Genomic DNA, 232,309 nt, shown 5'->3' with positions numbered 1-232,309 from the left:
AATGGCATCGTGCCTTTCCTCCTTTCTACCCAAGTCATCCAGTGAATGCCAAACCATCAGCCAAACGAGCCTGCTTGCCTGCACGCCGTGGGTGGAAAGCTGCTCCTGGCAAACACAAAGGGAACAGAGCTCCCCGCCGAGTCCTCACAATGCCTATGTAGCTTCCGCAGGCTGCATGAGTCGCTGACAGACACACACACACACACACACTGTAAATTCTCAATCATAAGATGCATGCACACTGCTGTAGGCCCACAAACATGTCAGCAATGGCGCACATGAACCCACTAAAGGAAATAACTAGAGCACGGTTAAGCCAAGGCCTGTAAGAGACAGTGAAATCAACCTCCATCATCCAGCCTCCATGTTCTCTCAATTGCCATCTGTGTGAAGCGTTTCTTGGCAGATTGGAATCCAGACAATCACAGTTGTCAGTGGGTGAAAATTAGCTCATGTTGCCAAGTGGCTGAACCAGTGGAACTGACACACACCGACTGTACGTGCACCGTTTGTATGAACGCTTCAATCAAGCTTACGCTCAGTCAACTCAAGAGCAGAGAGGCCAAAGAAAAGGGCATTTTAAGACATTTCACAGAGGGAATAGAGGATGAACAGAATGTATTTTTCCTTTGAAAGATTCAACATGTCTTCATGTATCAGCTTGATTCTACTAATTATTATATATGCTAAAAAAAACAATTCACGTGTCTTCCTGCATATCAGAAGGTGATAAATGCTCCTTCAGCATAATGTGACCTATATGAAGGTCATATTTTACCTCCAAAAGGCAATAATACCATTTTTTTCCCAGGGTTTCCAGGTGCAACACTAATAGAGTCAACTACTTCTTGAGCTCATCCAATGAGTTGATTAATTAATTAGATGTTCTGGTGAAAATCTTAAACAATTTTGATAATCAGTACAGTAATCTAATTTTTCAAGCTAAATTGCCAAACACTCTCTGGTTGCAGCTCGTCACATGGGAGGACTTGCTGTTTATCAAATAATAAATTGAATTATTGTGTCTTTGGGTTTTTAAAAACATGTCCCTACATCTTGTGATCACTGGCAGGTTGTTTTTCTGTTAAGATTTTGTCATGTCCTCATTATACCTATACTGTGTACTGAAAACCAAAGAAATACTTTGGGGAAGAAATATACATATAGCATTACATGTGCTATAAATCACAAACTAATGTCCTTTTGCAAAAAAGTGAGAACTGCTCATGACCAGCATTCATCCTGTACATGTGCAAGACACATTTTATGACCAATTGCAATCACCTGAAACAAAGATTTGTTTCTTGCACTTGAAAGGCACTCAGGTGAAGGCAGTGTTTGATCTGACTGCAGCACATTCAATAGTCGGTGCCTGCTGACAGATTGGAGGACATGAATCATTGAGCAGTGGTTCTCTGAAAAGACAGCAAGGACTTGCCTGTCACTTGCACAGGCTGATTTTGGAGACGCATGAATCACTCCACTAAGTGCTAAACAACGTTTCCATGAGAGAACAATTAATTTGTTCTCTGAGTCCCACCGGCGCTAACGCATGCCATATTACACTTACAGACACACTCTAACACACACACATACGCATACACGCACATGCATTAACTAATGTCAGCTCACGGTCGCCTCGCGCAGTTACACAACTATCTCTCAAAGTGTTGTACCTATGTGCAAGTCAAACCCCATAATAATGGGCTATGCTTCACAAACCAAAGGGAAAGAGAGATGTTAGTCCCTCTCCATCTGAAAACACAAGAGCCCTGCTGGTGCTTCAGCGTGTCAGCCAGTGATTCACAGCCTTTTTGGAGTGGGTGGGTGTAGAGAGGAGAAGAAGAAAGCGGGAACCCGTTCGCCGCTGCTCGCTGGGACGAGAGTGTGAGTGCGTGGGTGGGCAGAGTGGCTGAACGGGCAAAGCAGGCACCTGGGATCAGCTCAGTAGGCGTGAGGATGGGAGGGAGGAGAGAGGGGGGGCAGTTGAACCCTAAATGGCAAAGGGGTTCATTGCGCGTGGGAGTTGACGGTGAGCTCATTCACATGGGGTTTGTATCCTGTATGATTGCAGTGTGTGATTATGGACACCTCACTCTGCCATCTTGTCTGGTGATATAAAAAATGGACGGAAGCCTCTCCCTACATTAATGAGCCGGTGCTCTGCAGTCTGGTGGCATGGCTTCCTTTCTCTTATAGCATAGAGATTAAGGGGAGGTGTGACCTACTAAAAACAGCTGACCTGGAGCCACAGGGACAATATCCACAAGAGGTCCCTGCCCAATTCATGTCCTAATTACAGTGGTCATAAGCACACCTCTTCACCAGTGTTTCAGGGAAGCTACTTTGATGTGCCCAGCAAGTGAATCTGTAGTGAGAAAGTTGCACCTATTTTAATGTGAATAAACCCTGTTTTCAACCCAACGGTGTACTTTTTTTATGTCTTAATCTCCATAGAAGCTCCGATTAGATTTCTAGATTTAGTTAACAAGGAAGTAACACTGTAAAGGTGTAAATTTGAGCAAAAAATTGTGAAATCCTCCCTTGTTTTTCCACATATTTTTAGCAAAACCCACATTTTAGGTAAGAAAGCACTTCGAAAGTCTGTGAAAGAGATTTTAAAGCCCTTTAAATTACTTGCATGCAAGACTTGAGATGATCATACTGCTGAGATGCCACTGGGAAACTGGGACTCCGGACTGAACGAAATATGCTGCTAGTGCATGTCTGCTGTACTATTTGGCAGAGCGAGGACCGACTGAAATGACCCAAGGGTGCTTGGACACCGAGCTCTGTGCTCTAATTCACAGTGTTTTCCTGGCAGGGAGAAGCAGACAGCTCGGGAGGAAGAGGGAGAGTAGAGGAGATGGAGTGACGATGAAAAATAAGGACATAGGGCTATGTCTGGGAGGTATGAATGAACGCTGAAACTGGTGGGAAGGTTTATGGGACATGGTGACAGGAAGACTGACAGAAACACGGGGAAAGAGCTACTTCTGTCCTTCACCTCTCAACAGTGCTGAACTACTTCCATGTTGATGCTCAGTAAACAGAGAGCCCAGCGTGCCCCTCTCTGATTTCACTTTCCATCTTGCTACACTCCATGACCCTCTCAATTTAGCAATAATACACCGCCTATCTATAGTTTATTTAGATAAAATGTGGTAAATCAAAAGATATGATCAGATGAAAGTATCAAAGAAGACTGACCTTATCAATTCTCAGATGTTCTATTTGAAAACAATGAAGTATTTCCCCTATGCTACACACTGTCTAGGTGTTTCTTTCAATATATAATAAAAGTTAATATATTATATATTTCACTATTTTATCTATTTCACTATTTATTTTTCAGTTTTGTTGGGATTTTTGGGGGGGGGGGGGTTGTTTTACTCATGTGCCATCTGGGTTGGGGGTAGGGATATTTTTTATTCTGTAAGGGTAAAAGGAGACATTTAATAAATATAATATACGAGGATAAAGAACAATACCATGTTTGTATACTTGTGTTAAAATGAACCATGATCAGTATTACAGATGTATGTAAATGCTGATGATTTGCCTTAACACTCAATGAAACCTCCAGTATTGAAAACAAACAAACAAAAAAAGAGTAAAAACTCAATAAAATGTAACATAATCCTCAATCCTCCAAAAAACCCAAGCAGCCTCTTATTATATTGTTGTGACCTTGCTGTCTGGCCACCTGTGGTTGTTTCTCAGGTCCCCTGGCAGGAAACACTGTATGTACAGAAAGGCCTCATAAATAACTGATCGGGTCTTCCAGGCAGAATGTACCACTATTCACCCTCAAATGGCATGGCCTACAGGCAACAGATTGAAACACGTTGAAAAACACACTCCCCCATGGAGCCAAGAGCTGATTGTGACTGAAAGACCATTTAACTCTGAAATGCCCCATTTCTTGAAGTAGCAATCAAAAGCTAAAGCAAACTTTGGGGGTATTTCTCGAGTTTTACCAAGACAGGGTTTTTTTCCTTACTACAAAAGCCATAAACCTCTAGACCTTTGGGCATAAAACACAATCAATTATTTTTTTATTCTCACCTTGGCAGAAAAAAGCAAGATTTTATCTGATACCAACAACTGAGATTTAATCATTGAGTGATAAATACTAAATATTTAACACTATGACTTTTTGATAATTGTGACTGCAACTGTAAGTATTTCTTAAAAACATATGAATTTATATCTACAGATCAAATACATTTCCAATGGGTTGGATACTGGCATACACGGATCACAGTGTTGAAAATTATTTCCGCAAACTACTGGGTCAGATGAATTTAAATCCCAGGTCGGCATAGTGGCAGACATTTCTACATGTCATTAAGAATACAACCTTCCAAACAAGGACAAAAAGCCTCTGAAGAGCAGCATTTTTTGGAGTGTAGGTGTCCTAGATGTCCGTGAGTGAGCCAGAGAGGATAATACAGGAGAGGAATCAGACAATATTACTCTGCTGTCAGTGAGCGTGATTTCTGGAACAGGTTATGAAACAATAGACACAAAATCCTGCAGATAATCTCCCTATTTTACTTAGTGGGAGGCGGTTTGTGGGTGACCCGTTCCATGACATTGACATTACTGTAAGAAAGAAAATGGCCCAACTGACAATAGAAAAACACGATTAGCAGCATTTCATATCAACAAACATCATTTTGTCTTTACCTTAATGTTGTATGAAGTGAGATAAATTGCCAGAAAAGCTAAATCTCAGCAACAACTTCAAAGAACCTCTGCTTGAGAATGACTTCACCTTGTTTTAAATATTATCTTTGAGCTCAGTTAAAATATTTGAATTCTCATTAACTTAAAGTTAATCATACTTTGTTAGGGACAAGCTCAAAAAAGGATCAAATGACGAGAGATTTCTCAAATAAAATAGCTAAATGTTTTTTTCGTTCAATGATCTCAACAAAACTCATCCCACCTACAACCAGTGGCTGTTTTTGACTAAAAAGCTATAGATTAGAAACCCTGTATGCTAACTGCTTAGCATCAAAGAGCAAAAACAAGATAGCTTAACCAACGTGAACTAACTAGCCGGTGAACAAACCTGAATTAGTTAAGACACATTTGAAGAACGAGGCCCTGAGGTGCAGCATACTTTTAAGCTAGAACCCCCTAATCAGCAAAACAGCCACAGCTTGCTATAAGAATAAAATAAAAAAGACAGATCATTTAAGTGTAAAATGGACTTTATCACATTCACATTGCAATAAATCTCAATTTGATAACTTTATATGATACATGAGGGGGGTTGGTGTACACGTTCCTTCAGTACATTAATTAATGAGAGTATCCTACACACACAGACACACATATTTGTTTACAACAGCTGGTAAATACTGTTTAAAAAGTTCTCCAGAAAAAAGTTTTTTCAAAAACAAACTCAATTTAGTAAAAAGTAATTTGGCCAAAAATCGACACACTTTTCGAAATATATGCCCAGACCTGCTACAAGGCAGCTCCTTTGTCCAACTGAACCAAAATGATGTACGATTGAAGATGACTGCAAGTAAATAAATGTTGTTTATATGGTCAAACTTCCGACAGTAAATGGTCTCATGGCATAAATGTGATGTTAAACCTCTCTGTAATACAAGTCTTGAGTTACTTATCACTTTTTTTTTTTTTAAGGTTGATGAGATCACAATGGTTGTTATTTTGGTCATTACTCCGTGAAAAGAGATTTAGTACCGTTTATTTTGCAAATCTAAATAAGTTCATGGAGAGATGAGCTTTCTTTAACATTTTAAAGACACATGATAAAAACTTAAAAAACTAGAAATATCTCAAACATAAAAAGTGTGTGTATACATTTTTCCAAGAACTGACTTCCATCCAATATGGACCTAAAGAAAAATAAATCTAAAAAACATCCAAGGCATCAAAAATATAGTGAGAAACCATGAACAGACAATTTTTAAATATCACACCCGAATATCTGAGCATCATTTGAAGCATAAATCATGTCTTACCAACATTAAAAAAAATGGAGTGTACAGGATGTTAATAGCTATTTGTGATTCTGTATTTACACTTCATAATGAATCTCTGAAAAACAATAGACATTTTTGCATCCAGGAAAAAAACCGGATGTCACACTGACGCAATTTTGGCCAGTTGAACAATCAAACCCACGAAGCACAGATCGGGTCAGATGACTCTTCATCAGAATAAAAAATAAGTGGATTTCTCAATCATAATAATTTCAACTTTAATTCTCTAATGCTAAAAACGTTCCAGGTGGATTATCATTCTCTCTACTCTCTCTCTCCCTCGCTCTCTCTCTCACACACACACACACACACGTGCACGCTCACACACACACAGTTAAACCAGAGACGTGTAGAAAATACATTTTGAGTGGTTAACCACAGAGGAGCTGACAGATGGGTGTAACCTCTGAACAACAACAGCAGCAGCATTTCTCCCTCTTACACTCTTATTGATGAGAAGGAGACTCCATCTTGGGCATTACTGGAAATTCAACCAGCTTTGCACCCAATCCAGCACACAACCTTAACATACATGCAGCATCAGCTTGGCCTCAGGGGGGGGAAAAAAAAGTTCTGGTAAAACGGGAGCTTTCTATACGGTTTTCTTTTTTTTCCTACTCAGGCAGATAGAGGGGACAGCACTCAGTCTCTGTGAATCTCTCAGGACCGCTGTGAGGATCCCCAATTATCCTCACACACCAAATCTCCTGCAGTGACTAAAGCCAGGAATGTTTTTCTGGTGTTAGTTTCACTTTTCCCTCCTCCATCCCCAGGAGGCTTACAAAGGCCAGTGACCATAGCGAGTTGTGCCTCCTGATACAGAGGACATGTCCAGAATGAGGATGTTCAGCAGAGCAAGTCTTACAATTACACAAAGACCTCATCGATTCAGAATGGGGAATACAGAAAGAAAAATATGTCCAGGACTACTTTCTCCTCACTACTCTGACGGACAGGATGTGATTTAAGGCTAACGTATTGTTTTTTTTTTTACCTATAATCACAGAGAAATACCTGGATTTATTTTTAAGGAGCAGATCTGATTTTGATGTTTAGATCCCTGCTCATCCAATAATGTTTCCAGCTTGAAGAAGACACTTTTAAACACACTCTATGGTATATATGATATCCTCGTGGAGGGGATAGCTCAGAATAAACTTCTGGTGAGAAAGTGAAAAGAGAAGTGGAAATAAAATCCAAATAGGCTTCTGATGATTATGCACCAGAGTCCCTCAATATGGAGGAAAAATAAAAGCACAAAATATGTAAAATCAGATATACTTAAAATTCAAAATAAACAAAACCAGTCACAGATATTTAGGAAAATAATGACCTTTAAATATGATGCATTGTTTACAGGAAGTGGGTTGTTACGTTTCACTTGTCCTGACTACTTTCTGTTTTGTGTTCGCTCCAGCTGCTAGTCATTGAAAATCTACCCCTTTAATAAATAGTAGAAAAATAATATTTTCCTCTTTAAAGTGTTTCTTCCTGTATTTATGTGAATCATAAAAAATAAAAAACTCACTTTGAAGTTCACAGACACTCATGAAAATGTCTAAATATCTTTCAGAGAAAACAAACTGGGGAGTGTCTATCTCAGAAACTGAGGAGAAATAAGCTGTAATAGAATCCCACATTAGATCCTGTTCAATGCAAAAATACAGTATTTTAACTCTTCATCTGAGACATTTTAACAAAGAAGGAGGCTCTGTTCCCCTCCTGCCCCTCACCACAAGTGGGCTCAGTGGGGATGCTGGAATGGAAGCCTGGGGCAAAAGGGGTCCATTCAGCATCTAGATTTCTATGTTAATGTGATTATCCTCTGGTCCTATAAAGTATTTTCTATGGCCTTCCACCTGGAAATGAAGACCCCTCTTCTGCTTTAAGGATTTTAGGTTCCAGTTGTGTCCTCTTCTTAATGAATGTGCTTAAACAGTGTTTTTGTGTGCTCTTACACCAAATTCCACCAAATTCTGCCAAATTCCTCCAGAAAACCAACAAAAAATCTCATTTTTATTGGCCCAGGTCTGGTCATTTGACGTGTGTGTAATACTGAGTACACTTGCCAGATGCTGGACTGGGTTGGGGAAAAAAAGGGTTGAGATATTGGCACAATGAGACCATGAGGCTAATACCCATATTAATCATCCGTTGATGGCAGAGATATCAGCGGCCCAGTGACACTGTGAGTCCAGCTGTAGCTTTTCTCTCCCTCCGTCCATCCAGACAGTACCTACTGTGTGCCGTCTAGTCCAGCACAAATGTTTTTTAAAATTGTTTTTAATAAAAACAAGTTCCGTCCCTGGCAGGAGGGGTTGAATGCAGCGCTGACGATCAGCACTCTGCATCCACGCTGTGCACGGTGACCGCAGCCTGAAGGTGGTGCGTGTGCATGTGCAGCGGGTGGTGGTGTGTATGCGTGTGCCGGTAGGGGTGAAACTTGTGGCTGAGCAACGCCGCCGTCTGAGGAGGCGTGTCTAGGTCGAGGTCGTCGTCGTGGTTACCGACGTCGACACCGGCCGAGAGAGGGTCGTTGTTCCCAGGTGGATTCTCACTGTCCTCCTGCGGACTCATGGTGCTGTAGCCTGGAGACAAAAAAAAACAAAGAAAAAAACAGAGGTTGGTATTACTGGACTTGTCATCACTCTTACAACACTTTCCCCAAAATAAGGCAAAAAAAAAAACGATACCCCAGACAGAATCTTTTCTGTGACCCAGCGTTTCTCAAACTTTGGGTTAGGTCCTCGTGTGAGCTTATGCAGATACATTCTTAACTATTTTATGTGTTATAACAGTCTTTTTAAATGTGCGTTGTTTTATTTATGTTGAGACCTGTTTTTTTGTGACGGACAAGTTTATCTTATCTTAAATTACTAAAACTGATTTTGTCTGATATCATTGTTTAATTTGGAGCTCCTTGCAGGTTATTGAAAACAGACTACAAAGCTTTGCCACACTCAACTTTACAAATTGAAACTATGCAATTGGTGGGTCAATTTTAAAGCCTTGAGTACAAAATAAAAAAGATATTTGATCTGGAGATCGAAATCGGTCTCAAAACCAGAACCCCTAACAGGTTTTACTAGTATAAAATTCAAATTGTAAATTTTTGATGGCATATTCAGGCACTGGCTGTAGGATTAAAGCACATATAAAGTACTTCACAGTTATTGCACATGGGTAAGAATAGCTGTAGAACATCAAAAAAGAAATGGGAAGACACCATAAAAGAAACTACTCAACAAATGTCGCCCTCCATTCGTAGACATTCAAGACAGAAACATTCATGTAAATACACAGAAACACACAATTTCTCTGAAAGCAGCATAAGCTCTTTGATGGCGCATTGACAACTAAATATCCCCACAGGGCATTTTTGCTCTCTCATACAATTTGAAAAGAAGATGCATACATATTCATGACGCTTTCGAACACATTGCGCACATACGTTTAACCCGAGGAGATAGAAACATAAGCCAACATGGCAGTTAAGATACATTGGTAAGTGGAGCAGTGGGAGGAGGTTACTGCTGTCATAGAAAAAAGGGATTACTGGGTCAGGGAATAAGTAAACAGATCGTACATTAAGAGACTTTATCATATTGCATTCTACTGATGAAAGAAGTTTTATTCATCACAATCCAAGTTTGTGACGACTGAGATTACTAATCATGTGCTCTTCCAGCTTTATATTTTCATTAAAACCTTGCAGGCTCTTGGTTTTATCAGTTGTTTTTTCACTTGAACTCATATGCGTCATAATAACCCTTCATCTGCTGAGTGGGTTTCACTTTCAGGGCCATGAAATCCTTCGATACAAATGGTCTGACTACGTCCGTTATATTTATAGAAAAATGACTACAGTTTTGGATGATGAAACATTAAAGCTAAATTCAAATTATTTTTTTTTAGCTTGAGTGTGAGTCAGTGGGGTCTCCAGCGTCTGAGGCATGTAGGGAGAAGGCGGTGGGTTGAGGTATGCCTTTATGTTTGTGTGGCCATGAGTCAATTTTATCTCCCAACAGCCTTTTCTATCCAGTTAAACATCTAAACCATTGAGTAAACTTATCAGATGAACAGGATCATCAAGCAAATGCTTAATAAGTAAAGAACCAAGCAAAACTATTCATAAACAAGACTCAGAGTCTGCAGCCATGATAGCGACTCTATGAGGCTGAAGTTTTGTATGCTAGCATCAGAACGCTAACATGCTCACAATGGCAATGCTTTGTTTTGTTTACCATGTTTACCGTCTTAGTTTGGTGTGTTTACATGCTAACATTAGCCTATTAGCACCAAACACAGAGGGAAGCTGAGACTGATGGGAACGTCATTAGTTTAGTATTTGGTTATAAACCAAACTACGAGACAGAATAACACTTTGGCCTGATGGTGGCGCCAGAGGAAAAGTCAGGGCATCATGAAAGATATTACAATTTATCATAAAAGTCTGCAAAAAATGTCATGGCAATCCATAAAATACTGATATATTTCTGTCTTAAGTGACTTACATTGCCTTCCCTTTTTTAGCCAAGACGCCAGCATATTGTGTAGCTTTTACTTTTCCTGCAGTCTTCCTGTCATTATTTGTGGTGTATGTCCTCTGATATTATGTCCTATAGTATATATAGTAATGTTATTTATGTCCCACAATAAGGTGTGTACTAGAGTCAGTATGAGAAGTTTGCTCAGTAGTTTCCCTCCTTGATTCTCAGAAGATTAGCTGGGCTTTGATACCAAACGAAAGAAAGCTGACAAAGAAAAGGAGAGACAAAAGAATGAGCAGAGGAGATGACAAAGAGTGGGGCAGAGAGAAGAAGAGAGAAAAGGAGGGATTAAACAAAAGGCAGGGATGGAGACCTCAAAGAAGTTACAGACATGGAAGATGCAAACTTGAGCACAGTTTATCCCTCATTTCCTAAATGAAAGAGACAGTTTCTGGAAGACGTACTGCTGTGTGCTGTGGACAAGCAAATCCCCCTTAATGTAAGAGATGTGGGGAGACAGGGTTACCTACTATCTTATTTTAGTTTTTTCTACCTTAAGATGAAGAGTCTCAATTCTAAATCCTAAAAATCAATCCTGGATAGTTAAAAGATTGAGTGGCAAACTGAATGACACGGTAACTAGAGGGCAGATATTTAAAGAAACAGTTCGACAATTTTTAAATACCCTTATTCACTTTCTTACCAAGATATCAATATCACTCTCAAGTCTGGGCATTGAGTACACTGAGTATGCTACCGCCAGCTATCTTAGTTTAGCATAAAGACTGCATGGAAACAGGTGGGAAACAGTTAGCATGGCTCAGTCCAAAGGTGAAACATCACTGATTAACAAGTCATTTCTCATTTGTAAGTATAATTTCGGGTAACGTGAAGCTAAACTAAGATGGCCGCTGACCTGCTGTCTGTAGCTTCACATTCAGCATACAGACATGAGAGTGGTATCAATAATCCCATTTTACTCCCATCTGATGTCCCACAATGTCAAACTACTGCTTTAACTTGTCTATACAATGTAAATTGTATCTTAAGAATCTGTAATACAGAGCCCCAAACCAGATATTAAACAAGATTCATCAATCAGACAAAATTTGTCTTATTAAATATCAATTCAATATTATTTATCCATTCCTTTTATCGTCATTTAGGTCTAGAAGGATGTGACATAAACGTAGCATGAATTTCTTGATGATAATTATATTCTTCATGTTTTTTGAACACACAAATAACATCAGCCTCTTCTCCCCTCCATAAACATTGTAAATCGCAGTTCTAAGAAGTATATAAATAAACTCTATAATGTTAGGGCGTGCAGATTATAGTTATTGATTATCTGTATGCATCCAATATGTACAGCAATCTATTTATTATTAAATAGGTATTTCTAGCCATTGCCTGTATGCTAATATTGCAGCTCTGCCAAACAGCACTCTGTATATGTGTGCGTCACTTACTCAACAGATAATGCTCTGATCTTTCAGTGATCTGCATGGAGCTTGTGTGTGTGTGTGTGTGTGTGTGTGTGTGTGTGTGTGTGTGTGTGTGTGTGTGTGTGTGTGTGTGTGTGTGTGTGTGTGTGTGTGTGTGTTTCATCATGCCCTTCAGCATTATGAGTGAGTGGATGCGGTAGGAGGGCACCTTTGCCCAAGTGGAGAGGAGCAGCAACTTTGACACGTCAACTTGGTAATAATGAATTTGCTCTAGTCCCTGATGGCCTAACACCCCCTCTATCCATTATTTCAAACTCGTCTTCCTCTTCTCTCCTCTTGCCCTTTCATTTCATTCTTAGGTCTCCTATTTCATCATTTTTGCATCCGTACATCTCTCCAATTGTCCTCCATTTTCTTTTCTTTTTCTTTCCCGTTCTCAGTTATGCAACATGTGATGTGGTCTTTTCTGTCCTTTTACACAGACTGCTCTTTCTATTAGCACGTATGAATCACTGTGTTTCAACATGTGAAAGAGAATTCAGATCTCCTTCATGAATAAATCTCCCGATTAAAAACATGAATTTATTGGGCACTTCTTCCTCAAAACATTACCTCAAAAGACTTTGTTATATGAAATAGCTTTTTTGGATATTTAAGATTAGGTTAAATGAATCTGTATTTTAAAATATACATATATGTAATGCAGGAGAGGTGACATACAGAGAACACAATTAAAGTCAGATTAAACTAACAGATCAATTTTTTTCCTACATCGCTGGTTGAACATCAATACAGTAAAATTCAGCTGACAAGTTCTAACTCGTGTCTTTGTTTCACTTTAGCCCACTCTCCTCTCTTCATATTCCTCCTTGTCATCATCAGTTATGCAACAAGTACTGGAGACACTCACTGCCAGGAAGTGGAGTGATGCCATATGTAGGTGGTAAGAGCCCATGTGGGTGAAAACTGTCCGTCCACGCTCACAGAGTGTCAGACGAGAGAAAACTAGGTTCTGAGCTGTGATATAATGAAAAGAACAAGCCAGGAGCTGAACCACCGCCAAAGAACTGAGAGCTCACTCTGGATTTGAGACTGTGCTGTAACACTGATTTGAAAAAAGATGAAACCTAAGCCCCCAAATGTGATTTTTGACAATGTCACGAGATTTATGTTAGAGAAACTAAACGTTATTTTATATTCTGTCTCGTCTCTGGGTCTGAGTCACTGCAGCAGAAGGTTAAGGAAGGTAACTAAGACTTCTGCCAACATTTTCCAGCTCTTTCTTAGGGATCCTGAGGCATTCTCACACCAGGTGGTATATGTACACTATCTGCCCCAGGGTCTCCTCCAAAGCTAGATGTGTTCAGAAAGCTCCCTGATTAGATTGTTAAATCTGTCTCCTCTTTATTGCAGAACTGTTGTCTTCGAGTGAGCCAACGTGGTTGTATTGACATTATCCTTTTAAAATGGCAGATAATACAGTATATCTATGCTTATGCTGCCTAGGGAACATTTTCAGCAGAGCTTGTGCTGGATGGGTCAGTTTTGTAACGAATGAATGACTCATTCTCCAGAAACCGTGATTATTTTTGACTGCAATATCTGTTGTGTAAGAATGACATGACAACGAGGAAAATATTGGTCAGTTGCAAGAATAACCTCCACGGAGAACTGAACATGATGACGCTTGACCTCTAGAGGGTTGAAAGGAAGGAATTGTTTCAAAATAATCAATAATTACCATACATAAGGATATTTTCTACAAAACAATGGCCAAAGATATTGTAGGAGCTTCTCGTTTTCACTAAGTATCGTCAGTCAGGTTAGAAAGGATTTCATAATCTCATGAGTCAGAGCAGTTCTCAACCTACAGAGAGCCATGAAACCACCACTAAGAAATACAAATTGTATAAACAGTTTTGCTTTGACACATTATTACTGGCATTTCAGATTCATCCTACTCAATTCCTCTTTTCATTAATGCTGATGTACTCATGTATCACATAATACAGTACAAACACATGGGTTTGAGTGTCATCACATTTGTGCTTTTTTTGTAAAAATTCTCCACCCCCGTTATGTATCTATGTAAATGTGGTGAAAGCTAAATGATTTGTCTTACCGTGGTCACTCTCTGTCCCAGACCGACCCCAGTACCTCCGTCTCCGTTCAGGTGTGTGAGTGTGCCGCTCGATCACCGCGGCGATGAATCGAGTATTACTGACTGAAAGTGCAGAGAACACACAGGTTAACACAAAATCCCTGTTTAGTAATAAAATACCTGCACTGTCAAATAAATAAATACTACTTTTACTTCATCTTCTGTACCCAAAATATTTATTTAAATGTTCTGTATCATGTGTAGTTTATATCGATGTGGTATCAAACAATACTTACTGATTCCTCTGTCCTCATGGCTTTCTTCATCCCTCTCATCTCTTTCGTTATCCAGGTTGGACATTCTCACTGACATTTCTGGAGCAACATGGAGGTAAAGGGGAAGGGAATAATGAACAAAAAAGGGATAGATGCTATTATATCAATGGATATATTGCAATATTTAAGTATTACAAGTAGGAATTATATGTCACCAGGTTTCTTTATCCAGTTAGTTTAAGATTGAGTTGATATTGTTATGGTGAAAATAACTTGTGTACGTGGAGATAATAGCCAGGATGAAGGCTTGTTTTTTATATGTGAGTGTATGTGTTCAAGGGGGCTCAGTTTGGGGGGGGGTGTACACGCGCTGCATGACAGTTACATCAAACCCCATTTTTATTGTGCGCCGCTAGTTGTTTACAGTCTGATTATTAACTGATATGCAAGACTGGAGTTGGAGTTTAAAGATGACATGTACGACCAGATTGTTTCTCAAGAAGCCAGTTTACAAGCTAATTTTAAACCGAATTTATCTTCAGACAAGCTGGTGGGTTCTGCGATTGCATTTCTGCCCATGCCTGCTGGAACAGGACCAACTGGATTGGTCCATACTACTTGGCCTACAAACAGAAACCAGAATGCCTCCATGCCAAATGTGTTCCTGTTGCCTACAGATTCTGAATATGAAGACAGAATCTGAGCTGCCAGATGGCTTGTTACACAGAATCTTTTGTGTGATATATGATCCCGCGATTGTTGTGTAAACTCGTGACACTGCGAGAATCCAGCTGCCGTAAAAGGTGTGTGTGTGTGTTCTTGTTGATAAAAGCTGCTGCTGCAGAATATGCTGAATATGCCCAGCACACACACAAAGCTGCGACTTTATGATGATTCCTCAGCCTGATGCCTTGTGATTATGCAGCTACTGTCTCCACCATCTATCCAAAGTTCTTCACCAAACTATCAGACTGAAACTGACTTCTACTCAAGAGTTATAATGAGGTTGAAATTTTGTTTGATTTTTCATGTCAATAACACAGAGTAATTACACAAATCATGCTGCAGCGGCTGCTGTTGCGTGATGCTTATGTCAGCTGTTTAGTTCCAGCAGCACTTGCCACACTGCTTGTTAATCAGGCTGCTTGAAAATGTAGTTTCTTCCTTTGGTATTTAAAGAAATGCCAGTATGTGAAGAACGCAAATGCTGAGCTACTGCACCACACTGTTTCCATTACTGGATATGTAGTTTTTGGGGCACCACAAAACATCCAAGTGAAGGTATAAGATACAGAAAATCTACTAAAAAGGCAATAAAATTATGCTGCAGGTTTATTTTGTCCACGGTAACAAAATGTATTATTGAGAAAAATGAACGTCATATGTCTAAATCTGACTGACCTATCCCTTTAACTGTATAATGTGTTTGGTATCAGTCTTACCCTGTGCTGCCAGTGGTGACATGTGCTGGTGAGAACGCCTGTGGATCTGGTGTCTGTATGCATACACAGCCAGCACCAAAACCATGATGCATCCCATAATTCCCCCAGCGACTGGACCCACAGGGGCGCTCTTGATCATGTTCAGGGATGCCACCTCCTCATCTGCTGAAGAAATAAAGAAGACGAAAGGAGAGGAAAGCATAGGCAGAAGGTTTATTAAATAAATTACAAAGGAGTTCTGATGGTTGAAGAAGTAAAACTACAACAAGCCAATATCAAACAGGTCTGGCTCTGATCTAACTCATGCTGAGACATTTTCTACCTCACTTCCACTCACTCATCAGTGTGAAATGCCACAGGAAATATATTCAACTGCAGACATACGGCCAATTCTCATTTTGAAATAACTGAACAGAACCAAAGAAAACTAACTGGTAAACAGAACATTTTCATTCTATCTGAAATATGTTTTTTATCAGTGATCTACAAAAGTAAAATTAATTCTGTCACAGGGACGCTGGAAATAATCATAATTAACTTTCATGACAACAGCTATTCTCCACCATTGGTAGGCCTCAGAGCGCCATCTAGTGGGTCATGGAGGTACTGCTAAATGATTAGCTTAAATTAAAAAATATATATCTATATGGTGGTCTATATAATATATTTGTATATGGTCATTTACAAAGATAGCTATTTTTATATATAAATGTGCATAAGAAATCATTTTAATAAATACAAAGTGTCAACTTAAAATACAAAATTTTAATAACCAGCTAGTCTGACTATCACCATGCCAATCACATTATCAGTGAGAAACAAATGTGTTTGGCCACTGTTAGCAAGCTAATATTCCCTCAGATGCAGTGACACAAAATTGATTAGTTTTTTTTAAATGAAAGGTGATGTGGGAGACAACCCTGCGCCAGTAAAAGCGTGTGGTGAGTTGGTATCACCTTGAATACATTGAATTATGATTCATAATGTCAGGCAGTGATGTGTGAGAGTAAGCAGAATATTTATTTTGGTCATTACAGCCGACAATGGCATAATACATATTTGCAGCCCAGTTTACATGCAACCCATGCACTACAGTATATTTAGGACAAATATCTCATAACTGTGGAACAAGACAAGATATCCACATTTCACTCACCTAGGACTCCCAGGCCATCCGCATAGGGACTCTTGGCGCCGACGATGCCCCCGAAACATTCCTTCTGAAGGGCACAGTATGGCTTGTCCAGATGGGTTTTACCATCACTGTCCACCATGCACCACTCACAGTCCAGCACGCCAAAACAGTCACTGAAATAGGGATAGAAATAAGATTCTTGAAGGGCAAACACTTGAAAGTAGTTTTTTTAGAGAAGGGCCAAATGGTAAATAATCTTTCAGAGACAAAAGACATAATTTAAGAAGTGTATTATTAATGTAATATACATGAACAAAAACCTACAATTAAAGATTTGAGTCCATTAGAAAGGGACTCTCGTCACACTTCTCATACATTACCACTAGGTGGCACTGTGCTGTGGACGTGTAACAATAACATATATTTATTTTAAATACTCTGTGAAGCTCATTCTAGATTCACATAGTCTCTGATGGTATATAGCTGTGAAATAGTGTGTTGCTATAAACTCCATACATGCATTAGTTTATTCATTATTACTGTGATTATGTTCAGCACATATGTGTAATGTACCTGCTGGTGTATCTCTGGCTACAGCGAGTGTTGATGCACTGGGGCAGCGTGTCATGCAGACTGGGATCAATCACATTCAGACTGACTGGCTCCTGATGCACCTCACAGCTGGGGTTCCTGCACAACACACACAATCATGAGCACATGAGGTGAAAATAAACAAAAGATGCAGGTACGCTATACATATTCTTGGTCAAAACACAAACATACAGCTGACAACATCTATCCAAATCCTAGAATAAAACATGATTACACAGGAAGGCAGATAATGTACAGGGAATTTGACAAACAAAGAAATCACAGCAGGAGCCCTCAAAGTCTTCAGTGTGTCAATTTTTGGCAAAGCAGTTTTAAAAGGACAAACATCAATGCTGCTTGACACAAAGCACGGATAAAAACCTGACAGCAAAAAAATTATAATTGCATGCCTTCCTGAATTAAAGGACGAACTGGCATTTGAAACAGCGCTGTCAGAGGCTGCTGATGGTTGATGAAAGGAGATGGGTGGAACAAGAGAGAGAGAGAGAGAGAGAGAGAGAAAACCGCAATATAAAGGAGACCCAGCCTGAAAATGTGTGCTTTTGGAGACACTACCATCGTGTACAAGGACAGAAAAAATGAATTTGGCAAATGTTACATGTGACACTGAATGATTAGTAGAAAAAAACACTGACATAAAGCTCTAAAAAGTTATTTTATATCTGAGAAGTATCATATACTTTAGCGTATTTTATGTACTGAAGCTCAGATATGTTTTGCACTGACCTGTTTTCAGCATTGGTGAGGTTGCCAGTACACTCATTGACCTCCAGGGGACACTCACATGGACACTCACATTCATTCTGCTCCATCCTGAAGAACACAACAACAGCCACATGTTCAGTGAAAAAGCTGCATTTCATTTATTTTTAATAGCTATTTTTAAACATCCACATGTGTAATGTAATGCTGCTGCAGCTTTATAATATCAGATATGGATCTTAAAAAAAAACTTAGAGGTTTGTTTTCTGATCTTGTTGAAGAAAAACGTGCAAAACATCAAAGCTTATCCTCATTAATTTAGTATAACTCTATATTAGCACCACTGCTAAGTGCCTGACAGGTAAACAGTGAGTCCCTGATGAGTGTGTGGTAGAAGGTGAGACCTGTGGCAGTTGAGACAGAGCCGGTCCACGGTGCTGCAGGCGCAGAAAGCTAATGAGTCACATGTCTCGTTGACGATACCAGCAAAGGCGTTGGTGCCGGGGATTCGGGTCAGACGGTACTTGGAACAATGGCTACCATGCACCAGGTTGGTTAGGTCCCCCTATGAGAAATACAGGACAAGACAAGAAATGTTTGTTTTTTTAAGAACTTTGTTTTTGTTTAATTTTCCCACTCTGAAACAAAAAACAACAAAATAAATGTTCAAATTGGAATAATATACTCTCAAACTATCTGACTGCCCCAAAAAACTGAACAGGAAAAAGTGAAGGTTGCAACACCAATGATCAACACTAGGTGGAACTGTTATACTTCCACATAATCAGATACAGTTAGGTGTGTGTGTTTGTGTCCAGTCTGATAGTACAGTAACTGTCTGATTCTGTGTTCTTGTGCAGCCATTCATACATCCAGTTATCTTGTGTTTTCCTGACTCACCATGATGCTGGTGTTGAACTTGTAGAAGCGCTGCACGGTGCGGTCACTGAAGCTGTTGCACAGGTTTTTCTTGACAAAGTTGGGATGGTTCAGGATGTCGTTAGCCACCAGCGGCTCCTGCCATTAAAAAAAAAATGGGGGGACACAATGAGAAACGACAGAAGAATAAACATGAAAAGAGAAGGAAGCTCACTGTGATTATGAATTGGTAGTTTTACATTTGTATATTAGTCCCTGGTACTTTACCTTGTGTGTGATGTGCTGTTGCTCTGCAGGGGCGTGACCTTTGGGGTCAATGAGAGTGGGGTGAGCGACCAGGTACCCTCTGTCCTCCATTATGAAGCACCTACAATGTACACACACATATAGGAGAGGAACAATTTAAAGAATATAACTTACATTAGTAATATAAGTACACTTCATTGACCACTAGGTTTTATATCCCCCCCCCCCCCCCAGTGCTTAACTCTGCTTGCATAATACCGCTCCATTCCTCTTCCCCCCCCCATTCCTTAAACCTTCTGCCAAATACTGCGACTCTCTGCCCCACACCCCCTTTGAGCTAATCCTGTTTTATATGGCTCCTGAACACCAACAGAGAGAGCATGAAGGACGTGGAGACAGAGGGGGAGGGGGAGAAAGGAGGGGATGGAAGAGAAGAAACAAAACAAAAAGGGAGACATAAAAGCTGGAGAAAGTATGTAGGACTGAGACAGCAGCAATGCCACATCTCCAGCAGGAATGTCATGATAATCAGCTTATCTCTTCTTCCCTCCCTTTCTTCTCCTTCTCTCTGCAAGTTTAATTCTGGCTCGGTTAAACAGATGTTTAGCAACCTTCCAAAGAAATTCAGGGGACATGGCAAAAAGAGGAAATGGAAAAAGAAAGAAGGAATGCAAGAAGTGAATAGATAAGACAAGTCAGCCAATGATCCAATCCATCCTCAACCTACCTGATCTTGTTGCCCTTGTCCTGGTTGCAGATGGGCAGCAGGTCCAGTAGGACCTTATAGAAGTAGCGTAGGGTGAAGTCTATGCCCATCACTGCAAATGCATATCCAGGGGCCATCAGAGAGCTAAACAGAGAGAGAGGAGGAGACAGAGAAGAAGAAGACATAGTGAGAAAAGCAGACAGAAAATAATCCTAAAGATTTACTTAAAACACAAGTCTCTGTTAAATGATTTGCTGCACACACACCAACACCCAGACACACCCTCTCTTTAAATCTGTGTTTACGCAGACTGTAAGTTGCGTAATGTTATGCTCACTGAGCCGGTCATCAACACAGTAATCCTCACGCACTCTGATACTGAATGTTTATGCGTAGATTTGCGTGGACCGTGGTAAACAGTTCCTATTGTGCTACTGTAAGCGGTGCTGGGTTGCTAAATTACATTTTAAGCCCAAAGAACCCGAAACATAAACACTTTAATCTCAGTCACAGTTATAGGCTTCAATTCAAAGAGGATGTGTCCAAAACAATCTGCTATAACTTCTATACAAATTGGCTGAAGCACAGGGTAAAACTTCACTTCTCTGCACAAGAGCTCAAGGAGAGGGCTGGAATACAGCGACTTGCTTGAGGGCATTTTGAAGAGCAGATACTTGAAGACAACTGTGACTCAACCTAGACCATTTGGTTAAAGGGATATTCTGTCCCTCATTCCACAGCCCTGAAGCAAACATGGTCAATCATCTCCTTTAGTCTCTTTCAAATGATCTCCTCTCCTTAGAGACAGTGCGCTCTGCTGAGAGCCTCACAGCCCACAATGATGTCTTGGCTCATAACAACAGTGAATCTGTTGATGAGCAATATCTAATGCACAGAGCCGATTATTTATTGACAATGTGTAAAACTTTCAAGACATGCTTAAACCTGCAAAAAGCTAATTTTGTTGGCCAATTGGAGGAAGCAGCAACAAGTTAGAGAAACGACAGACAAATCATCATTTTAGATTTAGCAAATTATGCAGATGGAAGTCCAAAAGGTTATTCACTCTCTTTTAACTCTGTTTTTGGTCTCCTGAGGGAAAAATATCTGTCTCTTTAACTGCTAAATGTTCCACTATGGAATGTAAATATGTGACTTGCTAAAACAGTGTTGTACAAATAGAGAAGAGACACATAGTCAGTGAACTGACTTAAGTATTGTAATGCTACACAGCAATATCTATCTTAAGTTTGCTAGCATTAGCTCACTTTAGCCACCTTAAGCCACTGGTCAAACAGGACAAAGTTAGTAGCTGATAACTAAAACCTGACTTGTGGGACATTTTTGTGGGTTTACTGTGCTATGAATACACCTTCCTCTTCTTACCTGGAGGCATGGATGGTGTGGCTGATGGTGACAACGTAGCCCGACCCGCCCACATCCAGGTACGGTCCAGTGAAGGTGATAAGGCCGGGGTTAGCCACCGCATGCTGGTACCTACACAACACATCACACGGGCAGAGGGTTATTTCATAAAGTTAACCATCAAATGTTTCCTAGCTAACATAGTTAAGGAGATGCCTCTTATGATGTCTTTAGAGGGGATATCTTACCAGTTAATACTTAATGAAAATTGAGAATGTGAGCCATACTTTTTGTGGGGAATGCAGAGAATTGCTGGTGCATTTGTTTTGGTCTCGAATGCATACAAAAGAACTGTGGATTATAGCGTCCTAATTTGTCTCTCACTTTATTTTATTTACATTTTTTGGATTCACTTCTTGCTCTTAGTTATACCTGATAAATCAGATCGCTATCTTTAAAAAACTGAACGCTCATGAATCAAAATGTATAAGTTAGAAGTCAAACTTTTGTGATCTGATTATATATGTTAAAATATATAATTTACCAATAAAAAAAAGCTTTGCATTTAACTATTAGGATTATTTATTTTATCATTCTACTCCAATTTGTTAACATAAACTATATGGTTGATTATTCTTTGTATATGTTTGTTAATCTGTAACTCAAGTAGGTTGCCATTTGTAATGCAGAACACCTTGCACTTGGCTGAACTGTGAAAGTAAGTACCCCCTAATTCTAACATGTAATATTCTTAATATATGTATATTGCAAAAAAAGCCTTGTGCACAGAGTGATGCTGAGAAAGATGAGAATCATCCTAACAACATTAAACTTCAAAGAATGATATCAGATGACTAAAGACCTTTAAAGCACAGAAATACATTGTGTGTTATGTTAATAATTACATAAAGCTTAACTTCTGTGTAAACAGTTGGAAAACAATGTTTTGACTTACATTCTATTGAATATTTGTCAATTTATTATATTTTAACAGTTTAACGAGAAAATCTGGACTGAATTTAACTCAGTAATACCTGGTGACCATTTAAGCACAAACATGTGCCGGCAATTTGCACACATACTCATTCCCTTTAACTCCTACCTACCCAACACTATCTCAAACCCCCTTTTTACTCCCCTAAAAAAAAACACACACACACACACACACACACACACACACACACACACACACACACACACACACACACACACACACACACACACACACACACACACACACACACACAAGTATATACACACACACACACACACACACTTCTTCACACCCTCCAAAGTATGCCTCACCATTGTCTGCGGGTTGGGTCGAAGGCTTTGTCCATCAGTGATCCGGGGTAAATCCGGAGCACCCCACTGGGCGTTGCTATGTAACGGCGCACAATGTAGCAGTTGAGGCTACTCATTTCCATTAGTGTCATCCACTCATCCGTGACGTGACTGGTCGCCATAACCTCGTTCCTGACAGAGGACTGCAGAAGGGACGGAGGGAGACGGAGAGAGAGGAGGGAAGGTGAGGGTGAAAGGAGAGAGGGAAGGATGGAGGAGGTAAACAAGGAGAGGAGGAAAAAAAGTTGAGTAAGTAGGAGAAAAGTTAATCTGAGGTTTGCTTGACATTGAAATTGGCTAAAACGTTTTTACAAGTTGGCCTCTAGTCTACACGCAAACAAGATAGAAAAACATATTCTTGGCAATTCGCACCTAAACTTGAAATCATTTTACTGCTCAAGATGGTAATGCATATTTACTATTTTATGAAAGTATAATCAACAAATCACATATAGTAAGGCTCAGAACACCAGAATTTAGGAATAAATGGGACTCGATTAGCCCTGAAGCCTTGAAAAACACCCTGAAAAATCACACCCCAGTACCATTTTCAGAGAGCATTCTAAGTTTGAAAGGGGTGATGAGGTCACCGGAGGGGGCCTTTAAGACTAGCCTGGGAATCAGAGCTGGGACTGGGGCTTAGAGTTCAAGCTCTAACCCCCTTCTTCCCTCAGGACAGGAATGCACACAGGCTGCCAAAACCACGTGGGGGCTTGTCCCCCTTCTTAAAGATGCAGAGCTCCATTTAAAATTTGTGAATTTCAGTTGTAATGTTAGTAGCCGGAAAAGTTGCTCGCTAGATATTGTAATGATACATTCAAAAAGTACTCCAAAAAAAAAAGAAAAATCTTGGTAAACCATGTGTTTGTACATACTGAAGAAAATGAATATGTATGTACATGCCTGTAACCTGGCTGCTGGCTATGTGCCATGTGTTTGTCATGTAAACATTAACCCTGTGTGCACCCACAGGCCGGTCTTCGCCGTGAGTTGCATCTGCGTTCCCCCTGCTTGTTTACCTTGAGGCCTGGGTTGGCTATCAGCCTGGTGTTATCACTCAGGTAGGCGGTGTAGTGCTCCACCATGCGCTTCGTTTCTGGCTGGCTGAGGTGCTCGTAGGGAGAGGAGAAACTACCAGCTGCCAACATCACCGTGGGGGACTCTGGGAGAGAGACAGAAAGGGGGAATTGGGGACAGTCAGACACGCTAATCAATGATATAGAGCTGACTATGGTTAAAATGTAAAGTTCTCATCTATTACTCCAAGTTATTATATATTAGTCCAGTGCTTTTTTTCCTCACCAACTGTGGCAAGCTGTTTGAAGTGCAGGCAGGAGCTGGGCTGACCCAGCAGGTCTAAACGATGATAGAGTAGCTTGGAGCTGGGAACTGTGTTCAGGTTCTTCAGATGCTTCACTGGGATCTCCGGCTGCACGTACACGATGCACAGGATGAAAGACGTGTCCTGAACCTAGAAGAGGAAAGACAGGAGTGGAGGATGAAGGCTGATGATATCCGATATGTTTCATAATGTAAACACATCCAATGAAAAGACCAAGTCAGACAATGCTGCAGAATGCAAGGATGTACAGATGAAAAATATATACAGATATATGGAATTCAAAGTAGGAGTTACCTATTTATTTAAGAGGCTTTGCCTTTAAACTAATGTACATCACATTTACCTTGGGTGACTAGTGTGAGCTTACGAATAAAACTGGCAGTTGATGTAATTTATACACTCTACTACTACATACTTTGTCCAAAGCTAAAGATGCTGTAACATGACACACACTATCACCCGTATCAGCTGTCTTTTTCAGTGTCCAGCATCAGCCTTCAGACAGTATTTTATGGGATGCACGAGTCTATTATAAAAATGATAAATGTGTTTGGCTTAACATCTGCTTTCACCCTGCTGATTCTGAATGAACCATGCAGGCATGTCTGGTGCCAAATGCTGAGACTTTGTTGTTAAATCATGCAAACAGTCACACAAACAGTAAACCCTTTTCAGATAGACCCAGGAGCTTCTGATAACTTCAGAGGATATGGGGGGAAATTTTGAGAGCAGCTCTTCTAAAGAGACACTTTTCTCTAAATTCTGGTCACAAGCCCAAAAACATGGTGTACTCATGAAGGATTCCCATAGATATAATTTGTTCCACAAAATAACAGAATGCCGCTGGAAACAACAGATTGTTCTTGATTTTTCTTTCAGTGACAATTTACCATTTTCTGGCTCTGGAAAGCTCATTTTGAAAAAATTGTGACAGCTGCAAAACTCATGGCAAAAGGTGACATGTTTGAACTCTAGCGGCTGTGGGAAAAAAATCTAAATGTCAAATGCTTTTAAAAAAGGCCAAAAGTTAAATGCCTAAATCAAGTAGGATATTAATGCTCCTGCCAAAATTCTAAATGTCAGAAATCAAAAAGACTCCATGTGACGTTATTGCTGTTCTGTTGCCATTTGTTCCTAAACACAACACCTCTGTGCTGTAGAGGAGAAAGCAGATTCGAAGGAGAGACTATTTCTGGGTGTGGGAGCACTTGTTTTTTATTACACCGACTAATTTAAGGCAGTGGAGGTTTTGTGGAGACATAAAGGCTGAGAGTGTAAATCTCTATACTGCTTTAGACAGCGGTACAGTAATGATAAAGAGCTGTAAACAGAGATGGATGCCATAAAGAGAAAGTATATGAGATAGTTATTGTCCCAACACGACAATGGTTCCCTGGCCCAGAGCCAAAGATCATCACTTGTCTCTACTGAGTGCTGATTTTGCTTCAAATAAATGACTCTTTTGCAAATCAGGAAACACTTTTCTTTGTAGCTATATTTTTAATTGTAAAACTTCAGAACAACTATGATGCTACGTGTACTATTATAAGGACTTGTATGCTATGCTTCTTAATTTAAATGACATTAAAGTGTATGCAAGTTTGTTTATTTGTGAGAGCAGTAAGTTCAATGTTTATTCTAGGCCGAGGGGCAAAGTGCTGCACTGTGAATTTTAATGTCACCAGTGAACATGTGTCAGTAGGTGACACCTACCAGTTTCCAGGCATAGCTGACGTTGTATGCGTCTTTGCTGTTGTCCCGCAGTCGGTTGGAGTGCCAGGACAATGATGAGTTGACTGGGACAGAAATTACCTGACTGCCCAGAGGGAGGCTGGGAAAAAACACAGCATTACACACAAAATATACACATAACATATGCTATGCATGTATAAATGGGTGGAGGAATTCTGTTTTTAAATGTTTTTTGAAGGTGAAGGGAACTTTTTTTTTGTTCACATGTTCCTCCTCCTGTCTTACCTGAGGATGTTCTGCCGGACAACAGGGAATCCTGGGATATTCTCATAATGTATTATGTCAGTGTGGAGGGGAGGCTCTGTCATCAAGTAGGGCCGTGTCAGTGATGGATGCATCAAGGTGTAACCTGGGAAATCAAACAAGTTAACAACATCAATAATTAATGTTAATACATACAAAAAAAAACAAAAAGATCAACGAACACAGACCAATTCAGAAAAAGGGGATCTGCAAAAAAACATCTAAACAACTATTATTGACCAGCAGGGAATCTGTTGTCACTGTCAAACATGTCATATTGCACGATTACTCATGCTATCATAACTTATTTAACATTATTCCATACACACCAATTAAAAAAGCTGGGTCTTTTAAACCAACATTTTATTCAGCTCTATTCAGTGAGTCTTGTAGTTGTTCAATACAGGTAAGAGACTAAGCCAAGTTTTGAATTTACAGTCACTAAATGCACCAAGAAATGAAGAGAAAAGAGTTGATTCCAGGGGACACCATAAGTGTGCGTTGCCGTTCGTAGTACCTGAAGATACACCAACAAAGATGCGGCTGGGCACAGTGAAAGTCATTTTAAGATACTGCAAATTTCTGAAGCCCCATTCTTTAGAAATGTGAGATAGACCATGAAAACCTTGTTTACACAACCAATAATATAATGAAATATTGCAACCAATGAGTAGATTATTGCTTCTCAATATAGCCTGAATGCCACTTGATGTCCCATAGATCTAATCCGGCAACTTGTTTCTATTAACTTGTACAAATTAACTGGATGTGCAATAACTGTTCCAAATTAGTCAGATGAATTGTTTTTCCAGAAGAACAAGAAAACAATATAAATTCAAATTGAAATTGCTCTGAATAAGATCAGTAACAAACAGTTTTCTGTTGTTGGTAAGGAGTGATAAACACAGCTCTCTACAGCTGCAGTAATCTTTTTGGGTGAGCCAAAAAGCCCTCAAGATGTTTTGAAAGAATGAAACAAACTAGATCATGTGTTGTTTTACACAGCTCTAGTAAACTCTGAAAAAGAGTGTGTGTTGTTTTGTGTGACGTCTCACACATGCTGTATTAGACCAGGCATCGCTGTCCTGTTACAGCAAACTACAGCACACATGGAAGAAGCGGGACTGTTGGTATAAAGTATACATTAATCTATCCACTCTCAAGTTTAGGTAGAGACTTAATTCTAAACAACATTATATACATGCCTCCCATGCATAACAATATTTCCAATGCACTCACCTGTTATTTTTTGTTCCAGGACAGGAAGCTTGTGTCAGCCGCGTATTTACATAATTGTATTTACCCAATTGTATTTACGACTCTAATTGCCGGCAGACAAATTGAATGCCAGCTAATAACTTTAATGACACTCATTCATCGATGTTTATAGAGTTGCTGCTAATAAGCATGGTACAGTAATAAGCTATAATTTGATGGCAAATATATTATAACAACAAACATTTTAGAGGGCAAAAAGAGACTCATTGAATGGCGCAGCAGAGGAGCGAAACTCACACAGCTGCAACAACTTCCTTTGAAGGGTTAGGTTTAAAAGTGAAAAATTGTTATGTCCACCACTTATTTAAACTATTCAGGTGAATAAACATCTTTTAGTCTGCACATGTTTAATTATTTGCTCCACTATACCTCCTCTCTCTCCTAAATATTTCCCCTCTCCTCTACACCTGCCCTCCACTGCTCCATCTTCTAAGCTCCACCCAAAACTAACTGCAACTTTTCCTTTCAACCTCATCTTGTTCAAGCTTTTTCTTTTTCTAAATATTCCCTTCTTCTTACATCCTAGTAGCTTGAGAACTGCCTCCCAGATCAAGTCTGGTTATTGTTTGATGCCAGTCATGTTAGATATACCTGTCCTCCCCACTCAACTTTTAAGTCTAGTTAATATTCAGTTTATTCAGAGTTATTAAGGGATGGAATTTTGAAAAGGTATTATGACATAGGCTGAGAGTCACAGTTATGTATAAAGATGGGAAGATGGGCAGAGCTCCAAGCTATTTTTTATTTAATTTCTGTTTCTATCTTTAAACACCTAGTTTTCATCACTATCTTATAAGCTTGGCAGGAGGACAATGTCACCAAGAGTTGCCATATTGCAGCCAATACTACTGAATACACGTAAGGGGAACCAATCGGTAGCCAAAAGGCCATCTAGCAAAACCCTGTCCATTGAAGTCTCTGCTCTCTGGGCCTACAGAGCACAACTCACCTGCTGTGCAGTACCAGTGCTTTAGTCTGAGGCCAAAACAAACCAAGACCGGACGTGAGCACTACCACCATTCATTGTTCGCTGTGATTTTGTTACTGATTTAGAAATCCAGGCAAGACACAATCTGTGACTGACCGGTTCTGCTGTGTTTGTTGTAATACCCGGTAGACCTGTTATTACTGAACATTGAGAAAACTTTATTCAGAGAACAGGCTGTTATGATACAAAGCGTTATTTGGTTACAAACGCTGTCGTTCATGTGACCGACCATAAAGTTAGAAAAGGCATAATTTCCTGCACTGCGGTAAATGTATTGCCTTGCCTGTCTCTAATTGACTGACCTTTGTTGTCAATGAGGAAGGTGTATGAGGCCAGTGAGTCCTGGTAGTAGGTGACATCCTCCAAGATGTAGGCCAGGTTCACATCCACCCCGACCACGCCCAGGAGAAGGTTACCGAAATAACAAGGCCGGCTCACGGTCATAATAAACCCTGGAGGAAGAGGAAGAAGAGGAAGAAGAGGAAGAAGAAAGAAGAAGAAGAAGAAGAAGAAGAAGAAGAAGAAGAATCTCAGTAAAGTTCATGCAACACCTCATGTAAGTTTGTGTTTTCTCGATTTAGCTCTGTTGAGCTCCTTTCATTAAATCAATGCAGAATACTACTTTAAGTTTGGGAAAGGACTACTTTATCATTCTGGGAAATATACATCTTCCCTTTCTTGTTGAGACTTAGACGAGAAGATCAATACATGTCTCATGTCTGCATGATGAAAATGATCCTAGAGCCAGCTGGTCATTAGCTTAGCTTAGCATAAAGACTGTAAAGCTGGGGGAAACAGCTAGTCTGGCTCTGTCCAAAGGAAACAACTCTGCCAACTAGCACATCAAAAGCTCATTAATTAACAACTTATATCTTATTATATGTCTCCCCTGGCAATCCACTGTCTCATCCAAAACAATCATGTCTTCTGTTTTTTATATTTCTGTTTTTGTATGCATTCAATAAACAAGATATAACTTTTTTTTAGAGATTAGATTAGAGAGCTTTAGGTTTGTGTGTATCTCTTTGGACAGAGCCTAGCTGCTCCCTGTTTTTATACTTTATGCTAGGTTTAGCTAATTGTCTGCTTGCTCGTGTTAAGTTTACAGAAATGAGAGTCGTGTCGATCTTCTCATCTGACTCTCTGACATATTTTATGTTCCTTTAGGTCAATTCTATTCAATTGATCAGAACTTCATGATAAAAACTTTTGCCATTTTGCCCAAAATTCAAATGGCATTCAATACTGGTCCAGGCTCTCTGTCCAAACCACTCACCATCTCCCATAGGGTCGGTGTAGGGCAGGCTGAAACGGGCCAGGTCGATCATGCGATTGGGCAGATTGATGTAGAAGCGGCCCACCGTTGTCTCTAGGTTGCTCAGCTGGTTTAGCACCATCATGCTTCCCTTCACCACCGGCATCATTGAAGCTCCTGCTGATCCAGACGACGACGCCAAAAAGGAGCGGTCTCGGTCAGACATTCGGTCTACGCCGTACTTAACCGAATTCTGCTCTGCGAGATCCCTCAAGAAGGCCAGTTCCTTCAGGCCTGTTACTCCCTCTGGAGGAGGAGGGAATGGGATAGAGCGTGAGTTAAGGATCAGGGGGGAGAGTCAAATTTGTTTGATTTAATCAAACAGGAATATCAAGAACAAATCCTTAACTGACGGCATGGCTGAAGGTCTGTTGAACAGGGTAATTGTGCAATTGAAAAGAGGAGGGGGTGGTTGAAAGGAGGTTAAAAGAGTAAACAGCTCTTCACTAGAGAGTGCATGACTCAAATTCCTACTATAAAAAGTAAACCCACTGTTCTCTTTGTTCCACTCTAGCTATAAAAAGCAAAAAAACCTTCAAGCAGCTAGAAAAGAGAAATCACACTCCAACCACAAAACATCGGCTGAATTCATCAAGAATCTTTGAAATGAGAGGTTGTATTTAGAGAACAATTAACCTCATGCAGTTCACATGTTTAAGCAGCAAGAGACTGGCATTGAACAGGACCATTAATCAAAGCACATACTATACATTGGAACATGGACTTCTCAAACTTGTTTGGCAAGAGCAGCAGAGCTATTTCATACATGCAAGCCCTGACCCTGCGTCATGATCTCTATAAGCTTTATTTGTTCAATCCTGTGCTGCTGCCAACTAACATTTGTCGCCTGTGAAGCTAAGAGATCATGTCATGAACAAATCCCTCATCGCTTTGAAGAAGATATGCAGCTGAGTCGTTAATGCACTCATCAGACTCAATCTTTCCAAGCCTCATAAGGTCATTTGGAGGAGGATAGATAACCAAGGCTGGCCCCTACAGCTGTCACCTGGAACAGTTGGCAGCCCACAACCTATTGGGAACGATAGAGCACAGAATGTCTGCCAGTATCCAATCATTGACTGGATTACAGCAGAATCCCTTTTTTAATGCTAAGGCTCTGCTGATCATCACGCTGGGCGACTGATGGGAGGCAACGTCGCCATGGGTGGCAATGTCAAACCAACACAAAGGAGAGAGTTTGCTGACAGCACAGGTTTCTGTTCACTTTAATTCATGAGTGAGAATCCATTTCCACTCATCTTTCTAGGATAGCTATAATGATCCTTAATACCATGATGTTCTTGAAGCAAACAATTATATTTACCACTAAAATGCAGCAGATGTATATTTCAGGCAAAACAAACATAGGGCAAAATGTTAAGGGCCATTTTTTACAATATTTTAAAACCTGCATTTTGACTGCGGGAAACCCCCGGTTTAGTAGGTCAGAAGGAAATAATATAAATTGCCAGATAATACATAATGAACATAATAATTTACTCATTACAGGCTATTTCTGCTGTAATCATGTTGAACCTTAAAAGGCCTGTCTGCACTCCAACTTTGCTCATCACTCTTTACAACAGCCTGTCATCAGTGCTCCAGGTATCGGTCGGTAATCAACCACTTACTCAATCTGCGAGAAAACTAGGTAGCTTAGATGCAGGGGAGATAAAAGACCCAACGTGTGTCTAAAAAGATCTAAAAGCTCTACTTTCTTATATTTCATTCATCAGCCCACTCCCAACCCCCTTCAGTTGACTGAAAGAAACTGTGTCAAAAGCTGATCAACGAAAGATGAATTAATTAATTGTTTCGGTAATTTGTCATTCAAGCTTCTAAAATCACAAGAATGTGATTTAATGTGATTTTAAACTTAATATCTACTGTCATCTGTTAAAAAAATATAAAGACATCAATTTGTGCTTTGGGATATTGTAAGATGGATTTTTCTGTATTTTCTCAAATTGTATAAACCCCCTTGTTTATAGATAACAAAAATATAGATATATGTAAAATACAATGAATACTTTGCAGGTACTGATCGACATGTAGGGTAGAAATCAAACTCAAGCTAGCAGTTCATTCAGCAGGTTATTCAGGCCACCATTCACAGCTTTGGTCAGGGGGGTGGGCATCTCATAAACACACACACATACACACACAAACACGACTGTAGAGCACACTGCCGATCTCCTGGAACAATCAGCACTTCACATTTGGCAGGGGATGCAGGGAATAAGACACGCACACCCACAGTGGGCCTTTCAGCTGTGTGTAACAGCATCAGCAACAAAACAAATGTTTTTGGGGATATGCATTGCTAATAAACTCAGAGGACGATAGATTTCTGCATCCTTTTCATCATGGAGCTCTTTAAACAGCCAAGGTCCTCTGTCAGTCACACACCGAGTGAGCAGCACGCCCTTTGAAGTCTCACTCTCTCCTCTCTTAGATGTACCTAATTATCATTCTCAGATGCAAAAATGATTTGTATTAATGGTGGACTAATGCATGCGCGGCAGAGGTGTGTGTGTTGTAGTGGCAGGCGGGAATTAGAGGAGGCAGATGGAGGGGCGAGGACAATAAAAGAGAAAAAGGAAGCACACACACACAACACACACACACACACACACACACACACACACACACACACACACACACACAGAGAGAAAAAAAAAAAGCCTTTGAGGTTTCTGAGCACCTCTCTAAACTTCATTCTTCTTTTGAACACATTGTACCCAAGAACATAGAGAAAGGATATCTAACATACAGAAACGGGACCAGCAAAGCAGATATGTGCAAAATAAGAAAAAAAAATATAAAAGACATTGGAGAATATGTGACTAACACAGCTCCAACATTGTGTTTTAGTGGCTGTTTTGTGCTTTATTTCTTCAAGATAAGATTTTTCAGCTCGGCTGCTGTTAAAACCAAGTAGAGCCCCTTTGGATCAAATTTTTCATAACAAATCTTAATAATATATAAATATTTCTTTCACCTGTTTTTTTGGGATATCAAAAAACGGGTGAAAATTGGATCAGAAAAAAAAATCTCTGAGATAATGGTATTTTAAAAGATTCCATTTGCAGCACAATACTTCTAGTTAACCAATTATTGTTCAGGGAAATCAGCAGTTTTTTTGCATTTTGTGATCATTTCTACCTCAAATGTAAATGAAATTACAAGTGACAGTACCGTTCATAAGAGCGTAGGTGAGGATCATGACCGAGTTGTTGAGGTGTCGGTTCTCCTCTCTGACCACACTGAGCGTCGCTCTCTTCTCCTGCTCCGACGAATCCCGAGACGTGATACCGGACGACAGGTAGATGATCACCATGTCTGTGGCTGATAGAAGACAGAAACAAAATCAATACCCATGTCAAGTTATAGCACATAAATTAACTGATGAGCTGATTATGTTGCAAATGAATAGCTGGGATTGATCTCTGAGGCAGCACACAGACACAATCTTAATATGCAGCGTTAATATGCAGAACGATTTCTTACTGGCACTCTGTTTGCAGAGACTGCTGGTGTTTCGAAGCAGCTGGAAGGCCTTCTGGAAGCCTGCTGCGTGCTGTGTGGCTCCATCTGACGCCTTGATGTTGGAGATGAAGGTGCTCATCTTCCTCTTGGTCTCGCTGGTGGCCGGAGAGAGCAGACTCTTATAGCACTGGTCCAGAGAACAGGAGCGAACCGCCTCTGCCACTGACAAGATGGAGATCTGGAGAGGAGCGATAATGAGGTTAAATGATAAAAACATGTTAGTTGGAGCAACACTGAACCTTTACTTTCAAAAGCATTTTAGCATATTTGATGCTCTCTAAACTTAAACTACCCATTCTTCTTGGTAAAGCCTGGTAAAAGAGATGAGGTCTGATCCCTTTCACTAACCTTGTCATGTTCATCGACGGCGTTGAGGATGACCAGCGCCGAGTCCCTGGCGATCTGAAGCTGGGTGTCAGTTACAGACGCTCCGTGGTCCACCATCACCACGATGTGTTTGGATTGGGGTCGCACTGCAGATACATACACAGGCCTGCAGGAACACACACAAACACAAAAACATGTCGAGATCAGACACATGTACATACAACTGTGCCTGCATTTGATCCGGGATAATAAAATGCTAAAATAAACAAGAGTATCGTCAGATTTAAGTGCATTACCTATGGAAACACATGTAGTTGTCTGTCAGCTCAGTAAATGTTAATCGCTTCTCGGGTATCTTTTAAATAAACATTATGTCTTCCTCTTTCACCCTTTCCTCATCCGTTGTCTGTCTTGGGTGGCTTTTGTCAGTGTGTCTGTTTTCACAAGAGAACCCCTTCCCCTTAACGTTATTTTTGGTGGAAGTTCAACACTTTCTTCATTTCACGCTGTCAATGCTGAGTTACTTATTTATCCAAAATCATTTGTGCATGAATTCCAACAACTATATGGGAAACTTTTAAACTTCAAAAGTAATTCATGGAATGTTACTTTTCAGTCAATGATAATGCATTTTTGGATTAACAAGATTTCAATAGCTTGTCAAGCCTTGCAGGATCATCGTGACATAAAAAAACAAAAGTAACATAGTAAACTTCCCGCTATAGGGAAATCCCCCCAAAAAAGATAAACATGAAATGATCAGAAACCTCACAAATAAATGCTTGATTCTCAATGAGTTTGTGCCGACTGTTGATATAATAATAGGTCTACATCTATTATGTGGAAGTATATTTTCAATAATTGGTGCACGTGTCAATTTATGTACATGATCAGATTGATGGGGTGCAGCGATTAGGGTGGTCAGCGCCTGTGTGTGTGTGTGTGTGTGTGTGTGTGTGTGTGTGTGTGTGTGTGTGTGTGTGGTCTGCTGGACAAGGAGACACTAACACGCTGGAGAAGGGGAGTGATGTACTCACAAAGCCTCATTCACACTTGAAGCGAGCCAAGTAACGTCATTTCTGTCATGGCTGTATGCCAGCTCACTGGGTTGTAAAGCCAGAAGAAAAATAAATCCAAACAACAGCCAATGCAAAAATGCACCAGAAAGCAAAAAAAAGAGACAAAAGAATATAGAAAGAAAAGACGATAGAGAGTATAGAAACGTCTTTCAGCCGTGGCCACAAAAAAAAAAAACCCACAACACTTGAGGTGTGAGATTCCAACAGGCTTTAGTGGTACAGAGCTACATTCCTGCCAAGGGCATGTGTGGTCAGGGTGTGTGAGGGCGGCATGCCATCAACATGCCCTCTCGGCCACCCCACAACAACTGATGGAGAGGAGGGGTGAGGAGGAGGCGAGGGAGGTTGATAAGGGGAAGGCACAAGTTGATGTGGTTTTGACGTCTGCTAGCCTGTTCTGATACTTTGCCAACTGAGTGATATCTGTTAACAAATTGCGTGTTTGGCTGTCACTTTGAGCTTGATAATTCAAAAAAAGTTAAACAAAAGGAGAAGTTGGTCATAATACCTGCTGCGGTGCTCGTAACTTCCCTTGCACTGAAACTTGTGTGCAGGGAAGACGGTGAAGATGCCCTCCTCTGAGCTGAAGTACTGCCACTTTATCCCCGGGTTGGACTTCAGGTTGTCTGCCAACACTGTAGAGGCAAAAGACAGAGAGGGAACAGCAATCATGTTAAAAAAGAGGGAAGAACAAAAGGGGACCAGGAAGTGAGAAACGGGGAGGAAAGAGATCAAGGAAGGGAAATCAAAGTGGGAAAGGAAGGATGGAAGGAAGAAGGTGGAACATATGAGTTAGTAAGGAATTCAGTTCTTTTGAGAGGTTTGTCTTTATTTAGATGTATCCTTAGATGTCACAGTCCTTTCATGTTCAGGGGTTAACTTTGATTCCTGTGAGAATCCCAGAGGGATAGTGAAACCAATATCTTAATACCGGTATTATGTAGAATGCTCGAGAATCTGATTCCGGATCTGATACTGATTCGAGGTGTACGAAGTTTCAAGTCGAATTTGACCGCAGGACATTTGTGCTTGTTTGCTCCAGACTAACAATGTAGGGAACTTTATTTCCTTTGATAGTAAAGGCACGGACCCACCCTACTCTGCCTCTGATTGGCTACAATGACATAACTTACTTACAGCAAACTTGCAAACTAACCAGCATGCATTGCTTCATGATCGATTCTGTGCAGGCCTGGCTCATCTTGGACGAGCCTATTTTTAACTCAAGTGGCCTTTTCACACGTAATTCAAATCTATGCAAACCTGCCTATTCAGGCATGACATAGAGTTAAATACTCTGCTTTCTAACTGGACATGACGTATACACATGTAAATGATTATCCCCAATCACACCTCTCGTAGAACAAATTAGCTTGATTAACTACTGTGAAGTATACAGTACATTTCTTTCATTTGGGTACCAAAAAATAAATCAATCTCTGTTTCATAACTGTGACTGCAAGGCGAGCTGAAATAACAGCCTTGACTACAACCTCTACAGACACACTGAGCTGCAGTATTTGCTCAAAACTAACAGATTTTTTTTTTTTTTTTTTTTTTTACTGGGTCACAGAGTCAACAGTATCTTCACAGAGATCCCATCACAAAGCCAGCAACTTCCTTTCCGCTCACTGCAACACAAAACGGCCTTTCACAAAGAGACGGGGGGAGGAGGGGGTTTGAGAGACACAAATAGAAACTCTGGGCCCTTTACAGGAAAAAAACTGAGACAGAGAGGGAAGAAACAGAGAGTAGCCATCAGTAGGCTTCATTAAAGAAACATAACACAATAATGCAGCAGATAATTCACTTAATTTCTTAAAAAACACAGACATGTAGCCCAACATGGCAAATCCTCTAGCAGCATACCAAATGAACGAATCCTATAAATATAGATTAACAAACTAGCCGGATCTTGTCAAGATGTAATTCAGATAGCAGGCCGAAAAAAAGTAAAAAAAACTCTAGATTAAGGGCAATGAAACAAACGCAACATACTTTATTGTTTTGCAATGCCTTTGCTTAGATCGCATAAAAGGCTACTACTACTACTTGTTTCTGGCAAGAAATGAATCGATAACATTCAGTCCAAAATAATACTTTTCTAATACAAAGTTTGTTTGATTTAGCCAGGTGTTACTGTACCACATCTAATTTCTTATGACTAATACAAATTCATTGTGGTTTATGCAGATCCTTAGCAGCTGTGCACATTCACCAACTATTTTGCCATTTAGCTGACTATTTGTAATTATTCTGGTGGAGGTTTCCGTAGAAGGGTAGAATTTCAAAACTTTGTTAATTAAGTCTATGGTCTTTGCCAGACATGCTAACTGCCCTTCATTCATTCATAACAGCTGGGTCTAAATAGTCCCGAATATGTGGGTCTTGGCCTGCGATCACATTGCATTAATCACCTGCTAACGAGAACCTGTTTTCAAACTTTTCCAACCTCCCAGCAATATTACGAGCCAAAGTCAATTCCATTTTTATGGGAGGGGTGGAAAATCATATGCCAAATATTCAACTAATGCCGAAATCCAAAACAAATTAAAAATATACACAAATAGATTCATTACAGAACTGTGAACCCGTCCAACTGTCAAACATTATAAACAGCATCAAAATGCACCTCTGATTTCTTTACTACATTTTTGGTCGGTTCTTGCACCCCACTGTCGCCTGTCATACATCATCCCTGCCCAGTCACTCCATCCATCTCTGAGGCTCATATAAACAGGAAACACTCAGTTGTGTTGACAGTGGAAGAAGGGCTGTGTATACATCTGTCAGGCTACAGTGCTCCACTCTGCCATCAGTGTTTAGATCTTCCCAGAACCAGATGGACAAGCCAAGAAATAGGACCCAAATGACACTCATTTCCTAAAACCTTAATACCTCTCCCATTTCCTACAACCTTAATACTGCTAACTCTTTGTAATGACCTGCTTTGATACATTTGTGTCTACTTCCATACATAAACACACCAAATGTACAGCTTTGAGTATCACCCGCTAGTAGAGAATGATCCAGACATTCCAAAAACATTTGATTGACTCAAAGTGCCACTTGTATCTGGCAGCTCTCTCACTCACAGACATGATGATCTTAATTAACTTTATAATCAATGAGACAAGCCGTTTGTTAAATATTTTACTTAAACATGGCAACATTACAGCATAATTTAGTTATCTATTTTGGTTTTCTCCATGAATGACTGAGTAAACAAGAATCAAGTCTACAAACATGCTAAAGAAGCTCTTATAATTTGGCACAGCAGTGCTTTGAGCTAAGTGCTAATGGGGATGTCAATGGTTCTGCTAATATTTGGACAAAAAAAAGTATTGGACACACTCAAATTTGGACCTGACAATGGCACTTGGAGGAATGGCACAATGGAGCATTAGAGTTGTTACGATCTATCCTGAGGGGAACATGAATGTCATGGAAATCCATCTAGTAGTTGTACAGATATTTGACTCAATATAAGCCTGAACCCCACGCTGCCATTACGGGGTCAGGAAGTCTTTTGAGCCAAAATGTGTACGTGAAGATACTTCACAAGATAAGGGAAAACGTTGACCGACTGGTGGCGCAAGAGGGAAAGTCAGTGGATCACAAAAATGATTAGGATTTCTCCTGTGGGGAACATGCATTAGTGGTCGTCATTGCTAGCCATAGTGCCCTGGCATTAGCGTGGCTTATAAACAAACAAAAAAACGAATGGATTACACCTAAATTATTGAGAGCATTTGCATGCCTTTGTGGTGCTACATTTTCACTCTCATCACATTGTTTAAAAAAATAAAAATAAATGATGCCCTGTACGGCTTACACAAAAAGAACACTATGCTTTTATTAGTTCTAGTTCTTACAACTTGATGCAAATTAAGGCAAGGCCTTGCAGCGCAACAAGTCATCTGACTTGACAAAAAAAACAAAAAAACGCTGCAAAAGGGGAATAATGGATGAAAGGGTAAACAAATGGATGAAAGAAGATGGATAAAACTAGTACTCTAATCACACAGCACTCTGCCACCAGTCATCTCTCATCTACTTGTCTTTTCACTCCTACCTGCTGGTATCACTATTGATGCCTCCCACATCCTCTATCTCTCTCCTATCTCCCCCTTGCTCCCCTCTAAAAAAAAGTAAAATTGAAGATGAGAGGAGAGATGATGGAAAGAATACAATACGGTCTTGATACAATTACTCTCTTTCAATCAGCTCCCACCCCTCCTTTCTTCTCCTTCATTCATCATTCTCTCCCCCTCAATTATCCCTCCCTCTCTCACCCGCTTCCCCCTTCCTTCCCCTCTGTAGCTGCTTGTTTAGACTGGGCTGAGACAAATGGGGGAGAGAATGAATAAGCTGGGAACGTGGGGGTCAAGGAGGGCTGAGTGTGAGGGACAGGGAGAGGAGAGGGGTAACTTGAACTCGCCGTGACTGGCTTGCAAGGAAAATAACACCCAGGCGATGGTGACGTGTTATGAATGGCCGTCATTATGAATGGTTGGCAGAGAGAGGAGCAGACTGGGACGTCTGGAAAAAATAATGGGTGGGGTGGGGGGCAGTAGAACAAATGAAGAACAGAAGAAGAACAATTGATGTTGTAAGTTTCCTGTAAAAAGGGAAGAAAGAGGGGTGCAAGTGCAATACCCAGGATGTAATGGAGGGACAATTATTCACATAAAATAGTTTGTATCAAATGTTCTCCAAACAAGTCCAGGCAAAAGTCCTGTTCTGTTACAAATTGACAAACTTGACTTTGGAATCATGGAGAGATGCAATTGCCGTACAACTTGGGAGAAGAGCACACATTTTCAGATTTACAAAGTAACAAGTATTCCGATGTAGCCAACCAGTTTCTGAAGTCTGAAAAGTGTGGGGAGGGTGGAGGTTTCAGCAGCTGTTTGATAATCCAACAAGTGCTAAATGTAAAGGATACTGATGTCTTTAAGCTGTCTCTCTAAGTAGTTGCAGAGTTCTTTTGGGATAATTAGGCCAAAAATTATTTTATATTTTTGCCCTGAATTCAGTCTACAAGGTAACTTTAGTGCTTTCTACTATGTAATAAAGGGCAACCCAACCATCGCCTATGTAGTTAAAAGGAAAGGTCATAGTGAAAGATTTTTTTTTTTTACTTTGACTGGCAAATGGGGTAATGAAATAGTTTATTAGAAAAATATATTTTTTAATACAACTTTTGTAGAACTATTTGGGGGATTGGAAAACGAAAACTTATTCAATCATACAATCCCATGTGATTTTACAATGTGTGCTGGACTAAATCTGAAAGTTAAAGCGACACAAGGAAAAGTGGTTTAATATTACGGGAACTGCAGCCCTTATGTGTAAAGAATGCATGTAGTACAGCTGGATATGTCTTCTGTAGAAGCAGCTGAAACACACCGCTAACCAACTGATGGCATCAGAACAGAAAAACGCTCAGTGGAAACTTGGCCTTTGCCTGGTTTTGAAGTCAACTTGGTCCATTTTTCTTCCTAATCAAATGCAGACCGACGTATGTGGTTTAGACACATGTGGGTTTTACATGCTGATATTCTGCAATGTGCTTATGCAATCTGGAGCCTCATTAAACATATAGCGGGAGCAATGAGGACACCATCAAACAGTTTTGCCTTGCTCTCTATGTTGAGGTTACATGTACGTATTATAATGAGAGAACGCAACTGATTTCCATTTGAGGTAAAGTGAGAATTGAAACAAAGAACTGACAAGGCCCGTTAACAACAGGATGGTAAAAACATACACTAACTGAATACAATTGCAGAGTTCAAAGTCAAACAACAAAGTCAGGGAAAATGATCTCAGGATGCAAAAATCATTTCCACATCAAACCAGAGAAAAAACAGTGGAGAGACAGAAAAAGAAGAAAGTGAGGGAGCAAAGGACGGACTGTAAAATCCTTAGACACGCACAGATAATTACATCTATCTCAGATCAATGTCCTCTCCTTTTAACATTTCAGAAGATAAGAAGAACAGAAAATATAGTACAACTTCTTAATTAAAATCTGGTTGCCATGGCAATTGCTGTTAAATTATTCAACATTTGGCTTGGAGTCCACAGTAGAAACAAATTAGGTTTTAAGTTTTAATGGATAAGATCTGTATGTCCATGTTTCATTTGTTAAACCAGGTCAGCGTGTATGCTGGCAAATGCTCCTTTCATTTTGTGTGTGTGTGTGTGTGTGTGTGTGTGTGTGTGTGTGTGTGTGTGTGTGTGTGTGTGTGTGTGTGTGTGTGTGTGTGTGTGTGTGTGTGTGTGTGTGTGTGTGTGTGTGTGTGTGTGTGTGTGTGTGTGTGTCAATCAAACCTGAGTTGAGGTCCCGTCCAGGGTTGAAAGCTCGGCTGTTGACGTTAGGGGAGAGTCTGTCACAGCAGATGGTCTTGGAGACGTTGGTATTGAAGTTTCCATCAAACCTAAATACACAAAAACAGGCAACATTTAAGAAGTTTATAGAGCGAATCTTTTGTTGGTGGAGCAGCGCTGATTTGTTTTCCCCAACACTAACAGATTTACTGCTACACATCTCTACTTCAAATAAAACCAAACCCACAGGTTTGCCAAATCATCTGACTTTATGGCATGTCTACATGCTTTACACATATAGTAAATAAATCAATGTGAAACCATGAAGTTAATGCAACTGCATGAAACATCTGTTGGAACTAATAGCCCCTACATTTTTCATCTGAGCTGAATTGTATTGCTGGCTATATCATCTGTTGCCCAGACCCCACATTAAATAAGGACTAATTGGCTAGTGAATAATATTTTCCATGGAAAACTACTTAAATTCTGTTTTTCTCCCAACTAGGTCATAACAGAGTACCCTGAACACATCTGAATGTGATTGTAGGAGGGGCTGCCCACCTAACTTGATGATTCAGATCATCTGTCGCTGGAACCTCAAACTTGTATTACTAGTCTTTGTCATTTCCAAAACCTTGGAATTCATTTTGGGGCATCTTCAAGTCAGCTGGATATGAGACACCTCACTCTTTATAAATGTGTGTATCACCTAGCCCAGCAATGGAGGAAGTAATCTTACATTAGATTTCAGGTCTTCTCTTATAATCTGTAGAAAATACACAAATCTAAATTAAAAAAAAGTTATTTTCAGAAAAACTAGGTTATTGACACAAATGTATAACAAATCCTGTCGTTAAAAACTTTCCCTGCATCACATTGCATACTCCAGTTTGTTAAAGGCATATTACATTTGTTCCATAGCCTATTCAACATTAAAAAAAATACACAAAAACGCAAGCACACATCTGTAGCCTTGGTGTGATAACTAATTTGATTTGGCCCTAAACAGCAACATTTTCTAATCTTCTCCTTTTCTCACACACTAAACAAATTGACTGTTAGTGCTGAAGATGCGTCTCTGATGGCAGTTATGATACAGCAAACCTCTGACACGAAGGAGAATGGCAGCGTTGCCTTCATCTGTACACCAGAATGAGCTCATAATGAACAAATGCTTTATTATGTTTAAAAATATCATGCTACACGGAGCTCTGTTGATGTGTAAAAGATGTGGCCCAGTAATGCAGTGTTGACCTTGAGCATGCTCACGCACCCACATGTGTTTAAGAGCTGTCCACTGATTTGTTTTGGTATTAAGCAACAGCATGAGACGTTTTTTTTATTTTTTATTATTCTCTTAGGTATGTGTGTGTGTTGATGGTGAAGCCTGGTTTACAGAGCTCGTATCTCTGGAGTTAAGAGCTTAGTTAAGAGTTAAAAGGGGAGGTATGCAGAGGAGCAGCCTGCTCTGCACTGCACCAAGCCTGGGCGCTTTGATCCTTCCATCCCTCCAACTACCTCTCCCCCTTTCTGGCTCAGCAACCTACACACACACACACATGTGCCCACATAAACACACACACACACACAAACACACCCACACGTACGCTACACACTCTTTGGCTCCCTGTGCTTGCAGACCTGGCCCTGGCCCGGTTTGACTGACAGGTGCTGTGATGTACAGGCTGCGTTTGAACTTCACTCAATCAGAGTCCCATAAGGCCAAAGTCATTATTATTCCCTTTCAACCCACTTTGCATAGAGGCGGTGGGCAAGACGCTCAGCATAAATGTGTGCCAGATTAAAAAATATATTTGCAGCCGCTTTGAGTTCCACATCAAAAACACAGACGAGAACGAGAGAGAGAGAGAGAGAGAGAGCGAGAGAGAGAGCGAAAGAAGGGAGGAAGGCTTCGACTCTGATCAAACATTTTAATGAGGGCAAGAAAAATCTGTTTTGGAAACAGGCTGGACTCACCAGACACAAGCCCCAAAACAACAGCACAAGCTTGATTTGATTAACAGTATATAAAGAATATAAGTCCATGTATTCTCAAAACTGAATGCATTGTGCTTTAAAAAATTCTCCCATTGAATATGCATATTAATAATGTATTGTTGGAATGCCTGCTTGATTACCATACCAACCACAGGGGGTTGTTCTCTATGCAGCATTAGAAATGATCCTGAGGACAATTCAACAAATAGAAAGCACCAGTAATGGGCCTGTGAGCGTCCTTGAGAAGAATTCAAAATGCAATTGATTGATGTTTCTAGACTTTTTGGCTGAAACCTTTTTATTTTTATATAATGAAACTGAAATACAACGGATCAGGGTCTTGCAAGAGAAAAAAAGAAAAGAAAGTATTTTCCGATTTGGGAACACAAATCTTCACACTGGAGAAAACACATGAAGCGTGTCTTATAAGTGTCTTATAGCACTGAGTGAAACAGGCAGACGTCTCTAAATAAGGCAGCATCTGCAGTGTTCAGCAGTGACTTTCCATAAATCCATTATATAAAGATGTACCCTGCTGCAAGAACCATGTATATCCACGGAGGAGGCAATCATATGTCATTCAAAACACCCAGTGAGTACAATTACCTTGAAGAGGCTTGCTGTTGTGCGAGCTCCAACATCAGGAGTAAAACCCTTTTCTAATGCGTTTGCAATCTCTCAGTGAATAACAGTGGTGAAGCAGGCGTCATGCTGGAGAATGGAGAGTGCTTAAGGAAAGCTCCATCGAAACAGATTCCATTGTTATATCGATATGCAATGTGGATTTTGAAAAACTGTTTGGTACTCAGCAGCTACTTTCACAAGAAGGTAAGGACAAAGTTCCAGTGGATTCTGTGCTTTTATCATTGACTGCATTACACAGAGAGTTGTTTCTAATAGTTTGGCCTTCCTCTTGTGTGTGAATGGGGGTGGACAAAATATTAACAGTCCATTCGAAAAAAATGCCATCTGAAACACAAACTGTCTTGAATATTTCATTGCAAAGCTACTGTCCTGAGGTCAGTAGACTGTGCAGCTACACATAAATCAACTTATAACTCAGTGATGAAAACTATGAATGTGGGACAATACTGAATACAGAAATGTAACAATAGTGGCAGAGATAACATCACTAAAGTAATTATTGTTGCTATGTTGTTTAAATAATTTTCCTCAAACACAGGGATTGTATCCGACTAGCTAAATCCCTCCTTTATTTAGATCCTCACACTGCTGTGTTGTCCATTAACCAACTACTAGGGAAAGTACAAGGGAGGATCAACTCGTATTGGAGTTGGGGTACCACAAAAGGGGGGACCAGGGGCCTCTGACAGCGGCCCCCTCAGCGCTGGCTGTGCAAGCCTGGAAACAGGCCAGATAGTGGAGACCCAAAGACCTCCTCACTGCTTAAACTATCCTTGAACATCAGCAGAGGAAGGGAGGACGGAAAATCAAAGGGGAAGGATTGGAAGGAAGATGAAGAGGAAGGGAGTAAATCAAGAAGGGGGAAAAAAGAGAATAAATAAATGTAAAGTTTTCATCCTCAAGGATGGAGGATCAAAGAAGAGAAAAAAGGAAGAGATTGACATTAACAGAGGCACGAGGACAGAGAGAAAAAGTATTTACACCTGTTAAAGTCACTTAAACAAACCCCCTCCCAACCTGCCTGGGGTTTCGCCATCTCCTCCTCTAAAGTGCAAACAGATGTATCATCATCGTGCTGACTGAGCAACCAGAAGATCAGATTGATCTGAAGCTCAATCTCTTGAATAGCTGCTCACTGGTGCCATGCATATACTCTTGATCTGGGCTGTAAATCTGCCAAATAGCCCGGATGGTGAGAAATCCTCTTAAGAAACATGAGCTCTGTATTAGCGCTATGCTGTCTTTAATCTTTATGCTTAATTTATGAGTGAAGGTATTTGACATTCTGCAATATCATCCCTCATATGATATTATGATATTATGTTATCGAATGTTCTGCTTAGCAATCCAGACCCATGCTATGCGTGTTGTACTTTCATTTGAAATTTTGCAATCAATACATTAAATATAACAGATTTCAGGAGACCAGTTCACAAAATGCGTAGTTGAAAGCTTTCTAAACTGTTTTAGTGTAAAACAAAAACACTAGATATTTCAATTCTAGGATGAAAACAAATTACTTTACATCGATTGGACAAAGATATGATTAAACTCCTAACACGAAAGTCTTAGCTATTTTATGTGCCTGTGGTATTAGAAAGTCAAATCCTTTTGTATTGAGGTTTAACAGGCTGCTGGTCAAAACACTGTAATGCAGATAGAATAGCCCAGCCACCTTTAGGGACACCATGCCATGTTGTGTTTCCCATAACCTTTATCTTCTTCTACTGTGGTGAGACACTTTGCATCCTACAAGAACTCTTCAGGATCATATGAATATCGTTTTCCTTGCACAGTCCATTTGCAGCTTAACTCCTCCAGAACTACTCGTGAAACAAGACCATAAAATGCCATCTGGGCTGCTCCCAAGCACACTTCTCACTTTAACAACTTCATAGAAGTGGAACTGTTGAAATGAGCACCTGGAGATAGTATGTTAAAAATACAAACCAACATACACACACCAACTCTACGAGTCACATACATTTTCTATTTCCAGGTACAGGCTGTTGTTGAGACCGAGCAGTGATTAAAGCATACCACCGGGTGCTAAGCACTGCCCTCGCTGGCCTCCCTGTGAAATGATAGCCTGCTAGCTTGACGGCTAAAAAGACATGGACACCCTGTGAACCACCTGATCCCCCCTCTAAACTGGCTGACCTGACTGAGACCCCCAGAAGCAGCTGATGCCTGAAACTAATGAAGGACACTCTGAAGTGGACTACTGAGAGCTAAAGTCCTTTCCCTATTATGGCATGGATCCTGTTGAACCAGGATCATGATTTTAGTTTATTTTCTGTCCCTTTTCTGTTTTTCTTCAGCATTTCATTTTGCAAATGAGATGCAACAAAATCCCTTCAATGGATGCGAACCCAGGAGGATGCAGTTGTGGCTTGGTAGACACATTAACTGCTGGGCCACAACCTTTTTTAAAAAAAAAAGTAAATAGTGTTAACAAAGCTGTATAGTGCCTGAACTTTAACTGGTTGCTGATGATGAGCTGTATTTGAGAGTTTCAAAAATCTACAGCCAATAAGCCAATATACATTTTTCATAAAAACGTAAAATACATAAACATCTTTGAAGATGATAGATTGATGACCAGAACATGTCAAAAACAGGACATTATACAGTTAAAAATAAAGGAGAAGATACGTTTATACAGTTCTCTCAAGTGGACAAACAAAGTACCAGCAACACTGTTTCTGAATTATTTTAAGTATATCTTTGGCAATTCTATGGTTTCACTTCTTCTTGCTTATCAGCTCACATATTCACAGACTTAGAGTTTCTTCCATAAGCTGATATTGTCCAATATCTTGCACCCTTAAAATGATTGGTATTGATTAATTATTTTAAGTAGAAAGATTTTGTGAGCATTCAAAAACTATGGTTCTCATTAGTTTGAGACATAAAGAAGGAATATATCACTCCTAATCTAACCTGAGAGGTGCTCGCTTCTTCAGCTGCTTCCTGATGCAGAGTGCTCAGGAAGCGAGAGCTAAAGTATTCTGCATTCTGCTCCTTAAAGTACAACACCATCCTGCATGAACCCAAAAAATAAAAGTGAGAGAGCTCCGTTCCTTTTTTCCTCTCCTGAGGAAGATCCTTTGAAGTTCACGGATCTGTCAGACTCAGCTTCAGTTTGGTATGTCCATCCCCTCCAACACCACCACCACCCGTGTGACTCCCCCCGCATCATTCCGTTCTTCCTACAAGGTCTTATATCATCGTTTCCATGATTCCTTGATGATTTTAGACCCGGGTTTAGAACGCACATGTCTGGACATAAATACAACATGTCTGCATGGGAACAACTGTTGAATGCATGTACAGTATGTCATGTGCATGATTTGGCTACAGGTGGTCAGTGGCCCTGAGCCAGGCAGCCTCCTCTCTGCACCAATGAAGGAAAGACAGGTGACCTTGCAGCCAGCGCAAAAAACTTCAGAGAGAAATAACTGGTTACATTGGCTGATAAAGGGGAGGGAGACAGAATGGAGAGAGAGAGAGAGAGAGAAAGAAAGAGAGAGAGGGTGATGGGTAGAGACAGCTGCTGCTCTGTAGATTAGAACTGAAAGCAGCTCTTAGCTTTGAACTGTGTTTTCGCCTGCTGGAGTTGGTGATTGGCTGGAAAGCTGGGTCTACAATGTAGGCTGGGGCAATTTTAAACTCTCTCAGTAGAGGACTGAAATTTGAAATATTCGGTATTACACTCATTTCATCATTTCTTTGTCATGTGGGCACTCTTTTCACAAAGCCTTGTGGCTTTTTTGGTCTCCAAACTATGTTTAAAAGAAAAACGAAGATAATGAAGATAATACAAAGTCTTCCCCTATGAAGAGCTTGAATACATTGCTGGGGAGAGTGACGTCTGGAATAACCTGCTGCCCCTAGGACAGGACTTGGATCAAAGCAGATGAAAATGGATGGATGGATGCACAGCCATCAAATCTCCAGGTCTCAAAAGAGACTAAGTATCAGACTGTGACAGTAATGCTCAAGTCTGTAAATGATGTGATGTAATCCAAGTTGATCATAACATGTTTAAACAAGGTAAATATGGTCTGTCTGTCTGTCTGTCTGTCTCTGTGTGTGTGTGTGTGTGTGTGTGTGTGTGTGTGTGTGTGTGTGTGTGTGTGTGTGTGTGTGTGTGTGTGTGTGTGTGTGTGTGTGTGTGTGTGTGTGTGTGTAGTTGAACATAATGAAATGTATAGGGAGCAGAGGGCAGGTGCTCACAGTGGGAGATGGCTTTACAGAGAGATAATGAACCTCCTGCAGAGATTGTTGTGTGTTATGGGGTATGAGAGAGAGTAAAGTCTGTGTCTGTGTGTGTGTGTGTGTGTGTGTGTGTGTGTGTGTGTGTGTGTGTGTGTGGTGTGTGTATGTTAAAGAGAAAGTTACTCACTCCATCATAGATGCGGGTATGGAGCAGCAGTCCTGTATGGCAGTGAGCGGAGAGGTGAGGTGAGCGGTGTACGAGGCCTCCACCACCTGTTTGTTCCGGTTCACCACGTCCAGGTAGCGGTTAAACTTTTCACGGATCTTTTTGGCCAACTGCACAAAGGAAACACAGAAACATCAACATGTCAGTTATTCAGACACCTTTAACTCACATGTATCTCTTGCTTGCTGAAAATAAATTTTACATTATAAACTTGTGACATATTATTTTGTATTAAATACAAAACTCCCTATCCAGGGTTCGACAGATACCAGGTTGCCATTGGCAATCGTTTTGAGAAAATAGAGACAGAATACAGCAAAAATGTGCACCCCAAAATAGATTATTTCTTAACATGTGTTGCATTAGTGATATTTAAATATTGCTGTTACAGTCAGAACTTGAACCAGACAACATTGCATGTGTTAAACTTTATGGTGAAAGTTTAAATAGTTATCTCACTATAGAGGGCTATATGCATATAAATAGGGCTGAATAAAGAAACTGACCTAAACCAGCTTTCCTCTTATTTCACAAAAGATGTTTCTGTCTTTCGTCTTTAGTCACTATGTTTCTATTTTTATTCCTAAGTCTTTATTTATTTTCTTTGCTGCTTGCTTCTCCAGTTCATCTCCTCTCTATCCTCTTGCTGATTTGTTCTCAATAAAGTTTCCTTTTACGGTGACCTCTGCGTTCCTTTCTGTCTTTATGTTTTGAATACAATTAGCTAACTCTAAATTTAGCCCTCTTCCTTCAACAATGACGTGATGGATCTAAAGGTAAAGCTAGAATTATACATTGGTGCAGGCAAAGCACACAGTGCTGTCTCTGTCCTAAGGTTGCCAGAACTTTAACTCTACAAACATCACCACCTAAATGTTTCCATGGTTATATTTACATACATGTTCCAAAAACCGCAAAGCTGACGACTATAGACTTTTTTATAGACAAGCATATAGAGTGCGTATTTTCCCCTTTTGTGAGCTGCCAGAATTATGACCTATTAAATGAATGAATTCATTAAGATTTCAGTTTATTCCAAAAATGTCTCATCACGATATACATGTGCATTCATGGCAACAATAAAGCAAAAGAAATGGAAGAACTAGAGATCATCTTGTGCTGGTATCACACCAGCGACAACGCCAAATTAGACCAGGGACCAACTCCAACTCAACCTGCATTTTGATCTCAACTACACACCTGTAAACATTTTTGACTGTTTCTTGCACGGTTAAGTGCTGTGACAAGATCTGTCCACAGACAAGACAGACAGACTTATAAACACCTGGCAAAGTTGTCAAAAATGCTTCTTTGACAGTTTCTGCAACAGTAAATGTGTCCAGGAACACATTTTGCCATTATGACACAATACCAGCGCCACTGTTGCAGCCAATAAAAATGGCAGTGGTCTGAATACTTTCCGATGCCATTGTAAGTTACCTTCTCAGCCTTGTTGAATACAGAGAAGGGCTTATTTTCACAGTAACTGGAGCCCCTTTGTTCACATACTATAATTACCAGTGCCTGCAAAATAGCTGCGATTCAAGCCAGGAACAAGGAAATGTACTGCGACCCACTGACCGCTTGTACACCTAATCAGCCGGCCGCTATTCCTATTAGGGGTTTAATAGGGGCCTGAGGCACAGCCCACAACTACTCCTGCTCCACCACATGGAGAGACACACACACACACACACACACACACACACACACACACACACACACACACACACACACACACACACACACACACACACACACACACACACACACACACACACACACACACACACACACACACACACACACACACCAGAACACCAACATGTGCAATGTCACACACAGAAATAAAGTTAAACACACAAACGTGGTACTCCCCCACACACAGTCCTGTCCATGCATGGACGCATGGCAATTAGCTGCAGTGAACTTTATGTTAAAAAGAGGGGAAATGGGCCAGTGTTCAGCTGAGGAGTGTTTCCATAACTGGGAGGAGAGAGAGAGAGAGACAAAGGGAGAAAGTATGACTCGACTTTTGACTTAGGAGAAACCAGAAACTTTGAGCGGTGCAAGTTAAAGCTAAAGTTACTGTCTGCCTCATTTCAGCCAAAGCAAACCTGCGCTCTCCAGATCAACCACACTCTCCAAAACACAGGACTCCTCTCTCTCACCCATCCAACTAGCCTTTAGGGTTTAAGGCACCCAGGGGAGCTGGTTCACCAACAGAACTGGAGTGAGTGGAACGGGTGCACCCTGACGTCTGGGATTGGGAGTTTTGAGGTTTGACGGTCGGCCATCAACCACAGTTACTAGTAGTGGTGTTTATGGCAAGACCAGGACTTACTTTTGGATGAGGTTAATATAGTGATGAGCATAACAGGGACACTAGTTGAGTTTTGCACAACTAAGAAACAGCACAGTAGAAACTTGACTTGATTGTTTCTCCTTCGATTAACTGATTTTGTTATTGAATAGGTGTATGTTAACTGTCAAAAAGGTTTGTTAAATCTCCACACTGCTGACTTTGTTTCCTCCACCAAATGTGATTTTTCAACATGATTTGATAAAGTGAAGAAATGTATTATAATACTAAAAATGGAACAAAAACCATTGAAAGCAGTTTATAATGAAAGAAAAACCACCATAAAATCTTAATGATACTTATATGACATGAATATACCAGTTATGAAAAAAGCTGTATTCCCAGATTCCCAAATTACTTAACGTGTGTCATACAACATGAATGAAATATTACAGCAAAATACCTCAGACTATTTATTTGATGTCAGGCTAATGCTGTGGCTCGTTTGTTTAAATGTACTTTCAAAAAGGGCCGATAACTTCTATCCTCAATGCAGGAATAAAATTCAGTAAACCTATAAAATGGTGAACACTTCCTGTCAGCAGAGTAGAGATGAAAAACGGTGATATCATCAAAATGTCATTTCTCACTTGAATGGAACCATTTCTGGTTGTCCTTTTCCTTCCATTTCCTAAATGTCACCTTTTGAAGGCTTCATGTAGCGGAGCTGCGGCGGCTGTAGCACTCCCTCACACACAAAGATCAGAGTTACATACTGAACTGAGATAGCAGCAGTAATGTGGGTACATTTGTTAATAAACCTACTTGAACTGGGCGTGTTTCGAGTAATAAGCGCGTCTCTAAATTATTTTGGGGACCGGTAGACCAACGACCTTTTCCAATATCTTAAGCTACGCTGTTAGCAGGATTAAAAACAGAGCAAGCTTCAACATTTCCTCTTCTGTGATTCGAGGAATGATTTAAAAAGCATCCACTTTACAGAGCTATTGACCCACAAGCCTTAGTAAGAGAACGTCATCTCAACTTTTAGAACTTATGTGGGAAAAAATATTTTTTTAAATATAATAATTTGATTTATTTAACCCATAAACACCCTTAATGAGATTGAAATTATTTTTCACAGAATTGATCTGGCCAAGATAGCAGTTTATTTCTACATAAATAATACTTATTAGTAGGTGTATACCGTGTTTATCTGCTAGCTCAGTATTTGGGTCCAATCAAGAAATGTTTAAACTGATTGCATCAGCTTTGCAAAGCCTGATCTATATAGTTTGTTATTAAAACAACCCATTGCTAAGACACAGCATTATGTGCATGTGACTGGAGAACCAGCATAGCAACATACCACAAACCGTCAAATCTGTCATCAAAATGTCAGTGAGTGGAACAATACACTAGACAGGAACAGACTCAACGACAGAGTGATGGAGAGTGAGGGCTCGCGTCATTAGAGAGGGACAGATGTCTGCGTGTCTCTCTGAATAATGAATTTCCAGAAGAGAAACTCGTCTTTAGAGGGCAGAGCTCCGTCTCTGGGGCTCCTTGCCCTCTCTCCCTCTGCAGACCGCCTCCTAATTGAGCCTCGCTTTGGCTCATGGACACAACCCCTCTGCCCACAGAGAACTCGCAAGCCAACTATGTCAGAGCTGTCATCTGAATTGGTTGGCGTCTGCCCCAGAGGGGGTTTGCAGCTAGAATGTATGGGCACTCTATGAGCTGTTGAACTATTCCAACACAGGAGTGAAGTCAGTGCTGCTCTGGGACTAGTGCTTATTAACACACACTGAATCCATGTTATGTCAATTCAAAACATAAGACCCAGTATTGTAGCTGAGGTTTCTGATTAGGGAAATGCTTTGAAACCTATTCTACACACTAAAGAGAGACTTGCACAACAGGTTATGATTATCATGATGAACTCTCAATAGCCTGGAAACACTAGCGGCTGTTTGAATACTATTGGTTTGAATAAGTTGGCAAAGAAAAGGCTACGTCTCTATCCAGAAGAAGAAGAAACGACAATGCTTCAAGGCCAATTTGGAGCTGCCTCTGGAATAGTAAATAGCCGTGCAAGGTGGGTGGTATTATATATTTCACACACATGCACTGACACAGATGGATACGCTGGTGCACACACAGAAACAAGGACACAGGAGAAACTCAAACAAACATCCACCTGTCTGTTCTTGCTGGTGGCTATTTACCAGTCTGGTGTTGTTTACCGTCACTCTTCCAAGATCTCTGACACACGAGTGGAAACGCACGCACGCACGCACACACACGCACGCACGCACACACACACACACACTGCCTGTATACAGTAACGTTTGTTTTGACGCCGGACACCAAATAATCTGAGCAAGCTTTTCTCAAATCTAGGTCCAAAATGGCTCACCTACACTTGTTGATTTGAGGTCATCAAAAAGATGCCATTCTCTCTTTCAAGCCTTCATATTCTGTCTGACTGCAGCTGTGCACTCGTATTGTGAGCAGAGAGAGAGAGGAAGACAGCTCACAGACAAGTGAACAAAAACAGACAGAGGACTTCAAAGCCAATGAGACAGCAGCCGCAGAATTTTAATAAACTGCCTTATTCCTCTGATGGTGAGTGTATGTGTGACTGTGAGTGTCTGTTTATTAGTGCTGAATTGAATACTACACGAGACCAGAGACAGGTACCATCCATGGCACATGCATGCACTAACAGGCAGGTAAACACGCACGCATGCACACACACACACACGCACGCACGCACACACACACACACACACAGGCTTTGTTACTCACCTGCTGCACTTCTGTCTCTCCGTTTGATGTTTTCTCATTGTACGAAAACGAGCTGAAAATCGTCTGTTGAGAAAAGAAGCAGAGAAGGTGGTGTTAGATCAGGAGGGATGCTGAAGATTCAGATCCAATAACTGAAAACCATCTCCTGAGGAAGAATATCGGCTTTATTTCCTTTATAGAAATAGATTTTTGGTCGAGGTGTTGCTGAGCAGACCCCTTTTGTTGTCGACATTCTGTGATTATATCTACAAAAAACAAAAAGGGGAGGATGCAAAAGTTCTTCCTTGTGACAATCTATAAACAATTGCATTATAATAAGTTTACCAAAGAGTTCAAGCATTCACACCTCTTTATGTACAGAGCCAAGACTGTACTTCCTCACATTTAGAAAGAATCCATGTCAACCAGGACCTTTTTGTGGCTGTGTGCCGTTGACACTGATTAAACACACCGGCAATAATGAAGCTGCCATCGGGGCTCTGTATTGAACTTGGAGTGCAGACCAGATTGTGTCAACATTCAGGAGTATTCCTATATTTTCTTATGGCTTTTCTTTTCTTAAGTTCTTTTATAGCCATTTGTGTTAAGTAATCACACTACATATAGCTGATTAACGTGATTTGGAACGGACAAAATCTATTTTGACAAGTTAAGAAAGTGAAGGTGTCACCCTTGTTTGCACAAGCTGCATATGCCTTGTAAACCAAGTGTTATGTGCAAAAATGTGATACTACAGTAAGTCGAAGGCAACTGGACTAAATCAGAATACCTTTGTGAGCATGAGGGACTTAATACCTTTAAAAATGTTCAGAAAGTCTGAAGAGTTTTTAATAAATCAGCATTATTATCATAATCAATTCGGGAAAATTCAGAGTTTAAACATGTCATCCTATCATACTGTTGAATAAACTGAGCCAAATGTAACTTAATGCGCAAAACATATAAAAAAATAAGTTGATAGTCCTTATGATTTGTCAAGCACAGGTGTAAATGAATAACATTTACACACAATCATATTATATATGCAACATCATGGCATAAGACACATAAAATAAAGTAAATGATTGCTTGGTGATGTATTCAAAGGTCACCACTTTTGTGGATAGTGTAGAGTTATGATAGGGCCTAACAAAATATTATGTGACTACAGGTAATAAATGAACAACACCCAAAGTGACTTCACTGACAGTCACCACCTTGATTAGTAGGGAGACATTAGTACTGATGGATGAAGCTGCTCAGACAGGTGCATCTGGAGCCACTTTATTACCGGTCCAGAGAGAATGATAAACCTGGTTATCCGCCAAAGCAACCAACTCATAGACCCAGACAGCCATGCTCTGTCATTTACATCAGGTTCTAAGTGGGGGAGGAAAATGAGTCACCTGTCTGAATCTGGAGGTCGGCCATAACACTAAATGAAGGTTTTTATAAGCCCCGATACACAAGGTGATGTTGACTTTCCCCATCCACCTTCCAGACTGAAACATTTTAATAGTCCCTGATTTATATTGTTAAGTGAACAGGAAGCAGAGCACTACATTAAGGAATGGAGAAAATGAGTCCTGGTGTGACCTCAGCCTTAACACACGCTAAGAGAGCTCCGGAGACACATTTTAAGAGCTGCCTTAATAACACACACACACTTTTTTTCAGAGGGTCTCCCGAGTCTCATCAGCTAAACATTTTCTCTCTTTTTCTTACTTCCTCACACACTTTCCAAACACAGGAAAGCAGTGCTGTGCAGCAGCTACAAACAGAGTAAAACTAATGTTTGTGCTGAGGCAACAGGTTGGCAGGTGTTTCACTGTAAGCCGCCTCACTGCACACAAAGCCTTAAATCACCTGGTTCCACAGTGCAGCCATTTCCTGCTGCCTGTCTACACCTTTTGTTAGACACATTCCAGAGGACACCGATTACCCAGAATGCAGCACATCCAACTAACCTGGAGCTGATTCACTATAGACTGTTATTGCCTAGCCATGGCTACAACGCTACAAGGCATAACAAAACAAAGTTTCATAGGATTCATATTGTTAAATGGAAATGTTAAAGCCTTCAAAACAACAGAGGACTTATACCAGGATCCATTAAAAGATATATTTTTTGTCCACTTTGCAAAGAAATGTGATTTCATAGCACCATATTGTCCCGCTACTATGGATTATTGTTATTAAGAGATTAATCCTTTGGTCTCAAACATCAAAAAAACTGTGGAAAATGTATAATCAAAAATATATGCTCTTTTGTCCAACAAGCAGCAAAAAATAAAAATAAAAAGATATGCAGGTTACTATAATGTAAGAAGAGGAACAGCAGCAACCCAAGAGTTACTTAAATGAAGAATCGAGTGTAAAAAGGTTCCAGATCAAAGAAAAACAAAGAACAGATGCCTGTTCACTGCAAACTCATCTTACAATGCCCTCTTCATGGGCCATAATTAGGCCCTTCCGTTGATGTTATTTCTGAAAATCCAATTTCGTGGCATAGAACAAGAACAGTGCTAATTATCCATCTATCGTCAACAGAACTTAAACAGAGTGCTCACTTTTAATCCTGAATTTATAAATGGAGTCAGCAGTCATTTTGACTATTTTTGAAAATAGCGCTTTCCTTTTACAGAGGCATGAGTCTAACAGAGACCAGTTTCATTATGTAGTCATTATACACACACACACACACACACGCACGCACACACACAACAGCATATATCACTACTGAGTTATCTACAATGTGCAACGCCAAGCCCAGACAGTCTACTGTCCCACACCCTTCTTAGTATGTAAAAAAAGAGAAGGTCCAATGATGTAGAACTGTGAAATAAATACGAAACAAGCAAACACTAGCAGAGCTGCAACGACTTAGCAGGAGTCATGTCCCCTCAAAACACTACACTAACAAAAGAGAATCAAAATTGGGGGATAAATAGGCTTTGGAATGGAGAAACACTTTGTTTCCCTAAAAAAAACTGAGAACAAATCCTAAAGAAAGAGAAAACTCCTGTTGTTGATTAGCCACAGGTTAGCTTTCTTTCCCCCAGTGCCTCGAGTGTTTGTTGTTGGAGCTGCTTTGCGGTTTTCACAGCTATGGAGCAGCCGGGGAGGAATGCTCAGCTCTGAAACCCGAGAGGCCTGAGGCTGCCTGGGCCACCGTGAGCCTGTGGCCTCCGCTGACCCATAATCAAACACTGAAATGTACACAGACACATTCACACCAGTAGTGAGGCGCACAGAGACAAATGCGATGTCTGGGGTGCACCGAGGCTTAATTTCTTAAAAAACGTAACCATAAAAGAAATCCCAAACTTGCATTAGAATGATAGATAGACGATAAACAAAATATAAGACAAGTACATATATATTCTCCATCTGTTTAACCATTAAGAACAATGACGAACATATTTTCCTGAAGAGCCTGCATCTTAAACAACATCATTATGAACCCCTTTGCCTCTTTAATCTAGCTGTGGAAATAAATAATTTTATAGAAACAGCATGTCGAGTGCACATACAGCAATCCATTTGGATGACTAATGAATCAAAGTAAGAAATAAGTTGGGGTAGCTCCTCACAGCTTTTTGTCCAATGCCAAGACAAAGGGGAAGTGATGCACGGCCCTACCAACGGTGTCACAGAAGCCAAGAAGTGCTGCAATGTGCCAACCAATCCAAGAGAGAAGAAAGCATGCTTGTAAACATGGATGTAAACAATACTGGATTTAAAATAAATCAAATCAGCTTTGCAAATGTTTCATGAGGAAGGAAATGGACTCAACGTGGTTGTTAGACCTCAAGGATACAAACAATGCGTTTTGGTGAGCAACACCGAATGTAAACATAACTTTTGTTTGTTTAAATGAAAACTCTGCAGGGTCCCATTAAAATAAACCCTTTAACTGGATCCAAATTGGCAGCTTTCTAAACACTAAGCTCACAAGAAATGCACTTTAAACTCCTCAAAGTCCATTGATCACGGAGCATTAAGGGCCAGTTGTTTAAATCCATCCACCTCGAGGTCAATCATGACCAAAGTCGAGTGGTTCATTTGAATGACTAATCCTCAGCGAACGCTCAAACTGAGAGTCACTGAGATAAAAACCAGAACCTGTGTTGTAGTATATTTGATATATGATCCAGGGTTATTCATTGTTTCAGTCTAATTCTGTGGCACATATTTAAAAAAAAATCAAGACTTATAACTTAACCTGTTCCTCTCTCAATTATAGAAAAAGAGGAGCTTTTATATTGAGTAGATTTACACATTACAAGAAAATGTTTGCAATCTTGCCGCAGTAAATGCTATAAAGGTTGCAAGGTTGATCTGTTGAATCCCACACAAAAAAACAAACTCTCCCCTTTATCATGTTGTTTCTCTTTCTTGGCTCCTCTTTGCACCCTGTTACAGCAGCTTAACCATGGGAACCCTCCATGTATATGGCATCCGCTTAATTGGACCTGCCTCTTCAGCTCCTCTGTTAGGCTCTTTTGGGGATGCTATAAACTACCCCAAGAGGCTCTTCGCATTTAAAGAGGCTCTTCTGTTCTTAGTGGGGTGGAGAATAAAATCTAGACGGATGACCGACAATACCAGCCTGAAAGACTTTGAGTCATTTGTGTTTGTTTTTGGGGAAACACATGGAGAAACAGGCACAGAGATGCAGGGTGAAAGAGAAGAACTGAAGGGGGGAAATGGGGCAGACTGTGAGGAGGTGAAGGCGAGAGTGGGGTGGGAAAGTGGAAAGGAAGGCAGGAAAGAGGAAGAGAGGAAGTGGGAGACGACTGCACTGGAAACACACCTTCAAAGGCCGCAGTCTAGCTGCAAGCTACACTGATTTAGAATAGGACTGGAGAGAATGCACACACAAAGACATAAACACACACACACACACACACACACACACACACACACACACACACAAACACACACACACACAACTATTGTCTGTCTTTAGGGCTTGTTGATCAGTGGGCGACGTTTTTTGTGTGAACACACTAGAGGGCAAAATGGGAGCATAGGCACACTGCAAATGTGTGTGTGAGGTTAGGTTTAGCTGTATGTTCTTTAATGGTTTCTTCTTTTGTTTTGGCTGGCTCGTAGTGGGCGGGGCTTAACAATTAACCCAGTGGCTCAGGTTTGATAAGGCTTCTGAATAGCGGCGTCCATGGGCCGGGATTTTGGCGGTGCACATACGTGAAGGTGACGGACCCAGACGCTGGAGCCGCTGTTAGCATTTTCCCTGAGAACTTAACGCCTATTACCTCCAGCTCAGTTTTTCGTTTAACAGCAAAAACTTGCACAAGAACCGTCTATTGATGCCGCATGGGCATGTCGTTTGTGTAGAGCTCACCATGGGAGATAGCTGCTGTTGCTGACTGGAGGCAAGCCCACACAACCAACAGCCAGCCAGCCTTCTTATTCGATGGAACACTTTGTTTTAAGGAATGAACCAGGCACAGGCCTGGTGCAGGTATGTGAAGCTCATCGACTGCTTATCTGTCACTGCAGGCTGCTTGTTGTAAGAAATGTCTGTGAACGTCACACACACACATTTCACATCCACACACTAGGCTGCAGTATAGATGTTTTGGAGCTGAGGAGCCTGAGAGACTGGTCTTCATACAACCGACAGATAAAAGCCTGAAGCCCAAGGGAGAGTAACTGCTGCTTCCTCCATGCTGCTGGCATACAGCTCAGCCTCCCCTCCTTCATTCAGCCCCCCCCCCGGCTTTTCCTCTCTCCCTCCATCCCCCTCCCCCTTCCCCCAGCCAACTCTCCGCTCATTGCACTACAAAGAGCTGGAGCCGGGGATGCGGCATCAGAGCTTCGCCTATGATGTGCATGCGTGTAATGTTTTTTTCCTAGACCCTTTGCCATGGCTCCATCCCCAACCTCGCCCTCCCATTCTTTCTTTTTTTTACTGAAAACTACAAAGCAGAGTCAGGAAACAGGCACCTGGGAGTGTGAAAGCGAGGTGGAGAAGGAGAGAGAGAGAGAGAGAGAGAGAACAGTTTCTGCATTTTCACAATACAACATAAAAAGTTGTAAAATAATTGCACCGGCAGTTTAAAGCTCGATGACACACAGAGCAGAAAAAAGAAGGAGAGAGCATTGGTATTTTCTCGGTGAATCACCTAGAAATGCTTTAAAAAGGATTCACTGTGTTTCCAATCAATTATCACTATGCACAACACAACCCCAGCTCAGTTAGAATCCAGATAACATATGCAACGTTTTGGTGAATCTTTTCACAACAGCTACAGTCACAACAGAAAGGAGTTAGGTTGACAAAAGCATGGATGGGGACTCTCTCTTAATTAGTGAAACATATAGATGAGACTATTGTAGGGTTACAGTTTGTGAAAAAAGATCATGATCATACTTTTTTAAAAGGCAAAAACTAAAGAAGGTTGCCAGAAAATCTATTAAAGCTGGTTTCAGTTTCTCAACACTAAACCTATTGAATAAGTGGTTTTTAATAAGCGTCTATAAAAAGGTGAGAAATCATTTTAATAAGGTGAAATGACACATGGTGGCATTACCTGGTGCCAAGAGATGAGAGACAATTCAGCACCATTTTTCTTTTTTTTGTTTACTCTTTGTTGCTCACATGTATGAGTCATTCGACATAAAGCAAGTTTGTCAGCTTGGGTAGGTTCATTGGCATGTCCATTTTTAGAAAAATGTATTTTGACATATCTTCATATTTAACTTAAGATTTTTGGGAAAATAAAAGGGAATCAAGTAGTTCTCATGAATTCAAATAAATTTCACCAAATGACCCAAGCACAACATATGGCAGGCATTCCGGCTTTAGGGAGTATGGAATTAATCTGAACTCCTCAATGCTGTGACCAGGGCACCATAAAAAGGAGGAGGGGTTAAACAGGAGGAGACATACAGATATCTAAATGTCACTATAATGACCATAGAGAAACCAAACCCTTGTTAATTAAGTGCGTTTCTATTACAACCCAGTGGAGCAGGTTCGCTAATTAAATGACTGGCCGTCGGGCGTCTGCCAACTGCTCGTTGCTGTATTAAGAAGGTGCTGGGGGTCAATTTAATTTACTTGAATCTAACTAAAGGAGAACCTGAGGCAATGGCTCCAAAGCCTCGGCCCACACACACTTCGTTCGAGTGGGGAGTCCGTGTTTGTGTGCAGACTGCTTGTCAAAGGCTTGGAGCACCACGGTTAGCTTTACTATGCTCCAATTTCAAGCTTCTATACGTGTAATTGAGTGCTTATAGCATAGAAAGGATTGCAGCCACATGCAGGAATTATTCCTAGCTTTTATAACTTCATAAAAACGTGATCGTCATAGCAATGTCACATAAAGCTGTAATGGATAAAACAGATCTTTTTAAGGCAAAGTCTAAATCCCAGGCTGCCCTGCTTCACAGGAGCACTGAATGATTCCACTTTTTGAATCGCCAACTTTCATAACGCTACTGCTCAACAACTATTATTCTAATTTGAGTCACAGTATCACAGATAAAGAATGTATGATTTGGCCATCCGTAAACAATCAGATAATGTGCTGTAATCATTTGAAATCCTGATGTGCCCACATTTATTTGATTTCCAATGCGATCAATTCGCACTTTGGAGGAAATTAATGCCAGACCTGTTAATTGCCTGAAAATCCTGAAAGAAAATGATAAACTGCAATTTAGTGGGTCCTGATCAAAGCACTAAGTGTGTGGTGGTGGATACAGCGGTAATGCTATCCAGCTTTGGAACATAAAGTTGAGACTGGGAACCTTTTCAACATTAAAGTCCAGGACCTTGGACAAATATCACATTGACCACATATAATGACTTTTCAAGGTGGACAGCTTTTTTCAAAGATGTTCCGCCAGTCACTCATTCTGTTTCTTGGTCAACAGCCCTCTTGATGAGGCATGCAATGGCTATATATCGATCATTAACTTCAGTAAATGCATATTGCTGCCAGAAAAGGCAACAAGGAAAGAGACCTGGATTGGCAAATTTACATAAATGTTTCAAGAAATATTCCTTTATGGTGTAAACCACAATTTAAATACCACACCTTTGACACAGATGAGCCCAAATACAAAAACACACAAACACATTCAATTAAAATTACTGGATAACGGAAGTATAATTTTTCGTATGAAATTCCTCTTGGCTTGCTCTGTAGTAGGGCTTCAATCCATAATGGATTACTATGACGATATATATTTTTTAATATTATTTAGTCGATAAACGGTGGAAAATGTCCAACACAACATCTAAGAGTCATCAATTGCCTTATCTTCAAAACCAAAAAAATAGATGGTCAACTATGATGAAAGACCAAGAAAAGTAGTAAATTCTCACAAGAACGTGGAACTATCAAATATTTGGCATTTTTGCTTGAAAATTTCTGCCAAAACACTTGGCAGTCTATTATGTGTTGTTGAGGGTTGCACTTTTTGGACACTTGGTTCCACATATATTTCTAAAATCAACTACATTTGATAGTTTAGTTTTTAGGTCATACTCTTTGAGCTGACGAGCTTGAAAACCAAAATGTAACTGTGCTCTCAAAAAGTGGTTGAACAAAACAACCACCGATCTAAAAACACATCAAAATACCAATATGTTTTTAAATGAGGGCCAGGAAACAAGTCATAGCACTACCACATGTTACCAACTCTAATCAACTCCCTAAAGGGGGAGAAAGAAAGACTTACACAAGTGTTTCAAACTGACATTTACAGATGCCATAGATATTATTCATGAGAAACATACTAGTGTACAAAGACCTCTAACTGGACTTTATCTCCCTCTGCCTGATTCAACAAGGGTCTCGCCCAGTCCAATGCGGTGGGAGGGTGAGGCCTGTCAGCTATCGGGGGCTGAGGTTCTGAAATAACAAGACCCCCTTTTGTCCAAACAGCATCGGGGCCAAGAGAGAGAGAGAGAGAGAGAGAGAGAGAGAGAGAGAGAGAGAGGCACCACCATGCAGATCCTAACAACCTCCCCCCTACACCTACCCGAGAGGCTCTCAGTCTCAGCCTGGGATGTTTGCTCTCCCTCTCCACCAGACAGGATATAATGCTTTCCACATGTGAGAGAAAAATGGGAGGGAGGAGGGTGTAGGAGGGGAGAAGGGAGATGGGAGGAGAGGGGAGAACTGTGGAAAAGTGGGGTGGGGTCAGAAGAGAGCAGAAAAGAGAACCGAGAGATAGCAGAGCCCTGGTTTGGTAACAACCAAAGCCTCTTGTTTATACGCTACAACTGTGAGCAACGATGTAAAACTGGAATATCTAATAAAGAGAGACCGTAAAATCTGTTGAAAATATTATGACTTCTGGCATGGATCCCATATTCACTTCAATTAAATGTGTTGATGCAACCAAACAACCTTTTGCAGCCAACTCTGGGCATACATCTGGTATTGAAATAAGTAAGTTAATCAAGAGTAAACATGAGTATAGAGCACCCACGCTGCAGACACTTTACCTTTTTGTGAAATCAAAGATACTTTGAGTATGTCTAGCGTTACTCAATTTAGCCCTTCTGCAGGATGAAGAATAGTAATGAACTATCTGAATTGTGGTTTATAATTTCACCAAAAAAATGAAATGCGAATTTCGAACATTTCCATTGTCCAGAGATATAGCTAAGTATTTGCACGTTGTGAGAATATCCCGGAAGACACACACAGCAGAAACATCTCATGTGAGTTAAATGTCCCAATAAGTGCATCAACTTTATTCGCCAAATGCAAAAAAAACTCAAGCCAGGTGTAAAAACAGTTTGAAGCAAAGATTAAGTTTATTTTGACGTTTCCAGACAGCTTTTCTAACGAGATACCATACAAATATGTGAATAGAAACACCACTATGGTGCCCAAAATTGTGTGACGTTCTTTTATAGAAAGGCAAAGCTCAGAAACAGGTAGCGATAACACTCGCACAGCTTTGTCAGAGCTTCTCGTCTTAGGACAAACTATGTGGTGTTTGTGCCTCTAAGTGCATATATAAAATGCATGTGGTAAGAGTCTTTGTGTGCAGGTCATTACCTTAGAGTTTACCCTACACAAGGCCCTTTGATGTTAAAGCAGTTGAGTCATTAAAACAAGGCCGCAGGCCAAGGCAACCATGAACTAATCATACTTGACTAATTAGAAAACTAAAACTTCATGAAACACACTTGATGGGTGCATTCCTAATATATGTATAGTCTGTATGTGCTGCTGTTATACGGCAGTAACATACAGTCTGAAAGCAGCAACACAAAGTATGTAGCGGCAGTATCTCCAGGGCAGCAGTGCATTATGGGAATAGCAACTTGCTGTTAAAGTGGAGCCGATGTGAAAACTTTCCAAAGACAGATCAAAGCTGCATACCTGAGCACCTCCATTTAGCGGATAAAATCTTGGGAAAAAACCGATGAAAACAAAATCTCACGCACGCACGCACGCACGCACGCCAAATAAGTTTGACACAGGAATGCAAGATAATAAGAAAACGCTGTGTTTTTATAGGGGCTTTGAGTGCTTCTCCATATCAAAGAGGTCTACACATGATGAAAACATGGAAGGGATTCAAAGATGAAGGTTGATCCTAGTCAAACCATCTGTGTAGCCATGAACCAATCAGTGATGAGTGAAGCTTGTGAATAGCAAGAGAGATCGAAGCACTGTGCTCATTTCATGACCAACCCAACATTTCATGTGTGCTGCTTCTTAGTCAAAGAAAGCTAGACTGTCTGACACTTAAAAATCTTAATGACAGATTTAGGGGAGGGGAAAAATGCTTTTCAAAACATGCTCAGATCGTGTCCACTGTGTTTTTTTTTTCTGTTGGCTTGAGTTTATCACAAAATAAAATCTTTCAGAACCAACAGAATCAACTGAGATGACAAACGACATGACTGAAGCAAACAGGCGGCGCAGCAATGGAAACTCAGTGTCTCACAAACACTGAACCTCTGGACTGGGCTGGGCTTCAGCCACCTCAGGGCTCAATGCCAGTCTGCCAGCAGCCTTTGGCACCACAAGTCCCAGTCACACCATCATGGCACACCCTGTCAGGGCCAAAACTTCATGCTGACCCCTTGGATATGTCAAAAAGGATCAGAAAAGGTGTGTGTGAAAGAATTGAGACTGATAAACTGTAAACCAAGGGTCAAAGAAAAGGCAGAAAAAGAGAAACAGAGACAAAAAAAAGGGCTTGTCACCTAGCTCAAATAAATTACAATCTTTGATATACACTTCCTGCCAAAAGAGCCCCGCTCTCAGCCAAGTGAGAGGATGATCAGATGGGGCGCCTGCACTGTCTGCACAGACCATTCTAGATTTTCTTCACATTCCTGCGCTGTGGACTCATCCGTATAGGAGACTCTAAACCGCTATAAATGTTGTCACCATAATAATAATAAGAAGAAAATAAGACACTGTGTTCTTGAATATGTGCCATATAAACGGTGCTTTACTAACTCCTCAATAAATAGAAGCTGTATTTTCTTTTCTTTAATCCTTTAAAATGGGAAATGGTGAGAATCAAACCTATGGAAAGTAAGGAATACAGAGGTTATAGGGAAGAAAAGAGAAAATAATTGGGACAGCAGAAACTGCCTAAATCACTATAATATGTGTGTGTGTCTCAGGCAGGTGAATGTGAAGGAGCAGCAGAAAAAGATCTGACTAACAGAGGACCAGGTTGGAGAGATGGGTCGAAGAGATAAAGACGGGAAAAGGCCATAGGACAGAGAGGGAAAAAAATGTTCCCGGGGTGGTCTCCTTCTCAGGTTTCTGAGCGCCATGTGAGATCATGTCTGGCCACTGTTATAAGGTCTCTCTACAGACAGGGAGCTTTGTTCTACTCCATGTACTTAGGGCAGTTACACGCATTGATTAATAGAGGCATGTGTCGCTCCACACAGAGGCTTACACCACATACGACACCAGTTGTTTTTTCCCTTTGCCAAGACAAACTAGTGCAGCCTGGTCCTGTTCAAACCTGTGTTCACACCAGTAACCTGGAACTAACCTTCCACAGTGGTCTGGCAGAAATGTGTCAAATTTGGGTTGAAGCATGTTCATAGTCATGGTTTGTGTGTGAAAGTGGTGCTAGTTAGTCATACTCCGATTAGAAACAACTAGCTAAAATGAATGCAGTCTTACACCGCAGTGTTGCAATACATTTTCTTTTCATGAAGGTTATAATGTTCAGTTGTTGTTGACATTTTTGGGGGAGGTGTTGTTTCAACTGTGTGGACGCTTTGGAGGCTGCCGTTTGTGGTGCTGTTGAACAATGTTGCACTATACACAGTGGTGTTTCTAATATTTAGTCTACCCTTTGTTAATATGAATGGGTTTAAATAGATATTAGAAACACTTTGCAGAGTAATTCAACAACACCTTAACTGTTGCTGCCTGTATAACCATACAATGAAATCAACAGACAAAGCAAACACTGAACATTATGACCTTCCTGAAAGTGTGATGTATTGCATGACTGCTGCAGTAGACTTGAGTAGTTTTCGATACTTGTACCTAATACACTGGCTACTGTTTACTAGGAACGGGCTGATGTAGGATCCTGAGCATAACAACTGTAGTATGACCGTTTTAGTACGATGTCCCCACCCTACCAAACCGATGGCTCTTTATTTCAGTGATTCATTGCATCATTTCTTTAAAAGACTACTGCACTCTTTTTGCACTACAGTTGCCTCACAAGATTTTTTTTTTACCTCGAGTAGCCAAAATTGAAAAAATATTTAGAGCAGAAAAATGCACTTCATCATTCCGGCTTTACTTTTGATATCTCAACAGATGAGGAGAAGTTTCTTTAGTTAAGTCAGCAGTTTAGCAGAAGCACCGATAATTGTTGAAAAAATGTCAGCTGTCCTTTTCCTGTTTAACCACCAGACAATATTATTTAACAATATAATAATATGAGTATATAATATGAGTCACATCTGACGTGTCAGAGTTTTCTGTTTGGCTAGTTAACAAAAAAAATGATTTGTGTGGAAATGCCGATTTTGCAGTTGCTATGTGACTGCAAAAAGTGCATCCCGCATGGTGTGGTTCTTCGGTCAGTTCTTGTCCGTTCACCACGACACATAAACAGGTTTCCTAGTAGTTATAGCTGTAGCAGTAGAAGTAGTATTAGTTTGAGTAGTATCAAGCCATGCAGATAATTTTGAAGAACTGTAAGACGAAAAACAATGCTGAAGTTTATCAGGTTACCAGAGACCTTGACTTCAAAAGTGTTCATTGGTACGATTTCTTCAACAGATTATAGTTCTCATTGAGGTCGAATAAAGACTTAGCGCTTTTTGAGAGGAATGCTCATTGACCAGACATGTGATCAGTGTAACTGGTACCATAAACACATACATTTAAGAATCACTTGTGACTATTATAAAAATAAAATATCATTACTGAGTAGATTAATGCTCGCCGAAGTGTAACACAGTACAGAATAGCATTAATCTTTATGACATGAGATGATTAACTGGATGCAGGATTTGTGTTGGCTACTCAGTGTGCCGAGGGAGGCAACCTGGGAGCTGTGGTGAGGAAGGAAAACATCAGCCCAGGTCTGGCTAAATAACAGAAATACATATACAAGCGCATTTAAGCACAGTCATATAGATTGAATGTAAAAAATTATACATTTACACAGCTGCACCATGCACCCAATGACAAAGAACAGCTCGTACAACTGACACACTGAAAAACGTTTTCATGTCTAACATGTCTCTGCACACGCACACACAAATAAGGAGGACAGTTTATGAGTTGTGATCCTGGCTAGCGGCAGGAAACCACACTGCCAAAGTACACACATAAAATACACGCACATGAAAACACAAACCCTCTTTTTTTTTCTGCGATATCGTACAGATGCAGTTGACTAACTCACTAACACAAATGCGTTAGAAAGCTGTCTAAGTAGTGCCTGAGAGAGTGGTCGAAGACCCATTCAGATAATTTACTTAAATAAAAGTAGCAATACCACCGTGTAGAGAGAAATACTCTGTTACAAGTAGTCCTGCCTAAAAAAATTTGCTTCACTAGTTAAGTATTGCTATCAAAATACACTTCAGCTACTGAAAGTAAAGTACTCATCATGCAAAATAATATAGATCTTTACATTTTGTATTATTTATCTAAATCTGCAAAGTAACTTGGTACTAAAGGTATCAATTAAATGTAGTGGTTTAGAAATGTAAAGCAACATAATGGAAATAATAAAGTACAGTTCAGTAAAAGTACCTCAAAAAAGTAGAGTACAGTACACACTGCACATCTAGAGAATGAAGAGGTGAACAGTTTAAGTTGGAGAGTGAATATGGAATGAAGGAAAAGAAGATATTGATGCAAATAGAAAACAGACGATGGACAAAAGATCCTGCAGAGTCTTTTCATAAGATAAGATAATTTAAGATAAGATAATCCTTTATTAGTCCCGCAGCGGGGACATTTACAGGATTTACAGCATTATATAGTATATAATAGAGTATAGTGCAAAATAAGATCAAAAACAAGTATTATAAATAAGCAAATAAGCAGTAAAAACATTAAAGAATATTAAATAAGTCAACAAAAAGTTAAAAAAAAAAAAAAAAAATGACCTGATGAAATAAAAACCTATGGAACAGATAGGTTCGGGGATGTGTTTGAGATAAGAAGAGAGGGGTGATGTTTGTGGGGGGAAGGTGAGGGTCTCTTGAGAGATCAAAGACAGGGAGGAAGAAAGAGAGTGGGGGAAAAAAGAATTGCAAAAAAAAAGAGAAAAGATCAGAAATGTGCACCTGTTTGGTTTTGGCTCAGGTGATGCACAGTTATTATTCCCTCAAACTCCAACATACAGCTTTTACTAGAAACTCAAATCAACAACCAAATGTCTGGATAAAAAGGCTTTCTGACAAAGTTTTGTTCCACAAACCAAATTGCAATTTTATTTAATAAAAAAGGGCCTTAATGTGTGAGAATTAACAATGGATTTAAAGTGTTTGCAGTAGGACTCAAATATCAGGCATTCAATTAATATTCACAAATCTAATTATGCAACAAAATATATAGAATAAATATCTAATTTACATTCATTAACGCTCAAGCCAACCACACACAGCGTCCGTGTTTCACAAACATGTCAAACTGAGCTTAACAGCAGGCAGGCCTGTGGTGGATGTCAGCTGAATATGCATCAGGTTTCTTCCCTATGCTGTCCAAACATCGGAAACCTCTCCTATTCACATTCATGAGTCGATCATCGCTGTGTGCAGAAGCTCAAGTGTGAGTGCTTTCAAGAAAGAGAGAGTTCCCCAAGGACACTCACAAGTTTCTGGTATGTAAATGATGAGAGGCTTTGCTGCTGTGAATGTGAGGAAAGGGAGTGTTTCTGTTTTTAGGTCTGCATTAGACATAAGACAGCTCCTCTCAAAGAAGACTCTTCCATTTGGCATCCCTGCTATAACGGTCAATCAAAACCCTGGTTTGGGACCTCATTAAACAGTAACAAATATCATGTATTCACATTCCAAGGGTGAGTGAAATGACAGCATATCTGTTATATATTTATATAGAAAATATTTATAGTTTTATTGTGTCCTATTTTCTTTCGTACTGTTCAAACTATGATAGTTTTGACGTGTTTAAGTTTGCTTTTCAGCCCTTTTTACAGAGAGACTTCATAATACTGCCATAAAGAAAAGCTCCCAATTATCCAGCTTTGCTTTTTTTACACTGTACCAGACTAAGGCAACATAAACCTGCAGCCCCAGCGTGTGATTTTAGATAAAGAGGTGTGATGTGTAACACAACAGCGTCAGTGTCTAGTGTTTGTGTTTGTAGTGTGGCCATTCTCTGCCGTGACGCGATGAAAATAACGCGAAAACCGCCTTGTATGCGAATTTGCGCGTTTAAACTTTTCAACTCGGTGAGAAATTTGCGTGCCGCTGTGACGCGAAAGCCGATCAGCATTGAGATTGTCCTCCTTTCATCACTGACGTCCTGCCAATGTTGAATCATAAATCAAGGAACAGCATATTGTAGTTGTTCACCCAGAGCTCAACGATACCTCATATTAGTAGAGACCAGACGAAACAATGTATAAAAACGTATGTGTATAAACCATATGGTGTTTTTACGCCTATGTGACGTTATTTTGAAATTGATGGTGCAGCTACAATGTTAGCAAAGCCTAGCAACACGCTATCCTAGCTCCGTCGAGAAAAGAAGAATTTAAAAAGTGATTTGCTTATCTTGCAGGGAGAACTAACAAAACATGAACAAGACTTTTTACAAATCGGCATCTTAATGTAGTTATTTCGGCAGCCCTTTTATAGTACTTTGTAATATAAAAAGTGGACACCAAATTGGCATTGACACTAAACAAAGTACCCCTTAAGAAGATTTCACGTCTATATGTAAATGTGGAAAGTATTTAGTTTTAATGCCAGATCATATTTTCCGGGAATTTTTCACTTTAACATTTATTCATGTAGGAATCAGCAAGTTCCATGAAATGTAGAGAAAAGACTGAATGTTTAGACGGGGTTTGTCCCCTGTTCAGCTGCCAAGAGATGCCAGCAGAAACCCAGCTGGCTGACGGTGCCAACACCAGGGCTAGACAGACTGAGAAAAGCTGGCTTGGCACCAGGCAGCCAACCCTGGCAGTGAGCAGGGCATCTGGGAGAAGAAAAAAAGATAAGTCTGGGAGACAGAAGTTAAGAAAGAAAGGAGAGGACTGGATTAGACAAGTTTTGTGTATAAAGAGTTAACTGGGCTTCTGCTGGAGAAAGACACACACGAATATCTAAATAGTGAGAGACACCTGCTGGCTGTAACACTAGCTGAACATTAGACCTCTCAGCTGGACCACCAGTGTTCATTTCAGTAGCTGATGGGTACACAAAAACACACACACAGGCTGACAGTGGAGCTTCTTTTGGAAAGGAAGGTAATACTGATGCTGCTGCCAGAAATAAAAACACATAATGTCCTTAGTGCTGGAGAATTTTTCCGCAAAATCTGATTTTAAATGGATGTGAGATACAAGCAGCACCACATTTCAGACTGCACCAATAATGGTGTGAACCAACAAGGTAATAAACACACAGAGACCATACGGTCCTATCTGCCTATTTAACTAACCAATCGTGTTTTGTAACATAGAAGTGAAATCACGACAAAAACAACCTGCACACACAGATTGAGTCAGCCAGAGAAAAAACTGTGAGAGAATTTAGTGCAACATGTAAAATACGCTGCATGATTATTTCAAGATGGTCCCAACGCAAGAGCAAGAGCAATATGTTTTTATGAGAGGGGGGACTACTTAGTGAAGTTAAAAACCTAAGTACTCCGTTATCATGTTTCACCTAAATGAGCTCACTAATCTGCTGAGCTGACTTTCCAATGAGGAGGAAATGTCCACTGTGATGCGGAGAGCTGAGTTGCTGTAGTCTTGAGTTAAGAGCGCCCAAGCTTACACACATGAAGTTGGGGCATTGTTATAGTGGCAAGTTTGCTGGTCAATGGTGTGTCCAGCTTTTTTTGACTGGGTGGCCATAGTTGTTGCAATAGGAATGATCTGAATCCTGTAAAATCCACAATACAACAACAAAATCCAAACCAAGGTCATGGGCAGGTATCCTTTTATAGGTCAGGACAATTGGCAAGGCCACTTCCAGAACACGGCCACAATGTTTTAATCTCTGCATTGCAATAAATGTCGAAATCATATAAGACATCGGAATAAACTAAGCTTGAACGCAGACACTATCTTCATCACAGCCAGGAAAAAATGAACTGTGCTCTTTAGATGACCTGGAGTGATAATTGACATGCCAGCAGGATAATATGTGTTGAACACCGTAGCCTCTTCTAATGCTCGTCTTTCATTACTTGTGAGTCAGTCCGGATCAAATAAGCAACTCGTATGGCAGAAGCATTACTGAGCTCAGAGACAGTGATAGCTAAACACAGCTGCAGCCGCTCCATACATGCAGCGTCCGTGTTTATGTGAGAAACGTGTGGTATAGTCAGAGATAGAGATAGTGTGAGAGTGTTACTCAACGTGTTTACATGTGTTTGGAAACCTAAAAGTGTCTGAAGCAGTCTACCCATTTTTCCTCTCACACTCAACACCCCGACACTCCCAATTAGTAAGCTGTATCACACATTTTCCCTCTCGCCGTTTCCTCCGCGAGTACGAAAAAGCGCTGCATCTCTTTTCATCGTTTGAGCCAGCCTCATCTTATAGAGAGACAGAGGCAGAATGTTCAAAGTCTAACTCATTAGCCCAGGTCACTTCCTGACGCGTCTTCAAAGGCTTGCGAACCAGCAGAAGACAAAAAGGCACAGGACAGTTTCACATACCACCACCGGCAGACACAATTATACAGAGAGATAGGAATGTGGAGCGGAGAAGATGAGAAAATGAGAAGATGAAGATGGTGAAGATTGACAAAATGCAGTCTGCACTACAGTTCCTAGTTTCTCTTTTGTCTGGCTGCTGAGACCTCAAGGCACAACGGGAAACCAAAAGAAAAAGGATGATGATGGTTCATTCAGTTTTTCCCATAACTATATTGTAATGTTATTTTAGTGTGAAAGGATATGAACCACAGAACTTACACTGGCATCTGCATGCCCAATTTACATGAATGGTCATGTGATATGTGTTAAGCGTGTTAGTATTGATTGAAATTATCTCTAAAACTGTGCCAAAATGTTCAAATGTACGGAGATTGTTTTTAAAACAAAAACGTATTTGTGTGGATGTAGCGTTAGCAGTGAAGTCAAAGTCAGTACTTAACCCATGTTCTTAAGGCAGACATTTGCAAACCTGCCATTCTAGCTGTATACGACTAGTCTTAGCTGTATCAAAAGCTGCTCATCTATCTAACAAATACACCAACTGAACATCCGTGCTCAAGCTTCCAGAGTTCAAAGCTCCCTCTGCCTTTAATTTGAAGCACTAAACTTCATAAAACTTGAAATCTCAGCATTCATTGAACTGCCGTAAACAGCGTCTAGATATGTTGTGTTAATAACTACTGACTGAACCTTTAACCGGCTGTTGTTTATGTTGTTTAATTAAACGGCCGTGAGGAGAGAAGTCAGACTAACTGAGCTGACCTTAACAACCTTGTGACCTCCAGAGTCTGAGAGGCGGCATGTAATTCCTCCCAAGATGCAAACGGCTGTAACAGTGTGTGTTTTGTATGTCTGTACATAACATCCCATTATGCGATACCTGCTATTTCTTCTCTTCCATTCTTCCCTTACACTCTTAACATCCTTCTTCTGCCTCAAGGAAGAACCCCAAAGCATACTGATACATATTCACAGTCAGATCTTCACCCCTGAAAACGCACCTATCCAAATACAAAAATACTGCAAACAGGCATAAAAATGGGAAATTTGAGACAACTTCTGGAAACAGTGCTTCTCAACAACTGTGAAGTTTGGGTTTACTGCCAGTTTATGTATGCAACACAGAGCCCCGAGAGAGAAGCATACATAGAGAGAGAGAGAAAAAGAAAAGCGGCCCGATCTGCTTCTCCACAGCATGAGCTCCAACTTTCTCCTCATCGAGAATGCAAAGCCTCTTCTGCATGAGTGTATGCGCATGTGTGTGTGTGTGTGTGTGTGTGTGTGTGTGTGTGTGTGTGTGTGTGTGTGTGTGTGTGTGGGGGGGACCAGTTCTGGGGGAGGGAACTGGTCCCTCTGCTATGCTCGCCCTTCCAGTCTGGTATTTTGCTCGCTGCCCCCTCTTGCCTTCACCACAAGCCGCCTCCCCTTTTCCTTTCCCTTCTCTGGTTCTTTCAGGGAGAGTTCATTTTGAGTGTTGCCCATTGTGGCGAGTGAAGGGACTGACTTGCTAAGGGGTGGCCTGGGGTCCCTCGGCTCACACTGACGGGTCAGCCCTGCTGGAGCTAACTAAGTAACACTGGCAGGAATCTGGAAAAGAAACACAAAGCCCGGATCACCAATAAAGATCCTTTTCACTCCCTCGTTGAGTGCATTTGTTGTTCCGTGTGTGTGTGTGTGTGTGTGTGTGTGTGTGTGTGTGTGTGTGTGTGTGTGTGTGTGTGTGTGTGTGTGTGTGTGTGTGTGTGTGTGTGTGTGTGTGTGTGTGTGTGTGTGTGTGTGTGTGTCTAAAGACAGGGCTGAAGGGGTGATAGTGAATGGGAGATAAAGAGCGAGAGAGGTAATAGAGAGAGGGGGGGGATCATTAAAAATGTGAGAATGAGCTGATTAAACAGCCAGTTAATTAGTTCTCCTCTTTAATAAGCAGAGGACAGAGTTAGCTACTTTCACTGAAGAACCTGGAGGGTTGGTGCACAGCGCTCATTTTAATACATAGAACATTTGAGCTTAAAGGATGAGTTGTTTAATCAGCAGACAGAAAACTTATCTATAACTGTTTTGATAAGCGATTAATCATTTTAACATATTCAGGACACTGACATGCCAAATATTGGTGGTGAGGATTTTATCCTTTCCCCTTTCTATGTCATCAAAGGAATATCTCTGGGTTTTATTGCAATATGTCAAAAGCATGTTTTACTATTTTTTTGGAACTTGTAAAAAATAAATAGACACTAGTAAGCACGGATTAATCAATAACAATCATTGTCTACAGAAAGAAATGGCGAGGGACCAAGCAGACAATAATTTTATCATAAATCAATCGTGGGAGTCAAAAACTTGCCTTTGTGGCCTCAGAGTAAACTGATCAGGATTTACATTCAAGTAACAATTATGTGACATGCCTGTGGTTGCAACAGACTATTATTTTCTCAATTGATTAATCATTTTTCTCTATGACGTGTCATGAAAACAATCATGAAATATAATTCTTAAATCTGCTTTCTGAGGGAGTTCTGGCTAATAACTTTAAATGAAAGGACTAAAAAGAATAGACCTAAAACAAAACGGACCAAATTGCATCAACCAATGAATAAGCAGTGGTGCACTGGCCCTATTTTAACTTTAATTTAATACCCCTGCTTTAGTTTATAAAATGTTGAAAGAATTAAGAAAATATGCCCATCAAAATTCCTCAGAGCCTAAGTTCTAAATTCATTTTGTCACACCAACTTTCCAAAACCCCTAAACATTTATTTAGTTTACTATTATTTAAAACAGACAAATCCTTACATTTGAGACACTAGAACTGGAGGGTATTGCCATTGTTTCTGGGACAGTGAAAAACTGTTGACTGTCAAAATAGCTAGATTAGCCAAGTACACACTTTCAGATCTATGTATGATAATGATACAACACACAGACACACATATTGCATACCTGCAATTGACATTCTGATGTTTATCTCAGGCAAAACTGATAACAACGGGATGTTTGCAGCTGGAAGAAAGTCACTTTCCTTAATCTGATCTGATGTTTAACTACAGGAACTCAGCATTGTAGAGAAGGTCAAAACAAGACCCAAGTCAGGAAAAAGATTTAGTGTAAGCAAAGGCAGACACAAAAAAACACAAAGGCTGAGGAGGCTGAAACTCACTGCAAAACCAATTTCAGTCAAGGCCAAACAGAGAGAGAGAGGCCTTCTTTAACAGAGAAATGTGGGGAACAGATCAAAAAAGCGGTCAGACAAATGCTCTGGCCACAACAGTACAGACAGATTTAAGCCACAACAGCTGGTGCAGAAGGGGAAGAACATCAGTTTTATGCTCCGTCCCGACCGCAGTCCAGCGGGAGCCAAGAGTCAGTGCACCAGGCTGTACTTACACAGGCAAAAAAAAATTAAAGGGACTCTTGATTTAAATGAATGGGAGCAATATTGTTAAAAGCTCTGGAGAAAAAAAAAAAAAAAAAAAAACATGAAAATGTTTTTTCTTCTCACATCTTCCAGCAGCTTTCTAGCACAGTCATGTTAGATATGGAAACTGGGCTGCAGGTAGATTCAAATAAAGAAAAAGCCAAATGATACATGATCACTGTTCAGGCCTCTACGGAGGTCATTTGGCATCTGTAAAAATGGACATCTTTAAATTAAATTTTACAAAGTTATCTGTGACGCAGGCCCAAGAAAAACAGATATTTGACAATGACTGTGGTCACAGTTATCACCGTTTTTAACCAAACTAAATTTGAATGCCCTAGAGCAAATCTTTGGTTGTTTTCGCTCAGAGGTGAATCTTCAAAAATAAGAAACGTATTGCTGGGCTATAAACACAAAGACTAAAATCTCCATTATTTCCTCAAGCAAAAGCAGAATTCCTCTCCTACTAAGCCCCTCAACTCTTGGTTACTTTTACTAGGCACTTCATACAGTGTTTTCAACAAAAATCAGTTTGAGCTATTCCATGGAAATAATAGCAGATTTCTGGAACTACAGGTCTGAAATATCAGAGAGAAGTAGAACGACATGACTACAATATGCGTTTGAGAGTTGAATTCACAGTGTTATTTGTTGGTGTAGTATTGTTCTCTACACTGGCTCCCTGTAAGAGCTCGCATCCAGTTTAAGACTCTGGTGCTAGCCTACAGGGCAGTGAAAGGAACAGCTCCTTCCTATCTCCAGGCCTTGGTCAAGCCCTACACCCCCGCCCGACCACTTCGCTCTGCTGCCTCGGGGCGATTGGTTGCCCCGTCGCTCAGAGGTCCCTGCGGCCGATCCACCCGGTCACAGCTTTTTTCTGTCCTGGCCCCTCAGTGGTGGAATGAACTCCCCACTGACGTCAGGACAGCAGAGTCGCTGCCCATCTTTAGGCGCAGGCTGAAAACTCACCTCTTCAAGAAGTACTACCCTGAGCCTTCCTCGTAGCACTTATTGCATTCGTATTAGTTGTTGCACTTACTGTATTCGTATCAGTTCGCTGCACTTATTGAATTCGTATTCGTTTACTGCACTTATCCTATTCGTAGTAGTTTGTAGCACTTATTATATTCGTATTAGTCTGTTGCAATTATTGTTTTCGTAGTAATTTGCCTCTGCACTATACTTTTGCTCTGGTTTATGCTTTAAGATGCTTGTTTAAGAAAGGAGATGCACTTATGACTTCTGGTGACTAGTAGTTCTCTTGAATACCTATGTTGAATACACTTCCTGTAAGTCGCTTTGGATAAAAGCGTCTGCTAAATGACTGTAATGTAATGTAATGTAATGTGAAGGAAGAGGCTATTAAAATAGAGGGAAAAGCTCATCAGTCTGAATGCAACTGTCAGACATGTGGCATGACGGACAAACATATAGAGGAACAACAATGTTCCTGCACAGCTGGGTTTGTTCTGATTAAGGTAAGCTCTTGCGCTCAGGTTACCATGATGTAGCTCATTAAAACGTTCTGCTGATTGCATTCACGCTTCAAAAGTAATTAAAACGGTGTTCATTTGTGAGATTATCTTGCTTAACAAAACATGTTAGTATCATAAACTTGTGTTTGCCTCAGAACTTATTTTCAGCATAATCCAAAAATCCAATGGAAAAATCAAATTTGATTTATGCAGAGAGAACCAGTGCTTACCAGATGCTTACTTAAGGGCTTGGCCCACAAAAGTATGTCATCCCTGCAGCACAATATGGGATATAAGGTTGCTTTCCTTAAATCCAGATGTGACAAGCTTTCCATGCGAGAGCAGCATTTCATTCCCAGTTTTGTCAAATAAGTCTGGGGACTTCACCGTGTGTTCAGTTGGAGGTTGCAGACGCTGTGGAGCAGAGCAGTTGGATACGAGGGGCGCCCGAGCCTCTCAGTGTTTGGACTCAGGCCAAAACATACAACAGCTCCACATTTAATGAAAACATGGCCCTTTGCTCTGTTCTCCGCTGCATTGTGACGGGATGATAAAGGTAACAGTCGACAGAAATGGGCTGTTTTCCCGGTTTTGGACAGGCCAAGAATTTTGAAGACTGATATCAAAAGTCATTCCAAGTTCTTAAACATTGCAGATGTCGCTATGGGACTTTGCAGCTGTTGGCAGAGGGCCCTGTTTCTCCATGAAAAAAAGGACTCTGAATTTACAATTTAACGATTTAACTTTTGAATTATACAAACGTTTTGCTTGCAAATTAGTTCATGTATACCCTGCAGGTTATCACATCAGTTACCATGTTCATGTTCATGTTCAATTCCTCTTGGATAAAAATATAAAGTTTGAAGCATTCATGTATCAGCAGCGACCCGAAATCCAATAACGCAAGTGTACTGCAATAATAGTTTGGAAAAAATCAACAGTTAAAATGGAAACAGGCAAGAGGTGCAGATAGTTCAGCACAGCCTCAAATGGCTCATAAAGCGCTGAGGCACTTCATGATTTATGGATGGACTAAAAAGGAGGAGTGGTGCCTTCACAATGCAATGCAGTGCAAGGCTGACTAATGCAAAGCTCCTGTAGCTCAGACGACCTGAACATTTTCTCACAAGAGAAAGGAGAGGAGATTAAAAAGAAGGTGCAAGATATCGCTACAACTTTGAAAACCTGAAAGATATTCAATGTGGTGGGACGACATGAGAGGTGGAGGTTAAAGAATATTGTGGCTCCAATCCCCGATGCCAACAATCACTCCCACCATGCTCGTCTTTGATGTAAATATATGAGCAGAAGGTTATTAGATCTATAGAAACCCTCCAGTACATGCTTAAGGGGACTTTAAGGCTTTCTGCCCATAAATTCCACTTTTCCTGAATGCACCTGAACACTGCAGCAGCTACAATCAATACTTTCTAAGTTGAATGTTGTGTATGAATTAACGCCGTTATGTGAAAGGAGTCATTCGTAGCGACAAAACAACTGCATCATAACTTGACCCCGCAGTTCCCTTCAGCTCCCCCGTTTTATAGTCTTTTAACTCATTGTTGTGGTTTTTTGGCCCACAACATCACTGTTTAAGTTCACTCTCTGCTCTCTACATCATTGTTTTTAGACGTTTTTTTAACAAAGGGTCTCTTAAAAACAAACTGTACATCAGCAGCAGACAATAGAGAAACAAAGTGAGCAACTAGCTGGCCAACATATGGAGAATGAGGTCATAATATATCACTTTTTGTTTATATAACCCTTCTTTCCCTGACACAAAAGTGGCCAGAGAAAAAAATCAATTAACGTTTTTCTGGAGGTTTAACTTAAACTAGTGTGGGGAAATTGATAGGAGAAAACGTCTCCCTATTCATCAGCACCAACCACCTTTGCAAACATTGAAGCAAAACATCCATGTAGAATGATACAAAAGCTTGATTGACTGGTTAGTGGTAATAGATTAGACACCAGGGTCTTGAGACAATATGATATTACATTACATTACATTACATTACAGTCATTTAGCAGACGCTTTTATCCAAAGCGACTTACAATCAGTAGTATATTACATATCATTCACCCATTCACACACTGATGACAGGCTACCATGCAAGGTGCCACCATCAGACTCTAACTAACATTCATGCAACATCCAGTCCACACCGATGGCAAGCCTTCAGGAGCAACTTGGGGTTAAGTGTCTTGCCCAAGGACACATCGACTGCCGAAGCCGGGTATCGAACCACCGACCGTCTGATTGGAGAACTACCCTGCTCTCCACTACGCCACAGCCGCCCCAGATATACCGGTACTTGACCAAAAGTTTAGTTCATCCTCAACCCAAAGTATGTTTCTATATTCTGTGATTTGAAACAATAGACTGTAAATAAGAAGTGGAGGTAGTCATCATGACTCAACCTCATCTTGGATCACGGCCATTGGTCTCTGGTAGCGGCAGCAACCTGTATGCCCTGCTTCACGGTCTATTTGACTCTAAATGGGAACATCATTTATATATGAGCATCATGCTGTATTGAAGAAGACTTTAAACTAGCAATTGAGACTATAAAGTTAGTGGTTACCATATTTACTGAGGTAATAAATCAAGTGAGAAGTAGACTTTTTTTTGCAAACCAGCGGGAGTCGCCCCCTGCTGGCCAGTAGAGAGAAAGCAGGTTTAAGACACTTCCGCATTGGCTTCACTAAAACAGGAAGATGCCGCCTGTTTGCAACATTGAACTCACTGACAGAGAGTAGTTGGTTATGTTTTGTAACCTTCTAGTCAAAGGTACATGAAGTCCACATCTACACACCGTGCATGGAGGGCTATACATGTCAGACTGAGAGTAGACCGGTTCACACATAAACTTAAAGTTAAAAGAGATAATGAAGAAGAGTAATAATCCAACATGTAGCAGCGGGCCTGTGAGCCTCGTGATAACCTTGACTTTTTGAGGATACAGCCGTGCAGGCAATGCAGTAAGGAACGATAAGGCTTTGAAGCTGTACTGCAGAGAACCGTGCAGGAATTCTGATGTCCTGCTGTATATCCTCTAACCCTCCTCCTCCCCGTCTCTGCCAGTGATTCATTATAAAGTGAGGCAAAGAGAGGAAACACAACATACTCAGACAAAAGACAAAGAGAAATAGGATTCAAATAAAGGCAGGTGGAAGACATACGTTAAAATCTAAAATCTAGTCAAAGCCAAAAAAGCCCCTCAACTGGTGCTGCCTTTGGACCAAACCCAACCCAGAAAATCACAGCTTAATGACGGAGCCAGAGCCGCCGCAATTTTCTCTTTTCCTGCACAAACCCCCCTTTTGCCCTCAAATTACTATAAATATTCAATTAGGGGGCCGGGGATGGTGGACAGGCCAGCCTCAATAACAAACCACACTGCTCTGAGGATTAAGGCCCTTAAAACTAACACAGTGAAATTTTCCTTTGTAAATAATCAGCCGACAGGGCGTAAATACCCTCTCGGTAAAAGCCAGGGAGCTGGACTTTTCACACAGCGATGAGTTGCGTGATCTCTTTTTGGATTCAGCATTAGCAACAATCTATGAATGGCACGTCGGTTCGTCTTTAAACAGTGATCAGGCGTGTGTTGCTGTAGCTGTGGCTGGAAACATGTACCGTGGTCCCGGCTCTAGCAGGCAAGTAGCACCAGGCGCATATTTTAATAACATTGAAAATTTAGATACAAGTCAAAATTGTACTGAATTGCTATTTATTAAAACAACTGTATCAGATAGCACATCAGCTTATTGTCGCCGATATCCAATCAACCTAACTGAGTCGGCGTCGGGCCAATATCTGATATCAATATCGGCACCGGTGCACATCTGATAAATAACACATAATGTACAACGATAATGAAATATGTAAATGATGGGAACATTATGGAAATTGATGCAAAACACTAAAGCGGTACTAGAGGCCACACTAATCACGACAGCTTATGAACAAATGTCTGGAAAAAGTGAAATATATCTCAAATAGTGATACTGTGTAAATGAATGATAAAATAATCAATAATATTATAGAAAGATTAATCATCGACAGGAATAGCAGTAAGATGCAGCCCTGCAGCATATACTCTACAGTTTGTAGTTGCAATATTCAGATAGAAATCAACTGTATTCATGAAAAATAAAATGAACTACTAGATTGTCGCAAAAGAACAATCACAACCCCCTTGTGTTCCGTGACAATTGAATAACTCAATGACAGATTGAACAAGGTTGACCCAGTGACTCAGATGCGCTGGCAAGGAAAGCCTCAAATTACACATCTGCCAGAGAATGAGGGGTGGAGCGGAGAGAGGTAGAATTACGTTTTGAAGTGGAGATGCCGGCACGCTCGCTTCAGAGCCTTCTCTGACATAGTACAGCGTGAACTTTTGCATGTTGGTGTCTTTGTGCCAAAAAAGGAAACACACAAAAAAAATGCTTTGAAGAGATAATGAATGTCAGCTGTGACTCTAGAAATCTAGATTTGCATGAAAGTCAGTTGTGCCGTTTGGATACAAACTCACAGTGTGGGAAATCACTGCCTCCTTCACTGCACCGGGAAAAAACAAAAAAAATGCCAAAGAGACAGAAAGATAAATTGAAGTCGAGTTCAATGGACACACCTACAGACAGCCAGTCAGGCCACATCTGAGAGCAGGTGTCCACACAGACAGCATGGCCGGCAGATTCCTGCAGCTGTTTTGTTGGGCCAGATGTGGACTGTTTTTACTGGATGCAGAGCTCTTACACTTGAGAAAAAACTGACCTCATAAATCCATGAAATACACCGCTTCAATCAAACTCGCGTTAGCTTCATGCCAAGTCGGATTTTCACAGCTTGTACAACAACATGGCTGCCTCAAAGCTTTTTCTCACGATACAGGGAGAGATGGCGAAATTTTCATAAATAATCTAAAAGGGCTATATGAATTCTGAATGAGTCTATATAGAGAAAACTGCATTCATTACATCTTTGCAGCTGATGGAACTATTTTACTCTGACACTAGAAATAAAGATTAAGGACTGATTCATTTGACTGTAAGCACCAACAAGAGCAGAAAATAAGAATAATACAGAGCAGAAGAGACAAACAGTGGAAAAGATGAACAGAAATGAGAAACGAACTGGAGCCTGGAGAAGGATGAGCGGTGACAAAGGCGGATCCACGGGGATCAGAGGAAACCCTCAAAGCCGACTCCCAGAGCCGGGATGAAGGAAGCTCAGTGTGGAAGCAGAGAAGATGAAACACCATTTGGGGGCAGGGCCCCCCCGCTGCCTCGCTCTGTGTTCGGGGGCCTGTGAGCTCCTCGCCCTCTGAAGTGCTAAACACCCCCCTCACACCCTGCAGCAACGGGCACTGCACCCTACACCTCCTGCCATTTGGTGACTCAACCCAGGTCTGCACGGGTGAACATGGTGAAATAGTGCTTTTGTTTGTGAACCCAAAGTACGTTTAAAATAAATCAGGGCTGCAGCGAACAATTATTTTCATTAGCGATCAATCTGCGGATTATCTTCTTGGTTTATTGTTTTTTTCTACGACATGTCAGAAAATAGTGACAAAAATGTCCCACGGTGTGCATTTATTATCACATATGACAAACATAAACAGCAAAATCCTCAAAATTGAGGTGGAATAGAGTACAGTTTTGCTTTATAATGCTTTAAATAGAAGGACTTTCATTTTCTGTCAATTGATTTTCTGTCAACCAACTAAACGATTAATGGACTAATCGTAAATCAAATTGCTCCAAAATCCAACGATATTCAGTTTACTATTATTAAATACAAACAATACCAGGAAATGATCACATTTTTCATAAGCTATAAAATGTACTATTTTTGGCATTTTTGCAGAAAATGTATGAATCCCCTGACTATTTCAGCTCTGACCAATCAAGGCTTATAAATCCAATATGAGGATACACTAAACATTATGGGGTTACATATTGCTAGAAAAATGGGTGTGATGTCTCCAAAAGTAAACCAAAAAGGAGTTAAAAAGCATAAACCACTTCACTTCAAATAAAACACAAAAATATTGTCTGCAACAATGAATCAATAAGCCGTTGACCAAATGAATCCACATGATAATTACCATAATTTAAGATACACAGTTACAGTATATTCTATTTGCTGCTTTACTCCTTGTTACATCATTGTAAAGGGAATATCTTTGGGTTTGTGTGGTTGGTTGATTATAAACAATTCATCTAGAGCACTGGGAACTTCAGATGTGCTGTTTTTTTTAAGCAGTCTCTAAAATATTCGTAAGCATGATGGAGACAATGTGTTTCTATTCGGATGATGTGCTAACAAAGTCACATTTATTGTTTGCATTTACTCATGAGCTAAAAAGCTGATTTTCTGCAGGCAATTCTATATAAAATCTATTCCTGTTATTTGATGTTCAGGAGACCTACACAGCAAAGGTTCCCAGACACACTTGAAGGCATGTTGAATAACAACCAGCTTGTATATCTGCACAATGGCATGTGTGCCTCTTTATAGGCACAATGTTGTTGGATTAGTGCCAATCCACAATAAAATGCTGCTTTATGGCAGTGTATGCACCTTTTCAGCAGACACGTGCAAACACACACACACAAATTCATATTTTAAAGCAATAATAAAAAAAAAAGGGAAACACAGTCACCCAGAACATCAAACCTCCAGCGTGTCGATGTCCCAGATAAACGCGTCCCATCTTCAAAGCGCCTGTTGTTGCGACCAAAGAGCTTATTCTTTCATAATACTGCAACATTTCAGTCAACAAAGTTTCCCTCTGCACATATAACATGATTTGAGCTGTTTTGTCTTGTTAAATCCGCTCCAACCCACACATAGATCACATTAGATTAGACACAATTGAACTGATCCATTTCTCCTCCACGTTTACCTGCATGGTTAGGACTCCCAGCTCCTGAGAGGACAGCTTTTTCATCTGATCGGCCAAAACTTGAGCTTCCTCCAGGATGGAAAACTCCGTCTCGGCTCCACAATATCCACAAAAAAAGGCCGAGCACATTATAGCGAAGCTCCAAGAAAAAGCAAGAAATCCCCCGTGAAAGCGGTGGTGTTTATCCCAGAGAGCAGCGCGCGTATTCGGCGACAAAAGCAGAGGTTTCTCCCCCGTCCGCCTCGCCATGATGGCTGCGAGTCCACAGACCGGAGAAACACGGGAGTCGGAGCTGGTGGCGGAAGGAAAACTTCAAGGGGAAACTACTTTCACAACTTTTGCAGAGTAGGAGACGTGTGCCGTTTCTCTCCGGCTTCTAGTCTCCAAAATCCCCAGCCACGGTCACCATTGCAGCTCCTGGAAATCCCTCAAGAGAAGAAAGTAGATCCATGCGTGAGAGAAGACACGGGGTTTTCTTTTTTTCTTTCTTTTCTTTCTTTCTTTTTTTTTTTTTTTTTATCGTAGTCGGTGATCCGTCCGCGGTCAGTCGCTCCAACTCCTGGAAGTCTGGCAAAGTGTGTGAGAGCCGGAGATTCACCACAATGGGGGTGAAAGTGGGAGGCGTGGAAAGAGAGGAGTCCCAGCGGCGCCTGGATCTGCGGATCAATGGATCGGGGTTCCATGGTGCATTCAGTTGCTGCTGGGAAAAACGCCCGGCAATCCTCCAAATGCGTCAACCTTGAAACAGAAAGATCTGCATATATTAATCATCGTGTCAATTCAAGATATGATTTCCAATCAGTGATTAAAGTACTGGTGACTATATTATTTACTAGTTATTAAATTCATGGCTTAAAAATCAAGTCAAGTCAATTTTATTAGGCTAAGACCCTTGTGTCCAACAAGGAAAACCTCTACAGAATAAGCCCTGAATGGGGAAAGGGGTCAAACCTCTGCAGAGGTGGGTCAAAAACTGCTGCAATTGGCCAAATAAATGCCTTCCAAGCGTAAGTTTCTCTTTGCATTTTGCCTAAAACACACAATATTCTATTCATTCTAGTGACTTCTATAAGGTTGTCTTTCTATAGTGGATTGTGGGGGAATGATCCCAACATTTGGATGAACATGAGTGAAAGCAACACTAAAGCAACCAGCAGAGACTCCACTTCTGTAAGAATCCAGTTCTTGTTTTTGTTGCTGCTTCAATTTCACTACGGCAGAGCTTCTTTTAGGAAGGAGCAGAGGCTTGCGTATTTGCCCAATTCACATTTTGATTTCTGACCTCAAAATACAATTTTATTTTGTTCAAGAATCTTGCAGTCAAGGCAAAGGATGTGAGGCAATGAAGTTGAACAGCACTCTAATCCATCCAACAGCTGACCTCTTTTTAAACAATGTTGCATCCAGGCAAAAAAAAAACAGTTTCATAGGTATTTGATCAGGATTTATTTTTATTTTTCATAAAAAAAAATAAAAACACATTACAGGTTGTTCTTTACCATCACTAGCTTGTAGAGACAGCCTGTGTAGACGGACATATGTAATGGGATGAAAACAAACCTTCTCTCGGCCATGTAATGAAGCCTCAGGTGTCGTTGTATTGGTTGCTTATGTGTCATTTATGTGTAACAAACAACAGATTTGACAGTTGGGTCTTTACTGTTGTTAACCCATAAACTTGTTTAAAATCCAAATCACAGGTCATGGGAGGCTTTTGAAGAAACCTTTCAAATGTTTACCACTGATGTAGCTGTGCAGCGCTATAACTAACCTCAACTGTGTTACACAAAGGTTTACTGAGTAAGTTTAGTTTGAGACCTTGACAAGAAGCTAGAACACCAGTAAAGCTCTAAGTCCTTTTTGCATCAACTGTGTTTTCATGTCTTCATGATGCTGATGATCACTTGCTGGTGAGTTGACACATTATAAATATATAATTTTTATCCCTTAGTCAGTCAGTCAAACGTGTTTAGTCACGGTCTTGATCATAGTGAGGATAGAGCTGCCTGCAAACTGTGGCCGTTCCATATTGCAGCCTAAATAACTTCAATGCCTTGTTCAAACGGACACATATTTTAGTATGTGGTGGCTAAAAACATCCCATTGTTACATGGGTTTCATTAAAGCTAAATATTGCAGTGAAATGAGTAATTTTACTGAATATACTAAACTGAAAGTGCAGTTTCAGGATGAACTACTAATCACTTCTTTCCTTTAACAAGATTTTTATTTAATATTATTTTTTATTCCAATTGTAACCTTAGTAAGATTGAATTAAAATGGATGGCTATGCCGGTAAAAATACAAGTGTGATTGACACAGTGGACTAACGCTTTGCAAACCAGAGATCTGCAGCAGGAAAAGAGCTCCTTCCTCCAGACTTTGCTTCGCTCCTGAATGGGTCGTCTGTCTGTGTCTTTGGCTGCAGACGCCATCAGATGTTTGCAGGGCCGTCAGATTCTTTTAGACACTTACAAACACAAGGATGTTTGTCGACTGGTTAGATGTAGTGTGTGCACCACATACATGATCAATTTACAAGAAAATCCCTGTTTTCTTGTGGGGTTTTTTTTTCATTCAACAGGCAAAGCTGTAGTTTATTAGCAAGGCAATCTCTATTTATAAGTACACAAATGGTGACTGTTTTTGACAGGATTTAATTTCCTGAATTGGTTGTAATATTTGCACAGGAGAAAATGTATAAAGATCCTTGTGCAAACAGAAAGACCGTATGAATTTACATAATTTGAAGCAGACTGAAATAAATCAAAGTGAAACTAGATGCCACAACTTTTTAAAATTATATGGTCAATTTCTCCTCTCAGCCACAGAGGCAGAGCTGACCTCATCAAAGCTCTGGTGTTGAGTTTGGAGGATTTTAAAAACCTGCTGAACTCTCCGCTCCACACCTGTTATTTGTGCATGCGTCTCTATCATAGACTGTATATAAGAAGGATCTCTCTGTGTGTGTGTGTGTGTGTGTGTGTGTGTGTGTGTGTGTGTGTGTGTGTGTGTGTGTGTGTGTGTGTGTGTGTGTGTGTGTGTGTGTGTGTGTGTGTGTGTGTGTGTGTGGCGCTACCACAGGTGTTCAGAGAAAGGGGTCAGAAAAAGACTCAACATGTGGCCCTTTGGAATCCTAGATTTCAATTTAGACGAGGGACTGTTTGTTAAAAGACTTGGTCAGTTAAGCAGATCTTCAATTTTTCACATAACAACAACTTCTAAAGATACAGTCATATTATTTCTGCACCTCACCAAGATAAAGCTTATGTTTGATTTCTAAAAGAACTAAGAACAGGTATATTGATACATACATACATGTCCAAATCAATTTTTCGCTACAGAGATTGTTGGCTTGTTAAACCGTAAAAATGTATGGAACCAGTTTGACTTGCTCTCATTTCTTTTTCCGTTGGGATCATAATCAATCTGCAGCTCAGCCAAAGCAACATGTCCGTCTGTAAAATTATTAATCCTGACTGTCTGTCTGACTGACATGTCTCTGTGGAGAGAGCGCTGCTGGTTTATTCAGAGCAGAATATTTCATAACACAAGAAAGCAGGTAGGGGTCTTCATTAACAGAGACAGAAGGATTTGTTTCGCAGGATTACCCCATTTGCATTATTTTAATTACAGCCCAGACCCACCTGGTTTGGGAAGATAAAGGGGAGCAAGTGAGGCTGATTAGTCCAGGATTCACGATTTGCGAATATATTAAATGAGATTTTGGGGTGAGATGCAGAGAGGTCCTGTTCAAAGCAAGACAGGAAGACTCTGGAGGTTTCGCATCTGGTTTCAAAAGGCAGCTCTCACTGAAAGAGACATTATTATTACACAGGACCAGGACATTCTTGGCTCAGGATCTAATATTACTTGTTATCTGTGAAAGTCGAGATTAAATTTGAAGCCCGATTCAGTCAGGTTAAACAGCTTCTAAAATAGGGAGTACTGTTCTGTTAGGGGAGGTGTCGCTGTGTGTGAGAAGCAGGCAATGCTACAATCAGAGTTTCTCATGCTGTGTAAATAAAGCCAAAGCCAAATGCAACTAAGTGAGCGTGACAATTTCCCCACTGCAGTAATCAGTAAACACAGGGGTTGACAGTGACACATAGAGGCTTGTTTGGCAACACTCCATCTGGGAAAACAAGGTCTTTTTTATAACAAAGAAGGTATGCAACACTGGTAGAAATGAACACAGAATATATCCACTGGAGAAGTCACCCTCAAAAATACACACAGAAAGAGACAAAGAACACAAAATCTAATCTCTTTATGGCTGCATGATATGTTACATGATGCCCTAATGTAATGCATTTTTATTCTCATTTATATTTGAATTACATTGTATATAGACGTCCCTTATGTTGAAGGAGGAAGAAAATGCTCACATAAAAAGCAGTACATTAAGGACAGGCAAACAAATCGAAATGGCTCGCCCAATACCCATATTTATGTGCACAGACACTGAAAACAGTGTTTTTGGATTACTTTTAACATCTGACTGGGTCAAAATATGCTTATTTAAAGATTGATACATAAGTGACTGACATGATTGATTGACTTCGGTGTCCTCACCGCTGCTCTTTGCCATCTCTCTCTGTCCAGCTGGTCCTGAGTCAGCTTCAAACCACTCGGAGGAAATGTTTTGGTTACAGCTGATCTGAACAACCCTCTCTGGTTTAGACAACATCATCATGTTGAGGATAGATGATGATGATGATGATGATGAGGATAAATGAGACAAAGAAAGGAGGAATATAAAGTTCATTTATGGACTACTATTAAAATGGCTCACCCTTTCAAGGGCTCCAAACACCGATAACTTTTTAAGGCTAAATGTAAAGAGGAGAGATCCTGGCTGTCAAACCAGATTTTTCTCTCTTGATGACCATGGTGCCTCAGTGAAAGCCCCTTGGTAAAATCAGAAATAATTTCAGACGTAAACAACTTCCCAGTTCCCAGCTGACTTGATCTCACCAGCAGCCTCAGAGCTGCGGCTTTAGTCTTTGGGCATCCATCCATCTGCAGGCAGGAAACGCTCCAGCCGGAACTACTCGGTCCTTCTTAATGCATGACAGAACCCTGTGATCACATGACCATGAAACGAGGACAGATGCTGAGGAACAAGAACAAAACAGACAGAAATGGATCCAAGAGGCAAAGAGTTCACATTGTTTTGGGGTTAGAGACAAGCACGGACACACAGCTGTACATAGTTTGTGACATTTACAGCATTATTACAAATGGCCTTTATAATAATAAATTAATAACAATAACAACTTCAACTATTGCTTTTTTATTATATATGAACAGGGAAGTTGCATAAACATTTAGGCCCTTTTACCTACCTAACATGTTGATTCTCACGGTTATTAACATCAGAATCAGCATTATTGACATATACAAGGGATTTCACATCAGTTTAATGTCTCAGTTTACTTTCCCATAGTTCCAAGAACAAGATAGAAGTAGACACAATGCTAAAAACAAAGCTGAACAAAGATGTGTAAAAATAAACATGGAACTGTTATGAACATAAAAGCCAAAATATATGTTGGCTATTTATAACCATCTATAAAATTGACCAAATATCACTAGCAATTCATCCAATACTTGTTGAAATATTTCAGTGTGGACTAAAGTGGTGGGCTGCCCAACTCACAAACAGACATAGACCTACATTGCCATCCATTAAGCAACTCTGTTTCCTAAAAATGTGAGAACGCTAATACCAAAGCAGATCAAGTATATTAAAATGAAATTAAACTTGTCCATACAACTTCTGTCTCTTGTGCTTTATCTCTGAAAAGGTGATAATGTTTAGCTGGTACTTAAAAAAAAACCCAAACAGTCAATAAAAGAGCAGCAAACACTGTCAAAACACAGTCTGCACAAACATTGAAAAGCAAAAGACAGACTGGGAGACGGATCTGATTACAACTGGTATTTAGATCCACTGCAGCTCTGAAGTGATAGCATAATGAGAGGGAACAAACTTCAAAACATCAATACAGAAAAACATGAAGAAGCTGCCAGATAAGACTAAACCAATCATTTCACACAGGGAGTCTGAGGCATTAGCTGCTTAACCCTATTGGGTTTTAATTAGCTGCAGTGGTAGCTATCAGCACACACATCAGTGTGCTCTCTACTGGGCACGGAGAGCAACAGAAGGGATGGAGACGGAAAAACATAAAAGTACTAGTAAGTCTGCACCCAGTACACACACTACTCTGCTGCCACCAATTTATTTGCAACATGTATAGTGTGTTGGAGCAGGGGGGGTGGGGTCGTGGGTCTTTAAAGCAAGCACCAGTTACCATGGCAACACAAGTCTTTGAAGTTTTTTGCACCCCTGTTTTCTACAGCTGGATATAAGAACCAGATCTGCTCTGCTCTCTCCTCAGTTTTTATTCTACCCCCCCCCCCCCCCCCCCCCCCCCCCTCTCACTCTTTCATTCCCTGTGCTACATCAAAAAATTCTCTTTGAAGACTTAAGCCGATTCCAAGTCAAACCCAGTGCTATTTCTGGCTCTATTCAAGACTGGAGCTGTGGCTTTGTGCATTACTGTGTTTGACATCTGTGTGTGAGTGAGACCGAAAAAAATATGACTCAGTGTTGCCTGTGTATGAAAGATGTGTGTGGGAAACCAGAGGAGATAGGTGTACATATGTGTGTGTGTGTGTGTGTGTGTGTGTGTGTGTGTGTGTGTGTGTGTGTGTGTGTGTGTGTGTGTGTGTGTGTGTGTGTGTGTGTGTGCAGCAAAACAGGCATAAACAAACTGTGTGATTACAAAGCTGCATGCTGGTCGTGACCGATAATGAGAAATGTTGTTTCATGTGTTTGAATATGGGAATATTTGTGCATGAGTGTGAGTGTGTGTGTGTGTGTGTGTGTGTGTGTGTGTGTGTGTGTGTGTGTGTGTGTGTGTGTGTGTGTGTGTGTGTGTGTGTGTGTGTGTGTGTGTGTGTGAGTGTGGTGTGTGTGTTTGTTGCCTGCGTGTACAGACACAGACCTTTTAAAAAAGAGATATCAAAAGAGAGGGAGGGGAGAGAGGAGATGAAAGGAGCAGAGGGGGGAGGACAGGAAGAGGGAGATGGGGGAGGTTGAAGAAAAGAAGTGAGGAGCACTGAAACATGTTGTGTCGTCATGGTTTCCCACAGGTAGAGATACAATATTAATCAGAATCTGCTCCTGCTTGATATGTGGGCTGTGCTCTTTTTTGGGGATGAAAAAAACAATTTACTTACTTAGAGAATATCCACACACACACCTAACTCTACACTGACAGATCTGTGATTTACAAACTCTGGTGTTAATCCTAGACATTTAAACAAGGCCCAGTTTTATTTTGAAATTAATTTGGTGCACACAGTAAAAACATAACTGATATGTTAATCTGGAGTTTACAGTAATAAAGGTTGAATTTGCTAGAATAGCCCACAAAAAAGCTCATATAATAAATTTGGTGGTTTAAAGGAATATTTCAACATTTTAAGAAACGTACTTGGACTCGGCGTCCCAAGAACAAAATCCATTTTATGAAAACATTGGGTTTTTTTATGCTTCAAGTCCATTTTTTTGTCACATTTAGTGAAGCATAATCTGTAAAAGGAACTGTTTCAATAACACAAATATCCCACTGTTTAGCTAACAGACGGACGGGCAGAGACGTTAACCAAAGAGTCGGTTTGAAACGCTTGCTCACGTCTCGCTTCAACTAGGGATCCCTAGTGAGAGTCAGATGAGAAGATCAATACCATTCTTATATATGTAGACTACAAATGAAGCTACAGCTATCAGAAATAATATGTTATATCCTGTTTGTTTTAAAAACTGTATACTATGGCACAACACATAACACAACACATATGACAATCACACAGTTCATTGTCAGATACAGTATATTCACATAATGGATACGTTTCAGCAATAACTCATTATTGTGGATAACAGTCATTCTTAAAGTAATTTAAACGTTAGTGGCGAGTGCTTTTTGTTCTTTGCTAACCCCTTGGCGAAGTTGTGTCGTGGTCTCATCGCATTTTTTAGGCTTCACTCTTTTCGTTACAATTTATCAGGAGGCAGGTTGTAAAAATGTAACTCCTTGTATTTGACATTTATTAATGAATGCTTTGATATAGCTGAAGATGTTGAAACATTGCTATTTGGAGTAGACAAATAAGAGTACTTTGTGTAAAAATTTGAGAGTCCATCATTCAGGAGTCCATTGGGAGGTATAGGGGCCGAGTCTCTCTTATATGTATTAAAACAAAACAGCCTATTTTGAGTGCTTTCTATTCTATGCATGGATGTATAAAGATAACTGGATACAGTGTTGGAGTTGGGCTCCTGTTCATTCCAATAAGAGTCGCTCAGTGGTGCTGTATTGGCAGGTGTAAAACCTAATTCACTCATAATTATGTCATACTGTCTTATATTAGGCTTATCTCCCCGAGGGCTTGTCTCTGTCTGCCTCCCGTGGCGACCAGCCTTTAGATTCCCTGCCAAGGCTGTCAGAAAAGAAGTCGGGCAAGCCGTGGAATCCAGCCTTCAGATTTACAGCCAATGTTGACAGAGGCAAAAAGTCATAAAAAAAGTAGGGCCATCAACTATTAATTTCCAACAGACAGAGGCAGAAAGACACTCACACGAGATCAAGAATCTAGAGACAAAACTTGTGTATCCTAATCTGAACTTCATTCAGTATCTCTCTCTCTCTCTCTCTCTCTTGCCAAATGTGACCCTTTCGGGACTGGTTCAAATTACAATCTCTTGGAGGGGGTTTGTTGGGGTTTTACAGGGCCCCAAACCTCCACCTTGCACGGTTTTGTCCCCGGCGGTGAGTTGTCACTGGTTCACCTGTTGACACATGTTGATTTAAAAGACCTCTTTCTTTTGAAGCATTTAAAAACAAATGTGGCTTTCTTTGATACTGGCTGTAGTTTCATATGTAATGTAGACTTTAGTGGTATCAATCTTCTCATCTAACTCTTGGCACGAAACTGAACAGGTGTGTTCATGTTTCCAAAAATTCCTTAAAACCATCAGTTTTTATTATTTCGGCTTTAATGCAGGCTTCTTAAGCTTTAACTCATTTCAGAAAATGCATGCTTCAGATACATATTAGCCTGCTGTCTGTACAGTAATTATGCAGCTACAGCCAGCAGTCCATTAGCTTAGTTGAGCAGAAATACTATAAGCATGGGGAACCAGCTAGCCTGGCTTTCTTCAAACGGAAAAAGAAAATCTGCCAGCACATTAACCCCAAAAAACACACAACTTTTTAAACAAATGAATCAAACAGGCGAGCGGTTGCTCCCTAATTCCAGTCTTTGTGAAAAGCTACGCTAACTATCGGCTGACTGCAGCATCTCATATTTACTGTACAGACATGTGACTTGTGTGATCTTCTCATGTGACTCTTGGCCAGAAACTGAATAAGCACTTCCCAAAATGTCAAACTAACGCAGGACAGTACAGCGGCAGTCTCTTTGAATACTGCAAAGACATCCATTCACACCTTTATCTCCAGGAAACGGGAGAGCGATCATAATCACACATCTGATCTCAACAGTGATTCTGCACAGAGGAGTTGAAAGAGACCTTGAGCCTAATGTGCACGACACACTCGCCGCCTTTAATCCAAATCAGGACTTTTCCACAAAGGCAGTTTTGTTGAGACTGCAGTATTGGATCGGTCGCAGTGTAAGAGGGACGATAAAAGAAAGAGAATTTCTCAGAGCACAGCAGTGTATGGGTGTCTCACTGCCAGCTACACAAAACAAAACCTCACTCACAGCATTCTTCATTAATTTGCTAAAATGAATGACTTCTGTTGCCACAGAGTTACTGCAGAATTCCACCCTAAACAAGAATTCCCATGCACTATTTTTATTTGATAATTAAAACAAAGGCTGTTGTTGGAGTCCAGCTCAAGTCATCACTGACTTAAGTCTTGTTTCCCTCGTCTCGGATAAGTTTACTTCATGTTCACAAACTCTGAGTAAAGTCTCCAAAGAGGATCATGAGGCAGCATTCAGTTTTCAGGTGGATATTCCCTTTGATGGCACTGGTGGATTCCTCCAACATAACAAGATGAATTATACTCTTAAATTTCCTGCGGAGTTCAGGCTGTCCTCTATACAATTAAGTCTCTCTTTCATCACTGTCAGAGTCCACATGCCACGCGTAGTCCCGTTGGGTGGTCTCATCGCATTTGGATCATTTATTGCACAAGACAAGCAGATTTGCAAGGTCTTAATCTGAACAAAAGGAATGGAAAAGTAAGTAAAAAAGTTTAAAAAAAAGCATTTACGCAGCATGTTGTACATTGCTAAATGCGTTTAAAGTGTGTATTTTTTTGTAATCACAAATGCATTATGCAGATTAGGGCAGCAGATAATTATGTTTTTCTGTTTATTGTTGTTTCATTCTTTCTGTCAAAATGCTTGATTGTTTAGTCTACAAAATACCATTTAAAATTTAAAGTTGCCCACAACCAAAAGAGATTTAATTTACTTTGAAATATCTAATTTACTTTGATATAAAACAGAAAAACAAGAGAGAAATAAAAAAATATTTATAGAGCAGTTTAACAGTAGAAGTATAATTCACAATAAAACAAATAAATAGATGTAAAGCTAAAAGATGTAGAAAATCGTGTTGGTAAAGAAAAGTCATTCTGTAACAGTGTTATTTAAGATGAGTTTTATAAGATTAGAATGATGAATATATGAAAAATCTATGATTAAAATTGTTGTCAATTAACTTTCTGTGGATTGAAGGATTAAGTGAATTTATTAATTGACTTATTGTTTAGGAAATGGATAAACAAGTGTCTCTCTTCTTAAGTTTTTTTTTTGCATTTTCTGTTGCCTAACACCTGTTTAAAGTTCCAATTAATTTAAGTAACTGAGAACACCATTTGAAACAAAAAAAACATACAGTCTCATTGAAACATGACACTTGTCCACACATGAACTTATGTGGAGGGAAAGTAGAAAGTAATGCATATTTAATATCTACTCAGTAGATAAATATAAGATACATTCAATTTCTTTTGTCTCTATGAAGAATATGCTTTGTTTTGTAAGTGAACTGGGCCGGGAAACTTTATGTATGTGATTAATTGACTCGTTCGTTCATTTCAGAGTGACCCAGAATCCCCAGGATCCAGGGGCCTGGCCGACCTCCCCCTGCTGCCTCAGGCCAGGAGGGGCCCCAGCGTGGAGAGAGATCTTAGACTTTAAGGCTGAGTGGAACCAGACTTGGGGGTTTTGTTGGAAAGGAGTTGAAGTGGAGAAGAGGGAGTGAATAAAGAGCGTCAGGCCTTGCCCTTAGAGCCCCACCACCGACACACACAGATGGAAAGCATTAGACGGCCATTCCAGCACAAAGATGGATGGATTATTAGATAGAGAGTCTGTGTGGAGTGGCTAGAGAGGGGAGGAGAGAAGGGGAGAAAGAGGGAGGAGTGCAGGGTAAGAGATTGAGAGGAGAGAAGAGAAGAGGGAGGATGAGGGGAGAGTGAAGAGGGGGAGGAAGAAAAGGAGAAGGGGAAAAGAGCGGATTCACTTCAAACAACTAAAAATGTTTTGCATATACACAAGGATATTTTAGAGCCAACTGAATTAAGTTGAGGTGGATAATACAGACAGTTTTCACACTGAAGTGACATTGTTTCATTTTTTTTAGTGTCAGTGAAGGAGGCAAAGACCACATTTCTTGGACCAGTTTTTTACTTTGATTTCTATTTCACCGTCTATGTTCAGCTCTTCAACGCTATTTTGAATTTTAGACCATGGAGATTCCTCCATGGTGCCTTTTTCTTAACAGAGACTATCTTTACTGTAGTGGGGGAATTGGAATCAATACAATTTGTAGGACTCAAATCATCAACAAGATCTTTGACTGAGTCCCAAGTGGGGGCAGGTGTGTAAGGAAAAGCCTGCATGAATGACGCACAATATTTACCACTCAAATTCAACTGAAGAGCAACATTTTCATACGGAGCCAATTTTCCAGAACACATCTGCTTGCACTGGAAAGAAATATTAAACGAAATTGCATTTATCATTTAGGGCTGAACAGCACAGCAATATCCTCTTAATTGAAGGGAAAGCATATAAATATATATTTACTTGAAATAAAAATATTCACATTATTGAGACCATGCTGTGCTTGTGGAGACGTACACATCCTTCTCTGTGCATATGCGCCATTTATAGGTATGGTACTTGCTGTGGGCTATTTATGTCCTAAATACCAGAACTAATTATACATTACCTCTCTGTGCATGAAACACACACACACACACACACACACACACACACACACACACACACACACACACACACACACACACACACACACACACACACACACACCTCAAGATATCTATCTTTCAACAGCTAACAGAAGTTTGTGTGTTCACTGAATATGTAGTGCAGCATTTAACACTCACACATAATTTAACAATCCGCGTGGCCTCTAGTCATTAAGTCATTAAAATCTAAATCTCAATTAAAAAGTTCAACTACAGTTTGTAACTCGTTAGGAGTGTAAGCAGATCTATGTTGACAGTTTTTTCTCAACATTCCTTTTAACAAAAACAGTTTCTATTTACCACGATTTAGAAGAGGCAAATTTTGTCACAGAACACTGGCCATTTTTGGGGAGTAGTCATGTGATCTCAGTCCTGTTACGCATGAATAGAGAGAAGGAATGTGGATTCATCTTTCACTCTATTGTTCTCCTCCCTCCCGTCTTTCCAACTCTGCGGCAATTCAAGTATCAGACGCACAATGAAAAGGACTGTTAATGTTTAAAACAGCTGAATATGTTCAACCTGAACAATTAGTTTTAGCTGTCAGAAACACAGATAGCACCTGGCCTCAGTACTTTAGCAGATGATGTAACTGTCAGGAAGTCAGGGATTGAATATTGCAGCCTCGTTTGATTTTTTTTTTTTTTTTTTTTTTTTTTTTTTTTTAGAAAACCCAAGCAGAAATGTCCGCCTTTCTCTCCACCTCTTAGTTCAAGACTGAGAAATTTCAACAGTTTGATGGATTGCCATGACATTTTGTTCAGACATTCACAGTCCTGATGAATCCTACGGACTTTGGTGATCCTCTGACTTTTCCTCTGGAGACATCATCGGGTCAAAATTTTCATTTTAAGTACTTTGGTTTATAACCAAATTCCTCCAAAATGAATGACATTCCCATCAATCTCAGCTGTACAGTACTTAGTGTTTAGTGCTAATTAGCAAATGTAGCATCTAAAATAAAATGGTGAATATGGTGAAAGCTGCTAAACATCAGCATGTTAGCATTGTCATTGTAAGCATTTTAACCATAATGAGGTGCTTGTCTGGCTGTAAAACCTCACTCTTGTTAAAATAAAACTGCCATGAAAATAAGTGACCCAAACATAAAAAACAATCCAAATTTGTGATCCATTTTCTTGAATATTTTGGTGATGTCATAGTTTCTATTCTTTAAAGCATGGGTCGGGAGAACAAAATTGTATGTCTAAGTGAGTTTAAAAAGCTACTCAAACCATCCTGGGTGTCAAAAGTCAATATTTCTCAGTTTCATTTTTACAAGTTGTTTTAAATCTTATGAACCAATAAATCTAAGTATGTTACTCTGGAGAAAACTATTTGCATGAACCAGGAGGATGACTAAACAGTCCAAATGACCTATCCCAGCTGTGTCAAGCCCCCCGGGGGAACTTAAACAAGGCCGTGATAGTTCACTTGACAGCGTTCAAAGGCTTCACTTCACTTCCTCTCTTCAAGGTCAGTGTGTGGCAGCGCAGACAGCAGAGGTCAAGCGCCTGTCAGCCCCTCAACAAAAACAGATCATGTTCCCCAACAATCAGGGGCTTGTTGGAGGTTTCCAGTGCAGCCATGACAGAGTTAGAGGACGGTGAAACTCTATCCTGCCCGCCGCCTCTCCCTCCCTCGCCTTATATCTGTATCCCTTCCTCTCAGCCATCATATCGTCAAAGTGGAAGCCTTCAGTTATCACAATCAGAAGTGCTCCATCAGCCAATTTTCTGCATGAGCACTGTCCTTTAGTACAATTCTGAGATACTTGTATGCCTCTTTATACTTCTACTCCACAACATTAATTAGACAGCTGCAATGAATCTATTTGTTACTTTTTAGTTTAAAGTTTTCAATTAACAAACATATGATGAAAATCGTATCAATACAGTAGCTTCTAGTACCCAAAAGTATCTAAAGAAGTTAGAATAGCTCCACTTAAACAGGAAATACTGTGTGTAATATGATGCATTAGTAAAATAGAATAATGTCATTTATCGCTCACAGGGGCCATTATTCAGCAGGAAAGAACCTTAACTTTCGAACTCTCAATTTTTTGTTGATTTTGTTCGTCCATGTGGACAAAAGCTTTAGTGTTTCCAAGCACCAGAATCCCTTTAGAAAACCTCTCATTTACATTTTCCTGGCCTAAGGGCGAGCCACTGCTGCCGGGCGGAGAGCGCTCTACCTCCCGCTGGAGCTCAGACTCGGGTCAAAGACATCAGAGAATCTGGCTCTGGGTCTGTTCGAGGCGGGTCGCTTCCAGAGTCCTCGCTGGAGTTTCTGGTGAACCCGCAGACGTATTAAGAACAACCAGCCAAGTTGGGGAACAATAAATCCTTGTCTGTAGGTCATATAGAGACATCAGTATGAAATTGAGACTGTTTTATAACCAGTCAAAAGTTCCTCACAGTAACTTTAAATATATTTAGCTAATAATACATCTGTATTTTCCTTTAAGGATTTTAAATAATAAAATTGAGCTTTTCTTTCCATAATTTAAAGCGTTACTTTTCCTTGATAAATGACGGAAAGTAATAATTTAATTTCAAAACTGTTGAATTACTACTCAGTTAATTGATAAGTCAATCAATTCAATCACTATTATTGCCTCTCAAATAGTTTGATGAAACCTGGTGATACAATTTTAATTACTCAGAAGACTTTTTCTAGCAACAAAAACACTATTTTGCACGAATTGAATGAAATAACCATATTGACTTTGATTGGACCTCAAGCCTGTGAACAATTACCTTCCCTTTAACTCTACTCTTGATCCTCCCAGTGAGCCCAGATGAAGCCAGATCCCACTCTCCCCTAACTCACTGTTTACAAGTTGTGTCCAGAATGACTTCACAGTAAAGCCCTAATGATCCCTCTGCTTTATGCTGTATTTTTAAACCACGCATAATCCCTCTCGGCCATTCAACGTACCTTACCTGTAGCCATCTCCTTCCACCCTTTATTCAAATATCCCTCCTCACTTAAAGCCGAAATGCACACTTGTTCAGTTCTTCGGCCTCTCCTTTACTTTCAAAGCCCATTACAGCCAATTACTCCGTAAACTCAAGAGGCCTAACGAGACTCTTTTTAAAGAGAGCGCCCTCGGGGCTCTGCTGACATGGGAGTGGTCGTCTGGTTGCAGGATATTACCCCCTATTTTAGCATCGGGACAGGACACACCCATCCGCACTACACCTCTCATTCAGAGTGGGAGACAGGTCTAATTGTGTCCATTTAGAAGTGGTGAAATGTTGAGGTAGTTGTACTTGAGTTGAGTAATTTGCTACCGTATACTTATACTTTCTACAGAGGGAAATATTGTTACTTTTTGGTCAATGACCTTTATCTGACAGGTAAACCTACAACTATGAATTCATTTGCAGATTAAGATTTTACATATAAATATCTTTTTCTTAAAATAAATACATTACTAAAGATTAAACCTGTGGTTCCCCATCGTCTGGACTTGTGACTCCATATAAAACACAGTTTCTTTAACTCTTAGCAGTTCCATTAGTGATTTCCACTTCACACTATGCTTTTCTTTTCTTTCTTACCCCAATAATCATCCAACAACATCAGATTTATGTGATGTTGTTGGATGATTATTGGGGTAAAATGAATACTGAATTAGGTGAAATTGGGCTTTTCTTTCAATGTAATTCATATTTTCCCAGAAAGTTCCCACAGAACTTGTTATTAATCAAATTATTAGGACCACAAAACAAAACCATTTAATCAACAGTTTGAGGACCATATATGTAAAACTATCTTAATATTTCACAAAACAGCAAAGATTGAAGAAAAATAAGAAATGTAAAAACAGAGGGGGCAGCATCTACTGTATATTAGGAACCCCCTGAATTAAACTACATCTGTGGCGTTTTAGGTGGAAAAAAATGGTGGAGCAACAACAAATAGATGCAAAAGCAGAACATTAACCAACACAATATTACAGTTTGATAAATTTCCCCACACAGTTCAGGACAGGTGGTAATCCGCCTGGGGGGCACATACCTGTTCTCCACCACTTGTTGTCAAACTGCTCAGTTAACTTTCAATTAGGCGAACATGTGAGCAATGTCTGCCCAATTTTACCACATTGTCCTGCTGCTTTCATGTGAGTTGAAAGCTGCTTGAGATTTTCAAAGCCTGTTCTTGTCCAGGTAGGAACACACAGGAAGAAAAAAGTATCTTCTCAGTCAAGCCAGCAGTTTAGCGTTACGGCCGCCATTTGTCCCTTAAGTAGGCTACCACTCCACCTCAAAACTCCGGCGGTTAGGGTTATAACAATATCCCAGGGTTCATTTTTCTTCAAAAGGCACACTTTGTGCTGTATAAAATATTCCACATTGTTCATGGGGACCAGTTACTATCTTTTTAAAAGAAATACTAACATCCAGTGTCTTTGATAGATAGCTACACTACCGTCTGCAAACTATCGTCACAGCGAATCGACAGCCATTTAGCCCAATTAAATCCAATCAGCCCGGTCCGTGTGGTTTTGCACATGCGTACTGTAGTTTTCCCACACATGGGCACTTGACTTGTGAAGGTTGGTCCAATTAAACCCAGATTAAAAGCAGGAAACAATGATATTTTTATGTCCTGCATTAATCCAGAATTATATTTATTTCTAAATAACTTTTTTTTCCCACACACACTTCCTGTTGCCAGCAGGCGGGGCTATGCATGAAGGTTTTCTCACCATCTTTTTTCAGGAGCTCCAGCGAATGGATGAAGAAGGCAGTGAGTCAGAAACAATTAAAGGTTTAAGAAAAAAGCAAGACACCACTGAGTTAAGAATATTGCAGATTACGGATTAAATTTGGCTGAATTTCCATTGAAAATCACAGTCATTTTGGATATAGATACCCAAGTTTATAAATGAGTTTAGTGTGGCGTCATGAAGGATTTCAATTAGTTCTGTTAATGTGAATCAGGTCCTCACTACCTTGAAATACAGGGCTGTAATACATTGTCATTCAATTGATTAGTTGATACACATAAAAATCATCAACAACAATTCTGATAACTGATTCATAATTTTGGTTCATTTATTTTCAAAAGCCACATCATTGGAAAATGTATATTTTTGGATTCAGGACTTTTGGTGTTTGGACAAGAAATATGAAGATGTCACCTTGCACTTGGTGGGTTTTCTTTGTTTTGATGTACAATTTTCTGATATTGTGCAGACTTTAAAAGAAATTTACAGATTTATCCATAGTGAAAATAATAACTAGTTGGAACCCTAATAAAGCCTAGTCATTCAAAACCTGTTAAACAGCAGTTGTATGCATAAACTAGACCTCTAAAATCATTCCGTTTTGAACTGAAATTAGGTTGGCTTAAAATGTGCCCTTGGACAATTATATACAATAGTTTCAGAGCTCTGTGGGAAGTCATGGGAGTTTACTAGTTCGCTGCTAAAAAAAAAAATCATAACACACATCTATTCCAGAACGGCAGCAGAAAATGTTTTCAGGTGTCAGTTCTGTTCACTACTATAAGAGCTTCTTCTCCTCTGCCTTCCAACACACACACATACAGACACTCAGATACAGACACAGACACACAACACACACACACACACACACACACACACACACACACACACACACACACACACAGATTCTTTAATTAAGAAGAGACTGAGACCGAATAAAGGCTCAGTCACGGGGCTTGCCTCGCATCGTGAGGCTGAAGGATATTTTCCCCCACATTACAAAAAATTATATTTTGTCACTTCCCTCTTGTGAAATCAATAAATCAAAGAATTTATCTTTGAAAAATCATATTTTAAAAGAAGAATCAGCAGTGACAAGTCTCTCCAGAATGTGTGTCCTTTCTTTTGACTCTTTTCAGGCCATTACAACGTTCAAATGAAACAATCTGAGAAGGAAAAAATCACTCTTTGATTGAAATGGTAACTACCTTTAAACAACAATCTATGTAAAATATGTATGGATCACAAATATAATACAAAGGTTCTTTTCAAGGCGTCAGAAGCCAAGAAGGTTGAGAACCAGTGCACCAAACACAAAATAACTTTAATTGTAGTTATAATAAAACTATGTTAAACGTGTTGTGTGTGGTGATATAGACTTTAGTTTTGCTTTTTTATGAAAACACACCCAACTTCATTACAAGAGGGCCCTGTGCACAAATATTTATGTACAGCAAAAATGATTGGCATGTACTGTATATACTGGAGATACTCACAGCCAAGCTGATTCATTTTAAGCTATTTGGCTCCTTCAATGTGCAAAATGAGGGTTTGAACAGGAAATGAGAGCAAACACAAACGTTGATACACACAAGTCATTTTTCCATCTTTCCTCATTCTGGCTGCTCTATTCTTTCCAGCTGTTATGAGGCTCAAACCTACACTAATCCAACAGCTAAATGGCACCACCACCTGGTCAATATTGGTCACTGCAATTATTAGGCACACAAATGAAAGGAAAAGCCATAGAAATGGTGATTTGGTGACACCTGGTGGATTCATACCACTATTACTATTCTGATCACCAAGTCAACGCTCATTTCAAAACAAACAAGACAAACATAACCCCACGAATTAGCGAGAAACGCCTACAAATGAACGATCATATTGAGTCTAAGGTAAACCAAACAACATCATTTAATAAATGAGTTTGCAATACAAAACATCTGTGCAAAAATGTTCAGAGAAAATACAAAGTCAAGGCCTCTCTTGGTCAAAAGGATAAGCACGTAAACCTTCTTTAATAGATAAACTGTTATTGAAATATAAATTTACTTGTATTTTGTTTTCTTTTTTTAAATGGACTTAGAAAACAAAAGGCACAATAGTGTTTTTTGTTTTGACTCGCCAAATACAAAAATACCTAGACTTGATTAAGATTCACAGTCTTGTGTACAAGTGGTTTCGCACTGTTAGTACACATATCTTTACATGCTAGATGGAGGTCAAGTGTACAAACTCAGATGTCAAGGAAGCTCCATTTGTTTCAGAGGAACAAAAAAGATAAAGGGACAAAAGACAGCAATGACATAAAAACTCAATGGGAGAATTAACTTAAAATGATTCTAATAATCTTGGACTACATTTGACAAGAATAACAAAAGATTCTTCTGTTGATCATAGTTGGTTTGAATAAATTATATTGGGGTGAACTGAAGCTCAGTCGTATCTTATTCTGGTTTAATTTCATTTTAATCTGCAGTGAATGGTGAAAAAGCAGCTGCTTTTGTTGTAGTGATATCAGGTAGTAATAAGGGGATATTAACTTAATTATGAACAGAATACAGTCTTGTCTATCTACATTCCACAAATGTCAACTCAAAAACGTTACCATTAATAAATGCTCTACAGGCAACAAGCCATCTTAACTCAGCATCATGCTCTGCACATCCACAGTGAGATGCATGAGCGTACCCTTGTGCCATACTAGATGTGTGTTTGGTTAGTTAATACAGCTGATTGATAGAGTGATAAAAAAAAAAGTGCAACACATACAGACTGGGACGCTTTTACAACCAATCAAAACCAATGATTGTCTACTACACATAAGGTACTGGAGAAGGTAACTAAGATCACAAACTGAAATGTTGCTGCAGCTGGTTCTATGACTTTTATTTTCTTATTAAAAAAGCTTCACATTTACTTTTTTACTTTGCTTTAATCAACCATCATCAAACAATAAACAGCTGAGGCCTCATGTGTGATTACAGGACTGAGAATTATTAATCATTTACCAAAATGTCATGTCATATCACAAAAGGATATTCAGGTAAATGTCTCCAAAAAGGGAAATGATTACCTGCGACTGGAAATGTGAACATTTAAATACAGCTGTACTTTTTGAGACTCACAAGTTAAAAACATGGGCGTATTCATCTAGCTCTTTTCCTTTTTAAAGTTGCTCTTACCCTTGTTGGGATCTCCTAAGTACAGTTGGAGCCAGGTGTTTACAGATACCTTTAATGGCGGGATAACAATCATTTACTGATATAGAACCAAATGAAAGCAACATACATAAATCGCTCTGCACACAGTGATAGAGTCTGAACCCAGCTCATGAGAGTAATACTTATTTAGGTCAGACATTCTTCTGTTCAGGCTCAAGGAGGGCATGAATGTGAGCAAATCAAATATACTATTCATAGGAGTTTTTGTTCATGCACATGAGGCTGATTTTTGTAATGGTAACATTGTACAAAATGAGCCCGTTGTGTTTAAACTCTCCCTGCTTGAGTACTTTCACTCCATGTTTTGAAAGGTGTTTTTTTTGCACCAACACAGATGCTGAAAAACAGGAAAGGAAAGGAAAGGACAAAGACATAAAGACAAGTCCTGTGAATAAAATTCCTTCAAATTTAAAATATTGGAAAAACTCTCCAATAAAAAACTATCCACTCCATACCCAATTTACAATACAAATGTTCTTATGTGAGGGTGACATTTTAGCTTTACCTCACTGACAGTACATTTACCCCAGCCCATGCATGGTGAGTGAAGTGTTTGTCCCCTGAGACGGGTCCAGTTTAGCTGTGGAGGATATGTGGTTTCCTCTGTAGATCTGTAGGGGATCCTCTGCAGCCAGCTTTTGAAGTTAGATGCAATGTCTGCCATGTTTATTATCCAATATAAAGTACTCCCCGCTTCCTTGTTTCTCAGCCTTGGAAGCTCTGTACTGAGATTTGAAAAAGGCAAAGAGGCCTGTGTCCATGTTTCAATAGTGTCAGATAGTCTTATTGAAGTTGCACAAAAAAAACATTCAGGTGTCATTTCCAAAAAGGATTTTGTGTGAGAATGCCTGTGCCTGGACGGATAGCGTAGCAAACTTATCACCTGTATCTGTTTTAGTTGTAAGTCCAAATGCTTCGATGGGGAGCCGTCACAGAGTCGTTACCTGTCTGCAATACGAGAAACCCAAACAGGTCACCTGTACGCCTTGTATACTGGTGTATTTGAGCAGTTTGGTGATGGTCTTCTCAGTAAAAGCTGCTCAACTTCTTCTTCTCATTGCTGTTCCCATTTTTGTTTGCTCGATTATCACTTGCTAAATGCAGTTTTTTTTATGATGTACAAGCAAATGCACAGCTCATTTTTCATATTTCAAGAAACAAGCAAGTTGCACCATCTCTGAAAGGCACCTGAAGGTCACGGTGTGAGTGTCTGTGTTTCCTTCACACCCTGCATGAAACAGTCCGTTAACTCAGTTGTTGACACAGGGAACTTTTTGTCCGACTGTGATACCAACCATTTCTTAGGAAGAAGGATGGACTTGCTATTTTTTTCACTTTAAAAATCTGTTCCTTAATAAAAAAAAAAAGTTCTTGCTCTTGAATATATATCTTTGTATTTCACTCATTCATTCAGGACGTATGTACCGTATTTACACAGAGGTTAAAATAATAACACAACATTTTCAAACCAGGGTGTTAAGTACACATGCTTTTAACAATAAGGCATTAAAAAAGTCAGACAGCTGTGGATATACTTGTGGAGCTGCAGCAGTGTTTCTCACACACTCTTATGTGCGTTCAGGTCAGTTTCTGTTGGGTCTCCATGTGACCAGAGTAGACATCAAACTGGGTCCCTGTGTGAGAGGCTGAACTTCTCAAATGTGGGTCCCGAGCAGAAAGAGTCCGAGTATCTCTCCGTCTATCTACAGGTTTGCGGTGATGACCGAGTCGTTGTACATTATTGTGTCGTGATCCGCAGCGAGCAGCACCGCTTGTGATGCGTGGTCCAGCTGTCCCACTCCCTTCTGGCATATTTGTCCGTACAACTGAACCTGCCCTCCGCTGCCCCCCGGCATGATGCAGTGGGAGAGCAGCGGCGTGTTGGCGTCATGGTTGGAGCCCGTGGTGGAAGGCACTCCGCTGACGTGACCCGTGCTGGTGGAGCCGCTGGCGCTGCTGGGCGAGCGGCTCTTGGGAGGGGGAAGGTGATGCTGGATGACTCTGGTCGGTGGGGCCGGGGGAGCGAAGTGGGCTGGAAAGGCCGCGTATCCTGGTGGGATGGGGTATCCGTTGACGGGGATAAAGCGCTGGTGGGTTTGCGTCACAGCCATGGGTGCCCAGGCTTGAATAGGGCCCATCTGGCCCTGAGAGGGGATAGCCTGGGCTGGGTACAGGTACCCTGCGGCCGCGGCGGCAGCAGCAGCGTAGCGGGGGTTGCTGAGGTTGCTGACGGGGCTGGCGCTCAGCGAGGTGGTCTGGGTGGTGGCGTTGCCTCCACCACCGGAGGGCGTGCTGGAGCTGGCGTGGGATGACAGCCCCTCCCAGGCTCGCAGCCGCAGGTGGATGTCCTTGAAACGCGTTCGACGTGTTGGTCCCTCCTGCCAGCATTCAGTCATCAGACCATAAAACCTGAGAGACAACACAGTGAGTTAGTTATTTAAGAATTTCTCTGCAAAAACTCTGTAAATGCAAACTGTTTAAACGCCCGACACACGCCGCGTTAGTTGTCTTAACTACACAAAAAAGGAGTAGATACAGGGAATTTGTGAGCTTTCTACCACAAGTTGCATCATGTATGTACTATTATATCACCTTCTCATCATTTACTTCTCAGCTTATGCTGCTCAGCAATATTAACTTGAACACACCTTGGCGGACAGTCCTCGGGGCAGGGCAGCAGCTGCCTCTTCCTCACCATCTCCATCACTTCCTGGTTGGAGAAGCCGTAATAGGGCTGCAGACCGTAGCTGAAGATCTCCCACAGCACAACTCCGAACGACCAGATGTCCGAGTCCGCGCTGAACTTGCCGTAAGCGATGGCCTCTGGGGGCATCCAGCGGATGGGCAGCAGAGTTTTGGGCTGGAGGCAGTAGTAGTCTGAGGAGTAGATCGCTCTGGAGAGACCCAGGTCTGAGATCTTGACGTGGAGCTGTTCACCTACCAGAATGTTCCGAGCTGCGAGGTCTTTGTGGGTGTAAAAGTGGCTGGCCAAGTACTCCATCCCAGCGGCCACCTGGGTTTGATTAGTCAGAAAGAAAACAATCATTAATTGAAGAAATAGCTGTGAAGTGTGTCTGGTAAAGAGCAAAGTTGGAGGAGAATCTCTTTAAGCTCCATCAAAAAATCGGCAATCGATGAATCTCTGCTTAAAACTGCTTTCATATCCCACCTGTATGGACATGTGCAGGAAGTCTCCATGATCCAGGCTGGATTTCACGGTGCCGTCCTCATCACTGCTGCAGCCGACGTCAGAGTGCGGTGAGCGCATGATCAGGAACTCGTGGAGGTCGCCCAGGGGCAAAAACTCAAACAGCATACAGACAGGCTGCTCCTGGATCACCACACCCAACAGGCACACCACATTTGGGTGCTGCAGCTCCGTCAGCACTGCAGCCTCCTGTGATTGAAACACAAAAGGCATCGGTGAACTTTAAGCTTAAATAAAGGAAATACTTTTTATATGCGCATCAGAGCCTGATACCTTAAAGTGACACCCCAGCCTAACTAACTCTACTTATTGAAGCCCTGAAAGGTGGCCATTAGAAGTTTGTTGACTGTTTTAAACTCAAAAGACAGCTGTTTTGCTCTATCGCTTTGATGGCTGGCAGTTCAGTTCTCAATCTCTGTACATTTAAAAGGGAGGATTAGGTTTTTACAAGTCATCTGGTTCAATCCTTCTTAGAATCTAAATGCATCTGGACAGTACCGCAGTTTATTTTTGGAACTATTTCAAGTGAAAAAGAGAAGTTTTTAGCTGTATACAGTCTGCCATCGCCCACCACGTTTACCTTCTGTGGAAATATAACAAGTCATGCTCCAAGTCTTGTGGGAAGAGAGATGTTTCAAATGGGAAAGTAGTCCCTTGTATCTTAAAACAGTAGAGTATTTTAGTACCACATCCACACACAATAACCAGTTAGAAGCATGTCTTTAAAATGACTTACTATTTAGCCTTAGAGGTCCTATAGATGTTACACTTTGTTGAACTGTGTCCCACCAATAATATATATATTTATAAAGGTTTGAGCTTTTTGTGAGCTTTGGATGAAGGTATCTAGTCTGTACCTGCTGGAATTCCCCCCACTGTTGGACATTGGAGATATCCTTCAAGGTCTTTATGGCCACCAGCTGTGCCTGGTCCATGCCCGGCAGATACAGGTGACCCTTGTAGATCTTCCCTAAATTGCACTCTCCAAGCTCCTCCATGAAACGCACAGCCGACAGGGGAAGTTCTTTGGCCTTACTCTGATGGAAGAAAAGGAGGAGGTGGGAAAGAAAAAAGGAAGACGTGAGATCGGTGGGAAGAGAGATGTGACAGCAAAAATTAGATCAATGTTTTCTTTTTTACTCTCTCCTCACCATTATCCTGAAAGGAAAAGTGAAATGTTGACATGAAGTTTAAATTGGCGCTGCTAAATCGATGCAGGCGAACAGCCTAATACAACATCAAATATGTGTTTGAGTTGTAATAAAATAAATAAAAGTATGGCCCCAAAGAGTTGATAATTGTCATAATCATACTCAAGCCATTACATCAGCTCCTAATGACTCCCTTCAAGCCTTCAGAGAGCAATGTGGGAACATTGTGAAATTGGCAATTCTTTCTCAGTTTATGAAATGGCATTAAACTCACAGGTTAGCAGCTTTTAGAAATACTAGGTAATTCATTATTCTGCCAGTAAACTGTAGAATCAGCTGCAGAAATAACATAAATATCCTGGCTGTCTTTGTGAGCGGGGACATTTCTGTCTTTTATTCTTACTAAGAAAGAAAACCTGTAGACTGGAAGTAAACAGAGAGTCTGTATTATTATGTTTTCATTAGTGTATAATCACACAAAACTAAATGTTTTTTCATTTGGAATGAGCCGTTCATATCTACATAGAAAGTGAATCCTCTTCACGCTAACTGATGTAAAACCACAGTAAATATTCAAAATAATACATGTTAATTTTTTTTAATGAGCACAAACACAAGCAAGACATTAGCAACAGGCTTCTGTGTGTGTGTGTGTGTGTGTGTGTGTGTGTGTGTGTGTGTGTGTGTGTGTGTGTGTGTGTGTGTGCGTGTGTGTGTGCATGTGTGTGTAGCTGTACTAAAAGATAAAAGGTGAGGCAAGGTTGGCCGAGATTTTCAGATTCCAGGAACTATGAGATGAATAATGAAATTCCTCAGTGAGCAAAAGAGCGACACACAGTCCTGTATGAGCTCTGTGTGTGTGTGTGGGTGTGTGTGTGTGTGTGTGTGTGTGTGTGGTGGGGGGGGGCTTGCTGATGTTGTGAGAAGCACAGATGTTTTAAGTTACGGCTTTGTTTCACCCGTTCTTTCCTCCACACACTCAAACCCTCAGATCCTCCTAACACCACCGCAGGTTTCTGTGTGTGTGTGTGTGTGTGTGTGTGTGTGTGTGTGTGTGTGTGCGTGTGCGTGTGTGCGTGCGTGTGTGTGTATGTTTATGTGTGTCTAAAGGGATTGTCACGGGCATTGGCCCCTGGGTGACCCGGCAGCAAAGCCTGCTGGGTTGCAGCCTAACCAAAGACAAAATTGTAGATAATAAGGTTAGGGATGAGAGACACTCTTGGCAAAAATACTGTATAATTTGAGGGTTTAACACTCATCAAAAAGGTTTAAAAAAGATAGAAATCAGATGCAAATCCTCATTTACCCAAAGTGTCTTGGAGGTGGAGTATTAAGCTACAAGATTAGATGCATGGGCCAGAAAAGGAGATGAGACTCTACCTCTGTAAAAGCTTCTTTTTTTTTTTGCTTTTGAAAATGAATGGTTATGCGATCTGATATGTGTGGACCATATTTCAGGCCCTTGTTGTCTATGAGGACCATTTTAAATTCACTGTATAATTCCATAACTGCATGGTTGTCACTCTGGAAAACGTACTTTGATCTCCTGTAAGCGTGAGACTTTGCAGATACATGGCCGTCATCTAAACACAGCGAGGAGAGACTGAGGAGAGCCAAACATTTGCTCCATTGCATAAAAATAAAGCAATCATCATATTAATGGCTTCTGACGCGTCCGTGACATTTTGCGGTTCTTTCTACAGATGTAGATGGTAATATTATACACATTACCTTGAGCATCGGCTCTGCTTTACACAAACAGACACGCTGTCTACATAACCCCCCACTGATATCACCGCTACAAAAAAATTATGTGGAAAAAAGATAAACAGACATGATCTGACTGAGTGTGCAACCTTGAAAGAAATATGATACAGATCCTAATGTGAGCTATGTGTTGGCTGGCAGAGCAGGGGCTCCATGATCTACATTACAAAGAGGTTCTGTGACAGAGGGAGGGGATGAAGGAGAGAGTGAAGAGGCAAAGGGATGGAGGGAGAGACAGAAGAAGAGCAACAAAGAGAGATGGATTAAGTGAGAGGGAGAGATGTGGAAAAAGAAAAGAGACAGTGGGAGAGAAATAAACACAGGGGAGGAAGAGAGCTGCAGTTGAACATTCCTGGACCTGCAGGGCTCTGAAGATCGAGATCTGAAGCCGTGCCTGAGACAGGTCATTTTCGCAAACACACACACATGCACACACACACAAGCTAGTAATCCCAGCATGCTGAGACATATCCCAGTTGACACACAAGAAGAGCTGTGCCAGTGTTTTGACTCCTTCGTCAGTCTGCACTCATTACTCCAAAAAAAACAAAACACAGCCAAAGAGCACTGATCTAAATTCACAACAGGAGAGTAAGTGTGTCTTAGCAAAACTGGTGCTGGGAATGCTTATAGAGAGGTGAGATGATGAGACGATGAAGATGAGAAGAAACCTTTTTGTGGTGTGAAAGCAAACTAAAATGTTCGGTAATGTATAAAAGTGTTTTGTTTTTTTACAGCATTCTTGTTTGGTCCCTGGTGAAGTTGATGAAGTGTTGAAAATGTTGGGCTTTTGATCAGCACAATGTTGTTGAAATAAAGAGAGATGAAAATAAATATCTGTATGCGGTCCTGCTACTTCATTGTGAAAGCAAAGCAAACCAACCACATGAATTCAAATTATATAAAGTTTTGCTGAATTCACCTGCTGATTGTGAATACAATAAGTTTTGTTTCTCTGATATATCAAAGTGAAAAGGAGTTAAAACAGAGCTGCTCCATATATTTTAACAATTCTCATCCACTCATGGGAACTAAATGCCATATTACATTTGAAATGTTATATGATTGAATGGAATTGTATTTGACATTTTTTCTGTATCATATCCTTTTAAAAATGTTCATGATCTAATGTTTAAAATGGGGCCTGAAAGTACTGCACCATCCACAGGTTCCTGTGCCGTGACTGCTCTACCTTTGGCTTGTATGCGGTTGTGAGCATGGACATCTCCACGTTTTGTCCTCGGACCGGTTTGGGCTGGCGAGGAGCCGGAGGCCTCGGGGACTTCTGGTTGTTGCGGCACACGCAAATAAAGAAGAAGAGCAAGGCGATGGCTAACGGGATCGCCACACTGGGAACCAGGATGTACAAGATCTCCATGTTGCTGCCGCCAGACTTTTCTTTATGGTCTACAGGGATGGATGGAGAGAGAGGAATAATGTTAGGTACAAAGCTTATTGTATGACTGGAGAGTACAATGTGATAAAGAGGCATCATAGAGATGATGGCTGTTTGAAGAACAAAGACAATCATTTGATTGGTTCATAGTCTAAATATTTTTTTGGATGTGATAAAAAGAAAAAAAAAGAGACCTTTGGGTTTTGGGCAATAAATCTAGGTTGTCTAGGGCTTTAGGACATTTTATTTGAACTTTTCACAATTTTCTGACTTTGTATAGACCTAACAATTACAACAAGTAATTGCAAATAAATTAACAAGAATTTTGCCAATGTAAAAAGAAGTAAGAAGAAATTGTGGAGAAAGAAAGAACAAAGTGAGAAGAATAACAGATAGCAGTTTTACTACATACAATTAAAGTCTTGAACATTTCCTACACTTTGGAAATTTATAAAAATACCAAGAGATTTTGCATAATGGGATATTTGGAAAGCAGGTCAAGGATAAAAAAGTTTTTTTAAATGCAAAACAGGGAGAACAAAGCAAATATCTGCAAATGTGTTACGCAGATAGCATTCCACACAATGTATGTCATTAGTATAGACTTAAACGTATTCTAGTCTCTCACCACAGACGGGTATGTCACAGAGCTCCATGCGGACCCCCTCGTCCAGCGTGAAGCACCAGGGGGCATCCAGTTTGTTCCCAGGGTTACGGCAGTAAGAGTGTCCCCCGTTGAGCTCCGCGTAGCGGATGGCCAGGTAGGTGTGGCTGTGAGGATACTGAGAGTTCCACGGCTGACACTGACGGCCCGACTTGGTCATGCTGACCGTCCCTCTGTAGTCTGTCCCGCTGTTGTTGTAACACCTGTGATCTGAAGGAGAGGAAGGCGTGGTTGTGCATTAGGTGTTTGTGTTCAATCACTTTCCTCTTTTCCTTTGAGGGGACATGTAGTGGACCAGGATTATCAATTAACTCACAGGAGTATTTAGTATTTCACTGATGAGCTGATGTTGGACTGACAGAGAGCCTGCATGTTTGCCTGCTTGTTCTTTTTCAAAGAACTTTTAAGCCAACTATTTTGAGACTTGTGTCCTTTTTTCCAGAACCTTCAACAACAAAACTTTAATAATAATATTGTGTCCGACCAACCCCACTTGGGCTGGCTGCTCGTGCGACTTGTGCTTGCCAAGCGCCAATCAACCCCCTGCCTGCGAGCCTTAAATTTCTTTCCTTTAGTCATCACCATAATCTTTAACCCGCACATTCTTCATGTTGGAGAACATATCCTAGACACTAATAAAACGCTGATTGCTAGTCATTCAACAGTTTTTGTGTATGAGTGTTTTGTGTTTTGTTATTATGTTAGCATACTTTTACAACAAAACACTTCATCTGCATCACAATGCAAGCAAACATTTCTCGCTTATTATTTGATTTTCGGTTAAGCGCTCTATCTTCCAGGACACGGGGTTTCATACATTACGGTAAACTGTCAAAATCAACATAAAAAAATGCAACTATTACATATCTCAAATAAGATAAACTTGCTTGATATAGGTGATCTGTTAAGGGGAATTACAAGTGTCTTCTATTTTGCCTTGCCAACATTACAATATTGTCACATTGTAATGCAGTCAAAATTAGCAAGATTTAAATAAAATATAAATATCTTTGGGTTTTGTACAGTTTGACAGAAAAAATACGCAATTTGAAGACAAACTACCTGATAATCAAATAATCAAAACAACAGGCAAATTAATCAATAATGAAAAATAACCATTAATTGCAGCCCCTAGTTTAACCATACTTTGCATATAAAGTTGGTTCTGATATCCAAGCATATTTGGACTCACCAATAAGCAGAGTTTTCTAAACGGTTCCTGTGAGCTGTTTCAATACACTAGAATGCCTCTCCTCATATAATAATAATGGGCACTATCAGCAGAAGTAATAAAGGAAGTCATGCAACCAGCAGGTGAAGGTGTCTTACTCTTGTTGATGGGCTCGGCCATGGGGATGCCGATCCTCAGACAGTTGGCTGCCTCCGGGCTGTCAAAGGCAGCAAGGTCCTCACAGTTTGGCAGCTTCAGTCTCTTCAGGATGAGGGGGTTTGAGCGGGCGATGATGTACTCCGTCTTACACAGGTCGTTCTCCAGGATCTCGCACTCGTCCTTACACAGGTCCCGGGGTTTGTCGGTTCCAGAGCTCCGGTCGCACGTCGGGAAGGCAAAGTGGCAGAGAGAAGGGATGGCAAACTGGGAGCAACGATCAGACAAATGGTTGGATGTCCCGATCATGGTGAAGGCCGCTGCACAGAAGGAAGACAAAGTAGTTGTAGAACAGAGATTTACTTAAACATTACAGTCTGGTGTCATAATTGAACTAAGAATCTATTTATTTATTTTTTAGTTTAGAAATAAGAGACCAGAGACCCAATAAAAATGAATTATTTATATATTCCTTGGTTGATTATTTATTATAATCATTAAAAAGACACAAAAGAGACTAAAAGTTTAAAAGCATTCCTGTTCACATTGTTTCAAACTCCTGAGCATCTAAACACAGGAAGGATCAAAGAGGGAGACTGACAATGAAAGCTGCAGCTGTAAATGTATGATTCATAGTTATACTGTACGGTTATTACAAACACATGCTTTCTCTGTGGTTGTGATTATCAGTAAAGCAGCTTTGCGGGGGTTGGAGAAGAAGACAAGCGATTAAAAAGTGGATAACTGAAGTTGGCAGCGATCCAAACGCTCCTACAGCACATGTTGCTTGGGGAAAAAAATGAAGATGGTGAATAGCTACCGAATGTTGATGTTGTGGGTATGAAAGGTATGATTTACCGTCCTAATGTTGGCTCATTACGACCCTGTGACATAATAAATCTTAATTATCACTCGTCCTTGATGTTTTAAATTAGAGTCCGAGTTCAGGACCCCTTTTGTCCCTGAACTGTTCTGGGGAAACGCTGACAGCTTAACGGATGTAATCAATAACATACAGATTAAACCGACCTTTAAAAGGACATGTGCACACAAAGACACTAAACAAAAACACAGTATGAAACAGTATGTGGGCCGTTTGGGTTGGTGACCCTGCTGAACTTCCTTTCAACTCCATAAGTGATGTCCTGTTTTCCTCCTACAGCATACAGTATAAATTAATGTTCACATCCCAAACAAACCTCATTCGCAGAAGGTTTTCATGTGATTCAGTTTGTGCAGAGAAGGCAGCTTTACAGTGGTGCTCTATCAGCCCTAGTTGCTGAAGACATATTTGAGCAGGGTTTGGCTACTATTCAAGACAGAATCGCGAAATGAATGTTGAACTAGTGAACTCACTGGATGAAAGCAGGCAGCTTTTCCTGTCAGACACCAAACTAGTTTGTCCTTTCAAACATTTGAAGGCTTTGCTGATCTAGAAGCGTTTAATGTAGATGCATATATTTGTAACTGGGTTTATCGATCTAAAGCGAAGTCTTAATTATCACAAAAAGCTTCTGTGAGCGCTTGAGTGAAACTAGTTTGAAACTGCACAAAAACCTGAAAGATAAACAAGTGGTGCAGAAGAAAATGTATGTGATTATGAATGAATGCCGTCTACTGTAAAAGTAGAAATATATTATATTTAGACCTTTATGACATTCTCAAGTGTGAGAAAAAAATATATTTATTGCAGTTAATGGGGTTAAACCGACGTAGAAGAGGCGCCTGTTTCTCACCTGTGATCTGGGTCTCGATCTCTCCCTGCATCTGAAACGAGTCGACGAAGATGCTGCGGTTTCCTATGAAGCGGGCGCAGGCTATACCCCTGTACGGCTGGCAGAATCCTTCTTCATCAAAATCATCCCTACGAAATTCAGAAAGACAGAGGAGAGAGTGTGGATCAATTAAAATAATCCTTCAGACATCTCAACAGTTAAAAAAACATACAATATGCCTGGAAGAGAAAGAGGACTTCTGTAGATAGTTACACATGCCCAACATGCTGTAATATGTAGAAATTCCACTAGAGGGTAGTCTAAGTTAGAATCTCACACAAAACCAACTTGTTGCACTTAAGTGGATGGAGAAGGCTGTTTCTTGTTGCTGGACCTAAACCAAAAAAGAGGTCTCCCTTTGCTTGGCTAAAGATAAATCATATTTAAGTCAAAGGCAGAGATCTGAAACACACTCGCACACATACATCCCAATTCACAGCACAGATGTAAACCGCATTAGGAATTAATGTTTGGCTGTTTGACTTTATTTCTGTTTATGGCAGAGATGTCATCATGAGGCCTAATCTGAAACACATGGGGAGAGAGAGAGAGAAAAAGAGAGAGAGAGAAAGAGAGAAGGGGTTGATGATCATGTTTTCACAACTTTAACTTCCTTTGGTGACTCTTGATTCGTCTCTTCATCTTGACGCTCTTTTTTAAATCCATTTATCTCCCTCCCTCTTTCTTGTTGTGCCCTCGATCTCTCACCTCTCTCATTCCATACACTCACTCATACGTGTGCACACGCACACGCACGCACACACCCAAACCACATGCTGACTAGCAGGCGATTCGCTCAGTGTGAGATCAGTGTCATGTGCTTTAAATTGTGCCATATGGGGACTTGAAGACACGGCATAACCACAAGATATAGGGGAGTGCATGATGCCACTGTGCATCAGCACACCAAGCAAGCACAAAGAACCATAGTGTAGCTATTGACTGATTGAAAGTACATATCCAGACACCGCTGCTGGAGTAATGACAAACAGAATCACTTTGTTACTGACCAGACAGTCAATCTTTGGAAATACTTATTACTTTAAAACGACAAGTGGGTAAATGCTGTCTTCAGAATAATGAAAAGAAAAATACAGACAAAAAATGTAACTTAGAAGATTCATTCTAAATATTACAACCATGATCTACAACTTAGTTCAGCTAATTCAAGTTAATTGAAAAAATACAAATACTATGTTCTGATCCCACTGTATAAAAACACTGGTTCACCTTGTGTTCAACCGTAAAATAGAGCGCCTTTAGGCTTAACGCATCATTATCACCCAACCGTGTCCGCTTCCCTTGTTGATGAGAGTAAGGTAGTTTACAAGGGACTTAACAGCATGTGAATTGTTCTAATTACGACGCACACTTTAAAACACTACACACCCACATGCAAATGACTGAACATTTATGTGGACACACACACACACACACACACACACACACACACACACACACACACACACACACACACACACACACACACACACACACACACACACACACACACACACACACACACACACACACACACACACACACACACACACACACACACACACACACAGCCTTCGTAATGCCATAGGTGTGTAAGTTTGGTGCGAGTACGGGGTCATTAGGTTCCCTCTCTCTGAGGAGTGTTAAGTGACTGAAGGGCCAAGGTCAACTCTCTCTCTCCACCCCCATCTGCATAGATCTAAATGATCTTTCCAGACGTGGACGCGCACACACACACACACACTCTCTCTCACACACACACACACATAAACACAGACCTATAGAGCAGTGGTCTGCATACTGCCGATTCCATGGAGATATGGTAACATTACATTCACAACTTAATACAGGTTTATCCTTGGAGTCTGTAATTTCCTACTAAAATGTGGAAATCAGTAATAATGAGTTCATGTTGCGGTGCGCCTGCAGACGGCTTAGCACCCCTTCATCAAAGCCACAAACTGCTGCATCTTCAGATATTTTCCTTTGGCGAGGAGCTTCATTTCTTTAGGTGAAAATCATGTCTGGCATTAAAGCGGTAAGAGGAGACTCTTGAAACAAAAATGCTGCCACTGTGAAAACTAGTTGAATTATTTGAGGGGTTGATGATTGATTGGGCTGCAACCGTTTTGAATGTAATGAACCGGAATTTAAAAAGGCTGCTTAAAGCATGAGAGAAAAACACACACACACACCCCCACACCCACACACACAGGATACAAAGTAAGGGCTGGAGTTTGTCCAGGCAGCCAAGGGGTTAGTTTGGTTGTGCGTCACAGAGGATGGTGGACACACACATCCACACTAACATCAAGCCACACACAGACAAGTAAATGACAAGGGAGAGCAGACGATCCGCCACAATGCAGCCGGATCCCCGCGGGTAAATTACAACTCTGGCCAGTCAGAACGGCCTCAACGGAACCAGCTCAGCCCAAATCCAAAATCGCCCCTCACTGCCTTTTATATTTTAATTTCTTTCACTCAAGGCAACTTACATTGAAAGCCATGTCTGAGAAGCATATTGGATCGTCTGTATCCTGTCCGGCTCAGCAGAAATTACTTATGTCTAAAGAGAGTAAAGGGTAGGAAAGCCACATCTACAATAACTTAATTGCCGGGAGACATGTGAGGTTTTTCAGAAAATCTTTCCAGAGTTTTGTTTTTGTGCGTCCATTTGTTCCTCTGTGTTTCTGTGTGTAAGCTATCCCAGGCAGGGAGAGCCAAGTGCGGTTGCTATTTGTGTAAACAGTGGATGGCTGTTCAGGCCTTTTTATTTTACACACCAACGCCACGGGCCCTCTGTGTAATGTTTTATAATAGTTAATTACAAGGAGAGGCTTTTCCCTTCCGAGACCCGATATATAATCCAGATCCAAACAGAAAGGCGAACCTCACCACAGAACCTCAACAAGGTATTGAGGTCATTGATTCATCATCTAAATGACATTTTTGCCAACCTCATTATTTATTCAGGGAAGCGCTTGCTAAACAGCAATGCTATTTTTTTCCAGCACCGCCCTGATTCATGGTTGCATACATTCACACCTGGGTGGTGCCATTACAGTATGAGACAGAATGGAGCTCCAGTGCTGGAGACGCTTTCAATGCCAGCTGTTTTTTAAGAGATGAAAGAGAAAGACATGTGAGCAAGTGAGTCAGGAGAAAAAAATAGTTTAATATAAATGGTTTAATGGGTAACTTTAAACTCCAGTCTTCCTGATTTGATAACTTCAAAGAAAGTAAGAAATAAGGCAGGCAACAAATTCATAAACTTTCAACTTAGAGAAGATCTATTAAAAAGTTATTTTGACTCATGTGGGTGTGGATTAAAAATAGTAAGAAGGTCTGCATTAGTTCCAAGGATCATAAAAGCTAGATGATATAAAAACGAGAAACATAGCCAGCAAAAAAAATGTAAATTGGCAATATATCTGCCACCCCCAAAGGGTACAGTATATTTACACACGCGAGTATTTATTTAGCTGTAGACCGAAAAGCTCACAATGATAAAAAAGTATAAACATTAAAAAATACATTAGTTTGTATATTGTCTTGATTTACTTTATCATATAAAAACATCCATGGGCACATAAAGGAGGCTGAGATGTTAAACTGATAAAACAGCAACTGATGACAGGTTGAAGCGGGCTGTTTTGTCTGCAACAATGAGACGCAAGTGAATATTTGAATATAGATCTAACTCGACCAAAACAGTTTTTTACTGTGTCGACACAAACAGAGACACATAAACACTGGTCCTTATTGAAGAGAGCTAATGCATGAAGAGAAAAGGTATTACTAAAGGGAAAGGGAGAGTTTGGAGGGAATGTTTAGGAGGTTGACTGTTAAGCCCACAAAAATGGATGATTCATTCAGAGTCTATGCTTAATCATCCTCAAAGAGAAGTTCAATTTGGCATGAAAGAGAAAAAGACTGGATTCCTTTAAAACTTGCAATCGATCAAATCAACATCAGTATCTCTTTGCTGGAACTGTCATCTTTCCCTCACTTTTGTTCTCAACTTGAGGTTCTTTCCTGCAAAAAAAGACTCAAACACAGGACACCAACTACCAACTGCAGCGTTGAAACAACATCACATACAAAAATGGAAAGAAAGACAATCCACAATGCCAAAGCATTTCATCATTCACACCTCTTTCCTTAGTCTTATTGTCAGTGTGTGATCTATTTATCTATTCAAACCCCACTGCTGGAAAACCATTAAGGCATCATTTTAAAATTGAAATCAGCAAATTAAAATGATCTGAAAGATTCAAAAGATTCAGAACACTTGAAAAAGATTTCTGTAAATGCAGTTCAGATCGTTGAGCATTAAGGAAATCAACATCCTGGATGTTTTTTTTTTACACATTTTTTTGCTATATAATCAAACTTTTTGAAAATAACCTTAAATAACCTTCAAAACAATTTAAAAAGCATGGGACATTACTGCTGTAGCACATGCTCTGTTCTGTATTCCAGGGTAAACAAACTTAATTGTTTGTTTCATACTGCTTTGCTTAACATTTTGATTATGGAACAAATATTTAGGCCTTTTGCATGTATATTTGGGTATTCCTCATCAAGAAGCTGTGGGCTGGGATGAGGGGTTTGTGTTGAGTTTTGGGGTTAAGGGGATGTGAAACTCAACGCTCTCTGTTGGAGGGGAAATGGAAAGGAAGGGATTTGGGGGTAAAGAGGCAAGGGGCAGATCCCGATGACATTTTAGATTTCAGGGTTTCGTTTACAGGAGCTGCTGTGGGTGCTGAGTGAAGGGGAGAGGAAGCCACAGCTGTTGGAGCCTGATTAGGGATGCCCCTCAGCTCGTGCTATATGTGTGTTTTAAACATACTCAGATATGAACTGTGGTGACTTTCAAAACAGAAATGAGCTGGGAGAGAATTGCCGGTTTTAATCTCCTAGCTAAACATTTGTGTGCGATTATGTGCTATGCTTTTTTGTGCCTGATACTTATTAAGTTGTATATTCATTAATGTCACAAGATATGCTGTTTTATCAGTTTCTTTGCATTATTAACATATGGCCAGGGGCAAACAGATGAAAAATAACATTCTAAAATGTATGAGATTTCTATTTTATAGATGTGGTGTAAAGATCATGTGATGTGTAGTTTATTTATTGAAAAGTGCAAAACCACCGTTATAGTTCTTTAAAGTCAGATTTGTTGTATTTTAAGGTATTTTAGGGCATTTCTGTATTTTTTGCAGTCAATATGTCCTTGCGCTAAATGACTCCCAGAGATACTAAACTGATTTGCCTGTGAACATGTGTATGGTGTTAGATGGATTAGCTGCGTGTGTAGTTAAAGGGAAGGTTTCCAAGAACGAATAAAAGACACTTGTGGATCTGGAAAGGAGTGGATGGACATGAGAGGTTAAAAAAAAGAAAACAATGGACAATCATGTGGATCGCTGTCCTCAAGAGACGGCATTTTCCTCCCTGGAAGTGAGTCTGCCACAGATCTATTCACAATTACAAAAAGGTACTTGTACTTTTTTTTTTACCTTAAACATGTAAATAGGATGTTGCAAATGTTTTTGTAGTTTTATTGGTGCAATGTTGGTGAAGTATACACTGATATCTGTGCCACAGCCAACAATTACTGTAGGGCAGTGATTGATACATTGGACTCTTTATACTGGTGTCTGCTTATAGACAGTGTAATTCAATTATTATAGGAGAATTGCAGAATGCATGTGTGGTTGAACATGTGTAGTGTAGTGTGTAACGATCTGTCACCGACAGGGAGCCAAAATGGCCACCAGAGGCTGAGGTTGACTGGGGTCTGTGGCGGCCATTGGCCCGTGACCGCACTGTGAATGAACAGTGAGGGAGGGCAACTAGGGTCTGCATTAGGATACAATGGAGAAAGAAGGAGCCCTCATGGGACCTCATGTTACTTCTGCTCACTGACTGCAACAATAGAGGCTTCTGTCAGCGAGCAGGACGAAAGGATTCAGAGCGTATACCGGAAGAGGAAGGAGGAAAGAAGAGACATAAGAGATGATGTGGAGAGGACTTCAAGGCTGGATTTGAGTTGGCAGGTTTTCTTCTCATTTTAAATCTAGGTATTCCTCAGTATAGCATTGATTATAAGAAGTATTGTTGGTTTTCCTCTTATTTTAGGCTTACGTTTGACTTCCTGTGTAGGAACCTTTTTGTCTTTGTCCGTTAAGGTTAAAAAAAAAAAATGCAAGGGGCTGCACTGGTGTGTGCATGTTGCTTAAAGTTCTGATAATGCAAAAGTATCCAGTTTAAGTAATAGATCTATGAGTATTAGAAACCCAAACACAAATACAGTGAGACTGGATTTTACTTGATAAAACATTATCACAATGCCACTCATTTTGTCTCCTGGATAATTAATATGTTTTATTTTGCCAGAGCCCTCGGTATGGGGAGTGGTGCAGTGATGTCATTGAAAAGAATGAGGAGGCTGGGTTTGACACAGTTATTGTTGGTCTCAACGCTGTCTTTAGTGGACACAAACCTGTGTTTAACAAAATGCGTTGATGGAGACGTAATGTTTTAGGTACCAACGAGGCTATTACATTATGATTATCAGCTACTAAAACACTTCCCAACTCTTTATAACACTATGAGCTCTTTAAAATTATGAGGTGGCTACCATTTAATAAACAGCTCAAATATGCCATTACTGCATCACTTCCCGGTGAGTCTGAGGAATATCACCAGAAAAGATGCAGCATAAGTTTGTTTGTTCGAACAGTAATTGTTAAAGCTTTAATAAAACTTTTAAATTGAGATAGAAAGTAAACATTTTTTACATTTCACTGAATGAAAATTGACAGAATGCCTCCTAGATATACAGTAAATGCCGGTGCTGCACTCTGCTGAAGTATCTGTTGTAAGGCCCATACTAAAGAGTTTTAATTACAGGGTTAACAAATACAGGGTGATTGGACGTGCGGGGACCCTCCATCAATCCTGTCACTCCTCATATTTCTCCTGACATGGTGACATCACTTCCTCGGAGGACTGCGGGGTTTCAGAAGTTTAAGTGGGGGGAGGGTTTGGGGAGTGGGGTGTCAATCAGCCTGTCAATTAGCCTGATAGGAGGGCAATATGTCTCCTAAAGCCCAACATAAACCCAGTGGTGTTTAGACAGACACATACACACACAAACAATTGGAGCACAGAGGTTAGGCAGTGAAATCCAGTACTAGGGAGGTGATTTAGAGGAGAAGGGTGGGAATTTTTTTTTTTTTTTAGATCCAGGAGAACAAATAACAGACAGTCAGCGAAGGTCTTGCAAAACATGAAGAAACAATGAAGGGAATGTAAAAACGTGGCATAGAGAGGCGAGAGAGACAAATTTAGTCAGAGAAAAAATTGGTGAGTAAGAGAGATTGAGAGATAACTGAGGGAAAGGAGAAGACGGGGGACTGGAAATAGTTAGGAGCTCTAGGCATTAAGTTCGACTGCTGTAGCACAACGTTGTATGTGTGTGTATGAATGAAACATTGTTAATCCCATGACAGCATGAAGACCAAACTACTTGTATTGATAAAGTCCATCATGCTTCAATCAGGAAGGTACAATACAATATGACGTTTTTTTTTCTTTTTTTCAGCTTTGACAAAGGAGTCCACACACACACACACTTTCCTGCATGATTTACAACCTGTTGCCTCCTAGATCACAGATCCCAATCCGAGCACACAAAGGCAGACACTTTAAAAAGACAGGAGGACACATGTTTTGGCTGACTGGCTACTGATGGTGCTTAAGGAACAAGAATGTACACGTTTGAACACAAGCGTGGCTTCCTGTGGAAAGTGGAATATTCCCTGATGAGAGCGATTAAGAGTCACTAAAGGCATGTATTGTGGGGAAGGAAAAACAATGTTGCACGATGGAGCTCATAAATAATCCTTCTTTACACACTCTGCCGTCAAAGGTGTCGGTAGGACACGATAAAACAAATAAAAAAGGGCTTACGTCTGTTTTAAGGATATTAACACAACTCTGTCAAATCAGTCTTTCTCCAATTGATACATTTTTGGTTGTGTCAAATTATCAGAGAAAACACAAGGCTTGAGGCCAGTTCCTCAATACCAAACTCTTGTTTGCTTTCTCTGCAGTCATGAATACATCCATTGACATGAGCATCATTACACCAGAATGCAATGCAGCTGCAAGACATACTGATGACTACTTTCTGACTACATCGTGTTTTCCTTGACTGGAACACCTCTTTCTCTGCTTCTATAATTATTGCTCTCTCTGCCTACACATAAAACCCACATCTGACATTAAGGCATGTTGGGGAAAACATGTAAGGATATTGCTTGATGAAGCTCAAGCAAACAAGCCCAGCTAAAGGAATGTGGGCACAACAGAAGGGTTAATTAAAACACTTCATCAGTTGTGGAAAAAACTAAATATTCCTGCTTTTTGAAAATAGTAAAAACGGCACGCCTACGGCTCTTCCAATAAAAGATAATTTACAGGCTCCTGCACTTTTTAAAAACAAAGGGGACTAACTAGCACATTATTCAGTTGCTATAAGGGCCTGACATACACTCTCAGAGTTGTCATCCATATTTACAACATGGTCCACGTATGTGTTTATGTGACTTCCTCTGTGTTTATATTTGCATCCTGCTATGAGCCGTCGCAGAGTTTGAAAAAAACAAAAAACTGCTGCAAATTGCTAGAGAGGGAAAAAAAGAAACACAGATGAGGGTTGACAATGTGAACTCAAAAAATATTCTGTCATTATTATATCAGACTAGTGAAGTTTTTGTTTGAAAATGACCCTTTGGCCGAGAAAAGAAACTCCTCTCGTTTAACTTTTTGAGGTTTCTTGGGATAAAAACTTGTGACTTTGCAATATAGATTGAAGCTAAAAGCACATTCTCCTGTAAAATAGAGGGAAAGTAAAAAAAAAAAAATGTATTCATGTAAATCATTGACACCCACAAAAACCACCTCCCTTTTCTCACCCTCTATCGCCATCATTTGATCCGTCCTCTGTCTGGCCGACCAGGAGAGCGCACCCACACCCCGGCCTTGAGGGACCAATTCAGGTTACACTGACAAATGATATTTTTTCATAAGAAAATGTTTTTTTTTCTTTACAAAAACATATATGGGAGCAGAAAATAGGATGGAATACAGGCGTCTAGAATGCCTAAATGAAATCTGTTTCCCAAGTTACTTTACTGTCAACGACTAGTGGCAGCTTGAGATTGTTTATAGTGAACATCTCCCCGTCCACACAGTTCACTTTCATGCCATTGTAAGACTACTTTGGCCTTATTCCACAAAAGATAATAGATTTTACGAAAAGGGAAATGAAAAGCAACCAAGTAAATGATTCGTTGAGACTTATAACATTGTAAGACGCGTCAGGATGGATCCATACAGGCACTATTACTATTGGATATGAATTGAGTACGAGATAGTAGCCTACATAGAGTATAAAAAGGTGGTAAATGATGATGATTTAATGATTAAACTCTCATCTGTCTTTGTATTGACGATGAAACTCAAGAGTCTGTTTAGTTAAACTCAAGTTCAACTTAATAGGCTGTTGTTTCTATTGTATTATTATTATTATTATTGTATTTTATGTTGCTTTGTGTGTCTATATGACAATATCAATGTTTATCCCACTGTTATTGTTTAATCAAAGCTTCATCCAGTTGAGCTCCTGCTAGAATCTTTCTCCGAAGAAAAGGTTGGAGCTCAATTTTATAGTGCTGCTTTATCATAAACCCCCCAAAAGTCCTCTAGTGATACCGTATGCATGCAATAAGGTGGGCACCAGGTTCAACAAACACAACACTGATAGATAAACTGACTTCAACTCAAAGGGCTTACTTTATCAACACAACATCAAACTGCATTGATCGTGTTAAACTCTACAAATTGTTAAATATCACCTGGCTCAGGCTTGCAGGATTCAAGTCCAAACTGCAAACAAAAGCCTCTATTTATACCTCGAAATACTCAAGGTACACTGTGCCTCCCTCTGTTTCCCTCACACGCTCCAACACCACCACCGAGCGCAAAGAAAGAACACTTTCTGTGCATACTTGTCTCCACACGTGTGTTTTTTTTCTTTGCAGGAGTGTGTGCATATGTGTGTTCATGGGAGGTATAGGGCAAAGTTCAGGGAAACCCCACAAACCCCATCTAGGCCTTGTAACCCTCAGGGAGAAACCGTGAGTCACACACACACACACACACACACACACACACACACACACACACACACACACACACACACACACACACACACACACACACACACACACACACACACACACACACACACACACACACACACACACACACACACACTTTCTTCCAGACCTGACCTTGACCAGACCTGCCAACAGGATCACCAGTAGACAGACACAGGGGATTCTGGGAAACAGGAAACAGGAAGTGGGCCCTGTCCAAGCTGAGTGTAAAAGCCTTGTTCATAATGAGTTGTGCATGAAACTCGTGGTGTGCGGTAAAGTGCGTAAAGGCAGACTTACACCCTCGCTAACGCCTAATAATGTAAATTGCTCTAATGGTTAAAGCCGCCTAAACATCGTGACAGTCCCCACGTGTGTGCGTTCACATGTGTCTGCCTCTATGTGCGTGGAGCCCCCTGACCTGGGCAGCATTTAGCAGAGCGGCATCCAGGTTTGTGAGAGGGGGCTGCGGTGGGAGCTCTGGTTTCAAACAGTGCCAGTGCCCTGGGACCAGGCCATGTCAAAGGGCCTGTCCCCGATGAGCCATATTAGGGCCCCGATCCCCAATCAATCAGCACTGCGCTAAAAAGAATCCACAACAAGACGGCAATTAAGACCCACCGAGGGCTTAACTAAACACGTGTGAGAGATAGGGTTTGTAAGAGTAACTGCGTGTGCAGTTCTTTCAATCAAAAGCCTTTTGAGACAGAACAAGAAAAAGAAAGCCCCAGTCTACTCCGGAGGTGCAAAGGAATAATAGACTGAGGAGAAGAAAGTCTCAGACTGTCTTTGTTTTCACTTGTGTATCAGTGAATGTAAAATACTGACAGAATGCATGCTTTTTTTACCTTTTGCCAATAAAGTTAAATCCATTTTTCAGGTTTTATAGCTATCAGGAATACTTAGCCATATGGGAATACTGCAAAAGTGGTTAAACTATGGGTTTAGAAAGCTCCACTGGTACAGAGCTTGTTGCTGGCAGGTCTGAAAGTGTCCAGAGTTCCAGAGTCAATCCCAAATTGAAATAAGTTTAGCAGAACCCTCCTGCATCGGGTCTGATGTGGAGTGCTGAAGTGGATCAATATGCGGCAAAGTTGTGCATCCAAAAATTGAGTGGGCCTGTCATCCCCTTGGTCTGAATGGGTGCAATGCTCGCGGTGTGGAGCAAATCATCATCAATCCTGGCCAGCACCAGAGAACCACAGCTCTGTTGACACTGGCACTGAGGTGAGGAGAAGTGAAACCGAAATCCAAAGTTTCTCAACACTGCGCACACAAGTTCTCAGTCTGAGTTAAGAGCCTATTGTGACCAAAAACAACACATACTGTGTGCTGACGGCAGCAGGCCGGCGGAGTGAGAGGAGAGACTGGTTTGTAAGTGGTGGACCTGCTTTTAAACTTGCATTTGTCTCAGACAAAAAAGTGGCCCTTGAGCACGACATTCAGCACTACATTCAACTTTTGTGCCTACTTTCAGATTCTTTACTGACAGTAAAGACAAATTAACACTGTACAGCAGTTTCCCTTCTAATTTGTTTTCAGTGAAGTGCATCTTTCAGCTTTACTCATTTAAAACCATTCGCTTACTAGCTTTCCTGCAGAGAGTTGGCTAAGAAGATTGATACCACTCTCATAGCTGTGCTTAATATAAAGCTAGAGCCGGCAGTCGGTTAGCTTAGCTTATAGCATAAAGACTGGAAACGGGGAAATCAGCTAGACGGGTTCTGCTCAAGGCTAACTAAATGTACCTGTCTGTAAAGCACCTATAAAAAAGCAATTTGTTGTTGTCCTGGGGGTTGTGTGGCAAACCATTTAATTATGCTGCATTTATTGGAGGAAATGCCACAATTATGGAAGAATAATGGACATTCCTCTGGAGTTATTTAGGTACTTGCAACTTAGAAGGGTTTGGAAAAGGATGTTGTTGTTGTTGTTGAGCTATAATTCTTTCGTCAGCAGATAAAAGGGCCAGTGTGCTCCTTAAACTTGAACCTGACGTTCACTGTGCAGCAAATGCGCCGTGACAATCACACTATATTGATAAGTCATCTTGTATTTTTGCTACACAGTCAGATAGTCGGTTTACCCATTTGTCTAGATCTTGAAAGGGATCATGCAAGATATAGCTGAGAGCAAAATATCTGTGACAGATCCTCTAAGTAATTATCTCAATTAAGGGCTTGATTGCAGCTTAAGTAAATGCTTTGACATGTTGTTACTTCATTAAGGAGGATTTTGGATGATTTGCAGATTTCCTTGATAAAATTCCTTGACGGCATCCTTTCATCCTCCTATTCTCCCTGAACACACCCAGAGGGCATTAGCAGAAACTGTTTGTGTAATTACCTGATGTCTTAATAAATCAGATGCTAATCAAACAGACATGGTAAGTACAAGCCTTTCACAACAGCTGCTGTAGAGCAGAAGAGAGAAGAAAAAAGACATTTCAGGGTATTGATAAATCAAGTACGATTACTGTACACACACATTTTAGCACCTAATACCTTTGAACAAGCCTGAGCAAGCTTCACGAACAACATACGGGACATCTTCAAGTCATTACACAAACTACTTCCTTAAACTAATTTGTCAATCAACCCATGCACCGCTGTAGGTGGAACACGCACGCCAAAGTCCTGTCGATACAAAGTCAAATTGCTCCTTGGTTTTTAACTCTTTGATGCTTCCACTGTATAATTGGATTGCCGGTGGGCTGATGGCAGTGCGGGCCTCACGGTCCCTGTCACGTTAGCTCTGAGGTCAATTTAATCCAGTGTGTTGACAGCTGGCTAATTACAGAGCCAAAGCACTGCCACACACACAGACACACACACACACACAGATACATATACAGTACCAGTCAAAAGCTTGGACACACCTTCTCATTCAATGGTTTTTCTTTTTTTCTACATTGTAGATTAATATTGAAGACATCCAAACTATGAAGGTACACATATGGAATTATGTGGTAAACAAACAAATGCTCAACAAAACAGAATATTATTTTTGTATTTTAGATTCTTCAAAGTAGTTGAATGAGAAGGTGTGTCCAAACTTTTGACTGGTACTGTATATATATATATACTGTAAATACATATATATATATGCACACACGTTGCAGGAAAAGTTACACTGTATGTGTGTTTACACTGTATTATAGTTAAACACGCCTGATTAGAGTAATCACTCCGAATCGTCAAATTACATCCAAACAAGATCTCAACTGACATATTAATTGCGAGCTCACAAAAAGTAGATAAAGGTCTTGCTGTATTTCAGATGTAGCCATAAACAGCACTTTAATGCATGTGTGATTGCTGGCTTTACTGTCAGCAGTGGTTTGAATTGACACAAGAGTAAAATATGGTTCAAATAAGGTATTTTCATGTTCAAAAGAGAATAATAAAGAAAAGAACAGCAGAGCACATCCTCCGTCAATCGCTAATATATAAAAGGTGGTGGGTTATGTTGAAGCAAATGTGGGGCAGATTAAAGATGAGCAAGCAGAAGAAAAGTCAGAGCACTGACAATAAGAAGCCAGAAAAATACTGCACAGAGAGAATCTGTTCTTTGTTAAGCCTGTCCTCTTTATTCTCCAGTACAGAGTGGACAGAGGAGAGAGCAGAGAGGCTCGGTGGAGGGAAAAGAGCAAAAAAAAAAAAAAAAAGCAGCTATTTTTGTAATTGCTTTTTTTGCCAGTGCTGAGAGAAAAGCGGTGGGGAAAGTTTAGAGGAATTTAAACAGCCTTGACAGCCAGGGTGTAGTGGTATTAATCTTTTCAAACAGGGAGAAAACCCCTCTATTATAAACACAGACAGAGACTGAGAACAGCGGCAGCGTTGCATAAAGTCTCTTTCTCCCTGCTGTCAGATTAAAAAACATATGTATCCAGTAAATCAACACTTGTAGAAATATAAAAGCTGTATTTTAGACTTACAATAACTGATTTGTTTAAGCGGAAACAAGCTATAAACGCAACAATAATATAAAATCAACTTTTAAGTTAATGTTGCGCATTCTCACTTGGAAGTCCAATATTCACCCTCCCTGTGTCTGTGCTTCTGGTCTCCACCACTACATGCTCCTGTAGGTTCACTAAGAGGTATTAAATAAAATATTTTTCAACTGGAATTTCTATTTAAAATTTGGAGGTGTTTTCATACACAATCAAGCAATTTTGATTGGTATTATTGGGCAAATACCTTGAATTTGGGGGCAACTTTGCTCTTCTCTGCCCCATCACATTATACATTTTATTCATTGCTGTTATGAAAATATTGCTTAAACCTGGTTTAATGATAGACATGATGCAAAAATTCCACATCAAAACAGCCTGTCACAAATGACTGTTGCAGACAAAAAAATTAAGAAATGCCAAAAAGACCTAATAAGTAAATTAAAATTCAGTCCTGCCTGTCTAACACGTGCCTGATAAATATCTAATCTTATTGTTTCATTAAATTGAAAAAAAAGGACTAAGAAAAAGGAAATACATTCCGAAAGAAAAGAAAAATTATGAAGTGAGTGTGTAATGTTTCATAGACACTTCTAGCCTTCTCTGTCTGTAAATGTTCACAGTTTTGCATGTAGGATTCAGTTAAGTTGATGTTGAACTAAGAATCCCGTCGGCTCACACAGATAATCATACCTGAACGCCACCGAACCCGCAGGACACGGGAATCAAAGAACAACGTGCAACCCCTGAGTGTTAATGGTACCATCCTCCCCCTACCCTGCTAACACTGTTTTTCTTTCACTCTCCCGCCGTCTCCATCTTTTTTTTTTTTTTTCTGTAAATGAAGGAAGTGTGGCAGCGTACAGAGAGAGAGAGAAAGACGGCGAAAGTTGGGGGTCCAATTTTGGCAGGCGAGACTTTTTCCCCTCACCCTATGTTTATGCTGGCTCTATTAAAACATCTCCAGGGAGGGGTGGAGAGGAAGGGAAGGTGAAATATGGAGGGAGGAAAAATTAAGAGGGAGGGCATGGGCCCAGTGTAGAGGAGATGTACTGATCTCTCTCTATTTGGTGATAACTGGTGGCATACTGATGAATTTTAGGATTAGAAATCGATTGGTTTAAGTTTAGATTGTCCAAAATTCTAGAAAATAATAAAAAGATGGCAACAGACTTCACTAACTACATATTTAATTATCACGATTTAAAGATTAAAAGGACACTATTACCAAATGCTTTGAAAAGAAAACTTTGTCAATTTAATGGTCAACATCCAGGGACCTGAAAGACGTTCATCTTAACTTATAACATGCTTATGAAAACTGGGACTTGCCTATATGGACCCGAGATCTTACTTATAGACTTTCCTTGAATGACTAGAGACTTGAAATGGACGTGATTTAAAAGACTTTAAAAAACGGCTCTGGAAAAATCTAAAACTGCTCATGCTGAAAAAAAGGTTTAAGCTTCAAACTTTTCCCACCATCTCCCCTGTCCTCATCCTCCGTGTTTCTGTCTGTATATCTGATCCACTCCGCTGTAGTTTTTTACTCTTAAGCAGCCACATTGGACACAAGCTTCCGTAATCGTAGTTTAAACCTCTGGGCTGTCAGCTCTTTGTTTGCCTGCGGCTTCTCTCAAAAACCTAACCCTGACGGTATACACAAACACACACCACAAAGTGTATACTTAAGTCCAGCATAGAGGGGATGGAAATCAGAGCACAGACCGAAGCAAAGCCAACACTGAGGACATGAAGTTCATGTTACGTTCAAGCTCGACAAGGTGGGTGGCAAGAAATTTTCCACAAAATTTGTGAGTAATATTTGTGGCTAATTTCTCCCATGAAAATGGAAGTCACTGAGCTCACTGTAACGCTCTTTGCTGAATACAGAGATGATGGGAGAGACTGGGAGGTACAACAAAAACTGCAGAGTATATTTCACTTAAACTGACAAGCTTCTGGACCAGATGTCTCTCCGAAAAACTTTGAGTCAAGGAGCAGAAGTTTTGACGTTTGAACATCTGCGGTATGAGGTAAGCGGTTGCAGGTCATCACGTGTCATCATTAGGTGACCCTGTCTCCTTGACGGCCTGCCACCTTACTTTACAGCTAATAAGTTGGCCGTGGCACTAATGATGAGCAGCAGTGACGATCAGCCCACCACCACAGCAGCTCCGCCGCTGTCAAAGGAGGCCCCTGTCCGTTTAAATGACGTCTGTAATGACTGTAATGAGACCTCAAGATCGCATGCTGGTCTTCGGTTGATGGCAGAAAAACACAAGGCGAACTTAAATTATTCCAACTTGCAAAGTGTAATTTAGTGTCTGCTGTGTTAAAGCTGTACCTCGATGAGTTTCAGATGCTTAGATTGCAGCAATCCTGAAAATGAGGCAAGAAAGTCCTGCAGGATTTAATCAGCTGGAAGAAAAGACAAAGCTTCTGCCTTGAACAGTATGTCAGGAATATGTGGTGATTTTCATGGTACTAACTCCAACTAAAGAAATAAAAGTATTTTATGAAAATAGGTAACTTCATCGCTGGTTAAGCCTTTGAAAACACAAATAAACATTTAAAGTCTGGAATTTAACCAAATGATCATTAAGAAAGAGCAGAAAACCTTTTGGTTTAATTCCTGATAAGATACAAGATTGTTTTTTCCAGGACAAACTGAAATCCTCACACAAACTTACAAATTTGTCAGCATGTACTTTATGAAAGCACACAAACTAACTCAATTCCTTCCATTTTCTAATCAGCGTTTACTTTTGCTTCTTAGTTAATTTCCAATGTGTATTTTATTTTAGGCCAGCTTGTTGGATTTTTCCTTTTTCTTGGTTACTCCCTTGAGATAATTGCATTGTGATTCCTGTGTGAGCCAACTGTCTCATCTATGAAACAAGCTGTAATTTAGTTGCACAGAGAAGGGGAAAAAATCAAAAACATGTAAACAAAAGAATGGCAAGAACAGATGTTTGAAACGGAGCACTCGTTCATGCTCAAAGTGTGTGAATTGATTTAGTGGGTGTCTGATATCCACTATGTGCCAGCAGTTTAGATTCACAGAGCACTGCACGGAACATGGCAACGAGCCTTTGCCATAATGTCACTGTGGTTCAGCTAAACTCCTTTGATCCTGCAAGAAACACACAAACTGAGGAAGTTCTCAGAGTTACAACACTGGGGCGACGTCAAAACAAAGCAAAGAGAGCTTGCCAGACTCAAACTAAATCTTGATTTGGGCAGCAGCATTGCTCTTACCAAGAACATTGAAATGTTCTATTGTGATGTAATCATGGATACTTTCTTAAGACACTTTGTATCATTTGGTTTTATTTACTACTCCCAATATGAGACTTTAGTTAATCAACCTAACTTGCTAGTTGACACAGGACATTCACTCTTAATTATAACAACTTCATTATAGCTCTGCGAATGTGTCATTATTGCCCTGAAATTAAATGAATGGCACAGGTTTTGAATTTGTTATAATTTTGCGTTGCGCCTTGTTTTTTGATTAGAGTTGGCTGAAAGTACATTAACCCAATTTCTCCAATACCAAGAGGATCAGTGTGTTATAGATGTCAACATCTTGTTTGTGATTGGTTAACAGTCTCATTACCGCCCCGTATGGTCCACATTCCCACTGTGGTCCAGGCCGAGTTTACACAGTCCATATTCAAATGTGAACCATGTGAGCTGTGATGGTTGAGCAAAAACAACAACGCAGAGCATCAGACATTTGGGATTTAAAGACTCATATTAAATATTTACTTAACCACACTGACACCTGCACCAATAAAATGTAATATTAGAGATCAAGCCTTGTTATAATGCGAGTGATTACTCAATAAATATGCTGCAGAGAACTTCTCAGGGTGTCTCTATGCAAACATGAAATTAATTACTATAAGAAGTATAAGATAGAAAAACTAGCATTCCAGTTGTATCAGCAGACAAAACGTCAACAAACTGTGGATGTTGTTCCATGCTCTTTAATCCATTTAACCAACTTTCTCCTTTTGCTTATCTATCAAGTCATGACCTTCGTATTCTCTTTAATTAAATGTGTTTCTATTATAGACACATCGGAAACAGGCCAACATATGCATATCAGTATAGATAGCAAATAGATATTAGTTTGTTATCTCTTTTTCTCCTTTTGTGGAATCCAAAACAAAAAAAACATTCTTGCAACCCATGCATGAGCCATCAATAGCTCTATAGGCCTCACATATCGACCTGAAAATGACAACTATTCGTGAAATGTGACGCTGCCAACATTTGCGATCCACATGTGACACAAAACATATATGTGAAACGGTCCTGCATTCAATTCTTGGAAGCACAGCACTTATAGACTGACAGAGAGAAAAATGGAAAGAGGAAAGGAAACTTACATTGGCCTTCCTGCCAGAAGTGTAGGGAGTGGATCTGGAAAAGAAGACAAGGGGATTTATTTTTTTACAAGAGGATAAACAATATTGCTCCCAGATTTTTTTTCTGCACAAGCTGCCAGCAACAGGCAAGAATCAATGGAGACAAGTGTTGCTGAAAGAAGCCAGATCTCTAGGAGGAAAAGATGAGTTGGAAAAATGTCCATTTGTCACAAAAAGTACATAAAACACTCACTTAATATTACCTCTCCATGTCAAAGTTTTAAATGATTGACAGAAACTACCACTCTAATTCCTCTTACCGAATTTGACAAAGAGCACGCCTGTCGTGGACACGGTACCCTGGGGGTTGGTGGCCACGCACTGGAAGTAGCCCGTGTCAGTAGTGTCCAGGTCGCGGATGCGGAGGCGTGATCCGTAAGCCGTGGATCGGTATGAGATCCGTCGTGGCTCTTGCACCACCGGGGCGTCGTTCTTCAGCCAGCGCACAGTGGGCGGCGGGTTGCCAGACACACGGCAAAAAAGCTCGGCTGTGTGGCCCAGAGAGGTGGTGATGTTGTTCATGGGAGCTTCTAGCCGTATGAAAAATGACCCTGGAAGACATAGAGGCACGGGAGAGATGAGAGGAATGAATACAAAGGGGAGATGATTGAGAGAGAAAAAGACAAAATGAGACCGAAAACACTGCATTACACAAGGCCAGGAACCAAGACATAAATCAAATAGCTCTCACTGTACTACATCAGAGCAAGATCTAAAAACATGCCACTGTTTAAAGTAGCAAGAGTGGTAGAGCAACTCTGTTTCCCTAAACATATATTCCAAGCCTGGTTTTCTGAGTTAATTTGTGGTTGCCACTGTGTTGACACCTAATCTCACTTTTCATCATGGCTGTATGATGCCAGAGGGCTTTCCCCTGCTTGTGTATGAGCTCATGAGGCAACATCACCTGTGGGTAAAAACTCACAAAAAAGAACAAACTAGAAAAGTGCACTCAGCGTGCAGTTCTCTGCCAGTGGTGTCTGCAACGAGCACTGCTGAAATGTTTGATTGAATAAGTACAACCCACAGCTAGCCAAGGTCCCCCATCTAGACTGTGCATGTATCAGACGTGTTTTTCACATGCAGATGTCGGCACCAGCTCTGTGCAGGCCTCCGCCTTAGCTCCGTCTCACACTGTCCAAAACAACAGAAGTTATCCCCCATTGTGTCTGTGTCCACAGAGCGGCAACCGAGCGGCAATGCACTAAATTGCCTGACCACTTGCTGCCCTTACTCGCCAGGGGCCGGTTATAAGTAGTGAGTGAGGAGGCAGAAGTCCATCATTAACAGTATCAAAGTGGCAATGAAAGGCCTTTTGAGAAAGTGTGAGTTACTGCAATTGTGCAGCAGTATGCGAGATTGGCCAAGGACAGACAGAGAGATGCACGCACACGCACACACACACACACACACACACACACACACACACACACACACACACACACACACACACACACACACACACACAATCCCAACAACCTTAAGTAATGAACATTAAGCTGTCAGAACCCAGGTGATGGAAAAGACAAAGCAAAAAAAAAATTCTGATCTCCCAGGACCACGGTTTTCCTCAAAGTGGTCAGAAAAAAAACAATCTTGAGGGCCAGCTAAGAGCTTAATCATTGGTGTTAATGTCATGAAAAACTTCTGGAAAGTTCCTTCAACCTCAAAACCCCATCTTAGGTATGCAGAAATGCTCTTGGTTAGACAAACTGGCCAAAACAAACACAGGGCAAAAAACACATACAGGGGAATCTCAAATACTCGTCAGACAAACTTCAATTTGTGTGAATAGAGAGGCTGAGGAGTAAATATAGAGACACACACTTATATATGCAAGGACACCCTCACATTTAAATCTTTACTATCCCAGGCTTCCCAACAAGGGTTTTCCCTACAAAGGCAATGCTGTCTATTCCGAAGCAGCTCCCTCCATCTCTTTATCCTCTGTTGATTATTAAGGTGTACATACAGTAAAACCTACACAAAAAGACTGCAAGACAGCAGGAAAAACATATTAATATAGCCCAAAGGTAATAACAACACCAGTATGTAATAGTTCTGGTAAGGAGAAAAAATAATTCTAATTCTGTCCTGTAATAGCTGGTATGAAGCTGTGTGTGTAGCTTTTCCACCATGAGTTAAGGTTTATATTTTGCCACATTAGGGGCAAAGAAAAGTCCTGAAACATTTATCTATCTGCAAGACAGTTACCTCAATTTGTTGAGGTCAAAGTTCGATTTAGTTTGAGGTGATCCTTTAGCAATGCTAAATCGGGCAAGGCCAAAGCATTTGGCTCATTTGTTAAAGAGTATAAAAAATGATATTCTCCACACAGCTGTTCATTAACAACGTGCAGTTTCTCTGAAAATTTACCGGACGGAGCTCCCTAATATAGACATACGAAAGATGTAGACAGGGGTTCAGACATAGTTCATCCCCCAACAAGAATTTAATTTGTGCATCCTGGTGCCCTTACTTGGTACTCTCGGTCACCATAGCAACCCCTCGAGGTTGTGTGTGCAGCTCATCTGACGCCTGCAGCTAACATTGTCACGAGGTGTGTAAAACGAATGCCTACGAAGTGTTTGTGAAAAAGAGAAGCGATCAAATTTGTCTTGGCATACAGCCTGTGTGTGTGTGTGTGTGTGTGTGTGCGTGTGTGCGTGCGTGTGTGTGTGTACTCCAGCCTCAACACACACTCACGTTGTCCTCCTTAAAACCCCAGGCTTAACACAGCAATGTGGTACTAACAAGTGTGTGACAATATGAGGAGACTCCCACCATCGACCGTACCACCACCACCACTCTCCTCCCTTCTCACCCACTTTTTATCTGTCCTCCTCTCTCTACATACTGCAAACAAAACAGTCTCCCATATTTGTACAGCCCTGTCTGTCCACATTACAGCACTGAACACCAGGACACTATTCAGGACCATTCTCTTCCTTTACTCTTCCCTGTCTCTCGCCGGTCTACTCGCCCATGTGTGTGCTACAATTTCAGATATAAAAAAAAAAAAAAAAAAAAGTTTCTCACTGCAGTGTGTTTGGGGTTTGAGATGTGCTTGCACGACATCATATACATTGTAGACAAAAATATATGTCGCACCATTTATTCTTTTATTATTGCTCTTCCGCAGAGTTGAAAATCTATCCAGCATTACACACACTAAAGAACATTTAATGCACTGACACAGACCCCCCTTGTCCTCAGTTTTCTTTAACCAGCCTTGTAAATAGATTATGCTGGTAAAATCTGATAAAATGTAATTTGTACTGTAGTTTGTAACTGAGAGCCAGGACAAACTCTGATATGGTTATAAATTAAGAAGCATGCTCTGTCAGAAAGAAATGCAACAGCTCAAATAAAATGCTCAATGTGTATGAGTTTCAATCAAATCTGTCTCGTCTGATTGTGTTAAGATGTGTCATCAATTCAAATGTCATGAGGTGACCGTACAAGTTCTGAGATGGAAGACATGACTGGGTTCTCTACTGTATCAAGCATTGGGCCAGTTTCTTGAATTAACAATATTTTCTCATTAAACTTTAATCTGTTGGTTTTTTTTAAGTCCGCCGACTTGTTTCTGAAGGAGTTTAAAGTCTAATATTTGGGCGAAATTTGATGAGATTTGCAGCCTGTATTAGGAGTTGAGTTGATCATCACACTTTTGGTATGATATGTCTTTTTAATGTTGTGTGGGTGTGTTCAACTTTCTCAAATGCCACATTGCTGAAAATGTGAAGGGCAAAAATTTGATTTCAATCTACGGCTATCAATTCTCTCCGATTTATTGACTTAGTAAGTCTTTGTATGAGTAGGCTCTTGCATTTACAGTGCCATCATTTATATTCCTTGCTGATTTTTGCATCATATCATCATATGTATGTGTGTGTGTGTGTGTGTGTGTGTGTGTGTGTGTGTGTGTGTGTGTGTGTGTGTGTGTGTGTGTGTGTGTGTGTGTGTGTGTGTGTGTGTGTGTGTGTGTGTGTGTGTGTGTGGTGCATGCTTACTTCTGTGTGTGAGATTGTGTTTTTATTTTGATTTGACTTCCCAACTCTCAACACAAAATCATATGCTCTCTGCTAGGAATCTGTACGGACACTGTTATGAGTGATCCGGACCAAATCACGCCTACATGCTGATGCAACAGCTCACCAGTTTAATGTGCCTTTTGACTCTGACTATATCAAAAACAGAAAATATTTTATACAGTATATTAAATGAGAACAGACCCGCTTTAAATACATGTCCAAAGGCGGGGAGGTCACACACACACGCACTGAGTCATTTTATCACTGTCTCATTAGTTGAGTTGATGGAAAAGAAAACGGTGTTTGGAGCGGTGTGCCTGCACACTTCATTAGCTGTTGTAATATCTGACAATAAAGCAGTGGGGAGCATAAGAAAGGAAAATCTGAGACAAGAGGAGAAGATGAGAAGAGAGGTGAAGAGGAGAAAGATGCCCTGCCAATATCTGTGTAACAAAGCCGCTGTGTATGTAATTGTCTCGTGGTGAGTGTTGTGGGATTTGGCACCGGGAGTACTGTGAAACTCAAGCCATTGCTGCGGACTGTCCCTTTAATGTGGCGGGCGACTAAATGGTGCCCTGTCATCAGCCTGCATTTGCTCTCAATGCTTTTGTACAAACACTCACACGCACAGGCACACAAATGTAAACACACGCACACCCACACAACCGCAACGCACATATACATATACATGTTCCGATCTAGAAAAGTTATACAATACCTTTTCATCTCAAATGCCACATTCTGTTTCTATATTCGAAGATACAGTATGTTTATATTCAATTACATTCACACACAAGACGCAGTCACAGAAACCCGAGTGGCTGACCAGCTAACTAAACATGGTCAGTAGATACACTGAGGATCTGGGGCTGTAGCATTGCCAGCAATGGCTAAAGGTGAATTTCATTAAAGTTTGGTCACTCTCCAACTGAGAAGGAGGGAGAGGAAAAGGAAGTAAAGGAAGCAAAATGGATAAAATAAAACAAAGAAAGGAAGAATGAAAGAACACCCCAGGGAAAATGAGTTCAGTAAACTATCATCACCCCTGATTTCAGCCCAATAATGAGCCTCTTTCAGGACGATAACTTCCTGCTACTGATGCATACTGATAGAGCCACGCTACCTGAACAATGTCGGCTTGGTCAATCAAAACCATTCCCTGCCTGCAGACAAAACAAGTGGCGCAATCACCATCCATCCATCCATCAGATAAGAAACAGATGTTAGTGATGGGGCTGGGCTTAAATTAACACAGACAGAGATACACTTCTATGAACACATAGGTGTGCGCACACAAACATGCAGCCTTCGTGGGGTTTTATCATGTTGTGGAAAAATAAAGCGGTCTCTGTATGATTTGTTTGGAACCACTCCTCATTGTATTTATGACTTTTTAAACATCCTTGATTGGTCACCATAATTATTATTTTGACTAAACTTCTAACTCATGTCCAAAAACTACTGTCTTCGGTCTTGCCTGTGTTTGACAATGTCGGTTTTTTGTGTACACAGAATCTACTGTGGTACGGATGTCGTAGGAGACTCTGCTTTGCAAGAGATGGATGAAACAAACCAGACGAAAATGAGTGAGAAAAAAAGTTCAATAAAGTCACATGTTGAGGATTTTTGTGGGAGAATAGGCGGATGTTCGTTTTCCAAGCTGGGGGAAAGCTGAGGAGAGGGGGCGAGATTTGACTGATATCTCTGGGCAGATCATTTTATGGATCTGACTCAGTTGTTCCCGCAGTGCTGACAGGAGAACAGCAGTTTTAAATGCTTCCTCTGTCAGTATCTGCTGATATAAACCTGGGCAGCTCCAGGAGACGTGACAAAATAAATAATATAATTATACTGGCAAGAACCCTTACTGATCAAAGATGAAGAGGAATAAGCTGACAAAGTTTATGTGGGAGAACCAAGTGGCCATTTTCATGTTCATATTACATCCAACAGCAGTTTTTTTTCTTTCTTTTTTTTAAACCGGGTGAAAGCTACTGTTGGTCTGTGAAGCTCTTTCGCACATCGCAGCTCTCTCTTGCACGAACAAAAAACTAGCTTTATTAGACAGATTAGGATTGTTATTTGAATCTGTTTATGTGTGCATTATGGCTACACCACGCATCCTGTTTTCCTACAAAGGGGTCGAATGTGTTCATCCTCAAATATTTATGTAATTAAGCACATTAGTGTTGGGGACATTATATAGGAATGTCAAATAAGGTCAGCAGCAAACAACAAACCACATGAACGTTAAGTTATAAAGAATCAATGATAAGAGATCGTCGCTGCTGCTGGCCAAGTCAAACTGAGCAAGTTGATGAAATAAGAGTTTCACCATAGAAGATACTTTAATGAACATATGGAGCAAAGTATAAGGACATGTAGTGAGATCACCAGCATATTTTGTAGTTCCACTGGTAGATTTAGCCACAGATAGAACTAAAAGTAGGTCAGTGGAAATTAAGGAAATGCAGTGCACCTGTGGCTGTATTCTCACATATTGAGTAGATCAATGTGTACTTTGTTCCATCCGTTATCCTCTACAGTGGCATACGCTGGGACAACGGGTGTTGTCGGGGTTGCTGAAGTTGACCATTCAAAGAGAATGTGTCATTTTTTTAAAATATTGTTGAATTTAATTTCAGACATCACATGTTGGGGTTACAGTTTAACGCTCGTGTGTCCGTGTGCACTGGGAATTTGTCATGCACTGCCTGTAACAGACGTGTTCACAGCTATGACAATTTTGCTGGGAAGAAGTTTGTGAAGGATGTGTTAAAATGAAGCCCTGCTTTGTGTTTGTGTGTGCCTTTACCATCACTAGAGCTGTTCCATGAAGAGGTAGCTATCACACTGGGGTCTTGGGGAAACTCAGACCCTGTAAACAAGAGGAAATTGAGGAGACTATTAGCATGTTTATGGCTGTTGGGCTCTACCACAACTCTCAAGTACTATTTCTCTAGATGGAAACACTGATAATGTGACAGGCAGCTATTAATTGTGAACTGAACTTGAAACAAACATGCTGCCACCATTTACTGCTGCTGAAATATTCAAAAGTGCAAATGCAAATATCCTCTGACGGGCAACTACAACAACAGACACACTGCTCTCTCCTTCTGTAGCAATGGGATTCACATAAATTTAAAACAACAAGACCAGGGTATACTCTTTATTTTAAGTCAAACAAAGTCAAATAACTAGTAAACTTCCGGCTCAAATTCTATAATTATTTATGAAAGAAAACAATTGCAAAAATTGCAAAAACACATTTAAATTTAAACACTGCATACAGACATAAACACACACTGCTTTAAGAGGTTTCTATCTTAAATCAGATGATAGCATTGTACATTTGCTGGTGTAGATCAAAGGTTTGAATGTATAACAGGGAGCCTATCAGCGAGCCATGTGGACCTAATGCTGCGTTATTACCAGCTGACGACAGAGCAGGCCTCTGCTTTTCATTACAGGAGAGAGGAGACAGAAAATGGGCTTCAGTGTGCACTGCCGCGGGTCACAAGGTGATTCCAGACAAATGAAAAAGCCTGCAGGATTTAAACATGCAGGACTGACATGGATGGGACCTGAATCAGTTTTATCTTTGTTGATTCTTTAGACATCAGAAAACTGACAAACACACATTGTCCCACAGTTACAATGAGTTCCGCTTTCCAGGTGGACTCTGTGTGTGTGTGTGTGTGTGTGTGTGTGTGTGTGTGTGTGTGTGTGTGTGTGTGTGTGTGTGTGTGTGTGTGTGTGTGTGTGTGTGTGTGTGTGTGTACATGTGTTTAGCTTGGTGCAGGCTGGGATAGTTTAACATGGCGAATGAGCAAATGGCTCAAACACATGCTTAAATGCAAGCATGTGCACCGAGTCAACTGCACAGACTCAAATGTATATGCATACATATGCTCCCCTACACATACTGTACTTGCATATGTTTTTGGCAACGCATTTAAAAAGAACCCCAATAAAACTGTTTACTTGTGAGTTTACAACTGGGAAACATTACTGTTACGCGTGTGTCATGCAGGGTGACAATCGGGGAGAAAGTCTGCAGTCAAACGGGACCAGGCACCCGACACGGGGTCATGCTAATTGGGTGATAATGTGTTGTTTCACACGTGCTGCGTCAGGATGGTAATGACTGTGCGGTGGTGCTTGTGAAATGAGCTGTGTTAATGAGCAGCTCTTCGGGCCTCTGCACCTGTTAGCGAGCGAGTCGGAGAGCTTGGCAACATGCTGACAGCAGCAGGTGGGCAGCTTTATGAGGGTCAAGATCGTTACAGATATGCAATAATGGTCTCCCAAAAAGATAGGCGTTTGTTCATTATCTTTTTATTAAATGGATAACTAATAATCTCTGCTAGCTAGGTTGTTTCAGATGCTTCTGAGTTGCGTTAGGAGACTGAAAATGAGTTCCTGGAGGCTGCTTAGATGACTATAATGTATTATTATGGCGAGTCTTGGCCCCGAGGTGGGTCTACAGTCTCGCTGTGTCCTGGGTTAATAGGCTTAGAGACACACAGCGCTCTGTGGTTTACAAAGGACAGAGGAGAGGGGACGTTGCAGCTCACTGGATTCACTAACACAAAGCTAGCCAAGTGCAGCCAGGTGAGAGTTCAATAGAGGGGCTGGACACAGTAATACGAGTGAAGGGGAAGGAGGAGGAGGGAAGCGAGTACCATGAGGAAGTTTAAAAAACAGTATGGAGTAGGCATACTTTTAGGGAAGAATTGAATTTAAAATTAAGGTATTGTCAAAACCAGTTACATTTTTTTATTATGATTCTGGGTAGGTCAAGGCTTAGAACATGTTTTTCAGAGGCACATATGATTTCATTTATTTTACCTTTCCAGATAAGATAATTGTCTAACTAGACGAGAGGTCATTCCCTCATGTTTCTTAAATGTCTCTCTCCTCCACTTTACTGCTCCTCTATTTAGGTCACATCTGTTAGTTTTCTTTCACTGAGACAAACGTGGAATATCTGGGATGAACTACAGAGTCATTTTGAGATTAGCTTTCTAATGTTTCTCAGTAACAGAGGGGAGCAATTGTGTAAGGCCAATTTGTTAATGAGGGCCTAAAAATAGGCACCTTCACAGCGACTGTGCAAGGATAAATCTTGCAGTTGTGGTTCTGGCCCCTGATTGGATCACGATCCTGGTTCTGATGTTCTCCCATATGTTTACTGGATGTGTGTATTAGATCTGCCAGTATGAATCAAAGGTGATCAAAGGTTTAGATGATAGTAGAAAAAAGGAAGAAACTTACTGGGAATTTAATTGGGTTTGAACTGAAATACTCACTGATATTTTGAGTTTGAATTTTTTTTCTCCAATAATTTAACATTGGTAACGTTTTAAACATCAGCACGGCCTTTCCCTAACATTATCTAAAAAGTTGTAATTGCCTTAACTTGACCAAAACTTAAATATTGAGTTGACAGATCAGGAAATAGTAATATGAATTATTTTTAAATAGTAATATGGGTTGGTTTGAAGTGGAACAGAAAAAAAACGCCCATACTGTTGTTGGGTCTGAGCACTTTTTATGAATATCAGATCAGAAAATACTTGACGGGTCCATTTGGAAGACAATGACATCCAACTTGTTTCATTATTTAGTCATCATGACTTGTTGGCAAACATGCTGGCTCAAATACAGAAGCGCACACTGTATGCTGAATGCACCTTTTTACCAGTGTTTTCTCCAATACTATGAGGGACTATTTCAAATGACTACAAATATTTGAACTATGTTTCTGCATTAGTAGGTAGGCTAACTGATTCAGTTTGTATGGTGATCTAAATAGGCTAATTGATAACTTAACTAAACTAAAACACCATTAGACCTACAGTGTGTTAATCTGTGATAAAGCGTATATCAGTAGTGCGGCTTTATATCCAGTGCACAGACAACCAAACATTATTTTAACTAAACCAGGCCAGCTGTACCAATTCTAGGATTTTGTGTCAGACTTTTGTGAACTTAAATGTTTTGCTGAAATTGTCTGTTGATAACATCTACACCCGGAGCTCCTCCTGAAATCCCAAATTCATCACATTTCTCAGAAAATGTATCAGCATTGGTCGAGGTCTGTTTCGTGCCGCCTCTCCAGCCAACAGCCAAGCTACCTTTTAAATGCTTGTCTACCATTTCACATCATTTCCATTTTAGCTGCCACAAGTCAGCTTCCCAGATCTATTAGTGCCCTGATACCATCTCTGCCCATTGGATTATCTCAACTGTTGAAACTCCAAATTTTACAGTAATTTCCAAAGAAAAGCAATATAACCTGGATCATAGAGCCGTGCACATATTTCCATAGCATGTCAGTAGTGATATGTTTGATGGATATTCTGGATGTTTGACAGCCTGTAATATAGTATCAATTTCCCCTCTTGGCTGGTACTGCTTATTTCACATTTCAACTGAAAGTTTGGGAACCTCTGCTTTCATTTGCACAACTGCGTGCCACTTAAGTGTCATTCTAGTGGCAAAACATACAGTAAATGGTTAACATGACGGTGCCTTTGAGAAGCCAAGACATCAAATATCCACACCGAAAGTTCCATGAGAGCAGCCTCTGATCCACATCCAGCTGTATTGGCTTCTGATGATAAAAATCACGCAGGGACGTAAGCTTTGCCCCTATAAAGCTCTGAGAATTTGGTGTGACCTTATTATGACAGCAGCATATGGGAATTAGTGTCGAACTTCAAACTCATGGGAAAGAGAATGAGTGAGAGGCCTGAAGTAAAGTAGAGAAGAAAGTGAGAATGAGGGAGCCTCCAAAGGAAGCTGAACCAAATCAGAAATGTTCAATTTGAGTGGTTATGCATAGCAACTAATATGCTGTTATAGGGCCTGGGGGGCTGTATTTGGAGCCAGGGTGGTTGGTGTGGTGAGTGAGACTGATGTATGAGCTCTCCCGCTCAGTAATTAGGGCCTCTCCCAAGGTCCTCTTCCATCCCTATTAGCTGGAAAACTGACCCAACTTCGGGGTTATCTGGATGAACAGCAAACCCACCACTTTCACAGTATCGCCATGTGATAGTTCTGTTTTAAAGAGTTGAAAGATAGATACGCGTAGATGTGGAAAATTCAGGAATGATAATCATTTCCTCATCCAATATCACTTCTTCAGATATCTCTTTCCATCCAGCAAGTTTATTTCCCTCTTCTTGTGTCCTTACTCTCTCTGTCTCTTTACTTATTTTTGTAATTAAGCTGCTTCTACTGAAAAAATGACCTCCTTATTTTGTTTAGATTTTCCCCTAAGCCCTGTCTCGTCTCACTTCCCTCCTGTGTGCTTACCAAATTGAAGTACTTCATGAACGTCTTCAAGTGAACATCTACTCTTGTATAGCCAACTACGCTGTAACAGGCAATGAGGAGCATGAGATAAGCAGCTAATGTCTCACTGTTGCACGCATCAAGATCCAGACTATGAACCATGTAAGGCTTAAGCTGCCTTAATGAATTATTAGCACAATTAGGCTGAAGATTGGAAAACGAATGAAAAGGTACAGTCTTGGTGAAAGGAATAGGGATTTGAGAAAATAAAAGATTATTTCAAGCCAAGAGGAAGAGAGAAAAAGAGGGAGGGAGGGAAGGAAGAAAAGTGAGGCAAAGGAAAGAAGAGGACTTGGAGATAAATGGAGGGAAGAAGACTTGGAAAATGTGAGTGTGCAGAAAAAAAAGACAGCAAGGGAGAAAAAAAAAAAGACTCTTTTTCTTTCATAATAAACTCAGAGCGAAGGCGCTCATAAAATCTGTTTTTTAAGAAGTGGGCTTCTATCCCACCAGGCTTCTGTTGGCTGGAGAGTTTATTCATTGTCTCCCACATAAAAAACTGTTATACTGGTCATACATGGGCATTACAGAGTCAAGAGACTAATGGCCAGCCACAGGGCAGGAGGAGACAGAATATAAGTAGGAATATTGTCCTTCTAGTGGTCCCAGTTTATCAAGTAAAACTTGCAAGACTTTCTCTATTATTACATTTTATTTTTCTAGTTTTGGTAATTTGTAAATTTGATAACATTGTACTTGCCAAAGTAACTGCTGAGATCTGGCAACAGGCACTAAAACAAAGTCTGCTGGGGAAAGAAAGCAACTTAGACAATTTGATATGTTACAAGCTGCAAACATTCAGCCGGCTTGTTAAGTACAATGTTATTGTTTGAAAATATAAACAATACTCAAACTACCACCAAAATTGAAATAAACCCAAGTTTCAGGGAGAGTAAATATAGTAAAAAGGGAGTGATTTTGGCCGATGTGCATATGTGTGTGTGTGTGTGTGTGTGTGTGTGTGTGTGTGTGTGTGTGTGTGGTTGTATAGCTCCACCTGCATGTGTGTGTGCAGGTGTTTGTTCCCAGGCTTAACTGGAGCATATAGAAGAATAAAAGCAGGCCCAGTTCAGGGACTGAGTGATCACCTGAGGCCATCATGGACCAAAGAACACAGGAACCACTAACACACGCACACACACACACGCACACACACACACACACACACACACACACACACACACACACACACACACACACACACACACACACACACACACACACACACACACACACACAACCCTGCATCGCCTCAGAATGTTCTGCTCTGTAACCTTATAAGACCACAGAAGGGGGTGAGAGAGAGAGGGGAGAGAGAGAGAGAGAGAGGCGGGAGCTGGGCTGAGCAGGGGAGAGGGATATGAGCAGGATAGATGACAGGAGGCTACGTGACGAGGCCCTTTTTGGATCAGAACAATAGACAACAAGACTAAGTAAGAGCTCAAGTTGCGACAGACATTTGCTCCAACATAGCATAGTTAAAAAAAGTCAAACGGGAGGACATTTAATGCAACTTATACTACATGTTTTGGAAAGCTGCGTAGCATTTGTAATTATAGTTTGGCTTTACCACAAAATCCTCAATAAATGTTGGAGGAAACTCTGGTTCTTTGGGTAAAACGTTTTTTAAATAGTTTTAAACATTATGGAGCTCGATCAAGCAGACTTGTAAAAACTTTCTGGAGACACTGTTCAGAGAAACTAGCATTGTGAGGGACCATAGAGAAAGTTCTCCTCTCACAGCTTGGTAACATATATCTTCATATTTAAAGTAGAATTGTAAACTATACACTGATTCTAATGTCTTGTAGCTGAATCACAGCATAAAACTATCAAACATAAAATCTGAACTGCTGACCACTTCAGACGGGTTTAAACTGCTTCAGAGCTGCTTTAGAGGAAACTCGAGTACACCAAGAATAAAGCTGACACAGACCAACAAGTGCTGAGCAGGTTCCTTTAAACAGCAGCTTGTCACTTCACTGAAAATTATCTCACAGCGTCAGGCTCACACAGACAACTGTCACTACCCAGCATTCCTCAGGCCATGGCGGTGAGCATGGTGGAGTGGACAGCACAGTGACAAGCTTAAGACAGACACTGAATCCTTGTAACCTCTTGGGATGCTGATCTGCAGCGGACTGACCTCAGGTGCAAAAATGAATACTTACACAGAGGCACTGATTGGGATGTCCTTTTTCCTTGTAGTTTTAATCTAAACCAGTAGTTTAACGTCATCTCCCAGTTTCCACCACCACTCTTGTCTAACCACACGCAACATAAACGGAGCGGAGGGGGCTCCCACTGTGAGCACTGAAACCCTAGAGTAGCTTCTCTCTCTCACACGGCTGAATTGGGTAGCAAAGGTCACATTAAAACATAACCTTTGTACCTAAGGATTTCTAAAAACTGACACTAGGGCTCGGCATAACTCAATACTATCGTTCGTTGACTTTCTATCGAATTTCAGTAGAAGAATATAATGATAAAGAGATTGTATTTTTTTTAAAGTAATGATTAAAAGCAAATCGGGATTAAAAACTAAATCTAAATGAATTCTCTGGATCTTATTTTACATATGTATAGTTTTGTCTGATGGAGAGGATAACAGCGAAACAAAGTTCATTTAATTGAACATTAGTTTGGTAATTTATGTGGTGAATGTGCATACATTTACCCTACAAAAACAGGAAATTATTCCTGATAATATTGTGTTATTCATTTCAGCCATATTGACGAGGTTTAGCTGACCTCGATGACTGCTAGTGTCTTAATGGTCAGATCCACCCACACGTTTGTACACATGGGCAAATCAAATTCCACCAGACTACCATACTTTCATGTCTTTGAAATATGGGAGGAAACCTTAGAGTGCCAAGGAAACCCACGCAAACACACAGCATGTGAACTTGGCATGCTGGGGCTGGAGCTTGGGAAAGAACTTAAGTCTATTGGGTTTGTTTGGATTTATGTACAGCGAAGGCAATTTCACACATCTGCATTGCAGGGAAAGGCTTCCTACATGTTATGAATCTCAGTTTGTATTAAACTACAGTCCATCCTACACATTTGTCTGTTTCATCATGACAGAAACTGTGCTCGTAGAGTACCTTCATGCTGTGCGTATGGGGCAGAAGCACTGCCTTGCCCTGTTTGGCCCTACAGAACTACATGTGGCCTCAGAGGTCCAACAGGCTGAAGCAGAAGCCCCCCCCCCGCTGTCCCTTTGAGGCTCTGCAATGGAAACCCACACTGGTGTAAGGCCTGGTTAGCCCATTTTGGGTGAGGCTCCCCTCAGCTCCTGTTACTAGTGATGTAAGCAGACTAGTGAGGAATGTGCACAAGCATGTTACCACCTACTGTGCAGCTCATCTGTTTTCACCTGACAGGTCCAGTACGAGTGTGTGTGTATGTGTGGAAACGCTCAGCTTTCTGTAAAACCTGATCGCTTCCAAGCAGACAGACTGACCCCGAGACCTCGACGTAATCTGCAGAGGTAGCCGTCTGTCTGTTCATCTGTCTGTGGAATGTGAATACAGTCATCACACCTGCATGTTAGTGTGTCACTTTATTGCAGTGGATGTGCTACTTCAGTGTGTTGTGCAGAATTTAACATAGCGTTTAATGATGTGAATATTGGGCATGTTAACGTGAGGTGCACGTTGAGGTCTCTTTGTGTCATGGGGTCATGAGTGAAATGTAAGATTTAAGACCTAAAGCCAAAGTCAGTCAGGCTGTCTGTGTGTGTCGACATGAATACAGTCATCTCGCTTGGCTTTTTGTACGTGACTTTTCTGTTAACAGTGTATCATGTGTACCAACAGTGTGAATAAGACACATGCCATGGTGCATGTCTGCCTGTCCTTGTGAGTTGGGCAAAACCTGTGTGTGTGTGTGTGTGTGTGTGTGTGTGTGTGTGTGTGTGTGTGTGTGTGTGTGTGTGTGTGTGTGTGTGTGTGTGTGTGTGTGTGTGTGTGTTCAGGTGCAGTCAGGGACATGCACGCACTCCATAAGCTCTCTGCCGACATTCCTAGATTCCTCGAGGATGACAAATTCAAAAGGAGAGGCTCGAGCAGATGGAATCTGGGGATGCCAGGATAATGCCGCTGGCTGTCGATCGTGACTTGGATTTAGACATCATGTGACTACAGTTGAGCTGGGCTTCGTTCCACAACCGTTTTGTTTTTTTTAACGTCTGATGGTATTTCCTCACTCGGCAGTCTGAATCTCGGCTTGTCTGCAGGACATATCATGGCTCAAAAGTGTTGGCAGGCCGGATTAAATCTATGAGAATATTTAGACCAGACACTATTAATGCATTGCACGCATTTAGAAAAAATAATAAGCCAGAATGTCTTCAATCAGGAAATAGTCATGATTGACTCTAAAGCATGAATGAATTCACATACATAAATGCAAATACTGCAATTCGGTACTACATATCAGTAGGAGATGTTTCCAGCAAGAACTCCATTCATATAACCATGGTGGTTTGCTTTACTACCCCGCTGTGCTTATTGACCTGATTGACCTGATGTGTAACACAGGATTACTGGCTTCAGACTGCACAGATAAACTGTGCCGAGTAATTTTGGGATGCTTCTGGGAAACTGGGTGTGAGACATCGTGTCTCCATCAATTCATGACTCTTAGTAGTGATTGACGCTTTAGGACAGATTCAGCCACAATAAATCTGATTCCAAGCCAGAGAGAAAGTTTAACTGGGAAAGACTGAGAAATTGAAATAGAGCGAACAAGTAATGGGAAAAATAAGAGAGCGGGAGATCAACTTGTCCAAAGACAAGGAGTGTTGAAGGCAAGAGAGAAACCATGCAGTAAGTAAAATTCATTCCAGTAAAAACGTCCTGTGTTATTCTTATTCTTTGGTTTTCCAGCTCAATATGGGAGATCTGGGCTGCCAAGAGCGAGACTCTGAGGCAAACAGAGAACCTCAGCACGCTTCCCTGTCAATCTCACTGATGCTCTAAGGGGAACTTCTCCTTGTCCCAGGTTAAGAAAATAAACACCAGCATTCCTTCACTTGTTTAGAGGAAATGGAAGCCTTCTAATGAGGAAGACAGGAGGATTGAAGGAGGTAGAGAGAGAAGGGCAGGACGAGCGAGCTCAGTGGTGGGAAGATAGAAGTGAAGGGCTTTGTGACCCCAAAGAGAGAGCTGAAAACAAGCCAGAGACAAACCCACCATGTCTGTGTCCAAAACTAGTTCCGCTACTGCAGAAAAACGTTTCCACACACCATACCACAAAAAACTTATTTCACATATATTTCAAAATGTGCTGAGAGATACAGCCTGGTTGGGAACATTAAAAAACACTGGTTGATAAATGTATTTAACAAGTCAAGCTGTATCTATTGAAGGTATGACATGACTTAATTTACAATTTAAAAAAATATTAATTTCTGTCTATGTAATGTTGTGCAGCGATAGATCTGCACTATAAGGGCTAACAAGAAAAAGCAGGTCTCACCTGTACTATTATATAATCTCAGATAATTCAAATAAAACACATTTTGGTTAAAACTGTGAGGTACATATAAGATAACGTCCACCCAAAAATAACCTAATAGCCTACAGTAGCTTATATTGTTAAGTAAGAAGTTTTTATCTGCAATGTTGGTTTTATTCCGTAGTGAAATGTTGGACTTGTGAAGAAAGAACGGCAATGTAATGTTAGAGCAATGCTGTGACTTCAGTTTACAGTACAGTCAATGTTTTAGCACAGTAGAAACCATGTATCCAATTTTTAAAGACTAAACTGTCCTAGCCTTTCAATTGTGAGCAGTTGGACAGTAATAGGGTCAGTAACTACTTACAATTTCATTCAAAATTGAGCTTGTAATATACATTTTAAGAAAGGACTACTGCTTACAGAATATTATTACCAATAGAACAAAACCAAGACAATACATTTCCACTTCCCCCCTCAAATATAATAAGTAGTAAATGTGCTTGGTAAAAGTGGCTTCACTGTAATTTTGACAGCCAAGAGTGGGAGTAGAGCTCTGTCAATCAAATATACATTTATATTCCCACAAAAGGTATCATTGAAGTCTGGTTTTAGCTTGCAGAAAAAAATTAACTACTCCCCTGGATATTTCAGTGCAAACATATTTAATATCGTGATGACACTAAAATTGTGAATTATACATAAATAAGTGGTTCTAAATGAAGAAAAGAATAAAGCTTGTTAGACATGAGGGAGGATTTGGGTGATTCGGGGGCCCAGAAGGATTCTTAAATGAGAATGATTTGTCAAAACGGATTCTGTTCTAATGAAATATAGCCTTCTGCCCAAATAAGTGAAGGACCAGATGGAAAAAAAGTGTGTGTAGAGAAAGAGTCCCTGATCATCATCTCTAATGTCTTCAAGAAGAATGGGGGGGGGACCTGCTCTAGATCTGCCACAGTCTGTGGCAGACAGGCAAAATATGGGAAAAAAAGAACAAAATAGAAAAAGAGAGGAAGAGATGTCATACAGATGATGAAAATTCTGAAGATGAAAAAGGAAACAGAATGGAAGACTTTTAAAATGCATGTTGGAAGAAAAACAAAGGGGGGAAGCATATTGAATGATGAGGAGACGGAGGGATGAACAATGGAAAACCCAGCTTGGAAAAAACACTCGGCGAGCTGAATGCCAATCTGAAGGATAAATGGCAGCGGAAAAATATACAGGTTAAAATTTACATGAATATGGTTCACGTTCCCAAGATATGTTGGGAGCGCTTGATTTAACTTTTCCGACCTTCTGTAATGCAGAAGATCATCATGCCTGATCTCACTCATACTTGATCAAGTTTTCCATTGGCTGCAACTGTGTGCTGATTATGAAAACATTTCCACCCAAAGTCATATTTGTGGATTTGACATGGAGGACTTCAAAAAAAGTAAAAAAAAGGGGTGGAGATGGCTGAGGGATTTAAAAAGCCTGGATCTTATTAAAGTGGGCAAAATACATAAAAAGCAAGAGAGAGAGACACAAAATCTGCCACAAGAGACAAAGACGATCACAGTTCCTCTCACATTTCCAAAGCTTGTTGTAATTTCCATCTCATTTTGCCAGACGACGTGCAGGGGCTGACTAAGCACGCCTTGTAAAGCATCCCAGCTTGCTTCTGCAAACAGAGTCTCACCTCACCTCCAATAAACCCTGTTCTCTCAAACGCACACTTCATAACTGATCCACCTCCACCCCAGACGATGGAAAGGAGGATAGGCAGATGGTTGCGCAGAGAAGAAAGAGGTGTTAGAGGACTATTACAGGCACAAAGTTCTCTATTGTATTACCTCATTTCCTGTTCAGAATCTCCCAGGTTGCAGAGATGAAATCTGTCAGATCCCTCTGAGTGAAGGATCCCACAGCCTGCTATGCACCTTCATATGTTATTTCTGCTTCTTACTGTGTCTTTGCTTGTTACTCCATTTTTACAGATTTAGAACCAAGTTCTTTAGGTTGCTATAATTGTTATTTACAACAAAATGTATAATAAAAAGAGACAATTCAATGGATTTGGTCAGTCCTGCTTTTGTTTTCATTATTACTCTTTTGGATGAATACATTTTTACTTGAAGCACTTCAAATGCAAACAGGAAGTTCAATGTTGCCATGGAGTCAGTGAGTTAGATGTGGGCTACACATGGGCCCAGTGTTCTTTGAGTGTGAAGTTGTTTACACTCGCACCAGGTTAAGTTACGCTGCATCGGGTGCTATCCATTCCTGTTTGTATTGTTGCCATGGATGTACAGGCAACAGTCAACGGAGTTTTGATAATTAGTTTTAAATAAGATCACAAGCGTCAGTGACTATTGGATGAAGACGTTTTTGCAGTCCATTATTTACTATCCATATTTATGAGACTGCTTTGGAGGGAAGGGAAAGGGAGGGGTGACAGAAATGTTCAATTTAAGCTTTCAAATGTGGTGAGCTGTGAGAAAGCTCTTGTCAAGATCAAGACTGTGTGCGTGTCTCTGTGTAAGTGTGAGCTGGAGCCATGCATGTGCAGTGTCTATGTATGTGTTAGAATTGGCAGCAGGTTTGGGTACTATGGCCTTGATTAGGCGTCTCTTTCCCATCTACCAGTCGCTAAGTGAAGCAGTGAATTACGCTGCCATTCCAACGGCGTAATTGGGGACACATGCAGCCTTAAACCCCTCCCTCCCTCCCTCCTTCCCTCCATCTTTAGGTCAAAGCAGCAGTAAGATCAAATGCTCTCCTCAGCGGAGCATTCCTCAATAAAACAACAAGGAGAGGAAGGGGGGAGAGAGTGAGAAAAAATGAGAAAGAAAGGAAATCAAAAGAGATGGGGCGAGACAGGCGGAGGAGAAAATAAGGAGACAGAGGTGGAGACAGTGAGAGCATATGGAACATGTTTACAGTAATATCGCTGGGCCCTGATGTTATCATGGCGGTTCATTTGGTGGATCAGAACGTCTCATCAAATTGCGGTTTCGTCTGTCCTTTTCGCTTCCCTGCTTTGTCGCTTTTCTTCTCTTCTCTGTGCAGTAGAAACCAATCCATGCATACTTTGACTTCACTAACTTTGCAGGAATTCCCTTTTTCTCCAAGTCTATCCTACGGCATACACTGTATATGTTTGTCTTCTCGTGCAGTGATCCAGGTCTATTTCAAAGCAATAAAAGCCATGATGGGCTCAGGTCTGGTTCATGCTTACATAAACAATCCTCCCTCCTCTTCAAACGGCAGAGAGAAACAAGGGCTGCTAGGCTACTGAAAGTCCACTGACTTTAGAGCCGCAGAAACAAATGTGCACACAAAAAATAGTTTGTATCAAAGCAACTGCTGCAAAACAATTTTTCATGAGCGTAGGACAAAGATGCAGGAATTTTTTTCCAGTTCTGTCCAAGTCTTTGATGATACAGTTGGAGTCTAATGACGCACACAGTCCTGCCAAGTCGGACTGATTTCAAAGGTTTCTTTGCTTTTTTTCCGAAAGGCGTGAAACTGATGTCTAAGGTAGAGGAAACCATTTAGGGGATAAACTGAACCCAGGCTTTGGATTAGGTTTGATAGATTGTGAGAAGGTCAGTGGGAGCAAGTGAGCAACAGAAAAATATATAAAAACAGAGATGGAGAAATATGAGAAACTAAGCTCTGTCTGATGAAGTAGAGAGATGTACTTCTTCAGGTTAGTATTGGAGTGTAGATGTGTGTATAGTATGTATTGTCAGTGTGTGTGTGTGTGTGTGTGTGTGTGTGTGTGTGTGTGTGTGTGTGTGTGTGTGTGTGTGTGTGTGTGTGTGTGTGTGTGTGTGTGTGTGTGTGTGTATTTTATAGCTGCAGGCTGCAAACAGACATTGGAGTGTCCTGGACTCCACATCTGGTGGATGGGATCCGTTAGCTCCGTGTGTTTGCCTATTATAAAATAGAGCAAAGACTTTGGACTGAGCAGCCACCGCTAATGATCACCAGACTCCAACACAATGGGTCATTAGCTGATTTTAAAAAGGGTGAAAATCAAACGGGAGAAAATGTGACAGCCGAGGGTGGGGGAGGAGATAAAAGTTGCAGGAGCATTTGCTCATTTCATCAAAAGTATCTCAGTTTCATACTGTACTGTGGAGGAACAATACAGTTTCTTGGCATTACAAATGGAGATGGTGGAGACAAAAAAAAGCAGGGAATTAATGATCCTTCCTTCCAACCCTCTACAATAGCGGACTAAAGCTGTCACTGAAGAGTGAATGGGGAAATATAGAGGAAAGGCAACAGTCAGTGTTGCTTCACAAAAAGCTGCAGACCAGCTGGATATAGCAACTATTACTTGATGTGCACCTGTCATCACTTTGTATGGAATGGCCTTGATATAATGAAAAAGTGCCTCAACACATTTTGATACACACAAGGCCTTCATAAGTCTCTTGCTATGGGAAACTAAAGGTGGTGTTACTGGGTGGTTTTCTAGAAAAATATGGAGCTCTTTCTGCTGTGTCTATGAATCAGTCCCGTTTGACATTTTAGACCACTTATTTGGAATTGAACTCTCAAAGACTTGTTTCTGGAAAAATAAGTCTTTGAGAAAAAGAATTTGAGAGGTTGAGTAACCCTATAAAGTATAAACACCAAAAGTGAGAATTTTAAATACTAATATTATGGGAATTTGAAAGTTTTGGGACAAAACTGAAGGTCTATGCCACAGAGAAATAAGCTGTATCATGCTTTATGCACTTTATGAACCCCTTAGTGTCTCCTGCCAGACGTTTGTCAGGGTCAAGGGTCATCAGCTAAATGGATGACGTCCTCCTGATGAGCTGAGCACACAAAGCTAAGTAGAGGAATTACTGGGGAATCTGACCGGTGCTAATGACATTTAAAGCCCCACTATGTTTGTGAGAACAGAACAACAACAAAAAGTTTACTCGAACGCATCCAATATACATTGTGTGTATGCTCTTATGTGCACTGCTCAGCATGTTGACTTTTGGGTTGTGTGACATAGCATAGGTATGATACCTATGATTAAATCCTGAAGCCATGTAGGAGAGTGAGTTGTTACATTACTCAGTCATCTATTAAAGGTGACACTAAACACGCACAAAGAAAAACAGCAAAACAGCAGATCACTGTATTTTTGTTATTGACTGCTTTTGAAGAGTGGGTTTTACTTTGACATAGGGAATCGGAGTCCAACTGAAGATTGAACAAGGTGGCATGAGACGAGAATTCTACATCAGGAGCCAGCATTCATTCACTTTACATTGGCAGCAACAGGGTGAGGCTCCATGAGAACTGGGTGAGGTTGGCGAATCTCAACGAAGCTGCAATCGGTGCCAAAGCAAACTATCCTTTCTCCAACTTAAAATTAGGATTTTAAAAAAATCTGAAACATATGCTCTTCAAAGAAAGGACTACAAAATGTTACATTTACAGAGGCCATGTCAGAGTCTCAGCCCCTGGTTTAGCTCCGCAGCACCTACACTTTGCTGTTAGAGCCAGCTTAAAGTCAAATAAACAGGTGACGTGACTTTAAGCTCCTTCACCATAAAGCCCTGTACAGCATTTAAAAGGGAAAACCTCACATACGTGCACACAAACCTGCTCTCACTTAAGACGCACAAGATTCACCATAACCTACATACTATGGAAAGAAAAGAATACAATAATGGGCCTCTCAAAACTTTTCAAGTTTACTCTAATTTCAAATTAACAAAGCTGTAGGCCTACCAGTTTTTATTATCTTGCGTGTCTGTGTAATCCCACACAAGAACCCCACCAGGTCTAAGAAACCATATAATGCATTGAAATGACCGAGAAACAAGCACATGCAAAGACAGAATTACACACACACTCTGTCACACAAATATCTCTGCATAACAGATCCTTTATTCCCCCCTACTTCGCTGCTAATAAACTGCATTCACACACTATAAGAGCCAACACATGCATGCAGACAAACATACAAAAACCCACACACCACACTGGATTGTCAGCACCCTGATTTAAATCACTTGCAGGCTCAGTTTTTCCTGCTCTCAGAATGCCTTATTACTCCTCCTTTGTTTGACTGGAGCGTGATTTGAGCTCAGGCCCTTTTTACATTCTTTCATTACTCTCCAGTCAACACACAGCCATGCCAGAGGAACTATATCATCCACACTTGACTTGCATTGATTGTTTTTGGTAGAAATTGCTACTCTGGCACTCTATTGGTGTAGCATGCCCGGGGTCTGGTAATTGGGATGGTCCGTGCACGTGGCGGTCTGTTCCAAAGCATATCACTGTTGCATGATGAAAACCTGAAAGATTTTTGTGATGATTGTATTAAACATATTGTAGGATTTCATGCTTCTCTAAAAGTAATAAATTCCACAACCCCTTGGCCTATGAACATAAAACTTTTCTTCTTTTAAAGGCTGTTCCTGAAAAGCTGATATTTAGAATATTTGACTCTTTTAGCCACGCTAAGCGGAGTGACTGTGGTGTTGGCTGTCTGTTGGCCCACCACTTTGGTCCAGACAGATATATCGCAACACATGGAATATTGCACACACATTCATGGTCCTCAGAGGATGAATCCTACAGACTCAAGTCCTGACTTTTCCTCTCAAACTACCACCTGCTGGTCAATGTCAATCATCCAAAGAAATCTCTCAACATCTACTGGATGGATTTGCATGATATTGTCCTGCATTCATGATGCCCAGACAATTTAGAAAGACTTTGGTGTTTCCCTCACTTTTCCTTTAGCGCCATGAGGGTCACATTTGAGTTTTTTCAGTCAAATTTAAAGTCACAGCGCTTGGTACACACACAAAATTGCACCAATTGCGATGATCCTTAACCTTTCCATTTAGCGACATTATCCGGGCAAATTTTGTTTTTGACCAAAAGACGTGCAAAACTAATGACAGCCCCATCCGCTATACTTTGTTTATTAACAAATGTTAGCATGCAAACACACTAAACCAAACTGGTTTTACATTTTTCCTTCTAAACATCAGCATGTTTGCATTGTCATTGGGAGCATGTAAGATTGCTGAGGTAAGCATTATGTATAGTCAAACCAAGTCGCTAGCATGGCTGATGACTCTTAGCCTTGTTACATTTATGTACTTCATTCTCTTTTCAAATGTTTGCTGGTCCTGCTGCACACAAACACACAAACATAAATTAATTCATGCTTGTTAACACATCTCATATGCAAAAGGTTTTCATTCTAATTTGGCTCAAAATGGAGAGAAAGAAAACATGTATTCTCTCCTGTGTCACTGCAGGATTATTCTATGCGTCAATTAAGAGCATTCTACTCTTCATTTAGTTAGTGGGCCCCATGAGGCCCCAACAACAACCTTAAAGCAGCCCAGCTGGACTGAGAATCCGATATTTGTCAAGGTTACTGCAAGGACAAACCATTAAATATCAAGACCTTCAGTGCTTTTGCTTTCAGAGCGGATGACAAAACAGCAGACACAACCGTCGCCTATAAAATGCACAATGGCAGCAACTGTACCATCCGTGACCATCTGACCTTTCATTAGAACCAGAGTGACAGTGAGGCAAGACAGCTGGGCAGAGAGGAGAAAATGAGCAGTCACTCAGACTATGAGACTACAATAGACCTTTGTATCATCTCCTCTGTCGAGAGGAGAGAAATTAGGTAGATGATGATCTCAGCTAGAGAGGAGGAGGGAGAAAGGTAAGAAAAAAGAAAGTTGTAGACAAGAAGTACAAAGCAAAAGTAGTGACCTGGGAGGTGTTAGCAGGTAGCAGGAAGGTTCTCAAGAATCCCGTTAAACCAGTTAGGATCTGAGGGATGCTTACAGCTGTAAATCCACTGGAATTCTGAGCGTGCCCGCTGCCTAGAAAACAAAGCTCGTGTTTTTCCTCGGCCTTGTCGTTTAATCACTTACACATGAGGGGAAGAACAACAAAGCTGCAACAGTGGAGACCAAAAGACACAGAAGAAGGGGAGCACAGGTTTGAGAGGAGGAGGCCATAGGGGCCATAGCCTTTGATGCCCTCTACGTCTTTGAAGCTCTCCAACAGTTGGTGAGGACAGAGAAGACAACCAGAGAAAGAATATAACCGCAGAAGGCAAGGGTTGTGAATAGAGACAATATGGAATAAGAAGATAAATTGAGAAAAACAGGAGGTGAGATCAGATTTATTGAATGATACAACAGTGGGCTCAGGGCCAAGAGCATTTTTTATGACTAACCTTTAAGATATTGTATCACTTTGGGAAACTGGTGAGATCACACATCCACCATCTTGACCATGAAACCACTGCACATGTTGTATCTTGCACTGACTCACCTTACTCTAACACTGTCCTTATACTGCAGCCTCTTTTAATATAATCAACAGGTGAAAGTGTTTGCCTGACCCTAAAGTCCAACTCTCCAAATAATAAACTTGTGTGCATAAAACCTGATAACAGTCCCTCTGCAGGGGTTGGACACAGCGGACTATAAATCCAGTTCACCCCAGGAGATCTCATCCTCTCTGTTCTTCCAACTCCTGCTTTAAATTCTCGCTTGGCTTGCTCCACTTATATCTATTTCCAAGGACAACTGCAGAAATAATAAGCACAACTTATCAGTTCCATTTTTCAAACTTTAAATTCATTTCATCACTTATTAATACTCAGATTTTATTTTTCTAATTGTGGAATGTTTTGTTTCATGGCTTTGCAACATCTTTCAACATAACTACTTGCCAAGTTTCCTCTGTTTGAGATGTCTTCCTTCACCATGACAGAATGATGAAGTAAGTATTGTCATTTCTGAAGTGAGTTAATTTTACTTGAATATCTCAAAAGAAGGGTCATGTACGGTCACTAAACCTTAACAGAGTTGATTGAGTCAACTCCCAAAGACAAACTAAACTAAAGAACAGATTCCAAGTGAATTTGCAAGCAGGAAACATCTGCTGCTGACTACAGATGGTGGTAAAAATACTGTAGATGTAATGTTTATTAAAAAAATGTAAAGGGTGAGTAAAACCCCTTACTCTGTAAAATACTGCAGTTGAAGGCCAAAAGCACTGCTGTTAGACTGAACAATGTTGTCTTACAAGATTCACCAAACACCTTTCATGTTCTATTTCATATTTTATTTGCATGTCTGCTGTGCTTACTCCCTTCTTAGTGCAATAATCCACTTAGGAGACATCTCCTCTCATTTTCATTATTATTCCGTCATTATATTGGACATTTCAATCGTCACCTTACTTGAAATTCTAGAGCAGCAAAAGTGTAATTTATGACGGCAGTCCAACATAAAGACAGGAGCCATAGTTCTGAGTTCTGGGTAATGAGAAAGACTCAACACAACAGCTGAGGCTCAGAAATGAATTTCATCTCTTACACGCACGCAGACACATAAAACATCTGAAACATTCAGCCTGAGCTTTCCATTGCACACACACACACACACACACACACACACACACACACACACACACACACACACACACACACACACACACTTTATTACTTTTCATTATCCTTGATGGCTATCTGTGCTGCCAAATCCAGCTCTGTGTTCTTTTGGCTGTACAGCACAACACTAATCCGGTGTCTTGAAAGACAATCCTTCTGCAATGCAATTTATAATTCAGCTTTGATTTCTTCATAAAATTAATGTTTTTGCTGAGCTATACAAATTCCAAATTGAACATCTGCTAAGTCCCACCCCCTCAAAAGATGACGGCAGCTCAGACCAGGGTCTGACAACTCTCCAGCTCTTGTGCATGGACGGTTATGCAACCATTTCAGATTTTCTTCATTGTCAGGCTGGTTTTGTGGTTTTTTTAACTAGTCATGGTCAAACTTTGAGCCTGGGGGACGTTTAATAGTGATAATCGTTACCTGGATAGATTAGGAGGAGATATAGGTTTCTAAAACCTTGCGTTTCTCAAGGTAAAAAGACCTGCGGCGGTTTGGAAAGTTAAAGTTACGTCTTCTCTCTTTCCCTAGCCTCCAGCTCCCCAACTTCGTCTCTCAGAGCAGCTGTAAATAATTATGTCTCACTCCCTTTTTACAGCATCAAATTAATAATCAAAACCAACCTTGTCGAAAAAAGTGGCAGAAACCATATTTGGTAAAAATGAATTTGACGTGTACTTTTTAGTTTGGCCCATGTCCCATCCGTTAACATAGATGGGTTGGGCTTTACATCTTATGCTGCAGCCAGCAACCAGAGGAGATGTTTTGGATTCACTTTTGGAGAGCTATGATGTTGTCCGTCTTTAAAATACAGTCTATCGTAAAAACGTTTTGCTTTTTATTAATTGTAACAATGAATAATGACCTGCTCAGCTTTACAAGAACAGTGGTCTTCTTTATTTTCATTGTCTTCTGTCTAGATTGCCAGGTTACGCGATGCTTCACTTTTACACTGCAATCTGTAACTTTAGGCTCTAGCCTAGCTTTTATATTTATTTAAACCTGCTGCTGAATCAGTTTGACATCCCAGAGAATCCTACAAATGCATATTGTAGTCTGTCTGTCTGCTTTTCCCAAAAAATTGATAACATCATGCTCTCCGAGTGAAGAAAAATATCTTATGAAAATATTTAAACAGGTAGGAAACAGTGAAGTCAATATTAAATAGTTGCTGAGACCAAGACAAAACAGGCAAAAACAGCAAGACCAGGCCCATAAAGTCAGAGAAAAGAACCAGGGTTCAAGTAATACAGCACTGCCCCTTTCTGTATGTGCAGTATTGTGAGCAGTAGAAACTGCCCATAATGAGAATTCTGCTGTAATCTACACCCAATCCTTCACCTGCTCATAACTCTTCACCCAGTAACATTAGAAGACCTTGACAATTTAAAAGCTAAGCCCTGGTCTCACTATTTATGTATCTTTGCCACAGCCAGATGCTACAGGGTTTTAAAAAATGCTTCGGCTTCCTACATAATGTTAGGTAATATGGAATTGTGATGGGCAAACACAGTTAGTTAGGCTGTAAAAAATAGTCCAAACACCAGAGTCTGGGCCTGTACAGCATATTATGGGCTGTTAATGTCGCCCAAAGGAACTTTCTACCCTTTTGCCCCCTCACATGGTGCCCTGGATATTTTCTGGTGCTGCTGGCAGACTATTATAATTCATGCACATTTGCCTGAGTGTGTGTAAGTGTATGTATTTTATTTAATCTCAAAATGAACTGTATTCATTGCTCTATTCGAGTATAAACATCATGAAGTTGTTTTGTAACATTAATAGCTTTCTTATTTTCCACTTTGCCTCATGTAGAGGTGCGACAAAAACATGCTCTGACTGCTGCGTCCAACAACGACAGTCCCAGTTCTCAGTCCAGTCCCATAAAGAGAGCTCTCCTAAACTTTTACAGGCTGACAACAGCCCGGCTTCCACTAAAAGCCCAAATAGTCACAGTCGGGCCTATATTATTTCTATGTTCAGTTTTGGCAGCAAGCTAGGCATCCATAGGACCAATTGAAACTTGCAAGACCAACTGATTCAGCAGCAGCACTCTCATCGACACAACTAAAGCAAAACCAGGCTTGCGCAGTACCTACTGGAGTCATGCACAATAGCTAAGATGGCACTGCACTAGAGGCTACTTTAAACTTGAGCCCCTGCTGAGCGGCTGTACTGATTGGAAATATGTCACTCCAGTAGAACTGCTATAAAAAGCAGAGGAGTAATCGCCAGTCTGAGTCACCTAGCTTCTGGAAAAGAACCGTCTTTCAGGCTGCTGTCTAACAGATTCGGCATCGCTCCCCATCCGTCTGCTAAGACACACAGCCTGGCAATGCTGCACAGCATGAAGCCAGATCCGATTGCAGGGTTTACGCATGTTACTAACATTGTCATTATCCCCAGAGGCCTTTGGAAAAGCCGTGCCCTGAAATAACTGCAAATAATAAGGAATAACTGAGAACGGCTGGTCATTCCTATGGTGATTTATGAATGGTGGTTGACAGTGTGTGCCATTTGAGAGCGATTGTATATCCGTATTCATGACTGTATTTTCCTGGCTAATCACTATGCTTGCCGTCTGTATCTCTCTCGATCTCTGGGGTAAAATCAAACTTTGTGTAGCCCTTTGATGAGAGCTTTTCACATCCTTTATAGCAGCTTGTCCAAAGGTCAGTTTTCCTCCAGCTTTTGTACCGTGGAGTGAATCATCTTGGTTTAAAGGCTCGTGAAAATGGGATCAGAGAATTGTCTCTAAACTGTAAACTATATATGTGGAGGCCAGAGGAAGGGAGAGAGAGAGAAAGTGAGAGAGAGAAACAAAGACGGAGCAAAGAGAGCATTGGAATGACGAATCAAACCAAACGATGTGTCACAAAGAACTCTCATGCACACACTGGGAAACGGAGAAAGCAAAGGAAAGAGAGAAGGGAGGAAAGAGACCCAAAAGAGAGGTAATAAAAAGCAGCATGCATCTCTTTAATTTTCACACTCGCCCTGACATTTACAAGCTGCTCTGGCGGAACTGGGAAGCGGGTAAGTAAATGGGGCAAAAGCGAGGCCTCAGGCGCCCACATTGCTGTTCAGCACAAGACCCTGCTTAGGCTATAATGTGATTACAATTCCGGAGCAGAAATGATCCAAAAGCAGCATTGTGTAAAAGCGTGTGGTTTTTTTTTACAACTGAATACGAGAGAAGACGGCGTACCTGAAGATTTAAATCATCTCGTAATGATTCACATGACCTGCTCTTATCTATAAACGGGACACGCTTTTACAATAAGCAGGCATCCCTGAGCTGAGTGTGCGGATGCTTGTAGCTGCATGTGTGTGTGTGTGTGTGTGTGTGTGTGTGTGTGTGTGTGTGTGTGTGTGTGTGTGTGTGTGTGTGTGTGTGTGTGTGTGTGTGTGTGTTGTGTGTGTTTTTGGAGGCGTGTCAAGATAAGTATATTTTGTGAGGGTGGCCAGTTGTGTGGTATTTAAGGGTGGGTGTGTGTGTGAGCTCATTTGGGGTTTGGCAGTGTGATTTGATGCGTTTACAGGGTGTGTGTGGTGTGTGTGTGTGTGTGTGTGTGTGTGTGTGTGTGTGTGTGTGTGTGTGTGTGTGTGTGTGTGTGTGTGTGTGTGTGTGTGTGTGTGAGAGAGAGAGAGAGAGAAAAAGAGAAGGCCATTTGTATCCAGACCTGTGTAGAGAATTGTTCGCTGGTGTGTTGATGATATTCAGTTTGAAAAGGATGCTGACTCAGAGGACTAACCTGTAATTTCATGCTCCTAAGGAGAAACATTATGGAGTGTGTGTGTGTGTGTAGAGCAGATAAAGAGAAACAACAAAAGGTCCATGGAGTGTGTGCACCGCACTGCATGTAGTTGTGTACAACTACCTTTGTGTGTGTATGAGATAAGAACCACTTTAGGAAAAAAGCCTTGAGGCAATTTGAGGGCCAATAAAACGTGTGTTTACTTGTGTGTGTTTGTGCGTGTGCGTGTGTGTGTTTGTGCGTGTGCGTGTGTGCGTGCGTTGGTGGTGTCTGAATCTGAGGGTTCTTTGGTGGGTGGAGGACAAGACACTGATGTCAAACATGATACGGTAACAGCTGGAAAGTTCACTTTACCTCCGCCCTCTGCATGCTCTCTCTCTCTCACCCTACTCCCCTCAGGGCAGTTATTCTGGCTGGCGGGCGGCTAATTTGGCAAAGTTCTGCCGTCCGTCTGCTTGCACATTTCTGTGTATATTTTTTTCTTTATTCTCTCAGTCAATGTGCATTTTCCCTTCATAATCACAATTAAGATAAAATGAGGTTTTATGGGGCTGGCAGCCTTATACTTTCACTAGGCTCTGGTCCATGCATAAATATACTTAATTTTTTTCTGAGTGTGTGTTCAGGCAGGTCAGACATGATTAACAAGATAATCAACTCTTCTACATGAGTTAACTTTGGACATCTCCATTACCTCCATGTGCTGCACTCCAACCATTAGGATGACACAATACCCCAAAAATTTGGTCATGAAAACCTAATTAAAACCCATTAAAATGTTTCAAAAATCTGTCAATCTTTCAATAAGCCTCTTTAAAAAAAATGTCTCTCAACCCACAAAGTCTAGACATCTCGAAGCCAACTTTTGCTGACCAAAGAGTCTGACAGACAGCAAACAATCAGACAGTTATTTACTGCCTTGTTGGGCTTCTCCAACCACTCCAAGCTGCTGCCGTTGATAAGTGAAGTAGAAGTGATATCACTGGATTCCTCTTTTATCTTCACTATCTCTGTTCATCTCACTGTCTTCACAAACTACAGGGCAAGCTGCGTCTCTTCACTCCTTTATCTCGTCTCTACAATTTAGATCAAGGAGGTATGAGCTGATGGAGGGCTGCCTACTCATTAAAAAACAAACCTGTGACTGCAAACATGGTGAGACGATGATCTCTATTGTGAAATTCACCCGTTAGCCGTTATGTCCAAGCTCTGCAAATGTTCTACCTATCCAGCCATTGCTCATGTTTCCACTGCTCTTCCAGTTCTTCCCCTGTGTTTTCCTTTAGGGGAACCCTTGTTGCGGTCATCACATCTCCCACCCTGAGGAAAAACCTCACAGGACCCAGCAGCAACATTCCTGCTTGTTTTACAACCGTCTTTCTACTAATGGCTCAGTATCCAGCTGCCATCAAATAAAGCCTCTGTCATTTTCACCGTCTGCCGCTGACTTGCATGGATAAAAGCGCACACACACACACCGTACAAATGAAAAAGTGAAGTTACACACCCTTTTATTATCTTTCGGATTATCATTCGGATTATTATTCTTCTTGTCGAAGCAACTTATTATTAATTGTCAATCAGGGTTTTCTGTTTCTTCTGGAAAGAATAAAAGTACAAAAACAAGATGGTGTTTCACATCTGGGAGGTAGAAAGTAATTCATAATGGAAGAAAACAGTCCTTCTTAGCCAGCAGATACACACAGACTGGTGACAGCACAGCTGGAGACCGATGTTGAATGCAGCCCAAAGATTACAAACCCTCTTTGTTGTGACGTCAAGTCAGATGTAATTAAGTTAAGTTGATATCCAGCTAACGAATCATCAGATTCCAAACATCCCGGCTGATAGACTGACTCAGTGTCTCAGAACGATCAGTTCTTTAGTCCCAGCGTTATTGTCACAATTCATTCCTGTTTGCATTAAACACTGATGGAGGAAGCATTCAGATACTTTACATAACTAAAAGTAACAATACCAGCTTATTTACTGTCGATTAATCTGCAGGTTAGTTTGTCAATTAATCTATTAATCGAGTAAAACAGTGAAAAATTCAATATCCTAGAGCCCAAGTTGACTTCTTCAAATGTCTCGTCTTGTCTGACCAGCAGCCCCAAACTCAAAAATATTCAATTTACTATATTGTAAGACCAAAAAAAGCAGCTAACTTCTACATTTGAGAACCTGAAAATCTAATTTGGGGCCTTTTTCTTGAAGAATGACTTAAACAATTAATTAATTTTTTTCAAACAACTAATCAACTAACCAACTAATGGAAAATGTAACTTATAATAATCTGCAGACTAATCGATAATGTAAATAATTGTTAGTTGCAGCCCCAGAACGTACAGCAAACCCTGAGTCTCTACAGTGGAGCTCAACAACTTAACCGTTGCACCTCCTATGTGCAATAGTTTAACAAACATATTGATTTCTTGTAAAAAACTAATTGAGACCAAGTAAAGAAGCACATAATGGAACAATGGCAACTTTCAATTTCACACACACATACACACACAACTTCAACATGATCAGCGTTGCATGCCTCCTCCGTTTTCACCTACTCCATAAATCACATTTATCTCATATATCATTAAGACAGCTAAAGAAGAGACTGTTTATCTCCAGGGTCACAAAATACTGCAGTATAGATGACAATGTTTCATTCTATCACACACACTAGACAAAGGGCCTATTGAATGCAGTGAGGTAACAGCCTTCATAATAAAGGCAAGCTGGAGCTGACTGAAAGAGGGAGCACACAGCAAGGTCCAAAGTCTTCATGAAACTGGACATTCGATCGCTGCTCGCGGGGCTGTTTGTGTGAGATGTGATACTGATACCTTCTAATAAAACAGCCGACTGCATCCATGCATCCAGCCAGTCGAAAGGTCACTCCTAATAGGTCAACCTCGGACAGATGGGCATGGACAGAGAGGGGGATGTCAGTGTGTGTGTGTGTGTGTGTGTGTTTGGGGGTTTGTTTCCAGAGAACTATTAGGCTCTGCAGGCACCACACTGCTCCTGATCTTACTCCATTAATACATGCTGATATTAAAGTTGCGGTGAGAGGACACTATAAATATAGACACACACCTCATTTAGGAGACCACAGTCACTTCTGATTACGCTGGAAAAACCTGGTAACAATAATGATGATTGGAGGACCAGCAGTCTATAGCAACACTCCCAGCCAGGTGCGTAGCATACAGACGTTAAAGGGTGTGTGACCAAGCGTCGGTAGCTGACGAGTCGGGAGTGAGACGGGTCGTCTATAGGGTTAATGCCTTTGTGGCACCGTATAACTTAGAGTAGAACGTGGCAGAAGTGTGTAAAAGAGAGAGAGAGCGTGTGTATGTGACTGTACATCGTGTGTGTGGTAGTTGGGTAATTTTGAGCCATGCTGGGTTTACCATCTTTTCTGGTCTGCCCCTTGTTCCTACAACTTTGTTAAATTACTCCCAGATTTGGGATCAGTTAACACACACACACACACACACACACACACAGACACACACGCACACCTATATGTACGGTACAGCATGCTGGGAGAGAGTGTGTTATGCTCATCTACGACCCCTTGCCAAGCTCTGACAGGTGATATATAGGTATTAAGTCCCTCCATGGACTATGCCTGGACTTTCTTTGGAAAATGAGAATTGACGTTGCTGTGAAACACATATTTTGCTGGGAGGAGAAGTCCAGAATGTTTCATCTTCCTATACTTTTAGACATGCACAATGAAGGATTTTCTTTTTGTTGCTTAGCAAAAACGGTACAAAAAATAAAGCTTTACGGCGACTTTAATCGGTAGTGTTCAAGTAGTGAAAGTTGTTCTCGTGTCCGGAATGCAGGAGAGATGAAGTTCTACTTTTTATTTTACATATGTTAAAGGCAGAAATGATTTAAGACTTAATTCAACAAACAATTTTCAAGGAAAAGATTCTACACGAAGAAGAAGAATTCACTTCTGTACTTGAAAGTAGTTATGAATCCCAACTTCGAACAATAAAACACATCCAGTGTTGTCCAACAGGACTAATGTAAGAATAACAGAACAGGTGGAAGGGTGAGGTTATCTTGCAACACGGGTCAATGGCCGAATCTAAACACACATGACACATGTTATTTGCTTTGCCTGGCCACACCACATCGTTTCCTCCCTTTTCCTCTCTTCGTCTTAGTAGAGCATGAATGAATGATGCTCAGGTGGAAGCAGGGGGGAGCTCATAGCAAGACTTGGTTCATGTGAATCATTTGGCTGGAGTGAAGATAGCTACAGCAAATAAAACATCCGAGAAACTAGCCATAGGTGAAGTAAATAGAGAGGAGGGAGAAAAAAGAAAAGTTGAAAAGAAAAAGAAGGAAAGACAGAAAGGAAGAGATTTCTCCACAGGGAACTGTTGCTCATTTTGACAGGGGAGCTGCTTTTGTAAGACAAAGCCAGAGAACACAGAAGTATTGAGAGACTCGAGAAGACTCTCAGGTTTTCTCAGTGAAGAAGACTGAGGCAACATTCGGACAAATTCAACCTCGTGCTATGCAGTCGCTCTCCTACTTCTTCCTGAATTTCTCTCATGAATGTGTTGTTGAGAAGAATTTCTGCATGTCGGTGTAGATAGTATGGATACGTTCCTCTATCATTATATATTTGTCTTTTCATGAAGATATTGCTATACTGTTTTTGGACAAAAACAATTCTAAAAAAAAAGAAAATATCTTTAAAATACCCAAAATTCTAAATTGTATCCTAAACATAGATAAGATAGGATTTCAGACTAAGGAAGAGTCTCTAATGAGGCTCCTGATCCTTTCAAGGCAAAGTGTTTCTCATTGTCAGCTCCCCCATATTAAGAGGCCCTAACTACAAATGCATAATTTCAGCAGGCAACATATGATGTCAATACACAAAGTCAGCATGGTTCGAGTGTATGTTGTCAGTTCTCTGTCTCCATGTATTTTGACACACGTTCTGATCGAGGTTCTTGCTGATATCCTATTCTCTCTCAAACCACCACACACACAAGTATGAAAAAACATGAACAAACAAAGGAAGGTTGCTAAAGTTGATACACTGAGCTTACAAAAAAAACCAATGTCCTCATACTGAACATTGCCACACGACTACTGGCAAATTACTTTATTATGTGGACTTCCCTTCTCTGAAAGCCAAAGCTCACAAAGAACAAACACTTGATGAAAACTAAAATTGACGACGATCTATTGAGTCACTGTAACAGTACAAAAGATACAACCCCACTAACAAGCCCTGATGGATGCCAAAACACCACGTCAACACAATTATATTAGCGCTTTCCAGCTCCTTAAACGAGCTAAAAGAAAACAGCAATCATGGACGCATAATGTGCAGATTCTATTAAAGCCATTCTCAGCTCATGAGCCACTTACACTATCATTTGGCTCTACAAGGTTTAGCAAACAGATGGGGCAATGAGGCATTTCTTCTCTGCTGCAAGCATCTGGTTGCAAGCCGGCAGAAAAACAAGCCCTCAGAGCATTTGGAGGCTGCAATGAGGTTCAATTCATTAAAGGTTAATCGTTGCCGGATCTCTCTCGAGCCAACCTGTTAGGGTTGAGGAGACGCAGGAGGACGTGTGTTGGCCAAGGGGGAAGGAGTAAAAGTGGTTAAAGGAGAAGGGAGCAATTAAGGGAAGAATAAAGAGAAAGTTACACAACAGAGTGCGGCTGAATGACATCAGAATAGCAGAGATGGAGGAGGATGTTCTTAAAATCTTTACTGGACAATTTAAAGTACACTGTTCAGCTATTAATGCAGTTGGTAGGATGTGTCCGTGATTTAAACGATTCCATATAAGTCTAGGGCCAACGACCGTGGCAGAGCTGGTCTCTCGTGTCAATCGTTTCATTTAAAGATGTCAAATGATGTTTGAGTCATGAGACTATCTTTGTACCAAACCATAAGCTACTTAAAAGGTTGATGAGGTTACTCTTTACTTTGTTGCATACGAATTATCATTGACAGAAATGTATACAAGGGTGACATAAGTAAAATAAAAAAAATTGCATGTTGACTTACTTTACCCCTCTTACAATAATACTTAGACTGTATGCCTGAGTACCTAGATGATGGATATGGTTTCATGATTGTGTGTGCCTAAAAGCATACATATTCACATCTACACTACACCCTGATATACCTGAGAATACAACAGTTTTGTGTATTGTATTGGAATAGAAAGTAGGTCTGTTCAAACAGTGCCACAACTGCAGTGACAAGCAGAAAAATAGAGCAATTAAGTGCAATAAACAAAATGCTAATCATGATTGTTACTGGGAAAAAATGGAAAGACAATCCAATATGAAAAAACCCCCATCATGACTTTTATATTTAAGTCATGACACATCATCACAATGCAGGAGTGGACAGCAGGAACAAAGACATGTAGGCTATGAACAGGCAGAGGAGATAAAGACATTTCAAAGCTTTCATCTCAGTGCTGTTATCTGCTCATCATATCACAGCCCAGAGCAGCTGGACAGCTTCAATCACATACACAGAGCTCTTCTTCTCTGGCCTGTATGGGCACGGAATACCTGGGATTCCTGCATGTGTCTGTGTGTGTGTGTGTGTGTGTGTGTGTGTGTGTGTGTGTGTGTGTGTGTGTGTGTGTGTGTGTGTGTGTGTGTGTGTGTGTGTGTGTGTGTGTGTGTGTCAGGAGAGATGAGAGTGAGAAAAATATAAAGAGAGAGAAGGAACCAGGAAGAGGGGAGATGAATATGAAGAAGATTGGTCACTTTAGAAATCTGGAAGAGGAAATGATTATTATTTATTGAATAAATTACTTTTTCTTATTTAATTAGTCAATTTGTGTATATCATAGTCATTTCCCAAAGTGGCAACATTCAATAGCTTATTGTCACATTTCATAGGCTGGTTGCACCTTTAGGGCATCATACTTAATAAATGACTTTTGGATCGGTATCGTGTTCTCAGTTTTTGGAGCCACAGTTGAGGTATTGGAATCAATATTTGGAAGAAAAAAAGTTCCATCAGAGCATCCCTATTCATTTTCTATCGATGATTGATTATTTGATTTATCATTCCAACATTAGAGAAAATAAACTCTTTACCAAGAAGATGCTTATTCATTTTGAGTAAGAACACACACACACATGCAGGAAGGTGATCAATCGGCATTTCTTTCACACTTTCAATAGCCAGCGCCCTTTGCTACTCTCCTGTATCTGTCTGCAAGCTCATCCAAGACGTAAATCCAGCAGAAGATGCAGAGGCATGGGAAAACAAGCTAAATATTTGCGATAAATATGTCGACAATATGTCGTGCCGTTACACTGGCATTTTTTGATTTTTCTTTTCCTCGTGTGTCACATTTGATGTTACAGAAGGGTCGGCAAGAAGCAGGATTCATCCCAGGAATGAATGCCGATTGTAACCTTTGGCAGTAAAGACAAAAGCCAGATGTTAGTGGATGTTAGTGGGGTTTTTATCCAGTGGGAAAGGGGCTTATGTTTGCATGGAAGCCAGAGGGAGATATATGCAGAGACTTGTCTGTTACACCTCTCAGATGGCACCTGAGGCGCGGATATGATTTTGCACAAACACACACAGCCCTACACACACACACACACACACACACCTTTGATTTACTGCCCTGAGACAGATTTCACAGATTACGCGGGCAATATACAAATCTTCCTCTCCAGGTTTTACACAGACAGAGTTCAACGAGCTGGAGGTGAAGACCATGTCACGGAACTCATAAGCAAACATGAGGAAACTGGAAGCTCTTCAGACGCCTTGGGCGAGGAACTCCGTTATCCTGGATGGTGTTTCAGATTTTAGATGTTTCAGATGTTGAAAGAAAAAGTTTCCTCTCGGCTCAAACAGAGCACACTCGGCTCTGGTGTCTGTGGTAACACGATATTCAGATCATGTTTGTAGTAACAAAGTACTTTTAACTTTAAGAAACACAGATGGTGTTTTTTGAATATTTTATTCCATATTTTTATTTTTCAGTTTCTACAAGACAATTATTTCTGACCTCTAACCTGATATGTAACTTTTTAACAGTACAAATTACATTTTGAGCAAGGGATGAATGAACTACAACTGTTATTAAAGACTCAGCACCACAGCCTGCCATATAATTTTTAGCACAAAATCCCTGGATTAATTTTAAATCAGTTTAATTCATCTTAATAATGAGCTGTAACTGTGCTTCTTTTCAACGTTACTACCTCTATTATCACTAAACCACAGCCTGTCATTGTCATAATTAGCACAGTTAAACTACATTAATCTCAACTTCAGAATTCCCACACGCCTGTGTAACTGAATAGGTAAGCACAAAACAAAAGAATAGGGTTTTTTCCCAATGCGGTGCTCCATCTGTGGCGCTCCACAGAAAACCTGAGACGGGAATAAACTGTGGAGACACAAAAAGAAGGTGGAAAAGAAAGAGTGAGGGAGCGACGAGGGGAACGGCGGGATGGAGGGAGATGAATGGTTGTGTTTTCGCTTAGAGTAGAGCTTTTCCAGGCTACATTTTTTTGCAACAGCGGTGTAAGGTATCCCGCTGTATAATCCTCTGGTGGTGACAGACACAGAGAGATGGTGGGAGTGAGGGATGGAGGTGCAGGCGATGTGTGTGAGTGTGGCTGTATGTGTATGTGCGTGAGAGTCCACAATGCTTGCAATATTATTCATTTGTCACCGTGTGCCTACTGCATGTTGATACAGTGTGTGTGTGTGTGTGTGTGTGTGTGTGTGTGTGTGTGTGTGTGTGTGTGTGTGTGTGTGTGTGTGTGTGTGTGTGTGTGTGTGTGTGTGTGTGTGTGCATGATTTGACAAGCCATCTATCCCCCTCTGAGAGCAAATAAGTCTTGTTCACCTTCACAGTCCTGCTCTCCCTCCATTACACTGTAAAACCCATTTACACTCGATCTCCACTGTAAAACCCTCTGGTTCAACTTCAAGTTATGCAGCTGCACAAATACTCACTTTAAATCACTTGTGACCTTAAGCTGATTAAGTGGTTTTTGGAGTCTAGTACACTCAGGGATATCATGGCTGGACAGACACGACCATTACATTGAGATGCATCTCCAAGACCGTTAACGTTTTGAAGCTTTTCGTTCTGGCACACAAGCAGGTACAGTTGATGGCACGATGAGGAGAGCGAAGTCAAGTCAGTTTAAACAAACTGTAGATATGAAGTGCTGACTCATATGAACTGCATTTAATCTAATAGTGCATCTGATTATGTGATGATTCTAGATTTTGTGACAAATTAATTGATAAATCACATTTTCGAAGAGTGATCTAAAACATGCATTAACATTAAAATTCTATATGAAATGAGTCCCCGCACAACAGAAAAGACTCATTTGTCTGTGCCTCGTCACCTTTAAGGTGACCCCTCTGCCTCCCACATTTCCTCCAACTCTGCCTCAATCTATTTTGTCTTTATCTCTGTCTTCTCCCCCAGGACACGACATTCCCCCACACAACAGCCAGTCCATTAGCCTCAGGACTGGAGGCCTTGCTCAGTGCGTCGGTTCACAAAATCAGCAAGCTCCCCTTCACTAGCAGTGACCTGGATTCTAACGGGGAGGGGACATGGCCAGAGGGAACGACTGGAGCCCTCCAGCCCTGTGAAGCCTTTCACTGCAGGTTAGCTGGGGTCAAGGGGACAAATTGTCAAAGACTTGTTGCTCTCAGTATCTACTGTGGGGCCCCCCAGGCATCTCGTCCATCCATTGAGAGCTGAGGATCTTTTTCAGGGCCAAAAGGAAACAATAGTTAAAAATAAGGAGCTATTCCTCCGAACACTTTGGCTCGAGCAGAGTGGGAAAGTAGCACATGCAACAGCCGCCAACATAAATCACTAGATATTGCCCTACAAAATCAGCGGTAATATACATTCAAGCAAAAGGGGAGTAAAAAGTGCTCAAAAAAAACCCCACTGATAGTTAAAAAACTGGGTACTTATTTTTAATACGCCTGCTTGTCTGTGTTTATGTGTGTGTTCATGTCCAGACATTGGCTATGTGGTCTACTGTATGTGTCTATATGTCTGAAATCTAGCCAACAGGTGGTCTGGTACTCTTTAACTTTGCTCTTTAACTGAGCAATAGAAGGACTGGGACCTGTTAAGTGTGTACCTGCACGTGTGTAATGTTTTCTCAATAGGCTTCTTACTATGAAAGAGGGAGTCATACATTAAAACACTACATTCGGTCAAGGTCAAAACTTTTTTTTGTTACTTCATATTAGCGATTTCTGTATTTGTGTTTTTTCTCTTCTCATTAGTTAGAAGTGAGCAAGGCCTAATTTAAAAAAAAAAAAAAAAAAGTAATGCCACAGATTTCCGTGCACCAAACGGAGGTAAGCGACACATGAATTCAAATCTGACAAAAGAAGTTGCCGGCTTATGTCTCTTCCATCAATCAAATGTGATCATACGACACCCACAAGGTTTTGAATTCACTGTTAAACTTTGAATTAATGGTGCCAATCAAATCAGTGAGCACCATTGTTGGAGGTTTTTATAAAAAACTGCAGCATACTGACTGTCAAATTCGTCTTATACTTCCCATGTCTCTAAGCAGAGATGGAGCAAACTCAGACTGCGATCCCCAGCTCCATTAAGACTTTTTTTTCTGAATGGGATGAGGAGTTGTACAGGAGGGGGACATTAATCACTGACAAGAGCACGGAGGTCAGCTGCAGTTCACCGGGTAGAGGAGATCGAGGAAGAAAGGAGTTAGGAGATAAAGAAAGACATAGAGAGTGATCATGAAGCAGAGTGGATTAAAGGGCTGACTGCTTCAGGGGGAGCCGCAAAGAGAGCGATAAATACAGAAAATAACAACATTACCTTGGCAGGGCAGGGAGTGTGAGCTGATTTTAGACCAATTCCAAGTCCAATTACACAAATCTCATGAAATAAGTAAACCTAAATCTTCAACATCACCATCCTTCGGAAGACTTGTACAACTCAGCCTCTCGTGTTTACTCATTTATTAACACTTCAACTGCATAATTCCCATCACTCTAACTTTCTGTGCATCAACCTGTGACATCCCTGCACGTGTTCAAATCTGAAATTGATATGCATTGATGAAAATGCTTTATAAAATTACACAATCACTCTGTGAGCAGAAGCTTAAATGCATACACGTGTACAAATGAGCTACATTTCAAAGCATGTTTCATACTTACGCTGCTACAGTATGTCCAATGCATCAGAATTGCTTTAAACCACATGTATCCTTGTGTGTGTCTCCCCCTCTCACTTTGAGTTATCTCCCCACTGGGGTGTATTTATTTGTTGGTTTGCTCCCAGAGTTCCTTTTTCACGGAGGGAAAATTCTGCATGCAGCTCACAGAGCAGGACTGAGGATCTACTCACACAGCCTGCTGTGATTTAAGGCAGGATGAGAGGATGGCGTCTCCTTGTTAGCGTAATTTACTACATGCATTCTCTCCCCATTTTCCAGAGACTAATTTTAGAGGGAACAAAGTTTTTCCTCCACACCACTTTTCACCTTGTTAAACCTTAGAGCAGAGCAGTGTGGCTTTGCTCGTTTTCTGCACAACGAAGGTCGCTGGGGATAAGTTATAGACCTGTGAGGGGAAATGATATACAGTATCAGCAGTGGAGGTTATTTGGTGCCGCTTTTCCCTCTTTGACTGTACAGTGCACAAAGATTTCTTAGAGAGAACCCCCTCCCATATTTGGAGCATGTTTCAGATTTTGTACGAGATGAAATGAGTACGTTTCAAGCAACTGTGCTTTAGTAATCCTCCCCTGGGAGTGCGACTGTTCCTGGATCAGTGACCATAGCAGACTCCGTGAGGCCAAAATGAGTGGGCTGTAAGTTAGAGTAGAGCGGTGGGAATTCTCTGTACAGTCTGAAAAATGGTAGGGATAAATAAGAGTGGAGCCTTTTCTAAGTCTGACACACACACACACACACACACACACACACACACACACACACACACACACACACACACACACACACACACACACACACACACACACACACACACACACACACACACACACACACACACACACACACACACACACACACACACACACACATATATATAGGGCTGGCCTGTCCATTGGTCTGTGCTGGATCAAATTAGGCTTTGAGCACCTAGATTTATCAATATATGCACCTAAAGAAGTATGAAATAAAACTCTGAGAGGCATGTACATACATCGACTGTTCAAGATCCAGGTCTGCTCAGCCAAGTGCGTACTGACGAGTTTTCATTATGGAAAAAAGGCTCATAGATTATGTCCAGTAAGTGAGTGAGTGCAGAGTTAAGGCTGGGGAACTACAGTATACTCAACCTGGCTTATAGTAGAGAAGAGAGAATTGTTTCTTATAAATATACTGACGCACTGTCCCAAAATGCACTCAAAATGTGTATTTTGTTATTGTAAATGTAAAAAAGAGGTATGTATTTAAGGAAATCACAGTACTGTTAGATTGAAGTAACTCCGTAGTGCTCAATGACAATAAATGTCCTGCATTATAAATGTGACGTTTGAAAAAGTAGATTTTTACGCATATTAAGTAGACTATCAAAAATAAAAGTACACATAATGCACAACTCTTTAAGTAGTATACTGTAGTAAAATACGATATTGAATGAGTTTGTGTTACTGATGCATTTATATGTAAGCGTAATTTGAATAATACAGCTGGTTAAATTGGAGCAAATTTTGACTTTACATTCTAATGTGAAGTAAAAATTTATGAGATGATCATATGTTTTATATCTGCAGAGTAAATACTGCTCTCAAATAATTGTAGTGGATTGTAGTACAATATTCTCCCAAGGAGCTCACATTTGTACCTAACTGGAGTACTTGGATAAATAAACTTAGTTGCCTTCCACCACTGCAGCTATGCTGGAAATAAAACATCCTGAATAATAGATGAGCATGTAAATCCAACTGCACAAAAGATGCTAACAATATGTTCTTAAATACAAAAAAGCCCTCATTGAACAATTATATATATATATATATATATATATATATATATATATATATATATATATATATACACACATGCATACAACATGAGAAAATACCTTTCACTATTGTTTACTGGCTGGAGCCTTGATGAATGGTTGTGTGAGAAAGTGTTTGCTTAAAAACAATGGAGGAAAAAGAGGTAGCTCATATTTGATCTGTTGTGAATTAGAGTTGGAATCAGAAGGGGGGGGAGGGGGTCCACAGCTGACCCTGCTGGAGCCTCCGGAGTCGGGGTCGACGAGGGGAGCAGAGCCCTGGAGGAGAAAAGCTGGACGGCTACAGTATGCAAAGGCTGTAAAAGAGCCATAAAACAGGGTCAAACCGAGGGGACACCGGCGAGAGGTCTGGGAAAAAAAACACACCCTGACACACTCCCTAACTCCCTCCTCTGCTCGCTCATTCACTCACCCACATCCCCACGCTATCTCTCAGTGTGTCTGCCTCTCTTCTCCCAAACCGCCGGATCTATCATCATCTTGTCCGTCTGCTCTCATGCTCTCCATCTCTCACTGCACTCGTCCGCACTCATTCCTTTTGTTTTGCACTGCCAGAAGCCATATTAGTGCTTCCTTTATACTCATTTTGATCGAATGCTTCCAGGTGGATTGAAGATGTCTCCAGGCGGATTATAAAGAAGTGGATACAAAATTCATCATCGGCTCTTTCTGCTCAGTTAGTGCCAATTACAGCACAGCTGAAATATGAATATAAAAGTGTAACTATAAAACGTGGTGGTTCTTGGACTGTAAGTTATTAAGGACAATCTGTGAGAAAAAAAAACAACACTCATGTGATATTCAAAATATGTGTTTTTGTGTGTGTACTTTTTACAGACCTGGAGATGCTGCACATCTAAAATGTGAACACAGTTGTCTTTGGCTTGTTTAAGCGGAGAAAAGAAACCCTCACTGGGATGATTCCTGACCTCTGTGTTGCCTTGCTCACTCACCCATCCTATTAGGTGACCTCCCTCTCTCCCCTAAATCCATCTCTCCGTCCTTTCCTTCCTCCCAGCCCCCCCCCCATGTGTAGATCCACAGACTGATAAATGCCGCTCCTCCATTATCCCTGACAGCCCTTTCTCCCTCTGTTTTTTTCCTTTCATCCCTCCCTCTCGCATTCCTTTCCCGCTCATCCTCATGTCTCGGTCTTGAGGCCCGCTCTGATTACCCATAATCCACCCCATTCCCCCTCCGCCCTGCAGTTGATGTGTGGGCTGACGTTCAGCCTAGCACTGTCTTGAGTTCATGTTGATGAATGGTGATTTGACATCACATCAAGATAAGCAGGTAAAAAGATGCCGAGGGAGGCGTAGAGTGCCTGACTCAAACCTGCCTGCTTGTCATGGATAGTTCTTGGATGACAGCGAAGGCCTGGATGTACTATAATGTGCATGTGTGTGTTTGCATACATGTGGATTAAGTATGCTCCGCAAGTATCTCTCCTGTGATTATGTCCATTCCACAATCACCGTCAATTTTTTCCAGACATCGCTCTTTGAATATGGCTCAATAATCATCCTGGGCTTCTTTTCATTAGGATTTTCTCTGCTGGCTCAACTAACTAATGACGTCCTTCAGTTTTACATTGCATTACATCAAACTTCACTTCAATCCCAAATCTTTAATAAACATTTACGAGTCACAATGTCCACATAGAGGAGCTAAGGTTTCAAAGATATGGACTTGGAAAAAGGGTTGAGCCGCACCTTTAATAAAGGCAGAAATTCACTTTCCAGCAGAGCAATAAATCACATCATCAAATAAGGGCAAGTTAAGTCTCTAGAGTTCAGGGCAGTCCCACTGTAAAAAGACTAAATGTGAGCCTTTAATTCACACATTTTGTTTAAGTTTGCAAAAATGAAAAAAAACACAAGTGCTATATAAATCACAACTTCTTGAGATGATTTTGCTTCAGTGAGTCACAGTAGGCCTCGACCGACAAAATGTATCCAATTACAGACATTGGGACCATCTTACTGACCTTAATTTACTTGTATAATTATAACATGTAACTGACAAAAAGTTCAACAAAGATGTCATCGAACCAGAAGTCCAACTAACCAATCAGCCAGCAGCTTAGAAACTTTAAGTAGTAGTACTGTGATTTAAATGGCAAACACAACACAAGAGAGCCGGCATAAAGAAAATACATGAGGCTTACAGGTGGAAGCATTACAAGGATCACTTCGGTGAGACGAGCCTCTCCCACAAACCACAAGTTTGGTTTAGGATTATACTTAAAGTTACTGTGAAAATACTGGAATAACCTATAGACAACGAGAACACTTTGCTCTGCAGATTCAACCGCACACAGGACAAACATAGTGTGTGTGCCTATTTTAGCCTGGTATATTTCCCACAGTGGGCTCTCAAACAGCTACCTAGTTTTGCTGACACGGACAAAAAAGTTTGGCACATAGTAGCTAAGAGGGTTTGAGACACCGTGGCGACTTAACACTGAGCCCCAACACACCCACCTAGTGACTCCCTCCCACCCCAGCTGGCCTTGACCGATACCCTGCCCTGTGGAATGTTCCATGTGTGCAGCTGTGTATGTATGAGGCTCTCTAATTGGCCGGCATCAGCTCAGGTTGGCTTGTCGAGAACTTTAATTGACTTCTGCACCGACCCTGGGGTGAGTGACTGAAAGTTCATTAGTCCCTGAGCACGACTGGCCCATGATCTGGCAGGGCCAAGCAGGTTATGAGATATTTATGATCGAAAACGCAAAGACAAGGACAAACTGAATGCATTATTTATTCCTCTTAAGTCAATTACCATATGTCATTCTGTTTTGCACCACACTGTTACTCTTTCCGTTTGATGTGAGGTCTTGTGAAAGTGTCACTGTGTGTGGTAATTGTGTGTAACTCTGTATCCAAGCATCGCATTTCTTGTGTTTTTAAAGAATTTGGCAGAAGATAAGCATTCAGATTGAAAAATCGCAGACTTTAACAACTTAACAGTAGCGACTAGTGTTGGGTTCTGATATCTGGATCCATTTTGGATTTGATTCAAAAGTCACATAACCAAATGTTTTAGTGCAAGCAAATTTTTATTTATCAAGCAGGTAAATATATTTAGCTCTTTGATTGTTAGGGGGTTTATTTTAGTAATTCAATATTAAGGTTTTTTTTTATCATGTCCAACATACATTTATTTAAAAATAAGAGATTTGAAACTATTCAGATTTGATAAGCAGATTCAACTGTGAAATCAAATTCAACAAAAAGTATTAATCCCTAGGCACAGGAGTCCAAAACAATATCTGATCAATATTGATATTATTGGTTAAATCTCACTTTTCATGCTCTCCCACTTTCAATATCAAGGATTAGGATTTTAATTATACTTTAATTGTTAGGAAACAAATATAAATTTAACTATTTACTTAAAAAAACAAAAACTAATGCACATGATGAAATTCGAGGCTCCTTTTTCTCCTTTATTTTCTCTCTCATCATTCAGCACCCAGAGGCCACATTAACCTGCTGATGTCATGCTGAACATCTAGGCTACTTATTCCCATACTTCTTTCTTCAGGGCTCACTTGCCTCATTACCACTGATAAAGTGCAGACATACCTCCCTTTGTACCATTCAAGCACTGAAAATAGTTGATGTAATGCATGACGACCACAGCTTCTGACTTCAGAGTCTCACATTATGAGACTTTATACTATCCCCGAGTGTGCTTGGTGTCCCGTGGGTGGGCCTTTAACAGACAAAAGCCTTGGAAGCAGATGCCAAATACGTTATGACCCACTGGTATCTTAATATTCTCACACAGTTCTTCAGAAGCCAGTGTGAGTATTATGCATCATAAAGTGCCAAAGTGATGCCTCACTCTGCTTAATGGCAATGTTTGTGAATAAGCCAACCAGTGAGGAATGTGGGTCACACATGATGCAAGTCAGCATGCAAGCCTGAGCACACACACGCACACGCACACACCACACGCACTGTGTGTGTGTGTGTGTGTGTGTGTGTGTGTGTGTGTGTGTGTGTGTGTGTGTGTGTGTGTGTGTGTGTGTGTGTGTGTTGAATTGTATTTGCATGAAATGGGTTGAGTTTCATATTGGGCCCTATTTCTAAGCCATCCTGTTTTCAGCACTTTGAATTTGACATGCTAACTAGATACTCTTTAACGCTCCCCGCCAACAGCCAGTTGCTGAGAAGGCATAGCCTGCTGCCAGATTTAGAATCATTAATGACAGCTGTCACATAGAGAGTCAACAGAGGGAAGGAGAGATGGAGACTGGAGTCAAGAAAGGACAAGAAACGAGTTGGAGAAAGTGGATAGATAAACAGATGGAGGGAAGGCAAAGCAGTTAGACCAACACAAACAGGACACATACAACAGTGCAGTGGTTGCTTCTCCTTCCGATTCAAAATAACTTTCTATATTTTACAAAAAATTCTAATTAAATAACTTGTCTCCAGTGATTTAAATCAGGAAATTGTCATAATCTCTTCCCATGGAAAACAAGTGAACATGTTAAAAAAAGCTAATTGCCTTTGGGCCTGGCGGTTTTAGGAGTCGGGGCTTAAAGGAATGCAGCGGTGTAGGGAAGCAACAGCGCAGCGCAGAGAGGGACGGCAAGCATGAAAGCACACTTTGTGGAGTGTACGGCCAGTAATGACATGCAAATACAAGGTCCAGGCCACAAAATGAGAAGACAAATATCCTCCATTTGCCTTGCCCCTACTTTAGCTGTCCGTCAATGCAAGTTTGTCCTGTTCCTTTAAATCTATCACTGGAGGTGAACGCAGGCAGGTAACACGCCACTCTTGATTAATGTAACGGTTGATGTCTTACATTTTAAAAGTCTAGGATGTGCTTCATCAAAAGGGCTCCGATATTGACATAACTTTATCTTGACCCATCTCAAAAACAAACCACAGCACACTCAAGGTTTCCCTTTTTGCACTACTCCATCTTTCCATGATTTTTTTTCCAAAAAAATGATGGATCAAACACACAATTATTTCTTTACTCTTTTCAATCCTTTAATTTGTGTGGCACACTAACAATGTGGATTGGCTTTTTAATAGAGCTTTTTGGCTGACAGATAGCGGTTGTGCACTCTTTATGGGGCTTCTGTTGGACAACGGACACGTTTGTGACCGCCAGTCAGGAGGCCTCCGAGGGGCAGGAGGACAGATGACACCCCTGTCAGCGCCGCTGCCACAAACACCATGAAAACACACAGACGACCATCCCGTACTCCCACTGGCCTCTCTATACGTTCAACATCTGTGTTGTTCTGTGCCACGCGGAGCAGCTCCCATAAAAACAGAGATGTGGAACCTATTAAGACCTTTGAGACTGCATTTTGGAGCTGTATTATTTTCCATTGCACACAGAAAACACAAAACGGATCATGGCCCTACATTTTACGATTCCATACAATACAACAAGAGGAAAAGGTTCCAGAAATCATCGCCAAAGTATATTCTTTTTAAGTAATTTATTGGGGAACTGGAAAAGTGAGAGGAGGGGTGAGCTGGTCCACTCGGACACCAAGGGGCCTCTGTGGTTACATAAGAGATACGGGATGAGACAGATGGCACAGGTACATAAGGTTAGAGATAATTGGTATGTGTCCTGTGTAGTGTAGCAGAAGCTCTCTGGAACTGGAGCTGACGACTAAGAAATATGAAGACAATTTCTGTAAACAAGCAATTTTTAGTGCTGTGGTGATGAGATGACGGACACACTGTGACTCATAAGACTGCAATTCTTCAGAAACTGAATCATACTCAAGTTACATCTTCAAAAAACACAACAAAGTTAATCTTCTCATTCCAATGTTAGAAGTAGCCTTCACCATTTCATATCTTTTCATAAAAGTCTCGTAAAATAAGTCCTTAAACATAGTAACATAATAAAAGAGAGAATAAGCAGTTCTATTGAAATGTGGTTAGCACTGTTGAGTCCCAGCCATGTTATCACCATGCACGAACACAGTTTTTATCCTTTAGTATGAGGGCTGTTAATTTAGTGCAGCCTGAGACCAAGAGGAGACACTTAGTCTCTTGCTTTTAGTCCAAAACCATGAAAGCATATTTCTGTAGTTGTCATGTGAGAAGAGTCCCGGAGCAGGTAGGCCTGTGGCCAAGTGTCTTTCCCTGTAGTTTCAGAATCAACATGTAATGCAATCCGATGTCTCTATGCTTTTAAAAAGACAGCTTATAAAAGACAGAGAGGGAGTCTGTTGATCTTACAAATGAATATTACTAAATGTGGCCAAATTTATTTAGAGTCAGAGGCCACCAGGATACCTCAGTGATGACAAATCTTTAGGATATTGGCTTAAACTTAACCACATCACCTAACAAAAGAATAAAAGTCAAGAATCTTCTAGCGGCTGGAATACGCAAAAGAGTCCAGTGTTCCCAATAATTTAGTTTTGTGTGTTTTTGTGTTATCTACCAGTCTGTAATGAGGAGTGTCACTTTTTAAAAACTATTTAAATAGTAATATTAAAACCTGTGTTTAGTAATCAATGGATACAAGTTAAATGTATAGGCTATACATAAGGACATATTTCTAATGTATTACTGCAGCTGCCTTTGCATAAATTGTCTCACAGCCTAAAACACCTCTGATTCTCTTCATTTGTGATTATTATTACTGTATATGTTTAATAATGGACCACAATACCCAAAAAATCCTTGGATTTGGCCAATCAGGAAAAGCCGACAACATTTTGTAAATGATGTCGATAGTAAAAGTACATTCATACAGATAGATTATGCTGTGCTGTCTAAATTGTGTTGTACTTTAGTTCCCATAAGCAGGAGAGGCCTCTGGAAGCTCTGGTCTGATGTGAACATGGTATTAGAGGTTTATTCCCCCACAATAGTCCTGCTCTCCTCTCATTAACATCCCATCCATCAAACAGCCTGCTGTCATTCTGCGCTGCCACCCTGTCATTTAGCTCAAAGCAGAGCTACAACACACTTACACTCATTACTCCCTTCACCAAGGCCTGAAGAGAAAAAATGCATTTTGGGATTGGGGTTGTGTTTTTTTATTTTTAAATAACAGTTTGGGAATGTATTCATGTGGAATTTGTGTACATGCGGTTTCCATAGCATACATTCATTTCCATTATATACCTTTGCACCTATAATCAGATTGCTTAAAAACAACTGCTAGTAAAGAGCACAACGTCTAGTTTTTGAAGTGGCTTGTAAAGCGTTCATGTGTGGTTTATGTGATTAAGGCTGCTTTCTCCTGCAAAGGTTAAGGCTTTGTTTAAGTTGACTTCCCCAATATGTTCATTCTTTGCTGATTTCAAATCTATCTTATGACCTGTATCACATTCCTCCCTCCCATAGGTTATCCTCCATCATACTCAATCTGATGAAACACAAAAAAAACACAATCCTGTTCGCTGACTAATGTCCTGCAGTCCCCTTTTCACTGCGCAGAGCGTATGCTTCTGTGCCTAAGCAAGCAAGCGTGTGTGTGTGTGCGTGCGTGTGTGTGTGTGTGTGTGTGTGTGTGTGTGTGTGTGTGTGTGTCTCTATGACTAAGTTGAGCGAGTGACATAAAACAGAAAAGCCTGATGGTAAATTAATGCTGGTCTTTTTCTCTACAACTCTGGCCAATAATTGAGTTAAAGAATGACTGGTCTGTATTGGAGTATGCTCTGTGTGACACACACACACACACACACACACACACACACACACACACAAGGTCAGGTCTATCTCTCTCGTTCTCCCACGAAAACATACAGGGACACAATGCACCTGGTCTCTCTCTCTCTCTCTCTCCCCGCGGTCACAGTGACACACTGCAGGACTCAGACTATTGAGTCCAACAAAAACAGTGTGTGTGTGTGTGTGTGTGTGTGTGTGTGTGTGTGTGTGTGTGTGTGTGTGTGTGTGTGTGTGTGTGTGTGTGTGTGTGTGTGTGTGCAGCAGTACACTGTGCTGTGTAAGACATGCACAGCAATGTCAATAAACTGTGAGACGATACGAAACCAAACAGAGAGAGCTTGATTGAATCTACAGTTCTGTGCGTCTACCACCCTGCGAGAAATGTCTCAGCACTCGGCGTCTTCACAGTGTCAAGACTTAGACAAAAACACCAGCTATTACATTTTTGTTCGTTTAATGCAAAGCTGTAATGTAACATTAATTGCACTGGGATGCCAGAACAGCAGAAGGAACAGTGGAAAAGGAGACACGATGTGGTTTGTTTATAAAGCATACTTTGTGTATGTTTTGTCGGGTCTCTCTCCATTCTCCATCTCACCCAACGAGAATATGTGAGGACATATGAGACTGGTGCAACATGTTGAATTTTGCTTAAAATGAACGGATTCCAATGCTTTGAACAAGTTCCCAAAATGGGTAAAGGCATTTAGAAAAGACAGGAATGTAGACAAGGGACTGAAATCACAACACGCAGTCAATGTCAATGATTTCTTTTTGATCATATAAAACATTTAACCTTGTATGAAATACCTGCAAATGAACAAAATATTCTGTACTGTAAAAAATCTTTTGCTGTCTTTTCTGTCTACATAGTCATTTCTCTCCCTGCGGGTCTCAACATTTGTTCTGCATAATGTAGAGAATAACTTCCTTCTAAAACACAACTATGACGCCTCTACAATTGAAAACAGTGACAGATTTGGAATACACTTGACCCGCTTGTGTTAAAATTGTTTTGTGCCTTTTAATGTCGAAGCCAAGCCCCTCATCTTTCTTTTCCCCTCCCTCCTCCCCTCCCTTTATGGTTTCAGTTAGCAAGAGATGCCTGCATTTGATTAGGGCTTCAATGTCAATAACGCCTGTTTTGAAAAACACAGTGAAAAATACCGTGGAACAGAGATGAAGAAGAGGACAAGTGGGTGAGAGGGAAACAGAAAGAGAGAGGTTTAAAGGCAAGAAGAAACATAATAAGGTATTATGACTTGACATTCATGTGCAGTCCACATGTTGCTGTGTTGTGTTTGCCCCTCAGCGTGATATGACAGCTACTCTTTCACTGCTGAGATAGAGAATATAAAGCAGTACAAAATGGTACAACATTTTTCAGTGTTTGGAAGTAAGATAAAAAAAATGCAACAACTCCCTCCTCCCCATCCTCCACTACATACGGGGGCCATTACAGGGTCATTAGTGCACCCCTGTGGCATCGAAATTAACAAATACTATTGTAAGTATCTTTTAAAGACTGTTTTTAGACATTTTGTAAAATCACTCATTAAATCAATTGATGGAGACATTTTATGGACTCTCATCAACTGGTCAAATTACATGCTAGAAACCTATACGACCCGACACATCCTACATGCAGGAATTTGCAGCTAAAACAAAATCAAGACTAGAGCTGAAGTGGTTAGTCGGATAATTAGTGGTATTACTTGGAAGCAATTTTGATTATGATACATTGTTTCAGTCTTTCAGAGAGCGTTGTTTTTCTCTCTCATGTATGATAACAAACAGAAATTTAGAAATTAACCAATAGTTGAACCCTCTGCAGATTAAAAAAAACAAAAAAAACTCGAAACCACATGTCATGTCTGCATGTCGGGTCATGCTGCAACAGTGTACATTTGGCACTTAGTCTGCCAGCAGTAAGTGAGCCAAGCAGTCACTAAGAATCAGTAGTCAGCTGATTAGACAAAAAAATGAAGAACTAAATGTTTACTTATGAGTGAATGTTTGAATATATGATGTTGTATTTGGGACTCACATATAGTGTAGGTGTGAACAGATATAATGCATATGTCGCTCAGTACACATGGGACACTGGCTCTCTGATCAGAGCTTGTAGGCTTGTCTAAATCAATGCCACAGTGGAAGTGTGTGTGTACATTCATGCCATAGGAGAAAATCCTTTGCATTTTCCCATATCAGTGGCTGAAACAGACAGAGTGTGTGTTTATTATAAGACTATGGGTGGTCCTTTTTTGTTTCATTCACTGTGAGAAAAACAACCTGAGCAGTGTGTCGTGGAAAATCATGATATTACAGCAATCATACCGTCACTAGGTTTATGTTTTTTTTTTTTTTTTTTTTAAAAGAGTTGTGTTATTTGTGAATACATAGAAAAATTAACATGTTCCTCAGTGGGAACTGACATCAGTATCTCAGGGTTGGGAAAACAACATCCAGTAAATGCACTACAGGAAAGATTTAACCTCTTCTTTAAGTTCAGCACACATCATGACAGGCGTTCACCCTGGAATCAAACATCTGCAAACATACAGCACTCTTGACCGAACCCGCAACCTCCAAATACCCTCGTGGCTGGCTTTGATTTTTCTTTCATTCCACTACTGAAAAAAAAAAGCTGTCTAAGGAGCCAAACAGCGGCCATGTCGACATCTCAGCACCACGATTAATCAGAATCACTGTCAATGCAACCAATAGGGCATCGAATTTAGCGGCAAAGCATATTGCATTGTGGGTACTTCAGAGGGTAATCTGTCATGCGGCATGGCATGTTTCATGCACCCACTTGCTCGTAAAAAGCGTGCTTTTGAAGCTGCTTTTAAGAGGGTGAGAGAATGAACACATTTTAAGTCCTCAGGAAGGTTTAATCCAGCAACTCCTGGTTGAAGAACTACAGAAAGCTTCACAAGACTTTGAACTGACAATCAGAACAGCAGTGAGTCCAGTTCCAGATGGCCTCAGATGTCTGGATAACTTAAAGGTTGTCTTTATGATATTCCAAGCATTTATATTGGAGTAATCTGTTACACATACACCGTTAGCTCTGTCAGCGCTGTTGCCGTTGTTTGCACTGTTCCTGCTGTTAGCACTGTTCCTGCTGTTAGCACAGTTAGCTGCAAGCAATGGATATGCACTGAATCTTGTATTGAGCACCTTTAAAGATTTTCAGCAGGTTTTATAGTCCTTCAGTGCTTTATAAACAAGCATTTTTATCAAAGTTCTGTTCCTAAAAAGTTCCAGTTATTTGCTTAAAAGGGACTTCATTTACTCATACATTCATAATAAACTTCTTATAAAATATGATCCATTAACGTGTGAGACATTGAGGAAAAACGTTGTGAAAGAATGACTGGAGCACTGGACCAAATGGATTTGCCCATGTGGGTTAATAAAGGTAATCCGATTCTGAATCGGGGAAAAAAACTGGAGGGACAAGAAAAACTTGGTTGGTGACTGTAGAAAAGTAAGTCAATGCATTTACAAAATATTCAGTAAAATATTAAATGCATCAAACTTCCTCAAAGCTGCAGGACATTTCTAGATAGACACCCAATGGCTCCATTTAACAGCACCGAGCCTGAAATAAAGCAGGGAGAACTTATGGCCTTCAATATTCACACACTCTCACACTCACACTCACACACACACACACACACACACACACACACACACACACACACACACACACACACACACACACACACACACACACACACACACACACACAGACACAGACAGACAGACAGAGAGAGAGGTGGGAGGGGTAGGGGTGTAACACCCCATGTCTCCCCCAATAACATACCATATCCATCAGCATCCAGTACTGAAGGCTGCCACCGCCTGAAGCACAGAGGGTCTAACAAACAGCAACACTATGTGGATTAAGGCACATATAGTGTGCCACTCAAATCGTGGGTTTGACCCATAATTATCATATAAAAATCCCATAAATATCACAAACACTGTCTTAAAGGAAAGAACATGGAGTTGTATGAGCTAAGATCTTATCTTATGTTGGAAAAACCTTTTATGTTTATTAATGTTTCCAAAATGATAATGCACTCCGACTGTTACAACTGCTCTATATGGAGCAGAACATTAAAAAAAGTCATATGAAGACAAGTATCTGCCAATGATTTAGACTGACTAGTTAAGTAATCTTTGCCCTTTTTGATGCCCTTTCCCAAACATCCCATAAACTTTACAAAAATGCACGAACACACTCAAACACTTACTCCATGCTGGATTTGGGAGCACATACACCGCTCACCACACAGCAGCTGGCAAAGAGTGTATTCTAAAATGAGCTGCACACAGGCAGTAAAAATGCTCTCAGTGTTTACATAACCCACAAATCAATTAAAAGAATACGGCTCTCTTATAATTAAAAACAAATGAGATTACTAAAGGTCAGTTCACATCCTGGAATGTACTGGAGCTCGGCTGGGTCAGGACACTGGACTCAGATCTACAGAGCAGTGGGATCCAAACAGCAGTGGGACATGGACGATGAGGAGAAGAGAAAGACAGATTTCTATATGAGCAAGTATTTGGATGATGGCATTTTTTGTGTCCTGCTGAGTTCCATTTCTTGCAGATGGAAATATGAACATGTGTCTTTGCTTTTTTTTTTTCAAAGCAAAAAGAAAGAATTGCAAAACACAAGTGTAGTAGAAATGAAATTCAGGCAAAATATCGGACATGTAATGCTGTGAAAGATGAGCGGATAGGTGGATGTGTGTGTGTGTTGGCAGCGAAGGAGATAGAAAGAGAAAGAGAAGCCTGTGAACCAGGAATGTTCCCTGTTGGTTTTAATAACTAACCTCAAGACTGAAGCCTTTATATGAAAAGCCAAGTTCCTCGAAGAAAAAAAAACCCGCTGGATGTCAGAGAGATGTGAGACGATGATAAGGATAATGTACACTACCTCAATGGTTCTGCAGTTGATAAGGTTTCCATGGGGACCTGCATTTCACCTCAGGTTTGACAAAAAATGTGACCCAATGTCAAATCAACTATGAAATCTGGAAGTTAGTAATAATGCCAAACCATAACATGATGCTATGCTGTAACTTAAAAACAATCAAACTGAAAATGCTGAGGGTGAGTATCTATACCTCTTCACGCTGATCTTTTACTTCGTTATTAGGACTTAATTATTTTTCTTTACTTTGCGCAATACAAACATGTTTTGCTAATTAAAAAAAGTTGTCATATGATACAAATTATCCAAACACTGGCAGCTGTACAATAACTTAACATAAATACCATAAAATAAAATTAGTCAAAAAATTAAAAATAAAGAAGATACAAATCTGACCAGATATTTGATGCCAACACCTTTTGGTTGAAACCAATAAGTGATTGATAAGTGACATGGCCCCACCTTTTAGTAAACATACAAAGATTCATGAACCTTTTAGGTCAATGTAGCTTATTTATCACCAACTGCAACTACTTAAAATTGTAAAATCTGAGTTGAAATCTTTCTCCTGCAAAAACAACACTGAGCAGTTAGGGGTCAGGTGAACTAATAAGAAACTACCACTGAATCCTAAAGGTATTTGAAAGGCCAGGCACCCCAATGAGTCTCATATTGGGTTGCTGGTCCTGCAAAAAGGAATATTCTATTCAGTATAATCATCTCTGGCTACTAGATATTACAATTGACATTGACAGCCTACAGTTGCTCTTCTGTGTTCTCTGTAAAAGGAAACAAGTTAGGCAACTGTGAACAAAGCTAAATCCTTCAATAAACATGTCAGAACTGCAGATGTGGCAATTTAACTTATTGTAGCTGTTTGGTGGATCGGTTGGCTTTTTCAGGCTTTGAGTGAAATAAACAAAATAGGTCTGCTCTAACATTTCCTACTGACACTCTTATCACATCACGGCTCTGATCAGTGCTCTATCTACACACACACACACACACACACACACAGAGCTGATCAGCGTTCTATCCATCAACAGTCTTCTATTCACACTGCTTTGAACCAACACGTAAAAACATGCGAGAGAAGGATTCCTATACCCAAACACACACACACACACACAGACACACACACACACACACACACACACACACACACACACACACACACACACACACACACACACACACACACACACACACACACAGGCCTGTCCGCCACACACACACTGTCCACCGAGGCCTGTCAGCACACCAAAAGGTTCCTTTGTCCTTTGATAACCCTTGTCCAGCCTCCTCTACAGGAGGCTGTCTCCGTGACAAGTCTTGCCCATGGCAGGAGCTCTGAGCTGGGGGCAGAGAACAGAACAATACCCTCTCTCCTGGAGGAGGACCGTTCACACTGGGACCTCTAATGAAAGCTGTGTCTCACCAGCCTTTCTAAACCTCAACAACCCCCCTTCTCTTCCTCATCTTTTCTTCACTTTCTTATTACATTCCCTCCTTACTTCTTCAAGATATTCATAGGTTTCCTGAAAACATAACATCCACTGCTGTAACATGGGCTCTTCCCACTCAAAGAATAGTTTAAACCAAACCGTGTGATATTGCCAATAACTAACTGCACTCTCTTTTCCAATCCTGGAAATAATGATAAATTGACTCCTTTTTTTCCTGCCTACGGGTAATCGAGAGCAAGACATTAAACAATATTTTGGCCTAAAGCAGGGAGAGGGATTTAAATCATCTGGCCCTCTGGATTTGAGTAAGACAAATTTTCATGAGCCAAAAAAGCTGAGAAAGAAGTGGTAAGAAAAGCAGAGATTAAAAAGGACAGCCAGAAGGGAGAAGGAAGAAAAGCAGAGACAGCATGGACAAGGAAACGCTGACCTCTGTTTAAGTGAGATGGCTTTTGAGGAGTGAAAAGTGGCGGGAGAGTGAAAAAAATCCTGTCTTCAGTTTCCATCCGCTGTGGAAATCCGTCTGAACCAGTCACCACAACAAACATTCGACTGTCCATGAATCATATTTCTCTACTTTCCCGTCTCAGTTTATCCTTTTAAACTTCTCAACTTGCGGTCAAAAGGGAGCAATAAATTGTGGATAGTTGAGTGGATCTTTCGTCCATACGAATAGACTTTATGTTGTTCCCTACAAAACATGAAGTAAAGGTTTGGAAAAAAAGCATGCTGAAAGCTTAATATATCAAATGCTGCAGTTTATGTCATTATTGTTAAAACATGTTTCAAACACTGACCAAAAAACAACATTTATTGTCTCAAAGTGACCATTTATTTGACAGTATTTCCCTTTAAACGCAGTTCAAAGATGCCTTTAATTCTGTTAATGCCAAACAGCTACATGTTCAATGTCACTTCTCCCTTAATTTAATTTATCAATCTTCTCGTCTTTAATAGAATCGTCTTTTCAGCTCATTTCCAACTCGCCTTCGTCCCAGAACCTCTCGTCAGTGACAGAGGCCTTCGTGTTTAATGTCTCTGTCAACACTTTAAAGAGTCGGCGGTGTTGTGAAAAATGAGCCAGAGCGTAAAGCGGAGGGAGGTGATTTCCCCCGAGCCGCTTGTAATTGCTTCAAGCTTGGACCAGACAGGACGAAACCAGGAGGCCTGGCGCAGGAAGTTGGACAGGAAATTGTTCAGATTCAGCCAGTGAGGCAACATGCTGGCTTCTCCAAAAGTGGAGTGGGTGGATCTATCGTGACATTGCTGTCTTTGATTGTATCTATAAGATGGTGTTGGACAATTAATATATATTTTAGTGCAACCATGAACAGACAATACATCTACTATTAATAAACCGTAGACACACAGAGCTGGCTTTCTATTTACAAATTACATTTTCAACATGCTCAGTTACCTATAAATGTGTTTTCTGGTATTTTTAAGTCTGGGTAAGTCCTTGTTGCCTTAGCTCCAAGTGGTCTGGTTCGTATCTGGGGGTCAATCTGATGCCACAGCCCTCTCCAGCATTCACACAGAGGCTTTGAAGATCTGTTTTAAATCCAGAGGGTCAGACTCGCTCTGTGTCTTCTCATGCTTGGATTGAAAACATAACCGCTCATGCACGCTGACAGTCACAGCAGCATAACAGTCCACACACAGATTCTTTAAATCTGTACGTCCATCTGTACGCCCATATGCTGAGAATATTCCAGTTACAGATGCCTCCGAGACATGGACATCATTTAAAATTCTCGGCACAATCTAGTACATTTGTGCAGGGAATCCTTATTGATTTAATCCATTGAAGAGGTCTGGTCTAATCTTAAATCCTCCATCCAGTCATAAACAAAACAGTCTGAGGTGGGCGTTTGTTTCAATATAAATGGCCCTTGAGGGTGAAAATGGCATTACTCACTCCCCTCAGGACTAAAAGGACAAGTGAGCGCTGGGCCATACAGACTGAGAAAAGCTGATCTTAAAGGACTTCACCTCTCAAACAGTAGAGCTGTCTCATTAACTCCAAATGCCTCGATAACTGAACAGAGACCAGTTGGACCACCAGCGAGAAAGGGAACACCCTAAAGCCATAGAGAGAAAGCAGGTGAAAGTTAGATAGAAACTAGTGAATGGGAAGAGGATTTTTTTCTCAAGCAACCCTTTCCATTTCTGCCCAAACCCTGGGACCTTCTTTTGCCATCTTATCGTCTCCTCCCTCCTCTCCCTCGCTTTCCACATTTTCTCCTTTCTTCCAGCTAGGATTAGCTCAGCAGGACACCAGCATTCCTTCTCTACTGGTAGTCTTTGTCTTGGCATTCCCACTCCTCCCAGTGTCCTCTGCAGCGTCCTGCATCGAAAACCAAGAGAACCAACTGCTCCATACATTGGCAACAAGTTGTTGTTGTTTTTTTCTTGTTTTTTGTGTGAAAATCTATGATTTAAATACAAGAATTAAAGCATAGATTCATTTCATAAGAAGTTATTAAAACAGATGGGTTGTTGGTCCAAGTGGCTGGTAGGACTAAACTGCCACATGTGGCCAACAGTTTCAAAGGGTCATGCCTTCAAAGCTGCAGCCTGGCTCAATTCACACTCGAGGTTGGGGGTGCCCTTGCAGTGACTTTGATCTGGAGTCAGTTTTGCACTGCAGACTACCTGTTGTGAGGTTTTGTACGAGGGTAAGATAACTGATACACAGTCAGAGACGGGGGGGAGCTGTACTCTATACTGGTGTGCCCCACCAGGGAAGGCCCGCATGCTATTGCAGCCATGTGCTAATCCTATTACTCCAATTTTAGTGTTTGTGTTGAACTTGGATTCAAAGTTTAGGCTACACGTTCCTTCTATTGCAACTCAGCCTTTAAAAAGCATCAGCTAAATGTAGCACTTCAAACTTGTGTGACTCTCGAACGGTGTAATTAAATCAGTTCAGGGAAAGTTTTACCTATTTATAAAGATGTATCAATAGAATGTATGCTTATGTTTATTCAAAGGCTGTTAAGAGTAATTTAATACTGAAGAAATGAAATAAGTTTTGTGATCCACACAGAATTCCCCCTCTCTGACCTAACCACTGATCACCTTTAAAAGCATTCATTCCAATGAGAGCCAGAAGATTTCATTGCTGCACATTTCCATCCTACAACTAGGCCTCTCAGCATTTTGGCTGCAAGTCTAATTGTAGAAATGTTTTCTTTTTTCCCTGGAAAAAGGCTTGGCTGATTTAGCCAAACTGTGTGGCGTTCAAGGTCTCTGTAAGTCAGAGGCAGATTTGTGAACAAGAAAACAGTTTATCAGGGGCATCTGGTTTTTAACATGCATTACATGGTGATATTTTCCAGGGGATTTTTGCATGATGGAGCTACTGCAACCATTAGTTACCCTTCCCAGACTTATATTGTAATTGCAGACGGTTGTAAACTGTTCCACTTTTGCAAACACAGGTTGCTGGAAACCCCTGTTGAGTCCAGTGTCTTTAAAAGCAGTTTATTCTGCATGCCGATTAAGGAAAATCAAAGATCATTAGGTCTCACTATGCAGTGATTGTATCATGGTACGAAAAGATGCTAACAGCTTGCTAGCTTTAGATTAGCAATGATTTACAACAGCAAAGGAGATAAGGAGAGCACAGGTATAAGAGCCAGCTGCTCTCAAGGAAGAGGCTGCATCATAACAATATATGACAGCTGTCAGCAGTGATATACCAACCATAGGATACAGCTAGCTTCTGCATGCAAATACACCCAAACCTGATAGCATGTGTTGCACTGAGATGGTGGGTTTAAGTTTCTTATTCTAATCGAGGCTGGAATCTGTGCATTCACACTACTTGACCTCATCAAATGAAACAGACATTAGGAGGACAACAGGGGGAAAAAAGACGGAGAGAGACGGGGACTGGAAGATACGATAAAAGAGGCAGATATACTGTAGCTAGGTGGGAGTGTAGACAAAAGGGAACATGAGAGCAAGCAGAGATGACAAGGAGACAGATGACTGATGGGGCACCCCAAACAAATGAGTGTACTGGCCTTGGGCCTTGACCTTTCTCTGCTTAATCCTTTCACCTGGCCTTAACAACTGTCTACACACACACACACTTTCAAAAAACATCTATACAGACAAATTGGTGCACCGTTGTTCCACATAAAGGTACACCAGCCATTGTGTTTGACATTAGAGTGGATAATAGTTTTGTTAGAACCACTAATTCTTCTATAGGGCTTTACGTCTTAATCCCCATGGTGATTTAGCCTTGCCGTCATATGAACACACATTGCTCTCAGAGTGTGTGTGTGTGTGTGTGTGTGTGTGTGTGTGTGTGTGTGTGTGTGTGTGTGTGTGTGTGTGTGTGTGTGTGTGTGTGTGTGTGTGTGTGTGTGTGTTAATTACAGAGACAGAATTGTTCATTACTTCGTCCAGGTCCCAAAAGGTCCTACGTATGTGTGCAGCACTCTCAACGTGCCAGCTTAGTTTACACAAGAAGGTCATTTTAATCAGGTGAATACCAGGCCGCCTAATCTGCGGGTCTTTGCCTGAGTATAAACAGAGGATATCCCCCGGCTCAGCCGGGATCACATACCTGGAGTCATGGAAAAGTCATTTCTGGATCTGACCGGAGCAATCCAATAACCTCCTGCCCTCCTTCTCTCCCTCCGACCCTGTATCACAATCACCTCAGGTGCAAGCTCTCGTTCTCACGTCTGTCTCTTTTTGCTCCATATCAACTTCCACCTTCTCTTTCTCGCTATTCCCCTGCTTCAGGTAACATTATTCTAATGGTTTACTGAGTGACCCACAAGACCACGGTGTCAGATTTACACAAATGTACAGAAATGAAACACAGTTGCTTTTATACATGTACGCAGTTAATGACTTTGGAAATGCATATCAACTACATGAAAGGTCACACACACACGCCCAAAAAAATACACCACACATGATCATATTCTCTGATTTCACTCAGTTTGTGTCATGGGGTCTCCACTTTGGAGGGAATGGAAGACCAAATGCTGCCTCAGTTTTCATCACAACCTCTTATCATCCTCTTATCTCTTCACATCGTCAAACATGCCCGAATACATGTTAGTAGGCAAAGGGTCACTGTTGGCCTCTATGTCTCCATCTGCCACTCTTCATTTCTAATCCCCTCTCCTTCCATATCTTTCTCTCCATGTACCTAAACAGGTTTGGGCGACACTGGATGGGATTGGAAACTCGGTCAAGGGGATACTGACAAAATATCAAGATATATGTTTCAATTCTTCAATATCGCCTTGTATCAATATAGCTTGAAAATATGTTTAATTTATATCATTTCTTTATTATTATTTTGTAAAACTTTAGTATAGTGTGTATATGAAACATTCACTATTCACTCCTCTCAGCTTGCAGATTACTCCAGAAAATGTACTGTGATTTAGCTTTTAGTGTCAATACAGGGAAACAATAAGGGGTGCAATCATAAAACTGCAACAACAGAAATCCCACATGACCTCTAATTTAATGAAAATGTGCTATTTTGATATATTGCCCAGCTTCATTTAAAATGTCCAAGACATTCTGGCATCTGGTCAAACATGGGGGTCTTGAACCTAAGGGAATTCTGGTGCATTTAGTTCTTTGTCTGGGCCTGGACATTAGTAGACAGCCCAGCTCTTAATTAGGTTTGACAGGTTTAATCAAGCGTTAAAAAACTAGGAACACAACAAGTTGCTCAGACAAGTTGCTCAGACAAATACAACACAATAATAAATTGTTTTTAAAAGAGAGGAAAGTCTTATGAGGGGAAAATATTGTTGATTTTCTACTGTTTTCTACTTTTCTACTGTTTTTTATTGCTTATTTATAATACTTGTTTTTTTTATTTTCATTTTTTATTTTTATCTTGTCTTTCTTCTACTATGTCTCTTGTGTGCACTTTACTCTATGCTGCTGTAAGCCTGCAAATTTCCCCGCTGCGGGACTAATAAAGGATTATCTTATCTTATCTAATACCTCAAACTAGTGCTGCAACAACCTTTAGGACACCAGAGGTAAAATAAAGTACAGCCAAGAAGGACAAGGACTGAATTATCGTGGACTATTATGCATTGCATACTAACAAAGTCTCCCACCGGTCTGTAACTGCTGCTGTCTGGCATGCTGCCTCTCTTCCTGTTGGTGATAACGTATCGATAAGGTCAGACTCTTTATCACACAGGCACGCCCAATAAGGTAGTGCGGCAGCCATGAAGTGGCGACCTTGTTATCGCTCTCTGATTTGAGTCTAAGTAGGTAGACATTTCATCTTGTGTGTGACAGAAAAAAAAAAAAAAAGAAAAAAGAAAAAGAGACACTCCATCTCGAAAGCTCTTTGATACTAAGAAGAAAGCGTTAAATAAGATTAGTTTTATACCACAGCAGATTCATTGTTTAGATTCATTAGATAAAGATAATTGAGACTTCTTTCTGGTAAAGATAAGGAACAGGAACAGTCATCAATATCAAATCAGCTGTTACTAATGAAATTTAACCACTTATTGGATTTAGCTTCAAAACTTTAACACAACAACATTAATAAAATAAAAACCAATACGTGCCAGCAGTAGATGGTGGTTGCTGACAAGAGGGAAACTTTGAATTCTTTTCATGTCTTTAATGAACAGTAAACTGTTATGGGTGTTACTATTCTGGGTCTGCCTCTTATCCATGTGTGTCTATCAGTGCTGCTCTCTTCTGGACGGGACTGGGGGGCCTCTGATAACCCTCAATGTAGTGTGGGAGTGTGTGTTTGGAAAAATATGTGGAAAAAGAAACCATATAGTATTGAAAAACATGTGTATTGTCTTTAATTAAAAGAGAAAGTGAGAGAAAGACAAACGTACTGTACAGATGAATAAGAACAGACAGAAGGACTGTGAAATTCATTCATCTCAGCAATAAGAAGTTGTCAGTGAAAGCATACCAGAAGTGGGTTGCGGTTGGTATGGGTTGTTGCTTGGTGCTTGATGATCTAAGTGTGAGAGTGTGTGTGATAAGTGGTGATTCAGACATTCAGACCGAAGAAACAGCCGCACGTCTTTTCTCCAGATGTTTCACTGAGGCTGAGAGCTGTCTGAAAGTTGCTCAAGGGCACAACAAGAACCAGTCACTGTGGGATTAGAACCAACAGTTTTTCAAAGACTAAATCATCATTGTCTCCATCCAGACAGACAGACACACACTTTATGTTTTGGCAGACCAGAAGATACACACTTGTCAGGCATTAGAACAACTTCCAAGCATTCCAGTTGTTCTAAATGTGAACACGCATCATTCACACAATAGAGGCTCTGTGAGTCACATTCAAAGGAGAGGGGTCAAATACAAGCTATAGTGTCTGCTATTAAGAATCCCTTTGACTCATCTGCACAGAGACACTTTGCAATAACAAAACTACAGTCCTCACAGTGAGCAAGCCATGAATAAATAATGCATTGCATGTCTATACCTTAGTAAACTCAAATATGTTCATGCCATCAACTTCTATATAAGTATTTTAAATCTGGATTTATGTGATTGTGTCACAATACAATAATATTAAAAGGCTATAAAATGATAAATACCAAGTCTGGATGAATAACATTTACTTTTCAATGGAAAAATCAAGAAAATTAACAAAATAAATTAGAGATGCTCTTGTGTCAGATAAGGAGAATAACTAAATCCAATCAGTGCGGTCTGTGATTATGTGTGTGACACATGGAGTGAGACTTCATTGGAAAAAGCTCATGAAGAATCATTAAATAGACTCTATACTAACCTATGAAAATGTGACTGCCAAAAATAAAAGCCACTGGAAGGGATGTTAACTACATTACATTTTAAAGGGTAAAATGTATAATCACAGACTTATTCAATTTAGTTTTACAAAATTACAAAATCACATCAATCAGGCGCTGCCTGTTTTTCCAGCAATCAAAACTGGGTTTGTGTACTATTCCGCTCTAGTCCCGAGCTGGAGTTTAACAACCCCTGGAACATGATGAGAGAACACGTTTTTTACGTCAATCCAATCTAAATTAATTCGCCAGCTGGGTCAGGCAGAGTGGAGCAGTGGGAAAACTGTCCGTCTGTTTAAAGCAACAGGAGTTTTATAAGATTTCAATCCACAAAGCCAGGTGGTCCTGCAGCAATGGGGGGGAAAAAAAACCTGGGATTAAAGGGAAATGGCGCAATTTGGTGGGATAGATAAGATCAGAGGGATAAGGTGGTTGGATAAAAGCTAAGAAAGAAAAAAAAAGGTAACAGAGAGAGAGGGAAATGACTAACAAGTGTCTGTTCTTGGGCTGGTTAGCTGTACTCTCAGTGGACCAGTGTCGGTGGAGGGAACCGGAGTAAAGGAGAGGTGGGGGGTTGTAAGGTTTGTCATGGAACACCTGCCTCCACTTAACCCCTCTCCCTCTCTTTCTGCTTGAGCTGCCTCTTTCAGCCATCTCCTCTCCTCCAACCCTGCACCCCCCTCCTGCCCTGTCATTCATGCACGGAGTATCCTACCAGCTCACGGGCCCAGGGCCTCTTCTTTTCCCACACATGGGAGAGCCCCTGTAGCCTGAGCTGGGGCCTCACTACTCAGCCTCACAGTCAGTCAGTGAGCAAAGCTGCTCTTAAAGCTCCTGTAAGCATTATTTTTGATTCGATTGACGTCTTGTAATCTCAAAGAATTGATATTACCACCAATCCCAGTAAGAAGCAACATCCAACTCTGACGCTTTCTTTTTGCAGCCTTCGAAGCTTTCAGGTCATCACTTTGGTTCATTGGTCTGCTTGTCTCCCTCCTCTCACAATGGGCAGACTCTCACACAGGCTAGTGAACTCAACCTGTGCAATGCAAAAAGACCAAGAGCTGAGTAACATAAATAAGCCAAACAGAGCAAACTTGGATATTAATGAGGTGTTCCAGTTGCTCTTTGTCTGCTGAATTTGCAATTTTCTTGCTCAAACATTATGTATGAAAACTTAATAAACCAGCAATGTGAGTGCTCTTTGTTGCTTTAGTTCAGCTAGATGTCAAAAATGGCCATCATACTATGCTATCATGTCACTTCCACGACTGTCAAACTATATTATCATGCAATCTTAACAAACGCGTCCAAAATATTTGAAATTCTCTTTACATAAAAAATGTACTTTAGCATGAGTCACTAATTTGACAAATCAGCAAACCAACTAGTTAGGCAGAAATTTATGAATTAATGCCATTTCAGGTCATATGGACACAAAACTCAAGACTGTGCACTTTCTGATATAAACATAAATGTACACCTGCATATACACACAATCCACAAATTCACCAAAACTCACAATCTCAGACTTATTTTAACTTCACAGCGATAGTAGAGTGTGTGTGCTGGTGGTTATACCAATTAAAGAGCTGTGTTAGGTCAGGAGTTATTCATTTGACATTAAAGGGGACATGGGGTCCCCCTATTCAGACCCACCGCAGGCATCAACTCCACCTCTCCACTCTTTTCACCCCGTTTTCTATGCCTCATAAAAGATTTGCCCTTCGCCTCCCCACTTACCCTCCCCTCTCTCTTTCACCCTCTTGTTTGCTCCCTCTCACTCATTATTTTCCTCTCACTCATTCTCTTCACCCCTTCAACTAAACCACCTCTCATCGACCCTTATTCCCTCATCTACTTCATCTTCAGACAGTTTAGATGTTACAGTACAATGTTGAAATGATTACCCATACCTATCTCTCCCTCTTCTCCTCATTCCCTTTCTTGTCTGGCCCCCCCCCCCCTTTTTTTTACCCTCTGCTGGCCTCTCCTCTTTTCTTTCCATTCATGGATGGTAACTAAAGATAGAGCTGCAAACTCCTCCATTAGCCCAATATCCGTAGAGCTGCTCTGCAAGACGTATCCCTGTGCTTCTGTTCCTATTTCAGCAAGTGGATGTGCTGTACATGAGCCTCTGCTGGACACACGTATATAAACACACACACGTCGCGAGCTGGAAGGTTCACTGGCCGTCAACAGTGTGTTATACAGTAGCTCTCCCAAAGGTTTTCTACTCAACAGCGTTCGAATGAGAGACACAAAGATGCAGTCAGTCTCTCTTCCCCTGTTAAAACGCATCATTGCCTGACAAGCGGTCCAGCAACTTTTAATGCCCTGTGAACCTCTCACTTCTTTCCCTTACTACACCATATTCATGAAAACACAGACAAAAATATTATCCAGGGGGACTTGTTAATAATGCTCAAAACATAAATGCCAAGACAAGTCAAATCATAGCCCTTTTCAGTTAAAAACACTGAATCTGTGAGCCAATATGGTCAGCTGAGAGCTCATTAAAGTCACACACCAAACAGCATAATGCTGACAGACATTTGGTGTTTGATAATTGTTTTGGGTTTATTAAATGACACAGTAGTTGCCCGTGTTTCTTGGCCTTTTGACTCCTGACGTCTCCTAAAATAGCCGGGAGTTCACCTTCCTGCAAAAGCTTTCTTATTGTAAGCCAAACTGAGGTAACGAGTTAACTGAATTCCGCAGTACTTACCAACACCGGTGAAACTTAGGTCAAAGCTTTTCTTTCACCCAGAGAATTTATCAATACTTATGTGGGGGAGTTAACAAGAACTAGTGTCAGTATTTGTGCCCCAAAGCCACTGTTCCACAACAGCGCTTGTTTATGAAGGCTAGTCAGAGGCCGGGTCTAACTGAAAGCTTGGTGGTCCATTGGCACTGATGGGACTGGGCCAAGTCAGATGTGAAGGAAGTGTACCGATCTGCATGGGCTACTTTATAGATCCCAGTAGGGACATTTTACTTTTCATTTTCTCCACTCTACAGACTGCAGAGTGAGTTAATGAAGAGCTCTCCAAGGGCCGGTAGGCGTTCACCGTCTCGTTTAGGGCCACTTGGGGGCATGGGTGTTCACCAACTCAGCCTGTTGAACTTGGGCCCTGTGGTTAAAGAGGGGCTTTCCTTACCAACTACAGTGCACCACCCTGATGACTTATGATCGATGCTTCTGGTATACGATCACATTTTAACTCCTGGCAGGCGGTGCAATGGCAACACACATCATATGGAGCAGAAGATCACAGCAGATTTGTGGTACAATGACATCAGGATAAAAGCAGGTATGAGGGTCAAGCTTTGGGCACATGCCGCGCCTATGTTATAAAGCCAAGCAACCGATAATAGCCTCATTTTATGGTCTGCTGAGCCTAAAACCTAGAAGGAACTGCTTTATCATGCTAGTACAGTTGAAATAGAAACACTGGTAAACTCAACATTATTGTGCTCTTGAAAACACAGAACATTTTCAAAATGATGGAAACTGACATTTTGCAAACAGTAAAGTAAGTGTATTAACTTGTCAATAAATCCTTGAAGTCTTATTTGGGTCTGATAATGAGATAACAGAATGACATATGTGTTGAATGTCAAAAACTTGAATTTATGTGATCAACTAACATACTATAAGTAAAATAATGGTGTACATGTCTAAATCTTGTCTAACTCTCCTCGTAACAGTAGCTGTAGGGTGTCAGCTGCAACTCTGTTTCCTTGTTTATCCAATGCCTAACTGGTGTGAAACCTGGAAATCCTGAAATGACGGGTTAAGAGCGTAAGGCGGTAAGCCTACTAAATCTCAGTTGTGAGCCGTGCTTTGATAGACATGGTGCCTGAAATTACTCCGCGGCTACGGTAGCTTTCTTTCCTGTCCGGGCAAGAAAGGAGTAGGAAGAGGATGAGGACGCAAATGACGAATAAGTTGAACAGAGAGGGAATGTTACCATATGACATGTAAGCAGGGAAAATGGTGTAGATTGAACGAAGGTGGAATAAACCAGAAGAGAGAGGGGAGACTGTGGCGGAGAGCTGTTTTTAGCAAGCAGGCCGGGAGACTGAAGGGTGCAGATAGCTGCTGATGGAGTCTCCCGTTTCTGTACGTCAGTGCTAAACGGTATGGCCCGGGCGGAGGACAGAAAACAGATAACAGATAACATAATCGGGCCTTTTTTTGGGGGGGGATTGCAGGCAGAGCAACTTCTGCATCTTGCCTCAGTATATAAAGAGTGCAGATATGCTTGATTTACACAGTTGAATGTTAAATTCAACATGAAATAGGAGTTAAAACAACGTGTAACCTCATCTCTTATTCCACTTCTCACTCTTGAATATAATGTACATGCAGCCAAATCCCTGACGGCATGTCTTATTAGTCAAGGTCATGGTCAATCTACAATGTAAAAAGTGCACAGATGTAAATGACTGTTAGTGTTTGATCTATAGCTGGCAATGATTCTGCTTTGTTTACTTTGCATTTAAGTCTTTCATCTCTATGTTTTTTGCCTACCTTTTCTTCCCCATGTTTTTTTGGTTCTCTCCTGTGTTTCTAGTTGCGCTGTATAGTTTATGATTTGCTGATAAAAAAAACGGCACGCAGAGGTCTCGAAGGTCGCCCGAGACAAAAGCTGCTTTTCAGCTCTCAGGGCTGCTACCTCCCAGCTCTGCTCTCTTCAGATAGCTGAAATATGCCGGCTGGGGGTTTTGAGGCGAGGGGAGGGAGGATGTTTCTCCTGGCCTCCTCTCCCCACAGCGGCCGAGGCGAAAATGACTTTACCATGTGAAGAGGTTGTGGTCGCTCCCGCTATGTATGTAGCCCTGCCAAACTGTCCTTTGTGTCTTGTCTCAAGAGGTTATGCTAGGGCGCAAGTAAAGAATGTCTTACTTAAGAGTTTGGTCATGTTTCAGGGCAGGTCACTTGCATGTTTTCATGCTTGTGCTTGGTTGAGCCTGGTTTAAAAAAAAAAAAAAAAAGGCATTGCATATTCTTATAGGAATATGCAATGCCTTTAGAGATATGGAGAAAAATGCAAAAACTGTAGGCTGCTTAAAAAGTGTGTCTCTGTGTGTGAGTATGTGTGTGCATGTTTAGTGGATAACAATGTGGAAGGGGGCGTGTTTGGGGAAACAGAGTGTTAGAGAAAAGGCAAGGAACTTAGACAGCTCTACGCCAGGTGAGTTCTCCTGAGAGCAGCTGGGAGTATTTTTCCCCTCATTTAGCAGTTCATGAAAAAACCACAAGCTGCCAGATGTGACAGAGGGCACGCACCCTGCTCACACACTGTAAACACACACACACACACGCACACACACACACACACACACACACACACACACACACACACACACACACACACACACACACACACACACACACACACACACACACACACACACACACACACACACACACACGCACACACACCAAAAAATCAGACACAGAGAGGAAACTCAACCTAACCCCAATGTGAATTGTGTGGCATTGATTTAAAGTATTCCAGCATAAGTCAGAGGCAGATTTCTATCAGGGGGAATGTCCGTCTCATTAAAATGAATGTCAGATGAAGTAAACGGAGGGTGAAGACATCAAAGAGGTCTGCGGGGAGCTAAATAAAGCTGGGTTTAAACTCACTACAAACCCATTTACGTCAGGAATTTGACTATGAACCCTACCAAGAATTTGAAAATAATTTTCCTTAGAAGTTACATTCTTTATTATTTTGATACATGATCTATTTCATTTCGTTTATGGTTTTCATTTCTTATTGTTATGAGCCAATAAGACACAATGAGCTTCAGAGAGTATCTTCAGTGCCTTCAAACGTGTACAATCCCTCCAAAGTTTGAAATAATAACATATTGTCAAAAGAAACGCCGTGGTCACACTGCGTACCTTTGGCTCACCGCTGACCTACATTCCCTTTTGTTATTCCACACATATCGGCACTGTGTAAAACCGCTGGCTGCTAATTGCTTTCACATTACAGAGCAGCCGGGTGATCTTGGTGGCTTTCCAAGACCACCAACACTGGGACATGGGGCGTGCACAGTTGCAATAGCATACCACCAATCGCTGGCTGCATTACTGTGTAAGCAAAGACTGGGCAAACATGAAGGCTGCTATCTGCTATACGTAGCCGGCAGTGAAGGACCATCAGAACTTACACTTTTCTTTAAGTGTTATGACTGTCGAGTCAGGGAAGCCCATTTAACATTAAAAAAAATGCATGGTTTTCACAATAAAAGTAAAGAGGCTTTACTGCACACTTCTGGAGGCACTTTGTGTAAACCACTGAGTGATGTAACTCACTCTGAAGCAGCAGAGTGCTTGTGTGACTTCCTAAACAAATTTAACAAACAAGCAGTACTGTGACGGCCCTTGCCTATTTTACAAGTGTACAATTCTGGTTTGCCCAGCTATTTTTCGCTTTGTCCTGAAGGTGTCACAGGAACGCGGTTGCAGCAGAGTGCAGGATGCAGAGCACCTGGTCCTGGATCTCCAAGGGAATAAAAGCCCTAATCCAGCCTTGCTTCGGTCTATCCTGCTCACATGGACTCATCCCTGCCAGCGTGTGCCCGTTTTTACCTTGGTTTGGTCTTCTTTAGTTTTCGCTGACAACACCCCATGCTCACAAATTCACATTTAAATTACTGATGTCACTGACTGACACACATCACAATTGAAGCTATTTCTTTACTTTATTATAATAAATACCTTTAATTTACCATCATCCATTGTGTCCTTTTCCGTATTTGTCATGCCTAAGAGCCGAGTACACTCACTACACTTAGCAATGGGTTATTTGAAAGAAATTTGTCCTTAGAATCTCACAGGTTGTCTCTCGCTTTTTCGGAGGCAGTTTCTAAAAATATGACAATGGTAGCATAGCATTTTTCTCCCATTCTGTGTTTTAGTTCACATTACTTATTTTATAGTGGTACATATAAAACTTTTTTTGGTTTCAAACATGAATGACTGTCACTAAAGAAATAGAAACCAAAGACTCTAAGAAGCCATTTTTACAGGCGATAGGGGACTGGTTTTGTGTTCCAGATACAATGTATGAATGTTTGGGTATTTTACAGAATTAGCTTTATTTCCCCGCCGTGCTAAATCAAACATTATGAACCACAAAGTCTAACAAATATTACCAAATTTAAACTTGGTAACATTTTCCATTTCCATGTGTTCCACTTATTGTCTAACGGGTGGTGCAGATTCTCGACATTTTAATAAAAGAATGTTAACCACAACAAGCAAAACTAGCCTGGGACATAAAGAAATAAATAAATGCAGACAAGGATGTTACATTGTTGCTCTTTCAGTCACCCAGTCTGACCACAAAGGCATCACATGTCCGTCAACAGAATACTGCATGACAGAAAGTGACGCAAAGATGGTGAAGTGTTTATAAAAGCACATCCTTTGCTTGGAATTTGTTCATTCTAGGGAGAAGCGCATCTCTTTCCACATTACAAATATCGGACAAAAAGACAATGTCCACTCATGCTCAGGGCCGTCATGAGTAGAGGCTAAGCTAGCCAGCTGGCTTAAGTTAAATCAGTTTTAAATTAAAGAGTAAAAAGGACTAACAAAGCCTGGTTAACAAAGCGAGGGCAGTGAGGGACGATGGGTCATTGCTGTCTGGTCGTGGACACAGACAATTTAAGTAAGTAAGTAACAATAACAATAACAATAACAGGGAGCCAGAACAGAACACGCTCCAGGATATAACCAGAATAACTGGAATACAAATCCTTTTCATAAAAAAAACCCCTCCTCTTTGGACAAAGTTTCCGAGGATGAGAAGAAAGAGGAGCCAGTGGATAAAGACAGTGAGGGCGAAAAAAGCAGGAGTATGTGTAAAAGAAAGGAAAGCTCAGACAAACTCTGGCCCTGCCAAACTCTGCCACATGTCCCTGCCTTGAGCTGACAGTAGTCCAAACTGTTGAACACTACCAGCAGGGGGAAACTTCAGATCGAATCCACTATTGTTTAAACTTCGACTCAGGCGGTCATGAATCACAGCAATCTGTCTCGCTCCGAATTATCAGCGCCGGCCCATTTCAAATCAGCGCTTCAACAGAGCATGTCAAGAATAATAAGCCACAATGCCCATAGCAGGGACTTTTTTTTTTTTTTTTTTTTTCTTTCTTCAATTTCCCTGCAGCAGGGCCTTTCAGGCTGCACACATCTACAGGGACGGGCCCCAGCCATGTTGCAAAACATCATTACACAATGCATGCAACAGCATAAACAGTTGTTCATCTCAATGAAAAGCTCAATAAATATACTATATTTAAGCGCAGTGGAACTGTGGCTACATAGGGGAAAGATGCTGAGGCTTTGCCATCAAGCCCTTTACTACAATTATGGCTGTAATGACATGACAGGTTTTATGTTCCATTAAAGATTACTCTGGGATAGGGAAATGCTGAAGTCACAAAATAATATGCCCAGCGAGCATTGCTCAACATTTCCAAATACAATTATCAAAATATTGTTATTTTGTGTTGACATGACGCGAGTTTAACTTATATTGGATATTTTAGTACGAAGGGCTTAACAGAGTACATAATCAGAGGCTCCTAAACCTCCAGTCGCTACAACGGCTGGATGAAATAGCGAGGGAGACGGAGAGGTAATGAGCTCTTGTGGGCAAAGCTTAGCATGACTGAGGCAGCCACGCAGAGGTTAAGCAAACAGGCAGTGGGATCACGCGGGCATAAGCCTCTTATACAGGCCCCTCTGAGGAGAAGATCATTGACTTCTGATAGGGGGATGAAGGTCAGGAGTAGTCAAAGATCGCCAGTCCTCCACTAGTGAGAAAACCCCACTTTCTTCATCGTCCGTCTGTGGCTGATTATTCTAGTTTTCTGTCATGTGTTGTTTTTTTTTTGTTAGAGTGAAATGTTTCAGCTTTTTTTGATTGATACGAGTTGCTGAGAGTGAATTTAAGCCTGCTGTCAGTCAAACAGCTCTATGAAAATATTTTCTGGTCTCAATATCGCTCTTAGCCCTCTCGGCTTTCTCTTAGCTGAGCCCATCCCAGTCCCCGCTCACATCCTCACACTATCAATCTTTTGGTCCCTTTCTAAAATAAAAACTAGCATTGGACTTTTTTTTTTTTTTTGTTGTACTCGATGAACCTCTTCCTCTTTCCTCCCCAGGTCCCCCCTCTCCTGCTGGGAGCGTCGGGGCAATGCAGTTTCATTTCCTGCCCTGCTGAAATCAATGCTTTCTGGGAGAAGGGGGGGGGAAACCAGGAGGAGACAGATATGTTTAGAGACAGGAAAACAAGAGTGAAGTGTGAGAGGACTGTTGGCATGCAGGACACAACCACGCTAGTAAGTAAACTTAAACTTGACTCGCTTCCAAGTCTGTGTCAGTCGTGATAAACGTCCACCGGGAAATTAAATAACCGTTCTAAGTGGAAATATAAAAAAACAAAAAACAGGGGAGCTGCTTTAAAGGGTAAACTCAATTTTCCCCTCAACACTCCCCATCACTGTTTTTTTTATTGGCCTCAGAGAGGGAGAGATTTGCGGAGGGCAGCAGCGGTATTCTGAATCTCACAGGGTAAATGTATGAATTCCTGGGCGGGAGCGTCCCAGTTGGCAAGATTCCTTTCTGCTTTCACCCGGGTTAAATAAAGAGTTCCCCTACATGAGTCTCTGAGTGAATTAGAGGAAGCTAGTGACGAAGAAGATAGCACAAACTCTGTCACAGTCACACAAAGACAGATTCCTGCCCTATGACTATTCCATACCTTTTTTATTACCCTTCCTGCACATTTGACCACAAAAACCAGCAGCCGCCCTGACATCAAACACAGGACTCCCTCGGTGATTCAACGACCTTCTGGGAAACGCATCTGAGGGTCAGTAACGCAAAGACTTCGGACTGCATTCTTCCATTCTTTTCACTCCCTTGTTTCCGTTTAAAAATGACCCGCAATCTGGAGAGTTAAACTGCACGGAAGTCAATAACTTTGCTTCTGAAAGAATCGGCCGTATGGTGAGGCCATCAAGCCAAAATGGATTTAAGAGGCTCCTAGTGACTGTATGGGTATGGGAACGGATTTTCTCCAAGACTGTGAAGAAAGCTTTGGGAGTTTACCAAAAATGTATCTTTAACTAGAATTTTGAGAAATGCCAATGGAGGAAGTACCAACTTTTACCGAGAGACTGACTTCATCATTGAAGCTTTTTCTCTCTGGCCTGTCACAAAGGCCGATGAAAGATGCAATCTGACCACGTCTAATGCGACTCGGGGACATTGATTTCCCTTTTGGGGCTGAATCTGGCAGATCTTTAGCCAGCAGTGGTTTGCTAGATGGGCATTTAACTCATGGTACTTCAGAATTACAGCCAGTGAGACCTTTAACTCCGGATTCCTCGGTTAGTGTGGTCAACACAGGATTAGAATGGATAGAGAGGGAATTTCCATTTAAGTTGAATTTCTTATGGTCTTCTTTGCTTTTTCTATTTGTGCTAAGTCACTGTTTTATTTATGGTTTCTTGTTCCTGAACATTATAGTCACATTTTACAGCCATGCTGGACATTCAAATAGACATTGTTTTCAGAAGTCATGCTGGAAAATTATAGCAGAGTTGCTTCTATGCTGACTAGTTCTGTCAGAAGGTTTAAAGGCATTACTTATCTGCCTTGTGTGAAAGTTTGAGATCCCTGGACTACAAGTCTGAGCCACTAGTTCAAGACAAGCCCTCTCAAGGTTTTTGTGTGTGAATGAAGTGGTGGGGTAAACACTAGCTGCTGGTTAATAGGGAGCTTGCTTAGAGAACAATGTGACAAAGCCTTTGGTTAAACAAACACGCTAAGCCAATGTCCTCACTCGTCAGATACATTTCAAACACTGTTCAAGATGTCAACACTAAGCCAACTAAATCCAAAAATGCACTCTTTACCTTCCATTTTCAGGCTTCTGTCTACACAAGTTTTTCCCACCTGAAACTTTCTCCCACTTTTGTTTTCTTTGCATTTCTGTATACCCAATCAGTCCGTATAGTTGTTTTTGCCGTAACCACTTAGTCGGCTTTGTGAGCATAATGTCTTAAATTGATCAATAATTGTAAATTAAATCATACCCTGATTTTAAAAAACTTACTTCTTTTCATTCCTCTACCAACCATCGCAGGGGTAGACGAGCAAACTTTGTTTTTTGTCTATTTGCTTTGAGGCTATTGTAAAAAAAAAAAAAGTAAAACATATGGAGAAATAAAATTGGGAACAAAAACTTAAAAGTGATGTAGCGGGAGACGGAAGCAAACAGAAGGGAAACCTGATTGCAGAATGGCCGTTGGTTGTTTCTTACCATTTATCCCACATAACAGTATAAAATCCCCTCATAGTCTGCCAACTATTTTCAATGGAGCAGAGAAAACATGTTGCACAACATACATTGTGGGAAAATGTGGGAGAGGTTCATCTTTTGGAGGAACACCCCCCCCCCCCGAGTGCTGAAGACAGACCTTCACCAGCTGGATCACTGAGGAATCAAACAGCCCCTTTGATAAGACATCATGTACATACAGTACATTAGAAATATTCTGATCATCAGATCAAATGATCGGTCAGTGTGTAGGTTCAAAAAGTGCTCATGAGGCATCTCGACTTTGACTCTTCCACTGAAAACGATGAAGGGAAAAAAAGGCTTATACATTCAAAACTTTGTTATTACTTCTGCAGATCACCGATTCTATTCGGTTTGCCAAAGTAGACTTGTTAAACCGGCAGCTTTGAACTAAAACCCATTTACATGAATTAATCTTCAAAAGAAGGAATTCCTCAATGTCGGGCTACAACAGGATTATAGTTTCTATTGCTACTGATTGTAATAACAAAGCAGTAAAAGACCAAAAAGGGCCAAACACACTTCTCTTTGTATGTTCCACAAACATAAAAACTTCCGAATGACTAAATGAGAGGACGGACCACAAATCAGTCCTGAGCCCTGAAAAGCAAATCCAACACTATGTACACGCACACACAAAAGGGGGTTCAGTAAAATCAAACTGAACACAAATCATTAGATGCCCCGTAAAATTCAATTTCCTGCCGTCCAAACATCTCTGGTTTAATAATTCCACAAGCAGACTGAAGTTTGTATTCTAAGCATTTTCCACTTTACACAGCACTGCAGGAGAAACGTGCTATTTACATTATTTCTGTGTGTACGTTAGAGGCATGAAAAAAAAAAGAAAGAAAGAAAGACAGAAACCAAGAAAAAAGAAGGATTTGAATGATGGAGCTGCCAAGAATCATTTTGGAAACACACAACTGTGAACAAAAATACATGTGATGATGTTGTATTAATAACTGCAGAGTGATAAGTTTATAAAAATGTCTCAGTGGAGCTGATGGTCCAATGGTTTTCCCAGTGTAACCACAGAACCACGTGGGCGACAGAGTGGACGCGGAGCCATGAAGACTGATATTGAGGAAGCCAAAAATATATTGATATTGAGGAAGCCAAAAATTTGTCTCATAATCAGCACGTAACTAAATTAACTTAAGTGTTTCTGCAACAGCTGACATCACAAAAGAAGTATTTTTTGCTTAAATCAAAGACGCTAAATGCTGACAAACCATCACCAGAGGCCCGTATGAGTGGTTATGATCGTCTGTAAAGAGAGCGGCCGCTGGTGTGGAGCCTCCCCGCTCAGCTATTGTTGAGTAAACACAAACAGCGCAGCCAAGAGCAGCGTGTTAGTCAGCCAGGCAAGAAGGGCCAAGTGGAGGAGCCACACGGCGGCAAAATGAACTGTACAGACGGAGAGGGTGAGTGTGTGTGTGTGTGTGTGTGTGTGTGTGTGTGTGTGTGTGTGTGTGTGTGTGTGTGTGTGTGTGTGTGTGTGTGTGTGTGTGTGAAAGACAGAATACCAAGGCCAAGCCAAGACAGTCAGAAAGAGAGCGAGCGAGCGAGCGAGGAGAGACTGCCAACATGTGTCTCGTGCCAGTCAGATAAGAGGAGTGCCAAGGAGTTTTGAAGTCATGCTGATGGTGGTGGGGTGACATAGGGGTTGACTATTCTCTCATTCGCTCGCAAGGGAGAAAGTAGTTCTGTGTGTACTGAAAACCTAATTTGACGAAGGATTTTATTTATATTTTAACAACTTTTCTGAAGAAACCACGATTATTTGAATCCACACACACAGCGTGTTTGTGATTAGTGTTTCCGACATTTCATTGACGTTGAAGTTATTTATAAAGTGTGGGCAGATTAAATTAAGATCATACTTTTGAATAGGTGCAGGCAACACTTATTCATTTTGTTCAGTGCTGGTGACAGTGTACTTCACCAGACTACTTAGGTCATGTAGCGATTTTGTGGGGAAAAAAAAGTCCATGCAGCAAAAAGCTGATTTCCTATAGACAGAAATGTGACAACAACACATATTTGGGGGATAAAGATGATAAAGTCAAATATTATGCATTAAAAAAAAAAAAGAAGCTACTTTATTGGGGAAAGTAAGTACTGATATCTTTGGCAGAGAGGCCCAGAAAGTTTTTTTTCATGTAATACCTTGGAAGGAGCATGGTGTGGTACAAAGACCTAATTGTGGCTGGTCAGAGATCTGCCCATCTGCTTGCAGTGGGGGTTTCTGAAGTCCTTAATGCAATGCAAACAAGGTTTAAAAAGATTTACTCTGACACATATAGGGGAATTTAAAAAGCCATGTTTCATGCTGCCCCCTATTAAATTAAATGCAGCATGATCTCCACATATTAATCCCAGGCTAAGCTTGCTGGGAGGACGCTAGCAAAGAAGTAATTTGATAAAACTGCTATGAAGAGAGCTCTCAATGAAATTTAGAGCTCTTTAAGCCACTGCTATTCCCCACAGTCCTCAACATTAAACATTGCCAAGTCCATATGGGAAATTGATATGCAGTATGTGTGGCTTATTCCATCAGACTCATTAAAGTGTCACTTTGTCATCAGCACACTCTCGCACTTACAGCTTGCCTTACACGTGCAGTAAAGGACTCATTGTATCGCGTGTGTAAAGTACAGCAGAGAACAGTTTTTTTATGTGGCGGGTGTAATTTGTCTTCCAGACAGCAGTCGAGAGACATCAACATAGAAAGTATTCAATAGAAGCTATAGAAAGCTATATAATATGTAGTCTTGACATACAGAACAGGGGCAAATATATATTTTAGTCTATTAATGTACCATACACTTTTGACAAGACTTAATGCTACCTGTCTGCAGCTTATAGCCCCACGCTACCAGACTCTACCTCTGTTAAAACCACTGCAGTGCCGCACTGTCCTCTACACACTAGCTTCTCAACTGCAGCACTAAAAACCTGAACCAATGTTTTCTGTTCCTTTTGTTAATCCGGCACTGCATTTCCTTGAACCCTGCAGAGGTTTTTCTCTCCCTCCAACACTCTGACCTCCTGTGCAGACAGTAAATTGCAGGAAAAAGGTTTTTCACGCTTGGCTACAGTTTGTGGTGGCAGAAACTTCTATCAAACGCCTCCAAAGAAGATCTGCGTCCACTGTGTTCAGCCTTTGATTAAACGCTGCCTCTCAGAGGGACTCGGACCACTAAAAAACCAGCACGCTCCACAAAGTCTGATTTGTGGAAACAAGAGCATTTTCCTGCCAATGTTACACAAATGCAGGGAGTTTACACTAACTTTGCAGAGAGCAGATAGACAAAAAAGGGAAAGCCTAAATCTGCCTCTCCATCCAAAATTCCTCTATCAACCAAGCACTGACGACATACTATCAGGACATACCAGCCGGCAATTCAATGGACAAAAAAACCTGTACCATTCACTAGCATCACACATCATATGGAAAATTCAGATTTTAACTAATCAATGAGGTAATCCGGCTTGGGAAACAACAACCACAGTAAGAGAGTGATGAGAAAAAATCTACACGAAGAAAAGTACTGAACAAGTTATTCGATGTCTTGATGCTTTTTTTATATCACTTAAAGCAAGTCGCCCGCTGGCTGTACATCAGTTAAACAATTAGCACACAATATTCTCCACACACTTTGCCCTATGGCAACGCTGAGGCTAACGGAGCCTTGGCAAACACATGTGCTTAATAACTAGCGGGAAGTAGGTAATTGCCAGTGCACGACGCAGTTTACACACCACTGTTTTTAATCAGTGACATAAAACAGAGTCCGAGCGTGTGATTTATGGCTATGTCCTGATTAAGTTAATGTCCACCACTTTCTGCCCATTTCACACGCTCAAAATGAAGCTGAACTGTCCAGAGGAAAAAAAAAAAAAAAAAAAAGAGCTAGAAAAAGACCATACATCTGTTTCACACATACAGTTCCTGCCACATTCTTCTGTGTCTGCCAAAAGCTTTTAGGGATGCACACCACTTGATGCCTGAGTTAATGTAGTGTGCACTGTGCAGAGTGGGAGTTGAGTTTTTAGACACAGAGGAATTATCTCTCTGAAAGAGATGTACCACTTAGACCTCGATGGAGCCCAACTTTTTTCCATATGGTCACAGATAAAAGGAGATATTACAGCAATATTGCAATGATGAAAAGCACTGAGAAAACTATAAATCACTACAGGGAGAGGCTGATTTGCTTTCATTTTACAGGGATGCCTGTAAACTCTAAATCATTAATATCTAGAGTCTAAGAAAATACCATATGACAGTACAGACAGACACCCCAGTAGCAGGGAGAGTAGGACAAGCTCCTATACACTCCGTCTGCAGGACCAAGGATTTTTTTTTTTTTTTTTTTTCCAGGGGTGAAGTGCCTTTAGTGTCAACAGTGTGTCCTGTTGAAAACAGCACTGAGGCAGCTCCAGCCAACATGATTTATAGCCTCCCTGAGTGTTATTAAAAGGCTAAATGCAACTCTAAACAGATTTCACATAGTCGCTGCCCTGCACAGGACCTTTTATGTTTAGAAGTGAATGTCCCATGTTCAGAAACATTTACACAGTTTATATAGTGGGGAAACATTGCAGTCAATTTATTTTTATATACATGGCACAGATTATTACTTTAGAGCTAAAGGTCAGGGGCGGAAACATGTAATGACAGTGACTGTTTTAAAAAAGATGCTGCGCCTATTTTATGTTTAAACAAAAGGTGCTTTTACTTGCACTGTGGTAATCGGATTGTTCCTGGCTTTCAGAAGAAATCAGATTGACATGCTGCAAAACCTGGGTTCAATTTTGGGTTATGAGATTAAGAATCAATCCAGTTGGCACAAATAGATTCTTGCTGGAAGATAAAAAAAAAATAAAAAAAAAACCTTGGCCATGTCAACATTCATGGGGGTTTTTAAGATTTTCCTATTGTGTGCAAATGATTGGAAAAGACTTTCATGTGATTTGGAAGTGAAGCAATGCCTACAAGAATAAAATATCATGATCTGTTCTACAATCTGCTTTGTTTGGAATAGTCCCTAAAGAGTTGATGGTGATACCTAAGCTGTTTTTGGTAAGGACAGGGAAGAAATCTTAGGGCCAATTAAAGTTGACATAAACTCAGGTTTTAGTACAAACCCATTATCCAATTTCCTGCCTTGACCTGATCACTGACATTATTCAGAATTTTGTGAGCATGTAAATTAAGAAAGAGTGTTGCACTTTAAAAAAAAATCAAAAAAATCAAGGGGAGTGCATGTTTGTGATTTGGATTGCATTTTGTGAGCCAATTGATCGGAGTTTCAGGCTTTCTAAGCAGCCAAGAGTGCATACGGTTTCTCCCAAAATATAACGTGCGTGCATTTATATTATTGGTTTATACATCCTTTGTCAAGCAAGAATGCCATGTTAACAAATTCCCTTACTGTGGCCAGGGGAAGTCCCTATTGTTCCTGGAAATGCTGACATTTGAACCACAGAGACAGACCAGTGACCTCTGACCTCTGACTGGAAGCTGGTAGACTGACCGGTTTACCAGACAGCAGCAGATAAAGCAGACAGCCTAACCCCTTCCGTTTCATCCACGTAACGTTTGCTAAGTTGCTTCTACAATACAGCCACTTTTATATGCACTGATCACATGGCACTGCACTCCTCACATCCAGTTGAACCGTACTGTTGTTTCGTTCCCCTCCGACCATTCCATTACAGCAAGCCAGAGCAGAGACAAGTCTCCCAGTGTGATCCTTCACTAACATATCCTGGAGCTGCTTCATTGGCGGTAAATAGCAAGTCAGGTTTGTGGATGTAATGGAAGAACAAAGAAGATAATGGGCATTGTTTTCTTGTCCATACCAATTAAGGCTACAACATTTGAAGCTACAAGTATTTGGATGTACAGAAAAAGTAGGAATCATATTCATTGCACAGAGCAGCTGTAAATGATCTCAGAGAGACAGCAGTTGGAGCTTTTGACTATTTTCTGGTTTCTAGCAGTGGGCAGGAGAGCAAAAGTGAATCAGTTTTGCTTCATGAAAAACAGTATTAGCATATGAAATTTAATTTTCAAGGAGGATTTTGCCATCAAACTGTGGGAGTCATTTCCACTCGACCGTTTCCACATCTAAAGTAGGGGCTTGGCTCTCCTCCACTCCATATTCGATCATGAAACTCCATTCGCAGAGGTTATAGCGAACTCATCCAGTTAAGCAATGTGGATTAACATTCCTCCCTGCCTCAGAGCAAGAAAGAGAGGTAGAACGATATAGAGAGGAAGGGATGGCAAGAGAAGGGCCATGGCAGAAAGCTTTACTCCCAACGCAGCTTATTATGTACACCTCCGTTGTAAATAAAAGCCAAAAGCATTTAAGGAGGACAGAGATAATCCAAACAAACCCCAAAAAAAAAACATCCAGAGATAATTCATCACTACCCATAAGGAGGGGAGGATTGTTTTATACTTGCAATACACTCAAACGCCAGAGACCAGAAAATATTAAAAACGCTTTCCACAAGCGGCTTCATATACAATTCAATCATACTTATATTAGTCAACCAAAAGCCAGTTACATATACCATCAGGCAATCCTTTCTCCAAGACGTTAAACACCACAAACTCGGCACAGTAAAAGGCCGTGGAAACATTTCTATTTAGATAGTTGAATGGGCCAAAAAAAAATAACCACACTGTACAGGCACATAAAATGATTTATTTTAGTGTTTTATGTGAGCCAATTAAGACATACTGGCCTAGGTTTTGAAAAAAAAAAAAGTTGCCCATGCATCCTCATCAATCAAACCTAAATGTTTAACAACTGTTTGCCCTTAACATGTTTTGCATCCCTTATCTTTAAATCGACCTGAACCATTGACACAATAGCTCTCCAGCTGACCGGTTAAGACCCCCCCCTGTTGTCTGCCAACAGAGTCAAGTCTTTCCCCGTGCAGAGCTTTCCCCAATGACAATAGGACGATAATCTAAAAACCAACGATCATTAACATGAGAGAGGAGGCTGAACGGTGGCAAACAGCTCTGCTTTATAAAACAGTTTGAGGGCATGTATGAGATTATTTCAGCAGAGAAAGACAAATAAAAGACAATGATGAATGACTTTAAACCGCATTTAAAGTGCGATGAAGTCATTATAATGCCAAAAAAACCCCCAAAAAACCCAAAACAGACACATGCAACCAGTCCCCTACAGAAGTTTGTCATATATTGTTGATATATTACATCGTTGGATTCAAGCGTGTTGGGATGAACCGCAGATTGAGTGAGGCCAGCAGGGAAGCAGAGGAGAGAAAGGGAGAATAAAGGGAGAATAAAGGGAGAATAAAAAGGAGGCTTGAGACTCACCAGACGCGTTCAGGTCCAGGACTGTGTGTAGGAGCAGGAGGATCCAGAGAGCGCCGGCTGGACATCTCCACACACGCCGACTCGAAGCTGCCCGAGTTGGATACATTCCTCCGGCTCTGTGTGTTAAAACCTTCGTCCGCTTTTCCACATCCACTACACTCAAGAGAATTAATTTCGATCCCCTCCAAAAAAACAAAAAACAAAAAAAAAAACGCACGACTCAAAAGTGCTTTAAATAAGTTGCGCTCTGTTTTTGGGTTGTTGTTTTTTTTCCAGCCGCTCTTTCAAATACGCACTAAAACCTTTATATATATATATATATATAAAAAAAAAAAATGTGTGAGTGTGAATGAAAGTTGTCTCCGTTTCCTCCTGGTTTTTCTGTCTCTGTTCCTCCTCGCTGGAGCCCAGCACACTTTCCCCCTCTCTGACTCTCTCTCTCTCTTCAACTGAGCGCGATCCTTCCTGCAAACTTCACTTCTCTGGAGCGACTGGTGCCCACAGAGCAGCCACATGGCTATGATTAGCCCCGTGTCGCCACCATGTGGCCACTACGGGAACTGACGCAGGGAAGCCAGAGACATTTCAAATTCGAGAAAAATGCATTTTAGATGACATGAAAGTGAACAGGACCCACACACCTCAAGAGCCTTTTTGTTTGGGTGGGGGGGGCACAAGAAATATTTATCTTTTCCAAAGCTGCAGAACAGTGGTAAAAGGATGAATTTTGTGGACTGCAGTACTGATTCCAAAGTCGAGAAAGAACTTTCAATCTTGATTTCAGAGCCAGCATGGAGGAAGAGGTCCCGGAAAAAATGGAAATTGAATTCCAACTGGGAAAACTCCATTTGATACAACTGATGGCTTCAGAACAGCAACTAAATGAACATTATGATGAGATTGTTTTGTCAGCTACTGTGTCCAAGGTCAAGAATTCATTTCAAATGAAGACAATCAAATTACTTAAAGACAACCTGATAAAGTGACTGCAAATTTAGAGAAATGGCATGATACGTATGTACAAAAGTATGAAAAAAAGCTAAATTTTTTACACTTTAATATAAGATGCTGTTATTCCGGCGAGGATGGAATTTGAGGATATGCTCTTGACACTATAACAAAATCAGAGAGTGTATCTTTAAATACCTGAAATGAATTAAGTCACTAAAAGACAGCTTCTCAGTCCCCTGCAGGCCGAGTGGTACTAAGCAGACACTCATGTTTCACATGATTTACAAGGTCCAGTATTTACAAGGACGAAAATATTCCCCAATGAAAAAATCCAGGAACATGAATAGTGAATTCAGCACGACCTTATACATGAACTTTATTCCGCTGATGATATCTCCAAGAATATTTCAGTACAGGCTTGGCTTTACACTTTTTTAAAAGGACTGTCAAAAAAGGATCCCTGTACATTTTGTCACTTAGTGTCTAGTTTGTTGAATAGTATTGTCATGTCAATGGGTTGTACTACTGTACTGATACCTGTGACAGGTTGACCCAAGCATATAAAATAGGCCTGTCTTCAACTAAACACATTCTCCTTTGACTCAAACACTGACCAAAGTTATGTGAATTAATAAACAACTGTTAATGGAGCTGAATTTATGTCTCTTTATCTGGTAATTATCCATTTGGACCTATAAAGTCTATCGTCTAAAGTGTATGGTATACTTTTTTTTAATAATAACTATATTAACTCAGTGAACTTCATTTCATTTCTATCCATGCATCACAGGTACAAAGGACAGAGACAGATGAACGAAAGAGGGAATGTAAAGAAAGGAGAATAAGTTTTCTTTTTCGTGAACAATAGCGTCTGCAGACACGCTACATACACACACACCTTTATACAATTATTAATTCCAGAGCCTTACAGTATTATTAACCCACCTCACCTTCTCCTCTACGACTACACACCTTGTTTCATTTATATCCGCTCACTTCTGGATTTTGACACATACTTTGTCTCTGCATGTGTGTCTGCACACACGGAGCACTTTGACAGACTAATACCGGGGCAGGAAAAGAATGGTTGCAATTTAGCATCTCCGGTTCTCCCATATTGTGACCTAGCACTGCTCATTAGAGGGAAATATCATCCTCTCTGAAGTGTGTTTTGATTGAACTGTTACAGAGAACAGGGATAGCATGAATGAATAATGCTTTAGACTGGATTATTTTCGACCGAAGATCTGAGGGAGGGTGTAGCCGGCTGCTCACGGGTGTCAGGGCTTCACCTCTGTTATCCCTGCTGCTTGTCAAGCCCAGGGGTCCAGGACATGGTCCATGCCCGCTACTAAGGACTCCTAATCAAAACCTTCCTTCCCCCTCCTCTCCTTGCATACTCAGTCTTCCCTGGAGAGATGCTGCTAACCAGAGCTTAGAGATAACACTGAACAAGCTTCCTGCAAGCCATTTGGTAGGATAAGGGTGTGTCCTATAGTGTGTATGGGGGGATTAAAACCTTAAACTTCCTATATCAAAAAAAATGTCAGCAGGCTTCTGTGTTGGTTCAAGAATTCCTGTTTTACTCTACACTGTACTTTGACACATCTTTGCAGTTGTCCCTGGGCAACCGTTACTTGAGTGGTTGAGAAAATTAAGGAAATGGTGATTATGAAAGTTGAGGGATGCAAAGCATCAGTTTGATGGATGCCAAATGTCTGATCAAAACCAGGGCTGCGGTCAATTCGAGCAATTCAGCATGTAAATAGAGATTGCAGTTCATTTGCTAATGATGATTGAGGTTTCAGTCTCACTTAAATGGGTTGGCCTTAACAATCCCTTCATGCCGGACGTTGTGAATTTGAAAAATGTGGAATTTTAAAGAATGCATTTCTTCTTGGTTTAATTTAATTGAGATTGAAATATCTTGAAACTGCAGTCTGCAACTTCATGGACTTTAAGTGGTTTGGAGTGCTTCTTGCTAAGGTATCCAAGCTTCTTTTGGACCACAGCAAGGAATAGTCACACTAAAAGTGTGTGAGATCGCGTGTGCAGATGTGGTATGTGTATGATTGCACATAACATTTCAATTAACACAACAAAGGGTTTTTGTGCTCCAGTGATATCACATGGAGCACATTCAAACAAACTCCAACTAACTGTCAAACCATATATGAAATTGGGCATGACTGATTGCAGTTTTGAGAAACGTGTGAGGTGATGTACATCACATGTCAGCTGTGTTTTTTACTAAGGCGCCCTTTTACATTTCCTGTTTAAGCAGCCAATTGAATTTAACCTCAGCTGTGTTTGGTGGTTTTCATTGCAATAAAGACTGTCAGAGAAGTGGAAGGGGTTTTAGAGGGGGAAGACCTCACCGCTGGGCCGATCAAGTAGTGAGATTATTTCTGACGTTGGCCTATTTTTCCACCTTGATGTCTATCGACTTCATTTTGCCTAAAGTAGGATATGATTATTAAAATTGCAACCATACATGGTGAAAGTCATCTCACTTTCATGGTGGAGTGGATTAGGGTTCTGAAGGTCTCTTTGAAGAGCAGATCCCTGAGGCTTTCTCCAGCGGCTACAGCTCATGGACAGGGAGGCCCTTTGTTTCGAAGTTGGCAAAAAATGTCTGAGTCAATCAAAGAGAATGAAAGGATGAGGATGATGATGGCCTTTCTGCCACATTTACTCAGCATTCTTTTTCTATGTTTCTCCAAAAATGTCTCTTTGTCTCTTTTACTTCACATCCTCAGATGACTTTAATAATTTGGGTTTCAATCTGATTTTCCTTGCCATCGTCTGAAAATGTGCTAGCATTTTGCGCATTCTTCAATCAGCGGATAAGTCAAGACAGTTTCCGTCCCAATTAAGACATCATTAAATGGCTGACAGAAAATATTGGCCTAACTGCATACTAAGCATCCTCCTGTCCAACCACCATCTCCGTCAAAATCAGAGTTTAACTCTGTGCTACATATTGCATCTTTACAAATGTAGGATGGGGGGAACTTTTCCAGGCCAAAAGTCTAGTCTCCATGCATTAACACAATTGGAAATCTTGAGCAGGCAACATGTTACAGATACAGTTTTACAGAACAAACATGAAACACTGCAAAAGCATCCAATTTACCAGGATTTATTTCAAAACATTTCAGAAAGCTTTTCAAGAAAAATAGGTTAATGTTGAAGCCAAGGCCACTTTATATTCTCCAAATATGTAAAGTTTCAGGCAGCAATATAATAATAGCTTGCAAGGAACTGATGTAACACACAATTCACTGGTTTGATTGTGTGTAACATTTCCATTCATTTGTTTGTATTTGTAGTGCAGCACATATGGAATGTGTAGATAGGGTGATAAAAGACCAGCTTTCCAGCTTTTTGTAGATTAAATCAGGTTAAAAGAGCACAAAAATACACTGCACAGTTACCTGCCTACAGTATCATATATAAGCCTATAGCATGTTGAGTATTTCTGTACAATCTAAAGTTATTGTTTCAATGAAGCAGTTTGGCATATTTAATGAAGTTGATGTACTTGAATGATGATGATTATTCTTGCATCCTTTGGGTTGATTGAATGCACTTATAACAAGTGGCTTTAGAAATCAGCTAAATAAATGTAATGCCTAGGCTAATATTAGCGAACATTAATTGAGATCAGTTTACCATTAAACAGCACTTGCTAAGAATTTTGCGTTACATGAGAGTTACTAATACCTCTGATAACAATAAGGTTCGTAAGCGGAACGAGTGGGCCTGATTACTGTAACTTTAGCTAACTAGCTCACTACTTTCACAGTTGATTAATTAGTTTAGTGAACATCTCAATGATTAATAAGGAAGGAGAAGGTGTGTTGCTCAGCTGGATAACAACAATGATTGAAGTAAAGTAGCTTAAGTGCTCAGGGGCTTTCGGTGAATGCTAGCTACGGATCTCAGGTGTTGCATTGAGGTTTGTTTACCAACTGTGCAAAGCGTCGGGCAGCTTTCTCGATGATTCCCAGTAATTCGATAAATTCTAACTTTATTTGGTGATATGCACTACTAAAGCAAAAATGTTTGCCATGATAATGTGGCATCTGCTTGAAGAAGAGCCCACCTGTGCAAAAAAGAAGTTTTATCTTAAGGATACTGTGTTTACATGGTAGGCTACATGCTTAGTAATTTGTGTTTAATCGGACACATCCAGCTTGGAGCCATTGAATATTCCACCCCAGGAATACTATACACTATGCACAGCACACAGTGGGAGGTCAGGGGGATCAAGCAGCTCTTCTTTAGGTCCTTTTTGATCACGACAACCAGTTGTCATTACTTCCTGGAGAACAATGCTGAAGCCCTGCTAACATAATGTGCGATACTCATTGGCCTTCTTTCTGATGGCCATTTAAGTTCTCCAGCGATGAAATTAAATGGGAATTGAGTTTCGAAGAGGCATACTTAATAAGAAGTGTCACTTTACTTATCTCTAATACTGATATAACTTCTAAATTGTGCATAAGCAAAGGAAACGACTTGCAACAAGAACCACAAGAAGCAGAGCCGCAGCCTTTATGTTCCCGAGTCCTTATTTGACTACTTTAAGAATGATGTCTTTGTCCACCGCGTTGCCCTCTTGCAGGAGAGCAACGAACACGACGCTCTAAAAACATAAGGCTCCATGCCAGCTCCAGAGAAAGCCATTTGGACATCTAATAGCCACGGACCAGGCCAGCTTAATGTAAGCCTTATTGTGAATACCAGATGTAATGACAGCCAATCCAAATACAGCCTGTAAGCCATTACGAGCCGAACAAGAGGAACACATTATGTATTGCACTATGTCAGCCTGACAGGGTCTGAACAATGCAGCATGAAAAAGTTTCCACCCTGTTAATGTGACTCCAAAGGGACTAGAGAGGAACTGTTTTAGGGCAGTTATACATCCCAAATGCCACAGAGTGTGCCTTTGAAGGCTGGCAATGTGCCAGAAGAGCCCAATCCTTAATCGTAATGTAAACACAGATAAAAGATTGTTAAAATTCATGGTCGCCAATGCTCTTAGAAATTTATGTCTGAAAGCTCGTGTCAGTAAAATAACGAAAGGTTAAATAGCAGGAACGTCACTTTGTCATACATTGAACTTTTCAAATATGTGGGAGAAAATACAACTTGAATGGTCAATTAGTTCCAGCTCAGAAACCTTACTATGTACCATGTGTTTTGGGGGGAGGGGGAGTAGTGCAAACAGGTAGAGCTGATTGTGTCGGTCAGTATGAATGACATCGGCGGAAAACGTGCCATCTATGATTGAGGCCAATTTCGCCTTTTGTGTTCAGAGAAAAACACCAAGTGTTCCCTTTTCTGTGCGTGGATGCACCTGATTTCCCACCCTCACTATTAACTTAATTGTAGCCAATTTATGTCCAGATATGAGAGTTGAGTGTGAGGAAAAAGTTGACACCAATCCAGTACCTGTGGAGTCTCAAACATCATTCTCTCATTTCGAAGCATTTAAAAAGAAGTAAAAAAAAGATATTTCATCTTTTGACTATTTGTCTTTAGATACAGCCTGTGGGATCCCACGACCTCCTGACACTTTATAACTCTAATCGTTAATCAGGATTACAGCGACTATCTCATTACACAAGAAGACTTGTGAGGGAGGGAGAGAATTCATCACTTAATGCTTCTCTGTTTGCCTCAGGAATGTCTTTGGAGAGGCATCGGCTTTTTCGAACCACTTCATTCTCCTGGAGGCTTGTCCTACAACTTGGCTCACCCGCTGCAGGACAGGATCTTTGCGTTTATCTAACAATAATTTCCCGTCTGAAAATAAGTATCATTAATACCTCCCCACACACTCTTGTTTCAGTCCCTCTTGTGTATGCTCACTTTTCTAAGCCCAGGTCTGCTAAGGCAATTAAAGCTGGCCCGAACGCTTTGTCGAACACCAGCTGGTTTCTTGAAGTAAAGGTCCAGTATGTGTAAATACTTTTGTGTGCCTGTGACAGACATCCGCATATGAATTAAATGCGTTAAAATTGTGCAACCACCGAAAAAATTATAAAAACTGATTTAAAACATAACCACAGTACTTTTTTTTTATGTGAGGTTATTTTATTAATGGTGGATGTGTTAGTTCTCAAGGCTTTAGCTGTGGATCATGGTTCAGGTTGAGAGGCTGTTTTGATGGTTTTGGAGAACAGAGGAAGGGGAAGGCACCAGGTCAGTCAGGGAGATGTGGGATGAGGTTGCCCCAAATTGCTGATTTATTGTCAGTTTCTCAATTTAATGATATGCTTCAGGAACAGATCTGGATAAATTACATGGTTGCAGAAATTACATGAGGCACACTTCAATCAGGTTTTTTAGCCCACTTTGAATCTTTAAATGTTGTTTTCTTCAATCACATTAATAAAATATGAATGTGTGACAATGTCTCACTGCCTGGCAGATAAATTATTTGAAAACTCAGGCCAATTTTTGCTTCTCTTTTTTTTTTTTTTAAAGAAAACAGCATATTAACACTGAATCTAGTCCAACACTAGATGATGGCAGTGGATAACTTTCATTGTAAGATAAACCAAAAGCGCCTCAGGTATTTTCATGTGTTCAACCTGAATGTTGTGTTTCACTTTTTTCATCCAGCTCTGTTTCTAAGAGGGCCAGGAACTGAAGCCAAGACAGCATTCAAGGGCAGCTTCACCCCCGAGAGAGCGGAGGTATCCTGTTGCTGAGGGTGAGTGGAGGCAGTGTGGCAGAGGAATCATGTGATCACAGTGGGGCCAGTGCGTCCAGTCTTCTCTTGGAGCTGAGAGACCTTCAGGGCGATGTCTACCAGGGGAGCCAGCATCACCTGCACAAAGAGAGAAGAAAAAAACACACAGAACATAGAGTTAGAACTAAAAAGTCCTCTCAAAGTGCTGCTTTTTGTCACACAGACATTTATGGGCTTTAATGAATGAACCAATCATTTAATTATCTTTATTTACAATGCGCTTTTTACAGCAGAGCCATCTCTAAGACGCTGCCCAAACGCACTAAAACAGGTATCGTTGTCAAAGCAACAGGCCTATGTCATATAAGGAAAATGGAGATATGCCTCACCCTGTCGTTTCAGAGTCCTGGAACGCTTTTGTGATTTTTGGCATAGACCAATAATGCAAATGTCAGATGCCCCAACCCATGTTTTAAAAATAAATTATGAGGTGGTAGAACTTCTTGCAATAACATATAAGGTCCAGTATATATGTTTTTTCCACATTCTCAGAACCCCCCCCCCCCCTCCAAGCTGGCTACTTTTTCCCCACAGACTGGAGAGACGCCCACAAAGCTCAGATAATAACTCCAAATCCTGGTGATACCACTCTAACATGTATGTACGCCAATATGGTTAGCTTAGCTTAACACAACAACTAAATAGTGGGAGAAATAGCTATTCAAACTCTGTCAAAAAGGTAACAAAATCTACCCACAACACATCTAAGCTCACTGAGTAACACATTAGTTGTTTGTTTCATCTCAAAAAACTATTTCTTGGCCGGGCACAGTAACAGTAGAAACTACTAAGTTACTGCACTTGACCAGGAAATAGTCAAGCAAACAACACTGTTAAACAACATGACTGTAAGTTTGTACAGATTACAAAAACATGTTCATCAGTGGGTTTTTAGAGATGCTGGTAAAAGGTTTTGTTTCATACACACAGAGCCAGGCTAGCTGTTCACCCACTTCAAGAAAGAACTGTCATCTATTTGCACCCAACATTAGATCTGAGCCAGAGAAAATTTGATAGATATTCGTATTTTGAAGAACATTTACACTTTCTTTTTTCCCCCCCCATTCTATTATCTGTAACCGCTTAACCTATTCAGGGTCGCAGGGTACACACCTGACAGGTTGCCAGATTATCACATGGACAGACAACCTTTCATTCTCCACACCTATGAACAATTTAGAGTCATCATTTAACCTAAACTGCATGTCTTTGGACTGTGGGAGGGAGCCGGAAAACCCAGAGAGAACCCACGCTACCCCGGGAGGGCATGCAAACGCAACACAGAAGGCCTATGACGCCTGGGATTCAAACCCGGGTCCCTCCTGCTGTGAGGCCCCAGTGCTAGCTACCACACCACCGTGCAGCCAAGATTAACATTACTTTATGACTTTACACAATGAAAATATTTCACACACCAAAAGCAAACCAGGAGAGAGTAGAATATTTTGGATTAAAAAAATAAATAAAAAATAAATATGAAATGTGCCTCTTTCCTTCAAAACCTGCTTGTATCTTAAGTGAACCCTGTTGGTGTGTAAATCAAACCTACCCAATGTCAGCCAACTGAACCATTAACCCATTGGCCATTTATCTGTCAGGTTAGGATTCTGAAGCAGTATGTTTCTGCTTATCTTCATTCATTGTAAGCACTGAAGAGAATAAAAGGGCCCGAGGAGAACTTTCACTCACTTTTTTAGGTCATGTCTTGCTTTCTTGTTCTACATCACATCCCTGTCCTCACCAGTCAAAACGACTTCAATGAAGTGTCTAGTTGGAACTCATACAGTTTATTTTTCCCCTGTGTTCTGGCCTTGATAAGCTGCCATAACTCTGGACTTTGCCAAACATCTCACACAATACACGCTCTGGAACTTGTTTTTGGAGAGCTCCACCCAACGCAAGCTGGCTGTCCAGCAGGTTACAGATCATTCTGGCGTGCCTGAAGGGTTCTGGGGCCAATGTGAGTTAACCTATGACCCCTATAACCTAGCTGGGTTGTCAAACTATATTAATATTCTCATTCTCTCTTCTCTTTTTCTGTGATATCCTGTGAAAAATATTTAAGAGAAAAGAAAAACTGGTCCTGAATCCATGGATGTTTATTTTCCTATCTGATGACTTCATTGTCTAGTCACTGGATCTAGCTAGCCAGGATTATTCCTTATTGTGCTGACCTGTGGGTCTTGGTAAATCTTCTGGGGGTCTTTCTCGTAGCTGTCTATGTAGAGCCTGATGGTTGCTCCCGCGCTGCCCGTACCGCTGAGACGGAAAATGATCCTAGAACCATCAGAGAAGATCATCCTGAGGCCCTGAGAGAGTGAGAGAGGAACAGAGAAAGACAGGGAAGAGATTATGATTAATGAACATGCTGTAACTAAAAGGTAAAACATAACTGTAAAACATATGGCGGTAGAATTATGAGGTGCAATAACACTGCTCCATACTGCTTACGACTTCATCAAAGTATTGGACTACATCTGCTGATTGATGTAAAACTGGGCGAACACAGAATACAGTTTTTATTGTGTTCTGCCTTGCAGCCTCTCACCTGGTTTTTGGACACACTACCGTCCACAGGGTCTGTGTAGGCAAAGTTGTCGGAGACAGCCACCTCATAAGTCTTATCACCAGATGAGAACTTCTTTCCTACGAAGGCGGGGTCAAACATTGCCGTCTCCAGATCCTTGATCATCTTGTTAGCAGCGTCTGAGTCGACCTCCTCATAGTCGTACCTGGATTTGAATTTTGACAACGTTGATGCAAAATTATAATCTGGTGTCTGACTGACATCCGACAATTGGTGATTTTAGGTCAAACGATAATAACTTTTGGGTTTTTTTTAAGGGAAAGAAATGATGGTCTCTGCAAATTCTAAAGATTTTCCTTATTTGTAAAATGATGAAAAAAAAATGTGGAGACAATAATCACATAAATACTTGGAACAAAATAAAAGTGTCTTAAAATACCTATATATATATATTGAATGTGTCTGGGCTTTTGGTGTGCTGCAGTTCTCTTATTTGCCACAAGAGTGTGCCAGAGTATCATTTGAGCAACCAATATCTCTGCATCATCCCAGAATGTGTTGTTACAAACAAAGTCCTGGAACCAACAATGATTTAAAAACAATAAAATAAAACTCAACTAGCAACCAAAAATACTCCTCTGTTGGGACTGAAGCTCACATTTCATAACCCACTCTCCAGGGATCATTCCTGACCTGGTGAAGAAGTTCCTGCCAAACTTCCGCCAGTGATCCTTCATGATCTCTTCCACACTCTGTTTCCTGGTAGCTAAAATTGACAACCATGCAAGCACTGCCCACAAGCCATCCTTCTCACGGATATGATCGGAGCCTGGTCGGTTAGCAGAGGGAGAAAAGAAGGGATCAGAGACTGAGTGAATAAGGAGGGCTGCTTTCATTTACTGGAGTACAGGCTCTATAAATATGATGACATTCAATCACCTGTGCCGAAGCTCTCCTCTCCACACAATGAAAGTTTTCCAGCATCCATCAGATTACCAAAGAACTTCCAGCCAGTTGGAGTCTCGTACAGCTGCATCTGCAGAGCTTTAGCAACACTGGAACAGATTGGCACACACAATAAACCACATAGGAAAAAGTTGATCTGTGACTGATGTGAGTTCTGCACTTTTTCAGTTTACCAAATAAAGAAAACTTTAGATTAGCTGTTATGTTGTGTGGTTTTTACTTGTCTAGGGCTCCACTGGTGGGCATACTGCGGGCCAGTCCTTTGACACCAGTCTTCTGGAAGTATGGGATGCTGGTAATGTTGGCAGCTATGACAGCCACGGAGTCTGAGGGGTTCACGAAAAAGCCGTGTTTACCCAGCACCATGTTACGGTCCTGAAATAGGGCAGAACATGGTCAATAGAAACAAATAGCAGACACGATTTGTGACATTTCTGAAGTAGTTTCCTGAGCTGTAGTAAATAGTTGTTAATTGGCAATGGGTAAGTTTAGTGACAGGCCTTCTGAGGTTTTCTTGTTGAAGTAATTGAATCCCTGCAATCCTGTTATATATTAAAATGTGGTCTGTTCCTTTCATGAAACATGAGAAAAGTGCAAGAAAAAACCCGCTAAATAAAACCATTCACTGTCTTCTAAAGTTCATTCAGTCTCACACCAGAACTCAGGCTTATTAATTATGGTCTATTAAAAGAAAAAAATGAAATAAAAACGTAATGGATCAGTGTTTATAACATACATTTTATGTGAGCTGACACAATAAATTCAAATCCATTTTAACAATTTCACAACTCTGTTGATTAAATACTGTCCGATTAAACTGCTGCTAAATAACCTTCATTGACTTACACCATCACCATCAAAGGCCGCACCGAAATCATATTCTCCTCCTTTCATGCTGTCGACCAGATCTTTAGCGTAGGTCAAGTTGGGGTCAGGGTGGTGGCCCCCAAAGTCCTCCTTGGGAACACAGTTGACTGCTGAGCTGGCAGGAGAACCCAGCTCTTCACAGACTATCTTCTTTACATAAGGACCAACCACTGGAAAGAGAGAGAGAGTCTTTAAAAAATGACCAATACACTGTGCTTAAAGTGTTATGAAGTAGTACTACTAAGGAATAAACCACGCAACTTACCATCTGTGATAAGCTGTTTTTACACATTCTTTTAAATTTAGGTACCCAGGTTCCACTGTCTGATGTTTAGGACCAATACTAGCCTTTGCAATCTATTTTGTCTGTGACAAAAGTCTGAAGTTGCGCTGTGCTGTTTCCTACCTCCGTGCATAGCATCCAGGCGGACGTTGATGTGATTGGCTCCAGAGAGAAGCTCCTTCAGTGCAGCAAAGTCAAAGATGTCCCTTAGCATCTCAGCATAGGCCTTGACAGAATCAACAATCTCCACTGAGACAAACAAAGAGGAAACAGAGCACAAACAGGATAGCAGATGTTAAGATAAAGACGTTGTGTGGCTACCTAACTTTCATCACAAACCGGTCAAACTAGTATTATGGACTTCTGATGGATTTCGTAAGTCGCCAACTGCATTCATTCATTATATCAGATTACCAAATCATGTTTAAGAGCAGTGAAGAAGCTCTCTGTCAACAAGCCAAACCAATATTTGCCACAACGTTGCAGGTGGCTGGTAATAAACCAATCCTATTTCAGGGGACCTCAGACCCCTGCTCTCCATGCCACTGTACCTGTGAAGGGCTTGAAAGTGTCCACTTCAAAGACCTGCTTGCCGATCTTGGATAGATCCGCTTTTAGCTCTGGGCAGATCTTATACTCCTGTAGGGTTTTGCTGACCTCAAATATTTTGTTTGTGATACCCTCGGGAGCAGGTCCTGTGGACAAAGACAAAGGCTGTTGGAAATGATGAGCTGAAATATATACTGTGGAAAATACAGACGATGGTGTGGCAAATAAATAACACTAGGTCACTAAACTCATGTGACAACTTAAGTTTACCTAGTGTGCTTAGAATGCACAAAATGCAGTCTCCACTCACCTCCACTGGCGATGTTGTACTTAATGCCAAAGTCTCCATTGGGGCCTCCGGGGTTGTGGCTGGCTGTGAGGATAATGCCACCCACTGCCTTTGTCTTGCGGATCACACAGGAGACTGCTGGGGTTGACATGATGCCATCCTGACCAATCACCAGATGACCAATCTGAACGAGGGAACATAATGCACAGGGACACATAAGTTAACGTAAACATGCACATACACAGGTGAAGACGGTAAGTTGAAGTGCAGCTAAATGTTTGGGGACAGTATGAAATGATTTAGTGTCAGTGAACTGAACTTCTCTCAGTCCGTTCTTTTGATACCAGTCTTTCAGGTATGTGAGGGTAAACAAAGGAACTGGTGTGCTCAACTCAACTGTCTTTAGTGTTTAATAGGTGCCAACCCCAAAAATCACACAGTAGCAAAGGAAGTAATGCACACTTGCAAATAAGTATGTAATACTTGGCTCTGACTAAGGCTAGGAGAATTATTAAGGGATCATAACCACACGGATAACAGCCTTTCCTCCCTGTTGAGGTTGAGAAGAAGGTACCGGATGCACAAGGACAGCACTGAGTGGCTCTGGAAGGGAGGTCACGGCCTAAGAACTACACATATATTCATTACTTTTCTATATAAAACTCTTTTTAATGCACAGAAGGAACTAGCAACATTTCATTTCACTGGAATTGAAGCCTATTTGCTTACATGTGACAAATACCATTGATTGATTGACCTATATTTTTTGAAGTGTTACTTTACAAATCAGCAAAACTACTTAAGGGTAAGGCACAAAGTAGAAATGCCAAGAGGTTACATCATAGTAGAATAAGTATATCTTGTAGAAAAACATTTAAAAAAAAAATTGTAACCATTATCAATTTTCACTATCTCCATCCAGGAATTCCTTTTTAAAAACATAAAAAAAAATGGTTTGCTATGTGTCAACATTTGAACAGAAGTGCCCCGGTCTGTGCAGCTTTGGCAATGCCAGTTTCTCCACTTCTTCATTTCCTAACATCAACCACTTGTGGAGAAAATGAAAAAAGATGAAACCTTATGCAACTTCAACCGACAGGCATCGCTGACCAAACCCTGCCTTTACTAATCTCTGCTTTGCACTAGCTGTCAAACAGACAGTGTGTCTACCTCATGAGAGAGAAGGTCACAGATTCAGTCTAGACAGCCACCACAATGTCCTGTGCAAATATGACGAGGCTCCCTTAAGCCTGCATAGATATGTACTATACTTGGGGATGAAGGCCTTCGATGTTAAAATGCTTTTAAATGTTAAATAAAAAAGGGCCAAACATACTGTTTTCCCATGTATGCTGCAGACATTTTGCAGGGCAACGTGACGTGAAGCCCCGCCCCCTTCTTGGCACAAAACGTTTCAGTCCCATCAGAGTTAAAGCAGCAGCTCATTATGAAACACCACCACGTTAGGCTGCAATGCTTCCTTACTAAAAACACTCAATCATGTCTTTTAATCCCTATAGTGAAGAAGTTGCCGTTTAGAGTCAACGTGTTGCGTTAAATGTCAAAGGTCATCATTTGACATCCAAGTGGCCTCCATCATGCACCTTCTCCAAAAGATCACCGGGGTCAAGCTGTCATCCCCGGACGGGTGTCAATGGCACCTTCGCTTGAACACAACGTGAATGGTTGTAGTTTAATATCAAATAAATGGAAAGTGCATG

The 232,309-nt window shown here is 40.7% G+C and overlaps 3 protein-coding genes across 5 annotated transcripts in view; all 3 read right to left on the bottom strand.

Annotated features, from left to right (window-relative positions):
- Positions 1-5,217: 5,217 nt before the first annotated feature.
- Positions 5,218-83,970, bottom strand: cachd1 (cache domain containing 1). Of its 2 annotated transcripts, none has more exons than XM_054602913.1 (27): positions 83,347-83,970; positions 53,187-53,249; positions 48,035-48,183; positions 40,984-41,090; positions 35,153-35,279; positions 33,587-33,731; positions 33,200-33,416; positions 32,888-33,037; positions 29,651-29,935; positions 28,677-28,826; positions 26,091-26,214; positions 25,827-25,944; positions 24,074-24,242; positions 23,791-23,933; positions 22,733-22,914; positions 21,449-21,559; positions 20,084-20,206; positions 19,378-19,477; positions 19,132-19,248; positions 18,636-18,796; positions 18,256-18,342; positions 17,491-17,607; positions 16,939-17,090; positions 15,783-15,947; positions 14,362-14,439; positions 14,087-14,188; positions 5,218-8,614 (listed from the first exon to the last, which is right to left on the bottom strand). In XM_054602913.1, exons 1-27 carry the CDS (start codon positions 83,593-83,595, stop codon positions 8,364-8,366), a joined length of 3,942 nt encoding a protein of 1,313 aa, XP_054458888.1. In that variant the 5' UTR covers positions 83,596-83,970; the 3' UTR covers positions 5,218-8,363. The 2 variants fall into 2 exon arrangements, with proteins under 2 accessions (XP_054458888.1, XP_054458889.1); XM_054602914.1 differs by having other exon boundaries at positions 15,783-15,944.
- Positions 83,971-103,191: 19,221 nt separating this feature from the next.
- Positions 103,192-217,592, bottom strand: ror1 (receptor tyrosine kinase-like orphan receptor 1). Of its 2 annotated transcripts, XM_054602452.1 has the most exons (12): positions 217,388-217,592; positions 140,413-140,475; positions 133,821-134,111; positions 133,522-133,555; positions 114,890-115,017; positions 113,156-113,473; positions 111,791-112,036; positions 110,959-111,173; positions 107,706-107,885; positions 106,810-107,037; positions 106,289-106,653; positions 103,192-106,049 (listed from the first exon to the last, which is right to left on the bottom strand). In XM_054602452.1, exons 1-12 carry the CDS (start codon positions 217,491-217,493, stop codon positions 105,344-105,346), a joined length of 2,880 nt encoding a protein of 959 aa, XP_054458427.1. In that variant the 5' UTR covers positions 217,494-217,592; the 3' UTR covers positions 103,192-105,343. The 2 variants fall into 2 exon arrangements, with proteins under 2 accessions (XP_054458427.1, XP_054458428.1); XM_054602453.1 differs by lacking the exon at positions 140,413-140,475.
- A 6,814-nt stretch (positions 217,593-224,406) lies between these two features.
- Positions 224,407-232,309, bottom strand: part of pgm1 (phosphoglucomutase 1) — an 8,513-nt gene continuing 610 nt past the window's right edge. The window contains exons 2-11 of the mRNA XM_054602844.1: positions 230,610-230,772; positions 230,302-230,445; positions 229,874-229,999; positions 229,447-229,637; positions 228,821-228,975; positions 228,574-228,689; positions 228,328-228,463; positions 227,656-227,839; positions 227,282-227,416; positions 224,407-225,185 (exon numbers count right to left, since the gene is read on the bottom strand). Of these exons, the coding sequence (XP_054458819.1) occupies positions 225,096-225,185; positions 227,282-227,416; positions 227,656-227,839; positions 228,328-228,463; positions 228,574-228,689; positions 228,821-228,975; positions 229,447-229,637; positions 229,874-229,999; positions 230,302-230,445; positions 230,610-230,772 (1,440 nt within the window). The 3' untranslated portion in view covers positions 224,407-225,095. The remainder of the gene's footprint in view (positions 225,186-227,281; positions 227,417-227,655; positions 227,840-228,327; positions 228,464-228,573; positions 228,690-228,820; positions 228,976-229,446; positions 229,638-229,873; positions 230,000-230,301; positions 230,446-230,609; positions 230,773-232,309) is intronic.

The sequence above is a fragment of the Anoplopoma fimbria genome, chromosome 8 (assembly GCF_027596085.1).
Source record: "Anoplopoma fimbria isolate UVic2021 breed Golden Eagle Sablefish chromosome 8, Afim_UVic_2022, whole genome shotgun sequence".
Taxonomy (NCBI): domain Eukaryota; kingdom Metazoa; phylum Chordata; class Actinopteri; order Perciformes; family Anoplopomatidae; genus Anoplopoma; species Anoplopoma fimbria.
This window is presented reverse-complemented; position numbering and strand designations above follow the sequence as displayed.

Coding starts and splice junctions, on each gene's coding strand:
- ror1 (XM_054602452.1), bottom strand. CDS start 217,493: ATGTATCCAACTCGGGCAGCTTCGAGTCGGCGTGTGTGGAGATGTCCA. Junction 134,112..140,412: donor ATGGAACAGCTCTAGTGATG/GTAAAGGCACAC, acceptor TATGTCTTCCAG/GGTCATTTTTCATACGGCTA. Junction 115,018..133,521: donor CTTCTGGCAGGAAGGCCAAT/GTAAGTTTCCTT, acceptor TGAATTTCGTAG/GGATGATTTTGATGAAGAAG.
- cachd1 (XM_054602913.1), bottom strand. CDS start 83,595: ATGGCGAGGCGGACGGGGGAGAAACCTCTGCTTTTGTCGCCGAATACG. Junction 18,797..19,131: donor AGTTCAACACCAGCATCATG/GTGAGTCAGGAA, acceptor TATTTCTCATAG/GGGGACCTAACCAACCTGGT. Junction 17,608..18,255: donor CTCACCAATGCTGAAAACAG/GTCAGTGCAAAA, acceptor TGTGTTGTGCAG/GAACCCCAGCTGTGAGGTGC.